General features: G+C 45.7%; 17 protein-coding genes across 39 annotated transcripts; 7 read left to right on the forward strand and 10 right to left on the reverse strand.

Moving 5' to 3' along the window:
• Window positions 1-7,452: 7,452 nt before the first annotated feature.
• Window positions 7,453-12,657, forward strand: LOC118512209 (zinc finger protein 773). Its single transcript, XM_036056322.1, has 4 exons — window positions 7,453-9,125; window positions 11,813-12,089; window positions 12,168-12,268; window positions 12,358-12,657. The coding sequence occupies exons 1-4, from the start codon at window positions 7,845-7,847 to the stop codon at window positions 12,625-12,627; spliced, it is 1,929 nt and encodes a 642-aa protein (XP_035912215.1). The 5' UTR covers window positions 7,453-7,844; the 3' UTR covers window positions 12,628-12,657.
• A 57-nt stretch (window positions 12,658-12,714) lies between these two features.
• LOC118512210 (serine/threonine-protein kinase RIO3) lies at window positions 12,715-15,303 on the reverse strand. Its single transcript, XM_036056323.1, has 2 exons — window positions 13,657-15,303; window positions 12,715-13,575 (listed from the first exon to the last, which is right to left on the reverse strand). Exons 1-2 carry the CDS (start codon window positions 15,118-15,120, stop codon window positions 13,258-13,260), a joined length of 1,782 nt encoding a protein of 593 aa, XP_035912216.1. The 5' UTR covers window positions 15,121-15,303; the 3' UTR covers window positions 12,715-13,257.
• A 371-nt stretch (window positions 15,304-15,674) lies between these two features.
• Window positions 15,675-17,803, reverse strand: LOC118512211 (inhibitor of growth protein 5). 2 transcript variants are annotated; one of them, XM_036056326.1, is made up of 5 exons: window positions 17,588-17,803; window positions 17,123-17,482; window positions 16,871-17,037; window positions 16,174-16,329; window positions 15,675-16,107 (listed from the first exon to the last, which is right to left on the reverse strand). In XM_036056326.1, the coding sequence occupies exons 1-5, from the start codon at window positions 17,622-17,624 to the stop codon at window positions 16,006-16,008; spliced, it is 822 nt and encodes a 273-aa protein (XP_035912219.1). In that variant the 5' UTR covers window positions 17,625-17,803; the 3' UTR covers window positions 15,675-16,005. The 2 variants fall into 2 exon arrangements, with proteins under 2 accessions (XP_035912219.1, XP_035912217.1); XM_036056324.1 differs by having other exon boundaries at window positions 16,832-17,037.
• Window positions 17,804-17,984: 181 nt separating this feature from the next.
• On the reverse strand, window positions 17,985-19,259 carry LOC118512212 (peptidyl-prolyl cis-trans isomerase, rhodopsin-specific isozyme). Its single transcript, XM_036056327.1, has 4 exons — window positions 19,097-19,259; window positions 18,813-19,023; window positions 18,397-18,742; window positions 17,985-18,298 (listed from the first exon to the last, which is right to left on the reverse strand). Exons 1-4 carry the CDS (start codon window positions 19,154-19,156, stop codon window positions 18,154-18,156), a joined length of 762 nt encoding a protein of 253 aa, XP_035912220.1. The 5' UTR covers window positions 19,157-19,259; the 3' UTR covers window positions 17,985-18,153.
• A 1,958-nt stretch (window positions 19,260-21,217) lies between these two features.
• Window positions 21,218-94,681, reverse strand: LOC118509854 (protein split ends). Of its 8 annotated transcripts, XM_036051056.1 has the most exons (14): window positions 94,547-94,681; window positions 92,960-93,271; window positions 90,659-90,983; window positions 56,033-56,089; window positions 45,285-45,318; window positions 41,504-44,694; window positions 28,197-41,390; window positions 25,986-28,127; window positions 25,779-25,912; window positions 25,539-25,622; window positions 25,285-25,364; window positions 25,076-25,212; window positions 24,053-24,984; window positions 23,507-23,974 (listed from the first exon to the last, which is right to left on the reverse strand). In XM_036051056.1, the coding sequence occupies exons 4-14, from the start codon at window positions 56,079-56,081 to the stop codon at window positions 23,687-23,689; spliced, it is 20,265 nt and encodes a 6,754-aa protein (XP_035906949.1). In that variant the 5' UTR covers window positions 56,082-56,089; window positions 90,659-90,983; window positions 92,960-93,271; window positions 94,547-94,681; the 3' UTR covers window positions 23,507-23,686. The 8 variants fall into 8 exon arrangements, with proteins under 8 accessions (XP_035906953.1, XP_035906952.1, XP_035906949.1 ...); XM_036051060.1 differs by lacking the exons at window positions 45,285-45,318; window positions 56,033-56,089 and having other exon boundaries at window positions 21,218-23,974; window positions 25,076-25,209; XM_036051059.1 differs by lacking the exons at window positions 45,285-45,318; window positions 56,033-56,089 and having other exon boundaries at window positions 21,218-23,974.
• A 336-nt stretch (window positions 94,682-95,017) lies between these two features.
• LOC118511226 (nucleoporin nup189-like) lies at window positions 95,018-96,518 on the reverse strand. Its single transcript, XM_036054061.1, has 2 exons — window positions 96,348-96,518; window positions 95,018-96,282 (listed from the first exon to the last, which is right to left on the reverse strand). The coding sequence occupies exons 1-2, from the start codon at window positions 96,422-96,424 to the stop codon at window positions 95,073-95,075; spliced, it is 1,287 nt and encodes a 428-aa protein (XP_035909954.1). The 5' UTR covers window positions 96,425-96,518; the 3' UTR covers window positions 95,018-95,072.
• A 20-nt stretch (window positions 96,519-96,538) lies between these two features.
• LOC118511228 (39S ribosomal protein L10, mitochondrial) lies at window positions 96,539-97,548 on the forward strand. The gene is made up of 2 exons (XM_036054063.1): window positions 96,539-96,658; window positions 96,736-97,548. Exons 1-2 carry the CDS (start codon window positions 96,637-96,639, stop codon window positions 97,482-97,484), a joined length of 771 nt encoding a protein of 256 aa, XP_035909956.1. The 5' UTR covers window positions 96,539-96,636; the 3' UTR covers window positions 97,485-97,548.
• Window positions 97,549-98,209: 661 nt separating this feature from the next.
• LOC118511225 lies at window positions 98,210-108,774 on the reverse strand. Of its 10 annotated transcripts, none has more exons than XM_036054057.1 (5): window positions 108,555-108,767; window positions 100,508-100,691; window positions 99,191-99,929; window positions 98,622-99,124; window positions 98,210-98,551 (listed from the first exon to the last, which is right to left on the reverse strand). In XM_036054057.1, exons 3-5 carry the CDS (start codon window positions 99,860-99,862, stop codon window positions 98,347-98,349), a joined length of 1,380 nt encoding a protein of 459 aa, XP_035909950.1. In that variant the 5' UTR covers window positions 99,863-99,929; window positions 100,508-100,691; window positions 108,555-108,767; the 3' UTR covers window positions 98,210-98,346. The 10 variants fall into 10 exon arrangements, with proteins under 10 accessions (XP_035909950.1, XP_035909949.1, XP_035909944.1 ...); XM_036054056.1 differs by having other exon boundaries at window positions 100,499-100,691; XM_036054051.1 differs by having other exon boundaries at window positions 100,495-100,691.
• Window positions 101,815-106,935, forward strand: LOC118509982. The gene has a single exon (XM_036051362.1). The coding sequence runs from the start codon at window positions 101,815-101,817 to the stop codon at window positions 106,933-106,935; it is 5,121 nt and encodes a 1,706-aa protein (XP_035907255.1).
• A 148-nt stretch (window positions 108,775-108,922) lies between the features above and the next one.
• On the forward strand, window positions 108,923-113,144 carry LOC118511227 (phosphoglycolate phosphatase 2-like). The gene is made up of 4 exons (XM_036054062.1): window positions 108,923-109,059; window positions 111,290-111,546; window positions 111,612-111,910; window positions 111,993-113,144. The coding sequence occupies exons 2-4, from the start codon at window positions 111,462-111,464 to the stop codon at window positions 112,554-112,556; spliced, it is 948 nt and encodes a 315-aa protein (XP_035909955.1). The 5' UTR covers window positions 108,923-109,059; window positions 111,290-111,461; the 3' UTR covers window positions 112,557-113,144.
• A 4,496-nt stretch (window positions 113,145-117,640) lies between these two features.
• LOC118509983 (cell cycle control protein 50A-like) lies at window positions 117,641-118,579 on the reverse strand. The gene has a single exon (XM_036051364.1). The coding sequence runs from the start codon at window positions 118,577-118,579 to the stop codon at window positions 117,641-117,643; it is 939 nt and encodes a 312-aa protein (XP_035907257.1).
• Window positions 118,580-183,309: 64,730 nt separating this feature from the next.
• LOC118512660 lies at window positions 183,310-199,632 on the forward strand. The gene is made up of 2 exons (XM_036057409.1): window positions 183,310-184,576; window positions 196,954-199,632. The coding sequence occupies exons 1-2, from the start codon at window positions 184,495-184,497 to the stop codon at window positions 198,123-198,125; spliced, it is 1,254 nt and encodes a 417-aa protein (XP_035913302.1). The 5' UTR covers window positions 183,310-184,494; the 3' UTR covers window positions 198,126-199,632.
• Window positions 199,633-248,021: 48,389 nt separating this feature from the next.
• On the forward strand, window positions 248,022-251,026 carry LOC118509984. Its single transcript, XM_036051365.1, has 4 exons — window positions 248,022-248,516; window positions 248,742-249,298; window positions 249,386-250,400; window positions 250,832-251,026. The coding sequence occupies exons 1-4, from the start codon at window positions 248,022-248,024 to the stop codon at window positions 251,024-251,026; spliced, it is 2,262 nt and encodes a 753-aa protein (XP_035907258.1).
• A 3,068-nt stretch (window positions 251,027-254,094) lies between these two features.
• Window positions 254,095-255,600, reverse strand: LOC118511815 (polycystic kidney disease protein 1-like 3). Its single transcript, XM_036055355.1, has 2 exons — window positions 254,536-255,600; window positions 254,095-254,425 (listed from the first exon to the last, which is right to left on the reverse strand). The coding sequence occupies exons 1-2, from the start codon at window positions 255,419-255,421 to the stop codon at window positions 254,289-254,291; spliced, it is 1,023 nt and encodes a 340-aa protein (XP_035911248.1). The 5' UTR covers window positions 255,422-255,600; the 3' UTR covers window positions 254,095-254,288.
• A 652-nt stretch (window positions 255,601-256,252) lies between these two features.
• LOC118514503 (protein bangles and beads-like) lies at window positions 256,253-262,514 on the reverse strand. Of its 3 annotated transcripts, none has more exons than XM_036061437.1 (4): window positions 262,411-262,512; window positions 262,115-262,257; window positions 256,661-258,424; window positions 256,253-256,562 (listed from the first exon to the last, which is right to left on the reverse strand). In XM_036061437.1, exons 3-4 carry the CDS (start codon window positions 258,420-258,422, stop codon window positions 256,489-256,491), a joined length of 1,836 nt encoding a protein of 611 aa, XP_035917330.1. In that variant the 5' UTR covers window positions 258,423-258,424; window positions 262,115-262,257; window positions 262,411-262,512; the 3' UTR covers window positions 256,253-256,488. The 3 variants fall into 3 exon arrangements, with proteins under 3 accessions (XP_035917330.1, XP_035917332.1, XP_035917331.1); XM_036061439.1 differs by having other exon boundaries at window positions 262,232-262,257; window positions 262,411-262,510; XM_036061438.1 differs by lacking the exon at window positions 262,115-262,257 and having other exon boundaries at window positions 262,411-262,514.
• A 2,104-nt stretch (window positions 262,515-264,618) lies between these two features.
• On the reverse strand, window positions 264,619-268,637 carry LOC118511803 (SWI/SNF-related matrix-associated actin-dependent regulator of chromatin subfamily A containing DEAD/H box 1 homolog). The gene is made up of 7 exons (XM_036055336.1): window positions 268,170-268,637; window positions 266,385-267,832; window positions 266,177-266,323; window positions 265,963-266,120; window positions 265,749-265,896; window positions 265,170-265,671; window positions 264,619-265,081 (listed from the first exon to the last, which is right to left on the reverse strand). The coding sequence occupies exons 1-7, from the start codon at window positions 268,216-268,218 to the stop codon at window positions 264,948-264,950; spliced, it is 2,586 nt and encodes an 861-aa protein (XP_035911229.1). The 5' UTR covers window positions 268,219-268,637; the 3' UTR covers window positions 264,619-264,947.
• Window positions 268,638-269,070: 433 nt separating this feature from the next.
• LOC118511804 (glycoprotein-N-acetylgalactosamine 3-beta-galactosyltransferase 1-like) lies at window positions 269,071-277,001 on the forward strand. 4 transcript variants are annotated; one of them, XM_036055339.1, is made up of 7 exons: window positions 269,071-269,425; window positions 270,305-270,412; window positions 270,470-271,126; window positions 273,926-274,324; window positions 274,395-274,533; window positions 274,611-274,989; window positions 275,065-277,001. In XM_036055339.1, exons 3-7 carry the CDS (start codon window positions 271,108-271,110, stop codon window positions 275,365-275,367), a joined length of 1,239 nt encoding a protein of 412 aa, XP_035911232.1. In that variant the 5' UTR covers window positions 269,071-269,425; window positions 270,305-270,412; window positions 270,470-271,107; the 3' UTR covers window positions 275,368-277,001. The 4 variants fall into 4 exon arrangements, with proteins under 4 accessions (XP_035911232.1, XP_035911231.1, XP_035911233.1 ...); XM_036055338.1 differs by lacking the exon at window positions 270,305-270,412; XM_036055340.1 differs by lacking the exons at window positions 270,305-270,412; window positions 270,470-271,126.
• Window positions 277,002-287,052: the final 10,051 nt, after the last annotated feature.

Below are 287,052 nucleotides of genomic sequence, written 5' to 3' on the forward strand. Positions count from 1 at the left end.
ATGTGATATTTTGTTGTAGTCTGTTGGGCAACATCGTGGAAAGAAAACATGCACTAAATAGCGAATGGGTGGCTATTGGTGAAATTCGGAGACTTATCTTTACACTGAAGGAAGCTGTTTAGCACGTTTTTTTTTTGGTTTGTTTGAACGGTCATCTTAGATAAATAAATAAATATGAAAATCTCCGTTGCTAGCATAAATTTTGAAATAAAATAAAAATATATAATTTCAATATTTTTGAGTATTAAAAATGATTTACAATACATTGATCAACCATATTGATGTACGATTAAAATGCTATGACGTCAACTAAATCCGATAAGCGTTATGAGTAGAATGTAGTGGCAACTGATTATCGAATCCCGTCTGGAATGTCTCCTCTTGTTTAGAACTACTAAATATATGAACTACTTTAAGCATTGATTAAATGAAGCCAAAATACGAAGAAAAGCACAATAAAGGAACTGCAAGAACAAGGAATTTTGGTGAAGCATCTTGAACGGCATGCAGACGAATTCAAACCGATAAGGATTCTCATGATGTAAATTTTGGCTTGTGGAGAAAAAATGTACAGTTTTAACGTGTCTGTTCTACGTGTCTGTTGTAGTAGAGTGTGGATTTGTCCAGACGAGGGTCATTTTCGTTGGGTCATCCTCTAGTTGTAGACAGAGGAGAAAGTCTAATATACTTCATTTCTAATTAATCTAGACTGATAAATTAAGACAATAGTAGCAACTTCCAATGTAGTCAAGCTGCATGTGGTAGCTTCAGAGAGTATTGCTTTCCCATTTTTGTTCCCTAGCTTCCGATGTATACATATACATCCCGAAGTAGATCTCAGTGAAACATAGAAACGTATGTATGTTTCGTTTTGTCTTTTCAAGACCATAGAAAGTGTCGCGCTTTCTGGCTTCAATGACTGAATTTTATCTACAGTTGTATAGTTAGTCCCGCGTTCAGTGGAATGATTCGGAAAGAAAATGAATACCGGTCGCTCCGTATCAATAACTATCCGCTCTACAAATTTGCCATTGGGCAAACTACTTGGGGAATAACAAAATCAGTTTTATCAGATCAGAAAGGGGTGATCTGGGGGCAGAGAAGGTAATGGCACCGGACTTCACGCGGCCGAAACTGGTATCGAATCCCTTCCGGATCATCCCTTTCCCCCGTCTGTATTGACTATCTGGCTACGGGTAAGTTTTTGTCAAGGAAGTCAAATAAGAGCAGGCCAAGATCTGTCTAGGTTGTACAGCTAAAGAACAAGAGAAGATTGGCGAAAGTCATATCCCTATACTCATAATGCTTCTCTTCTTTCTTCTTCTTCCTTATTGACCTTACGACCTTCATGGCAGGACATGCCTGCCATTTCTGGCTTACTAGAATTATGGATACCGCATAGTTGGATAGTCAGTCCTCTCTGCTGTGGGAGCAGTCCAGATGAAATTTGAACTCGATCCTGTCGTGTGAAAACCTGCGCCTGCACCATACATTGTTAGGGTTTGCTTACTTTTCATGCGTCTCCAAATGTATGACTTTACTTCAACTATTACTTAACCTCCCGTAAATAATGACAAATTAAACCTAATTTGTAGACCAATGTTCCTCGTACACACATTGCATTTGTGTTCGACACTTATTGGTGGTTAATATTTTCACTTTAGAATTTGAATGAATTGAACTAATTTCGGCAATGCCAGATTAAGATGATAAGGCAAAGTGAACTCAATTTGCATACCGGTAATTGATTTCGACAATTATTAGTCGCTTAAACCTAGGTTGATTAAAGCGACGATTTACGAGGCTTTCAAAAGCAATGTTTGTTTTTCTAAGCACACACACACATAGCAAACCCCAAAAATTTAAACACTTATCAACCCCATGCACCTCGCCGAACTGCGGGGTTCAATGCAAATAGAGTTCATAAATTTGCTGCTAAGCACCCCAGCGTCCATTCCCAGCTGAGCCCCGACGCGCACTAACTCGACGCTAACGGCAGGAACCCCGTCGCGTTGAAATTAAATGTTTTATCGAACCGCCGGCACTTCAAAATCTGATTCTCTCCACGAACACACACACACGTAGATCTTCGAACGCCCGGCAGCCTTTGCACCGATCGGTTGGCCACCGACTAGGAACGCTTATCCGGCCACACTGACGGAAAGGTGACAACAATCGGCCAGGGTTGACAGCAGATTTTGATATCCGATACCACCAACCACGAATTTTTCGGACCGAACCGAGTAAAGCTAGCGCACACGTGCTAATCGTGTCGTTGCCTTCCTGTCATAATCGTAACGCTCCTAAAGCTGCCCACAACAGAATGCGTTATGAATGGGGTGCACCGGGGTGAAGCGCACACCGGAATCATCATCATCATCACGATCGTCATCCCGAGAATTCAATAAAATAAACATATCTACAATTTTCAACGAAAGGTTTCGCCCCGGCCCCGGCAGACCCACAGCTGGGTCCCGCTGTGCTTACGGTAGTATCATATTCATAATTTAATGTGTTTGATCGTTACCGGCGATGTTCCGATGCATGTCAAACGCGCTGTCGCACCCGGCAGCCCACCCGGCAGCCGGGCGAGATGATTGGCTCGCGATCAGCGCGACTTCGATCGGCGACAGATCATGCTCTGTGAGCTTTCCGGGCGAGCCGCGAATCATGCGGAACACCGTGCAATCACACGCCCAAAATGCCCGATTAAGAGGGAAGGTAGCTGCTCGCTAATTGATTGAAACGGTGTTCTAGGGAAGCGGCGATCTCATGCTGTTCCTATAAAATACGCATGATTATCGAGTGACATCTCCTGCACATCCTTATCCAGGTGCCTCACCGGGGTGTATGGGCGTAGAATGAATTGAAAGGGAGGGCAAAGACAAGAAGGAAAGTGAAGCAAAAATTCACCAACTCTGCAGGAGCGGCGGGTCCTGCAAACCAATCCAAAGTGTCGATCGCACCACGTCGGATACCGTATGACAGTTGAGATCGCACATTTAAGCAGCCGTTTGACACACCAACGCAGGTGGTTCCGTGTATGGGAAGATGGTTCTTCCACTGATCTACATTTGCATAATCCGACCAATGGCCAAAGCCCACCCTTTTCGGCGCAAACGCTGAAAGCAAAACGGTGTTACAAGCAGGGTGAGACGTCGAATAAGACGTCTCGTTGGCCGGCCTGTATCGCGCCACACACGTCATTTCGGGCGCTGGGCCACGTGGGGCCCATTTGTACTGATGTAAGATTTTTAATAATTTACACAGCTTACGAAACATTTTGCTCACCAGCACCGATCAACAGATAGAAACAATGATCCTGCTGGATGAGCCTACACTGTTGGCGATCTCCTAAACCCTTCTGTAGCCAACATTTTTGGCACCCACTTTGCGCACCCCGATGACCATGGCTGACGACCGTGGCTGTTTCGGGAAAGCGTTTGCCAATGCGAACAAAACAATCAGATCAATTGTTGCGATCCATATAACCGCAACGCTTGCCATTTGGGCGTAAAACCAGGACGCCAACGTGCACGGTCCTGGCCAACAAATCAGTGCCATCTTTTCCGCCGTCCGCCTAATTTAGTCGTCATTTTGACAGCAACAGTTTTAGTGTGCGTTGCCCGAAAGTGAAAGCCATCCCGAGACCCAACAGGCCTACCGATTGTTCGGCTCCCTCCGGATGGATGGATTGTTGTGGAATTCCGTCTCCATGAATAGGTCATGGCAATGGTATATGGGCAGTATGGTCGGAAGAAAGGTGACAAAAATTATTTCATTAACATCGCGTCTCATCCACGACCCCACCGAGCGGGGTCTTCTCTAAGCGCATCTCCAGCCTGCCACATCTCCACCGGTCAAAACTGGTCGATTTCGAGCTCTCAGCACAATGGGGCTGGTTTGTGTTGTTGGTGCCGGGAATGTGGGTTTCGTTTTCGCGCTCTGTCGGTCGTGAAATGTGATCGGCCGGCATTCGCTCCAATCCAATATGCCACCACTGTATCGATCACATACCGGGCAAGAAAGACCGCGTCCTTCCCCTAAGAGGATGCGCCGGACCAGTGACTGAGACTGTGGCGTCCGAAAGCAACTCCAGTAGGTAAGTGGTGAGTCGTAATTTAAAACAAACCCAAGGAAAATTGATCCTCCCCTAGCAGCGTGCCATCGATGGTAACGGGCAAAGGCGTCGCGTAATGATTCCTTCGCCGAAAGTTGCTTAAAAATTCCAACCATTTTGACATTCGATAACATGACAGGAACGCATTGACCGCGTATCGTTTCAGCCGCGCGAAAATGGCTACCTTACGAAGTCAATAAATTGTGTTTAGCTACTAGATATACAAATTAGCTGTTTCACCCCTACGCTGCTACGCTGCCCATTAAACAAGACCCCGGGGTCTAGCACCGTACCGCGTATCGGATGACCGTTTTTCCCGCCTGCCAAAGATGGGACACTGTTCAGTTGATCGGAAAAAGGTGTCAAAGCATGGTCCACTAAATAGAAGCCATGTGGTGTTGATCGGTAGGCAAAAGCGTGTATTACTTCGTGCTAGCCCCACGAGAGCCTTAGGAGCTAACATTGTTGTACAATTTGTTGGTGTTTTTCAATTCCAAACTCTACCGCTCAATTTTCCTGCACAGTGGCGGTTCCTCGCTGGTATGCGGCGGCTTATCACTTATTTATGAAGATCGTTACATTTTATGCCCGTAAGCTCTTCCCATAAGCTATCGCATAACCAGTTGCACAGTTATCATTTCATTAAGTGAGCAAAGTTTCATCGAAAAGCGTCCCTGTGGTGCGGGAAATGAGCGCAAAACGCGTCACCGAAATGGACTTTTAAATAGGAATTTAATATGATCATAATTTAAATGTCATCGTTTTTTTTTTTTGTTCATTCCTCTGCCAATAGGCACAACACTTTGGTGACTAAACTAGCAACGTTCTGTAAGGCCATAACGCTGTTCTACTCGTTTTCCGTGATCGTTTTACCTACCACGGCCTCCCTCTCCGCTGATGAACTTTCACACTTTGGTTCGGTTCCATCGTTTTCCACAAATTAAAAGTAATCCGTTATCAAAACGAGTGACATTAATTTTTACGATGCCACAGCTACGATTGGCGGGCTGTGTGGTCGGCATAAGATTTCTAGGCATCGCATAAAACAAGACTCACTCCCCACAACTTCAAATGCCATCCGAAGAAAGCAACACACTCGTCTACCTCAGAGATACATAGAATCAAAAATAGTTTTAACTTTGCACACCGAAAGATTGCCCACTTTTTATGTTTGTTTTGTGCTTTTGCTTGTCTCGAAAATTATAACGTCAAAATGAGATCATAGATCAATGGAAATATGCAAAGCGCGCGCGAGACCGGGCCGAAAGCACATTGTCCGTTCGTTGTAGACGCTGGCCATAAAGCCCACACAGTACCACACGGCCAGCCGGCCCCGATGGATAACGCTTCAATGTAAGGCACTAAAAATCTTCGCTGAGGTTTACTGGGGTGAAAAAAAAACCACAACAACACCACAACCGATCACCGAGTCCACACGGGCGATACCATCGAACTCGCGATATCTTGCCCGCGCGAATGGGACAGGCACACGCACCCGCCAAACAAGCGCTCGTTCGGGCCGGTAAAGATCACCACCCGTCATTATCATCATCGTCGTCACACCGGTGATGCCGATCATCCAATCATGTTTTGACGATTTCGAGTGTCGTGCTTTCCGTTCGAATAAATTCATATCGATACGACTCTTTCCTGGCCTGTCCGTCACCTTCCCGTCCTGCCATTTCATCCGTCCGATCGAGCGATGGAACGAGCGCGGAGAAAAGCCATCATCATCGCCCAAGAATGTCATCGATTCCTTGACAACGCGCACCAACGACCCACCGGAATGGTCGGTTCCTGCCTACGCAAACCTTGTTCGTGCGCGTCAAGGTAAGAACGCCGCATCCCCGAGTTTGCTCTCACCTGTGCCTGTGGTCTTTCGCGGCGATCACACTATCAGCTGCAGGCGATACAAACGCGATCACAACGCAAGACAAAACACACGTCGTAACACCGGAGCGGATCCGAGCGCTAACAGTGCCGGCAGAAACCGACACGAATCACCGCACCGCAGTGTGTCCAATCGCCTCGCCTCGTGGAGGTCCTCTCTGTCGGATCCATTATTGTGTTCATTAGCTCACACACTCGTGCTCTCTTTCTGCAGCACTCGTACCGCGATGCCGGAGTCTGTGGTGGAAGGTGAGAAAATGACAAACCGAAAGGCACCCAGCGTACTCGTGCAGAACGAGTCAATAGGAGAATCCTAGCACTATCCTCCTAAAGAGCTGTAGACAAGAGTATGTTAGTGGCAAAATAAATTGTTTCTTAGAACAGTTACAGTAAAAATGTATATAATTTGCCCAGTGGTGGATCAACCTAGGAGCGGAAGGAGCGGCCGCTCGGGACATCGTCGGTTAGGGGGGCTTCGTCGGCGAGGGACAATCTGTTGTTTCCCTCTAATAGCACAATTCGAGGGGCCTCAACTGCCATTCCGTTTAGGGCCTCCAAATATCTTGACCAACCACTGAATTTGCCACGAAAAATTGTGAAAACTGCGATTCATTTTATATTTTAAATTTAAAACTCAGCAGTTGATGATATCGTCGCCGAGGGAGTCGTTTTCCAGAAGGCATCACAAGGAGTCCTTATCTAAATCGATGATGTATCTTCTAAAAGACTTACTGATTAAAGAAATCGTGTCTTCGGAAGGATCTCGTCGTGCAACGAGCTCCGTTTCGCTCGTTACCTCATTTCGAAAAGAATTTTCCCTTATCCCATACATGATATGAAATTAAACTATTCATGATTATTAAACATGATAAGAAATTAAGTTCTCAAGAAGATCACGCTTCAAGACTTGACCTAAGAAAGATATGCGATTGTTTCATGTTGACAAAGCTAAATCGGATCATGTGATATAAAAATTCAGTTATAAAATACATTTTTTCGTAAAACTTACACAAAAAAGATAGAACTCTTCGCATGTAAACTCCACAACGCTATTGATCGATTACGATACTTTTCCCACGCACGCGTAAGACGCAAGGTGTGGGATACCGAGTTTCATTCATTGCGTTAGCGCCGATCTTCTTCACGCGTGACACTTTTCCCCACTATCCACTATCAGGCGCGGTCCATCGGATACGCTGCCCGTCCAACACAGAAGCGATGGAGACAGACACACAAACACCGATGAATGGGAGAGCAAACCCGATGTCCGATAGTGCCGAAAGATGCAGACTCCAGCCGCACGCACGTACGACAGACAGAGCACACAGCATCGCACAGTCCGTGGGGAGACATAGTCGTGGGGATTGCGAAGAAAAACCCACCGCAGCCTAACAGATGATTCGGATGGGCTTAATCAAACAGTTTATCTAGGTAAACTGACGTTAATGGTTGGATGCGCGCGTATCGCTCCGTGCTTGTGACCGTGTTTTCGGCTCGCTACCGGGATTGCGCCCTAAACTGTAAGCGACCGAGTGCGATCGTTCTACTCGTTCGACAAAGTGTCAAACAGGATGCCTAAGCTGGTAGCATCGGTATAACAGATTTCCGCAATCGTTCCGGGTTCGTCGCTTGCTGCATGCGCTGTGAGTCTTTTGTTTTACTAGGCGCGTCCTGTTTTGCATGCTATACTTCCCGCGTGTGTTAGTGTTTGTGTGTGTGTGTGTCTGTGGCCTTAGTTCGCATGTATCCTTAGATGGCCTGATAAATGATAACAGTTAGCGTACGAGTGCCTTAAAGTTTAGCCAGTGTTTTTCGTGTCTTTCATCCGCCCAGTATGGGATTTAGTGACAATCGTAGCAAAATGAGTGATCTGAACCTGCTGCCCAAGAAACACACCAACTTCAGCATTGAGCGTATCCTGTTCAAACAAACTGCCAGCTCCACTGCCGACGGTAGTGGCACACCCGCAGCACCAATGTCCCACTCGCCGCGGCCCCATCTCGATCAACTGATCGAGCAGAAAGTGGACCTGACGGTTAAGACGTGTCTTAAAATAGTTCAATCGGCCACCGACCGAACGACCGCAGGCTCTACTTCCGCCTGTACGGTGACCTCGAAGAATGTCATCCCGCCGATCCCTTCGGGCACCGGAACTCCACTAGTGTCCCCCGCGTCTCAGGCACTGCTACTTGCCGGGCCCCATCGACCGTTGAACCGCGTTCTGGACAATCCCTGGTGCTCTCGGGGACCTCTGATGTTCGACCCCAAGCTCATCAGCGCCGGGCCCACAGCTAGCTTCGGTGCGAGCAGTATCAAGCCGGCGTCTTCCCGCGGTGCCGTCGGCGATCCCGGTAGTAGTCCCGGTGGACTGCTGTCCACCACACCACCGTCTCCCCCTGCCTCCTCATCACCGTCCTCACTCATCAAAACGGAAGTCGAGAGAAAAGTGGTGCTAAGCGCGTATGCTAATAATAGTGTAATTGAACGAAACAGATTATCTATCAATTATCCTTATCCGGTCGGACTGTTCAATGCATACGCGTCGGCAGCGGCTGTCGCAGCTGCAGCCGCCACCGTATCATCGGTTCACCACTACCAGCATCATAATCAACAGCGAGTGACCCCGTCAGCACCGATCGGCACCCCAACCGATGCCCTCCTTACCGCCAGTGCCGCAACGGCGTCGATCGTCTCGATGCAGCAGCAGCAGCATAATCAGCATCATCCCCGTTCTGCAGGTTTGTCCGCTGCCGCTTTACTGGCCGGTTCGGGCACAACTCCACTCGCAGCCAGTGCCGCACTGTTTAGCAGTTTCTATCAGCTGCAGAAAAGCGATGAAAACCAGAACAGCATCTACGATCAGGGCAGTGCGGAGGATGACGGTGCGTCGGATGGGGGCACGACGGTTACCTCCGGGGACGGTGGTAAGGACTCGAAAACGGATCTGCTTCACGCACATCATCTGCATCATCATCATCACCATCTACACCATCATCATGAGCCGGGCACGGCCGGAACTGCTGCCGGTGGTACGCTTTGTACGCTCATGTTTCCCGACTGCTCGTACCAGTGTGCGATTTGTGACAAAATTTTCGGCAATCAGGACACGCTGATGGTAAGTGCTGAGTTTTGTGCTGATTTTGTCTCAACTGAGTTCATCCTCTCTATTTATGTTATAAACAAGAGAACTGATTTTAAAACTACTTTTTCAAGTTTCAAAATCAAAATTAGCGTTATTTAGCATAGACTGCGATTGTAGTTTCTTTGTTACTACAACCCCGAGTGATCTTGGGCTGCCGTTTCTGGTTTCCATCAATTGATCAAACTCGTAGCTACATCATATTTAGCGTACAGAGAGACAATCTCAGCTAGGATCCGATACTCGGTCCTACAGCAATCGCCTCGTCTATCGCACTGGTCCAAAACTGGTCGTTAGAAACAATTGTTCCTTTGAAATATATAACGTTGTAGCAATAAATGCAAATTTCACTGCTGAACAATAATGAACAGCAGCAAGTCATTTCAAAACATTTTAAATGTGCAGTATTCCCCATATTACTGCATTTCACAAGTCCCAGTGCTTCAGTCGTAATACAATTTAAGTCGATATCGAGCATCACAGCTAATAATATTCCAGTTACCCAAAAAGATTAGTTTAGAAGTGCAATGTAAATCGTATAACGTTTCTATACGTTTTCTAAAAGTTTTTTAAACCTTATACAAAATGGCCTAGCCGTACTGCTTAAGACAAATTTGCAGATAGTTAACCTTTCAGTTTAGTTGGAAGACGCTTCCTCCTCCGAACCATGAAAGGGTGCCTTATCCCGGGCGTACTCGGTTACAAGACTAGGTTTGGGTAGCGATAAAGAAAATCCAACAAATAATTTAATAGATTCGGACGTTTGGAAGTACCAAGTCTCGAGCAGCGGGATGGAAATTCTCTTTCTGAGCCTTAGCTATCAGTTACAGCGCTGTCCTGGAATACAGAAAGATTGGATAAGGTCTCCAAAACGTACTGAAACGGATTTTTTTATCAAGTATGGCCACAAAACTACTCTATTATGTGGATGTGGTGTCAATCTTTCTCTGAGTCTGGTATTTATTTTATTTTAAATTTCATTTCTCCCGAAGAATTTAGAGTCTGTCCTATGGCTTCGACCAACGCATTATTGCATAATAATTTGCTGGCGTTCCCGAAAAAAATAACCGAAAAATTGATTTACTGGAACAATTTACATTCACACTAGATAGCGGTCATCAATCCTTATTATGAGTGCCAATATAGAAAAAGTAAAGTTCATTACAGCGCACAACATAGAAAAGTAGTAAACAAATTCATAAAGGATAACGTTGAGGATTCAGCAATACATGCCATTCCATTCCATTACATTACATTCATTCATTTGCATTCATTGTTTGATATAGGCTAGTAATGGTTCAATGCGAATTTATTTATTTATTTTTAATTATAACGTCTTGAAGCCGTATTGTCAGCACCACATCTGCTGACGAAGTACAAATGTCCAAAAAAAAACAAAACAAAATCACAAAAAAATTACCAAGGCATTTCCTCCCTGACAGTTCGCCTTATCCCGGGCGTGCTCGGTTGTAGGTGTCTCGAGGTTGCGGTGTAGTTGTTCGCGTCTATTGTGAAGGTTGTATCGATGGGTTGGGCCGGATCGTTTGCTTTCTGTTGATATGTTGGTGGTAGTGTGGTGTGTGAAACGGAACTTCCTTCCGTGTAGCGGATCTGGACTGTTACAATACAAGAAGAAAACAGTAATCTGGACATTACACACATTTGCCTGCGTACAGTGTTCCTCAAACTGCCCAGCAGCCATAGCCCAAGCTCGACCAGGCCAGCACCGAGCTCAGAAGCTATCGACGAGTTCCATCCCGTAACAGCAGGGTCTCAATGCGAATATTTTACTGCAAAATGTTATAAAACAATCTATGAAAGCCATGAGTAATAACATAACAAAAATGGTGGTATATTTCTACTATTTTGCATAATTCTAGAAATTGGCTGCAGAACAATTTTTGCATCATTGTAAATTGTATTTTAAAAAATATTTAAATAAAATAAAATAAAACAATTTAAAGTTACAATAACACAGGATATATGGAAGTTTCTTCACGATTTTTTCAATTATCTTTGGTCTTGTTCCGAGGATTTTTGACGGTTTCTTATATATTTCTTTTTACAATAAAAGAAACATCTTAAGAGTTGGATAAAAATAAATTGAAGATATTTTATAATTGCCTATATAAGACTAGGAAGACTAGAATATAGTTTTCAGTATGTATATCTTTAGACTTTTAAATATATAGGCGCCGATCAGTGATCATGCGACAGCGGCACCGCTCTTCATATGGCAGGACTGGGGTTTAAAGCCCATCCAGGCCGCTCCCTCATCGTAAGGACAGACAATCCAACTATGCAGTATCAGAAATTCTAGCAAGACAGAAATGACCGACATGTTTTTTTTTTTTTTGCTAACGGGGAGGGAACCTTCAAAAGGTACCAAAATCAAGGATCCTGTCGCGGCAGAATAAGACCCTTTGAGCTGGGTTATGTGGGATTCATCGAGACACTTGGCCCGTGAAACGGACCAGGAAGCCAATGCCTATCCACTAAACCACTCCACGACCTGATCCGAAGCCTGTCGATTCGCTGATGTGCGAAGTACTTCATGCAGGGTCGTGTGTATCATTACCAATTATCACCTGCAAATAAAATTGCATATTTGTTCGACAAAAAAAAAACATTTCATTTTTGTTTGTTTTCCCCTCTTCCTCTAGACACACGAAAAGAGTCACAAAACACCCCGCTTCGAGTGTGAAGAGTGTGGCAAAGGATTCTCCCAGCTGCGCAACTACAAATACCACGTGTCGGTGCACCGCGGAACGAAGGAGTTTGCCGCCAAATGTCCCGAGTGTGGAAAAATGTTCAACGACAAGGGCTACCTGAGCAGCCATCTGAAGATCCACCGGAACAAAAAAGAATACTCGTGCCCGCACTGTCCCAAATCGTTCAACCAGCGGGTGGCATTCAATATGCATGTTCGCATACACACAGGTGAGCGCTACAAAGTGTTTTAAATGTTTTACTTTACTAAATAGAGAATGTTTTTCCCCATTTTTTTCAATTCATTAGGTGTTAAGCCGCACAAGTGCAATGAGTGTGGGAAGCGTTTTTCGCGAAAAATGCTTCTCAAGCAACATCTGCGCACCCACTCGGGAGAAAAGCCTTACCAGGTACCGATCGCTATTGCCATCGAACGGTGGAGTATCCCATCGCTAACACCACTTTTGGCTGTTTTTTTCTTTCTCCACTCCATTCCCAGTGTTCCGTTTGTGGCAAAAGCTTCGCCGATAGAAGCAATATGACGCTGCATCATCGGTTGCACTCCGGCATCAAACCGTTCGCGTGCCCCATCTGTCCAAAGGCGTTCACCAAAAAGCATCACCTCAAGACGCATCTCAACTACCACACCGGCTACAAACCGTACAAGTGTCCCCATCCGAATTGTGGCCAAAGCTTCACGCAATCGAGCAACATGCGGACACACGCGAAGAAGTGCCAGTTCAAACCTCCGGATTCGGAGTTTGTCTGACCGGAAAGGGAAAGTGGCAGAGATCCTTGCTGGTGGGTGGCAAATCAGAGGTGATATTTTATGTTAGCGTGATCGCTTCCGGGCGAATTTTGTAGCAAATGATGCATAATTTATTGAGCCCGTCGTAATAAATATTATACTGTTGAGCATAGTTTGTAGAAGACCGACCGATAGAAAGCAGTCTCCACTGAGTAACACTCCTGAGTGTGTGCTGTTTCACCATCGAATGCATTTATTTCATACGCGTTCAAAATTTCGGAAAAACGGAGCCCGCTCGTAATAATAGGTTGAAGTTTCACTTCAGTTTAAGAAAAACGTCCAATGATCCGGAGAACAAAATCACCCAAAAGACTAAACAATTTCCAAGTTTATCTGCGTCGAACGTGAAGCGCTTAGATCAATAGTATTTGCTCCGAATTGTATACAGCCCGAGGCAAGGCAACTCAAACGCGACAACGGTTATTTAGAGTTGTACTAATATGAAAGTTTTTTGGAGGTTTGGCAATAAAAAAGCTGATGTACTTATCTTGATCATGTGCTTCACGCAAGTCGTTGCTGCTTTCGTTAGTGTTTTCTTCTGGAAACATTCAACTAAATTTCTATTTTCGATTCCTCAGTGAAAGCAGCATTTTAAGCAACAGCTATGAGCTCCTCTTTCGTCACTACTTCTTCGTCCGAAGAACACACACCAGCGTTTAGTTTGTTTGCTTTAGCCTTGTTCGATTTGCTGTTCGCTGCTACGGACCAGGCAAACTCGAACGGGTATCGCATCGGTTTATACTTTTCCGGCGTGTCGTCATCGATCGCAGAGACGATATGTGCCGGTTCTCCCTTCATGTGGATGCGCTCCAGTACGGCAGCATTGTGCGATAGCGGATCCAGTCCAGTTATATCGAAGAAAAGATCTTCCTTGCTTTTTACATCGGCCACGCCACGTTTGGTGAAGAACTGAAATAAAATTGCGAACAAAAATGAGTTCAAAGGGGGGTTCCGAGCGACGGAGCGGATATGTAAGGACAAGCTACTTACGCTGCTAATGTTGTTGCAGTCCCTCATTAAGAATTCTAGCGCTCCGGGATGGCCTGGCTCGACGGACTGTGCCACATCGATGATCCAGCAGTGGTTGTCGTGCATCAGGATGTTGTACTCCGACAGATCCGCATGCACCAGATGGGCCTCCTTGTACAGTTTGTGCATTATCTCTACCACCTCCAGGTAGGCATCGTTCAGCTGCACATCGGAAAGAATGGCCTCCTTCAGCTTCGGGGCCGGAATCATATTTTGCCCGATAAACTCCATCACCAGCACATTCTTCTTGAGCGCCACAATCTTCGGACAGAGGATGCCCACGCGGTGAATCCGGCACAGATTGCGCAGCTCCTTCTCGGCCCACATGTTAATGACGTTGCGTGCGTTTTGCTTTGAAAATCGGCCCGCAAACCGATGGTCGTCCTTAATGTACCGATCACGCTGCTTAAACTCGTTCAGCGTCGTACTGAACACCTTGATGGCGACCTCCTTCGGTGGGACGGGCTCATCCTCCGCCAGGTTGGGATTGTACGGATCGGTCTCGGCGTGCAGTATGACGGCCTCCTTGCCGGTCGATATCACACCGTCGATCGATTCGAGCAGCTGATTGTTGATCCACTTGTACAGTATCAAGCGCGTCGGCTCGTCCAAACCCATCTCGGCGGTGGCAATGTTTTCCTTCCGGTCCTGTGCCTTGTGCTTCATCTTTGTCGCTTTCTTCGAGTGGGACTTGAGCTGGTTAAACACCTTGTTCGATAGCTTCATGTCGAACCCGGCTGCATCACCGGTGGAGAATTCGGGCGGGAAGGACATCACTTTGCACGCATTGCTACGGCCGCTGATGTCGAGATTGTGTTTCGTTAGCATTTCACCCTGTTCGTTCAACCGAAAGCCGACACGGGGCAACAACTTTTGCTCCTTCTCGTTCGTCTCAAACCGATCCCAATCCGCCTTTTGGTCCACTGCAATCTCCACCGGTTCCTCGTACAGCAGCTCCTCCGGAATAACTCGATAGTTTTTATAGGACACCTTCACCTTCGAATCCTTGTTTCGGTGGTTTTCCTCGCGCTTGATTTGCGCATCGTACTCAGCGTCGAACTGTGCCTGCAGCATTTGGGCAATGATGGCATCGGAATCGATCTCCTTCTGGTCCGCTTGTTCGATTGCTCGCAGCACATCTTCGGGAACATCTTGCATCAAGTGTTTCCCAGGATCGAGCGGACGGGAACAACCGGCTACCGGTTCTTCGAATGAATCCACCACCGGCACCGGTACGCTCTTCGATGACGACGGGCCTGGTTCCAGCTGCTTGGATGATGCGGAAGTTGCTGGTTGCTGCGGTTCCGCTACAGTATGCGACGATGGAGCTTCCTTCGATTGCAGCTCTCGTGCGAACTCTTCTGACATGATCTCCTGCAGATCCACTGCCGCGACGGGTTGAATCGTTGCCCACGGGGAAGACATTTTCTGTTTGTGTGTGTGTGTCTACTAGTATACGATACTTAGCACTGAAAAAGTACACGAAAACACTTTCCCGAAAGTAGTATGAATCAACTAACTAGACTCCTCCTGCTGAGTGTAAAAATATGACGAAATACCAAGGCCTTTCGCAATGTGGTAGGCTGAAGAAAAGTGAAGCACATTTGACAACATAAACAAAGCGATTATTATGACAAATCTGGCAACACTGGTATTCTTAAGCGTCGTCTACACGCTGCAGGTGATGAATTGCTTATTTGAAATATATTTTTCACCATCTTCATCTTCAACTAATTCAATAAAATTTAAATAATCGCACAATTGCATCAAAATAACATAAGACAGCCAAATAAATCTAATTGGCGGAAGCAACTAAATAACCAACAAATCCGTTTACCAACCAAGTTGCTCGTAATGTTCGTCTTTAACTCACCTTCATTACTTCACTTTCACATTAAATTCATACTCCCGTTTCTTTTGTGTATTTACCTAATTTCTACGGCCTATGTACATTAGAAACACCATTTTAACTCCGCAGCTCTTGGTATGTAAGGACATTTATTGTTTATCATATGTTGCTTTTTATATAAAAATCTCTCTACTTTTCCAGTATCTTTCGTCTCATCAACTTCGTCCGTGTAAAATATTTATCCTACGATCTATGCGGCTCAATCTTGACCTGCGCTAAACCTAGAGACAAACGCTGCGTTAAGTTAATGTTTATGTACAGTATGTAAGTAAACTCTAGTTTAAAAGAAATGGTAAATAAAAAGTGGTCAATAAAAATAGCGAACCGATACAGGGTAGCGGGGCAGCAATACTGGAACCGCATTATTCGCGCTCGTATCGTCTTGCATGCGGGAAATGCCTTTATTTCTTTTTCCGATCCTGTGAGCATTTCGGGCAGAACCACTTGCCCTTCGGTTTTGTCGTCAGGCCGACGCACGCAAAATGGAACCATTCGATAGGGCACTGTGTGGGAGCGAAATAATGGTTAGGTCGGTATGCAAAGATAAACGAAACGTCGCGTATACTTACATCCGGATTATCGCAACCGATCATTTCACCGTACGATACCTGGTGACACAGACAGTAGGTGGGTTCGTTCGGATCGACGGGCATGTCGAGCACATCGCTGGGATGTGGATTTGCATGCCCACCGTCCTGCGTTGTATCATCATTTTCGGCACCCTTCTGCAACGAAAGTACGGCGAATTAGGATCAACACTCTTAAAAACCCGAAACCATACATAACAGAGGATAAATAAAACTATTTATCAAACCATGTGCATGCGAGGATGAGATGAATTTTGACAAACCGTCACGTAGTGTACGGTGGATCCGGGTTCGAATTTTGTCTTTTGTATTTGCCGAAAGCAAAATAAAGAAGCGTAATTTATGCCTTGGGTTTGCACAAACTACTACACCAGCAATGCAACTAAATAAAGAGGCACTAAGAGCAAACTAATGAGATTATTGTACAACACCGACGAAATAAGGAGAAAGAAAACAACAGTTAGCAAACGAATCGTTGGTAAAGCTCCTACTGGACGAAGTGAAGGGGGGATTAATCCATACAACAGTATACTAAACCAGCAAAGCAGAAAAGAAATGGTAAATAATCACACACAACGTAATAAAATAAACTCGTGTGAGACGCTTTGCGTGGGGATGCGGGATGAAAGAATGATTTTACCTTATTTTGCCCTTTGCGACCTTCTTTTTCTTGATTTACCTTCTGCTTCTTCGTGTTTTTGCCCTTTCCATTCGAGTTGGCGGCACCGCTGCTTGCTCCACTGTTCGTCAACCCGCCGTTGCCCGCTGGCTTCGCCTCATCTTCCGACGAATGCGTTCTCTTCTTTTTCACCGTGCTCTTGCTGTCCTTAACTTTTTTGCGTCCCTCTGTGAAAAACCGAAAACCAGGGTTTGATATAAGGGCCGCTCTCGTCACACCCTAGCCCCACCACCACCACCACGTCCGACTTACTTTTGGTAACATTCTCCTCCGACTTTTCACGCGCATTCACTGTTTTGTCCTGAATTTCACCCTCGAACCGGGCCAAATCCGAATCCAAACGACGTATGTGTTTGTCCACCAGCTCGTACGTCTGTATGGCGAGCTGCACTTTGTCGTCGCCGTACTCTTTCGCCTTGCTGAACAGTTCCTGGATCGTCTGCAGCTTTTCCTTCTTCACTTCGTCGGAAATGTTTTCTTTCGAGTTGACCAACGATTTCAAGTACTCGTCCGCCTTTTCGTCGATCGATTTCATCACCATCTGACCCCGGGAGTCAAGATCGCGCATCAGCGTAAAGTTCCGCTTCAGCTCGTTGGGAAGATTTTCTAACCCTGCAAAAGCAAATTGTAGACGTAGTTACCGTCGCTGGTCCGAGCTGTTCCGGGGTTACATCCGATATGCTCGAACGGCCATCAGAACCACGCCAACCAACGTACCGTCTAGATAGTGCTCCAAATACAGTGCGGACGTCATGGTTTTCAGCTTTACCTAGTTACACTCGCGATGATGTATCGTGAAACTGCACCACAAACAAAATAACGTTAAAAATACAATAATTTTTCCACTACAGAACAAATGGTGGTGTGTATGTTTTTTTTCCAAGCGCCGAAGCTGTTTTTTTCCTTTTCTTTTGTCTTCCTCCTTTCTCCCAAGTAGCATTTTGTTTCGGTGACAGAACACACACGGATGCAACTTTCGAGCAGACATGACACTACGATTTCGAGCAGTCGGGTTTATCCGTGATTTCGAGCTGTTTAAATTTTGCTTTTCAAAGTACGTAAAGTTTTTCTCTTTAATCTCCCACCTTATTTCAGTTTTGAAACACTTTTTCGATTTATCGTATGGAAAAGAAGTATTTCACATATTTCAAAAGACAACTCGATGGGAATTCCGAAACTCGTTTCTTATAATACTTCCTACCGCTCTAGCAGCTGGAACTCTCAACCTAGAGGCCGCCCGTTACATATGTAAATTCCATTTATTTTTATTTAAAAACATAACATTAATCATTTTTAGCAATTTCTGCGTTGCGCAACGCTTCACGGCTCGTGTAACCGTCCAATTTGCGGATGATGTATTGGAAGAACGCCAGAATGGAGAAGGACATCCCGAGCGGCAGATACGCGGCTTTGATCCAGGCCCACAAGCTTTTGCAGAAATTCAAGAATAAGGGACACACAAACAAACAAACGAATTATTGCATGTCCTACAACATCGGTGCCGAATCTTCTGCAGCCACACTCACTCGTAAGGATCGTCTGAAACGGTGAACTCTCCCAGGATGGGCAAATCACCACAGTCATCAATGATGACCGGTTTCACCGGATAGTCGTCCGTGTCCGTGCGCACCTGCTCCACCTTATGCACCACACCCTGACCGTCGAGCACCTTGCCAAAGATGGTGTGCTTTCCGTCCAGCCAAGGCGCTGGCATGGTGGTAATATAGAACTGGCATCCATTCGTGTTCGGGCCACGGTTAGCCATCGCAACGAATCCCGAGCAGGTATGGTTGATTTTAAGATTTTCATCGTCGAAGTATTTCCCGTACATGCTGATCGCCCCATGGCCATCGCCCGACACAACATCGCCACCTGAAAGCATTCGAACGGTGCAGGAGAGCTTACTTCTTGTTGCCGAGCCCATCACTCTCCGGTCACGCACCTTGTATCATAAACTTTTGGATGACCCGATGGAACCGGCTGCCCTTGTAGCTGAACCCGTCCACATCCTGCGTGCAGAGCTGGCGGAAGTTGGCCACCGTCTTTGGGGCTTCCTCACCAAACAGGCCAATCGTGATGCGCCCTATTTGCTCACCATCAATCGATACGTCCATGTAAACCTGTGATGTGACCGTAAACGTTGCTGCATCAATCTACGGAGCAGAAGAGGGAAGCGTTCCATCAATCACTTTAAAATTCATCGTCGTCTCACACCGGCATACTTACAGTTCGCGGTAAGGAAACACAAGCCGCCGCCACCACTATTAATCCAACGCAACACCGCATCTTAAGGCCTAGGCGTTAGTCCGTATCCTTCCTTCTACGTACACTCTGTACTAACAGCACACGTCGTGTCACACAAGCGTCGGCCGCATAAATAGTGTCGTTGAAACAGAACGCGACGCACGACGATCGTATCGCCTCGGCACGTCTTGGAGACCTTACAAGTTCCCGTAAGGTATTGATTTTATTTCGGGTTTAGTGTACTTTAAAAAAAAAGAAACCTCCCCATTTCAGCGCGTTGTGGTGTGGACAGCACAACCTGCCCCCTACAACAAAATGTTCGGAAAAAACGCAATACATGCTACAAATTACATCACAAAAATTGCGTGCTGCTATCATCGATGGAAGAGGGGAAGCTACACACATGCACGTGGCCCCATTTTCGCTGCTTTGATACTAAAGTCGATTGGGGAACAATTAAATCCGTCTCCATCCTGTGCTGGATTATTTCAAATTTTCCTTTCGGTGTCCTCCTGTGTGGTGTAGTGAGCTGCACTTGTGTAGAATTGTATACCAGTGATGTCGAAACCATTTTGAAATCGCGGGTTGACTCAAAGAGTGAGTTTTTAGGAGGAAGGCCTCACATATAGGTGAGTCTTGTCTCAGCATTTACAATTTTATTTGCTTTTGACTTGATCAACTTAGGAATGGAAGGAGCTAAGGGCGTCTCATCGACGAAGGAAATCCTGTGGGCCTTACTCAACCGGTTGGTTACTCAACTGCTATTCCGCTCGGGGTCTCCAAACACATTGATCCGGCACTGGACTTGATCGATGATCGCTAGCAAATATGGGACGTGCTTGATAGGAGGGAGTTAAACCCTAAAAATATCTAAGCTAAAATCATCTAATTTACCAGTAGAAGTTTCAGCAATTCCAGCTACTGAAAAGTTCACAGATTGGAAGGACTCGAGAGAGGGACCTTTCTGATCTCTCTTTACGCTGATCGAAAGGATGTGGGTATCTCTAGTTACCAAATGCACACACACACTCACACTACCATCGTCAGGGAAAAGGGGGGGTTAATTTTAATGTATTATTTTTATTATTCGCAAATTTTACCGTAATTTATATAAATTGTTCATAATCGAATCGAGAGTTTCCTTTTCTTCGCAACAACAAAAAAAAAACTCATCCTCTTATACACAAAGAGCGCTATGTACAAAATATACAGGGAAAAAGGTACATTTCTTCATATTCGAACTTTATGAAAATCACAATTAGTTAGTAAAGATAACAGTTATTATCCCCCCACCCGACGGGGGTTCTTCTTTGTTCTACGCTAGCTTCGTATGATTTGCATACCTCACATACAGCATAGCATATTTCATGTTTGTGGCATTTTAATGCCTCTATTTACTCATCATCTTTTGTCTCTTTATACTTCGTTCTTATGTTTATTCACATCCTTATTCTTTCTTGCTTTCTGCATCTTGCTGGCAGTTACTACATTGTTCTATTATTGCTAACGTTCTGTAGGACCACATGCCTGCCATAGGCTAATACAGGGCGATAGGCCAGCTAGCAAACTGCTACTTTGTGACGGAGATCAATACTACCCATTTTCAAACGCTTTCTGGTGGATAAAGGTCCACCAAGGACTCAGCTTGAGTTATTAATTTCACTATCTATTCACCCATTTCTTCTGATCGAAACAGCAGGTTCTGGTAGAAACTGTAAAGAAAGCACTAAAATTAATTGCATCCAAAAGAAGGTTCTAAAATTCAATTACAAGAAAGCTAGTGCTTGCTTTTCTTATCGGCGGATGATCGTACCATCATTACACACCGAAACTTTTAATTTAATTTAATTTTAATTTTTTTTTTCTTTATTTAATTTTACTGTTTGCCTGTTACTCCAATATACTACTGTTCGATGCTGAAGAGTAAATGATCACCATTTTGAAACAATGTGGTGGTGGCTTAACCCGATCCATAATAGAGCATAAAAAATGATTGCCAAACCGACAGTCAGCCCCCATCATTCCGAGATAACTCGATCCACCCAGCATGTGGGAGATCATTGCTTTCTTTCAATTATTCCATCGCGCACACAATCGTCACAATTGAATCGCACCTGATGTTAAGTTTTATTTTTGTGGGTTCGGATTTTATTTATCTCATTTCGTTTCGTTTAGAGTTTATATGTACAGCGAGTTTGTTTCCTCTGTTTGTTTTCTAATCATACGAAAGAGAGTACTTACACGTATCGCAAAACAAACAAACAAAAAAAATGGGAGGGGAGTCGGGGACCGGGTAATAATTATAACGAGAGTAAAAAAAAAACCATAAGGGATACAAGTGATTTTGCGTGAAAAAGAAATAAAACAATCCTCTTCTACACACCACGCACACAACAGCGACAACACGTGTTATGGTGGTGTAGTTAAAGTAGTAGCGTTGAGGGGATGATCGCGTGTCGTCGTAGATCGCGCGCGCACGCACACACACGCCGAACGATTTTAACTTTCCTCTGTAGAGGTGTTTTTATCGTGCAATCGTCACCTCTTCCCCTTCTTCTAAGCTTAAGTCTGTCTAAATATTACATAGTGTGTGTGTGTGTGTCTGTGTGTGTGTGTCTGAATATTTACGCTACGATCAAATCGATACTCCTGGCGCGGTCCGTGCGTGCCGCCGCCCATGTGTTTGCTTTTTACATTACTCTTTCACACTAACACACCATGTTGCAAAAGTGCAGCTGTTGCAGCAAACGGGAACACACACACCACGGGGACCGCACAGTGTTTCGCTTGTAATGCGAATGATGGGGGCATCATTCCTCCTTCCTCCCTATGCCTATGCATATCATATAACCGTTTGCAGTGTAGTATGTGGTGTGCGGTTGTCTGTATCGTGTATGTATGTATGTATGTATGTATGTATGTATGTATGTATGTATGTGAGCTTGTGTGTGTTTCTGTTAACTGCAATCCGATCGTAGTTCTGCGATTAATAACATTACTAATAATGTATCTGTGTGTGTGTGTTTGTGTGTGTGAGTGTGTGTTCAGTTTATACAACTTTCGATCACACGATCGTGTAGGAAAGATGCAGAAGGAAAAAAACACAAAACTTTAACTGTCTCGCTTGATGCTCCAAGTTCTCGGCCCACCTTGCGCCTTATACACAACCCTCACACACACACACCTAGTCTCTTCCCTCCTTCTGCATCTTTCGCACCACAATCAAACGAAATACACAACATGTTTGCTGATTCTTTTATATCCGTACCTTACACAACTACATATTATCAATGCGATTTTTGTTTTGCTTGACCTCCTTTGCCCTACCACTACTACTGTATGTACATTGCGATTTAAAGTTTATTTGTTGCTTCCTTAAAATACTACTTTGCTTTTACTTTTTTCCGGTCCGGCTTCATTCTCAACCAACCAACCAACCAACCAATACAACCCCCTCCTCCCTCTCACAGTTGTTGCAGTAGTTTGTTGGTGTATGAGCGCGTATTTTTTGCTTTTAACATTAATTTATATTACCAACATCATCCTCATCATCATCATCATTGTCGTCGTCATCATCATCGTTCTTCGAATGCTTCTACACGCATATCGAAGATGGGGGTTTTTGTCCTCTTCTGTGTGATCGACGTCGTCAACATCGTTATCGTCGTCTTCGTGCTAATGGGGCGCTTTTATCCCCCCTCTTTCACTAGTGGTATGTTTGTGGTTAAAAATGGTCACACTTTAAGAGCAAGTGCGCGCACCCTCAGTGGTTTATGGTGGGTTGCATATATCATCATTGTTAAGCTAGGCACGGTGAACGGCGCGCGCCACTAATGATTTCTTCTCCCGTCTGTCGTCGTCCTACTTTCAAGCTAGCGCACAACACATCCCCCCATGCCGCCTGCCAGTGTTCCGGTGTTCCTATTGCCTCAAATAGGTAAAATATTTTAAAACCACGATTTACAGTGAAACAGCCAATAAATCTGCACATTCAATTGAATAGCCTCCTAATGAAGGGTGTTGTTTAACTCGATCCGTTAGTGTGCTCCATTTGAAGGTTACTTTTGTGGTAGAACAGCACACAGTGAGAGTGCTCCTTATTGGTGTGGGGTAGCTTCTTCTGCAAGTGTTGGCGCTTTAGGACTTGATTGATGGTGGGCGCAGATTTTGCTAGCAGGAGCTAATACTCAATACATATTATGCGTAAATCACATCAGTTGCGCAAACGGGAGTTCTACTTGCTTTTAGTTTTAATATTATCTCCGCTACGACTCTTTTTTTTTTCTTCGCTTGAACACACAGCTTACAGCTCTCGGTAGAAATGCTTCTTAAAACCAGTTTAAATCTTCTTCTCTTTGTAACCGGGGGCACGTGATGTTTTCTTTTGTTTTCTTTTTTTGTAAATATTCATTTTCATGTATTGTTCTTCTCACAAACCGGTGTTGTGTGTGTGTTATTGTTTGTTTGCCTTTGCTTGCTTGTTTTGCTTTGTTTTGTTTCGTTTGGACATGCACTTTGCCAGTATACAAAAAAATATACTAATGCGATTATTTTGTTTGCTTCTTCGTCTTCTTACACCGTTGCAATCACGATTAGCAGGTACTGAATGTTTGCCACCCGGTGCATCAGGTCCGGCGCAATGCGGGCCAGATTTTCGTTGGCAAACTCGCACGACGGGAATATATGTACAACGTACGCCGCCTGTGCACTGCCCGGGGCCGCTATGTTGACGATACCGGCGGCCTGCTTCTGCTGCAGGTAGGTGATGAAGCCGGTCTGCAGATTGTTCTGCTGCTGCAGCACATCCATACGATCGCGACCGCACGGCAACGCTAACAGCATGCAGTGTTCGTTGACCATCTGGAAAAAACACACACACACAAAACAAAAACGATTATCAGATGTCCCTTACTTTAGGAAGCAAAGCCACAAACGTACCTGCATCTTCCTAGCAACTCCGTCGATCTGCGCCGGTTCCAGGCGCATCCTTTGAGCGATGCGCAACGGAGGCGTCGATCCATCGCTGTTGCTTGGCAGCGAGCTTCCCGCCACGTTCGGATTGCCGTACACGAAGTGCATCTGTACGGCGGCATGATCGTTCTTCAGTGCCAGCAGTCCCTGCCACATCACCGGATATCGCTGCAGCAACGCGTCCAGCGAATCTTTCTGAACAGGGGGCGGCGTCGGAACGACCGAAACCATTGGCGATACGCTGCCACTAGCACCGCTTCCGCTCATAGACGCAACCACAACACTACTGCCGCCACTACCACCACCGCCGATGATCGGTGGAGTGGCCACCTGTATGCTGCGTCCGCCAATCGCAACGGCGTGTGGTGTCGCCATCGCCGGCAGCATGCCACCAGTGTGAGCTGGTAAGGGTGCGGATGCCGCGGACGAACCGTGACCGAGCGCTACGGGATGCAGCTGCTGGTCGGACATTTCGTGTTCCACAACCTCGCTGCGATAGTAGTATCCGCTGCCTGGCTGCACCTGGGCCGTACCCCGTTCTCCCGCCAACCGCTGACCGGTGGCGGTTTGCACAAGAGCAGCCGCTGCGGCGGCGGCGGCCACTTGTTGCTGCTGTTGTTGATCCCGTTCGCGCTGCATGTGCAGCATGGTTGCGGGGGAAGCCGATGGCGGTGGCGTTGGACTCGGTGTGACCGCGTACGAAGCACCAGCGTAGCCGGCGGTCGACAGGTTATGCGGACGGTGCGCTGGTGGTGGCTCCGTGCTCAGCGCTCTCGGTCCTCCGTTGCCTCCGTTCGGGCCACCGATCGTTGGTTCGTAGTAGCGCGCGTTCAACGAATCAGGATAGGGATGCGGTATACGCGCACTTCCCATGTACACCTGGGCTCCTTGTGGCGAATCTAAGGTAAAACCAAAAACAATATGCAAAACATTCGAACGTAAGTAATTTTATTATTAAAGTACATCGTCTTCTTTTTCGTGCCCACTTACCGGTTACACGATCACCAGGACTTTGCAGACTCAGCGGGACGGCCGTTGTTCGAGGTCCGCTCGATGGACGACGCAGCTCTAGCGGTGGACTGGCAGCGACCGTTTCATCCAGTTCCATCTCTCTCATGGGAGACCTACTGAATAGTGTAAGAGAATAATCGATCGTCATTTGCTGTCACACAAATCTGTGCAGGAGATTCGAAACATACCTTGGTATCGAGATGTTGCTACGGTACATGTACTTGACATAGTCCCTCGGCATACCGCCACGGAATCCACCATCTGGGCCCTGTATGTGTCGATTATCATTGAAATGCAACGAAAGACAAGATAGAAAAAAAAGTTAGAAATGTGCTCCCATTCCAAAGAAAATACAAATTTAACTACAATAAATCGAAAGCGAAAACTGAATCAACCCAAAAACAAAAAAAATACGATAATATCATAGTAAACGTTATCGTACATGAACCGGAGTGATAGGAGATGTTTGCTGATGTGCCGGCGGAGGACTCTGCCCGCGATTGATGAACCCAGTCATATCGCCACGCTGTGCCACGAAAGCGACATTATGCAGCAGCGTCCACAAGTGCGAAAAATAGAACATTTATTATTGATCGCGCGATCATACAACGCCGACCGAGCCGGAGAGGCGACGAGACGCGCGATACTAATGACCCACAGCCATCGGTTCTTGAAAACTTACCAAGTTAGCAGCTTCGTAGATCGCTCCTGGCGTCGCGAGAATATGCCGCTGAATGGTTCCCTGTGGCATTTGCGGATGTCCCGACTGGCCCTGCGGGCTTATCGTTGGCAGAGCAACGCGTGTACTGCTCGCACCTAATATGAAAAGGAAATCGGAGAATGTCATGTGACGATCACCATTCCACGCCGGACTGAGACAAATACATACCCGCAACAATTGGCTGTTGGCCTTGCAGATGAGATTGCTTCAATGGAGGACTTGCAACGGCACCGGTCAGTATCTGTGGTGCCTGATGGAGCAGCGGAGACATGCCCTTCGTCGGTGGTTGCTGCGGTTGCTGCTGCTGCTGCTGCTGCTGCTGTTGAGCTGGTGGCGACGGTGTCGATACATGATGGTTTGCCAGCTTCGATAGACCGACGGGTTGTAGTTGTGGATGCTGCTGGAGACCGAGTCCCGGTGCTACTACTGAACCCGGCGCATTCACCGTTTGCTGCTGCTGCTGTTGCTGTGCGGACTGGATCTGCACAATCTTTCCGCCCGCCGTGGGCACCTGATGGAGGATCGATGTTTTGCCTGCGATCGTGTGCAAACCGATGGGTGCTCCATCGACTACTGCCTTGTGCTGCTGCTGCACCTGCGACTGCTGTTGGGCCGATGCTTGCTGCATGAGCTTATGCTGCACGGTGGCGATTGAGCCTTTGTGTACGATCGTCGGTTGGCCTGGGGGCTGTACCGTTTGGTAGTGTACCGGTATTCCCGGAGGTCCACCGCCCGTGGTAGCAATCTGTATCGTTTGGCCGGTGGTTGGATGCTTGCTCAGTATGTGCTGCTGCACTTGCGTTACAATCGGACCAGTGCCACCCGCCGCCGGTCCCTGCTGGCCAGGGACGGCCGATGCAGACTGTTGGATTATTTTGCTACCACTTTGAAGGACGGTTGTGTAGCCTACGGGTATTTGCTGCACCGTTCCGGTGCCTTCCGTACCGGGCTTTCCACGATGAATTATGATTTGCTGCGGTGCAGTGCCGGGTGCACCAGCTGCCTGAACTACATGAAGCTTGTGTTGTTGCTGATGCTGTGTAGCTTGGCCTGGTAGTTGCTTCGCGTTGGCGATCACCATTTGCTGCTGCTGCTGCTGTTGCTGCTGTTGTTGCAAGCGTGGGGACATTTGCACGGCGGTTGCCGAATGCATGTTCGATGGTATGTTGATTAGCAGGTTGCCAGTGCCGGTGTGTTGATGCAACTGTATGTTGCTACTACCCGTCCCACCAGGACCTGGCGGCTGCTGCAGCATTGTGCCTGCTGGTGATTTTCCGGCAATGCTGCTGCTGGTTTGCTTGCCCATTGCGTGCGGCTGCGGTTGACCCGCAACAGCATTGTGTATTATAATCTGTTGCGGCTGACCATGCGCCGTAGACGTTATGGGTTGCGTTGTCAGCTTCAACGGAGCAGCCGACGTCGTTGTGGGATGAATCGTCTTCCCGCCAACCATTTGACCGGACGGCACAAACGTTGTGCTCTGTTGTTGTTGCGTCGTCAACACACCCGATTGGGGCGGCTGCTGTCCTGGTTTGATAACAACTTGTTGGTGTTGTTGTTGCTGTTGCAACGCTTGTTGAGAGTTAAGAACATGCGACTTCAAGGTATGCGGTTTGGCCGCGACAATAGGTTGCAGTTGTTGAGGTGATGATACAACCGTAGTCGGCTTGTTCGTTGTAAGCAACATTCCCGAAGCCGAAGACGTGGGCGATGAAACTGAACAAGGCACCGAAGCGATACGGTTCGGTGCTGTTGGCGAACTACTACTATTGCTCATCGGAACCGGTGACGAAGGAGATACATTGCCAGCCGACTTCAGCTGTTCCGCTGCTGCAGCAGCCGCAATCACCTTCTTCAGGGGCTGCGGTGCATTCGGCATCGGTACGTACTGGCCTTCCTTACTGTGGCGCACCACTGCCATCTCCCCCGTTACCGGATCGATCAGGGTGAGTGAGTTGGGTTGCGAAACGTTTCCAATTTCGGTAGGTGCCTTCGCCTCGTCCGTCGATTTCAGTTTTTCCGACTTTGCTTTATCCGCCAACGATGCTGTCTCGTTCGGACGTGAGACCTGCATGCTGGGCGTTACAGGCGTTGTGGCGGACAGTGAACCAACGACTTGCTTATCGTCCGACACCTTAGCATCCGCCTGGCTTAGCTTCATGCTAACCGTACTTCCCGCCATAGATGACGGTGCCACTTGCTGGGGCTTCTCGTCACTGCTATCCGTAGATGTTTCGGAAATTTTACGGTCCTTACCCTTACGAGTGCTGCGCGGTGATTTACGCATATCGGCTGACCCAGCTGTCGGTGCTGCAATGAAAGCAAAAGACAAATTTGAATACCATGCCCCGACGAAATCAGGCAGCAATATAAACTTACTATTCAAAGTCGTTGCATTCTGGCGAGTGGTGCGACGCGTCGTATGAACGCCTGGCTGCTGTTGATCGCCAATAGCACCTGCACCAACAATATGCTGCTGCTGCTGCTGTAGTACCACCTGTGGCTGTTGCTGCTGCACCAAACCGACCGCTTGGTTGGCCGTTAGAATGGTCGATGCCGGTTGCTGCTGATGTTGCAGGCCAAGCGGAGCCATGCTCTGTGGTTGTTGCGCATTCGGTACTAGTACGACGCCGGACTGGTTTGGTGGCGGCAGTGGCTGCTGTTGCAACCCAACGCCAGCACCAGCAACCTTCGGCGAAGGTCCGTTGCGAATCACATCTTCGATGATGTCGTCGATGGTGCTGCGTCCATCCTTCTCCAAAAGTCGCTTCGACTTCCTTGTATTCGCTGCCGCAGCTACTGCTGCCGCCGATAGAATACCGACCGCATTCACAGCCATCGAGGCCTGCTGCTCCTCCTTCGGTTCCTTGCCGACAACGTCCGTCGCGTTCGACAAACCGTGAGGTTCGTCGGAAGCTTGCGATAATTGCGGTGTTGGTTGTAAGGACTGCAGTTGCTGCTGCTGCTGCGATTGTTGCTGTGCTTGCAGATGCGGTTGTGGAGGTTGCTGCAGTTTTTGCGGTTTTTGTGCCAGCAAAGGCGCGTTTGTGGACATAGTTGCCTGCTGTTGTGCCACGGTGGAAGTGATCGTAGAGGAAGCGGATGGTTCCGTGTTTGCAGCCACACTGGTGTTGACTGTCGTGGCCACTACCGAAGGCGTTGCTGCAGGACTGCTAGAGCTAGTCGTGATCGCAGCAGTTGTAGCTATCACTGTTGCCGGAGCACTGCTAGTGACAACGGTTGGTGTTGCCGTTGTAACGGCAGCCTGATTTTTGATGGTCAAAATCAACCGTGGGCGAGCACCATCCGGTCCGGCGCCAGGCAACATCTTGTCCGAGCTGGAAACATCCTCCCCTGAATCATCGTGGAACTCATAGACATCGGACGACCCACCGCCCATATGCATTCCTGCCTTTGCTCCACCAACGGGCCGAGGTGTTCCTGGAGTCAGTGTTGTCGTCGTTAGCGGAGTGGTTACCGATTGTGATACATTTACCATTCCAGCTGTACCACCTCCACGCGCACCGCCACCCCGCCCACCACGACCACGTTTTCCGCCAGGAGCTTTTCCACCTCTGGTTCGAGTTTGAATGCCTGTTTCAAGCACCGTTTGGTCGGCCCCAACGAGACCGCCGGCTTTTTCACCACCAGCAACAGTGCTGTGACCGCTTTCCGATGTTTTACGTCCTCCGCGAGGTCGTCCACCACGCTTGCCAGTGCTGCTGCCACGGGCAACATTTTCCTTCTCCGATACTTCGCCGGTTGCTGCCTCGTCAGCTTCCTCATCCTCAGCCGCATGGGAACGTTGGTCTTCAGCTGAAACAACGGACTTCGCCGAAACCACGTCCGACGTCTTGTTGTATTCTCCTGCAGCATCTCCCTTGTCCACAGAATCGGCCTTAGAGTCTTCCTGATGAATCGATGGCGTTTTGAGGGTAATATCTTCGCCACCGCCTTTGGCCACCATCTCGATCGTGGAAGCCGCCGTATCGATAGCACCGGTATTGCTCACTGCTGCACCAACCGTAGCAATCGGTTGCGAAGAGGATGAATCATCTTCCGAGCACAGCGCGTCGACTTTCTTGATGACAGAATCGATGTTGATCTCCTTTGCAGACCAACAATCGCTGTCCTCCTTCGAATCGGTTTCCTGATCATCCACGTTAACAGCAGTTGCCACCAGCGCCGATGATGACGACGACGGTGGTTTCGAATCGTCCAAGGCTGGCATCGGGTCGCCGGATTTTTTCTCGTCCAAGCTCTCCTTCCTTTCCGACTCGAATTTGATTTGATCCGCCGAAAGTGTACTGATAGCTGCCGATCCTTTCAACAACTCATCGGAGGCGAACAACGATTTGGCGCTCGCCGGTTCCGACGTGATTGGTGTCATTGGTTGATGGTTAGGATTGGATGTTATTGTTGATATTGCATTATTGGCAGCTCCATACAACGGACTCGTTTTGATATCCGACGGTTTTCCCTTGGCCACCGTATTGCTGCTGGCCGTGCTTTGCTCTCCAAATGATTTTTGGTACGCTCCAGCAGTTGTTGCGGATTGAGCCTGTGCCGTACCTTTAGCTGCAGTGACAGTCATTGACGACTGCTGCCTAGTTTGCTGAGCAAGCGTTACTGATGTTATGTTTAGTGGCGGGTGTGTCACAACCGTGTTTGTCTTAATCGGTGTTCCGCCCAGCGTGGACGATGCCACAACTACCGTTGGCGTAGTTTTAGGCGAAGTGTCTATCGATTTGCCAGTCGTATGTGATATTGATGCCGTTGAGCTGATGCTCGTTGCGTTTACCACGATGTTGGATTTGGTAGGAGTGGAGTCTAATCCCACTGCGGACATGGCCGACGGAGAGCCTGGTGCTGCACTGGCCGTAATGATTCTTTGCATTGTTGTGCCAGGGCTACCACCACTGCCGAACTGTGCTTTGATCGGATGTTGCTCGATCGGTTTCGTCGATCCTCCTGCCATAGCTACGGTTTTCAGCTGTCCTCCTGCCGCTAAGGGCATTCGCGATCCCGGTGAGGAATGGTGCTGCAACAGATGATGATGTGGATACTGATGTCCAGCTCCTGGCACCGTCACCGGTGTTACCGATTTTTGAGATAGGAAACCTCCTTGTCCAATCGGCGAACCGCCCGGTACTTGGGAAGCATTAGGTGAATGTACTACCATGTGTCCACCATGGTGAATAATCATCGCCTGGGGACTGCTTCCCGACTGCATGATAGGACTAAGCTGCGGTGACTGACGGTTGCCACTATTTGCCGCTTGCCGCACTGCAGTCGGCGATGATGTGCGTGCAAATGGAGAGTGTGGAGCGATGTGCAGTTGTTTTGGCGATTGCACACTGCTACCACCGCTGTTCAATGTTGCTGCTGGTGGGCCGACTCCTCGAGGAGTAGCATCCGCGGATGTTGACGCGGGATGATAGATGACCGGTTGCTGCTCCGGAATAGTGATTGTCGGTGGCGTTTGCACAACGTACTGGTGGCGTAAGCTAGCTGCCGATGCAAGTCCAGTGACTGGGGATACTGATGGTTGAGATCCGGCACTGATCGACCGCGGACTTTGGGGAGTGGTTGGACTTGATGTGTGTAGTTTAATTGCCGACTGATTCGTTGACGATGGTACTGACACCGACGTGGTTGTTGTTGTCGTTGTTGTCGTTGAACTGGATTCAACACCAATGGCCTTAGATTTCGCATCCACTGTGTTCGAAACAGAGGACACGATTGATCGCTCCTTAGCACTCGGAGACGTCGATGTCGTCGTTGGTATAATGATTTTCTGATTTTGTAGATTGACCGAAAACACACCGTCAGGCACAACCGACTGTCCCTTGGAAGAAGCGCTTACTTTCGCTGATTCCAGTATGGGTGCTGATGTTCTTGATGTCGGAGGACGTGCACTGACGAGTTTGACCGCCGAAGGAGGAGCAGATGCTTCGTCCGAGCTGGCTTGCGATGGCGAATCACTAGCCATCGCCACATTCTTACCCGGCGTAGCGGGCATTTCCAACTTCCCACTCGAATCGTCCCTTTTCGTTGCATTGCTTCCAGCACTGTTGCTTTCCGCAGTCGCCGCAGCAGCAGCCGTCGTTGCCGTTGGGCTCTCGCCCACTTTACTCGGCTGCGAGCCTTCGATCAAAGGTTTGCCAATCTGACTCAAATCAACATCGGGTGTTTTTGGTGGATTATCGAACCGTAGCAAGCTGGACGCATGATCGTCCTCTAGGTTCGCGTCCTCAGTGTCGGTGTCAATCTGTAGATCATGCTCCGATTGCGGCGTGTCCGCCTGCTTCATGTCCAGCTCTTCCGCATTCAGGCTCATGATTGCCTTCTTCATCTCTTCGTCGTCCTCCTCCGGTATCTGGGGCGGCTCGTCTTCGACGTGCAACTGAGAAGACAACTGCTCTTCCTCAACCGGATCGCTGTACATGTCGGAGAAATCGGGCGTGTTGGAAGTGCCGAAACTCTCTCCCAGCAATGCCGCTACCGCATCTTCCGTTTCCTCCTGCGAGATCACTACGCGTGATTTTTCTTCGATGAGCAGCAACTTTGACTCGTCCGGTTTCTGCTTCTCGTGCGCGTGCTGCTTCAGCTCGACTTCCTTACCTTCCACCAGCGTACTTGCTTTATCCGATTTGCCTAGCTTATCGGTGAATTCGCCCGAAATAGACATTACTGCTTTTTCGTGCAATTGTTCGTCGAGGTCGTATCCGAATGGCGGTACTGGAAGTGGTTGTGTTTTACTATCCGCCTGTTCAAACTTGTGCTTAGTGCCGCCTACAAAAGAGCTCGATTTGTCGTCCGGCATGTCTTGTGATTTCTGGGCCACCGATGCCTTTTCCATCTCGTATGTTGGCGTAGAGCAAGTAGCTTCCCGCTTAGCCTCGGTAAGAACGGGCAAGGGCGAGGATGATGTTATTCGCTCATCGGAGCTTCCTGTGCCGGCGGTGGTCGTGGACTCGCGAGCATTCATTTGCGCTGTCAGCTGCTGTTTGTTGGACGGCGGTGGACTTTCGTCCAGCAGACAGGGCAAACTCGGCGACGGTTTGCTGAAGTTATGTTTCAAATCATCCTGCTGAGCAGAAATGATATCGAGCGACAGTTTGTTGATCGACGGCGTGACAGGTGTCGTTGTGGAAGGTTGTGGTTTGGAGTGACTGTTCGCTTGGTTGCCATTATTGCTACTTCCGAAGGTAGAGCTGTGAGACACGCTGCTACTTCCGTCAGCTAGCGGCGCTAGCGTAGACCCGCTGCTGTGTGCAATACTGTTACCCATTGCATTGCTTGCAGACGTATTAATGCCACTACCTAGCGAGCTGGAGCTATTGTGATGATGTTTGTGTTTGTCCTCTTTTCCGCGTTTCTTTTTCTTCTTCTTATCTTTGCGGTTGTGCTCCATTGACGAAGCTGATGCAACGTCCTTCTTTTCTCCGTACGATGCCGTCTCCATACTGTCATCGCCATCGCCATCCGTGTAACGAAAAACGTCCAACACATCGACCGAGGATCGCTTTCCGCTGAGAGAGGCGCTGGCAATAGTAGATGCCGGCGACACTTCTTCCACCTTCTGATCGGTATCACTCATCAGCTGCGCCTCCAGCGCTCTACCAGCTTCATCCAAATCAACACTGTTTTCGTCATCTTTAAGCATCGCCATCGAGACACGCAATTTTTCACGATCACGCCGTTTCTTCTCTTTGCTGCGCTTGCGCGCCTCCTTGTCAGTGAATGAATCAGCAGCTGATGTGGCGCCCGGTAGCGTCGAGGTAGAAGTTAACTCCTGCTTGCCACTACCGGTTTGTTGACTATCCGCGATGGTGCTGGAAAGCTCGCCCATCAACATTGGTAGCCCTCCGTCCGCTCCGACAGCTCCTCGGTCCTTATGTTCCGCCGTTTGGTGGAGTACATCCTCCTCCTTGGCCTCATCCGGTTCAACAGAACCTTGCTTACCGTGGGATGCTTCCGTTTCCACGGACGAGTGTTGCGACTCCTCGTCCGATATCGGGCCAAACAGTTCCATATCGAGGAATTTGCTGTTGGCGCTACCTGAACCATTCCCACCGACATTGCTAGGCACACCGCTGCCTCCAAGGGTAATAACACCGCCGCTTCCACCTTCCTTGTGGCGATTTTTCGATTTTTTCGAACGGCTCGACGAGGAGGATGTTGATTTCTCGTGATCTTCTTTCGACCGATCGCGGCGCTTCTCCTTCTTTCCACTGCTGTGCTTTTTCTTGTTGTACGAAGACGAGTGATGGTCTTCGCTCGCTGATTTCTTCGAATCTTCACTCGGTTGCGCCGGGATAGAGGTAGCAACGTTCGATGTTTGCTGCTGATGACTGATGCCGCCGCCAGCAGAGAGACCCATCAGTGAAACATTGCTACTACTGTTAAGACTATCAGCTCCAACTGCCGATGGTGTGGAGTTAAACTGAGCCATAGCAGTAGCCACAATCGTTTCGGTGTCACCACCACCACGCACGTCGGCGGTTTTGAGCGTTGCTGCTGCAGGCATTTCTTTCTCCAGCTGCTGCTCGTAACTTCCGCTTCCGTCCAGACCACCTTTGTTGCGCTTTTGCTTTTTCTTGTGTCTCTTCTTTGACTCGGTTTGGGTCGTGTCAGCTTTGGATGTCATTTGATGCATTAAGTCAGCACCATCCGAGCCGGATTGATCGCACAACTGTTGTTGGCGTTCCTGGGATGACTTGTACGAGTTCAAACCTTCGATCGGCTCGCGTTTGATCGATGAAATTAATGCGGTTGTAGGTGCTACTACTGGCAGGGACGAAATGGAGTTGTGTGGCGGATACTCCGATTTCACTACCGTTTTCACCAAATCATCGTCCGATATATCGCTGGCGATAAGAGCGAAAGAGGATGGTTTACGATCTTCGCCTACCATGGCTTGTTTCAAGCCATCGCCAAGATTTACAGCAGCCGGCAGCGATATTGGAACGTTGGTGCTGCCCCCCTTCTTGCTTCCACCATCCATTACGCACTCATCCTCGCTCTTAACTTCCTTTTTGATTTTAACGTCCTGTTCATTGGTTTCCGAACTGCTAGCAAACATTCGTCCAATGTTATCGTTGATGTGGTTGAACTCAGCATCCGAAATCATGCTACTCTCCAACCGACCGACGCCCGTCGATACCTTCATCTTGGATCTGTCACGCGATATCGCTTCATCGTCCGTTTCCGTGTCTGATTGTATACGCGTCGAACGAGAATTCTTGCGAGATGACTTCTTCTCTTCCCCGGAACTGCGCCGAGCATTCTTCTCGTGGTAATCCTGTTTCTGTTGCCGATGATCACGGTCACGGTTCACCTTATCGCGCCCATCACCACCTCCCACACTGTGGAGCATCAAATTTCCACCACCTTCGCTGCTCTCATCATCGCACAGATCGTTTAACCGATCGCGATTAAAGATCGCCGTGCGCTGATGGTTCGGATGGTCAGGACCGTCGTCCGAATCGGAAGCCAGCGACGAACCCTTGAAATTGCGTCGCGATCGGGGTGTCGTCGACGCGTGATCTTCGTCGTCGGTCGTTGTTACCATGCCACTCTTGTTAGGGTCCTTGTGATTGTACTTGCTGTTAATCGTCGTGTCGGAGTGCATCGCGTCGGAATCGGAATCGTCGCCTTCCTCCCAGCTTTTGGATCGGTTTTTACCCTCCCGCTTTGCTCTACATTGCTTAAGCTGGGAAAACTTGGCTTTGATTTTCTTTTCCTCCTCCTGTTTCTGCATATTTTTGCACGACCGAGCCTTCACTTTGTCGTACATGGATATATTCGGTCCGTCGTCGGGAATGTCGAAGATTGAATGCTTCTTCGGTTCATCCGAATCATCCGTATCAGAGCTGTTCGCCTTACGACTACTGTTCGATCGACATTTTTTCTTCTCCCGCCCCTCTTCGGCAGAAGATTCTGCCCGGCTTACGGGCTGTGAAGATTTGCGATCCACTCTGCCAGCACCGCTGCTACCGCAGTTTAGCTTATTGACAGCCAGCTTGTAGTCTATGCCATCCAGTCCAATGCCAGTGCTGCCACCGCCGGAACTATGATGGCGCTGTTTCGCAAACTCCTGTAACTCTTTCCGCTCCTTTTTGTAGCGTATCCTGCTCTGTTCTTCTTCGTCGCTGGTGGATCGATTTTCGCCATAGCTATCGGCAGGGAAGTTTGCATTCAGGGTGTTTTCCTTGTCACGAGAAGGATCGCGATTTTTCTTCGACTTGTGCTTATCGTGATACCGTTCCTTGCGCTTATGGTGATGGGATACACCGCCACTGCTGCCAATATTGCCAACGCCTGAACTAGCGATTGCTCCACCTGCAGCAGCAGCAGCAGCAGCAGCAGCAGCAGCACCAATCTGATGATGGTGATCTTCATTTGCTAGCATGATCTCTTTGCGACGCTCCTCCAGCAAGTAAGCCTGTTGTTTCTCGATCACATGATTTTCTGTGTGCTTAGCCGAAGGTCCTTTCTCCATGGAGCCAATATTGTTCACGGTTGTCGCAGGGACTGGTGCAACCGCAGTAACATTACCACCACTACTAGCTCCGCCGGATTTGGATGAGATCTTTTCTGAACGGTGGTTATGGCTACCTCCGCTAGCCGTGCCACCCCCCTCCACCGTTCGGCTACTACTTTTGTGATGATGGTATTTGCTGCTCTCCCGGCGGCTCTCTTTACCCGATTCTCGCCTTTCACTACTCTTCGATCCATTGCCACCGGACGAAAGCATCGGAACAGCGGAACTCCCTTCCTGCGTAGCGCTCGAACGTATCTTTTTTAGCGACGTTGCTTCCTCCAACGATGATTCTACGCTGTCCTGCGAACTAAGACGTCGTTTCGACGAGCTTCTTACTGGCGAACCGCTGCCAGTGGAGTTAACACGATCACGACGATCCTTATCCGACGACCGTTCTCGATGATGGTGATGATGGTGTGAAGATTCGTCCTGATGGTACTGCGAATGATTTTTGTGTGCCAATGATTCTTTCGATTGCTCGGAATCGTTGTTCGACATCCCGCTGCTTGCTTTCGCATTACGACGATCTTTCTCGTGTTCTTTGACGGTGTCATCCCCTCGCTTATGATGGTCTTTACGATCTTTTTCACCGCCAAAACGATCGCTGTCCTTTTCACGATGTTCCACATGCGCGCTGCCACCGTCTTCTTTCCCTTTTCGCGTCTCATCATCGTTGCTAGGTCGCTCCTCTCGATCTTTGTCCCTGCGCTTCACCGGTCCACCTGGTGTGTGACGATCAACATTGTTAGCTGCTGCTGCTGCTGCTGCTGCTGCAGCCGCTGAGGCCGCTTCCTGCTTCAGACGATCGAACTCATCTCTGTAGCTGCTGTTCGTGGCAGACAATCCACCGCCAGTAGCTGGGTGTTCATTGCCAGCAGACGCGTGATTACGGTCGTGGTCTTTGTAGGAGTGCTTCCCACTGTTACTACCACTGCTGCTGTTGCTGCTGATGCTATCACTGTGATGACGATGGTGGTGGTTATGGTGGCTACCACTACTTCGGTGACTATGCTCACCATGATGATGATGATGATGGTGGTGGCTGTGCGAGCTAGACTTGCTCGATTTGTTCGAATGTTTTGACGATGTCGAGGCAGTTGATGGTGCCGTCACTTCTTCCGGCTGCTCATCCGCTACATTCAAGCCACTGGCGGAACTAGCTGAGGCGGGATTCGGAGACGATACTACACTCGACGAAGATGTCGATGAGGTAGACGACGCGGTGGATAGTTTTCGTCGATCCTTGTGATGTTTGCTGCCGCTGCTGTTGGTAGTTTTGTTGCTAGAGGATTCCTCCCTCTGCGATCCACTATTACTACTGGAATGCATAGGCGGTACTACTTCATGGGATGGTGGTGCACTTCCATCACCATTGCCACTCGTGCCCAGCTTAATCGTACCAACGTTTGTACTTCCCGGTACGCTGTTCGCAACTGCATTAGTATTACTGCTACTGCTGCTGCTGCTACTGCTACTCTTCACAACCACATTATAGTTACTAGTAATGGACGACTCTGCTGCTGCTGCTGTTGATGATGACGACGACGACGACGACGAAGAAGAAGAGGTTGACGATGCTGACGACACAGAAGAGGACTGTTTCTGAGTCTGCGTTTGTGGTAGACTCGCAACGGTCGTTGCTGTTGCTGCTGACGACGATACAAGCGCAGTCGCCGAAGACGGATGGTTACCACTAGATCCAGTACCAGTGCTAGCGTTGCTACCACCGCTGCTGCTACTACTATTTAGATTATCACTATTGTTTATTAAATTATTATTGTTGTTACCGCTAGCGTTTGTACTTGTTTTTTCCGTTAAACTAATACTTTTATTTAAAACATTGGTCTTTGGTTTACTGGTTGACGACGACAACGAAGATAATGGTGACGACGACGACGACGACAATAGTGCAGTGGCGGCGGCAGCATTAGCAACTGTTGTGATAGCCACATTGTGATTATTATTAGTAGTAGCAATAGTCGATGAACCAGCTGCAACCATACCAGCAGCTGGAGTAGCGGCACTTCTACCATTTGTCGTACTGTTACTGCTATCTTTACTATTATTATTAACGGACGGGGATGACGTAACTGCTGTTGTTGAGTCGTTGTCGTTGCTGCTGGCGCAGCTGATGGAATCATTGCCAGCACTGTTCACTGCCACTGTGTTCGCCTCAGCCGTCGTTGTTGACTGCGAATCTTCCAGGGACGCTGTTACGCTCGTGGCGCTGTCACCACTGCTACTAGTGCTGGTTGTTGCTGTGGTCGTTGTGACAGCACTAGACCCAGATGACGGCGATAGCGCTTGCTGAGCCAACGGTGGATGACTGGGAAAAGGATACTGAAGGCCAGACTTTACAGACGGGTTGGGACTGTTGTACGGCTGGGGGCTGTTCATAGGTGATACTGAAGAGCTGCTGCCACCAACCCGTGGTATGGTGATGGGTGCTGTTGCAGATGCTGCAGCTGTAGCAGTTGCTGCTGTGGTTGTTGTTGTTGCTTCTGTAGCGGTTGTTGTCGCAGAAGTTGGAGCTGTTGTGTTTACTGCAGTTGAAACCGGCGCACCAGCAGCTGGATTTTGCTGTTGAGCGGTGGTTACCGTCGTTAATGCTGCTGCTGCTGCTGCTGCTGCTGATTTCATAGAATTCAGATGCACCGGAGATGCACTAGCCGAGGACGCAACACTGTTGACTATGACGGGTGAAACAGATCCCAGGGTCGCTCCTCCTTGCGGGGCGATTGCTGGAGCACCGATCGCAGCCGTGATGCTGTTGCCCAGGACAGTAGCGATCGAAGCAGCCGAAGCCAAAGTGGCACTGTTTTTCGAATAGTTGGAAAAGTCACGAGGCTCATATTTGTCGTCGATATTTTCTAACCGCTTGAGATCTTCGTCAAAGATCGATTTCTTCGAAAGAACGGACTTGACGATGTCCGAAGGGGGAAGTTCATGTACGTCGAGATCAAGAAACTTGTGCCGGTAAGACGACGAGCCCGTGGTCGCCAAGGAGGAGGAAGAGGTAGACGATGATCCAGCGGACAGTGGTGATTGCAGATGGTGAGCCGGTTGGTGATGCTGGTGGTGATGGTTCAGCAAACTGCTGCTTCCCGCAATATGATTGTTAAACGATTGTTGTTGCTGCTGCTGCTGCTGCTGTTGCTGATGGTGGTGATGGTGAAGAGAGGAGGAGGAATGATGATTCGAATATCCTTTGCTGCTCGCGGAATAGGGGTGGCGATCGTTTAGGAAGTGAAGATCATTCGAACTGCTACCACTGATACTGCCACTGCTATTTACGCCGCTTCCAGCAACGCTGGTATTACTGACGGCGACACTGTTGCCAACGGCTAGCCGACCAACAGAAGCCGCTTGTGTGCTACCGGACCACTTTTCGAACTTCTCATCCAATGTCTTGATGCGTTCGTCAAGCGAAAGGCCAAGATCACTCGAATCGCTGGAGGTGGAGCTAACAGAAGAAGCTCGTGGTGGTGGACTGGCTGGAACCATTTCGTTTGCCGCGTCCAACACCGAAAATCCACTGTTTCCGGCCATGCCAAAACTGCTACTCCCGGATGTCGTCCCTGCTGCATGCATGGTGTTAATTTGCAACGGCGTCGTCAGCTTGGATGATGCTATGCCAACAGGCGGTGGGCTGGACAGGGCGCTATTATTGCTCTGCAGACTAGAATTGGACGCAAACGATGATGGGTGATTCTGGTTCGCACTGGATAACGCTCCAGAAGCCGAAGAGCCAGTCGAGGATGAAGCGGCGGCGGCAGTGGCAGCATTGTTCCCACTTGCTGCCGTCTGCCGATCAACGGACGACGAAGATGAAGAGGATGAGGATGACGATGAGGACGACGAGGCAGACATTCCACCGCTGGCTGATGCTCCCGCAGACGAAGGTGTCTGCTGTTGCTGCTGTAAAGCGTGGAGCCGACTCTGCTGAAACACCTGCACCGCAAACCGGGGTAGCGGAAGTACGAGCGGTTCCTGATTGTACGATCGCCCCGTCGGAATACGGCGCGGTTCACTAGGCAACAGGTTCTCCGGCCGTTCGTCGCACAGCGGAGTGCCGGGTCGCGAACCGTCCGCACTCTCCCCTCCACTAGCCTCATGAGAATGTATCGAGTGTAGCTGGTGGCCACGACCCCGCGATGAATGGTGGTGCTCGTTCGACGTTGTCAAACTACTCGCTCCTCCGCTTCCTGCTGACGATCCTGCTCCTCCGCTGCTAGCATTGTTACTGTTGCCTGCACCACCACCACCGTTCGCTGTCGCACCGGATGATGCGGTGTGCAGGCCGCTGCTACCACCATCGACAGCAATCATTTTTCGCCGTTTGCTCAAGTGATGCGAGTATAGCGAGTGATTGCTGCTACCGCCCTCTAGGTGTGATTGTTGCGAAATGGAAGCACTGATACCGCTACTGCTACCGCTGCTACCGTGACGCTGGTGTAACGATGTGCTCTCGGTGGACGGTCTCCTGCTATGGCTACCACCAGCTCCTGCAATAGTCAACGCCGAGGACGATTGCTTCGATGTTTGCAGATTGCACTCGGACAGCCGACGTACTTCCATCGATTTCCGATGCGTCAGTGCGGACGATGACTGAATGCCACTGATGGAGGATCCGCCAATGCCGCCGCCTATACCTCCACCATCGCTGTTGTTGTTGCCGTGGTGGTGATGGTGATGGTGGTGGTGACTGTTATAGTGATGCAAGCTATTACTGCTACTACTGTTGCTGTTTAATGCAGTTAGGCCACCACCGACGCCACCCGCAACAGGTGTTCCAGGTGACGGATCACGAAGATCACGGTGATCGCGATGATGATCGCGATCTCGATCGGAATCACTGCCGTGATGATGGTGATGATGATGGTGATGATGGTGTCCGTCGGAATTGTATTTGATACGCTTCTTCGGGCTCACCAACTCATCGCCACTGGACGGGCATTCTTCTAGCTGTTCTAATATATGTACACGCTCCTTCTGCAGATAACGCATGTTGCTACTGTCGCCACCTGTAAATAAGGTAAAGAAGAAGGTAGAAACAACAGAAAATATTAGAAATCACGTCGTCATGCGTCTAAAAATCAATCTTCCAAATCAATCGGACCATATTGCCTGCCCTTACCTGTGCTTTTCTCGCTGCGTTTCCGTATACTACTACCGGTAGACGAAGGTGATAGATCAACGTCGCCACCTAGGCGGGATTGTATCGAGGATGACAAACAGCTACTTCCTGCTCCTGCACCCATAGTGCTACCACCGGGCAAGGGTGTAGCCGAAGAGGGTGGAGAGTCGGAAGATGATGAATTATGGTGGTGGTGATGATGGTGAGCTCCGGACAATCGATCGATGAGGCTACTACTCCGACTGTAGCCTGCGTTCGAGGATCCACCGTGCGCACTACTAGCGGTGGTACCGGCATTATTGTTGCCACCACTGCCGTTATTATGCTCGTGATGATCGTACCGCTCATCCTCGTGCGTCGAGCTGGTGGCCGATCCTTGACTGTATTCGTCGTAGCTACGAAACCTCCTATCACCACTACCACCACCACCACCACCTTCCGAATAGTAGTCTTCGCTCGAGTATCTCACGTTTCGTGATCGCGACGAACCACCAACACCACCTCCTAACGACCCACTGTTACCGCCCCGCGAACTAACACTACCGGCGCCAGCACCACCGCCGGCCGCTGCAGACGATGCGGCGGCGGCCACCGCTGCCGAAGCGGGCGACGCCAGTGTTAGTGGGTCAACGCGAGGCGAGGCGCCTCCACCGACGACGCTAGCATTCACAGCAGACCCGGTAGTGTCGCTCCCGCCTCTGCCACTAAGCGGATTGCCTGGACGGCTGAACGGCGCACCGGATCGGTTGCGGATCGAAATATTGCTGTTGCTATTGCTCCCACTGCTACTGCTACTGTTGTTGACGCTCGCACTGTTGGTGCCACCACCGGTGCCGCTGTTACTATTACTAACATTTCCACTAACACTACTATTATTACTAGCGCCTCCAGCGATTCCTGTAACGCCACCGAAGCGGGGCGATCCGAACGACGACGATATACTGCCCCCGGATTGTTGCTTATCTAACTTATCGAAAAACGCCTCCTGACACTCCCGAGATGCAAAGTCCACCTGCAGCTTGCGGCCGCGCAACATCACACCGCGCATCTCTTTCACTGCCGCCTGCGCCTGCTGCACTTGCTCGTAGTAAATAAGCGCTAGCTTGCGGTCCCGGTCCACGCTCACCTGCGACACCGTGCCGAAGTGATTGAACTGCGATGCCAGATAGTTCTCGCTTGCACTGTCCGAGACCCCATCCAGCCACACACAGTTAGTTGGCATCGATTTGCCGAACCCGAGCTTGATGCGATTGTTGCCAAGATGCTCACCGTCCATCTTCCGTATCGCTTTCACTACACTCACTATGTCCGAATATTGACAGAACGCGTACGCGCTCACACCCTGCTTCTTGATGTCTATCTCTATGATTTCACCAAAACACTCGAAATGTTTGCGCAACTCACTCCCGGTAATGTCCTTCTCGAGATTGCCGACAAACAGCGTCCGCGTCGACTTCGGATGATACTCGTCCAGCTCCGCCTCGTACGGCCGGAACTCGTTGTCGTCCACGTCGTAGTAGCCCGCGTACGGTGCCACCTCTATCTTGCAGCCGAAGAACAGCTTATCGTGGGACACTTCCAGCGCCTTGTCGACATCTTCCGGTTTCTTGAAGCAGACGAGCGCGTACCGGTCGGTGCTTTGGCCGACCACCTTCACCCAGGTCACTTTCCCGTGCTTCTTGTACTCGTGGAACAAGCCATCTTTGAGTGAGGTGTCGGACGAGCGGGCAGGCAAATTTCGGACGCAAATCGCCAGCGGACGGTTGTCGTCCGAATGACAATTGATCAAGCTCGCGCTCCCACCGACAGTGCTGCTCCCGTTACTGAGCACTGCTGCTGCTCCACTGCCTGTTCCTCCCGCACTTCCACCGCCACCTCCTCCGGCTCCTCCGCCGCCGCCGCCGCCGACTCCTCCACCGCCGCTACTGATTGGAGCTGCCGCAGATGCTGTTGCTGCTGCTGCTCCACCAGCGGTCGACGACGTCGTTGTGACGCTAGTGCTCGATGCACCCCCTCCGCCTCCACCACCGCCAACAGGTGCACCGCTAAAACTGTGTCTGGAACTGGTGCTACTGGAACTGCTGCTGCTGCTGCTACTGCTGCTGCTACTACTGCTTCTGCCTTGATTGCCTGAGCCGTTAGCTGCATTATTAGCGTTACCGCCGTCCGGGCCGTCGCCACAGCCGCTGTGGCTGCCGCTGCTCTCCAGGTGCGTTGCTGCTGGCAATGTTGTTGCTGCAGGCGCTGTTGTTGCGGCTGCTGCTGCTGCGGCGGCTGCTGCTGCTGCTGCGGCTACTGCAGCGGCCGTGGAAATGGCGGATTGTAGCAGAGTCCGTCCAACGCTTAGTGCTGCAGTTGTCGAAGGAGATGGTGGCGAGCAGTTTGCAGCAGTATCGCCGCGGCCATAGGGCGTCGGCAGCGAGGGCAGCAGTCCAACCGATGATGCTCCTCCGGTACCACTACTACTACCGCTGCCGCTGCCGCTGCCACTGCTGCGTCCCGAGAGGTTCGTCGTCGTGCCAGCTTCCCCAGAATGGTTCGGTGCCCCGCCGCCACTACTGTGCGTCGAGGAGGAACAAGAAGACGATCTACTGCTGGGCGAACGTGATCGCGAACGTGACGCGGACCGCTGATGCCGGTGGTTCTGATGGTGCTGCAGCTGCTGCTGGAGAAGATGTGCCCGATCACCACCGCTAGCACTGCTACTTCCACTACTATTCAGTAGATGGTGATGATTAGGCGACTGATAATGACCGTGCAATGTTGGATTGGAGGACAGCACTGGCGACGAATTCCGTGACAGTGGGTGATGATGATATTGCAGTTGATTGAGAGGGTGGTGGTTGTGGCTGCTGAGGTTGTTGGAGTGGTGGTGTGGGTGCGGATCGTTTAGCGATTCCGACTCCGAACCGGTTCGATGAGACTTCGGGAGTGATTGTTGCGACTTCTGCTGCTTTACAGCATATCCATCATAGTTGTTATTGTTGTTGTTGTTATTGATGCTGTTTACACTGTTGTTATGCCCGACTCCTATTCTAATGTCCTGCAACTGCGAGGGGGCTATCGAACCGGATGGATGCTGATGGGAGGAAGTTGGGCTCTTATCGTTGTTGTTGTTGGTCGTTCCCCCGTTGAACCAACCGCTACTTCCACTCCCAGACGATAACCGTGGATGGCTGCTGATCGTCGATCTATGAGATCAGAAATTTGAGTGAAAAGATTAATTAATTAGAAGCGTATGTAAAAGGAAAATATTTATAACTAGATGTTTTGTAGTAAAAATAACAAAGTCCTTCGACAATCAGTAAATCGATTCTTCATAACTGTTTTTGTGACTGGAGTGCACATTCCAGATATAACTCTAAGAACTTCACAATTCAAACAATCGAAAGCAATAAATTATATTCCCACGAAAACATAGCGCATGAAGCTGACAGATTTGATAACCGTTTGTGCATCGAGCATTGTTCATGTTAATACGCGCATGACACTTGGGTAAACATCGTAGATTCTTCACTAAATCAAAGTCCTTATAGCAAAAAGTTGTAGTTATATCATTTCGTACTGCAAGGCACTACTTTTTGCTGTAGTTCATACACAACACAATTGTTTTTCCATCATTTTCATTGCTAATACAACATGATACAGGATCCGTTAGATAAAAGCACGTTCTTTGCGACGATAGGGGGGTTTGCAATTAAAACGACGGCAACGCAGGCGTTGATGGCGAAACGTATTGGAGGATTTGATGGTAGAATTTCAGGAAAGTGATAACTCATACACTCTTCTGACTCGGGGATTCTGCCGTATCTGATCTGTTGGTTAGAAGAAAAACGAGAGAGAAAAAAAGAAAAATAATATAAAATTTATAAACCACAAAACAAGAACTTATCTTGTAATTCAACTTATAGTAAAACAAAACAAAAAAACTAAAATAAATTAATTCACTCAAGTATTGCAAAGACGTTGAGTATTTAAGTATAAAAAATTAAAAAAAAAAAACGATAATAGAAAGTTAGTTGCGAGGAACACAAAAAGAAAAAAAAGGAAAAACTATACTAAAAATCGAAACATAAAAAAAAACATTATCAAATAAAAAGTAAAAGAAAAAACACAGTACAGTACAGTTAGTTTATTATCAGCGAATTGAGTTTTACACGCGGAAAGAACAAAACAGTCACTACATGAAACAATTAGACAAAGACAATTTGCCCAGAACCCATCACATAACAACTAAAATCCAAAAACTCAAAGATTAGACGTAGTTGGATATCGACACACATATATTCACAGGGGGAAATGTTGGGTGCCTTGGGTAAGGAGATAGTGTGTGTTCGTTGTGAGTCCTGCCAATATTCGACTTTGTCGGCCTTTGTACTAGGCTAGAGATCAAACTAATTTTGACTCGCGGGTCAGACTGCACACAAAAAGCTTTTGCGGAACACCCGAACAAAAAATATTACAATTGTCCTAAGCGTTGTCCTTGCCAAAAATTAAATAAAGTAATGATTGGCCGCCCACACTTTCCTTATTAATTGGAATGGGTTAATTGAATCTTGTATCGGTTTAGGCATTGTGTTTTAACAGCACATTGCACTGAATGTTGAATTCGCGTTTTGGGATGATAATTCTTAATGGTAATTTGGAAAGACGTCCTACCCTTTATAACTAAAATGTTTAAAGTTAAATTCAAGATCAAATTCAGATATCTGTCTTCATTCACACGAATGAGGAAATTTCTGCAGAAGCAAAAACTAGACCTATTGATAAATGCAATCAGCCGTGCATAGTTTGCCGGGCAAATTTACAATCCATGCACGTGATCTGCCCCCTTGGGAAGATTTTTCCAACTAGCTATAGGAATTCATGTACAGTGGCGATGCTTTGTCGTTCACTTTTTTGTTGTGAGATGGTAAAACTTGAACCATTCGAAAGAAGATATAAACACGAATTTACACAAACATTATCTATGGAACAACAAGTGCACAAATTATAGTTTCAGACCAGGGGAGAGAAGTATTCTATAAATTTCGTCTACGTGCGCCAAGATCTCGTCTCAATTTCCCCACCGGAACCTTAACCATCATAATATCTAAGCGTGTGTAACAAACACGCTACTTTCAAGGAGGCCTATGAGAATGACATAGATCTCTAATAAAATTTCAAAATACAGTACAGTGAACAGTTGTTCTGCAACATTATTGTCCTCAAACTAAACAATACATCAATTTAACCGTTTCATCATATATAAACACAACAGCCATTCGGGGTTCGTACGTTAGATGAATTCACATATCGATACCAGAAGTACCCAAATAGCAAACATTTCCTTGGAAAAAAAGCAGCAGTGCTCCACCGAACTATTCGTGAGCCCCTAAAATCTCTCTAGAACAGCACTCTGCGCATGTGCGACTGTGTCACTGCCCAAAGCCCTTTCATTACCCTGCGGGAGAGCTTTATTGCTCCATCGAAGTAAAATCCTACAGCTCCTCCACTATTGCCTCCTTCTCGCCATGTACACCGAGTCCTCTGAATGGCGCACTAAAGCATTTTTCGGACGTATACACAAAACCAATGTTTTCATAATCCGCCCAAGTCTGCCTCTCCCAGTACTGTCGCAACCGCCCTAATAATACCGTATCGCTGTAGTGGTGTGTAGAGCGCGCCACACAACGCCAACGTCGTCGGTAGTGTGGGAGAAAAGCTACCTCTCGCCGTTTAAGGGACGGTGCACTGGGCACAGCTGATAAGAGATAATTGTAACCCAGAGCACGCGCTCCGTTTCGTATATTTAGAACTCGCATATCCCTTACTGGCGCTGCTGTCAGTGTGTGTGTGTGTGCCAGTGTAGGTGGTTCCGTGTATACGACTGGAGCTCGGGGTCAGTGGTCCTGCGCAGTTGCAACAACCTCTTTTCGCCATCAACAAAACCTGGATAAGTCTGACGCTTTTTCCCATCGGCTCCTCGCTGCTGCTGCTGCTGGTTATAGCAGTAATGAGCAGCATCCTATCTACTGGAACCACACTTTTCTTCCCATCTGCAGTGCACACTACCGTACCATATATCCCACCCCCCTCGAATGTGGGGTAGATAAGTGAAGGAACTTGTCCACACGGAACTAGCGGAAGAAATGTGATAATATGACGTCAGCCAATCCAGGAGTAAACATCATGTTACCTCACAGAAGAACAAAATGTTCCAGTGAATTCGAATAGACTGTGTTAAAACAATATTCGTGTGCTAAATATTGTTAAAAGTGCGTTAAACTTGATTCGAAGTTCATATATTTTGAAAATGTTACCTCCAGATGAGTAAATTCGTAACTTTAATACCGAAGTTTTCCAACGAACGTGCCAAAGCTTATATTAGCATTCTTTCCGCAATATGCAATAAGTCTTACAAGAATAATCTCTTGAGGTTCTTTTCACGTTCAGTAAGGGTCTGCGAATTCTCTACATCTCATTTGTTATATCGCATAAGAGGAGATAGATCCGGAAGAACCTAAGCTGAAATAAACATATTCTAACAAACAACAATCCAATAATATTACGCTATCTAACAATGTGGTTCGTTTTACGAGATAAAGAAATGTCTGTAACATTGTCTAATTGCCGGAACAACACACAGCTACACTTAGATATACAGGAATATAGCTAGGTACGAAAAGCGAATCAAACGTCCTCTTATTGATCCTTTGGCAAACCCAAATACTACGGGATTACGGAAACCATCATGGGAAGTACCACCACCACCAACCCGGGGGAATGGTCGTTAAGAACCTTAAGGGAGCTTTGCCCGCATCCATTAAATCCTATTTTATGGGGCAGACCCCACCTTCGCAACGACATCAGAACACAACCGACCGAATCCGTCAGCAATACGACCCAAAGCCGGTGAGCCCCGGTGGGCAAGAATTTACTTAATTTAATACAAAAAAAGCTTGATTCGTGGTGTATGTTATACATCCTATAGCAGCAAACGTAATACAGTGTTGAGAATATAAGAGGCGAATGAAGTCTCAAAGACCCAAAGCCTCTATAAATAAACGAAAAAAAAAAGTGTTGAGAATATACAACTTTTTACCTTACAGTTGTTAGTTCAGAATATTATAGAATCCATTTAATTGATCAAACTGGCATATCAAACTAGCCCGTAACATAATTGGCAAAAGATAACCGACTGAATCGGAATCGTAATGATAATAATGATTGTAATGATCCGATTTGAAAATCGGAAACAGTAGACGCCCAATGTAATCTGCAGGGATAGATAAAACATGAGTTGCACTTTTTCGACTTGTATTACCCACACCCTGCAGGGCACCTCTTTCACTACTGCATTTTCCGTTTTGGCCAGCATTTTCATTGGAAATGTTTCAATCACAAACCGAAAAGTTACGACGCACTATTGTCATGGGCTTTAATGGGCACTTGCACATACCCTGAAACGCCAGGTCCTGTGGCACAAGGAGTACGAGAGCAAGTTGTGTTTGAAGCCGGGAACAACGAAACGATGGCCACAAAGAGAATATACAGCACGGGGGGGTTACCAGAGTAAAAGCTCCTGTAGCAGTCGTTCATCGTTTTGTACATAGCAGAACAAGTTGGGGAAGAGCCGTGGAACCAAAGTTACAAAACATTCGCCCACATACACACTCTTGCCTGCAGGCAACGATCTATTACATAGACGAAATCCTGAGAGAGCGAACGATCGGAGTTACGTCGTACAGCACAAACTAATCCTCCAGCACTCGCTCTGCAGAAGAGTTCCACTTTTTTGGTGTATTGCCTGAGGGTAATGCCTCCAAAATTGCGCATGCATACACACACACATAAATACAGAGAGCCAAAATGCTCACCAGCGGTAGCAGGCAGCATCCTTTTTGGAATCTCTACCGAGAGCTGGTGGTAGAGCATTATCCACACAGTGACATTACAGTACGGTCAACATGGGAGAGCATATCTGAGAGTTGTGAGAGAAGCATAAAATAACATTAAGAACGTCGGTGAGAAATATTGTTGTTGTGTGTAGAAAGTTTGAAATTTCCACACCCACACACATACACATGCAGAGGAAACATTTTTCCCGGGACGTAAATATTCGTGCTGGTAGAGCATTGCTAGCAGGAACCCATCAAAGTGCTGATTCTGCTATGTAGGCTTTGGGTTTTTTTGCAGTTAATAAATGGTTATTAAATAAAGAATGACATCTCGTCCTTAGTAATGGCATCAATAAACGCTTATAAAGGAAGAAGAGCTTCAACTCATTCAATAAAAACACCATCATTACGAAAGGCATCATAGGCGTTAGATGCAAAACCAGACATATTTTTACGATGACTGTATCTTCTTTCTTGGTCTAACGACCTGTTAGGTCATGCCTCATATTTCAGACTAACTAGACTTTAAGATGCCACGTATTTGGATAGTCAGTCCTAACTACGGGGGAACGATCCGGCTGGGGTTTGAACCCCGGGCCTACCCGCCTGAAAACCAGCTCCGATGTCGCTTCGGCCACCAGACCGCCATGAAGACTGTATATTCTGTTATTAAAATAAATTTTACTATGACACTTGTCAAACTAATACGCTCATGCATCCAACGTTAAATGTTTTTAAAACAAATATCTTAGTTTTTGTTCGCTCAAATCTTGATCACGTTTTAATATCGGGTTAGTTTATCAGGATTCAATGGAAACCCTCGAACACAAATTTGTAATTTATGGATTCATTGGAGCAAAAAAATAACCTTACCTAACTGTAGAGTCTTAATTGAGCTAATTTCATTTTTAGTGCTGCTAGTGGAACGCTTGAAACAAGATTCGTTATTTTTGTCCCGTCCTTGACTGCTCTACACAAACTAAACCACAATAGATTGTACACAACACCAACAGACGCGTCCAAAGACGTCGTGTGAAAAATCATTATCTATAAAGCAGAAGTTTGTGTCACACACAGAGTATGGGGTAGGTCCATGGACGTCGTCGTCAAACACCGTAAAATCCATTCACCGTGCAGTGCCAAGGTAAGCCACATCAATGGGGCGCATATGCGCTGCTGTGTATGAGAGTATGGCTCTCCATGGTTACAACCGATCGCAGAGCATTCAACAGTCCTCACACGAAAATGTGCTATTGGACAGCTGGGGTGCGCTACACGTCCTCTTGCAAAGAGGTAGACCCTGGCTAATAGCTTAAGGCTTTAGGTGGCGGTGAGTAACGTTTAGATATATACCACCACCCCCATTGCATCTCCTTTTCTTTCCTACAGACCCCCTACTCACCTATGCGATTTGATACCATCCATCCTAAAGTCTGTCAACAAAATGCGACAACACACCGCGCGTGGTCAGCTTAGAGTGGAGGATCGATCGAATGGAGCACCGCATGTTGTAACCTGTGTGCCCAGCCAGACGACTATTGTGGCACTGTGGGCCGCCGTTGCATAGCGGAGACCTGCGCTAGCCTCCTGCTATTCGCACAAAGTTCAATGCACTCGAAAGTTGTCCAAGGCCTTTAACGTCGTCGTGTGCTACCACCTATCGTCGCCCCTAACTATGACTACTGCCTGTGTGAGCTGTATACTAGGCGACCCCCCACACTAAGCAATTTATGTGTGTGTGGACGATGACATGCATTGTGTTGGTTGCAGGCTCGAGCCTGCATCATAATAAGTAGTGTAGGATGACTTAAAGTCAGCCATGTGAGAAAAAGCTGGCGAAGGAGACCTTTAACTAACCTATCGTCGCTACAGTGGTGAGCGGTGACGGTACCGTTTTGTTGTGACGGTGATGCGTGCCAAGCACGCGAATGGGGGTTGGTGAGTGATGGGTGCAGAATGAAGTGGAAAGAGTCGCCGAGAGACGAGGATATACAGAGAGTAACGATCGTTTGAGAATACTCTTAAGTGAATGATCTTTAATGACATGCTGCACCCAACACCAATAAAATCAACGCTGAAGTAACAATACATGCTCCGCACCGAGTGCATCACCACTATGATCGCCAGCCACAGCAGCTGTAGCATTTATTAGCAAAACAAACTTCTGGAGAACCTTTTCAACAGCTGTTGGTAAAATGGTCCCTTTTTAATTGTTTGAAGTGTTAGAAGCTCTGGTACATCGTATACCAATTAAAAATTTAATGTAAAATGGACAGATATAAATTAAGATCGGAGTTTAAAAAGTCGAGAATAAACAAATAATTGAAATACAATGCATCTTTTGAACCTTAAGAAGTTGTATGCTGATATGTTAAAAAGCACAAACAAATAAAAAAGATTCCCACTACTCAAACTAACTTTACCTACCGGTAGAACATCGCTTGACGCATACTGCAACAAGGTCCCTATTAGCAGTCAAGCGATTTTATCAACTGCATATTTTGAATCGGTAAACCATACTTCTTCTCCTCGAACGGTGGTCTCCCTTTAACATGCTAACTTTACTGCCACAGCACCACAAACGTGGAGGTGAAAAGCTAGATGAACTTTAACGAAGCCGAGGACACAGCAGTGCATACGACGACGTTCATGTTGCAGGTTGCAGACAAACGTACTCCATTGCACATACCAACGACTACTACTGCACTTTTCGTATAGCAGCTTTCCACACCCCTGCCGAAACAACTACGACTAATCCACCACAAACAACACATGCTCACGTACACAGAGTGAAGCATATGCACACCATGCATAGATGTAGAGGGAGAGCAGCAGGCGGCACCACACATTGTGCCGGTGCCGCATTACTTTTGGTTGGGGACACGCGAAAACGGCGTCTCGTGTTAAATCACGCGTCCTTCCCGTGGATGCATTTGCACTACGCGCGATCGGGAGAATTGGGCAACAAAACACGCGACTCGCAGACACGCGTTGGCGAAACATATAGAGCCCACCCCGCCTCCGTCAGAATCGTAGTTTGCGAAAGCGGCAAACGTCGTATTTTGTCTTCCTTTGGGAACGCGAACCAGTAACTCTTTTATTTAATTGATTTTTTAAAGAAAAACACAAACACACATACCAACCGGACAAAGAACCTCTGGCACATGGAGAGAGGACTAAAGCGAAACAGATGGAACGCTGATTGACTGATTGACAGTCGCTAGAATGTTCTCTCGATGGGGTAGAACGGTCGCGTTTGTTTTAATTCAAAAAGATCTCATCTCAATGCTATTCATTGGCCAGTGCTTGGTAGCTGAACAACTTAAAAAAAGGTATTGAAAGGACGCTTGAAGTCTCAAACATCATGTCCTCCACCACCAATGACTGAAACATACGAGAACGTATTCGGTACGGAAATTGAGATGATGATTTTGTATAATGATGCATCATCATCAGCTGTAGTCAGAAAATCTGCATTGCAAACGAAGCACACATATGTCCCGTTCGCAATCCAATGACAGCGTTCCCCGGTTTTACGACCGATTTCTACATGTGCATTTGCAGCTCAGCAGCGTGCAGCACAAACGCATTCGTTCCAACGGCCATGTGCAGCTAAATGTGATTTTTAAATGACTTCACCAGAAGAAGAACCAGCAAGGAGCGAAAAAATATATTAACCACACAACCCCACATCGGTTTCCGATCGGTTGCCAGATGATCCACAAGCATCGATACTGCACAGCCCGAGGCTGCCTGGCGTCTGTTTTATGACCCATTAATGCATATATACACACACAGAAGGTTTCAACAAGAAGAAAACGACCACCGCGTAGACCCCGTTGCTTTCCGTAGAACTCTACACGGAGGCGAGCTGCTGGGTTCCTTGCTCGCGTTTTCCGATCCATCTGAACACGGTGGTGCTGGTGTTACTGAATAACGGTGGGACGAAGTATCCCCGCGACCGAAGAAACTGTTCGGAACGACCATAAAAATAACATTTGCAACAACCGTTCAGCCGTTGAAAGGAACGTAATAAAACGAACACATAAACCCGCATTCTACAACCAAGTGAATATCTAGGCGCAAAAACTGAACACCTCAGGGAAGCGGCCCGGTAAAATGCATCTGTGTTTTGCACAATGCGTTACTTCTTCTTCCTGTTCTTCTTTCCGTCTGAGGAGGGATGCATATTGATGCACTTCAAAGGGCTGTGTGTTTATGTGTGAGCATAATTTAAATCCCATAAATCTTTACCAATACGATGCGCGCGGCTCTCCCTCAGGCAGTACTAGAGCGTGAACGTAATCTTTTATTGCAGTGCAAATCGACAGGCCAGACAGTTTACCCCGACGCTAAGCGTGAAAGTATAGCGGCCTTAGAACCCTACAATTTCTTAACAACACAAGGATTTATTGCTGTTATGGAAATTGCTTTCCAATGGAAATTACTTCATCTGACCCCTACACACCACAGGATCATTGAGCAGTTTGCTTCGCTTTTATATCCCGGCACTAACCAGCGAAGAAAGAACGAATTCTTTAAGTTTGTTGTCAGACAACTTCACAGATCGTATATGATCATTCAGGGTTCTCTAGGTTAAGTCACTAGATGTTTCATCTGAAGCAAATTGCAGTAATAAAACATGATGCAACGGTTATTGATGTCGTTAGCAATAACAAAAGAACGACTTATTTGAATCAGATGTTTCGCAATGGCATATCGCAAAGGGGATTTACACATGCTATTATGTTTAATCAAATATCAATGTTTTATTCTTGTCCGGTCCGATGGTTTCACACGGCAAGACCGGTGTTCAAATCCCATCCAGGCCGCCTCCCCGTACGTAGGGCTGACTACTTCACGACGATCTGGCGACGATCTTTACGCGAATAAATCGGTTTTCGAATGTAATCCGGACCGTTCCTCCATAGCCAGGACCAATTTTCCGGCTCATTTCATTAAGTGAAGTACGCCAAAAATGACAGCCATGACCCTTCTTCTTCTTCTTTGGCACTACAATCTTGAAAGGCATCTGTCTGTCAATCCTGGCTTTCCTTGACTTGATTTTAACCGTAGCTAGTATTGTGACTAGGGAGGTTATCTAGATGGGATCTGAACGGGGCCTCTCTGCCATGTGAAGACCGGCGCCACTATCGTACCCCACCTCATCGGAACATTAAGCCTAGGTAGAAAAAAAGACCGAAATAAAAATACATATGAACATAAAATTTTGGTTTTAATATAAACACTTCGAGCACTCTGAACTCTCAATTCAATACATGGCCTATGGTATCGAAAACATGTTTGAATATTCCACCACGCCAATCCTCGTTATAACAAGCGTTTTAATCTTAAAAACACAAACGAGATATTGAAGAAAAAAAGATTTTTCCTAGCTTAAATCTTTAGCCTTTCTTGAGAAACATAAATTCATAATAAAGATCAGACAAATGATACTTAATACAATTGTCTCTATATTAACAAATAATCTAATATTGGTCAAATGTAATTGACTATTACATCATGTGTAAAATAGCGCTCGTCTAACGTTTTTCTCGTAAGAATTTTAAGTCGTGAGCTTGGCTTTCAATTAAACGTAAGACCGGTATAGGCAAGGGTTGATACAAACTTGTTCCTCTATTAGCTTTTAGCTGTCACGCTCTCTAACATCAGTATTGACGGCAACCCACTAAACTAGTCTAGTGACCTTTTCGGTGCGCCTTTAGGAACAATCAACTGTAACCTACCTAAATGTACCCGCTACCGAACATCGTACCAAGATCAACACCTAAGATGGTTCAAGCCTTCGTAGGAGTAAATCTCACGAAGTTGCCTCGCCTCGACGACATTTGATCTTCTCATTGTTGCACACCGTTCTTGCTATGGTGGCACTGTAGCGCATGTTTGGACTGCAAGCTATAGTCATAAAGCTGCTACGACAAACTCCTGCAGCCACACGTGAAGATTCATGCAGCCACATGTCCGTCAACTATCCAGCACAACCTTTCCTTGTTGTTATCGGCGGACGTTCAGCATACAGCTTGTTAAATGTCAAAAGTGATCATAGCCAACAACACTCTGCTTTTTTCTGCTAAATTTGCTATTCTAACGAATGTATCTAACCAGTGTATTATAGCCACAGCCATTAGAAGTACTTTGGGCAAAGTTTTTCTGAAGCTACTGTGCGGGTATGGCGCGCGTCAATATGAGGCAATTTTTGCGACCATTGGCCAAAGATCGTGACCGTAACTTGCAGGCACATTCAACCGAAAGGTCAACCAACCCCATACGTGACCAAGAACGTGCTTGAATGACAATGCAGGTCAGTCATTTAACGAGTGAAACGTTGTGAAACCAAACAAATTTTCGATTTCAAACAAGAGATTCAAAAAGTATTTCAATCCATCGGACATTAGAATGTACTTAAACATTTGCGATTCATTTATGCATTAAGTAATTAATATGTGTTTTTGAAGATCAGGTTAGTACAGATAGGAATAATATTTACACATTACAAATGCAGTGTCAGAAAATTATGAAATTATTTTACTGAACCAAACAACAACGCCATAGTACAGTGGACTAAAGAAGTTACATGTTCAATGTGTCACATTATCCATTAGCTTTGCTCAATTTAGTGAAACATTACCTCTTATAAACTTTGAACGACACGCAATTACAAAATAGTTGAGAAACATAAATATACCTGCAACGAAAAGAAGAAACACAGCATATTAGTACAAATGGCGAACGCAAAGCTCAAGTTTATCTAGTTCTAATGTTTATTTTTTTAATTTTCTTTTTACTCAACATTAAATGAAATATAAACCATTAAGCGTATTATGGAGTAATAAAGCCCCATTATAATAATGATCATGTCACATGCATTGTTATACATGTTTAATCCTTATTTCGACACTAAAGTGTTTTTGAAGCGCTGATTTTTCCTGCCAAACCAAAGGTGTAATTTAAGGATATTTAGTTTTTTAAGGTCCAGGAATATTTTTCAAAAAATTGATAAACGCGTACTGCATCTTGAAGAAATTCTATAATTACATTTAATCGAAATTCTCCCGTTTACCATGAACACGGTCAACGAGTAGAGTAGATGGCTTCAAAATTTCTTAGAACTGTACAACCTGTTGTGTACTACATTACAAAAAATAAATATCAGCAACGAGTAACACCCAACTTCGCAGCCATTATTACATCACATTGCGACCCAAATTTACGGTCCCACAAACCGCTCTTATCGCGCGCGTGGTGGTGGTGTTGCTCAAACACGCTAAATATTGCTCGGATGCAAGTCACATAAGAAATACAACTTCATTCCAGCAATACTTACTCTGCAGGAACTGAATTACACGTTGCGACGTGGGTAGCCATCAGCCCCATCGCGAAGAGAAGGGAGCACGTGTTTGTGATGTCGCGATCGCGAGCATAGAAATGATAAACACCGTATGAGTGTGTATTCGCACGTCTCGCTGAGGTTCGCTGATTGTGGACGATTGCTTTGTGTTAACTACATACCCGGCAAAAGCAACGGGGACACCGCCATTGTCACTACCATCACCACCACCAACCTTCTCTTCGAAACCCCATAATCGGAGTCGTTATCAGGAAAGTGACTACGAATCGAACAGTTGCGGAAACAAGACACCAAAGCATGTTTTAGGGGTCATCTCGAGCTCGGTGCTTGACAACAACGTGATTCTTGAATAGTGGCACGTCACACGTTCTCCTCTAGTCTCTTTGATATGCTTTGCTATTCATTCAAAGTCAGTAAAAATGCCATTTTATCATGCGTCAGATGTACGATAATCTACAGTTCTACAAAAAAATGTCTAAAATTGATTTCTATAACTTAACCAAAAATTATGTAACCCAAACACGCCTTTTTTTCCACTTTAGCAATAATGATCATTAATGGAAGATAAACAATCCTCACTTTACTTTGTCAGAGCGCAGAGTTGATACCTAAGAAGCAACAACAGCTAATAAACTTATCATCAGGGCGAGCCCATATCTGGCGGATAGCAGATCTATATTTAGTTTGAATTGCTCATTTATTGGACAGAATGAGCTCATAACTCGTTCGGAATATTTTTATCTTGACAGGTGAATCGATTAGCTGACGAAGTGAAAACTGTGGAGAGTTCCGTAAATAGTGTTACGATTTTTAAGGAATGTCTAAAACATCATCATATGTTTTGGATATGGCGATCAACCCAGAAGTTTAATTCGTTTTAAAGCTTCTGCAGTATTACGAAACATTTGTCACGCAGAAACACGAAATTACAAGAGAAACAAAATACAGACAGCTCTGTGATTGGTCCCATATAGATATAGCACCTAAAATAGAAAATAAAATTGTTTATCAAACATTACAACTGCTTTACGAGATCATAACTGTCCGATGATATCGGTTAAAGGTGGTCATATATCAATATTTCATTTATTTTTTTCGGAAGGACACAATCACATCATGTAGAGCAGTTAATGTGCTCTGTGCATATGTGGATTCCTCGATTGAACTTAACAACCTGCTTCTTTTTTTAACACTTTGACTTTCCCAGGTCTCATTTCTGGCTTCCCCCAATTTGATTATACCCGTAGCTGGAGAGTCAGTCCTTGACATAAATTACCAGTAGCTGTAAATCTGGTTGTGATTGTCTATCTTTTTTTTCGAAATTCTACATTTCATCGATCATCTTCTACAAGTCAATTCAAACACTGGAATACCTTGTGGAAAAAGGTATCAAGGGTTTCAGGAGAGATGTAGCAAATGCACAAAAACCTTGCGCTAGTTGGAAGATGAATCTTAGTACAAAATAATCGCGATACCACCAACGGATCTGCTAATTTATAGTGTTGCACAAAATATTGATCCCACATTTCATTTCTTCCTCAACTTCATCCATGTTAGTTCAAGTGTTGCTTAGGTATTGAGATTCGCGCCAGAGTGCTGGTCAACATACTATACAACAAGCTGGGGAAAAATCTCTACGACGAATCTGGTACTTCATGGAACATCCATACACGACATTCACATAAGTGTTTAAGCTAAGGACTAATAATATAAATATATAAACATAATAAGTACAACGTTTACGATACATTTAATCAAGGAACGACAAGTTTAATTCATGTTGGCCATCGTGAAGAAACTATAAAAGAAGCCACACCAATGCAGGTTGGCTAACGATAATCTCTTTTCGTATTGCCTGCTAGCTAACAAAGGACATCCGCATACTGCAGCCAAACAAAAAACACAATCACGAACGCATTCATATGGCTGCGCAAGACTGCACTCGTTGATTTCGTGAGCGATGACACGTTGTTTCGATTATTCTTTACCATTTATCGCAAAGTGTTGTGGATGAAAAATTCCACAACTCATGCCACAATTAGCAATACTACTTATTTGTTGCTGAAACGACTGCATGAGTTCATCAGAAAATCATTTATTTAACCTCTTCCGACAGTAATCTTTTGAACAGCAGTTTGACCAGCATTGAAAAGTTTACAGACAAATAATCGCTTTAAAGGTCTGCACATGACGGCTTCTTCTCAGGCTAATGGTTGGCCAGTTTTCTTCAAGCGTACACACGCAATCTGTTACTGTCTAGTTTTCTGAGTCTCGTAAAGAATATGCAGGCTTTTAAGACAAAGCGTTTTGGGTGACTTTCTTAAAGGAGCTAACTCAAAAAACACACACACGGCTGTGACATCCGGAAACTTCTTCGAGCGGAAACACGACTCCCGCGCTGTAGGAATCCCTACAACGCACAAATAGAAAAGGGAAAAACAACCATTCATAGAATACAGGGAAAGAAATTATGTTAACCGAAAATTTGTTGCCAAAACAAGTAGGGAACCAAACATTTTGGGGAATATCTTTGACCATGACAAAATAAATTAGAAGCAACAATGTTTCCAACAGCAGGATTTAACCGTTGCAGTAACGATATAATTTTATCAATTAAACTTATACAAGCTGCATTTAAAATGGTTTTGATTAATCACTTTACTGAATTAGAATCGCAAACGTCTTCAGAAACATTTATTCCTTACACTTCACTCGTATTAACTTTGATAAAACGCAGGACACCTGAGTGAATATCCTGTTCGCGTCCGTGATAAAGAGTGCGTAAACCAATTCTCGCTCCAAATGTATTTTCGTTCGTTTGACACAGATGAAATTTCAAACCCAGCCCGTTATTGCCAACTCCAAAACAGCAATATACGATTCAAGATGGTAGTTGACTGAAATGTGTGCACTCGTTTTCCGGATTGGCTCGCCGAAAGCATGACTTACTATCCAGCTACGATTAAAATAAAGTCTAGGAACTAGAAGCCTTTTGAGGTTGTAGTGCCAAAGAAGAAATTTTTGATATAAAATAACGGAAATACATAATTTCGTAATAATCTTATTCAATTAACTAACTAATTTTAATCTAAAGACATTTTAGATTAGATATAACAAATATATGAATTTAACTTGAAATTTCAGGCAGTGGGTTCATGTGAGAGAAAGTGGGTCGATGTCTTCTTGCCAGATAGACGACCAAGGAAAAACGATTAAATATTCGGGCAAACAAGCAACCAATTGTCTACATCGAAGTGCCAAAAGAAGATGCAGTACAGAGAAACGCAAACGCCAACTACGGTTAATATAAATAACATTTGCACACGTTTTGTTTGTTTAAGGGCAAACGTGCAATATCCAAATCATCCTTTAAACTTTCGCAATCCAGGTATATATCTGTTCGGATAAGTAATGTCCTGTGACGATTGAAATAATTTCCTACTTGATCCAATGTTTCTTCCTGAGACTAAACTTTTTATGTTGAAGTCCTAATTCATTCGTAAATAAAACAATCGAATAGATTTTTTTTATCGTCCGCCATAAATCGACATACTGCTAGCTGAGAATAGCAAGAGATCTGGACGATTTCATTTTATAATACCGTCTTGAATTCTTTAAAAAATGTCATCGGTTATGCTACTCAGTTTCGCAATTCTCTTATATTTTACAACCTCTATTTTTTTATAAACCAGAAATAATTGTCTTTCCAATATTTTCAGCCATATAAACTAATTATCCTCCAAATAAGCAAAAAATTTTAGCATGAAGAAAGTCTTGGGAATTACTCCCAAAATCAGTCAGAAAATCAAGCAGTAACAGTGCGTCAACCTTGCCAAATAGACTTCCCTCCACTTTTAGCTCAACCACTAGAAGACCGCGATGAATCTCACCTAGAGTGAGGGTACACGAAGGTAAACATATGATGTTAAACAAACCATTCGACATCAACGTGACATTTGACAAACACATTCTCCTCTGGTGTTACTTTTAATAATTAAGGTGTCGCTTTTAACTGATTTCTTCTATAAATTCAAACTTCTTTTAAATAAGAAACGCGATAATTCAACGGAACACACAGCAATGTAGCTTTTCTTCAACTTGATTGTCACGAATAATGATTGTCCACAGTAACTATTCAAACATGACCATTGGGTGATACATGGCGTCACCCTCTTTTTCATCGCGGAATGGAGGTAGCAAACATTGTTAAGGTAAATACAACTTTCAGTACATTATCCACACCTAACGGAAAACAGTGGGCATTACCTGAAGGTGTAAAGTGAAACCTACGGAGCACAGCAAACACAATAGATTGACTTACAAAGGCACAAAATATGCTGCCATGTCTCATTTCAATTCTACAACTGCTACGTGCATCCAATCCATGCTTGTGTGGGCATTAGCTAGGTAATAGTGTTATCGCATAAAATGTGCAAAATAAGGGTATGTTAAATGTTTTGATTTATTGCGAAACGACTCCCACGCAAATGGATGACACTTGCGACCTGGCATGATTTTACTTCCAGCTTTTGCACTATGGATCATATAACAACTTTCTGGTCACATTTATAATATATGGCAAATTAAATTGCACTTGAAATATGGACTTAGGGAGACAGGACCGTGGATCAAATCCCATCCAGACCACCTCTCCGGATGGTCGAATATTCGATTAATATCAAATTCGGATGGAATAGAAAATCTGACAGAAATGGAAATACATATAAAACCCTTATATGTATAATGGGCTTTATATCGCAAAGTGATTCGGTAAACCCAGTAAAGGCTAGCTTCAATTCATAACATCAACAGGTCTCCAATCCTATTCCAGGATACTAGGTTCAGGAGCATCCGGTCTCCGACACATGAAACTCCACCTGATCCTTCCAATATGGTCCTCTATGCCTCTATGCAATATCAAAATAAGCTAATTTTCACGATTTTTTATTCGATAACCCGATGTCCTTTCGATACAAAGAAGGGTTTATCGTCAAACTACTATAATTTGAATATAACACGTTTTAGCGTAATAAATTGATTTGGAGCAACTATAGCATAAAAAAATCAGTCGAGGAATTGCAACTGTGACGGAAAACATATTATAATGTTCAATTTACAGTTGCTTCAAGTTTTATAACATCTTACAAATTCTGGAGAGACACTAAAACATTCGATCGGGGATAAATTCTGGTTTTCAAAGTGATCTGGTGGTTACCCAAATTGACAGGCCAAGATCTCTTAAGATTTTAAATGCTTGAAAGACTTGATGGCCTGAGTACTTGATTGAGGCGTGATAGTTTACCATCAGGGTCAAGAAATCCGTCTGAAACGATGGAGAACATCCAGGACAAGATGGATTCATTCGTTGCAAAAGAAATTATCCGGCATAATCATAACCATATCCAAATAATTTTAAAATAAAACTTGATAAGGCACACAAACAGTTCGATCCTGTCGGATGATTAGTAGCGCGTGCTAGTTTAATGCATTTATTCGTCATAAAACATGTGTACTATTCATTGTTGGAGCCTATGGCACACAACATGTCAAAAAGCACAACCAACGCTGCCAAAAGCCGAAATGATCAACGACAACCGTACAGCGGGAAGAAGCAAAAGAGCAACACGAAATCACGTACAGGACGGACGTAGAAAGACGGCATCAAACATCGCCACCAGCACCGGCACCACCAAACACTGCTCCTGCGACTTGACTTGCTGGGGCGTTGCTTTGGCCCCAGAGCCACGGGTGCGTCGATGTGTTTGTGTGCGGCTGGCTGGTTGGATGGCGATCAACAAATGGATTGGTGGACCTGCTTTCAAAGAGATAGTTATGAACGCGCGCACACCAAAATGGGGCCACTAGAAAATAAAACAACATAAAACACAAACCCACACACACAGACAGAGACCCCTTGCGCATTTCACTCTACCACACAAACAAGTCGATCTTTCGAATTATAGCACTTGGCGGCACGCGATAGGAAAACGAGGAAAACCAGGGGGAAGAAGAAAGGAATCAAAGCAGACGAACAAACAACAGAAAAAAAAAACGCTGAGCCGGAAAAAAATAATGCGAAAAATATAGACCGAAAGAAAGTAGGCGATAGATAGCAACACAAAGGATGGACAAAGAAAGCACAACGAACAGGAAACGTTAGAGTGATAGAGAGAGAAAGAGAGAAACACGCTCACACACGCACGCACGCACACTCTCAGGTGCATTCGGACCATTGAGCGAAACCGAATGGAAGCGGTGGAGTGGAAGGGGCCCACATAGAAAGAGGCCAGTCTGACGGAAGAGACAAAGAAAAAAAATAAATAAAACAAGTTCGTACAAGGTTCAGTGACCGCCGGCGACGCGCCGCACATATGACAAAGGAGAAGGCAAACAGTGTTTAATTATGCTAATATGAACAACATCAGCGAGAGAAAGGTGACGGTTGTATAGGTGCCAAAGAAAGACGCGAGATCAAACCAACAAATGTTGGGGAACAACAACCCAATAACCTCCCACCAGGTGACTTCAGCGCTATCCTCTAGATTTTTTTCAAACTTTTATAAAACAATATATTATTTTTCGCTGATATATTACTATTTTTTACACTTTTCACAAGTTCTAATCAAAATTTGAATTGTTGGTTTGTTTGATTATAGAGACTCTAAGTCATTGGTCTTAATTCGACTCTCTCTCGAAAATTTAAGTGCTTTGACAAAATGAAAACTGACTGTCTTTAAGGGTCTTACCCTTGCCGTTAAACAAACACCGAAACAAAACTCTCGAAAACTAATATTTGGACACAAAATACCAAAATTAGTTTGATCTTTGGTTGTCCATCAACTACGAGGAAATACCATGATCAAAGTTCTGTTATTTCATATCAGTTTAGTATACCAGGCACAAGAAGTATTCTTTATTTTAAGAATCTCTTTATTTCAATCTCCAGTAAAAATGAGAATTGAACATTATCCTACAGACGGTCCCAGATTGACCTGGTGGTAGTGGCGATAGTGCTACACATACCGAAACGGTTAGAGCAGGATATCGAATCCCATCTGGATCAATAACAGCAGCTCACTTATTATTCCTTATATCGATTAAAAAGTCTACTATCCAGTTGAATTAGGCGGAAATACTTTAGTAAATTGTGCATTGATCATACTTGAAATGAAACATAATATAATATCTCCTAGATATTTTAAAGGTCTTCTTAGTAGACTACTAAATAAGAAGTAACACTGTTTGGAACAAAAAAAAGTTTTTCAAAAAAACTTTGCCATCGTATAAGGGATCTTTATACGATATCAAAACAACTCCGGTGGCAGCAAACTGAGCAAAGAAAAAAAAAACTTCACGCAATCACTTGACTTCGATCGATCATCGAACGATCGAGCAAACGATGCAAAACATAAGAAACTAGTTTCTCCGCTCATCACATCACATTGCGTAATTCCTGAAATGCACAGACACTACGCCATATCCCCAACTACTACACGCACACTTCAGCAACACATATTGGTTTGCATTGGTTTGCATCAACTTTTATTTACAATGCTCTGCGCAGCTACGACTCGTGAACGAAACCACCGCCAGTTACCTATTTTCGGAACTGAACTGTGAATTGCATCGATCTTGCCCATTGGTACATAGCACGATGTTGCTCACTGTTACTCATCGATTGTCGAAGTGCGATCGATTGTTCTCATTCATAAAAATTATAAACCTATTAGCTAGTGTTATTCACAAATAGATAAAGAACATTATGTTCACAAACATTTTACCAGTACAGCAGTTTGCCAAACGTGGTTCGAATTGACATGGCTGTTCGACGGAGCAGCGCAACACATCAACATCGAAAAGAAAAGATGGATTGAAGAAGAATTAGATGCTCTAATTTATTAGCTTTTTAGTGCAATTCGGAGTACGAAACTTGATTTGGTACCCAGCACACTTGAACAACAACTTGGAACAACTCCCGGCGCCTGAGGTCGAAGAGAAAGGTGGCCGAACAACAGCAACGGAAAAGTAATGGAATAGAAAGAGCAGCAGTAGGTGTCTACCGCTAGAAAAAAAAGGTCAGTGATCTCTACGAAACAGCTGGTGCAGAGGAAGTATGGTGGTGTGAGTCACGAGCGTAGCACGATCTCACAAAATGGAAGGAAAGATGGAAGGAAAAACAATAGACTTGATTGAGATAGCGGCAGATCGTTTCATTTAAATTGGAACACCGATTTGCTGTTGGATTCGGTGAGCATAAGTCTCTTATACACTATCGTACACCTGCTACAGTGTCGATCAATCAATCATGTTGCAGGCTTTACATCTGAGCCGTTTGATGTCTGCAATATGGAACACATTGTGCTACTAGTAGAACTGGCAATACATCATTCATGCGTAAAACCCCCCTGTAAGGCAGGTATGCCATATAGCAAATATATATCCAAGAATTTTGAAATTTGGTCTAGGATAGCATGTTTTGATCTACTATTTTTTCCTTTTTTTTTTTTTTTTTATTCATAAAGAACGGCCTGGCCGTATTTTTTCCTTTGTTTAAATTACATTTGGTATGCGAATCTAGCAATACGACGAGAACGTTCTTGCTGCATACAATCATGAGACTATGAACGTTTAGAAGACTAAATATAAATGAAGCTAAGACAGATAAGAAGAAATTGGAATTTTCCTCAGGAGCCTAAATCAGTTCAAATAGAAAACAGAACTGATTTTTTAGATTTTTTTGAATTGCCAATCAAAGCTCTGCCTCAAATTGAAAAATTGTTATTTTTGGAGCCAATGAAACACTCATTCAGTCCGACTTCGTACATGTTATGTTAGACTGATATACCGTTCGCAGACAATAGTATGCAAGAGTTCAACAATCCGATAGGATACAGAAACAATTTCTGTGACAATAATACTTTTACAGCAGTTGCAAAAGATTTACTGATGAAAAATCTCTGTTTATACTTGCTTATTATTACCATCTGATGTCAATATGAATTAACTTCAATCCTTGACGAACAACAACGTCATTTTGGTCATCATTGTGTCTAAGTCATCTCTGGCAATGATTCAAGAATACCCATTTAAAAGATCGATATTGAAGTCATCTTGGGTAACAGTTTGCTGACTACAAAGAACGAATATCATGTTTATCTAGCAATATGATGCGCTTTACCAAATCCTGATTCCTGATAAGGAATGACTACGTGGTACAACGAAGTCTATAAAGTATCCTTCCAAGAAATATCCGCAACAATAGAAATAATAACCTCAAACTCACATTCAAGACGCACTCATATTGCAAAAAGTCATCAGTACATACCTATAAGGAAAGAAAGAGAAAAAATACATTAGCGATAATTAAAATAATTAAACGAAGTAAGACATTATAATTTGCAACAATACAACACACAGGGGAATATTTTGGGTGCGATTTCAAAAATTTTCCTAAGCATGCTAAGCAAATTGCATTTTGCTGCAGGTGGTGCTTTCCATTCATATGCTCTAATTTGTTTGGCAGATGTGTCTTTCAGACTTCTTATGCTACAAATTTAGAAACGCTATTTCCTAACATAACGGAACTGGTTTAAGATCCCCTACAAACCGTTCAACTTTGTATAAGACTAGTTAGCCGGTTACTGGTGTTTTGTGACCATCGCAGAAAATATACCCCTTTAAATTTTCTTCGGAGTTATTTTCCTGCAAAGCCAACGGACACACATTTTATTGAAGCCATAATTAACAACTGCAGCTGCCCAAAGTGCGAAAATTTACATCAAAATACACCAGAAGCCATCTGCAAGCAATAAATAGTTTCACGACTTGCTTTTATAACTCTTGCCTTGTTCTTCAATTTCTTGACAACAAGCAAAAAAAATGGAAGAATATCGAACGACCCCTGACGGCACATTGACCATGTTGTCAAAAATCCTCAGTCAACGAAGTCCTCAATTTCTGTCACTAGTGCATCTGCTAATCGTATATCTTTTACTTAAATTAACGAAGGAGACAGAGGAAATGAGTTAAAATTTAATTTAGGGTAAGTTTCTTGATGCATCGTTACTACATATCCCAAAACAAACAATGCAACAGGGTTAGTCAACTTCACTAATCCTAATGCAAGGCAGTAAAAGTTGCATAAGCAAAAGGATGCCAAACAACCCTCAACATAGGAGAACTTACAGGTCTACACTGTCCTCATCACTGTCAAATTTATCGTTAAGAAACACATACACACCACACTCACTTGTGGGTGTGTTTGTATCGTCATCACACGCGTGTCCTTCGCTCCTCGTAGTTATACCATATTAAAAATAAATCTATGCATAACTTAGAATGTTTCATCTCTTTGAAGCCGTCTGCGCCAAAAGCCTTGAGACTGGGGCAAACATACTAGCATAGTTACTCGAGTCGCGATGCATGTTACCGTGACTAAAAATATACCAGCAAATCCATACATCCATTTATCGGTGCTCGGAACAGGGTTAAAAGAGCAAGAAAACACATACTTTAGGAAATATAATAAGCTAAAAAACAAGGTGATCTCACTTTGTATAATAAGCGTTATTCGGATTATTTTGATTTTGAGTAACTTTTTAGAATTGGGATTGTTTAACTCTCCAGTTAAAGATCTTGAGTTATTCAATTTTCGGTATCCAAAGATTATCTCAAAGGTTTGAATTCAATCAAATTGACTGAACCCCAGGCAAACATACTTAGTTTATATTGATGAACTCCTACGACAAAAAACCGTGTTTTAATTGATGACAATTCTGAACACATTTTGGTGTTATTTCCCTCTCGAGCTCAGCAGCACTGTTCAGCATTTATGAATGTGTGTGAAACAGATGAACCTTAAACCGTTGACATGTGAGACACATGAGGCAGAAATAGAACAAATAGCTTATGACAGACAGAACACGTGACATAGCGCAGCACGCTTCATCGTCAAGACCGAGACATATTTAAACGCTTAGAGCTGCTGTAGCTGTAATGTGAATTTCTGTGTGAGTTGGAGTGTTGGATATGCGCAGACTTGTATGTACACGCAGAACAAATGTACAATAACGACACCGAAAAGAAAAAGCTACATTTCGATCTGTATTTGCACTGCAAATCGCGCCAACACAACAAACAAATTCGTAATTTGCACTCTTTTTTGAGCCAAAGTTTTTAAGTTTACTGCTCAGCAGCATATTGGATACACACGAATTGTAATGATGGTGTTTCCAATTCACTTGACCACCTTTGGCATAATTCCAAAAAAATGTAAAAAAAAGAATTCTCCGAACTAAAACCTGATACATTGTACTACTTTGTTGAATATTGAAATAAATTATACGTTAGCCTTTTTCGCTCTAACTATGACATATTAGCAAAAGAAATATTTCTTTTTATGTGATAGTAGATCATGTAGGCATCTGGCTCAGGCAGCCTCAATGTGAATAAAACCTGATCATGAAAATAATACCTGCGGTTGGGAACAACTTCAAATTGCTGAAAAATCAAAATTATTTCGCTTTAATGGCTTTGGCCCACCCGTACTCATTGTTGCCAGGCCACATTGCTAGCCCCACCAACGCCAAAACGCTGGACTAAGACGCACACGGGTAGTCCGTCTGCGGAGTCCACTTGACCGAAGGAAAGAGATTAGCATCTCGGCGAAGAAAGATATTTCAAGATGATCACACTTACATACGTAACTGCGTAAAAACGAAACAACCAACTACCAACGCTGCGTAACAAATATGTTACCGCCAACAACATTGTTGTTTGCAACTCTTTACAAGCTCACGCTTAGAAGTATGTGTGAATGCAGAGTATTTTCCCATCAACCTGACGGTTTAAGTTGAAAAGTTGAAAACGTCAACAGTATGGACCAGGCTGTGGACTAATCTCAGCTATTAGATCAACGTAACAATTATAATACGATCACTAGCAAAACGTCTTACAAAACTTCTGCTAAAATAAGCGAATATTCTTCATTGCTCTTAAAAATGTATTTGTAACGTTGTCGGCATTAGTTTTCTAAATAAACGATCATGAACGATACACATGATCGCAGATACACACACACACACACACACAAAATCAAAGCGATATGAGAGTACCTTCCCAGACAATAAGGCAGATTAGTTTGATGTTATCGCTACACTCGCCCCTGTCAGTAAAACCAATGACGCAGACGCAGCACACTCACTTCCCCGATAGTCATTGTTAGGAATTTTGCACCGCAAAAACATGCGCGATTGTTGATTTGGCCACTAATTTGCAATTGTGACGCAATCGCCATGAGATTTGGATGGTGTGAGTGAAGGGCACTACAGCACTGTTAGAAATGTTCGACCGTTTAAAAAAAAAAAAGACAAACACGTATTTCTCCAACGTTTTAGTCAAAGAACTAAACTTTAAATCGTAAATATTAGAAAAAACTTCATATAAAAATCATATCAAAACGCAGTTTGATCAAACCAAATTTCACGCTTCCCGTGGCCCTTTAGTAGTTTGTTGGAAACCCGGGGGTATGACTGCCAGAAAAATAATCGTAAGCATTATTTCAGCTCTTTCTTAGCCATGATGATCAGCCTGTACTTCGTCTGGCAACACAACGATTGCATATGTCCTAGCAAAAGAGTATCGCTAATATATTTGTCGCAGCAGAAACTCATTTGACCAGACGCCTTTTTTCAAAAACAAGAACAGTTTCTAACTCTAAGCACCAATGCCAGGGAGGAGTAAACATGACCTAGCCACTATTTTCTATTTATTTGCTCTAAGATTAAAAAATCGCGGGAAGGGCAATGAATCTAATAAAAAAATCTAGTTAACTATACGGCGTCTAGCCGTCATACTTTAATTGTAACTAAAATTTAAAAAATCTAGTTCTTCAACTGTTTTGGTTTTAGTTGCTCCAAATAAACTGATTTGACGCTATAAGATTTCGTCAGGACGAAGAAGATATAAGACATATTCATACATAGAAAACATAGTTCTTATACAAAGTTTTCGCCCCTCTGGTATGGAAAGACAACCCCAACCTCCGTCAGGGGAAACAATACAGCAATTGGGAAGATTTTCTTTTCGGTCAGATTCATAATTCCCAACAAAACCCTGAATCCGTGTGCATGTCCCACCGATATTCTTAGTTAGACAGTGCTGCCGTACAATAAAGATGAAAAGGTATGAACGAACACACATACAGAACGACGTTAAAAACATCCCGCATCCCGCAGTAATGCGAAAAAAAAAAGAAAATAAACGAGATTTCTTCGCATAAATATAATTGGCTCATTAGATCCGACAATAACCAACCTCGCGCTCTGCTCGTCTCGATCTCGTTCCGCGAGTTCCCTCCGGTCGATTCCTCTACCATAGCGATCCATCGCAATGTGCCTTTGCTTCTCTCTGTCACTCTTTCAAAACGTCATCATACAACAAAACAACACGGCGGCAGCGTCGTCATCAGCATCATCATCATCATCATCATAATCCTCATTGTACACCGGGGTGGTTCTCTCGGTCGTTTTCCCAGCTCGCGTTTCAATGTCGGCGATGGTTCATTCTTCTATTTATTTATTATTTTATCCACGGTACCGTTGCCGATCTCTTTCTTCATTTATGTGGCCCCCTCAGCCTCCCGGGCCCAGCCCACCAGATCTTGTGCCCTGTCTTCTGGAGTCCTCTCTGAGCCTTCATTCTTGCGCTCCCGTCCATCATGCAAGCCCTATTATCATCATCGCACTAGCTTGCAGAACGACGTAGTAACCAGACAAAAAGGAAACGCTGAACAGCACGATGAAGAAGATCGTCGTCGTCAACAGAACAGAACAGGGTGGTGTGAGTATGTATGGGGGAAACCACAGAAAAAAACAACCCTTCCCTGCTTAACTTTAGCGGAGAAAAACAGAGAACCAAGAACAAGAAACTACGCGTGTACGTAACAACGATCGTGGCATACGATGTGGATGAATGTGTGTGCGTACGTGTGCGTGCTCTTATAGAATAGCATCTTTCCTTCCGTGCAGAGTCACGGTTTTGTAGTGTTGTGTTTATATTGCCGATCAACTATAGGATGAGCGACTGTGATGCAAAAGGCAGAATACCTTCTCATCCAGCACACTAGAGCGACGCAGAAAAGCATCTCAGCACACACCACGGGCAAAACAAACAGTAGGCGATCGCGCGCGCTATTTCAACGGTACACTACCCCAGAGGCCGCCGCTCAGCGACGCGACGAGCGGATGAGACGGCACCAAACCTTTTTCCCATCGCAGTCACGCCTATGCCAAGACAGAAGAAGAGCAACAGCAGCAAAAAAAATCCCACTGCTACCCACAAAAACATTCAGCCAGACCTCCTCAACCAACTCTCGCACGACACGACTCGCAACACAACAGCGCCAAGTTTGGCAACAGCGCACACCCAGAGCGATGGATTGCCGTGTGGTGGTAGTGTACAACACAACACACTGCAGCATTCGTTGCTGCTGCTTGTGAAACGCGTGTTGTGTCTCTCTTTCCTGTTTGCGAAATACACAATGTACCACGGGGAAAACATACACACACCGGGCTACACAGGCCACATACAGGTTCCCCACCGGTTCGTACGCACTCGGCAAATGAGGTGAAGAAGCACGGGAAGAAACCGGGTGGAACGAAGCACGAGAGTGGCGCAGCACAACCCCACCTAATGGAACTCACAAGGCAGGCAGGCATGGCATGGTTTGCTGTTGTTGCCCGACGATAGCAAAACTTGGCAACAGTGCGCACTCTCGACCAACACACACCGCCGCTGTGGCACAGCTGGCTCACCGTCGTGGTCGTCGTCGTCGTCTTCGTCATCGATGTGGAGCGCTCAGCTCACACAGAGCCCAACCACGAGGGATTTTTGTTGCCTGTTCCGTTTCGAATCCCACCGCATCAATGCTGTAGGTAGGTAGGTAGGTAGACGCAATAGTCATCGCCATAGTTGGGTTGAAACAAACAGCCGGAACTTTACTCCTCTTCGGTGGCGCGTTTTAGAGCGAACGGTTTTCTACCGCAACATTCTTGAAACTAACTAAGTTTCACACAACACTACACCGGACGACTTGGGAGAGCCGAAAAAACATACGGAAATATGTTCCCGCAGTTCTTGTGCTTTGATGAAATTCTTTAATTCTAAGCGTGACTTCACTAGAGTTAGATGAATACTTAGCAATTTCAGTATCAATCTGCATTGAACGTATGTCTCTAAATATATAAGACTGGTGCTTATATGAGCTTATGATGTCGGTTATCAACAAATTGCCTTTTTTTGCAAAACATTAACGGAGATTTTTGGAAAACGATCAATCAAGAAACCGAGTCTCAGAATTTCATTTTGATATTCAAATGAATACTAGGCCATGACACATTGGACAATAAAATAAGGCCCTTCATCACATCCAAACAAAATTTTTTTTAGGTTTTTAAGCATCCTTTGTTATAGTTTTTCAACTTTAGCATGGTTTGATAGTTTTGATAGAGAAGATCTGATAAAATAAGTCAGAATCACCATCTCAGTAAACAAATAACAACAAAGATTGCAATAAAAATGTCTTCTTCAAGAGCAGCATGCATCACGCAACTTTCTGTGGATATCTCTACTTCTCTGTGCATGTGACCATCAAATCGCATCAAGTAGATGACAAACTTTAATCAAAACACGTGTTTCACGCAACGTCTACGGCGCACAATAATGCTCAATGTTTTCTTGTTATCAACCACTGTTCCCAACAGCAACGTATGCAACTAAGGAATGCTGTTATCAAGAATGTTAAACACCTTCAAGTGTAACATTGTTCAAACTGGTGCCATATGCTTCAGTCCCCTATAGTCAACTACGTGATATCAATATGCCTAGTAAACCATTAAACGATCGCTAACGCTAAATAACGACATAGCAGGTTATTTAGCCAAAAAGATGTTTTCACATTTTTCATTTTCTACGAAACTCTAACTTTTGGTTTGGAGATGCAATTTAGGAGCAACCAACCAAAGGCGGTTTTTAGGGTTACAGGAGAATCAGTTGAATATATGCTCTGCTGCTTTCAACTGATTATTGAGCATCCAAACACACCTGCCTGGCCTATTTACCTCCTTGATAAGATATCAGTAGCGTCGTAATATATAGACAGACAGTTCCTTTAGCCGTTGTAAGAGATTTACTTCGACGATTACCATTAGCTTCTCGTTTGCTGATGTCATCCTATCTGCGTTTTCTGACACGCTCAACGTGTATCAACTATTCAAATATCACAAGGTTGGCGTAAACTACGCAACTGTTTTACGAACTAGTATGAATGAAAATGATTTAGGCAAAATATTAAGGAAAACGTTCAACACAGGGTCCATAAATTCGATCATATCTTTGGATTAAATGTGTTTAAAATAGGGACTGAGTCGTGGCATTTTCAAACAACAAATAATAAATGCGTTTGGGACACACACAAGTACAGCAAACCGTCAAAAGAGAGGTAGTCCTGAGTATGCCACCTGCTATTTAATTAAATTGAACACGTTACACGTGCCCCTACTACCCAGCAGCCACGTTAACCACGCATCAGCTAGCATTATCACAGCACCGTGTGGTGTAGTGGATGGATATCACAATCATTCTCACCCCTGTTGCAATCAAGCGCTACTACAATGCTTATGACGATCGATAATAATGATGATGATGACGCTGCTGCTTAAAGGTGTTTGTGTTTGTCAGCAGATTCTGCTTCCTATTCGTTGGATGGAATGAATATTTGTGCGGTGTGGAAACTTTATTTGCTTTCAGTTCCGCATTTTCCTCGTGCAGTTCTATAAATTCTATCCGACCACCCGCAGCAACACCCTCGAATGCCGCAAACATAAAAACAATAGGCAGCAAATATGTGAAACGATTGCTCAGTGTGTCAGTAGGTTCCCAGTTGCGTTGAGGTTTGTTTGAGGAAAACTTGAGTGTTCCTGAAATCGCACAAAAATGCGAATTTTTTAAGTTTCAATATTTTGTTTAACTGATGTTAAAAGGATACTGAATTCCGCTCATAAGATCCACTCAGTAGCACAACAATTGCTTAGCATCAAAGGTTTCATTGCTTTGGTTTGGAGTAAGTGGGCAACCAACCAACAAACACAATTCCACTATCAATTGAAGCCCATCATCTCATGCTGATTTGCGGGCAGCCACAGTGTTACTTTGACGGAAGACGCCTACCACCCATAATATTCCGTGTCTCTTATCTAATGCCCTTCGCATTATTCTTGAATTCGCCACTTAGGAGCAAAATACGAAAAAGCCGGGCGGAGAGAACGTGCAGGAGCTACTACTGGAGGCGGCTTGAGGCCGGCTTGCTTTATCCCGAATTCATGCCGGTGTGTAGCTCTGTGGCGCGCGGACCGCACAAACATGATTTCGCAATTTGCAACTTTGTTGTCACTATGCCGCCACCGCCGTTCCACCCGAGAGAGGGAACACAAGCATAAATTGTTGTTCAGTTGCTGTTGCGATGCTGCGCTGCACAGTGTCCTGTGCTTCCTTTCGTAATTTCCGTTCCACGCCCGACCATCGACGATCATCATCATGATGATTTTTGCATTCGTGTAATGGAGGAGAGTGTATGCTCTTCCGCTGGACAACTTAAGTTTCAAGCGGATACTTTCTCACTCTAAAAACGAGCACTTAGTGGAGGTTGATGGTGGCACGAGAATGGAACCAAGGGAAATTATAGAACTATTTTGTTGTGTGTGCTGAAGAGAAACCTGCTGCATGGTTGGCGTTAAGGTCCCAAATATTAGTATTCAGCTATTTATATTAGACATTCCATTCAGAAGTATGATGTAAGTACAGAACTGTTGTTGATCCTCGTAAGCAGAAGTGATTTTCCATCCTTTCAAATAAGTAAATTAACGTCCTGAAAGCTATAAATGACATACCAAAATCTCTGGAGGCCATACTATCATAATTAAAATAAACACAATGCCATGTGGTGATCACCGAATAACTGATGAGCATTTGGAAACAAATATCCTCCGTTTTTCATACAATTGTTCTATATATGAAGAATATAAAATTTAAAACACAATTGAATAGAAGAATATAGAGATACAAATCTTTAAACTTGAGACGTTAACAATACTATATTAAATTCGTAGCTAATGCTGCAATATGACGAGATTTAGCAAATCCACATGATACAGCCTCAGGCCATTCTGAACTACTTCTGAAATGAATACACAGGGGGCCTACGTCAAACCCTGTAAAATCTTACTTATATTGAAAAAAGTTCCATCACCGCGCGTCTACAAAAGATCGACGCAGTGTCAAAAGTAATCTGATATGTAATTAGAAAGTCATAACAATAACCCACACAATACAGGTTTCATGCATACAGCACTAGAGCTGTTCGACTGTACGTTAACATTATCATCATCATCAACCACAGAAAACATGAAACAAGCAGAACATCATCATCATCATCATCTCTCATTTCACAACCTATGTTGGATAAAACAATAAAGCCTCGATAAGGAATGGCCCTGGGGCAATTGTTGTCAAGAGTATTATAAGCCTTTTTTCCAAGAACTTAACATATCCCTTGCATTCTGAGAAAACCGACCCCCTAAATGGACATTGCTTTTGTTTGATTACAGTTCATTGGAAATTGTATATTTATATTTATAATATAGCGAAGATGCAAGCTCGAACAACTCGGATCTCGAATCGAGTAGAAATGTACATTATAGAAGTAGAATAATCACTAGTCATTAAACTTACTATAATTATGAGAATGAAATAGTTGAAATACTTTCTCCCATTTAGGTCTTGAATGTGCTAAGTTAGAAAATTGATATTTTTGGCAGCCATCTGTCAAACATTCGCAAGAAGTCGTTTCGATGTAATTCATAACAGACAAATCGGTCTTTACTAAGTAGTCGCCTGGCAATAAGACCGTCCATATTGCCCTTATGTCCCTTATCAATAAAAAAAAGAAGTCGCTAAACACATAACAAACTACTAGTAATTACACCTGGTTCTTGGGCGCTTAAAACTCTGAATGTCTAGGCCAGGCCCAAGACTTCCTTGACTTGATTAACCCATAGCCAACCCTGTGCACGTGGTGTTGATGGTCTGGCCCTGGACTCTGGATACTGCAAATCTTTCGGTTAGTAGCATAATATGTAATAGAAAATGAGCAGCAATGCAGCTCCCACACGCGAAAACTGATACAGACGTCGGGTTAAAATCAACATCAAGTCCATTAACAAAGTTGATGAATTCTTCGATAAGAGGCTTCATTGTGGCTTTGGCCGAAGTCTTTAGTATTTTTTTTGAGTACTGAAGGAAATCATTTGAAAAGAAATTCTCTCCAAAACGAGGCTATTTAAGCATCCAATCGATAATATGACAAGTTGTATGCTTCTCATGATTCTTCTTCTTTTTCTTCCTTGGCACTACAACCTCGAGAGGTCACGGCCTGCCATTTCTGGCTTTCGGTGACTTAATTTTACCCGTAGTAAAGTAGTCAGCCTTACATAAGAGGAGGCGGTCTGGATGGGATTTGAACCCCGGCCCTGCCCCGTGTGAAGACCGGTGCCGCTGTCGCCCCGGCTATCGGACCGCCCTCTGTGATTCCAGCTGATTCTAAGAGCTGATATGATCACCATAACGAAATGATCACATGTCAAACTAATAAAAGAGTAATAAACTTTATTTTTATAATACAAATCAATAAAATCTCATGCATCTTCAACTCGAACAGTACAACCTGTTGATTTGCGATAATCGCATGGTTTGCACAGCGGCCACACACAAGCAACATTTCCTCTGCAGTGGCGTGTGTCCTATCAACGACATCAAAACGAACCACAGTAAACATCGGAAACGTCGTCGAAGAACGTCGTAAGGATCAATAAAACTATCATAAAAACTCACGATCATCGTCTGAATCGCCCTCCTAGCGGCGTTTGGGATGGGTTTGACTGGGTGGTTTGACTCACACATAATGCAAAATAAAATGGTAGCAACTTGCTTCCTTACCTGAAACGGAGAGAACGAGAAAGGAAACGAACGACCAACATAAATAAAGACGAATAGAGATTAGTTTTAAAAGATAAAGGTTAGCGCACAGAGACGGCTGCATGTGTAAGTAGTATTGGCGAATACGTTGAAAATGTGCAAAAGCCAAGCGGAACACACCACACCGTACCCTGCTGCAGGACAACAAACACGTGTAGCAGGGCGCACCGAGCTACGAAAGCGACGCAGAGCAAACAACAAAGCTACAAAGCCATTGCAGTATTCCCATTGAGCCCCAGCAGCATTGGTGGCAACTAGCACTACTGGGTGGGGGTGGGAGGTACTTCCCGCGGAAAGGATCATCGTTTAGTGAGGAGTTCAGGGCAGGGCCAGCGTGCGCCTGCCAGTCACGACTGAAACATATTTCACTCCGTACAGATAGATGTACTACGAAGATATATACCACCGCCCGTACGGCCCCCCTGGATGGCATCCCTATTTCTTCGTTTCATCTCTACACTGCCGGTCCCGTTTTGCTATAGTGATCTCAGAAAAGTCATCTCGCTTGCTAGCTGCTGCTGTGTTATGGGAGCTTCTGCACATATACAACGGGCCACGAGTTTTGTCACGTTTCCTGCTCGTGTATCTTCCTGCGCTTGTGTCTCTTTGCACAGACCTAGTCGCGTCTTACCGCTCGGTCTCACCCAACCGTTCCTTCTAACACGTAGGTAATGATATTTAAATGTCATCTCGTAGCAATAGCATAGGAAGTAAGCATAAAACAGACCGAACAGGCGAAAGACAAGACGTTTATTTCTAACGTGCCATTGGCATCGACCAAGTTTCTCCCAGACTGCCCGCCCGCTGCTGCTGCCTCTCTGAGTGTCATTCTAGCGACCTGATGGTTTAGAAAGCGCATGCAGAAAAATCAAATAGTAATTTCTTTTCGCGATTTACTTTTCAACGGCTGTCAATGGGCAATGGATGGTATTTATCAACATGATGTCACATGAATGTCGTTTCTTGTATGTGTCACGAATAATGGCATAGAATAAGCAGAAAGAGCACAATCCACGAAAACTTAGCAGTGAAACTTGGTGCATTCATTTATAGACTAGTTAATACTAGTACCATCATTGGCTTTTGATAATCTGAGATATTTGATGATCTTGAGATATTTTGTCCATCATTTTAAGCTTCAAAAATCTAATGCTACCAGAGTATTTTTTTTTGCTCAACAAAAATCTCTCCTATGAGTCAGTGGTTTATTTACCACCAGGGTTTCATTTTAGATTCGTGGAAAAGTTTGTAATCGGGTATGAATTAGAAGCTTATAAGCTTATAGCTTATGAAATCAAAAAGAACCTAAAAATGATTCAAATCTTTTATTTCTCTAAGCTTGTCTATGCCAATCTGCCAATAAGCTTGTCTAAGTACAGCTTGTCTATGCCAATCTTTTCCCGTCTCGTTTTTCAGTTAATCCATTACTACCCAAGTGTACAAAACCTTTATCCAAATGGTATGGAACGACACCTAGCTTTATCCTCAAATATGGGATTCGTTTACTAGGAATTTACGTTATCTAGGGGCAGATATGGTACCTCAAAAGGAAATCAAGGAGCGGTCCGGATGAGATTTTAACTCGGATCCTGCCGTGTGAACACCGGCGCCGCTGTCGCATCTACTACCGGGCCCCGCCCCGGTTGAAAATTATTATCACAGAATTTTGTAATTATTTTCTATTTTTACAATCCACAGGTAACGTTTTATACCAAATTAGTGGAATTTAGAACGAGTGATTATTAAGCTCATTCTGCTCTTCAAAAACATTATCTTTTGTGGTGTGAAATGTATCATGGTGAGCAATAATGGGTTAAAGAAACCGTTGTTGTTCTACAACATCGATTGTTCCTGTAAAGATGTTTAAAAAGTTGTTTTGACGAGAATATTAAAAAAGGTAACAATACATCATCTGTCCGTAGTAATCAATACATAAAATGAAATAAAAAAGGGAGGATTGTGCATCGTTGCTCATATCATGCATATATGTCCTCAGGCCAATCTTTACGAGGCAAACTGACTAAAAGAATGCAGCAGCAGCAAGCCAGTGTACCATGCAGCGTGAGGTACGATCAGGAAAAGGGTTCCAATCAAATCAATCGACCTCGTACTAGTACTCACACGCACACACACACAACCACATTCACATTAACACATCCACACCCTATCCGCAGCCATTACTGCTCATCGTACGCGTTTGACCATTTCAAGGACTTTCCACGGTCCAACCGGGCCAATGCAAACAACGCAAGCGCAAGTAAAAACGCACTACACAAACATCAGACAGAAGGCCTCAGCTCAAGGGTTGGGCCTGGGATAAGGGTGGACTTTCGAGTCCCGCCGTGGGCTGGCAGCGAGCAGGAAGTGCAACACATTCTCATCTACCCCTCATCTACCGCTCACTTATCTCCCCCCCTGTAGCTGCTGCGCCATCGTCATGGCACGTCTATTTCTCCAGTCTCGAGCATGCCCCCATGTTCAAAAGCAAAGTGTCACTCAGTCGGGCATGAAATTTAAATGCGTCACACTGCGACGCTATCAAGGGACGAACAAAAAAACACACACATTGCTTTCACCTGCTTGTTGTAGGCAGCACAACACTTTACGGCACACACACACCCCAATGGCCGTGGAGGCCGTTTTTATTTCGTATTTTGTTATAAGGAATCTAACGGCCGTGTGCTTTTAAAAAGTACTTGCAAACAATATATTGCTGCTCTCAGTCCCGGGTGTCAACAAATTCGAATAAAATAGGGACTGTGTCTGTCGTAGGCTATAGTATAAAAGAAGGCTAATATAAGCGTGGTTCTGCCTTTATTAACTATGTCTACGGAGCTGCATGGAGAGCAAGAACAAATCCTGTTGGTGTGGGCGAACTGGAGTTAGCAAGTGGCGCCTTTTTCGTGATTCAGAGGTGTTAAAAAAGCACGCTCCATCTAAGCCGACCAAGAAACCAGTTACAAGCTAAACTAGTTACCGGTTTGACCTAATAAAGAAATAAACTAGGTAAACTAAGCACCAACCAGCGCGGCGGCTGGTGTAATCATGGAATAACAACTACATCATCATCGACTAAAAATAGGTGCTTTTAATTTTTTCTTCTAAAGAGCGTCAAAATAAATAATCCCTTACTTCTCTATTTTTTTATCGCTTAACTCTTCTAATTGCCTTTAAAGGTGAGTTCAGCGAATTGGATTTGTTTTGTAATTCCCAACCTTAATTCCACATGAATCCCACATTTTAATAAAGTTTTCTTAATTTAAGAAGATGTTGAAATAGCCATGATGTGATGTAAGAGGGTTTTATAAGCTCCAATTCGCTCTTTTCGTTCTGAAATTATAAATCTGTTATACCAAAGATAGAGACAATAAAAAAAAGTGCATCGGTTACTTATTTACTATCCCAAACTTCAAGAAGAATCAGCGACTTCAGGAGTACTCCATCTCAATTTGGGCCTACCACGCTGGCTCTGTCTACCGCTGGTAGATGGAATGGTAAAAAATGCCTTCGCTTTATGCTTGATAGTCTAGATGAAGGACAGATCATCCGGAACCATTCTGATGATATGAAAAGGGGAGCCAAGTTCCACGCATTCTCCAATGTCCTGGGGTTCATATAAGGAATTGATTTTTGACAGAGGCTATCCATCAGAAACTTATGACGGCGTTCTTTATTGCCGTTTATAAGACCCAGCTTGGTTTATCGCCTTGGTCATGTTTTTAGTGGAGAACATTCCAATGTGTGAACCTTTGCCTCTATGTTGTTGATAGTGCTAACTGTTAACCAAAAATAATGTTTTAGATGACTTCGTAGGAGCAGTCACCTAACTGAAAATATCACTGCAGCGTATCAACCATTGTTACCAGGGTCGCTGGGCCTTGGTTTTGGCCGTATGATTCTCCGCTAGATCGGGAACACTGGTAAGCTTCTGCTACATACGAGAGCTTCAAATAAATGTGCTTATGTTGTTAGTGTGTGTCAGAATCTAGATTAACTTAGTTCCCGATGTTTCAAGCGTCATTGCTTTGCACCTAGTTTTTATTAAGCCCCGTTTCTCGGAACTTCTAACCATGTTGTTCTCATTGGCAGTTGACTCTTGTATGGCTTAAGATTCTCCCATAAAAAAATATCCAACACGTGATTTTGGACATTTTCATTCTAATAACAAAGCGAGGCTCGGCCAGGATTCTATCAATTCTAATAGTTTTATCATGGCTGTGCTGTACTTGAAATAGTCCGAGTATCATCGTTAATGCACTGTCATTTTCTCGAAGATTTGGCACGCATAGTGAAGCTCTTATGGTAGGCAGATTTTGCTCATCGTAATTCTCCACGATCCGCCAAATCGATCTTGTAAAATTAGTGAGAAAATCTTCAAGGTAATATTCAGCACAATAATACCCATTTGCTTGGTTAGATTATGTATGGATCCTAAAAGCTTGCGAACGACTCGCTATCCCAACCAGTGCTACCAGTTTTTATTAGTTCAGCTAGCACTTGGTCATGCTCAACGTGGATTAAACCAATTCAAAGATAGTCAGCCATTAAAGCAGACAAATCAAGACCCGCAAATGTAGTAGGACCAAATAAATAGATGATTACATCGAAAAGGAAACGCAGTCGACAGCAAATAGAAACTACGCCACATATTACACTCGGCAGTCGTTACAGTGTGTAATTGTCGCCCAGCCAACCAGCATACAGTCCATTTCCGTCAGTTCTTCGTGGTATATATAGCCGCCACCACATATCCATTATTGTCAACTCCGCGCACAGACCAAAAAAGAAGAGCACGATAGCACAAGCGTAAGTCCCAAAGCCAATAATAGTAATACCATTTAGGTGTAAATGGGAACCCCAAACGAGTAGTAACTATGGTACGAACAGCTCGTTACATAGACTTATGAGGATATGACACGGGGAGTACTACCTCAAGAACGGAAGCAGAATTAGCATATGTAAGAATAATTTCTAGAATTATTTCCCCCATCCTGGACATTAAAAAATTGTGGATTTCCTTAGAAATAGCAAGGGGTTTGGGGTGTTTCTTAGATACTTTCAAAACAATCGAAAATTACATTCTTCTTCTATTTTGGCTCTACAACCTCGAGACTTCGAAATTAACTGACTTCGTTAAATTAGTTTATCCGTTTAGCTAGATAGTCAGTCCCTTGTTTATGATTGCATTACTACAGAATTACATTTCCAAAATGATTTCAAGGTTGAAATCTCTTCAGGCCCAACCGTTACAACCATTTAGCTTGCGTACGTCAGCAACGAACCTATAAAACTACAGTATCTCCAGTTACAAGCCATGTTGCAGTTTTCGTGTTCAACCCCCTATTACCACCCCACAGCCCGCATTCTATTCTGGAATTATGGGCAAATGGAAGACCTAGCCAACCAAACCAACCACCACCCATCGACGAATTGGATCGGATGGTACGATATGGAAAATTACGACACAACACACATACGCGCCTTTTCCACACACACACACATTCTCTACCAAATATTAGTCAGCCCTGGCCATTCGAATCAAGATACGGTTCTGTTCATAGTAGTAGTAGTAGAAATGGTAGTAATATAGTTCCGTGTGCCCAGTGTGCTATGGATCGTATCGATTGGTCTCGGTCAAAGCGGGCGAAAAAAGTAATGCTCCCATCCTTACGAAATGGATGGGTGGGTAACATTGTTAGAGCGAGAGAGAGCGAGCATCAGGAACACCACTCTTCTGACAAGAGCGCTGCCTCTTCGCTAGGCCTGTGGTGTGTGGTGCGGCGTTATGCGTGTCTCATCATCAGCGATGACGGTTGAAGGGCGTTCATAAGACAAAACCGCGAGGAGACGCGCGCGCGTAGGGAAACAAACACACCGGGACCAGAGGTCCGACGATTCCGTCGTCCATCAGCCGAATCTAAAAGTAGAAGAAAAATAAAAGGCCGAAAGAAAACAGCGCTCTTAAAAAGATGAAGCTTATTTTCGCTCACTCCTTTCGCTGGTTTCTTTTGTCGCGCACATGGCGACTCATACAGGCATTCACACACGGTGTGGTACAAAGAAACACACGCGTAAAATATTGGCTGCGCTGTGCTCTTCAGGTCGGTGCGTCGTCGTCGTCATCGTCCATCAAATGTATGCTGTTGCCTCACATATATTGGAGTAAAGTAGAATACGTGCGCTTCTGATTGAAGGTAAAAAAAAAGCCCCCAAAACACCCTATCATGCACGCACACACATGGCGAGTGCTGCTGCTGCTGCTGATGTTGGCAAAAGAAGGCATCGAACGAAGTGCGCTATGATGTTGCTATTCATTTGCACTCGCAGGGCGTTTTTCTCATTCCGTCTCGCTTTGGCTCGCCCCTGTCTGGAGCAAAAGCGTAGCGGGTGAACACACCGATAAAATCCCAGGGATGACGACGGCGAGATTGTGTGTCTCTCGGGCCAGCGAGTCACTGTACGCACGAGAGCACACTCAGCTAGCTAGCCGCGCACACTGCACTGTTGGCCGAGTGGAGTGCTGGCTATGGAGAACCCCGCAGCCGAGCCGGGCCAAAACCAAATCAAACCAACACACACCATCCCAGTCGTTGGATCGTGTGGTTTGCCATCCGTGAGCCACACACCGAAATGTACATCTCGGTCAAATCCCTTTCTCAGTCTCTCTCACGTGCGTACAATGCCCGGCTGTGCGCAAGCGCTCGCACGCATGCCATCTCCCGTCTCGGTCGCGCTGCCGTGTTTGACAAGCGTCCAATTAAAATCAATATACTAACCCTACGGAAAACATTGGTCCACCGTAGAGCGTTTTTTCCCATTCCGTCCACCCCGTTTTGTCGGCCGATGTGTGCGCACTATCTATCTGTCCTTTTCTCTTTCACGCGCGCACACACACATACGTTACCTCTCTCTTATTCTCGAGCAGTGAGGCAATGAAACGCGGGCCAAAAAACAAGCACACTTTGCACAAGGAGGCTCAAAACTCCATTCTCTCTTTCTCTCTCTCTCTATCGCTTCTCCTTTTACCCACCCATCCTTTGCAATCCTTATGAATCGATCCAACCACTCCATACAGGCAGCAGCGGGAAGAAAAAGCACCACCACACCACATACCACTGTACTAATTCCACGGCCTTCTTTCCTTCTCTATTCACCCATGCACACATGCATACGCGCCATCTCAAATACACATTGTTTTGACGCTTTAGCTCAACTGCATGTACGATAACCCCGGAGCAGAAAAGCAGGCTGCCGAACAAGAAAGGCAATACAGATGATGCTCTCACGCTTGCTCTGCTGGTCTTCCATCAGCCGGCAAGCAATTCCGTCGTTGGACCACGCAAGCAAGCAAGGCTAGAGTGTAAAAAGCGCCTTCTCTATATATTCCCCCACGTTATGACGCAGATAACTGTTGGCCTGCCGAGCGCTCTCACACACACTCACGCACACATATAGCGCAGTAGAGTCGAATTTGAGGTCCTTCGAGAAACGGAATGATTCTCGCTCCGTTGGGTTGGCTCGGCTTTGGCTTTGGCCAGTATGAGCGCGCGCGTTACAGCGCGTTTCTTTTTTTTGTTGGCTCGGTTAATAATGTAAGGTAAATAGCCTTTTCTAGCATAAGCAGAAACTCCTGCTTGCTGTCTGATGGTGGTGTGGTGTTTCGCCAATCATAAAGATAGAAAGAGACGGAGGAAACCAGCACCGTACAAGGGTGGGAAGAGACAAGCACGAGTGAGTAGTGACGGGCAAAACGCATGACGAAGCGCATCCGGGAAGGTGTACATCACACGCACACATTCGCCAACTCACCGTCGTCATTGGAACGATGAGAAAAGATGTATCGCTTTGTGTGTGTGTGTTGTGTGCTGCTGGTGACGACGATCGAGGATTACGTTTTCTCTTCTGTCCTATTTACTCTTGCGAACAAAATGGCTGTCCATCGCATTTACTCTGCCAGCGAAATCCGTCCTTGTTGTGCTCTTCGTATAAAACCGTGAACAAAAACAACATCATAATACAATGGTCCGCTGGGGCGCGAACGGGTTATTCGCAGTGTTCCAACGTCTTTTTCTTATATTCAACTCTTCGGGGCCCGCAAGCCCAATCAACCATATCCAACAAGACCGGATTTCTACAGAAGCAGCAGCATCCGCCGCCGCCAACAACAACAACAACGACAGCAAAAACAACTCAATCGAGGACAACAACAAAAAAAGTGCACTACATTACATTTTCGATTCTTCAACGCACACCAAACCACAAGCGAATAAGTTTTTCGCTGTCATTGGCTGAAAGCAAAAGAAAGAAAATCCGATTTTTGTTTGCAATCCAATCTACTAGCGGTGACCGCTTTCACAGACGCGCGGGTCGCTGAAGAAGGAGATGTTTCCTTCCCTTTTATAAATGCGACTTGAATAAACAACACAAGAGTATGCGTGTCATCAATCCTTTTGCTGCCGTACAGCAGTGGTACCGTCGTTTGTCCGTGGCCAATCCACCACTACTGCTGAAATTTGATATTTTCTTACGGCTAGAGACTAGTAAGCTGCCTGCAAGCTCAATGTCCAATCAAGCTGAGTAGTGGAGGCGGACACATCTAACAAACTGGTAAGGCTATTTTCGAACCTGCTATAGCAATTACAAGTCGTTCCTGCAGAAACCGTTCTAGAAGACGTCGTTTTATCGCGTAGAACCTCACCAAAATATTAAACTAAGCTGACCAAGCTTAGTTATACTATACTAAGAGGTTTTTTGACGGCGTCCAGAAATTCGCCCGGGCAGAAAACCAGACTAATACCAACAACATGCCAAAATCAGCGTTCGATATCTTCCGCACAAGAGAACGTCATACTTATTTCCTACGTTCTTGTTCTTGTCATATTCTCAAACATTTTTAGACGCATATTACTGTCTTTACAAGGGAATTTCTTCTCTGCATTGGATTGCCCTCTGCGGAAGACATCAGCAAAAAACAAGTCTGTCCCCCATGAAAGATGAAAGGCAGTGCCATTCCTGATCTTTTCCCGGGACAACAAGCAGCATCATTTGTCTGGAATAAGAAAGTCTCGAGAGGCTTCTGCCATTCAAGTGTGTTTGAATAGCAAACACTTAAACCAGGCACACACAGCAACATCCTCCGGGTGGAAGATTCCTGATATGACGCAGTGCTTCCTCCACGGTAGTTTCATCTCGAACCGGACTACAGAAAATACGTATTCCGCGCAGAGAGAAGTTGTAGAATCACGTCATACGCTGCCTCTGCAATGGGAACAACACCCAAGCCCGGACAGTAACCACTACCCACTAAAAACCAACGAAATCTAGCGCAATCTGCCGAAAACCGAAATCTTGGACAAGCATGCTTCTGGCGGTGCTACTGCTCGTTGAGGTTTTCTTTTTGGACAAGTGTAAGATCGAACCATTTCTACTGCTCCAAAGTTCTGGGGGCTCATTTGAAACTAGCTCGCTCATATATAGCAGCGACTTATAATAGTTACTTCCAGCGCCAGTAAAAAAGCACAAGGGATTAGACAGTTGCTATGAAAAGATGCTTTTTACTGCCTGCTTCCAATTATTGCTCCATCGACCAAGAAGGGAACACGGGAAGCCACCAACGAGCAATACCCACATTAACAGGTGCAGCGTGAGAGTGAGCGAGTGAGCGCACGAAAAATTCTACCATTTGCTGGAAAGAGACACAAAAAGGAACCAACAAGCAAGGACTTTGTTCATACCTTCTTCTTGCTCCCCTAGCACCAGCTTGAGCAATATGGCGTGAGCGAACATCTGAGCTCGGGTATGTGTGTGTGTGTGTGTGTGTGTATTTAGAGCTATGGAACCAAACCGCCACCATGCGAAATGCGAAAACTGCCGGACCGGATGGATAATGATGATGATGGAAGACGAAAAAGGAAATCATACAAGAAGAGAACACATCATCCTGATGACGAAGAAATGTCCAAACTCTGGTATATTCCGCGCTAAACTTATTTTGCGGCTATAAGCAAGAGCGAGACGTGCCTTCTGGTTCCTAGAAAGGGCGTTCTCTCTCCCTCTCTCTTTCTTTCAACATTTCTTTTCCGAGCCAACTCTGGGCAAGCAGGCTTTGGTCCGACACCACCGTCATGGGAAGAGCATTAAATTGTGTGTTGGTGGAAGTGTATTTACTGCACCAATACTATCATAACGCATCACAGGTATCAGTTTCGGGGAGAACAATCCGAATATTCACAAATCATTCGAAAAATAGGAATAACCTAAATTATTACATGAAATAGTTGCTGACAAATATTTTCCCATACAATTGGGGGAAAAATTACACAGAATGGATTGCTTAGATGGATCATTCTTCACAAGCGATTCGTTCTTTCCCCGCAAACATTTCCCAAACCCCATATATTTCTGTGGTGCTAAATTTCTATTCGCGTGTGTTAGAGCGAGTCGCATCAAGAGTTACATGCTGTGCAATAGAAAGGAACAGCGAGTATCGACACGCATACAAATAGAGCATTTTCTGCAATGGCGCTTTACCAACGACGCGCATACACACACCCAACACATCCAGAGAGCAGGCATTCCTGGGCCACTCTTTCCTGCATATTTTTTTCTCTCTGTTTTCCGACCATACCAGGCTAGTAGTAAATTATTCCATTTCACAAGCCCTCTTCTCGCTTGCATGTTGTTCTTAACTGCGCGACTGCCTTTTGAGGCGCTTCCCATCGTTTTACTTGCTGCTGCTGGCGGTGATGTTTGCCTGCTGCCTTTGCTTCTTCTACCGCTATCTTATCTACTGGTAAATGCGAACATCGGTGCTCACACGCACACCACGAAACATGGTAGGGGCCGCCCGTGGAAAAACACTCGAAGCGCACGATGGACGACGAATGAACAAACGAACGGGCAAAGAACAAGACTACCAGGCAGGAATGAAGAGCAAAAACAGGCTTTGCCCTGTCGTCCGGACGCCACTCTACTGTGAACACATCTGTAATAATACACTTGTGCATGAATGTGTGTGCGTGTGTGTACGACGGCTTCACCGTGGTCTCATCTGTCTTGCTTTCATTCTGGCAAACATCCAATGTGCTACCCATCTTGCTTAAGCGCACGGGCGCAAGGGATTTTCTTGCTTGCCGCTCCGTGCGGTATTCGTATCACCTCACACAAACACACACGCACAGCACAGCACTAAACCAACAACACACACTGTGTGGCAAAACCGCTCCGCTGTCAAGCGAAGCGATGACTTGGCGCTGCCTTTGCGCTTGAGTGAACGAAAGAGCGACAGAAAACGAACGCGGCGGGCAGAGCGGGAGCGCGATAGAGCAGTCACCCCGAACGAACGAACGAACGAACGAATGAGAGTCTAGAGATAGTGAGATACAAATAAAATGTACTAACCCTACGGAAAACATCGGTTCATGCTATTACGTATGTGCTTTTTTCTCCACTCTTCATTCAATTATTTATCGATTTTCAACTCCAAAATTAGTAAAATTGTATAATTTCAATATTCTTTTGCACAAACCAACGTAAGAACACAACATCAGACTGCGTTAAAGCTTCAGGTAGCGTGTGCATAGGAAATCAATAGCGAAACTGCGGTGCCTAGAATAATACACCTCAAAACATCCTTTTGCTCCGTTGGCTTCAATGGTATTGGTCCAGTTACAGTAAGTTTACTCTAAAGAAACTGGGATGTAACTCTTACAAATCGGTAGTAATATTTTGAAAAAAAAAAATGTCTCCACTGTGAATATTAAGTTGAAATTAAAAAAAGGTTATACTTTGTATGGCTTGTCATCTGTAGGACAAGCCGCTAGTAGATAATGAAGAGAGATAATCTTTTTCCATAACGTTATACTATTGATAAACAAAATGGATGCACCACCAACTCTGCCTCCCGGATGCCAAATATGCCCAATACCGTTACACTTTTGTGGATTCATTTCCACACGTTGTGAAATTCAAAAGCCTAAAAATGGGAAAAATATGAAATGCAACTCTGGTACACTTCTTCCACTGTCTCGCTAATGGATTTTAAATATCGACAGGAGTACAGATATAAATACGACAATCATTTTATCACCGTCACCGGCAAATGTGGAACCATAGTTAATATAAACTTCGATTCAAAGTAGAACGAAATGAGATGACAAACGATGTGACGGTTGTTCGCAAGCATATTTTATTGATCCCCTCATAACAAGACTGACTGCTGGCTTTTTTTACAACCTCTACACTGTGAGCGGTAGATTGGATACGTGGATGCTACTGCTTACTATATTGCTATGCAATTTTCGAAGAATGCAACCGTCAATCCAAGAAGCTCCACAGCGAGCGCAGCAGCAATACCGGGCATGCATGCATGGCGATTTTATGTTTATTGATGCATCATGAGGGCGTATTTTTATTGGATGTTTGGGATGGTGGAATTGCATATCTCATTATCCACAACACTACACACTCTTGCCTGCCAATCATCCCACCAATTCGGTTGCATTTATTGGAGGGGCAATATTGCCGTTTTACAAACTAAGTATGCGCGCAAGAGCAATTACGCCGTATCGGAGGAGTGTACCGAAGAGATGAGTTGAGACAAAACATAAAAGACTGTCGATTACAGTCTGTGCGAACAGAACAGTATGGTAGCAAAAGCGGTGATAAAACAACGCAATTTTTTGGCAGACAATGTAGTCAACCGATACTAAATTCTGTTGGTACGCATATTTGCTAATACGCACATTTTCAGCTGTTTCTGAGTCTTGGCAATGAGTTGGCCAAAGAATATGCTTGAAAAATGCCCACTGATGGATGGGTCCGACCAAACAATTCGTTGTGAACGCTGTGTACCACAGATTTCTGGAATTTCCTTTTTAGTTTCTGCTGCATTTTAAGCGTCATACAACATGTCTCCGGAGGTGAGAACATGTTACAAAAGCCCTAGTAGCAATAGCTGACAGCCTGGATAATCTCCTCCGTAGCAGAGGCGGATCATGTTGTAAGCGAACTCAGCAGATGCCTGGGGGTCCCGAGATTTCAAGGTACTGCATTTGCTTCGACAGAAGCAGAACTTCCTTAAGCGGCATGGAGGGAGTCTCCATCATTTATATGGCCCCAAATTCCATAAGGAAGTGCTATTGGAAATCTACTATATTAGACCTAGCTGCTTCAAACAAACTGATAATGCTGTACTATCAGTACATAAAAGAATCGATATTGACGACGATGGATCGCAAGGAGAAAGAGTCATCAAATGAAAAATAGTTAACAACTGTCTTTGTCACGCGTTCTTGACCATGAAACTAACAAGCACGAATACAGTGAAAATGATTAACAGTTGATTCTTAACATTGTTTCATTTTTGCCAAGGCCCGACTGCGACAACCAGCAGGACCATTAATCTCATTAGGCACTCTTATTCAAGATGGATAAGTTTCCCCCAGGAGTTTTCATTTCAAGAGTCCTAGCAATGCTATGTGTAAAGGAGTTACCCTAAGGATTAACCATAGAAAAACTGAATTCCTTAGCAATACCTTCAAACAGAGGAGCTAGGTACAGCCACATAAACACAGCAGCTGCAAAACACACACACATTCGGGCAATCGATGCAAACTAGGACGACAAGGGTACGGCGGCGGTTAGCTATCTCATACAATCATCACCATAGCAACAACAATTCCACATATAGGTAGAGGATAAAGTGGGCCTACCTATGCATAGTTTTCAGGGACCAATGGAATCAAGACGTAGAGGACAATAGAATTGATATCATACACACATATAGACCTAAGCAACAGAAAACTAAATGACACTTACCTTTTAAAATGTTCCCTTAGCTTGTCCTCTCGTACCGTTTCGGGTAAGTTGCCAACCCACAGATGTCGAGTCTCGCGTACCATTTTCTAGCCTCTGATGCTTCATGGAGGCGGATCTCGTTTGGCGGTATGCTCAACGCGGAAGGACGAATCGATGAATGCGTTAGTATAGTGCCCCGCGAGCTGAGATCGCAACCAAATAAGCTAGTAAGCAAGGGCAGATATTTTGCTTCTTCCGCGTATGATGGTGGGATTTGAGAGGATTTTGGACTCCCTAATGTGATCTTACACCCTTGAGGATATCTTAGTCTTGAGTGGTAGGTTACCTTAGTGGGAAGGAAACAGAGATGAAAGAATGGAATGATGATCCGTTCTTGAAGGTGGGAGGGAAATATGCAAAGAAGTAAAAACGGTGTTGGCGATTTTGTAGTTTGGGAGTTTTGAGGGTATAAGGGATTCTCGCCTTCTTGGTTAGAGTAGTTTTGTTAGCTCACACACGCACTTCTACTGGCTATGTACGGTATTGTAGTATGAAGCTTAATCCTTCTCTCGCTGTAACGCCCAATGTTGTGCCTGAAGTTTTTTTTTCTTATGTTGGTAGAATTATGGACTGACACTGCTGGCGCTGAAACAATTCTTGTGCTGTTGATGCGAAAGCAGCATTCATCCTAGGGCAACCATGCCTCGTCGCCGGCGTCTTTTGGCCGACGATCGTGGTGGGACGCGATGATACACTCTGTCGATGATCCTTTTGCTTTTCAAGGCTCTCGACCGGCGCACACAGTACGAAGGGCACATTCTGCCTTCATCGTCGTCCCATTCGGTGCATTCCACCTTCGTCACGGATATCGATGTTGTCGCACGGTTGACTAAAACTGCAGCCGCAGCCCACCATCAAAGTGAGCCACGACGATGACGACGAAGATTGCTGAGCAATCAAAGCGACATTCGTCGGAAACACCATGCTCTAACGGCTTCACATTGAGACGCACCAAAACACTTTCAACGATCACACACACATGAAAGCTGATCACGCACAAGAGGAAGGATTAACTTTCAATTAACGAAGGACGTGGATTCTAGGGAATGCTCACCATCTCCCCCACCTCCTCCTGGCTCACGCTCACTCCTTTGGCTGCTTTTTTGCCTAACTTGGCTACAACTTGGCTTTCTTTTTCTTATTAGCTTTCACTACTTTGCTTTTAGTGTGGATCAGCAAAAAAATGCATTTTGCATTTGAAACATTTCAAAATACCACGCCACTACTTCTTCTTTTTCCCTTTTTACCATCACACACACCAGCGCGCACACACACGGGTACACTTTGCACCACCTACAAACCTTTTAGAGGAAAAAAACAACAACAACAATGTGAAAACATGAAAAATGCAGCTCAATCGATTTCGCGCACTTAGTATGCCACACCGAAAAGCGCCGCGCCGCGTTCACACTGGAAACGCACCGCACATATGCACATACACACACCACAGCAACGCACGCACACACTCGCTCACACAGCAGCAGTGCAGAGCCCCGGAGACGACGGTTGTGTTACCATGCCGATACACTTTCCCCCAGATGACGATGACGATGATGCGGTTGCGCTGGTATTGGTGAAGGACGAAATTGGAAAGGATATTTCTTGCGCGACACTTTTTTCCCGGATGTATGCAAAGCAGGCTACGCGACCGAAAACCGACCGACCCAACTTTTGACACTTTCGACAGCGCAGAAATACGAACGCGGAACGATTACTGTAATTGTGTGGTGATGGTGTTGATGTCAACGATGCATCCCCATCATCATCTTTACTAACGCTTCTGCCACCCGTGCGAGGAACATCGCCTTTTCCATTTTCCAGATAAAGCGCGACGATCACCCCGGACATACGCGCGACACGACGGAACTAGCAGCGCGGCGTTTTGCTTCCTTTTTTCTTTACTCCGTCTTCCATGTTGCCCTTGTATGCTGCTGCCGCTGATATAGGGGTTGCGGGCTGGATGGCTGTGGTGTGAAGGAACCGAGCTAATAAGCTCCTCGCCCCTCTCTCCCACCACCACTACTACTGCTGCTGCTACTGCTTAAGAATAAATATAACACACCCTTTTTCACGCCACTTCCGGGAAAAAAGGCTTCCTATCCTTTTTCTTTGCTTTTTTAAACTTTCGCAAACGCGTATGAGCCAACACAGGCAAGAATAAAAACCGGGAACTTAATAACACTTTTCTTACTTAACAAAATACCCTACAAAAACGCTTTACACACCACTTTACTGCACAAACACACAATCACTTTGCTTTACCTTTAGATTCTCGCGTCGAATTTGCGTCGATGATTCTCAGCCCTGGCTGGGGCTGCGGCTTGGCTTGCTTTGCAATTTCTTTCTTTTCACTTTGGGTTACAATTTACACTTTTCTACTTCTCGCACTTTAACTCTCTTTCTCTCTCTCTCTCTCTCTCTCGCTGGTTCGAGGTATTTTCCGGCCAGATAAAGCAACGAAGAGAAGCGCTTTTCCTTCCCAGCTGCTTATTCGTGGCCAGAAGTAACATTCACACATTCACATACTACTAGGATGATATTCTCCTATGCACAGAATGAACACATTTACATCTGCTAAAATCACACGAAAGGTACAGAACATTAGCAAAATACAAATCATATATAAACATACGATAAACTGGATATTAGAAAGATCTAGACTGTAGAAATAGTAATGTTCGACGTCATGTGATATAGCAATGTTGTAATTCAATATTTTTTATATTGATGACCCCTTGAGGTGTCTCTTTCAGTAGGCACATTTGAGAGCTATCGCGGAAGTAGCGTTCTGAAAAAGAGAGAAAACACGCATTTAACCTATTAGATAAATTATGGCATCAGGTCCTCAAGGAATAAAAAAATAGATAAATTATATTTAAAAAGACGAGGCTTTTAATATTCAAAAAATATGGTAGTATATGGATGGGAAAAACTGTTATGTGTAATTAAATAGCAAATTTTGTTATTTAATTTTCAAATTTAAGGTAATTTTGTTTTAACTTTCTTCTAATTCTTCCCTTTTCAGGGCCTCAATTTCATTTGTGTTACATCCCTCAGGATCGCTTAACCGAGCCAGAAAGAAAACTGTTTAAATGAAATTGTTGTAAAATTACAAACAAACTTTCCAATAAAAAAACTTACCAGCGCATGAGGCGGGGACAATATTAATAAGGCACATCTTTTTTTTATGTTACTTCAATTCTTCGTTACATGCCTTCTCTTGTTCTTTTTTCTAAAAACCTGCACAAACACACACACGTTCGGTTGTTTTTCCATTTCGCGCACACACAGATACGCTTTTCGTTCGTCAAACTACTTTGTATGGTAGCTTCATTTCTTCTTCTACCTCATACGCGCCTTTGCTCTCCTTTTCTAGCGTTACGCGGAATTTAACATCATAAACGCAGTAGGCAACGTATTGTAAAATCTCACAGAAACTCGATTGCTTGGTTTTTGCTTCAGAGGAAGTTGCTGGAGGACGAACGGTGGCGCGATTAAGCCAAATTCGTAGTTTCCGTGATACATCTCTGTGAAAAACGTCTGGCACTACGTTTTCGCACAGTTACCGTGCGGAACCTCCTCATACACGATTGTTCGCAGCGATAGGCAAGCACACCACCAGCAAATCAGTAGCACACACGTACGCTATCTCTCTTTCTTTTCGATCTGTGCCGCGCTGTGCTACGCCGTGCACACGGCTTCCCGAACGCACACACGCATCTTCACATACACACACGCTTTGCACGCACCAAACGCACGTACGTGAAATGCTTATCTTTTCCAATACACATTCTCGGCTAAAGTGACACGCGTATGCACATGGCAATAGTAATATGAAGCACTTTTCACCTTCAATCAATGCACTGGAACACACTAGATGGTAAATTTTCTCTTTTTTAACTGTATTTCAAACTTCACGCGAGCGAACGACACAGCGCCTCCCTGCTGCCATGTGAACGCAAGAATAACAGTGAAACCTCGTTTATCCGTCGTGCCTCCGTTCAGCCACGAATAATCGGGAATCGGGTGCGTGGAATGATTCCGCCGTCTGGTCCTGCAATACCAAGTTTTGACGTTTAGTCTTATGACATTAGGGCACCAGCTGTCAAATTCAGCGTAAGGAGTATTTTATTGCAGTTTATGGCGGTTTGGTTTTTATGAAATTATTTTACTAATTTGAATCAATTTTGAGGACTTTGATTTTTTTGTTTCTGTGTAAAGGCGTTAATCTGGAAGAATTCATTCGGATAGAATGTAACAGTCAAAAAATTAGTTAAAAATGCTCTAATCTGCCAATCTTCGTTAAATAACCGAACATAATTTCATAAATCATCCGAAACAGCAGAATGCTTTAGTTTTATTTGCAACAATTTTATTAACATAGCTCTTTGGGCGGCGGTACAGTTGGTATACGACCCAGTTGAAATTGTTCAGACTTAAAGGCAGCTAAATGTTCAGGCGTTACTGCTTCCATGTTACTGTACATTGTAGCCGATATGCTAGGACCGAGAGGTGCTGCACCGAATGCACTAGAACTCATCGATGCACTAAACGGCGAAGCCGTAGGTGTGGACAGGAACACATTTTGTGACGCTGGAGCATTAGCTGCAGGCGCTGCTTGCATCGGGGAGCCAAACGTTCCGAAGCTTGTACTTGCTGGGGCACTGGTGCCGAAGGAAGCGGAGTTAAATAAACCAGCGCCCTGCTGGGGTTGCGATGCAATTGTTCCAAAACCACCAGCTGCGGGCGCACCGGATGCTGCATTGTTGCCAAATATACTCCCACCGCCAAAAACGGAACCGGCTGGTGCCGCTGGTTGGGCAAAGGCGTTGCTAGTGGCATTTGAAAATATGTTTCCACCGGCAACCGGGTTCGTTGGCGCTGTACCACCACCGAACATGGGTGCCGCGGGTTGTGTCGGTTGCTGAACGCTACCGAACAGTCCTCCACCCATCACTGCAGGACCTCCGAAGACGCTGTTTGTCGGTTGCGCCATTCCGAAGATGTTGCCAGAAGCTACTTGCTGTGCAGGTTTAGCGAATATGTTGTTCGTCGTGGACGCAGCCGATCCAAAGATGTTTCCGGCCGGTTGTGCCGTTTGGCCGGTAATTGAACCACCACCAAATATGCTACCGACAGTGCCAGCAGTACCACCTGTGGCACTTGCTCCAAACCCAGAACCGAACGTATTGCCACTGTTGCCAGCTCCGAAAATATTGGATGCTGTGGTGTTGGCCCCGACGGACCCTATCGATGCAAACGGGTTCGATGAAGTGTTGGCCGGTTTCGCGGTGCTGCTTTCCTGCTGATTATAGATTTCCACCAAAGTGGTCAAGATGTCTCTGTTCATCGCCGTGAGACATTGCATCTTCGTCTTGGCATCGTTTATCATCTGCGCAAGCTGCATCTGGTGGGCTGGTATGTTGTTCTGCATTTTCGCTTCCAGGTACATCATACGAATTTCCTCGAAGCTTTGATCCTCGATAAAGTTGGGAATGCAGTTCCGCTCCTTGAACGGACCGAAGCAAGAAAGTGGCCATTGATTTCCTTTCAGTGTCGCGTCGGCTTCATTCTTCACCATGGACCTTCAAGAGGGAGAGCACACATCGTTACAGATTGGACGGCACTGTGCTTTGGGTTACCTGCTTACCCGATGTCTATATGCTCGTTATTGCATCTCGAACCAAATCGGCAATTATTATTCAGAAAGTACATGCACAGAACCATTTTGTTTGCTTTATTCTGCAGAGTTGTTGATCACAAATAAACCCACCGCAGCTGTTTTGTTGATTGTTTTTTTTTGTTGAGAAATTGACTGTTCGTTTTCGCCCGATTTTCGCCCCGCCGCCCGAAGCACCCGTAGTTTGACAGCTGGAAGAATGACATTTCTGCCGACATTGGAATTGTTTTGATTTATCTGGAAGAAAAATAGCCGCAACATGTCGAACTTTGTTGTAAATGGTAAATTAAATTAAACAATTCAGTGTCTTTATTATCAATTTCAATGATTTTATATACAACGCACTATCTTCTTGTAGGACTTTTGCAGTCGCGCAACCCGCTGCTCACATTTCGCCGGTTCCGCGGAAAGATCAACATCCAGCGCCCGCGACCACCGCATTACGAAAGAGCTCGCGTGCTCGAAATCATTAAACCGTACTACAAAAAGCCCGAATTTAACGCTCCATGCATCGAAGCGGAACAGACGCTGAAAAGCAAAAGGGTGGACAACCCGTACGAAACAATCATTGCCCGGGAGGCCCGGAACTGGTTCGAGCACAGCCAGCTCGTAGCACTGCTGCACGTGAACTCGATAAGACAGGAAGACATGTTTAAGGTGCAGGTGGCACTCCATCGACACAATGTATCGGTGAAGGTGTACGGTAAATCAATTATGCGTAAAGCGGTCGCAGATACGAGATTCGAAGCGATAATGCCACTGTTCGAAGCAAAAACGGCGATCCTATTTAGCCCGGAAGCGGCAAAGATAAAGCAGGTGTTGAGCGTGTTGAAGAAAACGCCCCAGCTCGTCCTAATGGGTGGCATAGTGGAAGGGAAACTTTTAAGTAAGAACGAGTTCACGGCTTACGCTACCATGCCCGATATTACCACGGTACGGGCACAGTTTGCTGCGGTATTGGATAGTGCCGGGGGAAAGATCGTCAGTGATCTACAGTGTCACCAAAGCCAGCTAGTAAACATGTTGGATGCGTACGCTAAGATCGATTCGCGAACGGAAGAGACCGGCTCTGTTAGTGATGCTGCTGGTGAAAAAGTGGACAGTTGAGTGGTGACGCATTTTGGTGAGGAAAACTAAATGGTAGCGCATTAAAGGCAGTCATGTAACATAATGTGTTAGCTTTGTCTTTGAGTTTTTTAAATCACATTTTATGAAAAGAGATGAGCATGTAATTCTACTTTTGGATGAGCCTTATGAAACCACCAGAAACGCGAAAGGCGGTTCGAGGGGCTTCTAATACCTGTCTGGACCTCCAGGATCGAATCCTTTTCGGACGGTGTTCCCTTAGCCCCCGGTATAGTCAAGTCTAGGCAGCCAGACAATATTAGAAAAAGTTCCATAGGTTTATTAATTTTTGCTCTGGACTGTGGCTTACGAAGCAGCTAGCTTCAACGTTCTCATTGTTTTTCCCATCGGTTTGGATTAAAGATCAATGAGACCAAGATCACGTCCCTGCTGGCTGGAGGTGCCTATCGTGATAGTTGATGCAGAGTAGCTGTTGTCGGCGACGATTTCGAGGTGATAGATGTGTTCCGCTTCCTTGGTACAATCGTAGCTTCGGATAGCAACGTTATAAGCGAGGTCCGCAATCGCTTTGTGCAAGGGAATCGGCCCTAGTGTGGGTTCCAAAAAAAGTCCTGCAATCCAATGAGTAGTCGATACTGTTGGAGAACGTCTGTGAGAAATTCCGATGGTTTGAATCAGCTTCCGAATATCTCTCGATGTTGGATAGTCGTTTTCTTTCCCTAAATAACCGTTACAGTCCAGCCAAGTCGCATGTTCTGCTGGCGATCGCCAGCACTATACAGCATCTTTTATTGTTCGAACACGTACCACATCTCATTCGCTACAGCTGCTGCATTAAGTTAAGGAATGCGCTGATATAAAGTAATCTTTTGCACGTTTTTGGCTAGGTGGAAAATTTCGTTCGAAAATTGTTGGCTAGCCTCGTTAAGGCTTCCGCTGCGTCCAGTTCATCCTTCTGGTGTTCGAGTAAACCAGCAACGGGTTGTACTGGCTCGCCATCAAATGGCCTTCCCTCGTCACCGGCATCGGCAGTGGCACAATAATAATTGCTTCCAGAATCACACCGCTTCTTCGTAGACGATTGTTTTCTAGTGTGAGAGCAAGCGGACACAATTAGGCACACGGTTTGTACGGACCTTCAGTAGTCGTTCGACCTACCCAGAACATTCCCAATCGATGTAGTTGTGTTTGGACGGCGTAAACTTGGCAGCACTTTCCAGCCACTTCGATAGTGACGGTGGCCCCCGTATGACGGTCGTGTCATAGCCCATCGTCGTTTGCGCTTGCAGTTCGTGGTTACGCACGTGGCCAAAGTGTTTCTGCTGGAAGGGTAGGGTAGCCATCAGCACCGGCATCATGGTGGGCGCGGCAGATCCATCCATCGCTGCCTCATCCGACGGTTCCAGTTCGCCCAGATCGCGTAGATATTTCTCCATGATGCTGCTTTTGTACTTACTCGATCTTGATCTACCGCCGCTGGCGATGGGCGGGGTGGCGGCAGGCGAAAGGGTAGTCGTTGGCGTGAGGTACAGTGTCCCACCATTCGCAACGTCTTTCGCTGCGAAAGGACGTCCGTAGTGGGCAGTGGGTGTGGCAGTTAGGATGAGTGGTTCCAGTGTTGCCCCACTCGCTGGATCGTAGCTCCCATCGAATTGTGTGACCTGGCGGGTAAGGATAAGGAGTAAACTGAGCATGGGAACTATGATGCACCATATCCGGATGCGCACCTTATAACATCTCGTTTCTTCCGGTATACCAAAGACGGTCTCGTAGTTTCGTGGAGTATAGCAGTGATCAATCCGGAAAGCCGTCGGTGGATAGCTATCTCGCAGGTCTTCACCGCTAGGACAATCCTCTGTCAATCGCACATAATCGGAGTACAACCTGCACTCTACATTATTATTGGGGCACGATTCACTGTTATTGTTATCGTTCCCTCTACCATCCGCATCTCTGTACGGTTGGTACGGTTCGCCAGCACTCCTCTGGCCATACTTTCCACCGAAAGCAGTATGGCCGTTCGGAGGATGCTGCTGGCCGTACCTGTAATGGCGATGGTTTGGCCGATGTTGTAGATGATGATGGTAGGCCGGTTCGCCCGAGGAAGACGTCCGCGAACCTTGCGAGTCTTCTCCCCCGTTCTCACCCCAAATGCTATCGTTCGAGCAGATGCTAAACTGCTCCACGTTTCCACGGGCGTTGGTGTTGTAGTTCTTGATCAGATTACCCCACGTCTTGCGGATCGGATCGTTGCCGGAGTTCTTCAGCTTTCGGCGCCAGTTCGCGAACCAGTTGCATATTTGCGTGTACGTCAAACCCGTCTCGGTGGCCAGCAGCTTCTTTTCCTCCCGGTTTGGGTATGGGTTTTCGCGGCGCCTTACCAGCCAATCCTTGAGCATACGCTTAATTTCCGGTGTGAACAGCCGCTTCACCGGTCGGTGGCTATCTCCCGGGGGCCATGCTCGTCTGAAAGAAATATTGCAACGATACGCATTAGCGTTTTGGGCGTCTTAGTGCTCAATAGAAAAGCACTCGAAAGATTTGTTCGCGCTTGTATGATGGTAAAGCTTCAGCACGTTGTTAATATGCTGCACTGAATGAGGAAAATGGACATGCAGTGTGTGTTGCGCATATTACGTACACGCGTTTGTGGGGCTTTTTTTGATTTTGCTTCAGTCACGTGGTGACGAAAAAATCAACTAGGAACGATGCAATGTACACAATTCACTGACTGTGCCGTGACATTCCTGAAGGCTGCGTGATCGTTAGTGAGTGAGACTAAAATAACAGGGGGGTTTGCTGGGATGATGTGAGATCGCACCCCCCAGGATACAGATCTTCTGTTTAACAAGCTTCTTCACCCAGATAAATGATGATGTCGCGATGGCGTTATACTATGCTTGGTGGGGACCGGATGGAAGGACAACTTTCTCTCACTCTCACTCTAGCTTATCACTCGTACCACACACACACACACACACAAACAGGCGTGCGCGAAAGCGCGGTCACACGCTAGAAATTCGTCACGAACCTACTGCGCTTACGATTTCGCACCGGGCGCGACGGTTTGTCCATTCGTTTTCAATACAATCTGTGTCTGTGAGATTCTGTTGTTGTTTCTTCTACTTTGGACGCGCCCCGCTGATGATCGTCAATACGATCGTGTTTCGATCTTGTACGGCGTTCTTCCGCTGGCTCACACGGTAGTGTATTGGTATTTTGTAAATCCTTTTTTGGGTAGACGATAGATAGAAAAGAAAAAAACACAGTGGAAAGAAAAAAGGCGTAAGAAGCTTTGTAATAACAGGACCCAGTTCCAGAGGATGGTTTTGCGATCAATCGTAACGCAGCGTGTACTGTTCTCAGCCCAGCTGCCACGGGGAAGAGCGCTGCCCTTGCTTGTTTTTTTGTTTTTCGAAACAAATTCACTGCCAAATGGTATTTTTAGATAAATAGAAAAATAGTTGTCTCGTGCAATGGGAGGAGATGTAGCTATGTTTTTCTCATGCCCTATTGATTTGGACAATACGCGAACTTTACTCGGGCTGAGCCCGTTACATACTCATTTGAGTCCTAAGAAATTGAAGCAATGGGTCCGGTCCGGTGACTGGACCGTCTCTCTGTACTTAGAGCTTATTAATACCGCTATGGGGAAGACTTAGAGACCTTTCGAGGTTTTGGTAGTTGTTAGGAAAGATAGGATGACAGTAGAGTGACGGATGACAGTAGGATAACGGATGACAGTAGGATACCGGATGACCGAAATGTCAGCTGTAACGGTCAGGGAAAAAAAGGAAGAAGAAGGGGTGCGTCAACCAGTAGCCTGGGAAAGGACAAGGAAGTGACACCGTTTTACAGTTTTTCTTCCTTCAGTGGAAAATATAATACTGTGGAAAATATAAACTAAAACTACACTTCACTGCGTCTGCTACTCAACCGGAATCGTGGTAACACTAAAAGCCTTTAAAACGGTTCAAAGATGGAAATGGATGGAAAGGATTGCTGCCAGGCATGCAGCGATTCCGTGGCGGACAAATTGTATGTGGCCTGTGACGCTTGCAACACATGGTGGCACTTCTCGTGTGTCGGGATAACAGAATCACAGGAGACGATGAATAATAGGAAGTGGTTTTGCGTCGCTTGTACGGGTGGCACTGGAGCGGTAAAGCGGACGCCGACCAGGCACATGGAGCCACAAAAGGACGCCGAAAACCGTAACCTCAAAACGGTTGAGGTTAGGAAGCAACTCACGGAAGGCCCTCGTCCACGGCACACGAGCGACAGCGTGGCGGCAACACATAACCTCACTCTTGCTGACGATAGGGATAGTTTGGCTAACCGGCTCGCCATAATGAAACGCCGGCAAGAGGCGGAGAGGAAACGGGTGGAGCTAGAACTACAGCTGAAATTCGTGAAGGAGGAAGAGGACTTGCTAGCCGAGGAGTTGGGGATAAAAGACAATCCGGAAACATCAACTTTGTTACCCTCCCATGCGGCGGATTATATGGTGCAGCACTCACAGCGGAAGGAGCGTGAACAAATCCAGCGTGAATGCGCGCATCGTGGTACACCTACCGAATTGCCCGTGTTTGCCGGTGACCCGGCGGACTGGCCGCTATTCATAACGTTTTACGAACACACCACGGAAAAGTGCGGTCTTTCCAATTGGGAAAACATGCTACGACTGCAGAAGGCGCTGAAGGGTCCCGCGCTAGAAGCAGTGCGAAGCAGGTTGCTGTTGCCGGAGGTGGTGCCGCAAGTGATAGCGACGCTACGATCACGGTATGGGCGATCAACACATCTCATCTCGGCGTTGATCGATAAGGTGCATAGAACCCCTGCACCGTGTTTGGAGAAGCCGGAAACTGTGGTTGCTTTCGGCGAGGCAGTGCAAAGCATGGTGGACCACATGAAGGCTGCTGGACGACAGGCGCATCTGACCAACCCCCTGCTACTGAAGGAGATCGTGGAGAAGCTGCCGATAAGTGAGCAGTACAATTGGACGCGGTTTGTAAGCCACATCGAGGAGCCGGATCTTCTGATGTTCCGGGAGTATATGGCCGAGTTGCAGAGCACCGCGGAAGTGTTAAGCAGCCGGGAGTCACCATCGTTGAAACAAGCGGAGCGCAAGAAACCCAGCACGAGAGGCTACGTGCACACGCACGTGGAGACGCAGGGAGCGACGCCATCCGGAACGAATCACTTTAAGGTAGGAAAATCTTGTCTAATTTGCAACAACAGAGGACACGAGGTGGATAAGTGTTTCGTGTTTGGTGCGATGGCGGTGAAGGAGCGCTGGATGAAGGCGCGTGCACTTTCCTTATGCTTCGGCTGTCTGGGGAAGCACAATTGGCGGACGTGCCACAACAGACCAGTATGCGGCAGGGAGGGGTGTACGTACCGGCATCATGCGTTGTTGCACGGCGCAGATGAGGAGCGTGGGGTCAGTAACGGGACCAGTGCTTCGGTATCGGTTCGAGATGGCGGAAACAACGGAGGTGCTGTAGCGGAAAGTAATCACCACCAGCACGCGTTATCTTCTTCGAATATGCTCTTTCGCATTGTACCCATCACTGTGTATGGCCCGACGTCCACGGTGACAACGTTCGCCTTTTTAGATGAAGGTTCGTCCATGACGTTAGTGGACGAGGATTTAGCGGAAGAATTGGGTGTCGAAGGGGAGGTGGAACCTCTCTGCATCCGTTGGACCGGAGACACTACCAGGGTTGAGGCTGGTTCCAGGCGCGTAAATTTCAAGGTGGGACCCGTCGGTTCCGCAAAGAGTTTCGCGATCAACTCGGTACGGACGGTTCCTAAGCTGAATCTACCTCGTCAATCCTTCGTACCGGACGAAGGAAGGTGGAAACATCTAAAACGCCTACCGGTAAGGGAATATCATGATGCGGAACCCAAGGTGCTAATCGGGTTGGACAACCTGCGATTGATGGTCCCTCTCCGGACAATAGAAGGAGCGGCTGGTGACCCCATCGCGGTAAAGACGCGATTAGGTTGGTGCATTTATGGGAAGCCGATGAAGGTGGAATGTGAACGGCTGTTGCACATTTGCGAATGCAACAACCAGGCAGAGATTCTCGAAACGATGCGCAAGTTCTATGACTTAGAACAGGTGGGAGTTGTTCGCGTTGTCGAATTAGATCCGGATGTACGACGTGCGCAACACCTTTTGGAAACAACTACCGTTCGTATCGGCAAGCGTTTTGAATCGGGTCTCTTGTGGAAGGCGGACGATATACAGCTTCCTTCTAGTATCGGTATGGCAAGTCGCAGGTTCGATTGCCTGGAGAAAAGGATGGAACGAGATGGGCAGCTCAAGCTGCAAGTACGCCGCCAGATTCACGATCTTTTGGAAAAGCAATACATACACAAGGCTACGGCGCAAGAACTGGCGGAGGCTGACCCGAAACGGATTTGGTACTTGCCAATAGGATTGGTGACGAACCCAAACAAACCGGGAAAGGTTCGTTTGATTTGGGATGCGGCGGCTAAGGCACAGGGTATTTCGCTGAACGACGTGCTGCTCAAGGGACCGGATGAGGTTATGTCTCTACCTGGCGTACTTTTCCGCTTTCGTCTGTATGCAGTGGCGACGTGTGCAGACGTGAAGGAAATGTTTTTGCAAATTAGGTTGCGAAAAGCAGACAAGCATGCACAGCGCTTCTTATGGCGGGATGATCCTGCACACGAGTTGGAAACCTACATCGTGGACGTCGTGACGTTTGGGTCTACGTGTTCACCGGCTACAGCACAGTACGTCAAAAATCGAAACGCAAAGGAGCACATCGAACAATTTCCACGAGCGGTAGAGAGCATCCTTGAGAGTACCTACGTGGACGATTTCTTGGACAGTTTCGGGACGGTAGAAGAGGCGTGTCAGGTAGCCAAGGAGGTAAGGGAGATATTCCGCAACGGTGGGTTTGAACTCAGGAACTGGAGCTCAAATGATTTGATGGTTACAAAATCTCTCGGCGAGTCAGATGGCGGTACCATCAAATGCTTATCATCTACGGGAGATGATACGGAACGCGTGTTGGGGATGCGTTGGAATCCTGCATCCGATGAATTAGGATTCTGCACTCGGGCGTGCACGGCGGTATCAGGCGTTCTAACTGCAGAGCGGATTCCCACGAAGAGAGAGGTATTACGGTGCGTTATGTCGTTGTACGATCCCCTTGGACTGCTGGCGATGTTCGTAATACACGGGAAGATTTTAATACAAGATCTATGGCGAACCGGCACGCAGTGGGATGAGGAGATTAGTAGCAACCAATACAGAGACTGGCGCAGATGGGTGGATCTTTTCCAAACGATTGCCGATATACGCATACCTCGATGTTACTTCACGGAAGCCTGTATGAAGACGTACGAGAACAGCGAATGGCATTTGTTCGTCGACGCCAGTCAACACGCATACGCATGCGTATTGTACCTCCGCATTGTCGACGACACGGGTGAGGCGCAATGTACTCTTGTGGGAGGAAAGGCTAAGGTTGCGCCATTGAAGCCACTCACCATACCGAAGCTAGAGCTTCAGGCGTGCGTTTTGGGTGCGCGATTTCTGTTATACACGCAGGAACATCATCCAATCAAGGCTAAACGACGAGTGCTTTGGTCGGACAGTACCGTCGCCTTGTCATGGATAAGAGCAGATCCCCGAAACTACAAACCTTTCGTGGCCCATAGAGTGGTCGAGCTTTTGGAGAGCACCTCGGCGAATGAATGGCGATGGGTGCCGACTGACCACAATCCGGCGGATGAAGCGACGAAGTGGAAAGGAAGATCGAACTTCAGTTACGACAGCACGTGGTTTCAAGGACCATGGTTCTTGCAGGAAAAGGAAGACAGCTGGCCGAAACAGAGGGCGGTTGATACCGGCACAGCGGACGAGGAACGACGAGTAAATTTGCATGTCGAAGCCACCGACACAGGATTGTTACCAATTCCTTACGAGAGGTTTAGTAAACTAGAGAGGCTGCAGAGGACGATTGGGTGGATCGTAAGATATGTGGGCAATCTAGGCAGGAAGGTGAAAGATGAACCAGCGCTAGGAGGGAACCTCAGGCACGAAGAACTCTGCAAGGCAAACGTTGTTTTGTGGAAGCAGACACAGCGTGAGTTCTTTCCGGAAGAAATTCTTATCCTGAACAGCGAGAATGGCGGCGATGGATCTAAAGGAAAAACGGTATCTAAGCGAAGTCGTATTTACCAACTGCTACCATTTTTGGATGAAGAAAACGTGTTACGCATGCGTGGAAGAATAGGGGCGGCGGCGGAAGTTCCGTACTGCGCAAGGTATCCTGTGATTCTTCCAAACAACTGTAAACTGGCGGAGCTGATAGTGGATCGGTACCATCGAGTCTATCGTCATGCTAACAACGAAACGGTGGTGAACGAGTTGCGTCAACAATTCCAGATTCCTAAGTTGCGAGTATTGGTGATGAAGGTAGCGAAGAGTTGTGCATTTTGCACAATACGGCGGTCGCTACCACAAATTCCACCAATGGCACCTTTACCTAAGGAGAGGTTGGCAGCTTTCGTCAGGGCATTTACCTTCGTTGGACTGGATTACTTTGGACCGGTGTTGGTAAAGAGAGGAAGGTCAAACGAAAAACGGTGGGTAGCACTATTCACGTGTTTGACCATACGAGCCGTGCATCTGGAGGTGGTGCACAGTCTGTCAACGGAATCGTGTGTAATGGCGGTCAGGCGATTCGTGGCGCGGCGTGGTGCTCCTGTGGAAATCTTTAGCGACAACGGGACCAACTTCGTGGGTGCTAGCAGACAACTGCAGATGGAGATCCAGCAGCGCAATGACATCCTAGCGGCAACTTTCACCAACGAGCACACCCGTTGGACCTTTAACCCGCCTGGTGCTCCACATATGGGTGGAGTATGGGAACGTATGGTACGCTCAGTGAAGGCAGCGATTAGCACAGTGATGGAGGTGAAGAACACTCCTGATGATGAGACGTTCGCAACAGTTCTCTACGATGCTGAGGCTATGATCAATTCCAGACCGTTGACCTACGTTCCGTTAGATCCGGAGAACCAGGAGGCGATCACACCAAACCACTTCCTGTTAGGGAGTTCTTCGGGGATCAAACAACAACCAGCGTTACCGACGAACTATAGGGACAGTTTAAGAGGAAATTGGAAACTAGCACAGCATATCCTGGACGGTGTGTGGAAAAGGTGGATTAAGGAGTACCTGCCAGTTATCACGCGACAGTGTAAATGGTTTGAAAATGTCCGTGAGATTAGGTCAGGAGATTTGGTACTGGTGTTAGAAGGTACAATTAGGAACAATTGGAATAGAGGAATTGTTGAAGACGTTATAAGAGGAGTCGATGGCCATGTGCGGCAAGCATGGGTTCGGACAGCTACAGGGACACTAAGAAGACCAGTGGCGAAGCTAGCCTTACTTGACCTGAAGACTCAAGGTGACCATACGTAGTTGGTCACGGGCGGGGGGAATGTTAGGAAAGATAGGATGACAGTAGAGTGACGGATGACAGTAGGATAACGGATGACAGTAGGATACCGGATGACCGAAATGTCAGCTGTAACGGTCAGGGAAAAAAAGGAAGAAGAAGGGGTGCGTCAACCAGTAGCCTGGGAAAGGACAAGGAAGTGACACCGTTTTAAAGTTTTTCTTCCTTCAGTGGAAAATATAATACTGTGGAAAATATAAACTAAAACTACACTTCACTGCGTCTGCTACTCAACCGGAATCGTGGTAACAGTAGTTGCTATAAGAAGTAGACGATCCAGATGACCAAGCTGTACACAGCAAAACAATAGTGCTAAAATTAATCCCAAAAACTCGGAATGACGCGCACTCTATCGGACTTAGCGACGACACAAAACATGAAAACATTGGCCCGAAACACGACCACGGCGCTACTCTTAGCGGTGGTTAAATTTTCCGTGGATAAAGATAGATCTCACCACCACCACCATCACCAGTGGTGTTTTTTTTGCGAAAAAAAATAAGATCAACCCCCAGCTCAGATAGTCACAGGAGAGCAAACAAGACGCGACCTTTCTCTGCGGATTTGACCCATTAACCGTAACACATTGAACACTCTCCAAAGGAAAATCCATGCAGGGGGTGTGTAGTGGATTTCCCGCTGCTTATCGAAATTACAATTAGTGCACCGTGATTTGCGTGGCCACCTTCATTGTAAATTGTTTTCCCCGCGTTATGACACCAAAAAGCCAACCGTTGTTGATCCCAGGGTGGATCACGTTTGGGATCGGTTGGGAATGGGACGATGACGGGTTGCGGGATTTGTTATTTTTAGCACCATCTTGTGGCGCACACCATGCAACACAACTTTTCACCCTCAGCGATCACCCCAACGGCACGAAGAAGCACAGTGAAACGAAAAAAAAAACATGATCTTGTAAAAGGCCACCCTTCCTTGTGTGGAAGGATGCGCGCTTGTTTTGTTGTGTGTTTGGTTGGTTTGTTTGGTTCTCGCGAATAAAATCGCTCACACGCTCACCACTACACCCAGGCACGATTCTGCGACAACAGGTTACCCCCATTCAAGAAGCTGGGCGCACTCCTTAATGGGGGATCGCCCCATCAATATAGACTAGTAATTTAAATTTCTTCACCTCACTAGCAAAACATCCTCGGTAGGATCGAGTTGAAGCATTGGTGTTGCAGGTATTGGAAACGATTGAAGCTGGGCTAAAGCGGGTACACCAACACCTGTCCAAACTGAGCTACTGCGAGCGCGCACCGAGTGGCAAGGGCGATGAAGATCGAGATAAAAATAGTCCTTTTCCTCGCGTAATTGACCATTACCGAACCGAAACTTTGCTGGACTGGGTGGGGGGAGGGGTGGATAAGATTACGTGGAGTTTTCACGGCCGAACACTACGCATGGCGATCGAGATAAGTAATCACGCGACGACAGGCACAAAATCATGGGGCAAATTACACTTCCACTCGACACGTACAAACGCTACCTCAACTCTGAACCCTGGAACAGTATGCTATGGAAAACACCCCCCGCTCAAATTGGCGCAAACACAGCGCCAACAGCTGCTAAAGATCCTTACACTGGCTCAGGTGATCTGCACTAGCACACGACATCCACCTCGAGATCGGCAAAACATCTGACTGCACAGCACCAACTGTGCGCCGTTACCGATAGATATCTCGTAACGAGAGCTCATCTCACCGCAGATGAGATTTATCTCAACATTATCTCGGAGCTAGAGGAGTCTCCGAACGTGTGTTGGAGAGGAATCCCACTGGGTATCAGTATGGGTGACACAACTGCACGACCACCAGCAGCTTCTAATATCTGTCGGGCTGATCAGCACCGATGTGTGAATCGTATATTTTCGTATCATTTTTCGCGCACCACAACGCGACCGTCCAACAGCGGTGCGCGAGATGCTGTGAATGTACCATGTTTTCTGCACTTGTTTGACGATCGTTGGTAAGGCCAACGGATCTGTTCTTTCTTTGCCCATCCGTCGAACAACGCGATGGGTTTAGCAAACCAGCTGTGCGACGAACCACACCACGATCAACAGTTGTTTCGGCGTTGGAAGTGTGGTAAGCACCGAAGTCCTTAACGTGGTAGCGTGCACTTTGAACCCACCGGTGCGCTGTGTTCTGTTTTTTTGGGTGGGGTGTGTAGGAAAAGTCATCGTGAACGTCAGTGAACGTCAATTATTTATAAATGAAAATACAGCACGGGTGAAAGTGAGAGTTGGTAGTTCAGCGGCAGTAGACAACAACAAACCAATTTACGGCCTAACCGCGTTCTGTTTGGATTGGAATGCTGGTTTCTTGAACGTGCGACGCATCGGTAGCGTGGAAATTGTGATAATAACGTCACCAGTAAGTGCACATGCGCAAAAACGTGACGCCGGCGTGCTATGCGTGTTGGAGAAGATGTGAAAATACTGTAGAATGGCCGTTTTAGGGGTCGTTTTGTCATCTGTACTTGATTGGAGAACAAAAACTGGTAGCAGAAGTTTACCAACAGATGATTATTGATTAAAAAAGGCACATTTTTGAGATTGGTAGAGTGATCAGACCACATCCCTCGCAGGCCAAAAATCGAACAATTGCAAGCCAGCTGAAAACAAGACAAATTTTCCGACTCCAGGGGAGATGGGTTTGCATGTGTTCCTTTCAATCTGTTGCTAGAGAGGGATATCCGAGACATATAGCCCTTGGGTTATAGACTTAAGGTCCGTCCCCTTGAACCTTGCGATCTTGGAGTGCATTTTGGTGATCATTTCACCGTTGTGCGAGATTCTGACTCCTCCGGGTCACCGTTGTTCAAACATTGAAAATACCGCCGGAGAACCCAAGCCGTTAAGCATTTCTAAGCCTATGGCTATCAGAGAAGCCATACTTACTAATCGCTTCGCGGTCTTGGCCTGCTGCAACAATCCGCCATACCACTCACGATATAGCGCCGTCATCTGCCAACCCGTAATGCCGGCCTCCATCTCAATTTGGGCCTACCACGGCCTCCTCTGTGTGGACGATCTTCTCATGACCGTCATGATTCTCATGACAGCCCACCGGAGCTAGGCGAGTCTAACTCGCTGCACGATGGTGAGATCATGATACAGCTCGTAGAACTCGTCATTGTAGCGGCAACTCCATTGTCCTTCCACACATACGGGGCCAAAAATCCTTCTGAGCATCTTCCTCTCGAACGCGGCTACGCGGGTCTCGTCAGTTTTGGACAGAGTCCATGTCTGAGAGGCGTATGTGAGTACTGGGACTATACATGTTCTGTACAGTGTACAGCTGGTGGTGCCACCATCATTTTGGTTTTCACCTCGTTAATATCAAACCTGAGGTTTAGTGCCCCTCGCACAAATCTTGGATAAGCTTCTGCTACATAGGAGAGCCTCAAACCAATGATGTCTATGTCATCAGCGTATGCCAGGATCTGGTTTGACCTATAGCAGATGGGCCCCCAAGTTTCCATTTCCGAGTCGCGGATGGCTCTGTCTAGCGCCAGATTGAAACGAGACAGGCGAGCCCATCTCCTTGGCGCAGGCTCTTGGTGGTAGCAAAGGGACCTGAGAGTTTTCCATCCACCTTCACCTGGCATGTGATGTTGGCCATTGTCATTCGTACAAGCCTGGTAAGCTTGGCCGGGATTCCAGAAGAGCTCATTGCGTCGTATAGTTTTACCCTGGCATCAGAGAAAGCATAGTAAACCTTAATCAAGATGGAGGAAACCATACATGTGTCCGTCAGACAGGTGTGGACAATGGATTGTTAGACAAAGGCGCTAGATCGTTAACGACGTCGTGGTTTTCTGCAGCAGGTCGAGCAGGGAAAGCATTTCAAGTTCGCTACGAATAATTTGTTATTCTTTTATATTTTAATGCCGAGTATGTTAAAGAAGGCGTTGTGGTTCAGAAATTTGTTTACGGTTGTGTATGAATTTCACGTAAAACGATTGTATACTACGTACAATGTAAACCTAGCAATAGGGCCAGGTCCTTCTTTTAGAATAAAAAAATGAAAATCTCCTTTAAATTTCGGAGAGTATAATCAATATTTTGTAATTTATATGATATTATCATAAAAAAGGGAAGGATCAATAATACGTCGTCTTTAAAACACGAATCAAAAAGCGAGTGAATTTTGCATTTTGATACAATATAATTAAATTGATTGAATAAAATTATTGATTATTGATTAAAAAAATTATTTACAGTATTGAAAACTGTTTTATTTTTTTAAAATTCAAAATCCTTTTTATTGAGATACAAAATAGTTAATTCACAATTTAACCCACCTAACCTAGCAAGCAAAACCTTTGCTAAGCACTGTACGTTTGGTTATCAACAAACATCATGGAACAAACACCACTGCAACCGTCGAAAAGTATCGCCCGCACCATGCCGGCATTCGGTGGTTAGCTCTCGCAAGTGTCGCACAGTTCCAGTACGCGGTGTGGAAAAAGTAGTCGTACGGCAATGACTAAGAATCTGTCGAATCTGCCGATCGAGGAGAAGGAACGTTTCCTTGACTCGTTCGACATTGTCCAGACGGACTGTGATGGTAAGTGAGCTGTGCTGTGCAAAACATACCGACAGTACTAGTAGCGTTCCATTGGATGCTTTAAGGTGTGCTATGGCTTTTGGGAAATCCGTTCGATGGTGTGGAACGCGCCGTACGGGCACTGCGAACCAACGGCAAGCGGGTTATCTTTGTCTCGAACAACAGTGTCCGGCCGATGGAGGACTACCGGGCAAAGCTGGACAAGCTGACGGACCACACCGTGGACGATGACGACATCATTCATCCAGCGAAGATTGTGATCCAGTACTTGCGAGAGATAAAATTCGATGCCCTCTGCTATGTGATTGGCAGCACAAACTTTAAGAACTACCTGAAGGAAGCCGGCTTTCAAGTGCTTGATGGCGTGAGTCCCCTAACTTCATTTGTCCATGTTGCGAAAATCGGGGTTTTCAATTACATCATCCTTTTCTTTTCCGTATGTGCAGCCGAATGAACCAGTCCAGGAATCGGCCAGAGCGGTGATGGCAAGCATTAGCGATGGGCAAGCCGTGAAAGCGGTGATAGTGGACTTTGACTACAACATGAACAACGTGAAGCTGCTTCGTGCACAGCTGTACCTGCAACACGACGCCCTGTTCATTGCCGGCGCCATGGACACGGTTCTGCCGCTTGGCCCCCGGATGCGACTGATCGGTCCGGGATGTTACGTGGAGGTGCTGCAAAACATTGCCGACCGCAAACCGATCGTGCTCGGCAAGCCGGGCCTGCAAATGAGCAAAATGCTGAAGCGGATGTACTCGATCGAAGATCCGCGCCGGGTGCTGTTCGTTGGTGATCAGCCCGAAATGGACGTAAAGTTTGGACACATTTCCAACTATCAAACGCTGCTGGTCGGTACGGGCGGTGTTAAGGAGGAACAGTTGAAGAAGTTTTCCGACAAGCCGGATATAACGCCCGACTACTACATCGAGTCGTTTGCCGCGCTGGAACAGATCGTGCGGGAGGTGGTGGTGTACAAGGCACGCAATGGAGACAAATCTGGCCCCTAACGAAATGCCAAAGATGATGTGATTTTCTTTTTTTTTATCTATATTTATATTTTATTTGTTGTAACATACAGTTTGGGGTTAACTACGGGGTATCTAGTGGCATAGGACAAAGGCTAGATGAAGGTGGGCTTGTTTGAATAAATACATCTTAATAACAAAACGGGCCTGTGCTTTATGATGCTAACTAGCCCTTAGCTTTCTAGCGCACCACGGTTTTGTTTGGTTTGGTGGTGAGTAATTTTGCGATTTTGCGATACGCACGAGGAAGTTGCAGCACACCCACTGGCGATGGTTTGCTATCGTTGGCAATGCGCGCGTACAGTGGCGGCCTATCTTATCGCCACTTGGATTTTACCTGGTTAGCGTCTTCTACAGAAACAACGTGTGCACAACGTCGTCATCGTAACGCGTTTGGGATTTGCGTCAGATGGAGCGTTTCTTGGTTCCAATGCAGAACAACCTCAGAGGTCAATTAAATTAGAACAAGCATCAGAACGGTTTATCTAACTTATCCTTGCCTGTTCAGTAGAGTCTTTTGAACCTATGGATTTATCTTGGGAGAATTAATAAAAACTGTTTAAGAGTTAACTATTGTGCCAAATACAAATATTTATCTTGAATCGCCATATTGCAGTGATATCTTCAAATATCACCAAAAGCACCCACAGCTTGATAGTGGAGCTACGCGAACCTACTCAGCGGGCTGACGCCCTACGCTTGGTGTGCTTGTGGCGCACAATGGCACAATTGAATGTATCTCAAACAATTCGAACGTGTGTGACTTGGTGAGCAGAGAAAGAGCGAAAATGTTACGCCATCAACAACGAGTCACCAAAGAACGGGAGCCGATGTTCGGCGGAGGTACCACGGCTCGGTGATGCACGGACCGTCGCGGTGCCGTGTTGCCGTACTTTTCGCGGTAAATCCAACCCCAGCGCACGTGGTGCTCTCGGCAAAGTCGCGCTACACCCGTACAACGCAGGCAGGATTCGAGTAGAAAAAGTACGCGGGTGTCAGCAATCGCAGCAGGGACCAGCATCCGCGCAGCAACGGTTCGCGCCAATTTTGCCATCCATTTCCGACCGTCCGTGGGCACTGCTGGCCGCGTTGCCAGTGGGGAATCATTTAGGCCGATTAATTTATTTTTTAATATCGGGGTTTTTGCGTCCTTTCGGGCGATTTTTATTTAAAAAAAATGTTTTTTTGTTATGATATGGGAACCTCACAGTACTTTATGATTTTGATACGATACGGTTAAATTTTTCGGAAAAAAGGTATCTCGACCACGGCTGGCAACCGCGCACGATTGCGATCTACCCGTAGCGGCCGGGCGAGAGAGCTTCGCAGCTATCGAGCCGAGATTGTACCGTTCTAGGTTCCTTTTATTGCCAGGAACGCAGCCATCTCGGCAGGTAGCGCCGTAGTCTATTTACCCTGGACGACGAAGAAAGCGTTTTTGCACCGGCCGGTGCACGTTCGCGGTCAATTCTGGATTGATCAATTTCAATTTCGCGCTCGAACAGGAGAGCATCGCAGCAGGCGGTGCGCGAGCATCATACCGCGCATGCGCCTGGTTACATGCTATCTTCCGCGCTGAACGCTACAAAAAACTGCCAGCTACACACACACGGACACATACGCACACAGAAGGGGGGAAAAAGTTGGCAGGGGGTTTTCAGCGCAACAGCCAGCTTGTTGCGGAAGTTCCGCAAACGTGCTCGCGTGGTACTTTCAAAACTTTTCCTTTATCACCAAGGGCGCAGACGCGGCGAAGGTCACTGTACGTTGGGCGGTGCAGAGGAACCGGGACCTATGGCGGATATGGCTTTGTTTGGTTCGCTGTTCGGACGAAACAAACCACCACACGACAGACAACAACGCGCGCCATTGTGGTCGGATGGTGTGCCTTTTCTGATCAGATTCTTTTTATCGCTACCAGCTTCGCATGCTGCGGGAGGTCTTTCTAGAGTTGCACGCGGCGAGTGTTCAGACTGTTACAATGGGAACGGTGTGTGATCGGGGGGTCAAAATTTTGCATTACCCGATTAAATTTTGTACTTCGTGTAATCTGTTCAAAACAGTGTTCAGTTTGATGTTAATTATGTGGATTTAGCAGTAATAATTGAGGCTTCAAGGTAATACAAGGAAAACTTAAATCAAAAGGTGCGCTTGTCGACGCGTTGCTACTTTCAATGGCGATATATTTTGACCGACCGTTCCCTGCATCGTCGCTCACTGTTCACTACGAGGCGAATCGAATAGACAGAGAGGGAAGACGCGAACGATACGATACGTTGCCATAACAACGGCGGCTCGACAGCGCTCAAGCGAAATGGGCGGGAAAACGGGCGCCTGGTAGCTCCTGGTACGCGTGGACCAACCAATCATCAGCAACGCTGCTTTGTGGCGGTTTGAGCGCGCTCGGCCGTGCGTCGTCGGCGTATCAATAATGGCAACACTTTTTTTGCATTTCAATCAGGTGCACAGGAAACGAAGCTAGTCGTGGCATTGGCCGAACCTAGCCCGCCACGGACGAGTTCGAGTTCTCTCTCTATTTCGATGACGATGATCCACGTAGTCGGAAAATGGTTTCGATTATCGATCAGGCGCACAGGCTACGAAGAGGCATCGGTTGGCCTCGTTGCGAGTGTTGCGTTGCCATCGAGCACTCGTTTCCGCAGCGATGGTACGGTGCGCGTACACCAGAGCGAGTCACCGCGGTGTGCGACCGACCGCGGCGTTATGTTTTCGACTGCTGGTCCTCGAATTGGTGCACTGACCGAGATCGAGAGAGCGGCAGGGCACGTCGTTTGCCGGTTGTCGTCGTCGTGGTCGTCGTGGTCGGACGCTGTTCGACAGGATTGCTTCAGAGGCCGTCAAAATCGGGACAATGGGACGAATTGTATGCGGAGCTCAGCATCGCAGATGGTGGATCTTCGATGGGAAAAGACGTTTAGGGCACTGCGTTTGCGCGCGCTTGGTGATGCGTACGGTCTTTTCTTCGCGTAACGCCAGCAAAAGGCACGGCACGGTATTATGGGTCACCCACTGGAACTGGGCGATGGTGTGAGAAAGGTGTGGTTTGTTTGATAATTATTTTTATTACACAGTGCGTATGATGGTTTCTTTGTCTAAAGCGTAGCGTTTTGAAATATCTTGATAAATAAATGTTCGTTTGTAACGCGAAAGAAAATATTTTAATTACGTATTAAATGTGTTTATTATTTATCTTTGGCGCTGGTACATATATTGGCCATTATATTAACTTTTATTTATCTGAGTAAGATAACATTTTTCTATTTATTTGACACAGTAGAATTGCATGGTATATTTTTAAATTTGTTTTGTTTTCATAAATTCAGTGTAGGATTTATTTCTGTTCGGATTGGGAAATGTTAATAAACAAATAAATTAAAAAATATTTATTTCGAAGATCGTCGCAACGGTGTGTTCAAACTGTGCCAAATCGTTCACAGAAACCAACCGCATCCGTTCCGAATTCGCTCAGCACAGACAGGATTCGGACACAAAATTAACCAGGAGCGCACGCGAATGAGGAACCGCTGGGGATTGGGAACTGAGCACACAAATAAATCCGTGGTCGGTTAACAGATTGCAGGCAATGTGCAGATGGATAGTAAGATGGATGGCATTCGTTTCCTGAATCAATGCTTGAAGGAGCATTGGTTAATCGGTAAATTGTTTGTAAAATTTTAAATTAAATTTCACTTATAAGGTTTGAGAAAATGTAGACAATTTTTACCATTTATTGTAAATGCTCGTCATTAGAAGAAATATTTATCATAAATTGTAATTTACGATTGTTTAACTCATTAAATGCAATGTTTCATACAACTTTCCAATTTTAATTGAATTGTTTTGTAGTCATTTCTACAGATTAACACATTAATGTATTTTATTTATGAAGGATAAAAGAAGACCATGTTGCTAACATATTTTAATCTGTATAAAAAACGCTAACCGAGCATGTCCGGGATAAGGCAAAATAATAGACAGGAAATGCATTGTTAGTTTTTTGTTAATTTTTGTTATTTTGAGAATTTTTATTCGTCAGCGCATGCCGAACTTCCCTTCAAGATTATAATATAAGTAAAAAATGTCTCATTTAAATAACAATATACATATTTAGTTTTTATATTGCTAATAGATACAAGTTAAGAGTAAAAAGCTGCACTAATAAAAACGGCAAAATAAAACAAAATTCAACTATTGAAAAAGATAAGAATGTAAAAGGTTGTCGTGTAGAGCATGCTGCAGCACTAAACTGCTCGAAGGAAGCAGTTTCGAGGTTATCGAACGAACGTAAAACAGTGCTGCCAAGTTTGCATGCAACACGTGGTTGGGCAGGGATTTAAATTTATTCGTTAAATGTTTAATTTTTTTTAATTTTAAATGTTTTGCTATGTATTTGAATTAATTAATAATATAAATTATCAATAGCTCAGAATGATTTTAAACAGTAAATACTTTCATTCCAATGTTTATATTGATTGGATAGTGCTGTTTGGTGTCCGAGGCGACAGCGGCGCCGGTATTCACACGGCAGTTCAAATCCCAAAAAAAAAAATCCGGGGTTCAAATCCCATCTAAAGCGCCTCCCCGTATGCAGGACTGACTACTTTGCTACGTATAAAACTAAGTCAATGGCAGGCTGAGACCTCTCGAGGCTGTAGTGCCAAAGAAGAAGATATTGGTTATTCATCAACATACTGCTTCAGTTAGATTTTAAAATACTTCTTAAGACTCCAAAATAAAATATTAAAAATAGACGTGAAAGCTCAAACAGAAATGCTTTCAAACATTAACTCATGTATTTAAGATGACCGCGATAGAATATACTGCCATGTCGGTTTACACTTATTAAACTATGTACTAATTTCCCGCAAGCTCACCATCGTCTTTCGTAGGATTTGTTTTTTTCTTAAATATTTTTTCATTAATTTAATGCAAATTATTATCTAAGGTCGTTCGTTTCCTTCCTGAGGGTTGAGATGTTTTATTCCCACTAGTGCCGAATGGTTTTAATCTTGATTTTACACCTTACACTTTTAACCTACAATCACTCACAAAAAATAGTGCACAGCAAAAAGTGCACAGCTCAGGATCAGCTGGAGAACTCCAACGGCAAGAAACAGGTAGCCGGTGAACGGATTACGGGCACCCATCCATGATGGAGAGCTAAGAATGATTGATTTCCGTCCATCGAACGCGGCCACCGGGTAGGTGTACTGAATGTGCAGCGCATACCGTCCGCTCGGTAACCCATCTTCGAAAGGTTCAATCGAATGGTCCACCCGGCGATGTCGCTTGCGGAAGCCGGGCATTGCGGCCGACCGCATCCAGTTAATGAGATCCTCATTCTGGAACCCATTGTTGGTGGGATTAAGTGCGTCCAGCTCCCACAGCTCCCGTGACCAAGACGGAGGTCGTGAGTAGTTTTGAAGCGCCGTGCGAAGGTCACCAGGTGGATTGCGAAACTTTAGTTCCTGCTCGTGTGGCCATACAGAGCCACCACCGATGAGCGGTACCGGGCGGTACGGTGCATGCTGCTGATACAGGTGAAACGTGTCGTTGAAGATAGCGTTGGCAATTAATCCACACGGCGCAATGGGTAGCGTTCGATTGTCACGGTTAGTGTAGTCTAGCGGATGGCATCTGCGTGAGGGAGCTTTTTCAATGTCTCCTCGCAGCTGACCATCGTCACGGGAAATCACAAACAGCCGGTGGTTCTGATGGAAGTTCTCCAGTGCGTAGTAGAAATAAACGTTTTTGGGAAAGTGTTCTGCTAGGGTGAAATTAACGACACACTTGCATGTGGAACCACGGTGTTCGCTGATGATGTCTGCACAACTCCTGTTCGAAGCGTCACCGTACGCCTGGCAGTACGTGTAATCGAGCGAGAATTCAGGTGTGCTGGACGCTACATGCTGCAGACCAAATCCGATCGAAAGGAATACCATTCCACCGGCGAACAGTACGGGCCAGAGGACTTTCGGCGTCATGTTCGGCGTCCATACTGCTAGATTCTGCTGGTAGAAAGCACTTTCCGTTGGTCTTCGCGATTTAATCGGCCTTATTAGACGACCATCCGCGTGGCTATGCGTAGCCATGGTCGAACACTGCTCTTAACGCAACAGAAACTCTTAAAGACGAACTAAGCAAAATGGCACATCACGTAGGTACAGCCGCGTCTGCCAGTGTCATTCCAAGCAAGGGTTGCTTGATTGTAAATTTATACTTCCATTTACACTGTGCGCGATGATGATTCACTGGACCAGAGAGACTGGAGAGACGCACACACGATTTACGCAAACATCCGCAGCCGTATGAGCTGACCAAAGTTTGGCGTTTGACTAACTTCAATGCATTTGCGCTAGACATTATCGCTGCTAGCTGGTTAGTTAGATGGTTCCAGTTGTTTGTATACGTGTGGCAGCGATTATCAGTGTCCAAAACTGGGTGCGTTATCATTTGCCGTTGTCGGTGTTGGTGTTTTTTGATCCGATCATCATGAGGGTGACGATTAGTCTTGCTGTTGAAAATTTGTTTCAGTATTGAGCTCTCGTGCCGCCTCTAAATGGTCGCGTTTGTTTGGTAAACAATTAAATAATCTAAATGTAGTCAATCAACACTGGCCTTATGCAACGTAATATATGACGATCAGCTGTGTTATTCGATATAGATTTAAAATAAAAAAAAAACTTAAAAAATTTAAGATTTGATATTGCGCTATCCATTCACTTTGGTGCCTTTTAGATAGATGCTTAGATTGAATATAATAAAAATAGGTCAGAATGGCAATTGCTCCGGTCTCCGAGAGCAATAGTTTTTGATTGCTGATAATTCCAAATTCTAATGCCAACGCACTGATATGAAACGGATGCAGTTATCTTTACGATATTTTTACTTTGATAATGTTTTTTTTAATAAACGTAGATTACTGGTGGCATCGAGGACGATTTTTTCTGAGAGCCTACAGAGTCGTTTTCGCATCTCACACTATTGCGCTATATTTAATGTCCCTTAGCGGGTCCAGTGGCCGAGGCGATAACGGCGCCGGTCTTCACACGGCAGGAACGGGGTTCATATCCAATCCAGACCGCTTCGCCATGCGTAGTGTTGTGACTATTTTGCTACGGGTAAAATTAAGTCACAGAAAGCAAAAAAAAGGCAAATCGAGAGCTCTCGAGGTTGTAGTGCCAACGAAAAAGAAGAAGAAGAAGGAGGCGACGTAGGGGCACATACCCAGTCCCCCGTAGGTAGGACTGACTAGCCAACCATGTGGTATAAATAAATCTAGTAAGGCAGAAATGGCAGACGTGACCTAAGAGGTCTTCAGGCAAAAAAAGAAAAAGACAAGGTGATTTTTATATGGCCTATTCCACCTGTACCAATCACACGGTAGGATCGGGGTTCATATCCCATTGATACCTCGCTGTGCGCTTTTGGGAATCGAGTTGCCGAACCAGCGAAATTGCAACGCCCAGCGATTATTTGTTGCGGGACTTTCGGACTACCGGTCCGATTCCCTACCACTACTCTCTGGGCTCAACATATACGTCCCAACCAGGCCAAGTATCCAACTACTACGGGGTTTCATTAATTCTAGTAAGTCAATACATGGCCGGCATCATCTCTCAGGTCGTTTATTTTTCATCAATTTATGAATCACGGTACGACCTCCCGATAAATTTGCCAGCTTTTACCCCAATTGTGGCCGTTCTTCTTTGGTATGGAACGAATATCCTACATCAGGCAAGTAAACCATTACGTGCCCAACAGGACCTATCATAACATATCGTCAAACCAAGAAGAAGTAGCGTTTGTGATTGAATCGTGTTAAATGAAATTACAAAAGTGATTAAAACAGGACAATCATTAAGATTTTTGCAATGATGTAGAATGGTGGCTTCAAAGTTCACACCAGCCGGGGCCACCATTCTTATGGTGATGCATGCACCCAATTCTTATCGAGTCACGGTTTTCACGGTGCTTACCATGCCGGAAACCGATCGTTACATTGTAGCTACAAAGTGGTGCAAGTGCACGCGGCTGGCCAGTCGAGCACCGGCTGCTCGATAAGGATTCGGAATGGTTCGGAACGGCACGGGAAGCATCCGGAACGGCATGTTCAACCAGACGGAACGCATCTGTTAGACGCTTTACATCCGGGCCCAATCGTCCCGCTCCCCGAAAGGCGAGCGCCGGGATGGAGATGGCAGTTCTGGTGAAATTGAATTTTCCGTCCGAACAATAAAACGAACCACAGGAAGCACCGGCACCTCGGTATAAGGTAGTGCACTGCACTGGCAGACGTTGTGGGGCTGGGTTCTACCGGGTGCGATACAGCTGCCCCCGGGGGCAATTATTCTCGTTCTTATTTACACATTGTGTCGATGCGCGTGGCATAGCACAGAGATTCTGCTGGGCGGCCCCAGTGTGATGTCGCCGCCGAGCCGAGCAACCGGTGCCGGTTCTTGGTGAAGTTCTTGGATGGACTGCTGGGCGGCGGTATGGGAACAAAAAATCAGCAACACAAGGGGAGGAAACAACAGCTCCAGTTGACGTTGACGAATGTCTAATGGCGCGCGAGGCAAAGTAAAGCACTTGGGGAAGCCCTATTAGCACTAGAACACAGGCAAAGGCAAGTGTTCGGATGCAACCTTACCATGGCTGCATTTATATTGTGTGTAATATCACACGGAAAGCACTGACTCTAAGAATTAATTGAGCTCAAATTTACCGTTCAACTCAACAATGTAAGCTGATTCATACAATGTGACACTTGGAGCTATGATTTTCCTTAAGTAAAACACGTTTTGAACTTTGTTAATTTTTTACTAGAAATTCTGCTGTTGGCAGGAAACCCTTTTCAGTTTTTGTAAAAAAAAAATAGTATCTTTTTTTACAACAAAATTGCTTTGAGAATTTTGGTAAGCTAGCTTCGTGTAACGAGTTGTTTTTCTGCAACAAGCCCCACTTAGCGATGTAGTAGTAGTAGTAATAGTAGTAGCAGTACTAGGTACACACGGCAGTAAAGTAAAGCTGCAAATTGCTTCGTCCTGCGCCCGCTTCGGGCATGACTCCCAAGACGACGGATGGTTTGGTCGTTCTAAAGCGTAGCAGCTACCGTCACTTCGCAAAGGGCAATAAAAAAGAAGCAGAAACAAAATAAAACCATAATGGAGCAGAAACGGTTGGCGAGCGTAACCACGGTTGTGGCCACGGCTACTGTACAACTAAGCCAGGCCGTTGATGAAGTGCACATCTGTTTCATTTGCATAAAGTAATAAGCCAGGAGAAATGGCCATATTAAAAGAACGTTAGCTTTTTTTTCTTCCTCTGTCCGTGGAACTCATTTCGTGTGGGGGTGTGGGTTGAGAGTAAGTGGTGGTGGCGGAAGAGCGGCAAATACTAGCTGAAATCATTTCGCGTCACCAACTCGTCCCACCACGATTCGCGGGGGATAGGATAGAAAGGAGAGGGTCTCTTTCTCTGTCAAGCTCTCGTAAATCTTGTCTTGAGTTGTGTGTGTGTTGATAAGTTCCTGGTGACGACAACATGAGGGAACAGTAGTAAATTACTCCATCGTGCATCCTATATTTCTTTTTCGTATTACTAGCAATAGAACATCTGATTCATTACATCACAGGAAGTTTTACTCAATTTCACAAAAAAATTAACACTTTTCCGAACAGTATCTACTGTTCTGTAGGGAAAAAGTCATTGTTTGCACGAAACGCTTCGGAAGCGTTGATCTTTAAGTACCGAATTCAGACATCTCTGTACTATCATTGTCACACATTTAAGCATTTAACATAAAACCACAGGTTATGGGTAAATGTTTCAACACTTACTTACTTATCAGGCATAATAACCTCTAAGTGGTCTTGGCTTGCTACAGAAGTCCACGATCGTCTGCAAATCTAATATCCTTTCTGACTGACACATCAACGCCATCACTCTATATGAGCTTCCTTCGACCACGCTTCTTCTATCCATGTGCAGGGCCTAAAAATACCTCTCGGGTTGGGTTGTCCGGTGCCATTCTCGTGACGAGATCAACCTACCATAACTTGGCGAGTCTAGTTTGCTTAAATCGTTTAATACATAAGTCCTTCCAAACCTACCGGGCCAATGAATCTTTCTTCCTTTCGTACGGTAAAGGAAAAAAGGATTTCGTCAGATTTTTACAGAGTCCATATCCAGGAGGAGATCTGAGGTCTCAGACTATAAATGTGCTTACAGTCCCACCTTTGTATGGCACGACTCGCGATAGGTATTTTAAGTGAAGTTCCCTTGGTCTGTAGTATGACTGGTTGGCAGGTAGAACCCTTGCACACGTCTCAACATCTATGTCGGTGCAAAACTTTTTGACCTCAGATAACTTATTTGGTTTTTGTTTATTGACTCAATCCAATAGCTACACCAAATATCGATACAGTTTGTGAAAATTGCATTAGATCTGCAGTATTCTTAACTAGTTATTATAAATTGTATATTCTAGAAAAGCTGAAAAGTTTTGGATTTCTTGAAAAGCATACACTTGCACAGTCAACTACTGGTGAAATCCGGAGTGGATGTATTTTTTTTTTAATTTTTAATAATACATTTTTTTTTGTTTTTGTTAAAAAAGAACTTACTGTTAAAAAAGAAACATGAATATATTTCAACTGTTCAACGCACGTCTTGTAATTTTTCAAACGAGCCCCAGTGACAAGGTTTTTGTTACGATTGAACTGAAGATGTATTGGTCCCGAGAGAGTATGCGCTAAATTGGGCCTTTCTTTCCGTAAAATTTGATGAACCGTATTTTTCTGGGAGGATTCCTGCCCTCTCAATATGTTCGTAGAATTTAAATGAAAAACGTTTGAAAGTCAGTGTGCCTCATTTCTGTTCATGGACATATGCCATCCAATGCATCATATTGCAGCTGCTGATCGTTGATCGAGGAAAATAGTGAATATTTTAAATGTTATTTGTTAAATTAGTTTTGGCGTTTTAGATGTGTTATTATACTGAAAGTGATACTCACACTTTTCCATGCGGCACTTATAGAATTTCCTCGAGGTGCCTCTGATTTCGATCTCCGCCAACCAGAACGCCCGTGGTTATGTTGCGTGGTTGCGTGTGAAGCTGTTGTCAGATGGTTTTGTTTGACTCTTTGCACCCCATGTGTCTGTGTGTGTGTGGTGACTGGGCAGGGTTGCGATTTTGTTTTTGGTCATTCTGGCTGAGATGCGACCGAAAACAAGAAAACAGGGTCATGCCAAACTGTCAAGCAAACTGATCCGCTGTTTATCGAAATAACTCTACCAGCGTGATTGCGCGTGTGTTGGCGACGTTGGACGCAGGGTGTTTTCCGCGGTCCGACATTCGTGCGAAAGTATGGTCACCTTACTCTGTGAATGGCCACTTGTTTCACCACTCGGAAGCTGATCCACATTGGAGTACCAGGAGCGTAGGTGTAGGTCGAGGAGAAAATAATTGGGTCAGCGTCAGTGTCGTACCGGGATATGGCATAAATACGTACGTATTTGTTGACCACCTTCGATGGGAAAAGTCGTTGGCAGAATTTGTGGAAACGTTTGATCCGATTAATTTAAAGTACGCAAACACACACAACACGGTTGGTGCAATCAATATGGTTGAGCGTTTCGACACCATCCAAGGAAAATCTTCGGGTCAAAGTGATACGTTCATGGTGGCGCAATTGGCGTGTTTTTCTGTCAACAACCGTTGTGCTCATTTAAAATGTTCTTTACGTTTGACTATTATTTTGAAATAAAATAAGTAAAGTAGCAGTAAGATAAAATTTGGTACATCTTCCTGTTTTCTAATTTTTATCTATGACCCAACATGACATTGGGTACCTGAAATCTTATCAGTGCCATCAGACAGTTGAATTGTTGTAAGTCAGCTGGCAGTGATGGGCTGGTAGCAACACTGTTCAAGATGGGGCTGGATATGCATGCCACGCATGGATTTGGAACAAGGAAAATCTACCGGACTATAACAAAAAGGGCGACAGGGTGAAATGTGCTAACCTGCGAGCCATCACAGTCCTGAATGCTGCCTACGAGATTCTGTCCCGAATACGCTTCTGCCGATTTGCACCCCTTGTTACAGATTTCGTCGGAAGCTACCAGGTTGGATTTTTTTATCCTCCCAACCAGTTGCTGGCGACTATCTGGAGGTGGTAGACGAATTCTCCTTATGGCGCATCGGTTACGGGAAATGTGCTAACTATGGTCTCGACAAACACCTCCACAAACAGGCTCCAACAACCCACAAAATAACAACTGATACGGTTGGTAATCCTCTACGGGCATGAGTCTTTGAATGTGCCTGCAGAAAACGTCGAGGGCGGGTGGAGAAGGGGAATGAACCATGAGCTAGCTGAGATAATTGGCGGTGCTAATTTCCTGGCGGTAGCCAAAGCCTGAACGATTGACGCCCTACTGACGCTCGTCAGCGACCTGCTCGGAACGAGGCGTAGAGGAGCACAGCGATTGATTTCAGCTCGTTGGCTGGATCAGAGCGATTCTAACTTTCGGAAATAGGATGCTGCCGTGCCACCGACGGCCGTCCTGGACCGAGTTTCCTGGAAACGGATTGACGACCTGGCCATGCCGTAAAGACGTGCTCTACTCTGAGCAGACCAAGAATGACGCAGAAGAAGATGACAAATTACCATATCCAGTTTGTGACAAACCATTTTTTGTTATCGCAGGAAAAAATAAGAGTTAATCTATAATATCGTCAACATTCTAAATTATTACTTACCAATGATAAAAGCGTCAACCAGCAATGAACATTCCTGCGGACAAGGTGCTGCTGCTGCTGCTTTATCGCACCTAATTGCAGTCTCCTCGCTCGGTATCGTATCTAAGCCCCGATTCTAAGGCACACCAAACGGTTCGATCGATTCCGCTGCATGCAGATAGCACGCTTTGCATTATTGGTCTTGGGTCAGTGTGTTCTGTTTTTTTTTCTTTGCGTGCGTGCGAGTGTAACCAATTTTACGGCAAGTGTCTTATTAGATGCGTTTTAGTTTTAGCAAGATGGTATCAACGTCGCACAAGCTGGTTCAGCAACAATTGCCGACTAAACGACCGGTGCAGCAAGTTCACCGACAGCAGCTGCGACACTAGCTGGACGTGCTAATGAAAATGAAAACTAAGACAAATTCCAAACAGCACACTCTTCCTCCTTCTTGCACTCTTCCCCCTGGATGGGACCCACTCACAACCTGCGGTACAATCGAACGCGCATTTTTTTCGTAAAAATAATTGCACACTGTGCGCCCGATGATGATCAGCAGAGGCGTGATCGGTGCGCACTTCAAGTGTCCAGCGTTTGATCAAATGCGCACCGTTTCGTCCCGGGGGCGCTTCACGCTGTCGCTGGGCTACCTGCATCGGTCACAGTCAAGCGTGATGCGAAAGTGGATCAAAAATTAGCAGCATGGTAGGGTGTGGGCAATTTGAGGCGTTTCATGAACACCCGGCCGTTTGGCGAGGAGTCGTCCCGGGATTCACCTCGGCGAATACGTCAAATGCATTTGGGGAGGGTATTGCAAACGATCGCTGGATAAAAGTGAATTTTTCCACATTACAAAATGTGGTGATGAGCAGGGCGGCCGTGCTCGTGCCCGTCTCGCAAGTGTCTGGCCAAAGAATGTGCACTTGAGCTCGCGTTCGTGCCCATCCGATGATGCAGCGATCTGGCCTCCTTTCGAGTGTTCTTTCCCTTTCGATAACCTAGTAATTACTCAGGATGGTCGATTTGTTAAGGCTGGCAGTGGTATCTGCTGAACGAGTGATGATGCACCAGAACCGTTCCAGTACACGTCACGCCTCGTTGCACTGCACCGTTTTCCCCAGGCAAAGTAATTGGTACATATCAGAATGGAAACGGACGACAAAGAATGCTTGATCCTTGTTGATCCTCCACGGCCACGGCTAGCAGCAGACCATACGGGGGTTACATTTGCAAAAGGCGAGAGCTGCAAACATTAGCGCACGAGTTGCATTATCTTTGCGTGTTACGGTGCATTCGTCTAATGATGCACAGCGTGCGCAAGGACGTTTCGGGTTTTGATCGTAAGGCAATTGAAACGTACCACCTTGAAATAATTGCATTTGCGTCAGGAGCGCACCTTACGCTTCGTGCCGTTCTACCCGCAGGAGCACGTGTGTGGGTTTTGGGTAGAAACATTGGACGTAGGTTTAGATAGGGGCAATTCAACCAGCCACATGCTCACGGGTACTCCCCGAGATAGTTTGTATGTGGCGTTAGATACAACCGGTCATCGGTAGGGTGATAGAGGTCCCTGCTGGACCGTGGCGTGGGGTGAGTAATTTGTTAACAGATAATGATAATGGTTACCTTCGATCGATCGAACCATCGGGGATGGCCAGCGGCATGCGCTTTCCCGCATGGCCAAGACCGGTCAAACACAACACACCACGCACTTAACTTACGATACACATTTTGCTACAAAAACGGGTGCAATTTCCACCGAAAACCACTCGCATTGCGGCGCGGTTGCTAAGGTTAAGTGTTTTTAATGAGATGCCCCGTCATTAACGAAACAGGTGAAGCGCTTTTCCATGGGGCGTCCTTGCGTTTGGGTGTGAGTGTGTGTGTTTTGGGGCATTTTATGTCGTTACAGGGCGGGAAAAGCGGTTTTGAGGAAGAGCTGCCAATTTGAAGTAAAATTGATATGCATCGTAAAACGCATCTGGGAAACTGTAACGCCGGCGACAGGACTGTTGGGTCGTTGTACATGCCCGCTGCCACTGCCGTCTAATGACGATCGTGGACAATTAAAAGAAACGACTTACGGCTTACAACGCCAGCCGGTGCTTGTTTTATTAGTGTCACATGTTCATGAAGCTGTGGCTGGGAGGTTGCAGCCATGGGCAAAAGACCAAACCGGGGGAATTATGTACCTTTAGTGATTATGAAGGCCATTGCAATAGTAATTTAAGGTGCAAGTGGTACATGGTACATTTAGAAGAAATTTAAACACGGTACAGAGAGCTATTCGAAGATGCTGTAGTACTTCATGGCAGTACTATTCGTGATGATCAACTACCTTTCGATTTTAATAAGTCTTCTGGGACTCTAAGATTTGAAGACTTTTTAACTACTTTAAAATAATTCTTTAAATAACATGCAATGCAACGAGAGAGAATTATTATCAATCGCGGATGTTTAACTGAGATTACAGAACCAACCGACTAACAACAACTTTAGCAGTGACGCGTGTTGTGACCCACATTTCCACACCGGCGACCTTCTACGCAATCGTCTCGGTGTAATGTTACCTTGTGCCGGAATGTGTCCATCGATTGGCCACTTTCACTGCCCATTCCCGTGGCTGACCTGTTCTGTCATCGGGGTCATCACGTCGATGCGACGGGAGTACGGGAAATGAAATGCACTGACAGGAACTGGTGAACTGGCCGGCAAATGTTAACGGTTCGTTTGGTGGGCTGAAATGGTCCACCTAACCCGTGGTGGCTCACACACATTTTGCTTGATTTAAATACGTCCCCGGTGCGAGGGAACGTGTGTAATTCGCCGCTTGGTCGCAGTGAAGTTTCGCAACTGACGCCGCGAATGGCAGGAAGCGGAAAAATGAAGCAAAACACCACCACGCACCACCAAGACGTCCGCCGGCCACGTTTCGATGGGTCAAGTCTCGGCCAGGATCGTTCGTCGCGATCGAGACAGCAAGAATACGTGCGATGACAGTTCCCCGTTGTCACATCTTTGCCTTGTGTCTGGGCTTGGCTTGGTGAACGTTCCGCGGAGACGGTTTGCGGGCCGGGTGACAATGACACGCAATATTGTGGGGCTGACGATAGTAGTAACGGGGGAGCAACAGTAAGAAGGGGGGAAAAAACTCCCACTCATACGTATCTTCCTGAACACTGATGAGTGAGACCTAAGAGAGAGGAACGCGGGTGTAGGTGGGGTGATAACCCCCCTCCCCCCCTCCCGGCATGGGCTAAACCGCAACGGGCCATGATTCAGTAAATTAAATTTTCATTTGAAACGAAAATAAAATTTTTCACAGATGTTTAACGGCACGGTAAGTCAGCTGCGGCACATGTTTAACGACGGCCGATGCGTAAGTTCCGCGGAATGGCGCGACTTTCGCTGCAGATGCTGACAGGTTGGCAAGCCAGTATGCGCTTCGTGACGAATGGTGTATCAGGGTACGTAGTGCCATGTTACTAATTGTAGAGAAAATTTAAGAAGCGAGTCAATTTATATCTGCTTACATATAAACACATGTTAGGTAGGGTATAACAGATATGGAAAATCGGTAAAAATTATCAATTCCATTATAAATGATTAAAGAAGTATGAATTGTTTTTGTTTATTTCTTTAAAATTATGAAAGTTTCGTGTAATTGAAAATATATAAATTGAGAGAACAAAATGCGAATTTTAGCAACCTAAAATGTGTGAAAACTTAATGAAAATACTAGTTCAACACTTAAAAAAGGAGTCAAATCATCAGTGAAAAGGATATAAGACAAGCAATACATTCAGGACATGTTAAAAAGGAAGTATAATAAAATCTTAAATTTTGCTCTAGCTCTAATAAGTAAATACCTACAATAAAAAAATTAAAGCAAAGCAAAAACTTCAAAGTAGATAATAAATTTGGCAAAACAGAAGTATTTATTTACTTCTGACGGACGGACGAATAAAGTAACATCTTATTCAAAAAACGGCCCCATAATATGGAGTAAATACTAATGAATTATAATGTTGTGATGTCTTTTTGCAGTAAAATATTGTAAATACCATTGTGAAACATGCAGTGCTGTGGTTGTGTGTGTGTGTGATTTGAATGATATTTTTATATTAAACCGATGACTTTCAGATGAAACTTGACATGTGCTTTACGTGAGGCAAGTTCAACCGCTTCCTACCCAAAAATCCGCCCGGCATTACAGCACTGGAAACGAGTACGAATAAATTTAGCAGATAATTTGTCAGCACCCGGGCCTGGGCCGTTGGAACCTGGCGCACTTGGAGGGCCACGGCATCGAAAACCGGCACGGTACGGTCGTCTAGCGCCTCATCAGATTCACAAACATTGCATGGTGGCGTGCGTGGTGAAAATCGTTTTGTTATTTGCACAATGTATCCGCCACTTCACTTCACGGCTCGACGGTTTCGTAAGTAGGCTAATAAGAGCAGTGAAAAGCCATTAAAGCGTCGCGGGTGCATCGTCTGGGCGACTGTCGCGTATCCTTACAGAACACCTTCTGCGCCACTCCCGAGGACGATGCTCGCGAGCAGAAGGTTGGGTGGGTGTCCGCGCTGCACGTCCGCGGTTCGTTTGCATTATTGCAGTGCTTATGTGCAGCGTGTGTCTGGGTTTCCCGGTTCGCGGTGGCCAAAACACACACACACAGCCACATCCCACGGACGGTGGTCGTGGATGCGTGGAAAGCGTGCATGCGGGATGCTTCAAATTCCCAAAAACGTCAACGAACCGGGTCGGGTGGGTTCGGGCGACAGCCACAACGGCAAAGAAAAGAAATGTCAATGATGCGTCGCAAATGTTGTAAAATAAACATACTAATTTAAATTTGGCCCGTTCCCGCCCCGATTCGGCAGCCACGTCATCGGAATCAACGCCGTCGCGGCCGTTGTCACTTTCATTAAACATGGGGTTTTGGGTGGGACAAATTTTTAACTGCTGCAGCAACAACAACAACTGCTGCTGCTCCTGTGTCTGGGGCACCACGATACGCTTTATCTTTGGCCTGCTGGTCGTCCGCACAGGTTACTGACTTTTGGGAAGATTTTTCCCTCGCAGCACTCAACTTCTTGGGCAACCTCTTGGTTGTGTGGTTCTGCCCTCTCGCCTCCCGGGTATTTAAATTGTCTTCGGGCATCGGATGGATCATTATTTTTCCGTTTTGATAAATTAAGTGAATTTTAATCACCGCCGACAGGATGAGTTATGGCGATCGTAAAGCTGTGTACACGAGCTGTAGTACAAATTGGCCACGGAAGCACCAGAACCTACGCTTCGCTAGAGCAGAGCGTAGCGCAATCCAAAAGGGGGCCACTTTTGGATTATCGTTGGACAGTCTGAGTCTGGGTCTTTATTGTGTCATTTTTTTTTCTATTGGGAACACCGGGACATCCTCCCATGTCTGTAGGCGAATTTGATTTACTTTTGAAATGCGGTGAACGAAAGTCAAGGTTAAGCGAGCTTATCCCAGCATTTTGCGGCCCAGAAGGTTACCCATAAATTATGCTGTGTATGTGTGTGTGTGTGTGTGTGTGTGTATTTCAGCTAATCATTTAATTGCAGTGATCGTGCGTGTGTGTGAGTGTCTTTTTGAGTAAATATAGAATATTCCAACACGTGGTATGTCCACTGGTTGGTTAAGCAATAATAAAGCTATTTAAATACCATAAAGCGTTCTCAACAGCTTCGCGAGATCGCGATTAAATTATGTGGAAAGTACGGTGGGACTGCCTGTATGCTTCTTTACTTGCAGCTAAAGTTGAAAACAAAAAAGAATATTTCTTTAAAGAATGTCAGGGCATAAAAACCTCCTCTCTGCATTGCAGTCAATAGATCCATGTCCATGACAAAAAGCAACACCATTACGCGGATGTAATTTATTCCCTTTTCACCTTCTTCCAGAATTCCAGAAGGCCTTCTCGTAATCCGGAAGCCAGGATACAATAGCAGCAGCAGCAGCAGAAAAAGGTGCCTCCGGTACGGCGAAGCGAGCCGTAAATCATGCAATGGTTGGTTACATTAATTTTTACAACTCCAGACTCCAGAACCGGAACCGGAAACAATGTCTTAATCTGACTGCTACTGTCGTTACTACGCCAGCGACGTTCTGTCTGTGATGGAAGAGACAATATATATGTAAGATGCCCATTTTTTTTTTCTTTTGGCTCTTACCTTTGTCTAGTGTGGAAAGAGTGCGTATAAAGAACGTCGAGTGTAGCTAAAGGAGGCGCAAAAAAGGGAACGAAATGCAATTGAAATGGGCGGGCTATGTATAGCAGCCGAGCGCTATCCATTACTTTTTATATCTTTCCCCTGGTGCATTTTACGATGCATTCTTCTGTGCGTGTGGTTTGGCTGCGCGGCGTGCATTGCTCACTCTATCGCTTTCTCTATCATTCCGGGTGTCAACATTTCAATCGACAGCTCGAGAACCCACCAAATGGGTCCCATCGGAACAGGTCCACCGCGTGGAACAGGCGTGTTCCGGTGGAGGGAATCTTTCGTTTTTTGTTTTCTCTCTTTGGCCGTGCACGGTAGGGAGGAACCGAACCGTTGCACCGATCGTGCACTTGTGCTTGTAGTTGGAGCGGCGTGTGTGTGTGGGGTGGCACCAGGCACCCTGTTCCTGGGTAGATCGGTATGGGTATATAAATATATTTCGGTCGTTACATTTATTACACAACCTATTACCGATGTTCTCGAATTCTAAACGATTTTTCCTTCACTTCCACCGCTTTCCAACCCTGTGTGTGTGTGTGTTCTTCGCCCTCGACAGATCATCATGGATCATCGATCCGGTGCCACACGAGCGGAAGTGTGCACCGTTTGTGGTTCGTCCGTTTTGTCACTCCGTTCGGTTCGTATGACTGTTGAGGAACACGTGCCAGGATCTTGCTGATCGTGTGTCTAGGCCATCGTGCTACAGCGCTGACGACGCAGACCTCGCTTCATTCAGATCTTCTTCAAGAACTTCGGCTGCTGCCGGTGCACCACCGGGTCCTTAGCAATCTGGTCTGACCGCCAACTAGAACCCTTGTCGTACGGCTGGTTGAAGCACCGTGTCGAGCGGTGTTTGGAAATATCCATCATCAAGGTACGCGCGCTGCCGAGACATGCCGGGTATGCGCCAGTGCACAGACATTTCCTGGCGTTGGTTTTATATTTAACCACCAAATAAGGCACTAGAAGTCTGGGCGGTCTTGGCTGGCCCACGACGACGACGACGACCCGGCGGCACCATGTGACGGATGTTAGGGCCAGGGAGAGCGAGAGTTCGCAGCAGTTGCGGCACAGCCACATCTTGTGGTTTTCGTCAACTGGCTTGTGGGCCAGTTGTCGGGGACCGATACACACACACATACACGCACACATGCATGCAAACACGCTTGGGCATGTTATTCATTAAAATCTATTAAAAGTCACCACCGAATTCAACCACACGCCACACGCATTAAAACCAGAAACGGTTGCTTGTTTGACGCCAATTTTAGAAGTTCAAGATCTACTACTATCTTCACGCTGGAACTGGATTTTGGCTGAATGAATTATGTTTCGCACCGCGATCCACCTATGAGGATGAAGGTAGCTGTCGGTATCGGGTACGGTGAAAAACCCTGATACTTGAACGGTGTTTGTACTTAAATTATCGAATACTTTATCCTTCCCGAGTGATCCTAACTTTATTACAGTATTTTGCTTCAACTAGTATAATAATAGCATTCACTCGAGTAGCACACAGTTTCCATTCTTTGGCGGAGTTTTACCAACTCACTCTCGTGACAGGAAGTCGTGTCTGAGTGTTTTCCTTCCTCAGTCTGCTCACCAACGTCAGTTCGACGCTTCCTCAAGCCTCCCGCCACTCCCGAGTGGAACTGCTTTCTAATGCGTCACATTATCTTGCGTGACGATCATAATCACAAGTCTGGCACCGATGGTGGTTTGCACAGTTCCTTCCTTCAACCTTCGGTTCCGAGATTCTGATGGTTTCTATTTGTTTTACCGACGTGATGAGCCCCCCCCACCCCCCTCCCGGAACAGCTTCCAGCATCCACACACCAGTTCCACGATTACGTTTGATTGAGAAACCTTTGCAGACCTCCCCACACCCCCCTCCAAAAATGGAGAACATTATTTACCAACCCGTGACGACTAAAACATGACACATATGTTGATCCTATCATTGCGGAGCGTCATCCGGAGAAGGAGTATAAAGAGAACCCTTTTTTTTCGAAAAAAGGGCCACCGGAGAGACGACCTGAGCGGAAAGAAATCTGTTTCGAAACACTGCGTTTGCCATTAAAAATAGTATGGGTTCGTGTAAGTGCCGGCCTGCCTGGATGAGCACCCGGGATGAGCGGCCGGGCGGTGAAATGTTTAACAGATGTTTCCCGTACTCTTCGATCAAGTCGTCTTTGCGATCGATCGGCCGGCCCCGATCGCTAGTGTGTGAAGCACGTGGAAAAGTTGGAAAAGGGTGCGTCAGATTGCTCAGCCCGGCAGGCAAGCGGAAAAGTTTTAGTGGAAAGTGTTTTTCTTCCTCAAATCGGCTGCCGCCACACACCACATGGCGGCTGGCGCAGCTTGCTGCGATGTCTCGTAGGATCGATTACCCCATTCATCAGAATTTTCAACGGATGGTTTCGCTTTCGCCCCGCAAGGCGGAAAAACTCTTCCCTGTGAATTCTACTGCTCGAGCGACCGGGGAGGAGATCGCTTTTCTCGGTTCATTTTTCATCTCACGGCACTCGGACGGGCGGCGGCTGCCAGTTTTCCATCCAGTGTTCGCTCCTGCATTATCTCCTCCGTTTAAAGGGGCGTTAATTGGTATGTAATAAAGCGTCTAGAATGTGTAAGAAGCTGGTAGGTGCAAGATGTCTTCCTTTTTTACACGGAACCCTAGCACCGGACCGATTGCACAGCCGTGCCGTGCGGTCGCGATGATGTTAGACAACGGTGATGAATGAATTCCAATTACTGCTTGTAAACTTGTGTAAACGCTGTGGACGGTGTACTGTTTTTCGGTGTGATTTTGGTCGTGCCGTACCGATGCCGAGGGACGACTTTTATTTAAGTTGCCTCGCCCCCTAGTCTTTAGCTGACTTATTACAAAAAAATCAGTTTCATATTTATCTCCACTTCCACGGACTGAACGGCGGCTGAAGTTACCGAGCAGATGTGTTTTCTCTCGCGCGAAGCGACAAGACAACCAAAGCTGAGGACCCTCACACTTCTCACGCAAGAGCCACGCAACGTTGCATCTGTTTGGGTGCACGTTTTTATCAGCCCTTAAAATACGTTCATAACAAGAGCAAGAAGCACGTGTTTAGTGATCGGCCGATAATTAGTAATGCAAATCAGGATCCTCCCTCAGGAGGTTTTGCAAGTGGTCGCATTGATTTAAGGAGGTATGGGCAGAGAAGCTAAAGCACATTAATAACTTTTCAGCATATAAATCATGCTACGGCCGCATTCCATTACACGCTCTCAAAATTGATTTTTCACTACGACAAAGAATTAATTTTGAAGGTGCACCCTTATTGATTTTAATTGGCGCTAATGAGCCTCATGCTGGGCTGCCAGACACCATGTGTTTTCTGTTCAGTTTTGCATTCCATCTCATACTAAGCACGGTGAGCATGCGAGAAAACTGTGGAAAACCCCCAAAGCGAAGCCCAATCACCTCTTTCCGTGTCCGCATATTCTAATCACTCCATTGCGAGGCCATTTTCATCCGAGCGACCGGCAACGGCTTGCACCTTGCGGCAATAAAACCGTACGATGCAAGTGTTTTGACCGAAACAAACGCTAAACGATAGGCAGAAGATGCCTCCTTGTTTTGGCCGGTAATCGATGCCCGGGTTGCGAGTTTCATATTCATCAACTAATTTGATGCCCGAAATAGAGACTGGCGATCGTAAAACTTTTGATAATAAATTCCGGCAAGTTGTCCGGCAAGATGTGCGCTCGTACCCATTTGTGGCCCTAAACTGAGGCTGTTCATCTCAATTTTATGACGTTGGGTATGAGGCGTTCGAGGAAGGGCCACAAAAGTAAAGCATTAGTAGTTGGCCTCAGAACGATGATACACTTATGGGTGCCTGGGTTGTCATTTTTTGTTGCTCACCATTCGCTTCGTGCTTATCCGCACAGTGCGCGGAAGAAGCAGAAGAAGAAGAGGGACTCATCCCAGCTGGAACTTGCCTGTCGTGTGGGCCTTCTAGCAGGTTGCGGACGACCAAACGTCCACCGGCGCTGGACAGGTTGATCACGAAATTAAATATCTTGTGCAGTGTGCTAAAAGTTAGCAACGATCGATCAGCCAACGTTGGGTGTTGAGGTACGCCCAGCACACAATGAAGAGCGAAGCAACAGAAAATGGCAAACGAAAAACTTGCCTCCCCAAAAAAAAACGAGAAGCATCATGGTACAGATGACCAACCGGGCCGGTACATAAAAAAGATCGAACGATGTACGTTTTTATGGTTATTATTGCGTGGCGTAAAAATGTTTACGCGTCCAGGCATATAATCGACGTCCGGTGGCTGCTGGCGACGATGACTGAACGATTGGTTCGCTTTATCGTTTCGGGGGTCTTTTTTTCGGGGATTGTCATCGTGCATCGGAGCCATGCTGGAGTCCGGGCGCAGCTACGGGAGGAAAGGGTCGAGAGGTGCACGTGAGACGCGCCTATCCGGAACTAACCTTTAGGACGTGGTCATCTACACGCGCGGTAATCGTAAGGAATGCACAGGGGACGTCAGTCCGGAATTTATCGACGAGTTGATGAGGAAGATGTATCGTTGCTGTTGGCGATGGGTGGAACGTGTGCGCGAAACGAGCGCTAGCAAGCGTACCGAGACATACCACGGGAAAGGTTAGGCATCTGGTTCGGCTGCATTAGGCCCTGATCATCATCGCAATTGCAAACCATCTTTCAAATCGTCCTCCCGTGGTCAGGCTACAATTAGAGCGCAGAGAACCAGCTCTGGGAACGGTGAGCAACGGAAGCGTAAAGAATTCGAAACGGAAGTGTAACGCTATAACGTACTTGGCGACGCCGTATGATTGCTTGTATGATGCACCCTGATCAGCTGGCTGGCTGATGAGCAGATGAAAGACATCAAATTTTGCGCCAACTTGATCCAGCTGCGACCACAGCGTGTGGGTAAAGCGTATCCAAAGTTGCGCTTTCGCCGTCCGTCTGGGTTTTGGCAGAGCGGCCAAAGTTTTTTTTTTGGTTTGCAATTCTGTTCTGTTTTATCAGGGGTGTCTGAGCTCTCATTCGATCCATGAAGTTTGGTTATTGTTCCGGAGGAGTCATAGCTTACGCGGCACAGTCGTAATTAATGTTGGCTTTTCGAAACACGTACGGGTGGTACATCCCAAAAAACAGTCCCAAATTATAGACCTCGCCTTTCACCGTGTCAATTTTTAGTTTTATCTGTGTGCGACTCCAAGCTGTGAGGCATACGGACTTCAAGCTCAACTTGTTAGCACGATTTTTAATTGCTTTGCCAAAGTTGTTTTGTTTGTTTGAATTTAAGGACAACCGGTGATCGTGCCAGATAGGAAGCTGTTTGTTTGCGCCACCGTGTTTTTCTTCGTATTTTTAAACCATACCCAAACATTAACCAATCCCCGTAGACAAGAATCATTTCGAGGAAACGTCACTAAAAACGGTACTCCCATGTACGGTGCAAATATTGAAACATATTTTTACCCCCTTCCACCAGCCCCCCCCCCCCCCCTTTCCAAAAATCTTCATGAAATTCCTAGAAAGGGCTTTGAAGTGGCGAATGTGTTGTGCCAACTGTACAAACGATCGTGCAACATTTCGCCCAAATCTGTCTACCCTCTACGGAGGCGGCAGGCAGGCAGTGAAAACACCTTCTGCTTGCTGTCCAAGGATGTGCGCCGTTGAAATATGGACGCGCGGGTGTGTAGTTTTTTTTCGGCTTCTTCGGTTTCCTCTAGTGGATGGGCAGTGTTGCCTTACCTTCCTGTGTTTATTTTTACAGCTGGATCTTGGCAAAGTCTCAGACAATATACAATCTTTCGATGTGATTCGGCGGTAGCGATAGAATTTTCCTTTTTGGAGTAGCTGAGCTTCTGGCAAACCGAACCATCCCCGAAACCCCGAGTGTAACAGGCCCCGAGAGCATTAAAAACAAAATTAGTAGCACCAGCAAAGCGCACGCTGCTTTCGCGGGAAGTAAGTATGCAGCTGTAGCGGCCGATCATAACCAGTAGAACCCATTCATGTGCGTTCACAAAATCTCAGTCCAGGCCCACCTCCGTGCTCATGTATGGCAAATTTCCACACCCCATAGAACATATTTTCCCAATTGCAGTGAGGGCGACAGGGGCGGGGGGGAAAGGGTTGTTCTTTCCCCGGTGCTTCCGACTGCCGCGGCATAAAGGAGGGAAGGAAAACACACGGGTCGGGGCATATGGAAACGATTTTCACATGTGTACACGAAACGATGAGTGGTGCTCTCTGGGAAAGAGATCAGAAGCCAATCGCGTGAAACACCAATTAATCAAACTAGATCAAACAAACACCCGGTCGCGTTGCCTGGCCTACGCGGCGGGTCGGGTTACGCTGGAGCGCTGAATAAACAGAATGCCCCGTGCCCGGTGCAGCGAAAAACAGCGATCGGGCGGAAGTAGGTGTTGTGCGAGTTGCGATCAGTAACAACCCTTTTGCCTCGTTCACAAATCATATTTTAAGCGCTTTCCCTTCTGCGACCGCATGGCAGGAGGTCAAACATTACGAACGAGTAACGCTGTGGGAAAGAAGGTCAGATATCGATTCGGTTCGAAAACTTCAAAGATTATTTTCTTACTTTTTAAGTACAACGAAAATGAAATATGGTTAATCAATAAATTGTACAAAATTGGTTTTGGTTGAGGGAATATTATAAGCTTTTCCACGTATAAATTTAGTTGGAAAGAAAATATTGCGAGGTGGAAATGCTTTTTGAAAGAATAAATTTTACTTTATTTATTTATTTATTGATTGTTACAGACAGAAGCGCCGTATCTTACTTTACTTTTTAATTATTTTTATCAGGCGTTGCAATCGTTAGACCAGCTGCTCCAGATGATCAAGTTCACGATCGAGTGTTATCGTCACCGTCTCTATCTTAATTTAGGCATACGTCTTCTCTGGCCATGAGAACGTCCTCAAAACGCCTTTACGGACTTGGGTTGTCTTGTTTGTCTTACTCATGGCGTGAGTACATTGAATCCTGCTTCTTCTAAGCCTAAGGACATATTAGGTCATGCCTGCAAGTTTTGGCTTATTAAACTGAATAATGGGGGCGATCCTATCCGGTGGCCGAGGCGACAACAGCGCCGGTCTTCACACGGCAGGACCGGGGTTCAAATCCCATTCAGACCCGCCTCCCCGTACGTAGGCATGACTACTTTACTATGGGTAAAATTAAGTCACAAAAAGCCATAAACGGCAGGCCGAGGTCTCTCGAGACTGTAGTGCTAAGGAAGAAGAAGAAACTCAATGATACCTATAAAGTTGAATAGTCAACCTTCACTACGGGGGGAACGGTCCGTTTGTGAGTTGAATGCTGGTCCTGTCACCTATACCAACGTTTACAGAGGAACCTGGTAAGTCTAATTCGCTTTATAGGCAAAACAGTACTACTGATCCGGATACAATAATACGGTTATTGTATATCTCATAAAGTTATTCATTGCATCGGTTATCTTTTCGCATTATTCTTTCGCACATCAAGAACCAGCCATAAATTCTTTTTAACATTTTCATCTGGACGGAGTTGAGAATTCTTCAGGTTTGAACAGGATAGCATGTCACAGACGCTTTTGTGACACTGCAAAGTAGTCTTCTGCAAAACTTCGGAGAAGTTTTGACTTGTGACATGGAAGGACAACCTATAAATCAACCCTGTTATGAATGTATTAAGCACCTTAAGGGCCATTAGGGTCATAAGGCCGATGAAGATGCCTAGAGCCTTGTACTGATAACGTCTATGTTATCAATGCTTTCCAGAGATCAAGAATTATTAATAAAATATAGTCCCAAAGATTCAAAGTACCCAAGCACCGAGACCCGAATGTCCCGCAACCATTAACTTCTTTTACCTAAAAAATTGCAAGAAATGGAATTATTGTCTATTCGTCAAATGTTGGAATACTTCCGTTTTTCACTATGAAATTTTATACAATAAAAATGGACACGGTTATGTGAGTCTTTCAACTTCTACGTTCGACTAGTGATTGTTGTAGATACTAATCTCGACAACCGTCGGGCAACAAGCGATCGTTGACGTCAACAACGGAGTCCAATAGTGGGCGAAATAGAAATCCGCTCAAACCAGTAGACAAGAAATTGCGGCACGCACCACAATTAATGGCTACAACATCCTTTTATTCTGTATAGGTAACCTACGAAGCGAGGCACATAGTCATCATCATCATTTTCATCACCATCATCACTGTCATGATGCCCTTGACACAGGTGCTTCGGCGGTAACATCTCAGCCGTATGTCCTGTTCTGAGAAAATGGATTTGTTAAACAGTGCGACCGACAACCGGTGACACAGAGCAGACAGTGCAGCAGTACATATGGATTAAACAGCTGTGTTTGTTACAATTCACCAAACGGGATTCCGCACTCAGAAACGGTTAATTGGCGATGCGAGACGAGACACGTTCGAAACAGGGATCTGCGTTGCAATGCATGGTCTATCCTTGGCGTGGATTGCAACACCGGCCACCGACAACAATGACAACGCAAAAGATGGTAAACAATCTCGCAAACAAGCATCACCGCAGCTCTCCGATTTTAATGGGTGTGATTGTTTTGTCCTTCTCCCTAGCAGAAGCAGATGCACATCGCTTGGGGATGGTAAACATATTAAAATGTTTTTGCATATTTCAAAAACCTATATTTAAATCGTATAATAATTTGAAAACTCGCCTCTGAAAATATGCCACAGCCTATGATAAAATGTGTAAGTCAATAAAAAAAGGCTCGCTGACGGAACGTAAAGTGAAGGAACAGACTTATGCCTGGCAAAGAGAAAAATGAAGCAAAACACATTACAAAGAACGTGTTACTCGAACACGACACGTTAGAAATGGCTGTGGAGGGTTAGAAGCAGTCAGTTTAGCCCCGGTTGGCTGGCTGGCTGGTTAGCGCTATATTTATATGAACAGGTGTTAGCTAGCCATTCAGTTTCTTTGGGAACAATCGATTGTTTGATTGCATGTTTGGCCGTGTCGCTGCACGGTGCTCGTATGAGAAAAACGATCTATTTTCTTCGCCCAGCGCCTCATCCACTACAAAACGATCCATACAATAACGGTACGGCGCGGGCTGTCCGCAGCCGGAGGACATACGCAAATGCTAAATTTAGCGTAACGCTGTGTCGGGGATGTTGGGCGCTGCTTCTGGAACAGCTGGACAAACAGGACGGTGTTGGGTTGTTTTTGCGAAAATACGAAAGCGTTTCAAATCGCTACAGTGTCTCGACTAACAGCGGTGTTGGATGCGACGGGATGACTGCTTAGGAGGAATATTTAGCAGAACAAATAAAGCACTCGGCGTACAGAGGCATACAAAATGGGAAGCGATTAGCGGCAGAACAGGGCTGTTTAAGTTGCTATTTGTTGGGTGAGACGCATTTCAGATAATTGCCTTTCAACGCAATTATTAATACTCTAATCAAACGTAAATTTGGATATTGAACGCATAGAAAACATGGGAAGTAAAGTAAATTGATTATTGTAGGAAATTCGTTATTCGTACGATGAGGTTATCTGGATGGGATGTTATTCTCGCTCTGGCCGCCTGAAGACCGGCGCCGTTATCGTTTTAACCACTGTTCCACTTCGGAGTATATGGTATGATCATTTCCTCTCTATTTTTTGATACTATGAATAGTATCCCAGATCTCAGAAATCTTGCTATTGATTCCGATTGTCCAAGAAACTGTTCACTAGACTAACTTCAAGAACTGGATTAACTAAGCAGCTTTAAGATAGCCTTCCACTCGGGGCCTCCAAATATCTTGACTCACCACTGGGTATAATCCAGTCAAGGCTGCTAGAAAACTACATCGAAACTTCTCGAAGCATTATCAATCAAGAACATAGACAGAAGAATAGTGGCCTTTTAAGATAATAAAAAGCAAGCCAAAGAAAAGGTTTTTCATCCATTCTGCTTACTTGAAGATTTTTAAACTTTGGATGTCTTAAACTTTTTCGTCCATCTCATCAAACTTCCATTTTCGTACTGATCTTTTACTGAAGCTCGAAAGTCTCTAATCCAAAGGTGAGGAAATATTTGTTTTGGGGAATTTATTTTCTCTAATATTGGGTAAAACTTTAATTGGTCATGAACGGAAAAGACCCAAAAACAGCTTTTATCTGTATTGATACTGTGATCCATGTAGCAGATTCATGTTTGTAATATTTTTGAGCAGAACTTTTTAAGCAAATCATTAACAGCAAACGTTGTTTTAGTTACGTAAAGAATTTGGAAAACCGTTTGAAGTTAATATTTCCATCATTACATTAACTCCTTTTGCTCTGTATTGCACTTGTGTTTTTAACCCGCGGCAACATTTACAGGGATACAAAATCACGCTCACCGCTCGTGGAACAAAGATTGTTTTCCCGGGCACCGTGAAACGCCATGTTTTTCATTAGTGCCGCCATACCGCTGGGTCCATCCTGAGCCAACCAAGATGCAAACCAAAACAAAAAAAAAAAAAACAAAAATGTGGTAGAAAAACGCATCTCCTTCCAGCAAATCCCGCACATCGAAGCCGGGGAAGACAGCAGAATGCGCTTGAGGGTGTCACGATGATTTATCGCTCGGTTCGGTTTTATCTTCACCTTCGCCTTACAAAAACAGCACGCACGGCACGGCGTTTGGCATCGAGATTACCTTTCCGGCAAAGCTCTGGCAAAAGGGGACTCGGTTTCAAATTTGCACTACTGCGCCGTTGCGCTTCATTGCGTATCGGCAATGGTTGGTTCCCACCGTCGTCGTCATCGCTCGCACAGTCCAGTTGTGCAATTTTAATAATCGTTTTCGGGGCTCGATGAGCTGAACCATCCCAGTTCCCAGCTGGAGAAATTTAGCGTGTCTCATCAGCACTTGTGGCGGTTTGCAGCTTGGGGAAGGCAGCGAGGGTCACTGGGAGACTCACGGGAAGACAAGTATAAAGACTCCCCCGCTGGCGATTTCCGAAGATGGGGAACATGAACCGAAGAGATTCTTGGTGCTCCATTGCATCAACACCGGGTCCGTCGTTGGTTTCGCATAATGTATGCAGATCCTGTCCGATTTTGTTGAGTAGCTTGAGATGGAGAGGCCGGGCTGTATGCGGACGGGAAGTAGGAAAGATTAAAACACAACCACCGATGCCTCACCGATTGATGATTAAGATAATTGCCCGATGGCGGCATGGCGAAGCATGATAACTCATTATTGGTGCTTTTTATTTGTCTTGATTGGTCTGCATGGTGCGTTTCCTTCGGCTGGGGATCCTTTTCTTTTACGACCATCGAGATCGAGAAAACCAAAACGCCAGCTCCAACGAAACCAATAATACCAAATGCTCCAAATGAAGCCGATAGCGTTGGGGAGATGTGTTGGCAGGAGTTGGTACCTATTTGGTAGATGTGGCCATAAAGACGGGCGTCGCGAAGACGAGAGAAATCGATGTGAACTGGCTGGCTGGCCTAATCCGACCACACCTGACCTGGTGGCTCTCGTCGCGGTGGGAACGGTGCCCAATTTTTTCGCTCAAATCCTAAACGAAGCGCATAAATCAATGTACAGACGGCTCTGGGATGACGACGTTGGCTGGCGCTCGACTGAATGTTGTTCGATTTATGATGCTGTTGGGGAACGGTGGATGCTTATGGGGCTCGTCTTTCCGGAACGGTATGAGATCGATTTCCGCCTTTGTGATCGGCTCCGTATGGCGAAGTGTGTGGCGGCTTTGGTGGCCGCGGATGGTCACGTCGGTATCGTACAATCAAAGGCGCCTCGGACTGCGAGGCCCGCACAACCGGAAAGTCGTTAACTGTGCGAGCCTTCAGGTTGCGGGTAGTTCGCTTCTAATTTGGCGGCTAATGAAGTAGTAAAGCGCGGATGAGTATGTATGTGTGTGTTTGGTAGTGTACAGTCGATGGCCCGACACACAATCGGTAGTCAATGGACAGATTGGTTTATCAGTGAAAGGAATGTTTTGAAACGTTGGTGTTGGTTTTTTTTACGATAGAGAGTCAGAGATTAAATAGTTCGAACGGTAGCCGATAGACGCCATAAAGCGGTGGTTGATTCATGGATATTGCATCCTAATGAATGGAGAACCATTGGATGGGTAACAAAGGACTGTGAACAAAACAAGAACAAGAGAGCTTTGCGTGTGGTTGCACTGCACTTGTTAAAATAAGAAAAATTGATACTCTGTGTTCTTAAACAGTATTTTTTATTTATTTAATGCACGAGTTTATACTTGCCAAGAAGATCAAGAAAGCACCATTGTAAAGAGCGATAAAGTCCCAGATTAACGAGAAACATCGATCACTATTTTAATAAACATGTTTTCCCAACAATCATCAGCAACCATCATCGAACGTTTAAAGCTACAAATTTAACTGATTAGTCAAGATTAAATAAATAATTGGAAATCACCCGATCAGGCTCGGTTCTCGGCGACGGTAGGTTCTTCAAAGCCCTGCAACATTCAATTATATACGCCAAAAGTCATTCATTTGCCGCATTAACGTCGTCGGTTTAGGCACCCATTCATTCGCATTGGTTCGTTTCGTGTTGATTCAGCGTCGCTTATTAGCTGAATTGTTCCCGCCGACTCGATCGCGCAGGATCGATCCGCATAAATCGAATAAACGATTCCCGGTGCCGGTGGGCTCCCGGTAGCTGTCCTCGCCCAAATTGCTTTCCATTCATTAAACCGATGTTTTCACATTATCGTTTTTCGGACAGGCCGCTAATAATGGGTACCCAAGTACGCGCTCCGTTCCGTTCTGATCCCTTTTTGCGAGGTTGCTCGGAAGAACGGATTTTAATTCCCGCCGGTGAATTCTACGAAGTGGGAGGAATTGTAGAATGTTTTCTGTTTTGTTTTTATTGGGACGAAATTTGGACTTAGCGTAGCGCTGCAGACGTTCTGCTAAGGCCGCTGAAAGGATATCATAATTTAATACGATTTAAATTACAGTGCGCAGTTTCAGTCGGGATGGGCGGACATTCGGTAGGCACGTTTCGCTTTGGGGTACCGGCTGGCCAAAGGATTCGCCATATCTCGAATCGCACGTCGAGTTTCGCTAATTTAACACACAACCGCCTCCCACAAACCCTGTGCGCCATTAGTGTTGGATGATTAGCGATCGCACCGTCCGAAGAGCGAAGATGCACGATACATGGAGACGATTTAAAAGTTAATCAAAGCGAAAGACTTAAATAAGACTATTTTCAAAGTTAATTACGGCTCTAGCTTCACGGCAGGGGGTATTCGCAAGCGCCGAGTTGCCGATAGGTGCGTTGGCCGGTGCAATAGACATGAGATCGACATTCTCACTCACTAATTAATTCCATCTTAATCGTCTGTTTTCGATTCCGCTTCGAATCGGAGGAGTTGCAATATTTAGGGTACAAAATGTGCTGCACCAGACAGGCCTTATTATAGCCTCCATCCAGTGGGTGCATCATTGTGAAATGAAATGCAGTAGCAGGCAGTCGTTTTGGTCGGACAGGAGAGTGCCGCTCCCAGATCGACACGGTCACGAGTTCCCGTGGGCGATCTAGTTCGACATCGTTGCGTAGTCGTCGCCAGGGCTGCTGCTGTCTGCCGATCCAGTCGAGTACAGTGATTCGCGGTGGCCGTTGTTTGTGATCTTCTTTCGCTGAAGAATGAAGTGGCCAAATTGGCCTTTGATTGTGGGAAGATGGAATGGTGCACCTCCGTGACGTTCCAGCTTGGGGAACCATTTGCCTAAAGGATTCTATTTCGCTAGCTTGCTTGCAAAGCAATCAGCCAAAGTTCGCTAGGAAATTGCATGTTTGCGTGTGGACGGCTGCAGTGGATTATGTATATTGCACGGTGCACGGTGCACGGTGGGAATTTTTCGGACAACCATTCCGCATCTGAAGCGTTTGCTGGAAGGCATCTCGAACATCTGAATTAGGGTCTGGGCCCCGTCACTCGATTAGGCTGCTGTTGTGGGGAAAGAACCTGACGCATAGTTTCAAAGTGGTTCGGTGCATCTTACGTCGCATGATTAGCAATCGTCTTTGAAAAATTCCTTCCAACAGAAAGAACACAAGAGTTCGGCCATCTCGGAAGTCGGATTTGGGGATATGGCTCCAGCCGGAGTATGCCTCGTGTGATGATGATACGAAGGTTGGCTGCACGTGACGGTTTTGCGGTTAGGTTCTTCAATCCATCGAGTTCTGGTGACGATGGCGTAACAGAAACGTCCCGAACGATGAGGACCCAAGGTGCACCTAATAATCGTCAGCAGCGCGGCTACTGCTTTCCAACAGGAAGCACAATAATTTAACACCGGCAATCCGCTTGCAGGCAAGCAGATGTTTTTTGTCCTTTAGCGTCCTCTAGCGCTGGGGAACATTTTTGCATACATTTTAGCTACATTTAAAGTACGATTAGATAGTCACAGTTGCACCTTCTTTGAAGCGACACTCGCTGGTCAGAAACGAAAACAACAAAACATGACAAGATCAGGCAGAAGGCTTAAAATGATAGAAATTAGCCGACGTGTAAAGCAGAAAAAATATGCACTAATGATGAACAGTCACGAACGATTGTTGTTTGAAGCTGAACAGTTTGCTCCGTTGGTTGGTTTAGCGAAGGAAGTTAGATTCATCATGCCACCGTGGCAGAAGGACATTTGCATTGAATTATATGGTTTTGATTTGGATCCGTGTTTTTTCCTGACAAGAGATTTGAATATATGGTGATATAATTGCATTGCATCTGTCAGTGGATGGATCGGGACATTATGATAATATCATTGAGAGATTGATTGGAAGAATTTCGTAAGATTTCTGTGAAATATTTGCTGCATTCATTGATGCTTTCTGCGTGTCTGGAAATATGATTTGAATTTTGGTTTCAGGATTCGTTCGCATCGGAACGATAGAACGGTTCCGTGAAGACGGATTCATACCGATTCTGGTTTAATATCAATCAATGGCGAGGGCCTTCAAATTATCTTGATCAATATTATATAGCATCGTATTGCTGACATCCATTTAGAGAGCAGCATTTTTCTGCAAGATGATGATTAGCAAGAACTAGTGAGGTAAGGCTGAGGAAGAAAATAAACGATCGCTGAGCTTGCTGCACACTCCACGCCAGTTCTACGCATTGTCTTTAACACATCAGAAGAAGCCTGCAAATAAGTATAGGAGAAAAACTTCTACAATAAAATGCTGTCTCGTCTTGCGTCCCGTTAGATAATCGAAGCGTTTAGGATGTGTTTTCCTTTTCTTTTGTATTAATGTATAGTATTAGGGATGTTGGTTTGTCTTCTAACGGTATTGCTTAGCCTTAGAGCCGATGCTTCCCACACAGAGCCATAAGTGATCGATGCAGCCCGATCATCCCACGTTTACCTCGAGGCAACGGTTTGGGCTTTTTGGACGCCAAATTACACGTTGGCTGGTCCGAAACTGCATTCCAGCGAAAGGATTGCAAAATACTGGTAGCTAAACATGTTTTCTAATTTTATCTCCACCATGCTGTTGCAATGTTCCTGAGGGTCCACCGGTTAGAGTGAGCCATCCTGCTGCTTGCTCTCAAAATCCAAACCAAATTCTGCAACCTGTGGTGCGGAGCACATTGGAAGCAGGATGTTTTTTTGTTCTTTTAAATCCTTCGGGCAATCCGATAGCGGATGGCAGCAAACCGGAATGTAGCTAGAAGGTTCGTTAATGGACGAACAGGCGCACCCGACCTGAGCGCAGGGAAATGAGCTCTAAAACGTTTGTTGTTTGATCATTCAGGTTAAAACTTAACCATCGTCCCTGGCGTGTGTATCATTTATGGTTTTGCGAACCACAATGTCCCAATGCTAACGCTGCTCGGAGACTATCCCATTGCATTTGACTTCCTTTCCTGCCGCTTGTTTACGACAAAGTTCAGCAGGTTTAGCAAGAAGGCAGTGCCGGGAAAGAGCAAACCAGGAAAATCATTTGGCGCCGAAGCAATTTAGCCAATCAGGGTCCCGTCTGCCGGCCCTGGGGGAGTTTTCCGAAGGTCATCCTGCCGTTTGCGGGCTGCGGGTTTGCAAACGCTCAACGTTTCCTCCATTTGTTTTACTTTGCCTAGTCACTCCCGATCGGCTTTCCACAGGTTTTCGCGTACCTGACACCTTGAAGCCTTGCGGCGTTGCCTCTGCTTCGGTATCCTACTGGGTCACCTTATTTTTTGTTTTTTGCTTGCTTGGCTGCGTCTTCCGTTATGTGGATGTGTGGTTCGTGCATCGGATGCACCTTTTCGCTTTTCCTTCTCCTCGTTGCGCCTGTTGCAATCTAATAAGTAGGTTAAAAAGTTAAGTGGCGATTTCTTCTAGGCTTAGGGTGCCTTTCATTGTCCTTTTTTTTGGCCGTTGGTTACCTTAGCGCTCGTTCTTCCAGGTTGAGCATGATAACATTTGGCTGAAGTGATGTTGAAGCGGGCTGATGATTCGAGCAAGATAGAGCGCATGTTGATGACTAGGGTCAACCTGTTTGGCTTGGGACAGCCGGTGCAGTGCAGTGGAGTGCTTGTGCCTGTGGATGATTCGGGTGCGGACGTGCGATTCCCGCTCGACCGGTGTCCGTCCGATCTAACGGACCGAATCGGTATCATCTGGATTTAGTAGTTCACAACCACAAGTACAAAACCGCTGCCGGACTCGCACAACAGCTGGCGGATGAGGATAGGGAAGTGTCCTTTTTTGTAGGATGGACGAAATTCCGGCACGGATGACAGAAACTCGCCCAATGCAGAACGGGCTCATGTTTCATGCAGGAAGGTTAATCATCCAATGTTCTTTTCAATTAGACACTTTTTTTGTGAGGTCGTGAGAAGATAAATAGCAACACTATGACTAATGTTCGTTTGAGAGGTGAAGGTAGGCTCAAACCACTTGAAAGGTGGTGAAAGTTGAAATGAAATACTTTAAATGGCTGATGCCCATTAGGGATTTTTTTGCTTAAAATTTTGATTTTAAGAAAGCAATTTTGAAAGCAAAACATCAGTTCTAAAAACAAGATTGAAATACTTTTGGAATCTGTATTGTTTATTGGGTATGGTTAGATTGCTGTTTAATTGCTCTTTGGTACATTGGGATTTTTTTTATGTTTTATTTAATAAGGACGACCTTGTCGCTGAAGAATAAAATTTTTTGAATAATAAAAAAAAAAACAGTTGCATTCTTTGTATGACGGATATGTAAAGGATTCGGTACGGCACAACCGAAACACAGGTTCACCAATTGAAGCACTTGGCAGACAAGTTAGCATGACGAGACCTGGAGGCCCCACTTAGAGGTTTAAGCTAACGGCATAATCAATTCCTTCTCCAAGCCGTGAAAGGGTACCGTATCCCGGGTGAGCTCGGCTGATCCGTTAATTGTGATTCCGTCATCAATATCGTGATCCTGTTGATTGCGAGGGTCTGTATCGTGTGTGAACATCTCACCCTGTCACTGTTTGGGACATGTCTTAACGAGTTTTTAGAGACATTTCATCCAGACAGTTAAAACCGAGAAAAATTTTGCGAACTGAATTCAGATCTATAACACATAGCACTGGTGATCTCAAAACTCAAATGACAGTTGTATACAATGTAAAAAGTATTTTTTTTCTAGTGAAACGGCCTGACCATAGTGTATTGATAGGTAGTTTAGTGTAATATGAATATGACGATTAACTGGGGTAAAGTAAGTTTAAGTCAGTTGATCAAATAATATAAAATATGCAAAGTCAAAGTCAATATACCCTCTTGACAGTTTCGAGGAAAATTGTCTCGCAACTAAAGTTCTTCTTCTTGGCCTAACAACCTCTTAAGATCATGCCTGCAACATCTGGTTTACTAGTCTTATTCATACCAGGTAGTTGGATAGTCAGCTCTAACTAAGGTGAAAGGGCCAGGATAAAATTGGAACACAGGTCCTGCCGGGTTTCACCGGGCTGCCCACTAAATCCAGTGAAAGATTTATTATTAATTTTTGGCCCGGCCGTTCTTTTTATAAAAAGAATAAAAGAAATAACATTCTTTTCATTTTTATGCATAAATATTTGAGACTCGGACCATTTACTCGGCAGATTCTGATACCTAATCCCAATTGGTAGGATTCCCCAGCTCAGGTGATAATCTAGTAAGCCGTTATATGGCCTAAGTCAAACAAAATTGGATTCTGAAGTTGTCCTTGTCGCATGATCGTCATGAGTTGTTATTTAAAGTTTGATCTAGATCAGACCTAATAAGATTGATAAATATTTCAAAATAGTAATGTTTTCTTAAGCAATAATCCCAATTTGTTTTCTTACCTAATATCGTCGTCTTACAACACTTTCTGATTTTATTTATTAATGTAAAACGTGCTAACTTATTTTGATTGACTGTTCAAATTATATACCCAAGAGAGATGGCAAGGAATGGCCATGCAGCGAAGAAAAAACATTCTTGAAGAACGCTTGACAGTTATTACGATTCCAGCCCCTCATGCAGAATAACAGTACAGGTATGTAAATGAACCATGATTCAGGGTGTATTCCTTAAGACATTGGCCAGCAATTGACTTTATGTCGTTTCATCCTTGTACGTTTTTTTCATGCTAGGTGGTGTAAATCCGGAGAAGCCACTGAAATAACTGCAACACGATCCGGACCCGAGCCATTCTCGATGCCTCAGATCATTTCAAATCGTGCCCTCACCAAACGGGTAAAGCGCCAACCCTAGATCATGACAATGGCCTTAGGGCTGCCATAAAAAGGAACCAAAATCGGGTGCTGAGAATTTTCAAACCCCATAAATCAATCGTTTCGTTCGTATTCGTTCAAGGGCTGCCTTCTGGGTTCGGGCCTGGGCTTTCGGACACGGAGATACGACCGACAGCAAATTCCTCCACCCGCGGTGTCACTGGCGCCAAAATCAATTCCGATAACCAAATGAACCGTCTGGGTTTTAGTCTCAATTTTGTGTGTGTGTGTGTGCACTTTTTCACTTTTAACCTGCCCCACCGGTCGACACCGGGAGAGATGTCCCTAGTCCCAAGAGAGAACGTGGACTGCAATTCGCAGACAGCATCGTTTCCCGTACTTCCTTAACCTTCGCTGCTCCTTGCTTCTTTCGACGTCGTTTCTTTGGGACATCGTCGCACACGCTTCGAGGCCATTTGTACTGTGATGCGTTTCTCGCATCCTATGGGCTACCGATGTGTGATAGGAAATCTCACGATCTTTCGCCCGGTTGGTGGAAGGTGAAAGAATGCCACGGCACCGGGACTGTCAATGCTGGGCACTACCATAAACGTAAGTAAAACAAATTTCTTTACAACGTACCCCTTTGCAAACGACCGTTCCGTGCTGCATTGCACATCTCGATCGATCAGATGTAATGAGCCAGCGAGAAGGACCAGCAGAGCGAGCAAAAAAGAGAGCGAGGGAGAGAGAGAGCGAGACAGTCCGGAGGAATCAAGTTCAATTTTGACTGCAGGCCCAAACCCGAAACCTCACAGAAAGGAAGCTTGAAAATAAATTGCTCTGTTCTTTTTCGCCTTTGTCCTTCTTTGGGATGCGCCAGGTTTTTGAAATCGTTCATGGACCTTAACGCCACCATCGCCAGTCACCAACACTTTGCCTGCCAATGTCCTGCATGACACCCGCTGGGGGACGGGTGCTCCTCGAAAGGTCCTTGGAGTGGTCGCTTGGTCTGCAACTACATCATTGGGATGCCGACTGGAAGATTGGCATCACGGCGTGGAAGAAACACCAAACTGTGGTCATAAATGGCAACAGCCTAAAATCCCCGCACTAAAGGATCCGTATACAGCAGCGGTGGATGCGGGACAGTGAAGATGCGTACAAAGTCTTCGGCAAATGCAACGTTTGGTACGGCGAATCTTCTTTCGGTTCTGCGTTTTGGGGGTGGTTTACTTTCACGTTACATGTTTGTTGTTGCTATCAATTTCGTACATACGAGTGGGCTCCAAAATGCACACTATTCCAGCACAAGATGGTTTCGAGAAAGCAGCCGGCACAACGACAAGGTCACAGACAGTTCACGCACTGGATGAATCCCACGTTGGTTGTTTCCTGCGAATTGTACGTATAAACATTGAAACAATTCTCGCGACTGGCGCACTGGTCGCGTTGGCTGGAAGGTTTAAGATCCATTTCCAGCAGTGGCCGCTGGTTACGGTGGGGGTAACAAACCCTTGCACATATGTTTTCTTCTTCCCGGGAATAAAATCACCAAATACAGCACCATCTGTTGCAATAGAGTAAGAGCGGATTTTCTCACAACTCTTGTCCTAAACATACCGACCGACCGTCTGGCCGACCTTCAGCCTGAGTCTGAAGGATGAGAAATGTGTTCAACAAATGGTACAGCGTTCACCAATTGTCATCAAGATGTGTCGAATGGGGTTTTTAGTGCTGCGCATACGATTTAGAAGTGGCGCAGGGTAAATGTGGCAATATTCTGTATGTATGTACGCAACAATGTTAAGCATTGAAAGGAATCGTGTGAAAACTATAAGTTAAACGATCGTAAAATCGTATCGTTAAAATAAATTAAAAATTGTTAAATTGTGCATGAACGATAAGTAGTACGTCTTGGGTAGGATAACCCATAATACATTGTTAAGAAGCTCCCATTTGGTTCAAGACTTAGGATTGAGAACAATAAACTGGAAAGATTTTTATGTCTGGAGAGACTTAGTTGATTTTCGATAATTACTCTATCCTGCCATGGAAATTTGTCCTTTTACATTGTAGTCAACATGAAAGTAAATAGGAAACGAATGTTGATTCAAACACGAATTACGTCTAAGTTTTCTTGAGAAAACTTTAGGGCATGAATATGAGATTAATTGTCTTCTTCTTCTTCTTCTTCTTCTTCTTCTTCTTCTTAATGTCATTTCCTGCCATTTCTGGCTTACTAGGCTTATTGATACGACATAGTTAAATTGCCAGTCCTTATTATGGGGGAACGACTCAGAAAAGATTTTATCCCCGGTCCTGCCGTGTGAAGATCGGTGCCACTGTCCATCCCTATACTTTGTACAGTGCGTAACAGAACAATAAAGCCATTATTTTTGTTGTGGATTACTTAAATTTATATATCTTGACACGCACGATGCAATTAAAGCAAATTTATATCGCAAAATTTATGTCCTGCACTTGTTACAGGTACTGTGGCATACAGTTTCAGACAATAGAATAAGGTCATTTTTATAAACGATTTTTAAATATTGATTTCGATACGTCTTTAAAGTGTTATATTACACTTCAATGGCAAAATCATTATCAACATATAAACTTTCTAATGCCTTGTAAACTTTGTAAATTTGTAATCGTCAGCACGTGCGGTGTTGACAATACGGTGGCAAGCCGTCTTAATTTAATAAATAAATAAAATAAACGAAAATAATATAAATATTCTTTATTGATTTTGTTCTCGTTCATAAATTAATCCAAACTTTTGTAGATCTCAAAAAAAAGTTTTTTTAATCATTAAAGCTGGACTGTGCTGAAGCTGTAATATAGGAAGAAGTGTCACTCAAAACTGTAAAATGTTTTTTTGTTTTTTAATTTTAAGCTTGATGAAAAGTCTAATTTTATTATAGCAATAGCCGGTTTTCACACATAGGATCAGTGTTCAAATCCAATCCAGACCGGCTCCCCGTGCGGAGGATCGGGTAAAATCAAGTCACGGAAAGCCAAAAATAGCAGGCTTTGAGGTTGTATTGCTTAGGAAAAAAATACAGTCAGGCCGTTAGTCACGAATGAAAAAATTTAAACCTTAGGTCCAATGGATTTATATAAAAAAGACCAACAAAAATAATAATAATAATAAATAAATAATAAATAATTACAAGCCAACAGTCACTAAAAAAAATGTCTATAAATATTGTACCATTGTTTGGGAGCGTATCTACCTTTCATTTTTATATGTTAGTTTTGTTTGATGTATTTTTAAATGCATGTTTTGCATAAAAAACTATGGATATCCGTAAGTTAATATGTATGATGCTTGAAGCAATTTTCAATCCAGTGAAAAAATATGTATTGGAATACGTAAAAATATACAAAACACATGGAAACCTGTATTTCTAATTCTACTCTACTTTAAGAAACATCACTTATGCCTATGTCTATCGATCTTCAACTTTAAAAGTTATTCTAAAAAACTAGTGCCCTTGTTGTTTTCTTACGCGCTGGAGAACAGTGTATTTGGTTTGATGATACTTTAGTCACTAATTGACCTATCGAATCAACACAAGTATATACTGTAATATACTGTAAAAAAGTTATTTCTAATAAGGAATACCGTTCAAATAACAAAAAAATCCTTCAATTTAGTGCTTAGCCCACAATGTCCTATAAATTCTCGCCCATGAAGTGAACCAAAGGGACATCATTCAAAGAGCCATCTGTCTTTGAGCTAATGAGCTGGCATCTGGCATGGATAGGCGAAAGGATGTGCCGCAGTAAGAACATCAGCAAAGCGAAAAAAAAAAAACCATCGTGCGTACTCACACTTTCAAGAGGCTCAAATTTTACCGTGGCTCAAAAGACGGATACCACTTTCTTCAAACCCCCCCCCCCCCCCCACTCTCCGTCTCGTGCTCGACTGTAAACCATCTAAGATCGACGAGGCGGACTACTTAATTCGTAATTTAACTTAATGCCAACCTCCATCTGGTTAGAAGCACGTCAACTGTAGCATCCTTGCTGGGGTGTTCTGTGAACGGGGCACGATACTGCTCGGCGCAAACCACATCTGGCTTGGCAGTGCAGGAAACACGGTTGTCTGACAAGCTGCCCCTTAAGACGATTTGTCGCCTTCGTCACCCCCAGAAGCCGTCAAGTGTGCGAAGAGATGTATAAAAAAAATGAGTAATGTAGTCATTACGCAGCGGTTCGAAAACAAGGCACCCAAGCAAGGATGTGGACGCGCCCAAAGGACGACCGATGGAACCAGTTGCCGAAAGTGCCGTTACTTAGCATTACCGTAAACGAGCACGAGCATTTTACATTGTTGGCGATCTTCCGGGACCTAGCACGTCGTGGCACAGGGTGTCTTGGAGATGTTGAAGTCCTGCTTTTTTGTTTTGTGTGGCGAAACCATTAAGGACACTTGTGTTTAAATACTGCACATAGTTGAATGAATTGGCCGTATCAATGACACTTTGAAAAATGTGTCGAGAACGGGACGTCCAGCGTTGGCTGGATCCTGTTTACCAGGTAACGGTTACTTTATCCACAACTGGCACTGGTACATTCTGTTCACAGGAAGCGGTTTGTAACGAATGTTGGGAAGCACAATTTATGCAGTTTTAATTTACCAACCACAATGTTACGATTGTGTGAATGCAGTTACGGTTTTCGTTTGCAACGCGCTTGCCACTTGAAGTTATACGCTGAGCACGTGTTTTGGTCCTTGTTTTTTGTTTGTGTGCAACGCTACACGTTGGGTAGCTACAGTGGGTTCGATTTCCATGAAAAATTTACCGATACCCCTCCAGAAAAGAGCGTATCATACAAACCGCTTCTTTTCGCTTGGACTAGCAGGTAGCAACAGGTTAAGCGTTCGATTGGAATTTATCGGCCGCGGGCCTTCGGCTTCGCACAACCGTTGACGAGCAAACTGGCTTCGCTAGTCAATCTTTTTAAGGTCGATCCATCATCAACCACAGCCGCGAGGAGATTGCATTAAAAGGGGTTTGTTGGCAAAAATTTGGCAAATATACACATCCAACCCGGGGCAACGATGTGGCAGCAGCTGTTCGCACACGGCTGATGGCTAATGGCTCAGGGCCACCGTGCCGTCAAACGGGAATCTCTGGCTGGCGCACTGCACCGAATGTGGGGGAAGGGGGGGGACTCACACCACATTTTTATTAGCCACTAATGCGAGCTGCTAACGGTCACAAACGCAATATCATAATTAAAGACGCTAAACCGCCGGCACAGCCGGCAGCATCAAACCTACAATTAACTAGAGTTCTGATGGTGGCGATGGTCTGATCGCGCACATGGACATGGCCTAATGAACCGTCACATAAATGGTGCATCCGCTCGCTACAGTTCGACCAAAGTGGACGAATTCGTGCACGAATTGGTTGGTGTTGGGCTGAGATGCATCAGATGCATCCTAGGCAGCTAGTTAGCAGGTGCTTGGCTACCTGTTGCGGCCAGTTGACCTTTTCGGCAAATGTTGGCGAGGTCTAGGGGAACAGTTGGGAGATTTCGGCGGGGGGCTCGTTTAGTCGGATTCCAATTATGCACAGCTCGTTGGGGTAAGTGATTCATTCCATTTGCTACGGGTAGCGAAACGGTAAAAAAAAGATGCGCCAATAGATGCGCCCCGTGAGGCCTGGAACTATTCCAACTACAGTGTGGAAGCATTAACGAATGGGAACAAATTGATCGATAGAAATTCTGTACGTTTGTCTGTGTTGTCAGACACAGTTTTGTGTTTTATTTTTAACCCCAGAAGTTTTGACGGTTTTGTTGGGCGAAATAGTGTGCAGTACTTTGAACGAAATCATTACAAGTGATATGGTAATATTCGTCAGACGGCACCCGCCTTTCATTAGTCCAAAGTGTTGATTTTATGAAACAGATGTTCTTTGCACAACAATCTCCCGCTCACAGTCAACATCTTACCAAGAATTGTTTGCTTCTCATCGTCGAGGCTAAACTGGTTCAACAAATGGTCGTGACCGAACCATCCTACTATCGTGCAATAGAAATGTGCCGTAGCGCAACACTTTACCACACAGTCATAAAGATGTACCACCTGCTAACCTGCTAATGCTTTTCGGATACTTTTGCCAGCCATGCGTCTTGTGTCCTTACCGCGCATAGCTTGCACCCGTTCGTTCGTTCATGGAGGTTATAGCCGAATAAAATGGGAAGAGAATAAACAACAGCAGAACAGCACTAATCGAAACCACTCGGAATTCGGCTTATCGGGTCACATAACACCACCGAAGCGGGTTGTTTCCTAGTTTCGGCGCAACATACCGGCGCATGTTGTCTGGTAACGATCAGCTTCCCTAATGATGCCATAAACCATTTGTCGATCCGGTGCGTTTTAGCGCGTGCGTTTGGCTGGGTGCTTTAAAACGCAGCCTAGATGCGTTTAGAGTGTACGACGCAACACGTGATGCTTTGAAGAATGGTTTGCAGGACCTGCACATTCCCGAACGGTGAGCAAGCGAACGGTGCAAAAGGTGCACAAATGAACGGCCGTTTCGCCGATGGTGCAGGAAACGTACCATCGCGTCCACACCTGATCGAGGGCGAAAGGTGGATCGAGTTTGGTGTGCTTTGAAGTTCGGTTCGTGTTGTGTAGCTGGTGGTAGCCGGTAGAGCAGATGACTGGGTTAGGATATGCAGTTGCCCGAAGGTCTCGTCGTTATTAGAAAATTGATTCATCTTGCCTAAGTGGGCCGGTGTTGAAAGATACGATTAAATATACAAGCGACTGCGGGAAACAGGCTGGTTGGTGTGTATGGATGTATGGTTACAAGGTTTTCGAACCATTTAAAGGAGCTATTGAATCACTCGGTGGAATGCTTTGACTGAATAGTGGAAAATTGCAATTGAGATAATTTGCAACTCAGCTTTGGAACTTTACTATCAGCTGTAGAATTACTGGCGAGAGTTTGGCTCAATTCTATTTCCAACTTGAAAATTGGAAAATGTCATTGAATTGTTAGTTTACGGCACCATAGCTCACCATGCACATTCGAACAGATTTTACGCAAAAATAACTTGAGTTTCAATTCTCATGGGTGAGTGGGCAAATTTCTCTTAACTGCTGACGTTGCACTGTTCTATCGTAGGGGTACGTACGTATCCTTGCTAAACAATTCATACCCAGTTCAATGTTGTTTTTTTTTTATTCTTGAAGGACGGCCTGGCCGTGTTGCTAGTTCATGGTTGGTATGTAGGATACCAACGTGAACGTGGTTTTATTTAACAAAATATTCGAAATAGGTTCATGTCTTCGCTATAATCGATTACTACTGATCGGAGAAGTTTGATCGTAAACCACACACGTTCACATCCAGTTGAAACATTGCACCGAATGATTCCAAAGTTCCATGATGTTTATTTGGTTGTAATATTAGAATAGATGCCCACTTATCAGATGCGAATCTCATTGAATAAAGTTTTGAATAAAATTTCGATTCACCAAACGATCAACAGAAAGAAATGCAAGCGATTATTGTTACATTTTGTCTTTGTTTCTTTTTGAATGAATTTTTATCAATAGAATGCATTATTGGCCTCATCTTTTTTTTGTTGAGATACATTTGTAAAACATTTTCCATTCTTTCTCTCATTCCCTTTTCCTTCCCGTTTAATTCTTTCTGCTTCTCCACTACATTTGCTAGCAGTTTGTTACAATTTGTAGATTGAGATACACCAGCCCAGCTGACGAAAGGAGAGCAACTCACCTGAAATGAACAGCCGGCCGACTGGCACGATGATGTAATGACTGATATCCTGTCAAACGTTATGCTTCGGCACCAGGCCACGATACACACACACACACACGCTTCCTGCATCATCAAACAAACTTCAAAAGGCGCAAGGCGAAAGTTTTCCTTTTTTTCTCCTGGCTAGCGGATGGTGTTGTGCGTCGTAAATATATATTTATACATTTATGCTCACGTTGCTGTCGCTAGGTGATAAATGCGGTTCATCGGCAAGTGGGGTCGCGACTGCTACGGTGCCTCGCAGGGTCAAACGGTTCGGGTAACGGAGGTGGATCGTATAAAAAAGTCACATATATAAATTAATAACGTTATGGACCCGAAAACAGATGTCGCTGATGGTGGGAGCGCGCGTGAACCGAAGCGGGAACTGTGCATCTCGATGTTAGGAGGAAACGGCTCTTCCGATTTCATTTCCGTACACGTGGATGAAGGTCGTGGAGGAGATCGTGGAATTGATCTTTTAGTTGGACGATGTGTCACGCTATGGTGACAGTATCACGAAGCTCTAGCTTTGTTAGTATAGTTTCTTTTGATGTGGATTTAGATGGACAGGTGCCGCAAACGCCGCTCAAGGGTCTCGATACAAAAGCAACTCAAGGAAAAACATCGCTAACTGCCGCAAGTATAACGTTTTTAGTTAATGATTGACGAACTGCCAAAATGCAAACATTTATCAGAAGTCATCCAGCCAAATAATACGTAAGTAGATAGGCGCTTTTTTTTAGGCAATAAATCTCCTTCCAACACACTTATAGCAGCAGAATAAACATATTTCCTTTTCAACAACTCAATCACTCAAAACTAATGAACAATTTTTAGCTAATTTTCAGCAACGAGCTGGCGTCTTGGATGGGGCCGTAGGGCTTCAGAACAGCTCGCAATGCATGACATTTCTTCCATCGCTACAGCTGGCGATCATGGACGGCGAATGAATGTGGAGCAAATGTTAAGATAAAACCGCCAATCCGCGGAGTACCCAAGAGTCTGATGCGCATTTGTTGCGATAATTAATTTTAACAGGCAGACGAAGCTTTGGGTCGTAACACACATTCGGCTGGAATTCTGCGGTCTGCCAAAGTCATTATCTCGTTGTGGTGCCGGTGTGCATTCGGGCGGGGGGGTTTTCCGCTGCACTTGTGGTCCAACTCCCCTCCGCACCGGATCGCTTATCCGCGCGACGTGTCCAATCCGATGTTTCCTAACGCTGAAAATAAATTTGCTACTTTCTGGGGTCTGCCCAAACCGGCAGGAGCGACCGTTGGACAGAAGTCTCTAACAATTCTGTCTGTGCTTGCAGATCTTTCACAATTTAGTGCATGGGTCTGTACGGCATGGTGCTGCTTGCGATTAACACCTGCGGCAGATTCTTCCAAAATTACCCAATCGAAGCAGCGCATCTGAAGAGGGAACGACAGAGGATGTCCGCTCGCTTGCTGCGCGATTCACCGTGAAGAAGGTGAAGACAAATGACGCTGAAGCTGGAACTTGACGCAGATGAGGATGAAGCGCCGGATACGGGAGTTGCGCTAAACTGTGGATACGTTGTGGAGATGCAGCATAGGAAGTGCATTAAAGATAATGCATTAGTTCGGTCGTCCGCTGCATTTGAAACTGGTTTGCGAGCGTGGAAGTGAAGGGATTGTGTAGTTTGGATTGAATTGCCGTCAAAAATTAGCCACTTTCGGGTGGCTGCTCATTCCAGGAGCCAGGTTTCGAGGCTGATGTGCCGCGTTCCTGGGCGCAATAAGGGGAACGAATAAGAAGGATGATTTGAAAATATTAAAACATCATTTGCATCTTGTAGCGACATGTAGCCTAAAGCGAGATAGCGGATGGCTTGCGGTTGTAGAGAAGAATTGAAGTTTTTTTTTATCAATTCAGGCGGTATTGTTTAGAAAATTTTATTAAAAATAAAGTTAACACAAAATATGTCTTAAAATTAGTCATATTGCAAATTTTATTCCTATGTGTAAAAATCTTGACACCTTAAATTTTGTTCTCATAACTCTCATTCCAACACCTCTAGGAAGATAGTACTCGCCTCGACTGACTAACAAAAAAGAACCCGCTTTTGCCCGTTCTAACGTAAGCGTTTTAGATTCCTTCGTAAATCATGCGACAAATGCAGATGCAGAAATTGATAATGACCGTTCTGGTGGCTGCTGCTGTCGCTGGGCTCCAGCCATTATCCAGTTGTCCGAGAGCCCATCCTCTTCGGTCGCTCGGCTTCATCTCTCGGCTGCCGCATTTGCAACGGTCATCAAAGATGGGCCAAAAATGATGGCGATGCATGTTGACGTTATAAAACCATTTTCTAATTACTTCCTCCGCCACCGAACAACCACAGCAGGGAAGAAGCAATATCGTTGGCATGCTATGAATTGGCGACGAAGGTCGGTATCCTTCTACTTCCTACTACTGTTCCTGCTGTCATTCGAGTTCTCGCCCCATGCTCCCTGCACCGAAGGAAGCTTCAGCTTAACGATGTGAAGCAAAAAGGTGGCTCCATGATGGTAGGCAAAAGATGGGATTAAAATCGGATCGAAAGCGAAAAGAGCAAGGCATTCAACACGTCACCTTCGCGGCTGCTCTGGTGGTTCTTTGCCCCAAAAAGGGAGCACAAAAATCCCCGAAACAAGCGGATGCAAATCGGTGGCAAAAAACCGAGCGGCTGAACTTGCCATTCCAAGGCGGCCGCCAAGAACGCAAACGCAAAAGGCAGATGTGGTTCCTAATAAATCATCGAATACGTTTCAATTTCCATCCGCGGGCGCTTGTCGTTCAAGGCTGCCGGGGGAAGCGCTTGCCATTTAGAACCGACCGGCAACCAAGTGTTAGAAAATGCTCCAGCAAGCGTGCAGATGAGCGTCTTTACGGAAGGACTCATCAGCCCGAAACGTACGCTTCTCCGGCGTCGTGAGGCAGCGCGTGAAGCCGAAATTGCGATTCCGTTAAAATGACTCATTAAGGGTTTTTGATGGTGAAAATAAAACGGAAACGGCCAACCAAACAGTCCAAATTAAGAGCTGATGGTTTCACTTTTGACGATGATGCCACGCTGTGTTTGACGTTGTCAAAGCGTTTGTTTGGCTTACCCCATTAAGGGATTCGCGCACAAACGGACAAACACTGGTGCACACGGGAGTGTTGATGAAGTTTTATTGCGTACAGCAATTTAGTAGTTTCGATTTTCTGTTCGACTGCTTAAAATGCTTGCCTCGTACGCCTATCCGCCGTTGTCTGGCCCGATCTCCAAAGGCCAAATGTGCATCTTCGCGGAATTAGGATCGTAAAGTGGAGGTTTGGAGCAGCAAACCCAGCGAACCCTGCAAACCCAACCTCGACGGAAGTGTTTAGTGCGCTTGGGGAGGCTATTTAAAAGTGAATTAAATTTTAATAACAGGCCCCATGTCTGGATGGCTTATTTAGAAACGCTTTGGGGTTCAAAATGCATTTATGCGCAGATGTATGAGATCTGCAGTATCGCTGCAATGGGATGTGAAATCGCACATCGATGTCGCTGAGGTAGACTAAGGAAATAATGGAATGATTTTATGTTAAATACAATGAGTAAGGAAATTACCTCAGCGTGTAAGTGTTTTATTGAGCAGATGTGGTTTTATCTACGTGAATGAATCATGCAGAATTTGCATGTAAACGTGATGTTGCATATCTTTTAATTATTGCATGTGGTATAAATACTTCCTGCACAAAAACCTTTTACCGTAATTATTCGACACTTAGTGCGGTTTTACTACACTTTATAATGGCTAATAGGCTATATTCAACTGTATATCTAATCTGATAATGAAAACGGCAATGAGGAAGTTATTGGAGATTTTATTGGGTAGTAATTGTATCCTATTGTCCATGAATTGATGAATTGAAATGTAATAAAAATGATTTTTGAGTACCATCTACGGGTTATTTACGCGCACGAGTCTTGGGTTATGAGGCTTAGTAAGGGTTCTAATGGTATCTAGGCTTTCATCTTTTCTGTCGAAGCTATAGCCATCCAACTTGCCGCCTATGAAGGACTTCGGACCGACATTACGAACGACAACTTCACCGACGATGCCAGTGATCTGTCCACCCTCGAACACGCCATTTCCAATGACCCTCAAATCCAGCTCCTTGACGACATCCGCTCATCATCTGCAATATGTTCCTCCTGTTGGAGTCCGGGGTTTTTCAGGTATTGACGGAAACAGCGAACCAACGAAGGTCGGCTCCGTGCAGCCGAACCACACAGCACACTTTCAGGCCGAGACGAGGATAGCGTTCCCTAATGCAAAAGTCACCCAACACTAGTACACCACTTGGCACAACCTAGACCTCTCCATAAAACTCCGCTCCATCAAGCACAACACCGCACAGTGGTACGAACCCGATGCCAGCCACATCCAACGAGTCCACACTCGTGTAACACACTCCTCGACAGATCCAGACCACCACTTTGCAGCTTCTGTAGCGTCGACATTACAGTCCGAAAAAACCTCACCGATTGTCATGGATACACTACACACCGAGCTGCCTGTCAACTTGATACCGATCCAGCCAAACAACCAGACAAACAACAGCAGAACCATCTCATTCGATTTCTCCACATCAGCAACCTGTACCGAGAGATATAAATTCATAGCACAATAGTGTTTACATTACACGAACCATAGTAGTTAAGCAACAGTTAAGCTATACACACAATAGTACTACCACACATGTAACAATAGACAGCACGGAGGCAATTGAGGTCTCAGAGACCCAAAGCCTCTATAAATGAACAATTAAAAAAAATCGAGCGGTCTGTTCTAAGGACTATCTTCGGCGATGTGTGCGAGGAAGGGTCTATAAGGCGTGTAGATATAGTAAATGCACCACGCGCTAGCTGAGCTGTTTGGCGGCGCTGATATCCTGGCGGTGGTCAAGGCCGGAAGGCTGGAGGATGTGATGAGGATGTCCAAACTAGAAAGGTGCTTGTCAGCGACATGTTCGGCACAGGGCGTAAAGGACCAGTGACCTTGTTGATTAAGAGCAGCCTTGGACAGCCTTGGACCTAGTTTCCTGGAAAAGGATTGGCGACATTGGCCAATCTTATAGACGTGCTCAATGGCGAGCAGGCCAAGCAGGGGAAGAAATTTCAGTTATAATACATATGGGGTGATCTGGTGGACCTGTTAAACGACAGGACTGGGGATCAAATCTCATTCAGACCGCCTTCCCGATACAAAATATCCTTCTATGGATAAAATCAAGTGAAGGAAAGCCTGAGTTGATAGACCGAGACCTTTTGAGGTTTTAGAGCATCAGCTTATACTGCTCTGTAAGTGGTGATGTGGCCTAATGAGAATAATAAGAATATTTAATTTAGAAAAAAGATTAATATAAATATTCATGCAGCTTTATGCAAGGAAACAGTTTTCCATAAATTCAATCATGTATCTTATTTCTCATGTCTGTTTAACCATTTGGAAGCTATAAAAATAGATCAATGTTTCACGTACGAAACGTCCCATGCCACATGTGCTGTGAGAGCATGGTTCATTGACATTGGAACTGACTCCACCCCTTTTTGCTCCCACAATCGATTCTTCCCTTTCGTTTCACGGTGGCAACGATTTGAAAAAATGTCACCACACATCGCGTTGTCTGAGGGTAAACTTCGGGCCCAATGGATGACAGCATGATTCATTGAAGCGGTGCCATTATTAGATAACCAGATGCGGTGACACATTCAGACGATATGGTCCCGCAGTAACGCGCAGCATCGAAACCATAACACTGCCCTGCTTTTGCCCGGCAGCGTAAACAAACATTCCCCACGCTATCAATTCACGGGCGAGCACGACGATGACGGCGGAACAGTGCTGGAATTAACCGGAACTAACAAACATCTCATCGCGCAAGGAAGCGCGCGAGGACAAGATTCTTAAGATGTAAGGTAAACTTCGGCCCCGGTTCCGTGGATGGAGAAGAGGCGAGATCCGTTCCACACTTCAACAGCGTGTTTCAGCTAGACGGTAACCGAAAGAAACCAGCAGCGAGTTGGCGTTGGGCCCCTGCTACCGAATGTTAGGAAACCTTTTTGGTTGTGTTTTGAACAGAAGTTTAGCGGCGGCTGAACGATTTGCGTAGCGGAGTAATTTTTCCACGCCCAGCTGGAGCTGTACGGAGTAGTGTTGTCTGGTGTGGTCCGCGTGCATTTCTGGTAAATATAGATATTCTGGCGGATCTGGCATCTTAGGTTATGTTAGACGTTTCCTGTGTCATTTACCCTTCCGGTGTGATGATGGCAGGCAGCAATCCACCAGACATGGACCAGCTGAAGGGAGTGGCTGCAGTACCAGCGTCAACTAGCAAGACTAGAATATCTGACAGCATTGTCGGGTCGCAAGTTAAATGGCAAGTCGGAGGTTATGGAATGAGGTTAAAAGGACTTCGTAAAACATGGACAAATTGTTGCTCATGTGGACACAATTTAGAACATTAAATATTCGTCCAGCATGGAATCGAATAAAAAATTTACTTTAGCGCATTTTTTAGAAACATAAAGGATATCAGCCAGCGCATAACATCTGAACATCATCGTGGGAGTTCTCTACGTTTCGGCAGTACACTGTTTGATAAACAAATAAAAACATGGCGGCCTGCGGAATCCTGCAATCCTAACAAGCGTTAACGACGCTCACAGCGGCAGGGTATGAATGAAGATTGTAAAGTATGTCTGTTCCGGATCTGCTAGGCGGAGGTTTCCTCTCCTTCGCTGCTTCCTAGCAGTAGGGACAATGTAAGAAGCGGGGAGAAGCGGCTTCGGAAACGGGTTCCATATGTTTCCAATGTTGCGGTAAAACAACGCAACCGGAAAACCCGAAAGCCCAAAGTGTACAGCAGCGCACCATGTGCACGTGTTTGGTTGCAAATATAATATCTTCTCGTTGAGCACCCAGACCCGTTGATGAGACGATGAAGTGTTTACGTTTGAAAAATTGAAGAATGGGGTCCATCACCGCCTGTTCGTTGCATAGTGTTGCAACCCTGGCTTTCTTTACGCTGCCATGATATGATTATGCGTTTCTGTTTGTGTATCGATTCTTGTGCTCGATCGTACTGGTGTTTTTTGGGCTAGTCCAGCTCAAGTTTATGAGGTTTGCGAACTTATGCGGGACTGTTAGCAGGGAGTAAATGAAGAGGTAAGATGGCGTTGCACACACATGTGTTACAGTTGTAAATATTGTTTGTCTTCTTGGCTTCACAACAGTAGTGATCGGTGTTGCTGCTGAAAATGACATGATCGCTGAGGAATGTACTGCATGCAGCTTCAACACATGTGGGCATGCACAAGATCCCAAAATTTGGCCACAGTCCGTGTAGTCGAGCCGGGGTAGTTGGTGCTGCCCAGCGATCGAGCAATATGAAGTGCTCACCAACCTGTGAATCGGAGCAGGAAAAGAGCGTGAGAAGTCATTCCGAAAGGCACTAAACCATCAACGCCGATCGAGTGGGACAAGCGGTTGATGCGTCAAATCGATGAAAGATCGCAAACGGCCCATGCCGTGGTTTTGTTGGTGCGTTAAGCAGTATTTTTCGGTGATAATTCTCAAGAAACCGACCACACATCTGAGTCCGCCGGAGCAGATCGCTCGGTGGAGGGGTAGCCACAGTTACGGGTACGCCACTTGAAGAATGCTTCAGCAAAACGAACGCTCAACACCAGCGGCATTTATCTATCAGCATATTTCGCCTCGGAGTACAGGCTGGCTTGTTCAGCCGACACACGCACGCACGCACGCTTGGAGAGCAATTATGGCGAAAGGCTTGCAATCCGCTGGTGGTGGGCTCGCCGAGGGTTCTTGGGTCTTCATTTTCGGGCAGGCGCAGGCGGTTGACAAGATTGGTGTTGATTTCTGGGGGCGACACAGCGTGCCCATGGTTGAAGTGGTGTGCGCCTCGGTGCGATTTAATTGTTATAAATTATTGGACCCGCCAGATTTTGAACGAGCAGTAACCATGTTTGGGCCATTGGAGACGTTTCAATGGGACAGTCTCGGCAATTATCAAGGAGGGAAGAGTAGTACCTCTGCAGTGGATCGTACCAAAGCTATGCACACCCAAGTGTGGCCACACTTGCTTTTGAAGATGGAAACGTTGTTCTTGAAGCTCATCTGAGAATTTCAGACGGATAGGACGATCGTTTGTGATGAAGTGTGGTGAGAACGGATTACGTCGCTGGACGACGAGGTCGCCAACTAGGTTCTGCTTTCGGTCCGCCGTAGAACCTAGTTTGTTGAAGTGGCCTCGAGCAAGAGGGCTTCGGTGGGTACTTGAAACATGTGCACGGTCTATGTTTCCCCATTTTCTCGCGAAGGCGTTGAAAGTGTTTGAGTGGAACGTGGTTGTGTAGATCGAACTGAGCAGACGTGCCCTCATGGTGGCGTGGTCATGATTCCCTGGAAAGAGCATAGTGAACTAATGTTGAGCTAGATTCCAGAAGCGTCAACATTTGAATGCGTGAAAATAGAAATAATGAAGATACATTTCTTCTAATTTGGAGTAATATCTATCAGTTGATAGAAGCAAACATCTTAATAGTTACACTCAGTGATATAGTTGAAACGTTGTAGCATTCTGTGACATTACAAAGCGAAACATTTTCCCGTGAGCCTGCGTAAAGGACGGTGCATGCCAGTTTCAGCACGAAAGTCGTTTGTAGACCACCATCACACCGTGCAATCTCGAGGACCTCCATAAACCATAATCCAGCTTACCATTCGACACACCTGGGCCGCCAGCTATTGTTAGCAAGGAAAGAGTTTTGTCAGCTGAAGGCGTTTCCTGTTCATTAAAAACACCCGCCCCCACTGCAGTGCCGCTTTCGATCTTCGTTGCCAAATTACCTTCCAACGAACGCTGCGCGACGATAAATATCTCATTTGCTTTGCCGGGTCCTTTCCCTACCCGTACCGAAGCGAGCCCAACCACGGCAGAGTGGGCTTGTTTCTTAGGAAAGGGAAGCAAAAAATATGTCAGTGCGAATGTTTATGATTTACAACTTTTCATTGGACCATAACCAGCACTTGTTACGCTTTTCCACCGCTTGATGTCTGTTGGCCATTGTTTTAGGAACGCCTTGCCGTTCGGTCGCTTCCTCCCCTTGTTTGTCACGGGGCCAAGCGAGTTGGGATATTCCTTTGTTCCCTAATCCTAAGCAGGCAAGGACAATCGTTAAAGGACGAGATTTCGGAGGCGCGCAAGCTACACGGGGGTTTGCTTCGAACACAATCCCCAGAATGGACAGTGAAACAGCTTGATTGTTCAACACGCACCCCCGGCCAAATTCTTGGCACTCTAACTTTTATCATCCCTCTTGAGTTCTTTTGTTGGTTCAAGTGGATATTATGATAGATTTAGGATTATGGCATACATGAGCAAACGGGTCAGCGAACGTACAAGGTTGGCCTGCCGGAGGATTATGAGGTGAGTTTGCGGCGTGTACCTGCTCGAATGCAACCAACTGCTCGTTTGCTGATGTCGTTTGAGGACAATCGTATGGATACATTTGAAGGAAGGAAAAAATCACATGAAAGTGATGAATTAGTGTAAGACATTAGTGAATAGTTGACGTTCTATACCATATGGATGCGCTGAGAATGATTTGAAATAATTTGTTTAATGAGACTTAAACAGTTTTGAAACGAGTTTTAGCAATTTGTCTTATGAGAAATTAGTCTAATGAGGCAATAATAGATAAGTAATTTGTTTGTTATTTGTTTAGTAATATATCATTTAGATTTCCAACGCGAGAACGAGTATAGCATCTTGATAAGTTTTTTTTCCGATTCTGAAGGAAGTTAATGAACTTTTTAATTTTCAACATGTAAAATACATAAAGGGGGCGGTCCAGTGACCGAGGAGACAGCGGCGCCAGTTTTCACACGGCAGGGCCGGGGTTCAAATCCCATCCAGACAGCCTCACCGTACGTCTACTGCTGACTACTTTACTACGGGCAAAATTAAGTTACAGAAAGCCAGAAAGGGCAGGCCGAGACCTCTCGAGGTTGTAGTGCCAAGGAAGAAGAAGAAGAAAATACATAAAGTCTCAGATCGCTTTAAACGATTTTATTTACTTTGATTACCCTGTTTCATGCTACTCACAAGAATCATAATCCTGGGTGAATCGGTACCAATCTGTCCTTCCCACAAGTCTTCGCTTCAACCGGAAAACATGTGTGAACTACACATGAGCTCTCGTTACCACTTGTCACTTTTCTTTCGTTGGTGCTTGAGATGAAGTTTTTAAAGCATTTACGAATGCACTCCAGTACGGAAATGCCAGCAGCGGTTATGGAAACTGTTGAATATTGCGCCACCGACCTCACTTGAAACGCTGTGTTGGGTGGGTCGCTCGGCTCACTCTCAACCGAGCACCCAAAAACCATGTGCAAGTGGTTGAGATTTTTGCTGTATTTGTTTCCCAAAAGCTTACACTTATCGCCCGAGGAGCAGTGGCGATGAGAAGCGGGCGAAAGTCGAGGAGCTGAACCAAATTCGGCTCACATATCCGGTGTCCGTGCGGGTTGGGTTGCTTTGGTGTAGCCGGTGGTGCACAAGTGTGCAATAAACCCACTGTTCCTTGGTGTATTAGAGCAAGTGTTTGGTTGGAACGAAAAGGCCAAAAAATCAATATTTGCTAGCTGAAACAGCAGCATCCAGCAGGGCTTTAGGGCGGTTTAGGTGCACCAACTATGCCTGACACTATGCCTACCAGCCAGAGCCCACAGCCCTTTGCGTGTGATAAATGACCGACCAACCAATCGCCCGACCGAGACAGACATTTTTCTGCTTCATGTAGAGTATTAAATATCAGACTAATGATGCCGAAGGCTGAGCTGGCTGGGCTGAGAAATAAGGCGGACGCGCTTCACGTCCTGGAAGAAAGACGAAAATTAGCTGCCAACAGTGCAATCTCCCTAACATCTGTACAATTCTTTCCTGGGGACTGCGTTCGTTGGAATGATGGTGGAATGGCTCGAAGAAGGTGACGTAAACGAGTTGTAAAAAAAAAACTCTCACAGACTATACACACGAGGCGGTGTCCCGATTCGCAAACCTCCGTTAAGATTTTCGACATGTTTTTTTCCCGCAGCATTATGCTGTAGAGTATTTGCTCCCAGCAGCATACGTGAAGGATTTCTTTTCGCTGAATTCTTTAACTTTAAGCGTGATGCCTTCCACGGAAACATATGCGTTGAGACTGGCTTGAGACTGCGTTATGAATGAAATACAGACCCATTCTCTGGGACTTCACTTCACGGTGAAGTACGTAACGTTAGCGATTCTTCTTCTCCGACCGATTCTAAGGATTGACTGAAGACGGTGTAGCAGTTTTTCTTAGCTGCTTCCAAGCTACAGGGCCGGCTTTGAATGAGGCTAAATGCTACATTAGAACGGCACCGCCAGCTGAAAAGGGAAAGTCAGCTCGCAAACGCACACATAACGTTCTACTTCCGATACCAGCTGGCAGTGTTAAGGAAGGGAAGACAGAAGAAAAAAAACAACTTAACACCGTACCGCAGTAAAAAGTCAGGTGTTTCAAGAACAGTCCTCATCGTAACCAATTTTAACCGACAGGATGCCGCCCAAAACATTCGTCCAAATGGCTCTGAAGCGTCTGGCAGTCGGCGAAAGTAAGGAGAAAACAAAACAATTCAACGGTTCCCTTTTTTTCGAGAAGGAAGTGTTTCGTAGATGTTAAACAAAAAAACAAGCGGCCCACCACACCACCGGTAGCGGATGATAACGGGGATGGTGTTGCATAGGAATGCCATTCGGCAGGGTGGTTTCGTGCTCAGCGATCCGAGGCACGGCGTTCGTTTTCCATTGCATCTGGAGCACCTTGATGGTGAGGCACGCCTCGGTGGTGAAATTTGCTACCGCGGTGCAAATGGTAGAACAGGTGTGTCGCTGCCATAGCAGCGTGGAGGATCCTCGGAACTGTGGGTTCTACACCGTACTCGAGCGATCAACATTCTTCAACGAGAATCGTAGGGAGAGCGTAACGTTTGTGTCCCAGAGTTAATGATGAAATGTTGACCGATGAGGTGCAATGTGCAGGGACGATATGAATCGGAAGAAGCAAAAAAAGAAGAAGGTCGAAACAGTTCTGGGGAACCATCCAGTACCTACCGGTGGATTTCGGGGATTCCGTCAGGTGCTCGGTGGATGTCAACGGTCCAGCTGATGTGTGCATCAGGTGCAAGATCGGTTTCAGGGTAGTGTTTGCTAGAAGACACCTTTTATCATCGCACCTTTGAAATTCGGGGTAGACGATAAAGAGGTAGAACAAACAACAGCCTTCATAAACAGAATAACATCCTGTCGGTGTAGGGTATGCTGGTGAGGAGCATGAAGTTTGGGTAGCTTGCAGTCACCTCAAGTTGGTTGGAAAGCAACCAAAAGTTTGAATAGTTTTTAAAATAATCCTTTAGGACCCACCATTCCCTACTTCGGACGATTCAATTCAGAACTCTGGTGGGTTTTCCCCGGCAGAAATACATTGATAAGTAGGCGATGCTAGCTCCAGTCATAGCAAACAACATGGTTTACGATATATTTGTTTCTGTGCATGTGTCACAAACACTGCAGTTCGAAGTAGAAAGTGGGCATGAGACTTTCTTTCAATGAACCGTCAAATGGTTGCTTCACCCGAGCTACGATTGTTTGCGCATAGCAGATGAAATTGAACCCATCCAGCAGAAGAGCTGACACTTGTCCGTGGCAAAATATCGGAACGAAATGTGCACCATGTGTTGTACATTGCACGATTTCGGTGACATTCAAGAGCGCCGAAGTAGGACCGTACGAAGGCATCTTTCATGTGGACCGCACATTACTTTGCGCTGTGCAGGGATGAAGAAATTCTGATAGCCGAGATTAGGTCACGTCTCGGGTTACAGGCGCTGGCAGGGTAACTAGTGTCAGTTACCCTTGGCCTATCTCATTGATCCTTGAAAAGAATTCCTGGAACAGATGAGGAAAATTAACTCGTAAAGTCATGGTGAGTTTGGAAAGGAATCTAGCTATTTTTCATGGGGCTTTGTTCGTGTACCGGCGCAAGGTGCCGGAAGTGTCAATCGACAGGAACATATTTTTGTAAGGCGCAAAAAATTTTAATCGATCTTAATGAACATAATAGGTGCTGCAGTAAAGAAGTATGGGAATGGACTCGATTTAGGGACTTTGCTTTGGCTGGAATATTTCCACACGATGTAAGTTAGTTATGGCTGATCTAACAAGAGTCGAAGTGAGACGTCTGTCAAAGTTAATGTTCCAAATTTTGTCGCACACACCCGTTTGTGATCGTGCTGGGATGCTTATCGACTTCACTGATGAGTGAGTACTGCCTAAACAGTAAACAAGTCCACAATGTGTTTTGTAGAAACAAATGTTAAAAAAACATACACACACACGCTCGAACTGTGTATTTTATAAGCATATGCTCATAGAAGGATGCGATAACGCACATGCACGCACAAACACCTTGAAGCAGCAGGAACAGAACAGGACCAAACAAAAAATAAAACAGCCGTGCGGCAACTGCCGAAAAGCCTGATCGTGGCAGATGAAGAAATCGCTACGAACGAAGATCGAGTTCGGCGTTAGCGACAGCTAAAACGGCAGTTTGCTGCTGAAAACATCTGCCCTTGGGGTTCCGTCGAGGCAGCAAGCGCTAAGACAACTGGTGCCTAGCAGCGGTGGCAACGGATGCATCGCGTCTTACTCTTTTTTCTTCTAATGAAACCATTAGTGAAACTAATTTAAGACGCAAAAACCGCCATAAAACTGCATGTGATGGCCTTGCAGCGGTAGGACGTGTTAGGTTTCGGGCGTTGAATGTTTATCCTGCCGATGGTTGATAGTGACAGGACATGGTGCGAATTCGATGTCGAGCGTCAATCGAACGGCGGACGAAATATTGATGGATCTGTTATTGAACGATCGAGCTAAAATGATGGAGTTTTATATTGTAAAACATGCCGAGCGGGATATCACGCTACACGAAAAGTTACTTTAGAAAGCATCTGAATTGGAGCATTTTTGTTAAAAAGTAAAACCCATTTAAGCGTAATTAGACATTTGAAATGCTTTAGATCAAAAACATTGATTGATTGGACAATTTCAAAGCAGTTGCTTTTGTGAGATCGATCCTCTACATCGGTTGTTAAGTAAAGATCAGTTAGAACGCGGTTGGTTTCTTGCTTATGCTTTAGCTTGTTATCATCTGATGATCTTGTAAATTAGTTTGAACATCATATAAATTGAGCCAAAAAGCCTAACATGTACACCGTCTCATAAACTTTAAAAAAATGAGACTTGAGCTTTTTAATAAATGTATCTTAAAAAAGTTACCGAAAAAGGGTCTTGCCTACCTAACATTCATATTCATAAATGTTGTACCAAACACAAATAATTTCATATAATTGAGTTGTAAAAATACTAGAACGCTTAAAATAAAAATATATCACAAAACACGTGAATAACAACAAAATCATTCCCCTTTACCAATTCGGTTTTCAATGAGGACCTCCAAAAAAGTCTCATTATCTGCATAAATTCATACTGCATCATAACAATCTCAATCCTTATAGGGATTCGAATCTTCGAATCCGAATCTCAATCCGAGCTTTGCAGTGCTCTTCTTGCAAAAAAACTTCTCACTATAAACAATAAACCAAATAATATTACTACTCAAACCAAGACATCCTTACCCAATCACTATTTAATTCCATCAAATCGAATCGCAATCGAATCCCAATCGAATCCAAATTTAAACCAAATTAAATCTCTATCAAATTGCAATTGAATTCCAATCGAATCCAATCAAATCCTACTTTAATCCCATTCAAATCCTAATCAAATCTCAATCGAATCCTAGTTAAATCCCAATCGAATCCCAATCTAATCCCAGTCTAATTCTAAACGAATCCCAATCAAATCCCAGTGAAATCGCAACTGAATCGCAACAGGGCAATCTCATTCGAATCATAATCAAATCCTTATTGATACCCAATCAAATTCAAATACGTGATTTCTGAATTATTACGTGAATCTTTCTATAAGTTGGATCTTCGAATGTCTCCGAGTCCGGCATCTCCTAACACTAAAACAAACTATACTGCGGTAAAATGTGCTTTTGATCCGATCACTGCTATACCATCAAAAGTACAAGTTAAGCATACGCATTCAAACCTTATTATACGACACTGTCGTAAGACCTGTTGTTCTATATCCAACACTCCTTCTTGGCAGATTGCACAGCGGCACGTAAGAAGAAAGACCAAGTTCTATAAAACAAATACTAAATTAAGTTTAATTTTTTTTGTTAATTTTTTTTAAGTTAAAGCGACTAACTATTACTTCAAATAGTTACTAAAAAAGATTTGGTTTTTTTCGGAAAATTTCCCCCACGCACTATCTCACAATCAAAAGTTCATAATTCAAATATTTCCGGGAAAATGCAAATTAATGCAAAATATCTAAGTAAGTAAGTACTCCGTACGCCACATATTTGTTCCACAACAGGTTCGTCCGGTGTAAGCCAACAATTGATTTGCATATCATCACACACCGAATGGTGGTATATCACGTTCCGGGCAAACCCGAAAATATCACATTGACCAATCAAACCCCGAATCCATTCGCTGTTTGTGTGTGTGTGTTGGTTGGAATTCTCCACATTCCGTGCTAGTGCAGCGTAATTACCAATTAGATAGCGTAAACTGTTCCCTTTCCAGTGTGTGATAATTGCCAATCGACACCCTATAATCACCGTCCTTGTAAACGCTGCTAAATGGTTTCGTTTCGATTTATTCAATTACACTTTGCCCCACGAAAACGGTACAGCATCTGGCCGCACGCGGTAGATTGTGGCCGGGCACGAATTCCGCTTTCGAAGTCGAACGAATTCTTGTTTGCCCAACGGGAAAGATCGATTCCATCCAACCGATCATCAACCAAATTCAAGACACCGTAATTACCATACCCGGGCCCGGCTCTCCAGCGCGAATGTGTGTGTGTATGTCCGCTTTGTCCGTTTTCCCATGTCCAAAATTGTGCTGAGCTCCGTCGGGCCCAACAGACAAGTGGTCTGCGAAAAAAAAAATCAACCAATGCCGCATATTAACACGCTCGTCAGTTGCCGTACGCGTTCGGTCTGGTACACCCGCACCGCAATCAAACCACAAATATCATCTTTAATAACAACCTTTCCGAAAGCGTCTGATCGACACCACCGGCTGGGGTGATCGTTTTGTTGGTGCGATGTTTATGGGTACGCGTACGCTGCATCCCATCGCTTTGTGTCCCGGGGAAGTGTTTGGGAAGAATTCTCGCCCTGCCCATGCGTATACCGTTCCGAAGCGTGTTTGCATCAACCATACAGCAAACTCCATCAGTATCGCCCCCCCCAAAAAACGATGAGGCGCGTTTGGCTCGTCTGTCGACTCCGAATTTCAAAATCCTGAAAGTGATTGGTCATTAAAGCTTGATCGGGAATTGACGGCGGGGAGTAACCGGGCACAAGATGCCCCATGCACACATGCCCGAGGAAGATGTAAACGTTTTGAAGGATTAGATGATCCCGATCGATGGCGAAGGCGGCTGGAAGGAAGCAACGCAATTTCAACTCCTTCGCAATCCATTTTCGTTCCACCTTTTTGGTTCATTCCTTAAAAAAAAGACAGGGTTTGAGAACGAGAATGTTTCGCAATTCTACGACGATGATCATGTTTCATTCGCATGACGAGCGACCGGAGAATCTGAGAGATGATTTTGGCGCACGAGAAAGATCCAAATTCCATTCCAATCCATCTCGATTCTGCAAACGCCCGACGATTGCTTTAGTTGGGGAGCAGTAAAAATTTTAATGCTGAATACAGCTCCCTGGTACCTCAGGAAATTATATTAAGAGTTTCGTAGCTTTTAGGCCGATGAACTTGGGCACTGGGCACAGTTGAAGTGTAAATGTGGTGCAATAAAACACAAACCCATTTTTACTATCTTCACAGCTATTCTCGCTCCCGTCAGCAAGTGCCAACAGCGACGTTTACCAAAAGCTTCGCCTCAGCGTGGCAGATGTCCAGCCCGGTTGCTGCGGTACGACGATTATGACGGACCGTCCGACCGGCCGAGATTGTGTCAAACGGTGAGCCGAGAAAAAGGATGGATGGTCAATACATAAAACGCCCTCTCGGGCAAGTCGCAACGCAGCATCGTGGTGTGCGTGGAGTGGATGCGGATTGAAGAGGTTAAGTACACCGAAGGTGTTTTCAATCGACCTCCTACGGGCCCGTCGGCGCCATAAACCCAAAGTTCGGAGGGAATAGAGCACGGTTTTGTGCACTTTGCGTCGTCATGGTCGGTTGTCGGTGTAGCTTAAAGCAAAAAAAAATTAACCCGGTACCTCTCCCAGGCACAGACTGTCCGATGCCCCGATAAAAGGTACACCGAACATTGAACGGCACCCGGCATCAGCCGCCAAACCTATATGGACACTTCACACTTGCGTCGGTCGACACCTGAGCAAAGGTTGTATTCCCGACAGGACCGGTACCGGCGATAGTGTTCAGAATCTTCACTGCGATGCTGCCGGTAAGATCACGGAGGTTCAGAACTAGACCTCGTACGTCCGTTTCTTGATGATTGCACCCGTGACATCACACATTTATTTTTCTCGACTCGACTGTTGAACACCTGCACCTTCAGCCAGCAAGAGCAGGAACGACGTTCTAGGTAACCGGGAACTCATTGACTCGATGACTGACAGGATGTGCGTAGATCGGGTTAAAATTAGATTCAACAAAACACAACCCAGCCGAACAACGTGCTGTTCAAGTCACGTGTGCTTGAGAAGTGTTATTTTAAGTGATATTTTATTGGTCTAAGATTTCCCCTAAAGTGTCCCCTAATCTTGCCAGATTGTTGAATTGAGCAACCCATTGTCGATTGGCGGAAGCCATACTTCATGCGAGAAAGATTCGCCAGTGCTTTACGCCTAATGAAATGTGATCAAATACGTGCTGCTGCTGCTTCGTCCGTCATTCTCAATATGTCTGTACGACATTTCGCTAATTAGCATGTTCCTCGGCCCAACGCACCAGTCTCATTGAACAGGAGCAATTTGTAACACTCTTCTTAATTATACTTGACCGCCGCCGTATCGAGTTTCACCTGTCCCAGTGTCATGTGTGTGCGTGTGTGTGTGCCATGGTTTTGTTGGCGTTGTCGGTTTGTCATATGTTGGGATGCTGTGTTGTGTGTCCACATCCTAATTTTATCGCCCATCATCGCCCAAAAAGTCCTTCAGTGGGGAACGAAGATTTCGGGAAGGCCCCACGAAACCACGAAAATAGCACACACAGAAATGCGAGACACTGACGTCGCCTGTGCGGTTAGAGATGGGAGGTTTTTTGGGGAATGGATGCCGGAAATAAGCACACAACGGGCAAGTCGCTCTCCACACCTCGACAACCGGCCTTTTGGGCCACTTTTGAGCACACATTCTTGCGAAGCATAAGTTCGGCCAAGACGTACACTGTCTTGCTTGCTGCCGCACTCGTGTGACTTCGACACGTACAAGTGACAAAACTGACACGTTCTTGCGTGCCAGATGGAAAAAGTGGACGCATTTCGAAGCGATGGGCGGGCAGGGCCGCCCAGCAAGGTATGGTTGCAACAGACGTCGAAGTTTGGAGTTGTCGTCTAATTCGAGACGCGTTCCGGCAGATTCTCCGCCGATGCGCGCGCTGCGGTGGCAACAGTTCGAGTTCGAGGGGGAAACGTGTGAATCGAAGATATTTCATACCAATTATCTTCACCAGCCATCGGCCGAAGAAGCATTGTGTGTTTGCTCTGGATCTCGTGGTTCATTCGAGCTCCGGTTTGTCATTCCATATTCAGTTTTTGTTTTGCGCTACTTGGGCCCCGCAAAGCTCATTGCGGTATCGCATGCTGTCGATCGCGGCCCTGTCAACTGGTGGGCTTTTGTGGCCGAAAATCGTGCTGGTACAGCTGCGACCAACGCACCAGCCCGCTGATTGAAGTAGAACTCATTTTGACTTTTATGTAGGTTTGCACTTTTTTTCGAGTGGCTTGCTCTTTCTTGGCGTTTTTGGCTGACCAGCTACATCTTTTCCTCGGTTAGGTGGAATCTTCCTCATTCCGAGGTAAGCCAAAGCGAGCGAGCGACCAGGCGTGAACGCACCATTTTCGTCGCCGAAACGTCACATTCCGGAACGTATTTGAACGGTGTTAAAATGCGACCGGAACGTGTGAAACAAAAACGCCAACCTGCGCGCACCAGCGCACTACATAAGCATCGTTTCGGTCAGGAAGAGAGTCCTGAAAAATCACAGATCGCGCAATCGAACAGCTTTCAGTGCTCAGCGGTCAGGCTCGGTGAGACGTGCAGCAGACGAAGAAAAAAGGACATTTCGATCGAGATCATAGCCGGTGGACGCTGTTGCTGCATTCGATGCATTTGTCGATCGTGCTTTATAAAATTGTTCACATTGTTTGCGTTTGGCCTGGCTGAAGGTGTTGCAAAAAGATTGTTCAGAATGTGCGGTATGCAGCAGGGATGAGAGTATGAGTAGGAAGATGGCTGCGTCGGGAATATTGTTCTTGAATGCTTATCGACAGTTTTGATGCACGGCGAGCACAGTTTTGAAGGTCAATTGTGACAATTGTCAAGCATTTGGGAAAAACAATCTTTTTGACACACTTTGTTGTAGTCTTAATAAAGAAAGCCCATTATGACTAGCTGATGTGAAAGCATTCAAATGTGACAGACTATGAGTGTGAGTATTGGATGCATTGGGAATTAATTAATGCAATTCTGACACTGTGGGTTGAATTTAAATTTTGTCCCAACGAAGAATAGGCTGAGTAATGAGTCATATCGTACGTGGCACACCTAGATGAAGTCATCGTCAGATCCAACAGATTGAGAGCGCCCAGATGCATCCTTACCCTGCATCGATCCATGAGACCATGAGAGATCAGTCCTCCGTCGAATCTATTTGTTCCATTCCGTCCGAAATCGGCGTAAATCCGAGCATCCGACTGCAGCTGTTAAACGTTGTTTGAACTAGTACATCTAGTGGCGTGCTCTTCCCGATAAGTAGTAAATGATTGTTGCTGTTGGAGGTGTTAACTGAGAATAGCACAGCTCAGCCGTTTGTGTTTAGAACCATGTGGAGACACGCCTGCCCGACGCGATCCGGTGCAGATCGCACGGAAAACGGAAACAATTTTCACGGAAGCAATAAACGCGCTGTTTATGAAGCGGTTCGCCCGATTGCTGACAGCCAGTCAACACTCATCAAATGAATGCCGCGGATGGTAGGAAAGATAAATACTGCCCGGGGACGGGATTCCTGGTGCCTGACTTTCCGTATGGCAGGTTGAAAGCAATCGAACACTTTTACGATGCACGCAGCTCTCGGCACTCGGTACGAACGTCTTGCGGGCAGGTTCGAGCAGACCGAACGTTGGAAGATGGGTGCGACAGCGACTGCCACGACAAAGCAGATCAATTCGACCCCGAAATGGCCGGTTAATGCACGCATGTATGAACATGTGTTTTTCATAAAGGATATTAAGCCATAAAAAGAGCCGGTTCCGTTCGGCGTAGGTTTGCCCAGTGCAAGTTCCTGCCTAGCTTTTTTTCTTCCCCTTTCGCTCACGCTTCCTAGCACATCGAAAGGAATCGTTTCATGTAAGGAGTCATATTTTTGGCCATTTTGTTTTCCCTAAACGAGATTGAGCACCGTGCTGCGCAATGTGTTGGCAATGTGTTGTGAGTTCTGCAACGGGTTTGCCGTTTTCGGTGCATACGGAAGTTTCTATTTATTTGCCCTGCGGTAGCTGTGAATCGAAGAGTGAAGAGTTTGCTTTGCTTTTCCATTCCAGGAGCCTAGTAGCGGTGGCAGGGCCGTTTGCTAAGGGTTTATGCGCTCTTCTTGGAAACGGATCGAGGAAACCAAGAACACACACATGTGGTCGGAGCTTCTTTGCCGATCAAATATTGGACGACTTTGTATGCGCTACAGATGCATTTTTGGGGTAGAATTACACGGCGTTGTTTAAACACAGTGTTACACAAGTGTTTGGTTAGATATGCTGGTAGCATTTGTGAGTCAATAAGAATGTCTCATAAAAATTACGTTTTGAAATACACACACATTCTTCGATTAAACACCTGCACTGGACTCGATCTGCCGTTAGGCTGTAGGTGCGCAGGTAAGCAATGGAATTTGCATACGTCATCAAGTAGTATTCTCCTACGTGACGCAAGATCTTCAATCGCCTTACCCGATTGAAATCTCTAGAGTTTTGTCAACTTGTTTCAATCGTGTGACTCACTATCACGCAGAAACGGGATTTACTCCACTGAATGGGGACTTTCCCTGTGAGTCGCTACAATCTCGGCAAGATTTGTGTCAGAGAGTAGCCCTGCCCTGATGATAGGCTTAATCTTCCAACTTTCTTCTGGACTGGAATCAAATTATGATAAATTTTGTTGTTTTCAACTGGAACGGTCAGATTGTATATCATGCTTAAATTGAGCTTTTAACTGGGGATTAATTGCTTACTCACATTGAACCTTGGGGCGTTCCGGTGGCCGAGGCAAAAGCGGCGCCGGTCTTCACACGACAGGATCGGGGTTCAAACCCCATCCCATTAAGAACATCACGGAATATGAAAACTGATCATGTTTTCTTATTACTCTCAGAAATCTAGTACCCTTATTGTTCTGGAACGCACTGTACAAGAACTAATGCTATAGACGATGGAAGCAAGACAACTTTGACATTATTTGTAGCTATCTCTTTTTTATTCTTCTATTTTTGGAAAACTTGAAAAATTTACAAGCATTAGTATGATGTGAATTATTTCAAACTAAAAAAGGAAACGAAGCTTAACTATGGTATCCTTCTGGTTAACTCAACTTGCATATTCTTAGCCCGAAATCATATGGTCGATGTACCAAAGTGGAAATGCAACAATGTTTGTATAATTTTCTTTGCCTCCCAGCGCCCGCATCCCACCGATGCCGTGCCGTGCCCTCACATGTGCCAGCTGTTCACACTCTCGCTCTCTTTCCAAGTGTCCATCATTAGGATCCTGCCACTTCCCATCAACAGTTTCACCGAATCGGCCGTCTGCTAAGCCACCCCGTCGGCTTTTGCTTGCATGTCGGACGAGGAAATTGGCCGTTCGGGAAGCGGGAACGGTAAAAGGCTGACGCATTCGCATCCGTTTCCTTCTATGATTTGTTGAACAACAGCGCACATCACCCAAACACCCCAAACAAGTCGATCGTCCGAGCCATGGTTAATGCTCGAACGGCAATCGGCGAAGGTTCGTCTGTATTTTTACTTCCGAAACGTGGCAATACTTTAGATGAGCCATTTTTGCCTGTGTTGCTTCACTTCGGGCGTTCTGCGACGTTCGGTCAACACATGTGGCCATGCGGTGAGAGTTTATGAGTTTCTGCATGAGTACCGTTTGTGTTTGGTTTGCATACGAACAAGGCAAGGGATTGAAGGTGGTACAGAATCTGGGTGTTGCAAGGAACGGACCAGCAATGTAAACCGGTTAGTATGAACGGTTTTGGCGCATCTAGGTACAGGAGAACACATGTAGAACACATTACGCAAAAAGCGTTGGTGAGGTCTTGTGAGTGTCCTTTCGGAGCCTTGTTTGAGGTGGTTTAGTCAAGCAAACATATTGCAAAGACAAGGCAAAGATGTGTTGATCACTCTAACAACATTGTTCTGTCAAGCAGGACGATATTTATGGCCTTAGTTATTTTCCATGAAGCTGGACCACAAACCCTATTACATTGCACAGCTTTCCAACCAATACTATCTTTACGCTTTTCCCGGCCACGTTTCTGCACTGATTACGAGTGTGAAATCAGGAAAAATTTTAAGGTCCGCAGAATATATCGTTTATTTATAGAGGCTCGAAGTCTCGGAGACCTCATTCGCCTCTTGCGAAAGGTCTGCAGAAGCTTTCCGTACTCAAACATAAGACACAGCGAAGCATTATGCCTATCAATATGTTCAAACAGTGTAGTTCACGTTTCGGAACACTCGCCAGACGTTTGTTTGCCGTCTGGCCGAGATAGCGTGACAAATAATTGCAGAACGCAAATTTTGGTTCCGTTTTTGGGCAATTGTCGCACGAAGGTGTTAACCAATCTCAGAGACGCGCGATGGAAAAATACCGGAGCTTGGATTAAGGAATTTTCCACAGCATTAGCAATGTTGGGGGAAGTGTTTATCTGTTTGCTTAGTTGGGAACAAACGTTCGTTTGGCGCGATCAGCGGCTGACCACGCAAAGTAGACGTTAGTGAATGAGGCTTATATCGTCTGTAGTTTCCGATAACAAGGGTCACGCTTGGGATCTTAGCCCAATCGATCACAACACGAACGCAAACATCGGTTCTGTCAACAACGGTCCTGTCTAAAAATAGTCTCCGTTCATGTCCTATTTTTAACGTTGGAATATTTTCGGCCCCCAGGTGCTAATCGCACGAGCGAACTATGTGTGCCATTCAAAAGGAGCCGTTCACGTTTTTTTCCCTTGTGCGTGCTTATGTGATTAATTGTTGATTTATTGTGAACCGCGTTTCAGTCTTCAACACTGTCAATTCACGTATTGAATTTAACAATCACAAGACCGTGCTGCACACACAGCGTTCCGTACGTTAACACACACATGCACTCATCTCCTCACGCACCGTGAGTCAACGCATCGCAACGCCAACGTCCGCACGTGTAGACATTAGGTGGAAGCGGCGAAAAGGAAGCGGACAGCATAAAAATTATGTTCTCTCACACCCCTTGCTGTGCATGCTGATGGCGCTCTGCTGCACCTGAGCTGCTGTGCCGGTCCGCCGGCGAGACAAGGGGGAGAGTTTTTCCCGAACCGGCGAATGTGCGGCCACAAACAAAGTAGCAAGTGCAGGCAAGCGTCGAGTACGAATGAGCGAGCTAAGGACGTGCGAATGCACCCGGCAAGTGCAAGTGAACTCTCCGAATCGAGCCGGGGAGAGCGAGAGAGAGCGAGAACTGTTGTTGCGTTAAGAGAGCCGCAGCGGTGCTGTGAGTAATCGGTTTCTCTCTTGCAGGGTTGGTAGGATCATCATCAAACTAGGGAGGATTTTTTGTGCGTAAAATTTTATCTATCCAGCTACGGGTAAAATCAAGTCACCGAAAGCCAGAAATGGCAGGTTGACACTTTTTGAGGTTGTAGTGCCAAAGAAGAAAATTGTGTTTCCGTTTTAGGTTTCTGAACATATATCACAACCTTAAATAATTCTTTCTCTGCATTTTCAACATAAACTAATATTATCTATATGCTGAAATCTGCTTCTTCTTCTTTTTCTTCTTAGCCTAAAGACCTCACTATGGGAGAGTTTGGATGAGATTAGAAACGCGAACCTGCAGTTTCCCGGCAAGACCAGCACTACTGTCACCACTACCACCAGGCCTCCCAGACGGAAAAATGTAGCACATATTATATTTTTATAGCAAGTACTAAAAACAAACAATAAAAAATAAACAATTAAATAATGTCAAAAGATTTTTCGTTGTATAGAGCATATAGAATATAAAAACAAAGCAATGTTGAAATGGCATAATACTTATCATCATATGTTTACGCTCTAGAGCCTCGAGAAATGGTCTTGGCTTGCCATTAATGGCTTGCTTTATATCATCAAACGCGTAGCTGGATATCCATTCCTTCGCATGAAGAGACGATTTTGCCAGGATTCGAGCTGTCGAGAGAAAATCCGCAATCAACGCTTATATCATTCTCGTGTCTTATTAATTATATAAATCTCTTTAAGTACTGAATAAATGACACATAACTTCAACAACGTACCATATTAATTTTATATTGTGCTTATTGCGTCCTGTAATATTAATTAATATTATAGTACTGAATAATAGATTGTACCTGGTAATATTGATAAATTAAGCAAAAAAATATAAAAAAATGTGAATACGCGCCAATCCACTATGGTTGGCCATGCGAACCCTGCACTTGAAAATATCCCGCAGCATCTCAACGCTAGCTCGTACCCATTCACAATGTTGTTGATGTTGCAGTTCAATTTATGCTTTCGTGTCGGCCGGTCGCAAGCGCAGGAACGTGCTTGGTCGCTAACGATTTAGAGAAAGATAGTACGCGATAGTTCGTCCGTGGGTCATGTGAGAATCGTTCTGATCGTGAGTTGTACTTAGGAGTATTTAGCTGTTTAGTGGAAAAAGAACACCGGAACAGCACTTCCCATCGAAAAACGGAAACGTACGAAACAAGTTACGGATGTGCACGAACCGCAGATATTGTGTACGCTAGTCGTCGTTATTTCTGTGAATGTATCTTCGTGAAGTTATTCGTTATTTGAACGCAGAAACGAAAAGAGTTGAGTGTTAAGTGTGCATTTCCTGCTGACGATCAACATTACCCATCGCCGATCGTCTTTCGAACGGATATAAAGGATAGTTAGTGTGAGCGGAACATCACGAAACGGTGAAAGGATATCTGCCATTAGCAACACAAACCTCTCGTGCCTTTTTATGGGCAAAAGCGTAAAACAACCCGTATAAAGTGTTTGCTACTCTGAATCATCCCTCATGCTGTAAGAACGTGCCGGTGCGTTTCTTACTTGACTTACTTTGTGAGTGCGGGAGTGCATTGTGGAAGATTTTGTCGACCGCTCATACTTCCGGTAGGAATTGGGCAAAAGCAAAAAATCGGTGCAAAAGTAGTTGTTGGTGATCCATGGTGACTTGCCTTACGTTTTATGGGCATCAAACCTGTTCCCTCTCCGGGTATGTGTGTGTGTATGTTTGTGAATATGTGAGCCGGAGTTTTTGAGCGGGAAGGAAGAAGAATAAGCGATACAGCTCAGCCAAGGGAAGAAGGAGAAGAGATAAAAATAAAGCAGGCGATAAGCAAACAACGACAGATAGCTAGCTAAGGAAAAATCTAACGACGTCAACGGAACCAACATCGACGCTATCGCGCTGCTCAAGTGCTGTGACATAAGGGAATTGACGGGGATCGTTTGAAGGCGAAAAAAAAGCATCGCACCAGCTACGAGGGCGGGATAGATAGTGAAGGAACCAAGCCACGGGAAAGGGGAAGTTTTCGCAGCAAGAGCAACGGCGGTGCAACATAGTTGCACGGAAGAAGTGACCATCAGTAGGTGGCACAGAACAGTCAAGGGCAGCTGCCATAGCCAGGCGAGCGCGGTGAAACTTCTTACGCTTCAAATGTGGTCCGACGCGATGAGCACCTTGGCGAAGATGTATCCAAAGTTAAGTGCAGTCGAACTGTCAGCGATCCTTATGAAAGGTAAGTTGGAAGATCATCGATCTTGAAGCTGGAAATCAACTAACGGGAAGAGTATTCTATTCTTTGCTTGGATGGTGGTGGCTTCAATGTCCACCTCTCGTTTTGGGGCAGAGCGACAACGCAATGGGTGCCTTTATTTATCTGTGGCCGGATTGAGCGGAAGCAATTAAACGCCTGCTCACGACAGCTGCCACAAGTTTCACTCATCTTGCGCTCCTTTTCCCCGGCGTCAAATTCTACACTGAGAGCGAGAGAGAGATTCATTTGAGGGAGTCATCAGAGGGAGGACATAAGTAACCAATGTCCTACACCCCATTCACAGTTCCCGCCCCCTGATGGTTAGTAATTGCCACCCTAAAGGCAGCGTTGGAGACGGCGCAGCACTGGCTACTGGCGGGAGAACCGAGCTGTACGTTGTAATTATGTCATTTATTAGTGGCGCCTTTTGCGCTCGGAGATTTTAATTGGAGAACCACATTCGCCCGCAACTCCAGTGAAATTGAACGGTGGCGGGTGTGAGTGCTCGTTGCGTTGGGAAGGAAGGAAGGATTAGGGCAGACGCAGTACTTTGGAATGTTGGAAAAGTGCGGCTCGCGTGTGTCCACACCTCACGCAGGCTCATTCATAAATCACTCAATCCGCGCAAATCGCTTGCAGCTGGACCGAAGTTTGCCTCGTCCGACAATTGATGGCGACGAAGGAAGCTACCGGTCTCCCCGGAGTACACACTGGGAAGCGCGAACGCGCAACCTATACGTGTCTGTGGTGATGGAGAAGAAATCTGTTCATCAAGATGACAAGCGAGTGTATGACATTTGATGATCATGCGCCAGCACGATCGTGGACGTGGCGGTTGCATTTAATTAGAGTCGGTAGAAGCTGCCCGATGCCCGGTGCCCTAAGCTGAAGGTGTTAGTGTCGGCTGTCTAAGCCGACAGGACAACACCGGATGCGTACATCAAAGAGTAATTAGTTTTGCAGTAACATTGGGAAGGGTTGCTGTTTATCAACCCTTTTGGCAATTGTGCTTTGGGTGAGAGTGCGTGTGTGGGTCTCGTGTAATTAGTAATGTGGCAATACTGTTCTCCGTACAGACGCCCCTAGTTGCGTGAGGGTACATCCATCCCCAAAAGTGTGTTTATATATATCTATAGACCGGATGTTGGCGGCTGCACTGCGCGCGTAATTAATTTGGTTTGCGTCCGCCGATTCCGAGAACGAATCCCATCAAGAACACATCCTGATTTGATGCTTTGTGTGTATATGCTTTTTATCCTTCCGAGTTAGCCGCCCGCCGCATGGGGATGACCCTCGGAACCGTTCTGATCGAAACGATTTAGCTGGAGATGATGGAAAGCTGGGCGATGGGTAGGGCAGTATTCTTGGAAGGTGCAACACCAGTCGCAGTTGACTAGAAACGCCATTCTTATGAATGGGTGGCACACATCAGACAGTGCTGAACGTGTGTGTGTGTGTGTTAGTGTGCAAATCCGAGACGACGGTATATAATTAGAGACCCGGGGGTTACGTCCCGAAATATGGGCCGGTCGGCAAAGGGCGGCTTATGATCTAGACCGCGGACACACAGATGTGAAATGGAGAGTGCCAAAATGGAACTGCTAATAAGAAGCAGAGAGCGTGGATCGGGTGTCTTGAGTTTTTATACTGAAAACGTTGCAGTTAGGAGCTATAAATGAAATTATGGGTTGGTTGCTGTTTTGAAGCATCCTTCCACAGAACTCGGGAGAATGGGAATGGCTCATCCAAGATGAATGGTATGTCTCGGTGGGATGATCGTTCTGGACAAGCATCGAAATAAGGAAATACACTTTTTCTCACGCCCAGTTAAACGAAGTTTTTAAGCATATAACGAACCGTAAAGGTACGGGCATTAGGGCTGCGCTAATTTGTGTGCACATATAAGTCATTTCGGTGGTTTGTTTACCCAAGATCTATGTAAGTTAACGACACGAAGTTTCCGATGGTTCCTAAAAATATCCTCAAGGTGTTCGATTTCGTGGAACTGTCGCCTGCAATGTTAAATCACACAATAACCAGTCTACGTGTAGCGAGCTTATATTGCGACCCGACGGCTGTTTAATTCCATCGATGCCGTCGATGTCGATGTAACCATTTCAGACGCACATACACAAAAAAAAACACCTCCCGTTGTCACACTACCCATGCGTCCGTAAGTGACCTTCTATGCACACGTGCTTCATCCGCTCGATCCCGTCCAGATGTTCAAACAACGCTGGTTCGCTTATCATTTGTTTGCACATTTCCCAGCACTGAGCCACTTCGTCGGAACACTCTCCTTCTCGCCGTTCGCAATGCCCCTAGGGGAGCGCGCGCGCTGGACGGACTGGACTACGATTCGCACACGATAATCCCTCCTTTGCATGGAGAGTATGCGATGGACGGGAACCGGCGGTTGTCATCGTCGCCATCTGGACGTGAGATGGATGAGTTGCTGTTCGCCCATCCGGGTGGGATTCTAATTCCCGAGACAAAGCGTACGCGTTGTGTGTTACGCTGCGAGATGGCATCCGGTGCGATCTTTTCTGGAAGTTGGAGCACAACGGCGAATCAACAAGAAAAAATCCAAAGCAGAAAACGATACATATCAATAGCGCGACTGACGTCACGCTGGAAGTGGTTTTCTAAGTAGTCGAATGGATGGAATGTAATGCTTGATCGGAATAAGCTCAGGGGTGATGAAGCTTTGACCTAGTGTTCCGATAACAAGTAAGACATTGTGGCTGTTTTGGATGATTCTGATGAGAAGCCTTATTTGGGTTTGGCTTAGTTGTCTAAATAATTAACTACTCACTTAATCCATGGTGGATGACAGCTCTTCACTGTTGAAAGTAGAAGCTAACCAAGAATGTGGAGCAAGTCCCAAAGAATGTCGTTCTGCATCATAAGATCAGTCTTCCGACGGAGGATGAAAGATCGCGTCTCAATACGCCAGGGCGCCAACGCTGACCCAAGCTGTTGCTCCTCCAGAGCCGGTGTATAAATCAAAAACGATTATCTAAACCTGGGTTAGGTAATAGCGTTCGGCATGTTTGCCTCTGTCAGAGGGCAAACCTTAACGAATCAAAAGATTTTGGCCACATACTTTCCTTTCCAATCCGGAGGCCGTGCGGGTGTAGTAACCGTGTCCGGGCTTGTACGATCCACCGTCGACTACAATTTGTCATTATGTCACCAGCAAAGTTTCCTCGAATTGTATAGATCTGGTCACGAGGGATTTATTTGCCCATCCGGACGATGAAGATGTCGCCACTACCGAAAGGAACTTGTCACCGATGGCTTTGTTTATAAACTCTTCAACACGGCACACCCCGGGTGCCCGAGATGTGCCGCGAACAGTTTCGGCGTGGAATTAAATCACATGTTTGATAGTGATCCTTAGTGCGGTCGTGTTAGGGGGGGGGAAAACCGCTTGATGGATCGTCCTCAGGAACGCCATCTGTCAAGTGGGACAACTCTCCGAATGTTCGTAGGTGTAGGGCGGATTTTCCTACTCGATCCACTAGTTTTGACAACGTTGGAATGTCCACCGACAATCGGACACCGAGGGTCGTGTTGTTTGAGTTTTCCGGTGAAAATATTTCTCCCCTCGCGCTACCATCGCTGCTCCATGCACCCTGCGCTGGACCCAGCGCTGTGACAGGAGCGTCTTAGAGAATGAGAGATTTTATTGCCGCGTTTGTTCGTGCACCGAAATGTTTTCGAACGCCAAAGTCACATGAGTGGGAGAAAATGGCCCCCATACCGAAGCAGTCTATCCATCTTTCGTAGAAATGTTTTGATAGTCTTACCAGCCTGAATGGTATTCCTCCCGAATGAAAGCATTCACCTCTGCAGCCGGCAGCCGGCGCTCAAGATGGATGATAAATAAGTTCATCTAATTTGCTTGCGCCTTACTACAGGAAACCCAACCAACCGACTCGGCGCGAGATTTGAGGTGTGGGGTCGGTCTTGGTTTTCCATTTATACCATTCGATCGTGTCCCGTGCACATGTGCATTTTATGGCTAGAATGTCGTCAGGCGCCGACATAATAATCGCCGACAGAGACCAGAACGGTTCCGTCACAGGAACAGATGCGTAAAGTGTTTGTTAACGAAACCTCGTAAGCCGTGGTGCGGTGCGCAGGTGGCACAATTCTATACGCGGACATAATTTATGGTGTGTCGCGGCGTGAGTGTTTGCAAGACGTTCCGGTTCGTCTTCTTTTACCAGCGCGAGGGTTAATTAGAATATGGCCTGAAGGGGACTGAGATTCGCTCACGAAATCTTCTTCTCTCGTTGGCCGTTGGAGTAAAGGTGGAGCGAATGTCGTCTGTAAGATTGTTCGTTGTGGAAAACGGGCCACTGATTACCTTCGAAGCTATTAAAACCTTTACGACTCCATTATGGATCATGGGTTTGGTTTTGCAAAAACGCTAGCAAAAGGGTTTGCAGCGAAAACCGAAACGCTGCATGTTTTTTACGATCGACCCTAAATCTTCTCTGAAGCAGGATGATTATTTGATTCGCCAGTAAATGTTATATCTCCCACAGCTACCACGCGTGTACCCATTTTCCATTTACTGTGGTTAATTGTTTGTTCCACATCGTTTGTCCGTGTTAAATTAGACGGAAGTGGTGAAGGTGTTCTATTTGCGAGATACTCGTTGCAGGGATTTGAGTAAAAATCGATAAAGTGTTTGAAGATAGGTGAGGTTGTCTGGGTGAGAAGTTTTCCAGATGTGATGCTCATGAGATCATTAGAGCACCACATTGTTGCACATGAAAATGGCCTGAATTGAGTCGGTGGAGCAATGTTTGACCGCAGCGAATTAATAACAACTGAAGCAGAGACCGAAATTTACGCCATACTTTAAACCCCAAGCCGGAAGGATGTTGTAAAGGGTCGATTTTTTGTCTGCTCAATGCGATCCATGGCTGAACCAAACTGCATCCTTTTTCGGTGCCGGTTTTAAGGCGCCAATCTTCTCCCCGGGTCGGCAAAACAGTAAGATAAAAGCTAGCGATAGCAGTTTTCGGTAGAATCGTCGAGCGGCGTGGAGCTGCCTAAGGGATGCTTCTTTATTTTCGGTCAGGTTCGACCGTTTCCCCTGGGGAGATCACTACAGGACAACGAAGATGCGTCGCCAAAAGCCACAGAATGCAAAAGGTGAGCAAAATAAGAAGAAAAAAACCGCCAAAACCAGGAGTGTAGACACTTTGCCATTTTCGGGACCACAAGCTGGTCGCGGTCAGCAGTGGTTCAGGTTTTACTGTGCCCTTTTTGTGTCTTCCCCATTTTCGGAAACGGCAGGGTGAAATCGTCGTGTGTGTGTGTGTGTGTGTGTGTGTGCTTTTGGGAGCTTTCGAGTTCCTCTGCAAACTACTCCGGAACGTAATCAATCGCACATATAGATCTGCATTCGAATGAGTGTAGCACGGTTCCGCAAATTAAATTTAACCCCTACAATAGTGTGGATACCAGCAGGGAAGGTTCACTGGTGCCAACAAGCAAGCCAAAGCCCAACAGCAGATCTGGATAGATCGGAACAGAACAGAACAGAAGGAAACCCGAAAAAACCCAAGGCGTCTTCAAGACACGGTCCTTCGGCGTCGCATCCTTTCGGTGTCCTGAGGAGCGAACGAACCGGCATCTTCCGAGAAGTAACGGGTCAGCACGAGCAGCGCATCGAAATCGCAATCACGGTTCTGGAAATAGGATTTTAGGGAGGGATATCATCGGTATCGTCGTTTCCTCATCGCTCACGTTTCGTGTGTAAATCGCTCGCCCAGCGTCGGTTGTTGGGAGCGCTGGCTCCACGAAACGACAGCACAGATGGCGCCAGAGCATCGCGACGTAATGTTTCCATCTAGATTCCCTCGTCTCGCACTGCCATCCCTTCCCATAGTGCCCGGTGGAAGGGAACCAGGGAGTAAGCGCACAGTTCAATGTAACGAATGTTGAACCGAAACCTTCCCACCAGTACCGTTTACCCAGCAAATCGTTTGCGTACACATTGGCTGCTGTGCAGCACTCGCTCGGCTCGCCTGTCTCCCCGGTCGCCTGTCAACGGGCAATCTTTTTCCGGCTTGCACTTGCACAGGGTCCGCGAGCCTTCTCCTTCCCGCGGTACCCTGGCCCAACTGCAGTAACATATGGCGTCTCGTGCACGTTCGATGGGATCGATCGGAATGGGAAACGGGGCGTTAAGTTACAATTTATTTTCTCAGTTGCCACACTCCCTTTCCGTGCTGCTCGTTCCCTTTGGCGGTCGGTGCAATGATCCTGCAATCCAATACGCTACCCTCCTTCTGCCTTATTACATCTTTCGCTGCAAACTTCAACGGCTTGCTCTCCGGCACGCAGGAAGCCGATTAAGTAAATATAAATACGCAAACAAATTGGCAGTTTATTTAGCCTACTGGAACTGGAAACTGACCGGCCAGCATAATGGCCAAGAGTGTTATGCGTGCTGATGATACACGGTAGGTAGTGTTTGCCCACTGCTTCGGGCCTCGATTAGCCAAATTTAGTGACCGTGCGCGAATTTGATCTGATCGATGAAAATGCAGCAATATATTGATCGTTTACATCGCTTGCTATAGCGTACGAGCGCGATGATGGGCTCGATGTGCTTTGTTTGACATAATGATCATCCCCTGTTTCGTGCCTGTAGAAGAGGCGCCCCGCTAGCATCACACTCCGAAGCAATAAACAATAACACGCGCAGCTCGGTGGAGAGGCAGAATTCTTTAAGCGAGAGTGGATTAACTTGAATATGCTAAGCGTCCACGGAGAGGCGCCAAACAATCGGAGCCTTGTTTACTGACGACTAAATACTCGGCTCGGCCGTATTTCAACGTCGGGATTTTCTGCCGTCCCATTTGGATGGATCGAGTGCAAGAGAGATGTTGTTAGAATTGAAGCTCGAACATGATGTGTAACGCCACCGGACCACCATTAAAATCGAGCTGGTTCGCTGAAATGGTAAGCGCCTCCCCGGCAAGGGTTTTGGTACACATGGCATCATTGGAGTGCAATTTGCATTGTAAAACAAACACCCCGTACCCCTGTTGCTCGGTAAAGATCGTGCTGGCAGGTTTTGCTACTCTCGTTTGCTTTTGTGTTTCCTTCTCCTGGACGAAACATACCAATCACACACACACTCACACATGAAACCGATTTGAACCGACTCCGAACCATTTCCAATTCCGTTATTGCACATTGCACCGGGCGTACGCAAAAATATACGCTTTACAGCACAACGCACGGTCCGGTCGAGCGAAGGGTGCGCGGAATAAATTACTGTCAATTTATTAACATGATGCAATTTTCACCCGTAATTGCTTGAGACTTGCCGGGCCGGGAACGAGGTCGTGGCGACGTGACCTACTGCGTTTCGGTGCAGATCGCGGTGTTCAAACGGGAAGGATGAACCGCGCCGTAACGTGCGGCGTTATGTGCGTTACGCGATAGTGTGTCGATCGTGTTGATCGATATGCAGTGCTTCCGGGGTTTCCTGCACGACCCATCGGTGTCGCCGCCCTCGAACACCTATTGCATAACGAGGCACGTGCATCGGAGCTGAGCCGGGGAGAGGGAGAGGCTAATTGTGCAAAACAATCAAAGGGATGAAATTGAATATTTACTGATCAAGACAACATCGCAACAGGGGGAGAAAAACATTGTTCGAACGCGAATCGAGAGCGATTTACGAAAGCGCTCATCACTGTTTCTCATCAAATCAAATCGACAACGGTCGGTAAACGTCACACCCCATGATGCTTGTACCATGTTCCGAACGAGAACATGCCAGATGTTCTCGGGGCGTCAAGAGAGTTGGGTACGAATCGTTAGGCAACAACACCGGGATGAGATGGAATGTTCACGCCGTTAGCCCTTTCGTGTAGGTTTGCCATGCTTTTCAAAACCAGACCGAGACAACGCTGACTGAGAGCCCCTTTATGTTCCCGTGACGGAGGGAACTTAGTGGCAGCTAATTAGGAACCGGAAGGAATTAATGGAATCAACTAGCAGAGGACATTCGGATCACAGCGAGATTCAACGGTCGCTGGTCAATACTTCTTCTAGTCTGTTCACTCCTATAGGGACGATGATTGCTGCCCTCGTCGCATCGCCATTTTCTAATTAATAGGAGGTGAAGGGTGGAGAAATGTGTGACAACGAGTGATCTAGTGCTTGGTAATGGATTTGACAGTACCACGAGAAGGAAGCGCCACATAAAAATGGCGTAAAAATGCGACACAAATGGCTTTCCCCGCGTTCTATCAACTCTATCCACGTCTGATGTCCTCGTATAGTATACGCCTTTTTTAATGTTAAATGTATATATTTTTTATATGGTGCTCAGTCTTCGAGTCCTCGGGTGGACCAAAGGACGATGCCGGGTAAAGCAACACATTCTTTCTTTTCATTTCTACCCAGTGTGTTTTTTTGGTTGGCACCAACATCGCTGAGCTGATTTTTTGGTGTGGCAAAATTTTTGAGTTCTCCTTCCGTACTGGCATGGGAAGAAGTTTGAGCGTTGGCTGCATGCGTTTCGGTTTTTAATACAATAACGAACGAGCAGAAAGGTTGCGATGCAAACGTACGAAAGTGTTGATCATTATCTAGACGACGACGACGACCGGAGGATGACGACGACCGAGAATGAATGCAAAATAAGTGCAGTCGCCGGTTTCCAGGCGCTGATTTGGTGCGATGGTGACGAGTGGGCATCCGCGGTTGGGTCCACTGCAACGCGACGGGAAAGCCATTGTAGCAGACGACAACATTCGGCGATTATTTATGAACTCCGAAATCCGACCCGACCCACCGTGCCGCCGGGGCGACGGACGGGAGAAATGGGGCCGGTTTGGGGCAGGGACCGAAGGAACCGCTCGCTTGATTCGGGGGATGAGTTTTTATTTTTCGGTGGGTGTCACGGAATGTTTGGCGAAAAGTGGGCGACTGCAGCATTTGCAGTCATTTTCAAGTTCAGACGCGCCATACACTGGCAAAGTTTTGCAAAAGTTTCGCATTTTGCAGATGCTTTTTTGTGATAATAGGTACTTCGCTCTTCGCCCGCTAGTTCGTTCGGTCGCGAAACCCTGGAACGCCCCCGGTCCTTTTAAGGGAGGGCACGACAACGAAACCATCGAACAGCGTGCATCCAGCGTGTGTCGCCATGGTAACGCCACTGCCAAGCGCCAGATGGTTCGATTGTCTTTTGGCAAACTAATGGCAAGAATAATCCACCACCACACGCCGGCCGGAACGCGAACCGTGCGAGACAATCCCGGCACAATCTGGCGCCGGTCGGTTAGCGCGATATAGAACAATAACTTTTGCCGCAAAATGATACACGGGCGACCGGCGACCGGAGATTTTGGGGGGTTTTTGGGGTGAGCGGAATTTTATATTCCTTGCAGACTGCTCTCCCCGCTGAGGACGTTGCCTTCTAAGGAGTATTCGATGACCACGGTGCAAGGAGGCTGTTGGATGTGTAAGGGAGTGCCGGATTTGTGTATATGAGGATGGACTCTTGCCGTAGACAGAACGGTGGAATCCGGTTGACAGCATGCACGTACAGAAATTATAAACTAAGCGCCACAACCCAGTCCACGAGTTCTTGGCTGACCAGGCAAAGACTGTCGTTGTCGGCTGATGTGTGTGATTTGCTGTAGAGTTGATTATTCTAGTTTACGCAAGAAAGTAACAACGCCACTGCATCATATACATCACATTTGGAATGCTGATAGTAATCCGCGGAGTAGGGCTTTCCGAGATTGTTCATACATCAGATGGCTTCCGACTGGATCGCGTCGGGTCACTACGGAGATTGGCCAGGTGATCCCACCCTGCTTGTTTATATAATGATTAACATTCACAAGTTAATTTACAGCAAACTGCTGTAAAGCCCCACACCGCCGTTCAGCACACACGCGAACCAAAAGCAATGCAATGGAGCAGTGTCAAAGGGCAGACGGAAGGCGAATGCAATTTATTCGCGTACGCTACAAAAGGGATTTACTCCTTTAAGTGGACACCTCCCCGGCGATGATGTGTCATCGTTGCAGTGCCGGGTGGGGGTTTGTATTGTGCCGCGAAGCCTCAAGTGGTCTCTGCGCCGTGAAGCCCGGCCAGCTGTTAATAGCGGTGGCCACACAACAACTCCGTAAACACACAGCGACACGCGGTATGTGTGACAGCCGGTGCTGTTTGTTGTTTAAGCCCGAGGGTAATTTATATGCACTCGTGTAAACGTCGTCCTCCCAAACGCGCAGATTGCAATTTGGACTGTATGCGATACGCGTTCCGATGGCGTTCCCCGTGATGGTGGTGGTGCATGGCGCATTGGTGGCGCTGCGACTGCGCCTCGGCTGTCTCGACCGTGTCTTATTAATAACTTCATCGTGCGACGAGGTGTTGGCGTTGGCTGGCATGACTATCAGATGTGGTTACTGATGAAAATTAATTACTTACACATAATTCAATCGAAGCGGCAGTCCCCCCGGGTTTGCCCTTGCCTCGTCTCGTCTCGCCTCGAATTGTACGTGAACAGGAAGGAAGTGGCCTTTGTGGGAAATCGAAGACTCGGCTCAGTACGGGTACGAGTAATGGAGGCAATGCTTAAAGAATGATGTGTTCAGCGAAAATACAGCTGGTCCGGTATCTTGATGGGTTCTCAAGATTACGAACGAGTTCCCGTACCACCGTTTGATCGTTTGATGATGATGCGTCTGCGGTTTTTATTCAACGAATTTGTCATCAACCGGCCATATGGATCGTTGTTGGTATGCGTGCGTTATGATTGGTTTCGCTTATCTCCGGCCAACGATCTTCACGAGACTGCATTCCTGGCGATCGTTTGGCGTTTGTTGGCTTCGGCCACAAAGAGAGGCGTCTTTTTCTCGCCGATCTACTGTTGTTGGTGGTGGCTTCATTTGCATAAATTTGCGTGACGCCATCTTGCTTCCTCCCATTGTCCCGTTCCTTGCCCGTCGTTCTCGCGCAGGTGAACCGAAACGGATGCTTTGCGCTGTGTTTTGCGTGTGTCGCCGCCGCGAACGATATCGTCGAAATTTCATGCTGTGTCTTTTATGGCGCTTTGGTGCGAATGACAATTTCTAGCTCCATTGACAGCTGTGCGCCTAAAACAATATGCCCTGGCTTGGCTGCGGTGCGGGACGCGAGGTGTTGGAACCGGACGGTTGAAGCGGCCGGCTATAAAGAAAACATAAACAAACATAAATTATACTTAGAAGCTAACGTTGCAGCACCCGGAGCGGACTTCCACCGCTTGACCGCACAGCACAGCCGGACGGCGCTCGCTGTCGCACCGACTTAAAAGACTAATTAGAGATGGGTAGCGCCGGTGATGGTGAAACGCCGTATTGCTTGCGCATTGGCGCTTAACACTCTGGCCTTAACTGTTTGGCGCATCGGATCCGCCTCAGATTAGGACCGAATCGGTCTGGACAAGCTTAAATCTTGGCTAGTTGTTTTTTTTCTTTTGCTGTTCACCATATGACCATGGCGATTTTTCAGAGCTAATCTGTTTAATAGGTGATGGGCTATTTTTTTGGGCTAAACTTTCTAAGATGCTCGTGCGAAAAAAATGTGTCATCAGTTTAATTAATTTTTGGCGCCGTTTGTGGATAGGGGCGCGTGTGTTTGGAAAATGGAAATGGGGGTAAAAGTAAAATCATCCACAATCAAACGGCTGGATACGATCGATAAATCTTACCGCGTGTGTGTGTCTTTAAAAAACGATTCCCACAACGATAACTCTCCGGAAATAATGCTTGCGGATCTGTTTTTGTCACCACCAACAGGCTGTCATAAATTTAGAGTTAAATACCAGAATCCATCGAACACATTTCGTACAACAGTAGCGCTTGGAACCAAGGAATTTGGAAGTGATTACTTTGTCTTGACTCATATTCTGCCCGTTGAATGGTGAAGGTTCGCTAACCTGTACACGTGCTTAATGGCGCAATTATACCCTCCGGACATGAACGAGTTGCTGTGCGGTACCGCGATCGTGAATGGATAAACGGTATTGCTCACAACAACTTCCGGTTGGCTCTTAAAACACTCGGTGTGGTGGTTATTTTTATCGCACCATGGCAGCTCACCTGTGCTATCCCGTTCGCAACGTCCGTTCACATTTGGGAAGTTTGTTTGGATATGAAATGTGGTGCTGTTAGCGAAGAGCTGGTAGCCGAATAAGCACACCTGTGTGAGATGTTCTTAAATAGACACTACTAACCTTGCATTCACAAAGAGATGTTGGTTCAACAAAGTAGCTAAATCTTTCCCTTCTTCTTGTCTATTTTTCTCGCTTTCTCCAGGAGCCGCCATGTCCGCATCGCTCGAACGAGACTCTGGATTCAACTCGGGCAGTTCGGAGCACGAGGATGATCTGAAGTCGTTGGATCAGAGCTCGCGCGATGGATTGATCAGTCCCGAAAACAGTTCCGAAGACTCGGTCCCCGAAGCAAAGCTTGCATCATCAACCGCAATAACGACGCAGGCTTCCTCGTTGGTTAAGAACAAGCGTAAGAGCACGGAACCGCTGCGTGTGGTGGCGGAGACGGAGCTGTTGGCACCGTTGAAGAAGCGCAAACGGTACGACGAAGAACGGCAGCACGCCGAAGATCTACTCCAGCAGCAACACCATCACGAGCAGGATCACGAAGAGCTCGATGCCGCCACCTCACCGGTTTCATCATGCCGCACCGCCACCAGCCCATTTCGTCCCTGGGCGCCTTCATCGATGACACTGGAAGGATCCACTGTGGTTCCCCTTCCAGCACCCTTTGTGCCTCCGTTTCCCAACCCGGCCGATCTGCTTGTGCGTCATCCCGCCGTCACGACATTGCACCGGGCCGTCAGTATCAAACCACTCGAACAGCTGCAACCGTTGGCCCTGGTGGCTAAAAAGAGTGCCTCTTCGTCATCCTCCTCAAAAAATCAATCCCCACGACCAAACCCCCGAGCGTCATCCCGTTCACCACAGCGTACTCCCGACTGGAAGGAGCTGCAGGAGCAACATGGACACCTTCACAGCCATGCACCATCAGGCACTCTATTTGTGCAGCCGCGTGCACCTCCTTCGCTCGATGACACCAACGATTCGATCACGGATCATGAGTCATCGATTCCTTCCGGTGGTGGACATGGCAAGTCTTCCGGTGGTGGTGCCGGTTCGCAAACGCGCAACTACAAAAACATGACGCGCGAAAGGCGAATCGAGGCGAATGCACGCGAGCGAACCCGGGTGCACACGATCTCGGCCGCGTACGAGAAGCTCCGGCGAGCTATACCGGCCTACTCGAACGCACAGAAACTCTCGAAGCTGTCGATCCTGCGTATCGCGTGCTCGTACATCCTAACGCTCAGCCGGATGGCGGGAGAAGATTACAGCGAGGACGGTTCCGAGCCATCGATCGCCGACTGTGTCGAGATGGTGACGAAAACGATCCAAACCGAGGGTAAGATACGCAAGAAGAAGGATGAATGAGAGGAGCCGGTTGCACAGGGCGATCGGTGCTTCGGGGGGATTGAGATGGTTCCAGTGCAAAGCAGTTGGATGTCTCGTCCGGGTTCTGAGCGACATTTAGGTTTGTTATGTGTTTTTGTGTCTGCATTTGTCGGTGCCGTCGGTGCTTTTGAACGGATAGTTCAAACTCTCAGGTCGACGATTCATCGGCGTCAATTCGCGTAAGCGTAGATGGTGTGTCATTGTCTTTCGTTTCACTTTTGTTTTAAACTAAATATTAAACTCGGTACTGATTGTGCATTGACTGATTTGCAAGGAAAAGGAATTCTTAATGCACAGCAAAATAGTTGCGAGATGAACGTGTAAGCGTGTAAACACTGGAGTACAAATGTAGGTTTGAAGTATTGAAACTTCAAGCAAGATCTTTCACAACTACAAAAAAGGTGCCACAATTTTGCTGAAACTCACCAAATGACAATAAATGATTGCAGGGAAAGAAGAGTCAAGAATAGCCAGCAAACAAACAAACAAACGAAAAATACATCAAAACCAAACCAAGCGCATCCTCATGCTTTCGGATGGCAGCCAAACGTAAAAGTGCCATACAATGTAATAACGCGCAAGTGGCAAACACGGTCAACAAGGAGCAGGTCTACAGTGGTGATATCTTGTAGGAGAATAGAGGACACCATTGCCAAACAAAGGTAGGACAGAGCTAGGGTGGCAAACCATGCAACGCACTCACATACAGTTACAGCTGGTTCCGCGTTCCTAGGCGTGTTGTCGTTGGCGAGTCAAAGTCCACTGGACGACAGTATAAGCACGAGGAGTGTCATATTCGTGCTAGTAGCTTAGCGCCAGTCCCGAAAATAAAGTAGTCCATAACGCCTCCCGTTTAGCGTCTCAGTCGTTATTATCACGTTCGAGGTGCAGCAGCATCAACGGTAACTCCCTGAGCCAGGGGGCCCGCGGGAGAAAGTTTTGTTGCGAAAAATCTCGTCCGTACAGTTTTGTTTTCTTAAATAGTTGACGGTTTCCGGCCACTTCACCACCACCAACACAGCCATATTAAGTCGTAAGTGGGTCCGAAGAATGATCCGTGAGTCATGCTGGGTGGCGCTGCATTAAGTCATGCTCGAGTCAAAAGGGCTCGGCCACTATAGGTTAGATTGCTCGCACCGGTTAAATGCAGGCAACAATGGCGACCTAGTTTTTTGTACATACATATTTGCTGATTGTTTTCGAAAAACACAACGCATCGGATTTAGCGGTAACAAAGTGGACATTAAGCATAGCGATGTAAGCGCGTCTTGTTTTGTAATACTTACAAAATCGACTAGGTACCTTAGGAGTGTTAAGGTTAAACTATATACAAATATTGTGATTGAGCGGTACGAGCGATGAGAACAGAACGATGATCTACGAAACAACTACAAGTTTGTGAGATACTGGAAAAAAGGAAAACAAAAAAGGTGACAAAAGAAAAAAAAAGCAAATAAAATATTTTTGTATGAAATAATGAAACGAAGCATGATGTGTGTGCGTGTTTTTCTTTTGCACTGCAGAAATACGATTGATTGATGACAAATGACAAGCGTATAATCCTAATTACCCTGCTCGATTGTTTGAGCAAGGGCCTTTCAAATCAAGCAATCGGTATCTTGGTGGGGTAAATTGACTTTTCGCAAAGAGCTTTCACTCTTTGGGGCATTACGGGTGTCAAAAAAAACTTCTACCATCAATCCGGGGTTGCGGAAAAGATGTCTTAAGTTATATGTTATATACCAATTTATTTGGACAAGTATGGCTATTGTAAAACTTGTTATCTCAAACAAATCTTAACCGTCAGCGCTGGTAGTCTTTTTGAGTGGTACTTTCCTCTCCTTTCTTGGCACTACAACCTTGAAGGTCACGGCCTGGCATTTCTGTCTTTCCATGGCTTGATTTTACCTGTAGTAAGGTAGTCAGCCCTGCGTCGGAGGGGACGCGATCTGGATGGGATTTTAATCCCGGTCCGGTCGCATGAAGACCGTCGCCGCAATCGTTTCGGTCACCGGACCGCCCCAATAGACCAGACCAGCCAGTTTTAAACGATTCTTAGGAAAGTTCTTATGTAAAAGAGTAGAAAGAGTTTTACTAAACAAGGAAACTGTTTTTTTAGGTAACGACATGAATTGTATAACGTGGTGATTGATTACTTGTTATTCGTAGGAATAACACAAACCTTCTTCTTCTTTCACACTACATCATCGAAAGGTCTCGGCCTGCTATTTTTGGCTTCCTTCAGTTGATTTTAACCTCCAGCCGGATAGTCATTTATCGGCTAACTGCTAGCAACAGCCGGGGTTCGATTCCTATTCAGACCGCCTTCCCGTATGAAAGCGCTGACTACTTTACTACGGGTAAAATCAAGTCACAGGAAGCCAGATATGGCAGGCCGAGACCTCTCGAGGTTGTAGAGCCAAGCCAAGTTTCATATTTAACTACGAGTTGAATTAAATCGTTTGAAGCTGAATTGCTTTTGCTTACCCTTGCATAATCGGATCAAAGTCTGAATTCCAGCTGCCTGAGTCCAGCTAGAAATTATCAAGTCATTTACGAACGTTCTCAAAATTGTTTAAAATTGTCATCCGTTGATAATGACACAGATGCGCGAGATGAAGATACGTCTCGGAAAGGAGATGTGGAGTGTTATCGCTCCTTTTTTCCAAGAAACAGGTCAACCAGCTGACAGTTGATAGCTTGAAGAATGACAAATTCGTTATTGATGGCATGATTGTTACAGTGTCAGAAAGGATCTCTCGAGAGCAATGGCACGTTCGAGATGTCTGCGGCTGGTAGATTGAAGTTCCACACTTTTTTCCCAGCCAGTCAACTTACGCTGAGATCTTTCGGCTAATGGTTTCTATGTTTCATCGATCATCAATCGAACGCTACTGATCCAAGGGCGTTAGGGTAGGGTAGATGAAGTGGATGCATTATCGTCGAAGGCTCGTCGTCGTACCGAATGAGAAAGACATCGCGTAAACATTGCAAACAACAAATGTTCACATTCGCAACAGTGCGATAAGCGGAGTAGTGGTGGTTCGGCGTTGTCTATGCTATGCTGCTCGCCGTATCAGTGCCAACCCTTATCGCTGGTGATTTGGAGTGGCTTTGAAAACACCTGTTCGTGCGAGGATTTTTTGTTGCTGTTGCAGTTCATCGGGCTCGTGGCTTCGGTGTTGCATCTCCAAGTGGATTGCACTTGCCGAGCCGAGACGTTTAATATTGTAGTTGGGAAGAGCAGTACACACAAGCGGCGTTAGGTTCTTGTTCTAATTAAATTCCACTGCTCAATGGGAGAGAGAAGTATACCCCGTGGTTGGAATCGATTGACTTGAAGGGTCTTTCCCATCGCAAACCATCTGGCAGCGGCGACACGATGAGCCCTTAATCATCATTGCTTTATCAGACACGCTGAGGGGGGTTTTAGAGACGAGAGAGTGGGCTGTGGTATCAAGAGGTGCAAGCGACTGAAGAAAAAACAAAACATCCACAAACAGCAGCGAGCGAACCAGTTGCCCCAGAGTGAACGGTCGGATATCGCACAGGTGTGATAAGTCGCGTAAACTCTGCCAAGTGTCGATTTTTGGACAGCACGAAGAGAAGCCACACTAAACCTGGGGGGTTGATAAGCAAAGCAAATTAGCCCTGCTGGCCGGCCAGGAGTGAAACACTTGTGTGTTATCGCGTTCGTGCTCGCTGCTCCGAATGTGTTACTGCTCGAGTGCGTATGTCCCTGCGTTCGGCGTGCAGGTGTACTGCCGCGAGTGCAGACATACCGATTCTTCCCGGGGTGCGTATAACCTCCGGAGCATAGTGTTTTTAGTGGAATATTGCTTTTGAAGATAGAAGGCACGATCATTTGCAGCTAGCTAAACTTTGTACGAGCAAACTCCCAGGATGCAGAGCTGGTGGGCAGCATTGTTGCAGTTGTAGGAAACTGTTCACCTGTCGCTCATGAATGTCCGTCCGAGTGCACTGATAGTTTACAGCTTAATGTAATGAGGTGTCCGGTTTACAGCACCACGTTCACGCTCAGGCTCGGGCAGCGTGAAACAGCAATCAAAAATATCTTACGCTAATTGACGAACACATCGTCTCTTGGCAATAGCATTGCCGCCAGACGGTATTGCACAAGAGCTGGTGCAAAGATAAAATCCTTGCATTTTCGCTGACTGACAGCCGTGTCCCAGTATGTACGCCCTGCGAGGTGCCCGAAACCGAAACTAAAGTGAGCCGAAAAACGAGTGCAAATGAAGATGAAACTTGCCCGAAAAGTGCATCTATGTGATTGCACTTAGTGTCGTATGATGATGACGATGGCTAAGGCTTTGTTGACTAGTTTGTTGGCGGGCCGTTTGACATGCAACAGATGATGCTATTTTTCACCACTTGCAATTATGTTCGGGCAGTGGAAATGGGCGCAAAAAATGTCCGCACTGGCACATGGAAGCCGTTGACTCACCTGTTTACAAGACGTTAGTGACTCGCCCGGCACTGTTGCCTTCGAGCTTTGTGTTATGGCCATCGTATCTGTGTTCAGTGTCTTGCTCGAGCACTTTGAATACAAAGTAGTAGCAAGGAGAGTGGAATAAGGATACTCAAGAGGAAGAGGAATTGTTTAGAATGTGATTTATACTATATTTGTAAGACGGTAAAAAAGGTATTTAAAGGAAAAAAGATATTGGATGTACCAAAAAAGGTTAAGATTGGATTAGAAAGGCGGCCGGTCTTAACACGACAGGGCCGGGGTTCATATCCCATCCAGACCGCCTTCCCGTACGTAGGGCTGACTATCCAGATATCCTGAAAATTAAGTCACAGAAAGCCAGAAATGTCTGGCCGTGACCACTCCAGGTTGTAGTGCCAAGGAAGAAGAAGAATAATTATATTTTTATTCCATAGGAACGTCCAGGCTGTATTGTTAGTAACTGCTAATTTCTTGTTAAAAAATGTAAAGAACAGAATTTACTTAGCAGACAGCCATGGTATTGGTGAGATGCAGAAGTCCACGGTAGCATTCACTTTATATCGCAGTCATTTGCCACAATATCCTAGCCATTTTGGTGGACTCTTCTGTCCCAGTGAACTGCCTAAAGGTACTTTGCGGGTTGGGTCGTCCAGTGCTATTTTCATTACAGCGAGTTTAATTCGCTGCACGATGTTTGTACATCGTTCTTCCACACATACTTTACTTACTTACTTATCCGGCGCTGCAACCGCTCCACAGTCTTAGCCTGCTGCAACAATCCTCGATATCACTCACAGCCCAGCGCCTTCGTCTGCCAAACGATTATCACGGCCTTTCTGGCGGACGCATCAACGCCATTACACCATCACAGTTTGGACCAACCACGCCTCCTCTGTCCGTGTGGACGGCCTAAAAGGACTTTACGGGCTGTGTCGTCCGGTGTCATTCTCATGACGTGACCAGCCCACCGGAGCCTGGCTAGTCTAATTCGCTGCAAGATGGTGAGATCATCGTACAGCTCGTAGAGCTCGTCATTGTTGCGGCTCCTCCATTGTCCTTCCACACATACGGCCAAAAATCCTTCTGAGTATCTTACAGTCCAATGAGGCTAAGATAAATTCGTTGGTTCTGGATAGAGGCTTAGATATCTCTGAGGAAGCTTCAAGAAGGATTATAAATGTTCAATTAAGTCCCAGCTTCGTCAGTCACTACATTTATGTTGAATAGAGAAGATTTCTCACACCGTAGTATGACCGGTAGGCGGTTCGACATCCTTGCGCGTATCTCAACATCATAAACGACAAACGTAGTTCAAGATTGAAAAAATGAGAACAAATTCTTCGTCTTCTTCTTCTTCCTTGGCACTACAAACTTGAGAGGTCTTGGCCTGCCATTTCTGGTTTACTATGACTTGATATTACCCGTAGTAAAGTAGTCAGCCCTACGTACTGGGAGGCAGTCTGGATGGGATTTTAACCTCGGTCCTGCCGTGTGAAGACCGGCGCCGCTGTCGCCTCTGCCACCGGACCCAACCCAAGGAGAGCAACAGGTTATAAAATGCAATAAAAAAACAAACTGAGACCTATGTAAATGGGGTGGGTCGAGCAAAATATAGTTTATTATGAGTTATTCAAACAAATAAATGTTCAAGGTCGTCCAGCTTTCTGGATCATATAGCATACCAAAATACCACTTATTCTGAATAAAGAGGCATTTGATATGCAGAATATACGGCATAATTTTATAGTTCAGTATAATTTTTATTTTGTTTTAAAAGAGTAAACATGTTCGTCAGTAAACTAGATTATTGAAACTTTAAAAACCTAAATACAGCAGTACTTTAGAACGTTATTCACTGAAGTAAATAGTTTCATCATTGCTTACTCAATACCCAATGCGTGGTTAAAATTTCGGAATTAGTTTTGGGAAAATCCCAAGACAATTCACATTACCACCGGGGAATAAATGGATTCTTCAACTCCACGTTTGGCTGACCGACTGATTCCGCTCATTGAAATGCGACTGGGAAGCATGCTCTCTTTCCGTACCGCGATCGCGGGACAGCGGAAAGCGACGGGCAAGCCTGTCTGGCACGGTAATGAAATCATCTTTCCGGTCCGGTTGATGATTCACTTTACGCGCGCCACACCGAGAGTCGGTGCTGCATTTCATGGTGGCGAAAGGTTTACATATTCAAGCCGGGTGCACACTTGCCGTTTTCATGGCGAATGCTCAGAGCAGTCGGAATAGGGGTTCTTGTGCAAAAAGGGGGTTGTGCAGAGATGGTGTAGTGTGGTGAAGAAGCGTTTGATTGTAAAATAAATAAAAATCAATATATCGAAAAAAGGGCAGACGAATCGAACAAAACAGTTCCAGCTCTTCTTTTGTCGATGGAAGGGCCTTTTGCCAAGTGATTCGTTCCAGCAAAGAGAAGAGCTTTAACAGGGCGAAGAAAATATATTAGCAACAGCTCTGTGAGAAAAAACACACAAAAACCCAAAGGCACACACAATTCCGACAATCAATTCGAAAAATTATCGCCGTTTATGATCGCAACTTATGCTCTCACTCGCCCGTGCGTCGAAGTTCGATCTTTACGATCGAAAACAATCGGGCCGGGTGGGAGCCGTTTCTCACCTCATCCTCGGGCGTTCGGCGGGCCGCGAACGTGGCCGCTAAATAAAGACGAATCGGTAGCGAGTGCGCGATCGACAAGGATTTCACCGCGTCATGCGTAAGAGCGGTTGTTACCGATCGAATGTGAGATGAGATTGATTGGTTTTTATCTGCCGTCCTAAATCAGCAACCGGTTTCCCACCCCGGCGACCGGCGAACCAACCAACGCCCGGCTGGACCAACGCTCGTTTTCATTTTCGATTGGCCCGCCGGGCAGAAGAACGGCAAAAACGCCTCACCGGAAAATCGTGTTTGTATCGAAATGCATCAGTAATGTCAGCAGCACAGCTCACATTCGACCGATCGCCGGCCGATCGGTTGGAGTTGATCTTTTTCGATCATATGCGCTCGAGGACACACACATACACAGGCGTACCGAAGCAAAAAAAACGACCATTTTTTTCTGGCCGATTCTGACTGATTGCCCGGACCCGTACCCGATGGATCGATCGTACGGAAGGATGAGCTGGAAAGGAGGAGGCCGAAGGAATGCAGGTTGTGCTGCGCTAAACCACTGTCGCCAGCAGCCAAGGACCGGCAGAGGTATAAAAGGATCACTAAAATATGTATCGCGGAACCATCCGTTCGATTGGCGATCGGAGATCGTTGATAAAGCGAGTCGCTGGCGGAAGTCGTACGGTAACGAATGGCCGCACGGAGGACCGAAAATCATCGAGATCGTTATCGGGTCGGGCATTGAAGATTTCTCTGTGTGGTTTTTTGTTTTTGTTTTTGGAAGGAGATTTCGGTTTTTCTTGTCCCTGATTTTGTTGTGACTTGGACGAGGAGCTCCTTGCGACGTTACGGTAGCTGCCAAATGGGGCTGTCGGTTTATTTTGAAATATTTGTGGTTTCAGAGCGAGAGAGAGAGAGGTTGAGTAATTTAGGGCATCTTTCAAGCGATGTGTCACATTTGTTTGTGCTTTTTACTACTTTTCGTACAAAGTTAAGGCTTTAAAGTAGGAGCTAGTTTCCGGTTAGCTACAGTTTTGTTATCATTCTGGAATCAAAGCGAGTCCGTTACAATATTGCGAACGAGTTTCGAGAACTTTAAGCGCTTAGACAAATCAATGCGATGTGCCTACGATTTCAATTTAATAACCACCATACCATACCAAGAACACGACCTGTATTAATTACTTTCAGTGTCGCCACTGTCCCACATCAGTGGACCCTCGCTGGTCGTCGGTAATGTCGGCGCACCTGAGCCGGGAGTCGGAGCATTAAAAAGAAACGATCGATAATCGAATACATTCAAAGTAACGGCTTACAATCATTTCTCCATCATGAAGCAGCGCACTAATCGGACCCAAAGCCGGTGATAAATGCAGCATCAAACGATCGCCGGACCACCATGCTAGCAGCCGGGCCGGGCAACTGTCATAAGTTTAAGGATTTCGATCCTGGAAGGTTCGAACTGCACAAAGGTGGCATCGGCATGAGCTTGGTCGATAATTAATGTTTTTTTGGAAGCTAACCGTCGAACTGTTGGATAATGGTTGCCATGTCGGTGATCAGAAGGGGGGAAGAAATGCTTCCTTAACCTATATGCAGGGATAAAGATGAATGATTTAACTACCCGTAGAATCGATTGACGCTCTCATCCGTTGTAGCCAAACAAGCAGATCGCGTGAGATATGTGTGTGTGTGTGCTCGCGCATTCTTTCCGGGTTTCCGATCCTTAAAAGGGTTTCCTTAAACACGCCGTGATCTAATTTACTCTTCGGAGGTCAGACTATAATTTAGCGTATTAATTTGTTGTTCTCGCTCGCCCCGGTACAGCATCGAAAAGCAAACCCCCACCTCCCCTTCCAATACGGCAATGGGACAGCGTTAGCGCATCAAACGAGTTCGGATGCGGAGTCGATTTCCGGCTGGCTCGGTCCGCGCATGAGCTCGGAGTGGGCTCAAATGCGATGCGCGGGACACAACAACGCGACGCAACCTCCATAAATTCGTATTAATGTTGTCGATTTTAATTAGCACCATTCATCGCCCCTGCTACGAGCCGCCAGCGTTCGCCAGCCGGGAGCCATATTTTTGGGACTAATTTTCGTATTATGCGCAAGATTAGCATCATCTTGCCGCTCGGTTTCAGGGTCAGGTTTCGGGTTGTGGGGTGGGGCAGCAGAAGGTACACTGCTTTGCCCAGGTGGATACGATCAACTGTGAGGACAACACTTGCACTGGTTTGTGGAGCTGATGTAGGGGTAAGCGAAACAGAGTAGCTTAAAAGTTGACAATGTAGATCGAATGGCTGTCACAGAGACAAACACCAACGTCGAGGAATATCGAAACTTGTAGAGTGCGTGAAATATTTGACAGCGGTGTGGTAGCTCATGTATGCAAAACGGACACAAAAGGGGTTTTAAACGTAATATTTCGTAAGTATCGATAAGTTGATGTTAATCCACTCTTTCTATTTGAGTTTTGATAAGTATATTGGACCATTTAACATAGTGATTCCGCATTGTTTTAGAGCTAATCATTAGTCCTCGTTAGTATAGTCGTTACGAACATCTGATGACAAGAGACAACTCCTTGAATCCTTCCAAAGACTTGCACTCCATCAAGGATTGAGAACGGCGACGCAAACTTCATTTGAGAAATGTCACCGTCTACACCTGCGATAGCAAGATGACTCTTCCCTGCGCGAAACAGACACTTGTCAATACGGCATCTTGAAACCAACGAAGCTGTTCGCTTCCCATTCGATTTCGCCCAAGGCAAAATTCCTCCCTCATACGATTAAATAATTTACTACCATTCGTTAGCCATAATCACGTAAACCACAGCGCTTTAATGTGCTCGACGATGCGCAACCGTCGACCGGCCGGTTCGTCAGCCGGCTGGCGTCAACTGAACATGATGATCGAGGGGGTTGCGGGAAGAGCAACCCCACACGGCCCCGAGCCAGAGATTTATGGTTCACGCATTAGAGATGCCGCGTGTGTGTGTATTTTTTTCCTGCCTTCTTGTTGTTTCGTTTCCACTGGGCGACAAATTAATGCTAAACAAATGCATCTATTTTCGTTCGTTCGACGGCTTCGATCGGTGTAACGCTGGCGGACAGGGCGTAGCTGTGTACGGGAGGAGGCAGTTAGTGCTGGCACTCGTTTGCTAAAGTGCAGCTGCAAAGATGCACCGATGTGCTTGATCGTCCCCCGGTGCATCGAGCGAGCGCGCGCGCGCTCCCGAGCGTGTGGGTGTAGTGCAGCCATGTGTCTGTTGATTCCTTCTTTTTTTTTCTTTGCTCCATCCGACATTCGCAACTGAGTCGACGTGCTCGGGCAAACGATGAGAGAGCTGCCGCGTCGGGTCGGAAGGTATGGTAGGGAAGCACTTGTACCGGCGGAGGAAATGCAGTGTGAAAACAGATGCGCCACATTGGTAGCGATCGGCCCGGTTCAGGGATGCTTATGCCGGTGCCGGTTTGGCGCAAACAAACCGTGCAAAGTAGCACCCGGGACCGGTCAACGTGAGCCCGTTTTCCGAGCGTCAAGTGGACAGCCAACAATTACCGGCAATAAAAATCGTATTTGCTCTTGCCCTCCGCTGGCCACTCGGCGTGCGGTGAGTGCGGAAGTGCCGCAGGTGAGAACTTGGCAAACAACTGCTACCGATCGGTGGTCGGTCCTTGTCGTCCACCATCAATAGGCGACGTTGACTATTGACGTCGTCATCTGGAGCGAAATTTCACAGGTCCGAGCGGCGATGCACCTTGCACCTTTGCGCCGTGGATATCGGAAACAATCTTCAAAACGTGACACTATCAGAAGCTAGTTCCTACACCTAACGTTACCTACCTCGCAAACGTTCCTAGGTGCTAAACGAACCATAAGGCGAAGTGGGGAAATTGGTTCTTCTGGTAGAGAGTGGCAGGTAAGGGCGATAGCGATATTTGTTTCTTTCGATACCTTCTTTGGTATCGGCCACACCATCTTCCGCCCGTGTGTGTTTCAGCCCTCCGCCTCAAACCGCCTCCCATTTCTAGTCGTGGGCGTTGGACATATACATTGTTTGCGCTTAACTCAAGACACTAGCTTTAAAATACTTCCTCCCTGTTTGAGGGCGTGCAACAGCTGTAAACATTAGCATTAGTGGTAGGCAGGTGATTGCTCGGTGCCAAGAAATAGGGTTTAGAAGCGTGGCGTCCTCGTTGCGAGGTTTGTTTGGCTGTTGTTTGTCCAACCGGCTTCCAGGTGGAGTTGTGCCAAGCAATTAATATACAGTCGATCGACACATGGAGCTTCTAGTCCAATTGAAATGCTTCCAGCGGGTGAAATGTGAACCGAAGAGACAATCGTTGGTTGTTTGATAGGTAGGTTGTGCTGTTTGCACAGTTTTGTGGACATTGAGGCATTGTTCTGCAAAAATAGAAAAGTAATGGGCTATAGAGTTTTTAAGAATTGAAATAGGTTCCATACAATTTGGGTTGGATGGGGTTGAAGTGCTAGAAGACGTAGAACTGACTATGCAACTTCGTAGTATCAATAAACCTATTAAGCCAGAAATTTCATGCAAGACCTAAGACATAAAGGTCTCATTTGACTCTCAAATCTTGGTCTGATATTTGTGGGTTTTCGTGACTTGATCTTACTCGTAATCAAGATGGTTGGTCAGTCCTGCGTACGGGGAGATGGTCTGGAAGGGATTTGATCCTCGGTGACCAGAAGATACCATGAAGGATTAATGGAGGATTGCAGGCTTGCTTCAAGCCTGAGAACGCCAAAGACGCAACGAGATTAAATGTCTATTATCCCGGATTCTTGATGGCCTAGAATCTAGTTTCACTTGAAACGTTTTATGTTATAAAATTTCACTTGAAACATTTTTCATATTAATAAGTATGCAAAAAAGCTAAACCCTTGGCTACTTTAAAGAATTCCTTACAAAGTGACGTCTAATATATTAATCTTGTTTTCCTTATCTGAGAACCATGACCGGGCCCGAGAAAGTCTATTTTAAGTGCAAATGTGACCAACCTCTGTGCACCAGCCAGTGCAACTTTGGAGTATTCAAATTTTAACTGCCTCGCTAAGTGAATGTTGATAATAGCAGAAACCAGTTACCGACTGCAGTACCGTGCATCTGCGAGGTTGTTTTATGAGATGCTAAACGATATTGGGTGGAGCAATAGCTCTGCGGTTCACCCACAGAACTGTCCAGCCGTTAAGTTTATGTGTGTGGGCTCGTTTTTTTTTTTTTGCCCTCGAGGAAGTGCCCATCGAAAGGAACGGAAAAGTAGTACCATTCGTAGTGAGGCAGGAATGTTGACAGTCCGAGGGCCGGCCCGCTTGCCAACGCCCCGTGTCACACTGCGGTGGACAATGGGGCAGCTCGGTGATATATTCGTAACGCGTGACATGCATCAAGTACGACACCCTTCCTGCGGTGGCGTCGTACCTCGTGACTAGTACTGCCCGGTGTTGGGGAGAAATTTGATTAGAATCTAGTAACAGCCACAGCCGCTCCTGAGTGCTTGCAGTCCGTACAGATGTTCGACGCGTGGTGTAAGGTGCGAATTGATAAGGATCAGGAAATAGTAATACATTAATGGGGGAGATAAAAAGTTGGAGATTTCAGAGTTCAGGGCAAAATGTTTGATGGCCACCAATTACCGATGCTATATTTATAAGGCCTTTTCTCTGTAGAATACCATACATAATCCACGATGCCTCTAGCCAAGTGCAATCCTTGATCGTTTACATCGATTGACATTTCCATCGTAACGTCCTAGACAACTGTTGCCCGTCCGCGCAACTTATCAACTCTTGCGGCAAAAATCGATGCAGATGGTCAGTACGTGCCGTTGTCTAGCCGTTATTTTCCTTCGTGCCGACTTCAGCCGACAGCGGTCACCCAACCAGCGGCCGGTACTGGGCGATGTCGCGCCCCGTGTCCTCGCCCATCGGACGGCGTGGTGTGCCTGCTAAATTAATAAATGATATTTTATGCTAATCGAAATCGTACTAATCGCCATAAAGCTTCTGCAGCCACCCGGTCGGTGGGTTAACACGATCCGAAGCGACACAGGAAGCTTGCCGTACCGTGCGGACATTGGGTTGGGTTAGCTGGACTGGTCGAAGCCGTAGCAGCAGTACGCGGGGTGTCGCAGTACGACGGTAAAGGAAACTTTGTAATTGACACCGTTCGAGGCTGCAATGTTGTTGCCGGCACGAGGAACAGGCCGCCGCGCCGGTACTGTTGGCGCTACTTCGCGCCCAAGGTTACCGCAACCGCGCCACCTAGACGTGTGGCCCTCCCGTTGTTTGATGGACTACAAATTTATTGTCTAGTCCACTAACACCGATTTCACGGCGCTGCACTTCCTGAAGCCATGACCCGTGCATGCCGGGCTGGCCGGTTCTTGCCGAACGGCTAGAGTTCGGGCTTGCTCGCAGTGCAGAAAGCGATGACAAATTATTCAACCGCTAGTTCCATTGAAGCGTTAGTGAGATTGATTAGCTTCGTACACGAAGCAAAGTGACACTGAAACAAGCGAATCAAACTGCTTGCGGAGAAAAGGATGCGCAACAACAGAAAACAGAAATAAAACGATGACGGTAGACAAAACGATTTGAAACATCCTTGCGAGATGAAAATAAATTGTTGCTCATGAGGCGATAAAGATGTGTGCATAAATTATCATCTTACGGCGTACGCGGATAGGACACGCAGGTGCTAGCAAAACTGTTCGATGCTTCGGTCGGAATCGACGGTTTATAAGGTGCTCACTACATTAAAACCATCCCTAATGGTCATGAATATGGAAAGGTTATGTTTTTGTTGATGAAAATTATTAATTGTGAAGGATACATCCGTTATCGGGTTTGTTAGTCGGAATATTTAATATGGTGAAACGATGCATAAACAGAATCCAATAAAATGTTGTCAAAACAAACGGAGAAGCAAGCATAATATTGGGTAGTAACTAACAAATTTCAAAAGGAACAGAATGAATCATCATCTTTTGTGATCTTAAAACAGTTGTTGTCTTAAACTGTCTATGCCGGAGTTGGTTTTGTTGCAAATGTTAAACATGTTGAAGAAAACAGTTTTTCAGAAATTTAAGGATTTCCAAACTACAAAGCGTTAGGTAAAAATAAAAGTAAAAAATTATAAGCAATCTAACTAATCTAACTGCCAGATTTTTGTTGGAAAATAGAAACATGGGATTCTCAAAATAAAAATTAGGCGAGGCTAGCCAACATGGGCTATGGAATAAATTTAGGGATTTCTTTGTATTATTCTTATATTTTTATTCGTGTAGTTGTATTGTTTTTCAGTAATGCTTAACTTTTTTTAAGCCAGATTTTCGATTTTCTATATCCATGTAAATAAAGAAAATGTAATATTTGACAGATTTTCTCTACGCATATCAATTCCTTTCACTGAGTATGAGCATGTTTAAGCTTATTAAATTGCCTTACATAAAAAAAATGAACATATATGATACTAAAATACAAAAATTCCAAATATTATAATAAACGAATTTTTGGCACGAAGCTAATTAATGACACGATTTGAAAGTATATTTATGTTATAAATAATTTCCCATGCCACTTTAAACGATTTATAAATCAGTTACCATAGCGGACAAAAAGGCAACAAAAGAAAAAAAAAAAAGGGATGAGTAGCTTACCATACTCTTTATTCTAATCATTGGAAATAGCCACATTCTGCCTCCATAGCGGCCTAGATCCGGAACGGAACATGGCATGTCTTCCTGGACAAAACCACAAAAACCGATAATGTTTTCGTGTCTGTAGTTCTGGTGGATCCTCTATTGGGACCTATTTTAACTTCGGCTCTAACAAAATAATTCAAGAAGCTCAGGTCTAGTCCTAGTCAGGTCTAGGAGGCTTTATTCAGACAATTTCGTCATGAATACGTCGGCCGAACGCAATCTAATCGTCAGTTTGGCGTCCTTCTTTCTAAAAAAATCTCAAAACCTCCTCTCTGCAGTTTCCATCTTACTTCGATTTTATTTCACTTTGATCAAGAAAAAGTGCGTATCTTCGATTATCCAGCGCGAATCATCATTATACATGCTTACTTTTCTGCAATTCGGAAAGATTCCACTTGTTTGCTTCACGAGACACTTTTTTATGCTTAACTACGAAATTAGCTTTCGAATAAGATATTGCTTTATTTGATATGTAAAGCCAACTACGAGTTATAAACAACACAGTTGTTAAATTTGGCTTGCACAATCTTATTTATTCTGTACAACTTACTAGAAACCTTATATTGAATATCTCTTCTAGTTTTTCTTTTATTCTAAAAAATCAGGAGTATAGTTCTTTTAAGGACTTTTTTTTTAGTCAAGAGATACATGAGCTCAAATTGTACTAATAATAGTGTCCAGCTCCCGATCCTAATTATTCAACTTCGAAAATGTTAAAATAAACCCTCCCAATTAGCATTCATTCCAGCTAGAAGACCCTCTGCGCTGTGTGGTCTCCTAATATGCAATTGCTGGCCCTCATTACACGACGCTTGGGCGAGAGGATCAATAAACTGGCGAAAGAGCAAACAATAATAAATGCAACGCATTGCGATCATACCATAACCGGTGGAACGCAACGTGGTGGAATGTGTAAAACCAAACAATCCGCTACCGATGAACCTTAAAAGCTATTCTTCACCCAGACGCCCGTACCGAAAATGAACCAGAAAAAGACAAGCCCATACCGTACCGGCCAACCGCACTAGAGAGACGGTCTGCATCTCTCAATCACTTAATTGTGGTCGAATAATCGAATTGACAGTTTGTCAAACTAACTCGGTTTTAAGGGAGCGGGGGTGCCGAAGGAGATGTGCATTGTAAAATTTAGCACGCATGCTTGCACTGCCTATCGTGGCCAGAATTGTCATGCGTCTTAAGCAAGGACACGCAACACGCGCGCGCAGGGACGGACACCGATTGAAACGCGTCGATTTTGCCACCGGCACCGGCGGGAAGAAATGGTAACGTGCAGTGAAGGACAATGCATATGCAAGTGTTCAACGACTCAACGGCGAGCAGGCCGGGTACGAAGCGCCACCAGTGACGCCATTTAATGAAGAGCGCTCGGTGCATTAATTGCTTAGTTTTATCGCGTTCCATCGATTTATGATCATTAATGCAGAACGACGATTTTTGCCGGTTGGTTTGCGTTTACGTTTTTGTCCTACATCCATCGTTCTGGTATGGTCTGCGCAACGTTATTGTTCTCCCGTGCAGCGGCCCAGTGCAGCGTCCGGTTCCGATACAGATATGGTGCTGGATCGTCAGCAAGCTGGTCTGACGGCGTATTACTATATTTGTGATCTGTGGTTTCGTGGAGATTGTTTTTTCTTTTCCTTTCCAGTACATCCGACGAAGCATCAGGTCACAATGAGTTTCGGTCGATAATAATTGAAGGATTTGCCTGAAAAAAAAAAACGGAGACCAAGAATTAAAGCGATAACGATCGTATCCTGACGAAAATTGCCCATCAAATCAAGCACTGCACCGAAGACCTGTACAAACGTCGAGCAGACGAGACGAGAACGTTTTTGTTCCATTTGCGTTGGCGAAAGATAAACGAAAAACGAACCAAATCCAAGCAGAGTTCAAGCAGAGCACCGAGCGACCGGTACACGAACGGTTTGGAAATGCTAATATGCAATCAATCCAACTGATGTCACGTAACACGCCCAACCGACCGTCAACTGTCGCGGCGGTGGCCAACCGGTTACGAACTGGTGCAGCGAACAAATGCAACTCAACGCACGGGTGCAGTGCGCACCGTTTATTGCGTTTCGATTTTTTGACAGAATCACGGCAGATCTTGAAATGTGACTGTCAAAAGATAATTTTGGCAAAGTGAATCGAGCAGGGCGAGAGCCAGTGCGAGAGTAGGGCATGCAAGGGTGCGCGAGTTCACAGGCTTGATTGATAAGTGTTGCAGTTCGGGTTGGTAAATGGAGTTGGTTAAGGTTTTGGAGGGTTGTCGAAAAATAGGTTCACTAGCTAAGGACCTTAACACCCAGATGGGATCGTAGCGTTCTAACTCATAAAAACAGACAAAATATTACCATTTCTAGAAAATAAATCAAACTTTTCGCAAACATCGAACCACTCCGTGCGACTGTTCCGTGCGACATACGGGCGGCAAGCATAGACTTCCAATCTTTCCACCGACTCCGGTACGATCGCGGGAACAACGATCATTATCGAGGTGAAACAATGGACCATTATTATTGTAATTTAGTCCATACGCGACCATACGCAGGACAGGACGGGCCACAGTGCAAAGGAGAAGCTCGTGAACGAACCCAGCGCCGCGCAAGGATCGATCCGCGCGGTGCTCAGTGAGTTATCCCAGCTGCGGAAGGTGACCCGGGCAGAAGGATGACCATTTGGTTATGGCTCGCAAGCGCAATGGTCCCTCAAGCTCCTCTTTCACGTCCTGATCGCCGAAATGCAACAAAAGCGGTCGTCGCAATTCTTAACAACATCATTATGGACCTGTTAAGCGCTTAAATGAGCCGCCAAAGGAAAGAAGCGTACGAGCCGCGAATCCGGCGCAGGGCGCAATGGATTCGGGTGTGTTCCCGTTCCCGGGCGAATCGTGACGATCGTTCATAATTAAACATTCAGTCACCAATAAACCGATCGGTAAACCCTTGGGATGCGGAGGGTTTATGTATATGTGAGTTCTTCTGAAATAAATTCGGTAGCGGTCATGCTGAGTGTTTATTCATTTTCAACTAAGGGTTTATTCAAGCTTGAACCAGAGTTGGTCAACGAAGGTTGTGAAAAATCGGAAATTAAACACTGTCACTTGAATACGACTCATTGGAGAAACCAATTGTTTTGTGCTATTCCCTGTATCATCGGCATCTTTTAGTAATGTGACTCAACATCAGCAATATCACAACCGTCATGGTGGCCCTGCAACACCAAGCGATCATGCCCCCTCACCGCTGGCTGATTCTCTGTCGGCACGATTTAAAATTCGGCACATACGCTACGCTTTAATGATGGGTTATGAATGTAAAGTGTACTGCGCCACGGTGGACACGTTTGGTGCGACTGACCGCCGCGCCAGTGGCGCGATGGCGCACTGTCCCGAAAAGGCGAAATTCGTTCTACCATCGCGCCGTTATTGGACACCGGTGCACTTTTTCGCATCACCATCCGTCCTGTTCTCGGTTCCTGTGAAGCTGGACTGGTTGAAGGTTGCGTTCGGCTGGAGCTGACTCAGTATGAAGGTCAGTGTGGGATAGCCCTAGGCTGTCCTGATTGAAATACTGTTTCACTCTTCGCGGCTTCGGTGACGACACGCAATAACTACGCTCATAATGACATTTATTATTTTCTAATTAATGCTCACCTGTACGGCGGCGCTGGTCGTGCAAACCTGTCAGGAACTAGTCATCGCATCGAGTGAAGCATTAAGTTTTTCGCTGAAATGATTATGCTCATTTTCATTGCGCTGGCGATGTGTGTCAAGGATCTCCTGTTTGCAGCTGATGTGGAGCGTTTGTAGGATTGATTGGTAATGACATTAAACTTCGGAGCAGCATTACAGTTTGATGGAATGGACAAGTAAGACTATGGAAAGAAATATGATTTAAATCACTGTGAGAATATTTGAATCTTAAAGCTCTTTTGTTTACTCAATTGTTGGGTAAAACCTGGATAGCATTTAAAATGTTAGGTATTGATAACTTCAATTTCAACATTTTAAATTTCTGCACCCTCTGCACCCTACTTCTGATGAAAGACGACGGATCAGACCAAGGGACCTGTATGCAAAGCTTAATATGCCCGAGATATGATTGTGCAACTGAAGGTTAGTGTCCAGACAAACTCTCAAGTCTCGGATCAAGTCAACACGCCTAATCTGGCATCCATCGATCACAAAAGTGTTGAGATGTGAGGTCAGGAGGGAGCGAAAAAAGGAGATATAATAACATTTCACGATGCAAAGATTTAACAAATTATCTCAGCACCAGGAAGAGAGAGGGTTGATACAGTATTGGAGAGAAGTGCAGTCGCTACGACCACTGATAGGAGAGAAGATTTTGAGCAGGAGAAAGGTTGAAATCGGTTTCAACCGTCGTTGAAAAAAAAAGGTAAAAGATACTTTCTTTTCGCTGCAATTCTGTTAAAATTGGATGTTAATAACAAGTAAAATTCTTGACATTTGTTATCCTGTCCTATCCTGTATCCAAAAATTATCACAGCATATCAGAAAATAGGCAAGACACCATTGAGCAGGGCGCCATCATGAGGCATCTCAGAGAAGAATGAAGTCGAATATCTTGTGACAGGGAGCTTGGAGTGCTCCTTGAAGTTGAGTATATGAAACAATTTTGAGCACATCATCGCCACTGGCATGATGACCAGCTTATTAGCTTCAGGAACGGTTTCTAACTGCTCACACTTCCGTCAAAACGTTCTACTGCTCTGCTGCTTCTACATTTCTGGAGGACTTCCATGGAACCTCGGTCTAGCTATGCAGTAGGAGCGAGCACATAGCATGTAGAGATCCTTCAAAGCGGGGCTTTTGGACAGCGGGACTTATCGCCAGAGCTGCTCTCTGCGATTAATCTTTTAGTCTCGGGGAGAAGGCTCCGATCCTCGAATCCATTTTTACCTTCCATTTTTAACATTGTTGTGTATATTTTAATATTTAATACATCGTTTCAAAAACACCGCAAGGATAAGGAATAGCGATGGAGTGATGTCGGTGATAGCCCGGGAAATTGAATTGGCCGATGACGAGTCCAGATCTTGAGTGATAACGAGCATCCTAGCACTAAATATTTAAGTAGTTAAGGTCATTTTGGTTTTCGCCTCGTTAATCTCCTACCTGAGGTTCTGTGCCGCACGCTCGATCCTTTGATAAGCTTCTGCTATATAGGAGAGCCTCAAACCAATGATGTCTATGTCATCAGCGTATGCCAGGATCTGGATTGACTTATAGAAGATGGTCCCCGAAGTTTCCACCTCTGAGTCACGGATGGCTCTCTCTAGCGCCAGATTGAAGAGGAGACAGGCAAGCCCATCTCCCTGGCGCAAGCCCTTGGTGGTAGCAAAGGGCCCTGAGAGTTTTCCATCCACCTTCACCTGGCATGTGATGTTGGCCATTGTCATTCGTACAAGCCTGGTAAGCTTGGCCGGGATTCCAAAAGAGCTCATTGCGTCGTACAGTTTTACCCTGGCTATGCTGTCATAGGCGGCTTCAAAATCAATTAAGAGATGGTAGGAGTGGAGCTGTTGCTCCGCCATCTTCTCCAAGATTTGCAGCATCGTGAAGATCTGGTCAGTGGTTGATTTTCCGTTTCGGAATCCTCTCTGATAGTTTCCGACTATCTCTTCAACGAATGGGACAAGTCGATCTTGTAAGATTGGGGAGAAAATCTTGTAGGCGGTATTCAACGGCGGTATTCGATGGAAGAAGCTGGGACTGTACAGAACATTTATTGTCCCAGTATTCACATTCGCCTCTGAGACATGGACTCTGTCCAAAACTGATGACACCCGCTTAGTCGCGTTCGAGAGGAAGATGCTAAGAAGGATTTTTGGCCCCGTATGTGTGGAAGGACAATGGCGGAGCCGCTACAACGACGAGCTCTACGAGCTGTACGATGATCTCACTATCATACAGCGCATTAGACTCTGCAGGCTCCGGTGGGCTGGTCGTGTCATGAGAATGACAACGGACGACTCAGCCCGTAAAGGCGTGGTAGGCCTAAATTGAGATGGAGTGATGGCGTTGATGCGTCCGCCAGAACGTCCGGGATAATGGATTGGCAGACGACGGCGCTAAACCGTGAGCGGTATCGAGGATTGTTGCAGCAGGCCAAGACCGCAAAGCGGTTGTAGTGCCTGATAAGTAAGTAAGTAAGCTCCGAATGTAATATTCGGCTGATGTTTTAAGTGTCCCAATCCCCAAAAAACAATAAAATGCACTTACACTCCAAACACAGTTTAATTCGTAGCAATCAAAAGATTTGAAACTGCAATAACCTAGAAAAACACTACACGTGAGAGCGATTGTTTTGTAACGGTATTCTGTCTGCAACAGCACCTACCGCCATCATAACAATAACCTCACCGCTGATTACCTCCTCGGAGTAACGGCGACATTCGTCGGAGAAATTTCTAATTGACAGTTATTACTAATCAACCACTCAACATCTTGCGGGCGACAGTGTCCCATTCAATCACTCACATGCTCACACAATCCCGATCGTGGATCGCGAAACGGTTGAACAGCATCGTTAATTGTTACGGCTGCACCTCTGTCTGTCTGTACTCGCACACCTTGCGCAGCCGATCGGCAGCATCCGATCGGCAGGTTCCAGCTAATCCAAAGTGTCGGAGTGTCATTTCGCACAGGCTCCAGCGCTAGAGTCGCCTGGCTGCCAAATGTCGGACTCGGCTCGCAATCTCGTCGCCCAGCCGTCACCTAAGCGCGACACACCACTTGCGGGCCCGATGCAAACGAGCTGATTCGCCCGGGCCGGGCGCGACGCCAACGCGGTATTACCGTCCACAGTAGTTGACCATAATTAATGACTGCGATCAAATCAATTACGATCGTGTCTCGCGACACTTTGGGTGCGGTACGGTGTGAGTTTTCTTTTCGTTAGCCTTGGCTCGCCGTACGTTTGGGGTTCGTCGGGTCGCCAGACGCCAGGATATCCTACTGGATGCGGTGCAGTTAAGTTGTGATGCAGATCAAGTCAACCGTAAACCAGCCCTTCCTTCCCAATGACACCAGCACCGATTGGTGGCCATCTGTAATTAGTTGTGACAGTTTCGACGCCACTCGCCATCTTGTGCGCTGCTGATCGGCTGTGTGGGTCTGTTTTAGCGTCGAGGTAAGTTTGATCATTTCCACGGCAAACGACGATGAGCAGCCTTCAACCGATCAGCCACGCACCGAGCATCCGATGCAGGAAGGAAGTTCGCTGTAAAGGCTAGACGAGACCATCAACCGGCCGGCCGGTCCAAACCGTGAGGAATGCACATATTTTTAGATCCAATCGGTTCGGCTCGGCGTGGAACGGGAGCGAACGGACCGGACCGGAGGGAAAAGCCACACTATAAATAAAGTGATTGGTCGATAATGAGCTGCAATTGTAGGTAAAGCATGTCGTACGCTGCTGTACCGGTAGTCGTCCCCAATCGACTTGGGTTTATGTTTTCGCCTTGGGTGGTATCACCCAAGTAGAAGGAAAATAAAAAATCATTAAACGAGTGCACGTGCAGATAGCTGCTTAAAGTGAGTCGCATTTAAACAGTCTGTAAGTGGCACGCAAATGTCCCCGATGTATGATGCTTCCAGCAGTGGATGCTGAAACATTTTGATAACAATCTGATCCGTCCGTTGGCCTTATTCTTCCACTCTTGGCGATTTACGAAAGAAGCATCACAACTAGCGTGCCGGCTGGCGAAAACAACATCAGTCAAATCAGACCAACAATGATGCATATGCTTGCGGCTTATCACCGTAGAGCCGTAGATTGGGAAATGCAGATTTTTTGTACGCATCATAACATAATTTCTTGATCAGCTTGATCATAGCAATGCAAAGGGAACGTTCGGGAATCGTGTGTATGTGGTTTGGTACATCATTCTATGCGTCTGGTTTTTTTTTATGATCCATCATCCCTTGATAACGATCATCTCGTGATGGAAAGCTATTCTAGAAGATCACATGAATTACTCAACATTAGCACACTGCACGCCCAGGAACGATCGAGACGCTGCGAAACCCCGCAGCCGGCTGAAGACGCTTGATAAACTCAAGCAGGTCAGAGTTCGAACGTGTCCTCCCGGTGGAAATGATAAGGTTACTACAAACCGCTCCCAACAGCCTGCCCGTCACTCTTGATGATTGGAAGCACAGCGTGAAAAAAACATAACCCTCACTCTGGGGGAGATATTAAAAGGCCACACGATCGAAGCACGCATAATGACAACGTACAGCCGGGCCGGGAGGGCTGGGGTTCGCATCATGCAGAATATAGCAATCGTACGTGATAGCAAAAAGAGGTTATTTTTACCAATTCTCACAATCTTGATGAATGAAGACGAATGTTTGTGCTTAAGCAAACGTATTCCAGCGTACGCTTGTGCGCATTACCCGTCACGGGTGGACTCGTTTTGGTGGATGGTAGGAAAAAGTATTCGCTAGATTAACCGTGCTGCGGTGTCTTTGCATTCCTGCGGCATGGATTGCCATTTTCGCGCAAAAAAAAACCAGCACACGTAATCGATATTCTAGAGGAATCGATTCCCCCCTTTTTCACTGCCCTTTCCTCAATCAAACATAGAAACATGCGTTTTTCATGCTCTGTTTGTTATGGCACGAGCAATAAATTGTCAACCGATTGGCTGCGATGGGTGGTTAGATTCGTTGCCAGGGTAAGGCGATAAGAGCCATGGAAGAACCGGGCGAACAATCGTTCTAGACACTCCGGATCCGCGACCTCGGTAAACACCAGTATGATCAGCATCGTCCCCTTCCTCCCCAGGTGTTTCAGGTGCCGACTTCAAAATTAAGCCCAGCCAGATGTTTACGAGCGTATCGAATGCTAGCGACACCGGCTCCGCCTTCACACACTTCATGAACGGGGAAAAATATGCGCTCAGAGCAACAGCTTATATCATGCCCGGTCCCGGAATGGGCAAGATTGTGTTGCCGTGTGAGGAATGCAGTCGACTTAACACCCGCACCAGTTCATCGAACGGAGATGGGCGCTGGGCCGAGTTTCGTGGTAGCCCATTAGGATCACGTTTCGGGCACAGGATGGCAGCGGCACCTGCGAAAGCTCCGGAGTTGGTCCATTCCAGCCGAGAAAGCGAGGTCCACAGGTCCAGCGTAGAGTTCATAATGTCGTTTGATGGATGGATACGAGCGTGCCGGGTCGGGCAAGTTGCGCGAGATGCTGAACGAAACCCGCGAGCAACATCATGCTCTCGCTGCCCTGCGTTGCCGGCAGATACGGAGATTGGGGCGTCACGATACGATGCTTAATCAGGTGCGAATAGATGCAAATTTATGGAAATGTACACCCCGGATCCTAAAGCCATCTGAACTGAAAATTCGATCGCCGTCCGATAGGCGCTAGCTGATCGCCTAAGATTACGGATTCTCCCGCTGTGTATCAGCACATGACGATCTGCTCCTCGCAGCGTGTCTCCAGCCTAACGGACCGCTGGACGCAACTCCACGGTCCAGAACGGTGCAGGTGAGGCGGGGCCGGAATCCTTCCGTGATTTATGGTACACGGTGCGATTAGGAATGGGATTCCACGAACGATAATTATTGCCCGCCGATGGCTACCAGTGTGTGGCCCAATCAGTTGACATTTACGACGCGATAAAGATGTTCGGTCGCGATCTGATGCAAATGAGGTCACGTGCATTTTGAGCGAACGGTGCGAATACGCGCCGTAGGCCTGTGTCGGTACCGGCTGGCTGGGTTGAGCTATTCGCACAGAATGTCACGCGTACCTTGGCCACCGTCCAACTGCACCGATCGCGATCTCGATTTGAAGCGCATCGATCATGACTGGTTGGGTGTTGTCGGACGGGGAAGATAGCTCCCGGAGGGCTGTTTCAAGTTCAATCCCGTCCCTCGGTAATTCGCATGAACTCGGCACGTGCGTGGGTGTTTTGTATGTGTGCGCCGGTGTGTGTGTGTGAATGATGTTTTGCATCGAATTTCGTCCCTCCTTGATATCCATCGATTATCGTTTACAGATTCGTATTTCAACGCCAGATGAAAGTGTTGTGACATCTTCAAGTGGACGACGGCGATGAGGATCGTCTTCGTTGGCAGCTCTTGGCCGGTGCTCGGTTAAATTTATTCATAATGCAATCTGCTACGCCCTGCGATCGATATTCGTTCGCGCACCGAAACCGTCCCGCATCTGTAATTCCAATTGACGGCAGGAGCTGCCATTAGGACGATCGGTCCATGTAGGACACCCGATCGCTCGCTGGCTTAGTTCGCGGCGGAAAACTTTATCCGCCCGGTACGACACACATAACTTAAGTTCATCGATATGGTGCGCATCGCAATCCAACGCGTCGTCCGTCTGGCTGGACGACGTTGGCCACGGTTTTTCCGTCTCAGTTCGTGCGGGAGAACTATGGGCCGATGATGGCAGCCGGGAGCCGGGCAACAGCTTCCGATTGGCGGCGCTTTGGCGGTGGGTGGACAGCGGGTGTCAGACGTGAAATAATGATACGACGGTCCGGTACGATGTGGAGAGCGCGCATCGTTACATGGGAGAAAAATGTCTGTGCCCGTGTCAACGCGCCGGATCGCATCGATCCAACCACCGCCGGCCACGTCCAATATCATAAAATATTAATTAATGATATTTTACAAACTGCAAACTGGTCGATCGACGACAGGTTTCGAATAGTAACGCTGCGCCTGATCTGCTGCCTCTGCCGCCGCCGTCCCGGTGAGGGCTGGGAGTTTGGGTTGAATTTTGGTAAAATATGTCGAATAAAGTTATGACAAGAGCGGCCAACGAGCTCGTGGATCTCGTGTCGAGGGCCGGGTGCAGGCTGGGACGGACCGAATGCCATATCGAGTGTCATTCGAATCGGGAGTTTATTGTCGGATATTTTCGTTTTCCAATTTGTTTTCCAATTTTTTATTTTAATTTAAAGCTGTGGCCGTTTCTGTTCCCGTTCCCTGTCAGTTTTTTTTTTGTGTGTACACGGAGAGACATTAATTGGAACACAGCTTCTTTCAGCGAGATTTCACAATTTCTCCAAACTGACAAGCGTCCAAGCATCAACCTGTCCCGGTGCTTCGTACACTAATCCAGCGACGGTGGATAGAGTCTAGACTGGTGGAAAACATTTCTAGGTCACTCCTGTGGTAGTACAGCTGCACAAACAAACGCATCCACTGCAGCCAGACAGACGGTACGGCTACACTCTGGTACCGAGGATCAATTCCTCGAAATGTCTCACCTGTCTCATGTGTTCGGCTTTCATAATACAGCCAATTCGGCTAGCCAAACACTACACGGATGCTGTAGTTGAACGGTTGAAAACAATCAACACCGAAAAAGAAGAAACAAATACCATTCGCACCGGAGCATCGCCAGCCGCTGATATACTGAAGGTATCAGGGCAAGTCCTCCTCTTGGAAGCTGGTGCCGCAGTTGGCTTGAGAGTGTAATCCCCCATCACCAAATGTGCGTACAAGTTGCGTTAAATTTAGGCCCCAAGATGACCGTCAGTGTCATGGAGGTCATCGCACGGGCCTGCTGTTTTTTTTGTAGAACTGGTTCGAGCGAGTTAGCTGAAGATTCTCGAACTCTGCCCAGTCCAGCATAATCGCGACACCACATGGTGAAATAATCTTATCAGCCAGCTTTTTTCTTTTGCAGGCTGAAGCGAGAACATTGGCGAATGAAAGCACACCCAGCTTGAGACAGTAAAAATAGCGCTTCCGACAAGAAAGGAAGAAAGTATGCACGCCAACGTAAGTGATTTGCTGCTGCCTGCCTGTGTTATGATTTTGTGCAAATGAACCTAAGAGACGATGCTCGAAATGCGTGCAGGCGGCGCAAGGCAAAAAGAGGCAAAAAAGAGCTGCGTTTCTTACAAGCCAACTTCATGTTTTACAAGATGACAATGTTGAACAATCACTTGTTACGCCACATTTCATATGCGCCATCCATCGCCATCGCTCAGGGACAGCAAATGGTGGGAATCGGAACCAATTCTGCACGGTAGTGTAAGGGTGCGTAATTTATTATCAACAAATGGCAACAATAACTGGCAATGCGACAAAACATATCACCGGTGCGAGCAGGCTGGCTGGGCGGGCAGTGGACGGAAACGATTGCCGCAGAAGGACATCAGACATCATAACCTGTCCGGCGAAACATCCATCAGGAGGGCTATCGATTCCCGGTGCAGTCCAAAACTGCATTCCCGCCAACCGGGCAGGCGCATGTATCAAAAACTCGTCAAATGATAAATGGTTTTATTATGCTAAAAATTCCCCGTGCCTCGCGGAACCACTCGTGGAACCTGGTCGCAATTTTTTTTTTTCGGGGGCCTACGCCTTAGGACGCCCTGAGCCTGCCTGCCTGTACGGTGATCCTCGGTTTTGCGGAGATTTCATATTTGTTCCTATCACATACTTATCGCATCATTCCAGACGGTGTGGTGCAGAAGGTTCGGTTCGGTTTTTGGGGCAGGCCCAAAAGGGGTACCGATGCTGCATAAAAGCGCGTGCACAAAGTTCTCAAGGTGCAGCACACCGGGCTCGGACAGATTCGTGGTTCCCCCTTTGGGTGAAGTCTCGACGAAGTCGCTTCTCATCCGTCAGTGTCGCAGTTGCAGTCGCATCGAGCGAAACTTCACAAAAAGAGTGAAGCGCCGCCTCGAGCAGCCTCGAAGACGAACGCGAAATTATGTTTCATAAATTATATTATTGTCATATTTCCACTGGTGAGCACTGTGCGTCTTCACTAATCAACCGCAAGCCATCGTTCGCCGTGCTGGGAGTGCGTAATGCTGAGGTTCCTGTTTTTGCTCCCCCTGTTTGAGCCCGGTGTCCTGGATGGAGTGCTTCGGGATACGGGGCGAATGGGGGAGCAAATTTCTGTGTGGATGTGGTAAGTTGCATTGTCCTCGGTGGATTCACTCTTCACTTTGCCGGAGGAAACACTGCCAGACAAGGTGCGTCTTCGGCTCGGCGACTGGCGGGTTTGAGTGCGCAGGATAAATTCCTGCTCGGCGGAAGCTGATCAATTTTGGCAACGGAATGACGAGTGTTGGCCGAAATTTAAGATTCCACTGCAAGCGCACTGTCTCGGGTGGAAGCTTTGTGGTTGTTTTTGTTGGGCGCATTATAGGCATCATTCGTTGCGTGGAAGGTAAATCAATCCGGCTGGAAGTTGACTTGCTGACTAACTATTTTGTATCGCTTTAAGTATGATTGGAGAATGCTTTTTAGCTATTTTTGATGATTTTTTTTAAAATAAATTACATGATGCATTATGTTTGTAATTATAAATTTTAATAATATTTATAATTTTTACGATAATTGTAATTCGACAGTCGGTGTAGAACAAAAGGCTTCCGGAAATGAGTAGCTTGCGAGAATAACTACGTCGATCTTTTATGCCTGCTTGGCCCAGCAGTCGACACCGCACAGGATAATAAAGAAGGGCAGCACTAGGGTCGTTTAGGAAGCGGCTTGGGGCGATACGAGTTAGCTTCTGCCCTCAAGCACAACGGATCACAAGCCTCGAGCGCCATTCGGGTGATGTGGACCAAAATCTTTTTGGCGTGCTCGACAACCGAATTGAGATGAGGCTCCAAGAACTATTTGTCAACAATCCACTCACCAAGGTCTCTAACTAAAGCATCTCTCGAAAGAGGTCCAGATTTTTGTGTGGCCGCTTATCGAAGGAACGTCCAAACGAGATAATGCGAGATTTAGCTACTCTCTGGAACGAGTCCTCTGGAAATTCACTAGCCTTCAAAAACATCAGCGTAGCTTTGAAGTGAGTGGAAGTCATGAGACGAGGACACAGGAAAACATAACTTGACAGCAGATATCAGACAGGAGGCAAGCTAGTGATGCAATCCCCAATGAAAGTAAAAACAATAAAGAACTCAAGATTCTTCTCGGACAAATCCCAGAGTTGCCATTGCTCGCATCGTAGAGATCCTCCTCAACCATCGCACTGTAAGAGAGGTCCTTTAGAAAGGAACAGAACCAGAAGCAAATTGGGGCCCGCCGTAACTCATGGGCTCGAGCTTGGAAAAATCATGGCACAAGCAGTCAAGCGCCTCCTGGAAGTCTGTGTATATGACATCAACCTGTTTACCCGAACCTGACATGTACAGGAGCACATCGGACATTAGATTCGATAGGGTGGATCTTCTAAGCATGAAACGATGTTTGGAAGAAGGGATAATAGGGGAGACAAGAGGAAAGATTGAGCTGTGGATAATATACTGAAGGTCTTTAGACGCAGCCCATATAGGATGAAGACACCTCGATAGTTGAGAAGAGTAGAATAGGAATGGATGGGAATCATCCAGCCTGATCTCCAAAGCGAAAGAAAAACTTCTAAGGTTACCAATCTGGACGGGTTAAAAATCGGGGCAAAGGACTCTTTGCCTCAATCAGCACAGAAGAGGAAATGCCATAAGGACCAAGAGAGCAAGAACGTTTTAACTGCAGTGCAGTGCAGTGCAGTACAAGTGCAGTCATTTTATGATGGTCATCGATTCGAACTGATCCCCAAAACAAAAAGAACCCCAAAGTGCAACGCGAACAACTAGGGATATTTGAACCTTTTTAGGCTACTGTTAATTTTAAACTATCGCTTAGGCCTTGAATATGGCTTGGATTGGAACATAGGCCTTGGATAGGAACAAACGGAAACCCATCTGTTTTGATAGACAGGTAAGCATTGAAAGCTTATCGAGTGTGTACTCATACTGTTGGGGATCAATAGACGACAAAATGTGGCTTTAAGTACAAGCTACTCTCCTCCTTCGCAAGCGCAAAAACAATCTACAATCCTTCTGCTAGACAGCGAACAACCTGCTCTGTTTGCATAACCTATTTCAAGAGCGCGTGCCTCGCCCGAAGTGCCGAAACTCACGCACCGCTATTGCGACTCAAGCCGGTGGTAGATGAAGACACGCCAGATTTATCTTGAATCATCACATTAGCACAAGCGCTACGTCACGGGTACGTAATTGGGTAAACGTTAGCAGACGGTGCAGACTGCGGTTTGGCACACGGTCGGCAGCATCCGACAGCTAAGCAAGCAGAGAGCAATTGTTAAACTGGATGGTCAGCGTGTCTGTGTAAACATGACGCCAGGAAGGATATCAGCAGCTTTACGATCGCTGTTGCTGTTGGACAATTGGACAGCGGCAGCACACACTCTCTGGTATGCTTGATGCCGAATAGCGGATGGTGGGTCTTACAGACCGGCACAGTACGACGGACTAACATCGGTGACGATTTGTGTACAATTGAAGCCTGTCACATGGATGCGAAAACGTAGCCAGCATCATGCTAATGACGTTTTGCTACCGGTGGCTGAAGAGTGTGTTTCAGAGCTTTATGAAGGCTGGGTAAACCTGCTCCATTGTAAACGAGATGCTGGCGTGAGGTTATAATATTAACGCCTCGATGTACTGCGATTTTTTTTTGGTCGGTGCTGTTCCGGACGCAGCCCGGACCGATCAGCAGCGATCATTTGCTACGGTGACACTTTCACAGCTGGAACGTGCGAAATTCGATCGATCAACTAGATTTTTCTTCGGGATGAGTTTTCAGGTGGAACGGGCATGGCAGCACGTCATGGTGCTAATAACGTGACGTCACACTGTTGACACACTGAAAATAGAGAGGGCATAGGCGCAGCGCAGGTGTAGTGCAAACTGTGTGTGTAATGCAAGAAGTTGAAGGAGTAGAGGCGAGACATGAAGTAAACGTCACGAGGCGTTAATTAAAAGTAGCTTAAACTGCCTGCCCACGGAGATAGATTCTTCATGTGTGTATAGTATCGCATCTTGATCGTGATCGATAGCTTGGTTGAGGTTACAGTTTCTGATTGTTTCCTTTTATCAGTTTTTTTAAATTACAGAAACCATTAAAATATATTTTTAATTTAAAGTTCTTCGTCTATGTTACTACAACATCTAGATATCTGGCTTTCTTTTCTTGAATTTCTTCTTCCCAAATTAGATGTAGAGTTATTGATGTTATGAAGGTGCAACTAGTAGAAAGTCTTAAGAATAATAAGTTAATTTTTAATGTACATTCGGGAGTTCAAGACAAACAGTTTTATATGATTGTCATGAATCCTGTGTGCAGTGTTAATGGAATCGAAACATTTGTGAGGCTTGAACTGTTATATCAATCATGACTCATGTACCGTATCGCAAGAACTGCATGGCAGTGCCTCTTAGAATCATCCTTCAATCTTTGAAACTTAGGAAAAGACAGTTCTCTCGAGCCAATTTTGTTCTATTTTCGACTGTGTGTGATGCGGAAGATTTCACGCTCTTTATGCATGATGGAATGTTTATAAACATCCCAATCACACCGATATCTTTGTCGTTATTTTGGATGTTTTTGTCTTGTTGAGATTTAATACGCTTTAATCTACTACCCAGTGCAGTGTTAAATTACGTACTAGCAAAATATAATTTATAGCCTCAGTACTCAGTAGAAGGACAATCGAAGATACGCCAATTGAAGCAATCTCACCATCGTACACAGATTTAAACTTATCAGACTCCGGTAGGCTGAAGATGTTATGAGAATGGAATCGAACGACCAATAACGTAAAGTCCTTTAAGATAGCCTCCATGGATAGAGGAGTAGTAGACTCAAACTGAGTAGAAAGTAATGGCGTTGTTGCGTCCACCAGAAAGGCATGAATTTGCAGAAGACGGCGCCGATATAAAGGATAATTGGGATATTTTATTTTATTTGCAAAAAAGATTCTTAGATACAGGAACAAGAGTTTTATAACTATAGATCTATTAGATGCTATAGGAATATTAATGAATAAATTTTCTTGATTATCCTGGTAATCCTGAACTTCTGGAGTTTAAGTACCGAATTGAGTAAAAATTTAGGAATAAAATGGATAACGCGCAATTTAAACGTTTTATGATTAGTGATTAATTATTTATTTATTTTAAAATTGTTTGCCACTGGGATTTAACGACATTTTATTAATTACTAAGGAAGGTGGTGGGGCGGTCCGGTGGCCGAGGCGATAACGGCGCCAGTCTTCACACGGTAGGACCGGGATTCAAATCCTATCCAGACTGCCTCCCCGTACTTAGGGCTGACCACTTTGCTATGGGTGAAAATCAAGTCAAAGAAAGCCATAAATGGCAGGCCGAGACGTCCCTAGGTTGTAGTGCCCAAGGAAGAAGGAAGAAGAAGAAGGAAGGTGGTGTGTACTTTGGAATAGGATTTAACAAAGGGGGGTTAAGAGCGGACTGAGTGGTTATGCGGAGGGCCCGGGCTCTTAAGGGACTGGAATTCACATAAAACCTGCCCTATAGTCAGCAAGTTTGTTGGAGCGGGATCCCTCAACATTCATTCGCCTTGAGTCCTCCAAGAATATCTTTACAGTGCTATTTTTATTGAAAAAATACTTGAGAAAATTGAGGCAAAAATTACTTAGCTTTGGTTTTCTTGAAAGGCATTGCACAAAATTATTGCACTCGTTAAATATTATAAAAACTTTTGAAACGTCGTTTTCATGATAAATTTACGGTTTTTTAGTCTAAATCGTGCATGAAACAAACCAATTCCAACTATTTAACTCCATCTAAACGATCATCCTCGAAAAATCAAACACGCTTCACAGGGATTCTTGGGATACATAAATGCAGAGTGCCCCTGCACCAAGCTGAGTGCACGGTGCACCGGGTCAGGTCAACTGTACTGCATGTCTTAGCTCCCGAAGTGTGAAACTTTGCAAGCCGAACCGAACCGTGCACGAAGTTTTATCTTCCGACGATATCGCTGCTACACCAAACTCAACACGTCCCCTTGAAGAAAGGCATCAAAATGACTCCAAAACCTACCGCCAGCTTTTCGGGCCCGCTTCCATACGTCCAGGTGTGGTGACACAATTGTTTCACAGTACGGCGCAGTTTTATGGCGGCTCGATGACATGGTCAAAACTGGCGTCAACGAGCATTCGTACACTGGCGGCCAAAGGGTACGCGTGTGTGTGTGCGCGCGAACCATCCAGGTGCCGGCCACCAAATTTGCCAACGAGCGTATAGCACACGAGAATATGGCGGGACCATATCAGCTGCGTTCTGCTCGCGGTGCGCCCAAGCGCTCGTACGCAAAAACGCAACGCGAACACGAACGTGGCATGTCGGATAGATTCGCGGCGCACCGCGGTGGCAGCAGGCAGCTGGATCAGCTAGGGATGGCGCAAGAGATGGCGGGTCTATTTTCGGGGCGAATGCGTTTCGTGTCTGCGCCGTTTCCTAGTGAAAGCGATCCCAAAAGGACGACATACGCACACACAAGTTTGCACATTCCACCGCATGTCACTGTCCGTTTTTTTTCCTTCATTTGGGGGGCTGTGAATGGTGGCCCGTTTTACTTCTGCTCGAGAGCCCGGCACTGCTCACCTGCAACCCCCCGACCTCACCCTAACCTCCCCCACTCCCACTCTGCGCGAGCGGCTGGCGACTAATGCCAAACATTACTTAACAACTGTCGCGACAGTTGGCGATAGTTGGCGATAGGCGACGCGTGAGAATGTATTTTCGGAACTGCGCGTCGGATTCGGATGTTCGACGATGGCTTGCAGACAGGCTCGCGACCATCCACCGCAATCTGTGATAAAATTGTTCGAATAGTCGGTATTGTCCTCTAATGGTGAAGCTATCGCGCCCGGCACCCACCGTTGGCTTACCTCAGGTCACAGGTTGTGCGAAGTCGTTGCCTCGACTGCATTCGAGCCGCTAGCTGAGAATAGTGCAAAAACAACAAACATCCATCCGGCCACCGCCGGTCCAAAGTTCGGCTGGCTGGTGTTGCGAGCTGCAGTGCAAAACACTCGCGTGAAGACATTAGAATATCACGCACCATTCACGAGCGCGCGAACAGTCAGTCAGTCAGTCGGTTGGGCCGCCAGCTGCCCCATCCGACACGGGGCGTAAGGTGCAAGTGCATTCACGCACACCGCTGAGAGCGAAGCGAAGATCCGCTGCCTTTGCTTTCACTGGCGCCGTTCTATTTGCAATCAATGAATAAACAAACGCTGCAGCTACGGGCAGCGCTATGGGACGGGTATCCCATTTCGCGAGCGATGTTGCGCCCCGGGCAGGATATTGCAGATCGAGTGCTGTCGACACAGGGACGAGCAAAGTTTGTTGTAATCCAGTTGGGTTGAGTGCTTTCCTTTTTGCAATGTAATGTTTCTTCGTCGCCGAACTCAAGCCAACAAACGTCGGCCCCTAAATATAGCCTCAATTCGGTGCTAGGTACGATCAAGAAGTGGCCTGCTTTCTCCTGTTGCCGAGGAAGGTTTGATTTCCCGATGGTTGTGTATCAGTCGATGGTCGTGTCGAGGGAACGCTTCTATTTCTCTGATAATTGTCGCTACATCTAACGGTTGTACACACCTTATCAGAGGTTGATGTGATGTAAAAGAAATTATCAGAATGGCGCTTTGTACCTTACACCCTTCCTTGTGCGATAATGATGAAACAAAGTATTGTGTTTTAGTGTAGGATAATGATAACACGCGCAAAGGCATCATTTGTTCCCTGATCATGTCTTTAAAAAAAGTTAATTCATGTCCTAAAAGAGTCCGATCTTCATGCGAGCCTGTTGGGTCTAAAATCCAACCTATTTGATACGAAACATGAAAGCGATACTTTTATACTTGAGAAATTATCATTGATGACTGTCGAAACAAGCTGACTTACCAGACTGCGCTCAGGCTCTTCAGCAATCCTCGATACTACCATGGTTTAGGGCCGTCGTCTATAAATCCATTAACCCGGTCGTTCTGGCACACGCATTAACTCCTGCACTTCATCTAAGTTTGGGCCTGCCAAGTATCCTGTGTCTATGTGGACGGCCTACTTTACGGGTTGGTCGTCCGGTGTCATCCTCTTGACATGACCAGCCCACCAGCCCACCAGAACAAGGCGAGTATAATTCGCTTATCGTGCAGTTCGTAGAGCTCTACATCATAACGGCTCATCGATTGTCCATCCAAGATCCTCGCGATCGCAGATAAGAGAGATTCGTCGGTTTTGGACAGAGTCCATATCTAGAGGCGTATGTTCGACACAGTCCAAGATTTGTCCTATTGAGACAACATTTTACAGCACATGTAAACTTTTATTCTTCTTCTTCTTCGGTGGCACTACAACCTCGAGAGGTCTCGGCCTGCCATTTCTGGCTTTCTGTGACTTGATTTTACCCGTAGCAAGGTAGTCAGTCAGCCCTACGTACGGGGAGACGGTCTGGATTGGTTTTGAACCCCAGTCCTGCCGTGTGAAGACCGGCGCCGTTGTCTCCTCTGCCACCGGATCGCCCCAACTTCTTTATTAACCAACGAAATAAAGTGACTGAAGTGAAAATCGTTCTTATGCTTAGACAAGCTTACTGCGATCCTTACTCCCTGACATGGTACAAAAGGATTCCCTCGATAGCAGGAGACACAGTGGTATCGGACCTTGATTGCACCGGTCAACATGTCCGTGGGTTGGTCGACAGTAATTTTGAGTACCTACAGCATCGTTTCCCCAGGCTGCAGTATGACCGTTTGGTAGTGCGTAACTCAACATCAATGTTGTTGTCGGTGCTGACGTTTAACCCCAGATAGGTGAAGTTTTGAAGGACTTCAAAGAAGCGGTCACCTATCTGTACATCACCCCTGCGTCAGTGATGCGTCAACAAATCAGTGTTTGTTTGCAGGACTAGGATTTATAAGTCCTCTTGTGGTCCCCAAAGTGTCCACCTCTGAATCATGAATGGCTTTTGAAGCCAGGCTGAATTGAAGATAGACAAACTCATTTTTCTAGCAAAGGCTTTTCGTGGTGGCAAAGGACCCTGAGAGTTTTTTTATCCAACTTCATCTGACATATGATGTTGGCCATTTACGTATGGTGAAGACCTGGTCAGTGGTTGATTCTAAGCACAAATAACCGATTAACCGATCGCATACTGCAGTAATTATTTGATGAATTAGATTTTTTATCAGTTCGTCTTTTATTTCGTAAGTGCCTGGTTCTTTCTTGTTCTTGAGATGTCGGATAGCCTTTAGTGTCTCATTGATGCTTGGTGGCTTTATTCAAAACTAGCATTATTGTTCAAATCGTGGGACTAGAAGTTAAGTAATAACTTGTACTGTCGATCACTACAGATGAATAGTTATAGTTATTGATCAGTAATCCAATTGAAAGACAGCTTGAAGTTTACCTGTTATCCATCATATTTATAGAACCACAGGCCAGTAATTTATTCTCCGCTATATTTTGAACGATTTATTTTTATTGTTTTAGCACCATTTAAATCTGTCATTTCGATGGCATCAAGCAGCTTAATTTATTCCTCTTTATAAAAGCGTTAGACCACTAAATATCCCGGCAAACGGTGATCACGAAAACAGTTCCCTGTTCGTATCCATCTCTCGGATGTCGTGATCGTTTACGACGAAAGCGGTGGGTCTAGAAAATGGTTTGTTGGCATCCTCGAAAAAAAAAACACTAACAATCTTCTCGTCGATTTGTGCGAATGGGATGAGTCGCGATCCCCACCATAATGAGTTGCGATCATCACAGCTGACCATTGCCTGCAGGCGCCACATGTCCTTCAGGCGAGTGGAACGCAAAGCCAAAGCAGGCAGCGTCGTACGTTTAGCACAAAGTTATCATAATCGTTAACCAATGCCGTGGTGGTGGCAAAAACGCCAAAATCCCATCAACCCAACGAAACCTGTCGGTTCTGGAACTCGAGTGCCGGTAGGTGACTATTTTCGGACCTGTTTCCCTACCATCCCCAACCACCAGCGGCGTTATGGGGCGATTTGTCCTGGTTTTGGACATTGGACAAACTGAACAAGACTGACTTCAAGCTGGGGACTGTGAATGATGCAAACCTCCACCCAAATCAGTGCCGATGTGTGCCTTCGCCACTAAGAAGAACTGACGCGTCGAGTCCGGACAGCAGACGCCGGCAACCTTGCCGGAGCGAAATGTGTATCGCTTCTATATAAATAACCATAAATATAAAAATTCATAACGAGATCTGCGCATCGTAAAAAGCGAATCGAAAGCTCACATAAAAACGACCGCCAAAATGCCACTTAGTTTGAACCCCCGGATCGTGCATGTGTGCAGCACACCTCTTCCGCACACGTTCGATTCGGCCTGTGCCATTTCTGCATTTCTGCACACTTTTCTTTACCTTACCTTTACCTTTACCTTTACCACCTCGGGGACCACTGCCCCGGGACAGTTCGTTTGCAGCGGACAAAACAAAAGAACCTTTGTTTTGTGCGATGAAATAGATTGATGGCACATCAGGAGCGGACTGCTCGAAGATTCCCCGGTCGTGGAGTGGAGAAAAACAGGGAGTCAGTCGTGTGAGTTAGGACGGGGTGAGCTGAAAGGGGGGAGGGAAAGTGCCGGACTAGGAGCATAAAACATAACAAACAACCCGCCATGTTCCGCGCATATCATCGTGTTACGATCGGTGGCAAAGGAACAACATTCGTTACAAATGTTTTGGAGCCACCAGCACCAACGGCACCCCGTTCCTTTGGTGGACAGGAAATTGGACACAGTCAAGAAGGACACTCACTTTTTTGTTGTCTCCTGCGGATGATGCGGACGGTGCTGCGATGCCAGCCGGAGAGGAAGTGATTTCGCTGTTATTGATTTCGATTTGATTGAAAGTTGTTACGGGTACCGGCAAGAAACTCAACCCCCAAAACCGGACGTCTGGGAAACTTGAGAAGGTCTTCTCCCTGACCGATGCCTGTGCATCTGATGCATCGACGCAGCACCTTCGTCAGCAGCATTTCGTCAGCTTCTTGCGTTCCACGAGACAGAGGGAGAGACTGCAGCTAAGCGCTTGGTAAACGGCTCTAGTCGTCAGCAAGTGACAGCAAGCACGGCGAGTGTCCTGTTGCTTACGGGGTCAGGATCCAGCGTCGTCCCTGCAAAAGACATTTCGTCTCTCACTGTAGCAATCTGCACGGTGGACCATTATTCATCAAACGGTCAGAAACTTGTGATGACGATGGCAAAGACGACGACGACGACGACGACACAGACAGCTCGATCATTTCCTGCAAATCGTGTGCTTGGAGCGAACGCGCTGCACATGTGTGCCACTGGTTGGACATTGTTGGACATATGTTGTTGGCGAGAGTGCCCACATAAGGTGAGGCCAACAGGGAGTTTGTGGTTGGATGGTAAAAAGTATAAATAACATAATAAAAATCGGGACCAATTTTTATCTTTGTACAGGATGCGAAGAACTGTTGCTAGCAGGTAGAAAATACAATGTTAAATCTGACGATCGGTTAACTGAGTCCTCACAAAACAGATCTTCGATAATGGCCCTGAAATTGGATTAAGTTTTATTTTTACCAGGTCAGTAGAAATAAAAATCATTGAAGGTATTATATTGTATGTTAACAATCAAGAAAATAAGATAAGGCCAAGAGCACCTCCCATTCCTCGAGTAAGAATGTGAGCAAGGAAAAAAATATCCATTTACATTAAAGTTGTCTTAGTTGTCATAAACTTTTAAAACTAATCATGAAACTTTTTTCAGCCATCTTTTTTTAATAACTGCAAGAGCTATGCAACACAAAAGCGTGGCTTACACACACATTTACCCTCTAGGGGGTTTAAATGAGTAAGGATGAAATCGTACACTGATTATGGTCACACGAAAAGCGAATGAAGCCGACTCAATAACGCAAGCGAAAACACATAAAATAAATGTATAAAATTAATGGTTTCATTCTTCGGATTGCCCGAGCTCGAAACGGCTACGAAACGGTTCAACCAGCTACAGCCAGAAAGCCTCCGGTAGCTACGTAGTACGTCCACCGGTAAATGGGCCTTGGAATGTTCGAATTTATTATCGCACCTTTTCGCAATATTTGCAGGATTGGAAGAGATTGGTTTGTTCCGAGTCGTTCTCCATTCCCCTCTTCCCGATCTCGCTCAATGTAGTCATCGACGCCACTTCAAACATAGTGTTAAATTTTACAGGCTTCGTTTAAGACGAAGAGTGCCGCTGTTGGACAAATGTTTAGTTTTGCTTCAATTTTATTGCTTCATTCAGCATCTTCGGGAGTGCCAGTGTACGTTCTAAGCAATAACTTAGAACTATTGTGTACTGCAATGGTTATGTCCATGCTTGTGATAGGGATCTTGCAAAAGCGTGTCTTATGTACTGCAGAATTAGAGCTGAAGAGCTAGAAGTAACAAAGCTTCAATGATGTCTTGAATCCATTCAATCAACTCTTGGTTTTCTAATTTACTGAAAACCTGACTAAAGAAACTGGTTGTGATTGGTTGAAGTATCCTCCAATTTATTCACACTATAATCCCTATCAGAACTATACGAACAGCTTTTTATTTTTTAAATGAAAAAATAACTAGAACAGATAGCTAAGACTTATGAGTCCTGATTATCTGTTACAAATTGTAAAGACAAGTTGTCAAATACGGAAGATTTGTATTATGACAGCCGTTTGTGTTGTCTGTTGGAAAAAAGGAACTCAACGAAAGCCAATCTTACAAATAAAATGCCAAGAATTTTTATTCTTTAACACAAACGGAGACTCGTATCTGTCAAACTGTTTTCCGTCACCTATTTGCAACGGAAAGGCGCCAAACCTACTCGTTCCTATGTTTTTTCAGTTCGTTTTCGAACCAGTTCCAACCAAAATGTGAGTATTTTTCTTTATAAAGCATCTGAATGAAGTAATCAAGAGTTTTTGTGCAAATATAAATGTATATATACATATATAACTGTGCTGGTTGCTAGTGTGAAACGGCTGCTCCGCGCTAATATTCGCGTTGCAGCAGGAGATACTGCTGTTGTTGTTGTTGCTTTTGTTAAGCTTAGCTGTGGATGTTGTGGCCGCATGGCCATGCACATCCAGTCCAGCAAATTCGACCGCAACCAACAACAGCGGAATCCAAAGGATCGAACATAATACGAAGCAGACGACGTTGTTTAGCAAGATCTTCCGTTCTTTCATCATCACTACTGCTATCATCGCTCACATGATTTAAAAAAATCATTTTGATAATTTAAATTTCAGCTTCAACACAAAATTTCCTCTTAATAACAACAATTGTATTTACTTTTTGTTTTGTTTTTGTTGGTTTCGTCACTTTGACTGATTGATTTTGAAGGTTTAACGAAAAAATTAACTCAACGAATCTTGTCTTTCACAAGAATGGTTTCATAATACAAATCTGTTTTCCGTTTGTCTTGGCTCACTTGACTTGTGACATTTCCGTTTGTATAAGAAAATAGACGCTATGGTCTAGTAAAAATAGCAAAACATAACTTCTTTTTTAATAGGAAATGGGATTAATTTTGCTATATTTTTCCATTAATTTTGCGGAGAGCGGTCTTGTGATTAAGACGATGACGGCGCCGGTCTTCATACGCCGGGACCGGGGTTCAAATCCCATCCAGACCGCCACCCCGTACGTAGGGCTGACTATCTACAAATTACTAGAACAAAAACTATAGCTATCTCTTATATCTCCTTTTTAATTCTAAAAACAGGTGTTCGAATAGATGTATTAACCAGTTGAAATGGTGTTCTTGATTCTTCACAAAATTAACAAAACAAACATGAAAAAGATTATTAAGCATCTCCCAACATTTCTCTACTCAAACTCCAGTTTAAAATCCAAACAGGTTAATGACGTCGGAAACAGTGTCAAGTCAAACGTATTCTGCGTACGTATACAACTTATTAAACTCGAATTAAGATGGAACCTTTTAGAAAGATTGTGTCATGTTTCAGCATAGCGAACATGGTTTATCTCTAATTTATTAAAAGAGTTCCGAGTTTCCGAGAGAAAAAAATCTTCTGAAAGTTTACATAAACAGCAGAAACAAAACAAAATTAACAAAGACAAGAAAACAGAAATGTACCAAGTACATTGAATATTAAAACAATTTGCCAACTTGTAACATTTCCGATTGATCATAAGGAACGGCTTAAACGCTTTGTGGCAGCATTGCAAATTAAATTAAATAACTATAATCCGTCAGCCTAAGTAAGTCATCAAGCTAAGCTCACATTATCTTCACACCAGAAGCTAGGGCTGTCGGGTAAACAGACTCCCTGACACTACGTAAATGTTTATCCAAAAACTGCAGTAAAAATCATTTAGAGTGCAATTTATTGGTCAATCCTGACTCGAAACGGTAGGCGAGTCGAAATGAAATAGCGCAATCTCAGAAAAATAACAATCCTTCGCTTCACTCAACAGTCTTGCGCCGGTTGACGAACCTCGTTGGACGAGCCCTTCCAAACAGCGCCCTTTTCTTCTCCTTTCCTACTCCTGCTCGAGTATCTCACGCAACCAACAGCCGCAACACCTTTAACCGTCAGTTGTTGCCTTTTGAATGCAGTAAATCCGTAACGTTCCTGGCCCGAGTGACATGAGAACTTTTAGCAGGTGTAGCCCTTTTTTGTTGTTGTGTGACTCTCCCGGTCAAGCCTCGGACAAGAAAGGAAGGATCACGCTAGGAAATCTAAACCACAGCACACCTATACCCCTCTCGCACACCGAACCACCAACCCCACTCAACGGTTTCATTTCGATTTCGAAGGCTCAGTCACTGCGCCCTAGCAGAGGTGCCCGTTTGCTGCAAGGAAGGCAATGGAAAACGACAAAATCCTGCTCCTTAGGCACGGTCTAGCGATGGGCCGAGATGGATGTTGTTGTTTTTTTATTCCCCTTATTCCCTGTTCACAGATGAAACCCGAACAGAAAATAGCGATCGACAGCATAAAAAAAAAAACAGAACACAAGAATAAGAAAAATTGAGTCACCTCAAGGCGCATCGAAATCAACAAAGTGTGAGAAGGATCCAGCGCAACGGATCATCAACAAATGATCAGTAACGGAGGGATCGCTTTTTTTGTGTTCGGTTTTTATTTGTAGCATACGTGGGCTGGAGACAAAATTATGCTGCTGGGTGTTTCTTTGGTTTTGGCTTCGTGGCACTGGGACAAAAACACTCATAAAAGTCGAATGGAATTGGATGGAATGAGGATGCCTAATTAGTATGAAAAGCTACATAAAATGAATGTATTAAAGCATCCTTCCAAGTGTTAAACTTGTAGCAAAATTAACCTAACTGCATGTTTAAGCAATCATTTAAAGGCGCTGAAACGATATTTGCATTGAGCTTACAACATTTTTGCGTTCTCGTTCTCCCTAACCCGATCAACGTGGCAGCCATACATGAGCATCATAACCTTTACCTGTAATGTATCGTAACTCTGTCTCTGCTCTTGGTGCATTTTTTCAATGTATTGAAAAAGTCCGTTTAACAGAAAAAAAACCTTCAAATGCTAACGTATTTTTTCATCCATCTTCACTTTGAGCCACGGGTTTGGCTTTTGATCGACATTTCTCTCCACGGATGCGGATCGCTCCTTTCGCCCGGAGCTAAGACTTTCCTGTCCTCCCTTTTTGGGTATTAATTTTGAAACAGATTTTTTTTCGCCTCTCCATCCTACGCAACACGGCGTCGGCTGTGGTTTAAGCTGAGCCGGTGAGTCCCCACAGATGGGTTGGAAGATGGTCCGTTGTCGCAGGACCAGTTACGGTCCGCGTCCTAGAGGAATCAGAGTTGAGCGAGACGAGCGCAAACGATGCGAGTGCGGTGAAGTGGAGACGAATGTTGTTTTAATTGGGCGTAGGAAGAAAAACAGGACTCGCACCGGCGCACGAGAAAAATGCACCGAAATGCGGTAGAAGTATGTGAATAAAGGGCACAACAACAAAGCACAGGAGAAGGACGGTTAAAGGATCATTTGGTACGGCGATCTGATATGTTCGAAATTGGGAGGGTAAGGTTCACTGGATGTTTGATTCCAGCACCGAAGGCCACCGAAACCTGGGAAAGAGCGAGAGCAGGACGGACCACAAAAAAAGTCCAGTGGCAGAAGAAGCTAGAAGAAGGTGATAGAAACGAAAGAAAAACAGCCACACCTTGTGGGAAGATCATACCAACTCTTACCACGCCGTTGATCCAGCGAAGCCGGGATCGTACGCTCGGTGTATTTGTTGTGCAATCGATCGCACTGGCTCTGCCCTCGCCGAGGACATGTGCGTGTTCCCCCGTCGATTCGACCGGCTAGACGGGATGCCTTTGTATGGCGTATAATTTTATGATTTGTGTAATCTTCCACGTACGTCCATTTCTCGATTTGTCGGGATTGCTTTTCATCGATCCTGCGCTGGTGGTACCACCATCTTCTCTATTGGTTCACTGTTTTAAGCCACCTGTGCTACCAGGTATTGCGGGATATGGTTCTGGGACCCTACCGCCCCTACCGGAGAACGAGTTTCGATGGGAAGAAAAATGCATCTTCACAGCTGTGAAGTAAGCAATTAACCTTTCCGGCATGTTTGCTTCGCTGTGTGTCCCGATGGAAGCAACAAATGAACTGCACCTCAGCTCAGGTGTGATTAGGGGTGGGTATGGTTCGAATATTTAAACCTCCAGACTTGATATATAGGTGGCTTGATGGCGATATGCTTTGGAAGTACGGTTCTTATAACAATTGCTGTCTATTTTTATAAAATCGAGAACGGTTGAGTAAATTTCTTTATTTTATTCATAAAAGATGACCCTATTGCAACATTTTGGTTTTAGGATTTGAATAAAACAATGGTGGTACAATTTTTAAATGAAACTTTTAAAGTAATAATAGAAAGATATCTTCAATAATAAGGAGTAAAATTTGGCTTTCAAGAATATTTTAACTTTAAGATAAAGTTGTCTTTAATTATTTACCTCCTATATGGCGTTCAACGACATCAAGAGGACATGGATGATCATTTCTGGCTTCCTTTGCTTAATTTTACGGAGCGGGTGATGATCGGCAGACGTTTTCAAATTGCAGGTTCATATATTGAATCCCATCCGAAACATTCCTCCGCTTATCAAGCACGGTATTACAAGAATACGACTGCAAGGATCGATGCATCCGGATAAGTAGTATCGATAAGACAAGTAAGTAAGGAATTACAGGAAAGACCCTCAGCAGGTTGTTTGCTACAGCTTCGGACAATATCTTCTTCTGCTTCTTCTTTCTTGGCTTATCGACCTGTTAGGTCATTGCTGCCATTTTTGGCTTACCAGACTTATGTTACCGCATAGTTGGATAATAGTCAGTCCGCACAATGGGTGGATATAAGGAAAGAAATTGATATAAAAAATGGTTTTTCATTTATAATTTAGCTGAATAATCTTATTCTATCGTATAATATGTGTTTTTCCTATTTCCATCCATCGATCCAAAGATACTCAGAATCGATTTTTCCATTTATTCAATGATAGGATTATTTTCCCAATATCATAAAACTAAGACGATTTGATCTGTCTCTGACTGATATAGACAGTCTTGCGTACTGGGAGATGGCCCGAGTGAGATTCTATACTAGGTCTAATGCCGGACCACTCACATTGTATTGAAGAGTAGACATTCTTGTTACAGTTATCATTAAAAATGTCTTCACATTGCTAGGATGCTACGAAAGTAATCATTTGAGCAGTACGATTAGCATGAAACATATTTTTATTATAGTTTATTAATATACCAAACAAATTAATTAAAGTATGTATAATAGCACGGACAATGATGAATTGATTATGTGAAATTTGCTACAAACTATCTAGTCTAGTAAAACAAACATCATGTGCAATGACAAACATCAGAAAAATAATAAATTATTTTTATTTTAAAGGCACTGCGACCTCCCTGCAAGTTCTGGGACGATCGGAATGGGACGCAATACCCGTTCTTGCCTTGCAGAACAATAATTTATTTCTCCACGACCTTATTTCTGCTTCATTTTAATATTTGTTGAACAATAACTTATTATAATCCATAAATGGAAAGAATACTTCCCAAATATTCACTACTTGACACACTATTGGCTTTATTTATTTATTATTGGCATGAAACCTCTAACTGCAATACTCTTCCTCTTCTTGGCTTAACGAGCTGCCAAGGTGATGGTGAGTATTTATAAAACTTACTAGACTTTTTTTCAACCACTTTTTTCTCACTGGATCAATCTATCCCCTGAACATGTTGTTCAATATTCCCTAAGTATTTCTACTCGCCACGTGCTTCGAAACAGATTGAGTTAATGTGGCTGCTCCTTGTTTTGAACGGTGAGTGACAGAATAATTTCAAATATTTGCTCCAAACAAAATATTTTTAGCGCGAGCATCCCTTAACCCCCGCCGAAATAACACTCACCCCACAACACTACAATTTCGCTACGAAATGGCAGTGAACTGGTGTGAAGACAGGAATTCGCACACTTCCCATCGTAAGAAAGAAAAAAAGTCGTTTTGAGAGTAATGTGCTCCAACTTTGCATATTACACTCAACCCACAGGAACCCGTCACACTGTACTGAACAATTACTGGCCAAAGCTTGGCATGCCATAAACAACCCCGGTAATGGGTGACCCCGCGCTCGCAGGAAGCATGTGATGGGGTGGGTTCATCAGTGTACGTCGCATTTTACAAACATCTCACATTCTCCTCCGTTGTATCGGCCATCGTCCGAGCTTCCCCCAAACAACACACACCGTCAGCAGATGCATCCATTCACCCAGTCCATCACTGGCGGACTGCATCGGCGGCCAAGGGTCGACCCACGCGCTCGCGTTCCGATCACGGCGCTGCGGAATTGAGACGCGTAGTTTCCCAGCGCGTCACGCGTGGAGCTAATGACGATGCAACGGTTTCGCCTTCATTGACCTGTTTTCTACGAGTTGCGCGTGGTCGCGTTCTCCGCTCGTACAGCTGGAACCGCACGCCCGGGAAACGATTGACGCCCCGCTCGAGTTCCGACCAGCTGCGCCGTGATCGCTTCCTGAGCGCTACGTCACCCGCCGCTACGACACGTCGCTCGCAAGTGTCAGACCTCGGGGTGGAACGATCGACCGACGAGATCTACTGATCAGTCTATTTCCAGCGGGTGTCATTTGCATGTAAACAATCCCCGCGCCGCGCCTGCTTTCGGCTACCGTGGACCGCCTGGAATCTCTCGGATGCAATCTGCTTCCATCCGATTCGATGGTGCATTCCAGCCGAGCGATGCAATCAGCGTTATGGATTACATCAGTTGGGCAGATGATAAGTTTGTTACAACGACCGTTTGGAACTAGATCGAAATGGGCGAATCGCACCGTTGTGCCTATATGCCCAAAGATCCTTTCGATTTGACCCGTCCCTTGACGGACTCATAACTCAATCTCAAAGCTAAACATGGGGAAACTCCAGACAGCTAAGCAAGAGTTGAGGGAGATTGGCACTGCGAATGCGATCGATGAATTTACAGATTAATGCTAATCGTAAGCTGATAGTGTCGGGGAGGGGCCGACACATTGCCGATCGCTCTCGATCGATGCCAGATGTTCGAAGACTGAGCTATGAGAGGTTGAGGTTGCAATCGGTCAGTGCAACAGGTGCCTGCGATTGCATCATGCAAATAGTAGCAAGGCCGAAGAAACAGCAAGTCTAAAATATGGAGCACCACAAGGATACCGAACTGGTGCATGTGCGCATTGATGAGGATCAGTGCATGTTGATGATAAAGCTAAGGCTAGGTGTTGATGTTGCTACAATGTTGCTGCTGCTATAGTGCTAGTAGGAACTGTTGGAGGGACCTCCAAAGTACACACTGCGAAGGATAACTTGGGCCATAATTCATATGCAGATAAAAGTGTTATACACCGTACAAAAACATCAACCAGCACACAACCTGCTCAGGAAAAACAAGCAAATACCCTTCAAAAGTTCGGTCGCATGGTAGCGCAGGGTGAAAAATCTCAGTGCCCATACCTGGATGCCGGTGCCTCACAAAGCGCACATCAACGAGAGTGAATGTGAAATTATGGGAAAAAATAGCGTCATCGGACGACGTCGAAGAACGCCGGCATGTACCAGCTCTGGGCTCACTTGCATTGCGGATTGCGTTTGGCTCGTTAAACGCACTCGATGGCGCAGTTCTAGGAAGTCTCGTACCGAGCAGCAGCTACAGAACCGACCCGCGTACGGACGTGCCGCGATCATCTGTTCCAACACTCCCAGGCGCGTAGATGGCGCCATCTTCGTTTGTGCCTGTGTGTAGGCACTGTGCTCGATACGACGCGGCAAGGCTCATCGATTACCCGCCCGGTGCGATACGACACGGTGCAAGTATTTGCGACAAGTTCCGTGCAATTGAAGCGCAATTTTGCACTTTGCCGCGATTCGTGCCAGACGCATCAAATCAACGTCCGACCGGTATGAACGCACCGAGATCGGCCGAGCGTGCGATTCCAGCCGCAACTGCATTTGCGCGATGACGTTGACGCTCTCCTGGGAGTTGCTGTGGCTTGAGTGGACCATTTCTCGGAATAAATACTCCAAGTACCGGGCGAAATAAAATGCTCGACGGATGGTTGATCGGGCTGATCGCTTTCGGAAGCTGCAAGGTGCAAGGTGCGTCGGGTGCCGAACTTACTGCAAGGTGACCATTTGCATTAGGAATGCACCGTACGCTTGGAGGAGGTTCGAGGCAAGTAAAAGTGTGTCTGCCGCACCTAATTTGTGCGTCGGAATATGGAACACAATGCCGGTGGAAACATTTCGTACATTGTAAGCGTACCAACGTGGATGTGAAAAGAATGTTGTCCGGTAGAAAGGATGCGCTTGCAAGAACCACGTTTGCAGGGAGTCTTAGTCAAGTTTATAGCTTCATATTTTTACTTTTTATCGGATTTTTGTCATTAGTAGTTAATTTTTTTTGCTTAGTACTTAATAATGATAATATAATAATAATAACTTAACAAGAACCTCATAAATTATTGGCTTATCAACATCCATACAGAAATACAGTAAATTTGCAGTTTCTATGCGAAAGTAACAGGCAAGTTATGAGTTCAAATTCAACCAGCCATCAGAGAAAAAGAGTTGCTAATAGAGAGAGAGAGAGAGAGAGAGAGAGCGAGAGAAAGTAAAATAGAGAGAAAGAGAGAGCTGTGGTTGAGTGATGAATGATCAACAATATTCACAGAAAAATATTTTTAAAGCTCTTTGTAAAACACAATAACACAATTTGAACCCTTCAGTGTTTGATTTGTACTGTTAAATTATATTATTGTTACCCTTTAAAGTGAGAATGGGTCCAACCACTCTATGAAATGTAAAAATATATATCAAACGTCTATACCCTCGTTGGTTCTTTCTATTGGATTGGATTTGATAAGCTACTTGAAGAAATACCGGCTTGAACATTAAATTTTAAATAGTGAAGTAGATTATAAGAAAATTTTGTAAAATCATGAACATTCGATCAGTTATTTGATTATTCACTTTATGAGGTGGAATTACATGTGCAAGGATGCATTCCAACCGGTCCTAAGGGGCAGTATAACACTTGTAACATTTTTGCGCCTAACGTTATGCAATATTCGTCACACGATGCACAGCGAGCGAATTCCCTACGTATAGCTGGTCATATTTATTTCATTTCGACATATGTTATAGATTTTTCGTTTATTCGACAAAGTTGACTATTTTTTTGTTTGTATACAATTACTTATTAAGATGATGTCGAATAGAACTGTGTATGAAACCTCATCTGGATCGTTTCCCCGTAAAAAATTGTAGAAAATGCATGAAATATTAATTATTACACGAAATATGGTAAAGGAACAACACTATAAGCAGATAGTATAAATTGACGCACACGAACGAACTTAGAAGTGAATTAAGGGGAAAGTGACTTGACCAATGGATGAACTATGTAATCGAATAGGATGAACTTGTAACCGGACCAGTGAATAAACAGTATGAAATTGTAAGTCGAGCGCGCAACACTACAACTCTTTAACGTCCTTCTGATATCACAAAAATCACTCCCAACCAGTGATAATATTCTACATTTTTGGTCCTTCGAACCGGATCTGGTGAAGTCGGTTTAGTGATTTCGGAAAAAATTCACTACGTTAATTACCGTACACAGTGACGTGAATCATCTCTGTGTTTGTGAGGAAACGAACAGTTCGCTGTCTTGCTCCGCATATTGGCGCGAATTGCTGTGAAAGGTCATTACGTGCACGTGAACCCTTGTATGTTCGTTTGTTTTCTCGTGAGTTGTGTTGCGATTTATTCAAATCGACTTACTGGAGTGAAAGTTGTTGTTACGCATCAACTTAAGGCAACAGGCAAGCTTAGCGTCCCGCGTAGCTTAGCTTCATCGGAAATCTACGCCATTGCGAAGCGTGGTTCCATTTTAACGGCCATCACTCCTATCGTATTCTAACGAAACTTGCATGCAACGCAGCAGGTTGTGAACAATTTCGAATCAAATTCAAAGTGAACGTTACATCGTCTGTATTAAGTGTTAGTGAAGTGCAGAACATTGAACTTTGTTCATTTTACGTGTGTGTTAGTGAAGCAACGTAGAAAATGGAGAAGAAAATCAAAGCCGCGCAATTAAAAAAGCGCCAAGCGCAAATGCTTGTGAAGAACATTGAACAATTTAAAAACGATTATAGTGAAAGTGATGTGGGTGAAATACCAGTGTGCTTGGATCAGCTAGAACGGCATGTTCAAGATTATTTGAACGCGGTAGCAAAACTGGAGGAATTGGAAGAATCTCCCGAAGCGTTAGAAGCTTTGCTGCAAGAGCGATGTGAAATGGACAGTGTGTACCGAAAGGTGAAAGGATTTTTGTTGCAAAAGCAACCGTGTGAAGCCAATCCTCTCAACGCGTCGATTTTGCAAGCCAATTCTAGCCTGAACTCAACGGGTAATTTCGGATCAATTAATGTGCGGTTACCGAAAATCGATCTCCCCACGTTCGACGGTGATACGACGAAGTGGCTCACGTTTCGTGATCGCTTCGTGGCAATGATCGATTCGTCAGCAGATATACCTTCGATACTGAAACTTCAGTATCTGTTGTCATCATTGAAGAGTGAGGCGGCGCTGCTGTTCGAGCATACCACATTGACCGCGGACAACTATGCGACCACCTGGGCCGCGCTGCTGAAACGGTATGATAACCCGCGCATGTTAGTCCGTGATTATTATCGAACATTGCATCACCTTCCCGCGATGCATGAAGGATCTGTGGATGAATTGGCGCAGCTTGTGGACGAGTTCACGCGGCACGTGAACGGTTTAAGAAAGCTGAAGGAACCGGTTGACAACTGGGACACTCCCCTCACCACATTGCTGTTCTTCAAATTGGATTCATCAACCATCCTAGCTTGGGAAAAGCATTCATCGGCCAGCCCCAAGGATAAGTATTCAGATCTAATCGATTTCCTGCAGGATAGAATCCGAATCCTTCGTTCGTCCCAAACGTTAGCGAAGATATCTGAATCGAAACAAACGCCGGTGGCCTGTGGAGAAAGAAGAATGGGAGGAAAGGTTAGATACGTGAGCAATTCAGTGTCAACGCGGAAGCCAGCTAGCAGCACATCCTACGCATCCTGTCCATTAGAGTGTGCAGAGCCACACCATCTACGAAGCTGCCCGAAGTTCTGCAAAGGAGACGTAAAGTTCCGGCGTGAAGTGATTGCGAAGCATAAACTATGCTTCAACTGTTTGAACCCGAATCATCAGGTACGGTCGTGCAATTCCCTCTTCCGTTGCAACAAGTGCAACGCACGTCATCACAGCATGTTGCACGACGATTCACCGCCACAGGTAACCATGAACGTAGGTTCGAGCAATGAAATTGTGGTTCTCGAAACGGTGGTTCTCTGGTTAGTCGATGACCATGGCATTCGGCATGAAGCACGAGCGTTGTTGGATTCAGGATCCATGTGCAATATCGTGTCCGAATCCCTAGCGCGGAAGCTGCTGACACGTCGTACAAAGATCAACGTTGCATTGACAGGTATCGGTGAGGGTGTTCAGCAAGCCAAGGGTTCGATCATCGCAACGGTGCAGTCAAAGTCAGCGCCATTTTCGTCGCCACTTGAGTTCCTGATAGTGAACTCCCCTTGTGCTGAGATACCGACTGCCCCAATCGATGTTGCTGGTTGGAAATTCCCTGACGTTCCATTGGCTGATCCTGCCTTTAACCTTCCTTCAAGAGTTGATGTGATCATTGGGAGTGACGCATATTGGGAATGGCATACCGGAAAGAAGCAGTTACTGGTCAAAGGCGGTCCTTGGTTGGTTGAGACTCCGTTTGGGTGGACAGTTGCTGGGAATACTTCCCACATTTCAGTCGCTAGTCCTGTTTCGTGCCACTCAATTAGGAGCCATGAGTCTCTCGATACATTGCTGCAACGGTTTTGGGAGAACGAGACCAATCTAGAGGGACCCGCTCTCTCGCTTGAGGAAGATGCTTGTGAGAAGCATTATGCTGCCACTACAACGCGTGATCACCATGGTCGTTACATCGTTTGTCTGCCTCGTAATCCCAGAGCAGATATAGTATTGGGTTCATCAAAGGAGATTGCGGATCGACGACTGATGGCTGTGGAGCGGCGATTGAAGATCAACCCTGAAATGGAGATGGAATATAAGCGTTTCATGCAAGAGTACGAGGAACTTGGTCACATGCGAAAACTTACCGAACCAGTGGATGATAGTGTTCCGCATTGTTATATTCCTCACCATGCGGTGGTGAAGGAATCGAGTACATCCACAAAAGTACGGGTCGTGTTTGACGCGTCCTGTAAAACGAGCTCGGGATACTCCTTAAACGATACGTTACTAGTTGGCCCAATTGTCCAGAAAGATCTACTAACGATTATATTGCGATTCAGGTCCTACGCAATCGCATTAGTGGCCGATGTGGAAAAAATGTACCGGCAAATTCTCCACAACATCATCGATCGGAATCTGCTACGTATCAGGTACCGAAAGAGCCCCCTGGATCCGATATCGACCTACGAGCTGAATACCGTTACTTACGGCACGGCGTCAGCTCCATTCCTCGCCACTAGAACGCTCCAGCAGGTTGCGCATGACCACAAAGATCAATTCCCGAAGGCAGTTGATCCCGTGTTACGTGATTTTTACGTCGACGATCTACTAACAGGAGCGACTGACCTTAACGAAGCAGTAGAAGTGCGAAAGCAAATCACCGCAATGCTCGATTCAGCTGGTTTCGCATTGAAAAAGTGGGCATCTAACGTTCCAGAATCGCTTCTAGATGTCCCACGTGAAGATCTTGCGATTCACTCAATGCACGAGTGGAAGGATGGTCAAGCTGTTTCGACGCTGGGGCTGGTTTGGGAACCCGCCAACGATTCGTTTTCCTTCAAGGTTGGCCTTCCACAACCAGCTGAAGTATTAACGAGAAGCTTGATCTTGTCGTACACGGCAAGCATATTCGACCCACTTGGTTTGTTGGGTCCGACAATCATCATCGCGAAAGTCTTTCTACAACGTTTGTGGAGTTTGAAGGAGAATGGAAAGGCTTGGGATTGGGAACGTGCACTGCCCGGTGAGCTTCAACAAGAGTGGAGAAGCTTTCATTCAACGTTATATTCGCTACGCGAATTAAGAGTGCCACGTTTTATCTCCCAACCTACAACGGTCAGCTTGCAATTGCACGTCTTCGCTGATGCGTCACAAAGTGCATATGGTGCTTGCTGTTATGTACGCGCAGAATCGACGGACAACATTGTGACGGTGCAATTGTTAGCAGCGAAGTCGAAAGTGGTTTCATTGGCGAATACGCACTCGATCGCCAGGTTGGAATTGTGCGCCGCACGATTAGCAACCCAACTGTTCCAGAAGGTGAGTCGAACGTTACCGGCATCTACGATGGCCTTTTGTTGGACCGATTCAATGACGGTAATGTATTGGCTGGATTCTCCACCACGTCGATGGAAACCATTTGTCGCCAACCGAGTGGCGCAGATACAGGAAGAAACGCGGATAGCTGAGTGGCGTCACGTTCCTGGTTGTGATAATCCAGCAGACGACATATCACGGGGTCTGAAGCCGGAGGAGCTGCTTAATTGTGAACGTTGGTGGCATGGGCCTCGTTGGTTGGCTTACAGTCATGATGCATGGCCAAATCATCCACCAGCAGTGAAGGAGAATGACGGTGTCATCGAAGAACGGGCGACGGCGTCACGGATTGTCACAGTTTCTACGAGGTGTGAGTTCCGTGACAAACTGTTCGAGCGATACTCATCATACTACAGGCTGAGACGAGTTGTAGCTTATTGTTTACGCTTCATGGAGTGCATCAAGGGAGCCAACAAATCATCGAGAGTAAGCTGCAAGGATGCGCCACACATCGAGGAGAAGAGTGTTCCACCGCTTACAGCCACGGAACTACGTCGGGCCGAACTGAAGTTATGCCAGTTAGCCCAAAGGGATTCGTTCGCGGAGGAGCTAAAGGTTTTAGCTCAAGAGAAGCATGTTTCCGACAAATCGAAGCTGAAGTGGTTGTCACCGTACATCGACCATACTGGTGTGTTACGCGTCGGTGGCCGGCTCGGAAATGCTGATCTTCCAGAAGAAGGACGACATCCAGCGATTCTCTCGGCGAAGCACCCACTATCGGTGTTATTGGCAGTGGCGTATCATCTTCAACTGTTGCATGCTGGACCGCAACTGTTATTAGCAACACTTCGTCAAAGATTCTGGTTGATTGGTGGGAGGAATCTCGTTAAGGCTGTTTACCACCGGTGTCACGTTTGTTTCAAAAACAAGCCGACTCTCGTGAAACAAAGTGTTGCTGACCTACCAACGTCGAGAGTATCACCGACCAGACCTTTCTCGATCAGTGGAGTGGACTACTGCGGGCCGTTTATGCTGAAATCACCCGTCCGCAATCGGAGTCCGACGAAGGCGTACATCGCAATCTTTGTTTGCTTCGCGACTAGAGCCGTACACATCGAGCTAGTGAGTGATTTAACTACTACGGCATTTCTGGCAGCACTACGTCGTTTTGTGGCACGCCGAGGCAAGGTGTGCGAGTTACACTCCGACAACGCGACAACGTTTAAGGGAGCTGCCCACGAGCTGCATCGCGTGTACGAAATGCTGAAGAAGAACGATGACGATCGCCGGTCTATCATCAATTGGTGTTCGTCCAACGAAATGGAATGGAAGTTCATTCCCCCAAGGGCCCCTCACTTCGGCGGATTATGGGAAGCGGCAGTCAAGTCGGCTAAAAAACACATTTTACGCACGATAAGTATAACAAGTATCGCCCAAGAAAGTATGCTTATACTTATTGCTCAGGTGGAGCAATGTTTAAATTCCCGTCCTTTGACCCCTTTATCCGATGATCCTTGCGATTTAGAACCATTAACCCCAAGTCATTTTCTAATCGGCAGCAACATGCAAGCAATCCCGGATGTTGACATACGACACCTTCCGACCAACCGACTCAAGGAGTACCAACTCGTGCAGAGGCACGTGCAAACGATCTGGTCCCGATGGTATCCGGAATACATCCAACAACTCCAAGCCCGAGCCAACACATTAACAACGCACCGGTTAAGCTGGAGATCAATCAGCTGGTTATAATCCAGGAAGATAATCTTCACCCGACTGTTTGGCCAATGGGGCGCATTACGGCGCTGCACCCGGGCAAGGATGGTGTCGTGCGTGTAGTTACGCTACGTACGGCAGGGGGGAAACAAATTGTTAGAGCAGCCAATCGTTTAGCTTTGTTACCACGACCAATCGATACAAACGAGGGATTTGTGTAACCACATGGTGCACTAATAATGTAAACAAACACTGATACCGACCCAAGCGAAACGTCAATTACGTATATATTAGCGAATAGGATACTGGTTAGCATGTTACATGAAGAAAAACAACGAATTTGCAGAAATTGAAAAGAATTCTCTTTTGGTGGCCGGAATGTAGAAAATGCATGAAATATTAATTATTACACGAAATATGGTAAAGGAACAACACTATAAGCAGATAGTATAAATTGACGCACACGAACGAACTTAGAAGTGAATTAAGGGGAAAGTGACTTGACCAATGGATGAACTATGTAATCGAATAGGATGAACTTGTAACCGGACCAGTGAATAAACAGTATGAAATTGTAAGTCGAGCGCGCAACACTACAACTCTTTAACGTCCTTCTGATATCACAAAAATCACTCCCAACCAGTGATAATATTCTACAAAAATAATGCGGGCAAGAGAACAAACCAAAGACATGGAAATGAAATAACCTTTCAAGGTTGTAGTGACAAAAGAACGAAATACCTCCATAATTTAATTGTGTCAAAAAGATTAAAATATGAGTGTATTAATATTAGTACTTTGTATTATTGTATCCCATCCGGACCGCCTCCTCGTACGTAGGATTCCCTATCCAGCTACAGGTTAAACCAAGCCACGCAAAGCCAGAAATGGCAGGCCAAGACATCACGAGTTTGTAGAACCTCGTAAAAGAGTATTAACATTTTCTGCAAGTTTAACGTTTGCCAAAGAAAACACACAAAATATATAACTAATTCATAAACTCGCAGCGGCCTGATCTAATCGCTGTAATTAATTAGACAATGCGGTGCAATTAATAAACGCGTCGGTCGCATGAAACAATTCAATTACAGAAAATGTAAAGACGCAATAATGAGCTCTTGCTTTTCAATTTTTGGCAACCAGAAGAAGTTGCCATTCTTCTGAATCATTGAAGCGATTCATTCGCGTACTTTGCACCAGATTTAAAAACAACTCCATTTATGATAACACTAGAACTCATTAAGTCTGGTGAGGTGGGGGTTATTCATTCAGCGAACGGTAGCGCGAAATAGTGAGTTTCGAAGCGAAAAAAACAAGAGCAAACACACACACACACACCGACCACCTCCCATGACTAATGCATTCTTGGCCAGAATGCTTCTCAGCGTAACTCAACGCCGCCCCAAACCTGTTCCTGACCGTGAGATGCTAATGTGAAGCATGAGTCCAAACGCCTGCCGGGCACAACACCCGCTCCAGTTGTTTCCCCACATTCAACGCATGATCGATTGTTTTGCTATTTATTACATTATCGGTGGCCCTTAGTGACGTGTTCCTAAGTTTTGATCATCACAGTCTAACCCAGCTGCATAGTTCGTATCGGTTCTGTATGCTATTTGGCTGAATACCGGGATTTCCGATGTCGCTGGTGGCGCCCCGTCCCCGAAAGGCCAGCGCAGAAAGCGCAGAGAGCACGCGTCAATGCCAAGAGCTGCGGTGAAATCCGTGACCTTGAAAACTATCCGAACCGTGGCTTTGATAGTGCCGTTGACGATCGTCACGATGCTGCCAGCTGGAGCGTTGCGGAAAACCCTGATGTTGCCATTGATCGTAGCCTGCAATGAATGAACACAAGAGCGATGAGCGATTCTCTTTAACCGTACCCCATAACTGACCACATCTAAGCGCAACTGGAAAAAGTTGTCGCCACCTACGGAAAACTTACCTGGGAAACGCTGTTGACCAATCCAGGGCAACTTTTCAAAGAGCGACCGGAACTGATCCTCAGTAAGCGACGGACCGTTGGTGGTCTGTGCGTGGTTTGGATTCACTTTCAACTGTACCTGATCGTCGTCTTCATTGCTTTCGACCGACTTGGAATCGTATCGCTCCGGTAACGTTGTGGGCAGCACTGTGGAGTACTTGGGAGGGCTAGGTTCTGGTGCTGGCAGTGGACGACCCGGCTTATCGCTCGCACTCGACCGCACCTCATTTGTTAGATCGTTGATAAAATCGTTAACGTCCTGGGCGAGCTGGTTCGAGTCTTCGCTGGACTCGGTTGTGGACTGTTCTCCACTTTCGGGCACTACGATAGGGTTCGTCGTAAGTTGCTCTTCGGAAGAATTATTTTCCTCTGAATCGATCGTGGACGGTGTGGAAGCTTTTGGTCCGGAGGTCGTCACTTCCTTCGGTAAGGGAGACGTAGTTGTGCTAGGAGTGACCGACGTCGAATCTTCGGTTTTTGTTGTGTTTTGCTCGTCTTCCTTCGGAGCGTCTGTTACCGGATCCAGAGGATCGTCCTGAGGATCCTCTGTGAATTGTTCCTCTTCGGGATAATCTTCCGTGACTGGTGGAACCTGCTGAGGTTCGTCCGTTTGTTGTTCATTTTCAATTGGATCTACTGTTGCTTGCACTTCGCCCTGTTGCTCATCGCTATACGCTTCCGTTCGATCTTGTTCGGTGACGGTGGAAGGTAAATCTCCGGCGATAGGTTTCACAACGGCTTGCAGCTCTTCATCGCCCAGCAGAAAATCAATACTCCGTTGCGGTGCAGAATGTATGTTTGGCACAAGCGCACTACACAACACCAACAACACCACCGAATGCTTCATGATCGCGGAATGTTGGAACGCGCACTTGGCAGTTGCAGTTGTTTGCTTAGTTGCAGCCCAGAAGTCAACGCCTTCACTAAAACACCTTCTAGAGCGCTCTCTATTTCCTCAGCGCGTTACGAATCGTTCCACCACCGATCACTCGAACCGTTCGACTAGATTTGATCGCCGGGACAGGAAATGCGGCACGTTTTTATAGGCAATCGTTAATTTATTCTCGATCGCACGAAATGCGCGACGAATGCTGACGATTACTCATTTACTAGCGCTCTAAGACTGAGGTGAAGATTTACTGAGCAGCACTAGACAGTGTGTTTACATGTGCTTCATAACAAATGGTCAAGTTAATTGAAAAAGCCAGCAACAATAAATATATCATTTGTGGAATGGAAAAATTAACTCTATCGCAATAATTTCTGACGGTGATGTTAATTAAAGTTACGGTATAAAGGAATATTTTCTAGTATCATGAATGGAAAATCCTATTACTAGAATTGATCGCTTTCGTTTTGAGAAATTCTATAATGATCCCAAGAAAAACACAAAACCATTGCTCACGCTTAACGATCAGTCTTTAATCATTCAGCTCATGTTGATCGCCCACGGAGGTGAGATGAGATAGTTCCGCTTACAACCATTCCGGAATGGAAATACTGCACGGAGACATATTTCTCTCAGCGCTGAATATCAATTGTGTGATATTGTGTCTATTGTAAGATATTACGGTGCAATCCACGTACCACGAACAATTCTAGCATCCCACAGGAACTACCATGTCATGACATCGATAGCAACATTGCATCCAGCGCACCAAACCCAACGACAGAACCGTTTTGTACATGACGATTTCGAACAATACTTTATTCGGCCTGATGATGTCACCTTACTGAGCTATTACCTATGAGCCTACGGTGTTTAGTCTTACAGCCTAAAGACGTTAATTGGAATGGACACCACCCGGCGGCACAGAGTCGGCATAATTGACTCCCCACCCACGGTCCGCGTGATGCTTCCTTGAGCTGCATTATCTGCAATTATTAGCCGCATTAGCTGCTAACGGGTCGCCGTTACTCGCTGTCGCTGCTTTGCTTTCGTTGCGCTTCCTGCAGCTTTAGACGCTTGCTGTATCCTTTAAGATTTGCTGTTGAAAAGGGACAAGAGCAAGAAAAAAAGCATCGATCATTCACCGTGGTGGGCATAAAACGTGCATGTTTATAGCGCTTGGTCGCATTTACTTACGCGGAACCTGCTTCTTGGCCTTCTGTTTCGCCGGCGTGGGAACGGGCTCTGGGTCGACGGTGGTGGTGACGGGTAGGGTCACGGTGGTAGTGTCCAGTTCCGTGACGCTGCTTACCGTTGTACTGACACTGTCACTCTGATCCTTAGCGTCTTCTTGGGCGGTAGCAGAGCTTTTACTTTCACCCGGCTGAGAACTCCCGTCAACGGCTTTTGCCTGCTGATCCTCGGTCTTTACCGTTGTCGCTGGCTCGACTTCCGGTGCCGGTTTGTCTTCTACCGTTGCCTTTGTTTCTGCTTCAACATCCTTTTCTGTGGGTTTGTCGGTGCTCTCCGCCACTGCAATAACGGTGGTGACATCTTCCGACTTTACGCTGGGTACCACCACCACAACAGTTTCAGTGGTGGCCGCTCGTGCCGAGGATTCCTCCTTGCTAGCTTCGACGGTTGCTGCAGCTGCTGGTTTAGTTTCGACCGTCGGCTCCACACTCTTAACCTCACTTGGCTTATCGTTGTTCATCTCAGCCTTAGTTTCGGAAGCTTTCTCCACAGCTAGTTCAGCACTTTTTACTTCCTTTTCAGGGGTGGTAGTTGTTGTTACTTCGCTACTCTTGTCCTCCGTAGCTTCCGTTACCGGAGCATCAGTCTGTACCGCTTCCATCTGGACAGCGCTCTTGCCTGCAAGCTCTACCTCTTCCTGAATAACTGTGACGTGAATTTTGGTAACGGCTGGTTCGGCTTCAACCGACTGCGATACCTTCAGTCCCTCGACAATCGGAGCGGCACGGACTTTAGTAGGCTTCGCTTCCTCCGTGCCTTCGGTTTGTGGTTCTGGAACATTGACAGTGGACAGGGCTGGCTTCGCATCCTCACTGGTAGATACACTCATCTCCTGAACCTGTTCTACGACAGGCTTGTTTTCTTCCGCCACTGGTTCGACGACCACTTTGACGACAACCTGATCAGTGACCGTTTCTTCCGGCTTGACATCGGTCTTCGGTTGCTCGACCGGGAGTGCGTCGCTGGTTGAAGAGCGAGCCTGAGCCGATTCGGACGATACAACAGGCTTAGACTCCTCAGTAAGCTTTTCGGTCTTTTCCTCAGCCACTGTCTCAACTACAGGCTTCACTGACTTCGTCTCTTCCTGCTTGCTGACTTCTACGCTCTCCTCTTTTTTCGCCTCTACCTGAACACTCTCAACCGCTTTCGTTTTCGGCTCATCTTTAGCTTCCTCGTTTGCCACCTTCTCAGCAGCTTTTTTCTCCATCAGCTTCGGCTCTTCGGCTAATGTCTCTGGAACAGCCACTTTTGGTTCTGCAGCAACAACGGACTGAGTTACTTCAAGCCGTGCTTCATCGTTGTTTGCCACAGTGGTTGGAACGTTTTCGGTCGATGGAACAGTTACCGGTAGAGCTTCATCAGCCTTTACAGTTGTGGACTCTTTCAATGGAGCCGATTTTGCTCCGGCAGGGCTAACCTCCTTGGGAACTTCATCGCTGGTTGAGGTCTCCGGGACAGTTTTCAATTGTTCCTGCTTACTTTCAGTTGCTTCAACCTTCTTTTCCTCAGCGACGACTTCGGTCGCGGAACCTTCTGCTTTAGGTAGGTTCACCTCTTCCGGTTTCGTTTCGACGGGCAGGTCGCTCGAGTGTTGTGCCAAAGCACTGTTCACGGGGTACACGGCGAACACTTCTTCCTTCGGCACGGGAAGAGCGTAGCACGTGGCAATGGCCACGGCCGTTGCGATCAGCAGGCAAAGCTTCATGGCTGTAAAGGGGGGAACGAAGGGAGGAACGATTAAAACGATCAGTAGGACGGAGGAAGAAAACTTGTGTCTAATGGATGTTGCACTTCAACCCTGGGAACCATTTGCATCATTTAGAGATTTGTCAATCATTGTTCTGGGAGGTCCACTCATGCTCACGTGCCTTATCGATCGCAATACATCACATCAGCTCGTGACGTTATTGACACAGCGCCCTAACAAGATCAGGAAAAGTGAATTTCGATTTCAAGACTTAAGTGGGCATAAATAAATCACCCCACCGGAGTCGTACGAAAATAACTCACAACGTAAATTGGACGTCGGCTCTGAGACAGCTGCTAAGCATGCGTATGCTAATTGGAAGCTTCTCTACAGCCGGCGACATTGGACACATTCTTCTGGAAACCTGTTCACGGTGATGAACCATGCTCACCATGTTCACCATGTTTTGGCCATATTCACTGCCATGGTGCCCGTCCGTTACGTGTTCGTGAAGTTCGTCAATATTTGCGATGCTCACAGCATCTCTCCACCCCGAGAGTATCTCCTACGCAAATACGGCCGAAAAGCCACCGTAGCAAGTAGCCTTGGCCCATAATTGGTGACTTATTTTCATATCGGTGATGTCGGCAGTACAGCTTCATCCGGGGAAGAACCTCTTTCCGAAACAGGTTATCAGCTGACTGGCATACTGTCCGGTTTGCGTGGTTGGCCGAGCTCTCTCAGTCTCGATGAGGAAGTCTGGCTGGGGCGCTTTCAAAGATATATTTCACCAACATATTTAGGATGACAGCATGTCGTCGATTATGTATGGCCTGTCGGTGGCATAAGCGATGTTTGAGAATTACCCCCATAATGGCGCATTCCGCGGACTCCACCCATTCGCGGTTTGCGGTGCTCTGAGTGAATGTGGATCTTCCTTTCTACTGGGCCGTTCCTAGTGCGCTTGCAGCTCCTACCTCTTTGCGACGTAACGGCGTTGTGCCGGTTGAGCCGCTGAAGGGGTGTGCATAAGTTTTGGGTTGTGGTTTTTTGTTTTGTTTTTACTACAAACCTCCCCCCCAACGGTTGACCGCCTGGTGCGAACCGGCGTCACACAATTTGTGAATGATGCTGCCATTTACGGAGCAACACGCTAATTACGTCGCGTTGCGCGTTTGATCAATTTGTTATTCGTAGCCGTTCGGAGAGTTAAATGCCCAGAACGTGACGTGCGCCGGGCTGGGAATGGCTTGCGGCCGGGAACCGTCGTGGAACTCGACGGTGGTGGAGTGTGTGTGTGTGTGCTACGTTGTTTGGGTTTTTTGTGCAGACTGCACACCGATCGGTACGGTCCACCACTCACCCGCTCCCAAGCGTTCGTCCGCGTGCATTACGTGTGTGCAAGAGGAACGCCCAAGATGGGCAATGTCTTGCCGAAGCTGCTGCAATTGCAAAGCACCGAAATCAAAACGAGGTCGAGCGAGATGGCGTTTACCGCGGGCGTTTGAATGGTGGAGCACTAATGGCAAAATTGTTTTGCTTGGCGTTGGAAGCCCGGCCAGCAACTCCCTCCACCAGATCCATGCCCATTGGACGATCAAAGGGATGGTGCGGTGACCTTACAGAGAGTTAGGTTCAGTACTGTGAAAACGCGCGCTCGGTGCACCCCATGCAACAACACCAGATCTCACCACTAGTCGATGGACAATGGACTTAGGATGCAAGAGAAGGTTACGATAAGGAATTTTCTTCCAACCAGCTACAAAAATCTTTCAATCGCGGGCGCTTCGGCAAACTTCGAAAAATGCAACGCACTACGGTTCTCCGATGCTCGAGAAATGAGGCTCCAAACTACGGGTGGTTTGGCGACCTTGTGAAGTTCAGCATCGGAATTCATTAAAGCACGCCACTATACAAACGGCAACTTGGCTGATCGTGATCGTGGTGGCAGGAAATTAAATGCCACGCAGAAGCTTCTTGAATTTCGATCATCTCCAGCACGCATCATCCGAAAAGCCTTACTGGCTTATCTTATCGGACGCTTAAGAAATGATTCCTATGATCCGGTTCGCTTACGCGGTGGAATCACTCCAAACAGTCGATCGTTGCCGGACGTTAGACAGATTCCACCGATCGAACTTGTCTCCCTAGAAGAAGCTTCCCCGTGTGCCTATAATTAATGAACCCCGCCACCACGTTGTCTTACTGGACGGTTTTTTAACAGCCGCTCGGAATGGCCTTCCCATGGCGTGTGGCGTGGAGGACTAATTAAGTATGCATATTTGTTTTTTTTTCTTCTGTTTAGTCTCGCACCACACTTTTCTACCCATTCTTTCGGTGGAGCCGAACCGTAACTTCTACACCTACCCGCGGAGTGTGTTATGAGTGTGTACGATGATCACGCGTCAATGTGCCTTCGGTTACGGGGGGTTAGATCAGAAGAAAAAAAACGGACAAGCACGCGAAAACATATTTGAATAATAATAATCACAGGAAAAACAACTCGCGCTGTGATTCTTAGCTCACCAACAAAAGCCACCGTCGAAGCCTGCCGAAGCGAAGTGGAACCAAGCGGCCATGTTCAGTGTACAGTGGGAAGACAGGAATTTACGATCCTCCTGCGTTGTGGGAAGGGAGCACGGCCGGAGTTGGTGAAATAAATTTGGAAAAATCACACAAAACTCAACGAACCAAATCGCGCACCAGCTAAACATTAATTTAAGAAACCCGGCACAAAATACTACTTCCTGGGTTGTGTCTGCATGAAGGTGATTTTAGATGGAAGATATCGTTTTGATACGGACAGTATTTTTTTTATCTTCAAAGCAAATGAGTTCTCTTACAAAAAAAGATTACCAAAAATTGAAGCAATTATAGCAACCATCCGCATTCATTCAGGTATGTTCCAAGGTATGTTGGAGCGGTTGCGAAGAAAGGCATCACTTTCAACATCAAGCTACTTGCGATCAATCAAAACAGCAAACATGATCATCCCATCAGTACCACACTTTCACTGGCGCTTCCTTGCAGCGGAGCACTCGACTCGCGGTGAGGTGACCGTTTCCTTCTTCCAAAACAGGTCATCAGGCTCCATTCCATTGGCGCGGTCCAACGTGCGATCGATTTCCCTTTCGATGACCCACACTCGGCGAACCATTAACGCGAGCACGCACGTTGATAATGTGAGAAGCATTTCATAATTTCTCCGAATCCGAACGGAGGCCGCCAGGCGATCGCAAGATTACGCAAGATGCATCTCGTCCATCACATAGCGTCCAGCGCCAAGCGACGAACCCGCGTTCGCTCGTGCAGGTGTGGTGTCCACAAAGCAACCTCAAACATTGCGGCTAGCTAGCTCCCTTCTTGCAAGGTTCGCTCCAAAAACCTTCTCCGGCAGCGAAACAATCCCAATAGCATTGAAAGGAAGGAGGGATTCCGATGAACGAAAATAAGCCGAAATGATACCACTAATCACTAGCATATATCTTCCGATTGAGGTCAGCATACCTCCAATCTATGATCGCTAAAAGCTTTCGATCGGATTGCGGGTTAAGCAAAACAATCCCCCAGCAAGGTGATTAGTTCAAGTTTGCATCCGCTCGGAATGCGTTTAGCTCGGGAGCCCTTCGTGGATTTCAGGGGCATTCCTGAGCGCGCGCGCGCCGCCGCACTATCACACAATTCGAATCACTAACCGACTAGATGCCTACCTGTGCGTTGCAAGATGCTAAGGGCGCAAGCAAGGTTGGGTTATTGTTTTCTCGCACGCTGTCGAGGAGCAGGTTTTGGGGCGCAGATCACGAACACACTGTATACCAATTACTAACCTAAGACCACTAAGGCGATCACCACTCTGGGGGAGGATAGGAGACAGGAAAGAAAGAAGAAGAAAAACAACTACTGAAACTGGTTTCTACTGGGGCGATCTACTACGTCTAAGCTAAGCGTGCACCACTGGATTTGCTGAATGAGTTGCCCGAACCGGGCAACACGCACTAACACTAACCGTCTGCGCGTCAGAAGTACACACGATCCGTTCCGATGCAGTCGCCGGATGGGCTCCAGCTGTTTATGCTACGGTCACTTTCGATGGACTAAACCTGGCACACATCTCGTGCGCCAGCTTTATACCTGCCCCGATCACTCTCCCTTCTGCTTCTCTTTCGAATCCCCCGCGGAGGAGAGGGGAGTGGTGGAGACGAGGATGGGGAGGGAGACGGCGGCGACAGCGGACGGTGTAACCGCATGCGGATGGCAATCTCTGGACGGGACAAGATTTTGGCAAAGACGAGAGTGCAAGACCCGAAGAAGAACAGCCAAAATGGGCGCAGAAGACGCACGCCAATAATAACGATCGCCAGAGCAGCGGATGCGACCCTTACGCTGCGGTGGTGATCAAGGAACGCTCGCCCATGTTGTTTTTTTTTTGTATTTAAAAATTCATATGGGGCTGTGATTGGGATTGGTTGGAGTGTTCGTTTTTTTTTTAGTTATTCTCTAGAGATTCTAGAGCATCCTCCGGTTGTTCTGGCCGATCGATAATAAACGGCGAGATCGCGAAAACGTTTGCTTCATATCTAATCCGTGGTTTTCTTTTTGCGCGCGTTCGGTATTATGCATTCTAAGGGGTAGTTGAAGACCGTTGAAGTCCTCACCATCTCCCCTGCCCCCACAAGGTTGTATGATGCGAAACCCACTCCTCCTCCTTCTCGAGTATAGCGCGGGCCTGAGAGGGTACCCAATTAAAATGATTCCTACAGCCATTTCGGGAACCATTTGGACAGATCGTCAAGACACGAATTGGCACTTCTTCGGCCGGGGAGGGGGGCGAAAGGCGAACTCGTGAGGAATCTTTTGTACATCTCCACAGCACTGCTCCGGGTCAATGACACCGCGCTTTTGGAGGCATAGACACAGAGAAACTTGAAGCCTCTCAAACGAAATCGAACCATTCTGGCAATATACTTCACATCTTCCAAACGGCATCCGACAAGCGTCGCGGCGGCGGAGCGGTTTGGGGGAGGTCACTAGCACGAAAAAGCCACCGGTTGATCTTGAACTTGTTTCTCGAAGTTGGGCTCGTGAAGAAAAATTGGACAGCGCCGAAAACGGAAGTTGACTGGTCACCCCTGTCGGTCGGTCGGTCGGTCGGTTTGCATCACTTGGTGGCAGCAGAGAACAAAGCCACGGCGCGCACAACATTACAGAACGCGCCCGTTCGCGTCCATCTTCGTTTCCTATGGGCGAAGGCTTTTTCCACGCGCTCACAGCGAAGGCAAAGCCACTTCCTGCGTGGTTTTGCGAGGTTAGATCGCGTGAGATCGCAAGCTGGAGTTGTGCGGGTAGTAAAAGGATAGCAAGCGTTGTTTGTGGTGGATGGTCGATTGTCCAGAGATCTGGGAACGAATCTGTATCTTGCTTTTTTTTGTGTGTGTATGCCTTATTTTATGACGCTGGCTGTGCAGAGCCAGGCCGGACTAATATATACAGCACGATGCTCTAACACGACTACCGCGTGAGGGCAAGAAAAGCAAAAAACGTAAACATTTCCCATTAATAACTCCGGTGGAGTTTGGTGTTTTTGCTGTGTGTTGCCATTAATTCTCGGGCTTGTGCGCTCGCTTTTCTTCTAAAGTAGCTGTAACATGAGCAGATTTTTAAGCCTTCAAATATCTATCACCACGAGAGATTCCTTCAACGAATTAAAGTTCGAGAAAACCCCACAAAAGCCTCTAACTCTTAATAGGGCCCGTGTGTACGCAACCTCCAATAACCATAGCTGATTAATCTTCATTAAATTGCACCTCGTTTTATTACGCAGATAAGAATTGCATCATTAAGTTGAGGTTTAGTGTTATTTCCGCATACCCTTTTGGAAACAACGCCAAACATAAATCGTTTGCGTGTGTGTGCTAAATATGCAGAGGACATATCTGCGCGACCCACCAACGGTTCAGCCGAAAAGCTCTTTGATCCGCCTATAGCTTTCCTTCGATCGGACCAATTAAGCCGCTGCAAGGTTATAAACTTTGACTGACATTTGCGTTGCCGTTATATTCAAATAGCATTACGAAGCGGTATCATATATTGCCTTGAAATCGAAAAGCTATGTTTACTCACCCCGCTTATTCATCGATTCGCGCGCTGCTTCAATTCGGAATCCGTTTCACAATCAACTTCACACTCGGCAAACAAATGGCAGCACGTAGAAAGTCGCTTTGCTGTTCATTTTCTTAACAAATTGGTGCAGAAATATATTTTTTCGCCATTAATTAGCTACACTGTACGTACCACAACGTCACACCTGTCCAGACATCGTATAAATAGAACTTAGGAGTAAAACTGTTCCTCGGTAATTAAGTCGATATAAACTGTACACGAAACAAAAAAGGCTGTGCAGATACGCCTTTTTTGGCGATCATTCGCAAAGAGATACAATCATCGGCTGGCGATCTCAACACTCAGCTAAGGAAGGTTACACGTAACGGCAGCAGTAAGGTGATGATGTCCTAGCAGGGACATTGCTTCCAGCCGGCCAGGTAATTAAAACTCCTCCTCCATCGGTTTCTTCTTGGGAGACTCGTTTTGCAGTATGGTTTCTGCCTTCTGCTCGTCCAAGCCAAGCGCCATCGTTAACAATCCAACCATGCATTTGTGATCATCCACCGCATTATTGCCTTTGTATGGGGGCGAAGAAGAGATAGCCAGAAAAGGAAACATTTACTCAATGAGGAAATATTTGAAATAAACGTCCACCCCTCTTACCATTCTGCTCGGTGACATCCTTCTCCAGCTGCAGTTTCTGCTGTGCAATCATTAGCATGCCTTCCTCGATCGTACCTTCCGATATGAGCTTGTAAATCGTAACGGGCTTCTTTTGACCCATGCGATGGGCACGATCCTCCGCCTGCTTGTCATTGTACGGATTGAAGTCAATGTCATGTATGATTACAGTGTCGGCCGCGGTCAAGTTGATGCCCAAACCGCCCGCCTTTGTCGACAGCAGGAATACGAAGAGATCCGGATCTTGCGTGTACTGATCGATCAGCTCCTGGCGCTCGGTGACGGCGGTCGAGCCGTCTAGCCGCAGGAAGCCGTGTTTGCGAATTTTCAAGTATCGCTCCATAATATCCAGCATCATGGTAAACTGGCTGAAGATCAGCACGCGATGCCCTTCCTCCTTCAGCTTGGGTAACAGCTCGTCCAGCTGCCGAAATTTCCCGGAAGACGTAATCAACTTCTCAGGCAAGCGTAAGTCGTACAATGTCTATGCAAGGTTATATTAAAAAATAGATTGTAAGCTTAACATAAGTAATTTATCTGAATGAAAGTTCAATAGTTTACCGTGTACTTGTCACGCATATTGTACAGCTTGAAGTCCGATAGGTAAGCAATGTCGTAGAAAATGTCATCCGCATTGTTACCTTTGTAGTCCGGATCGGTGGCCAGCTTTCTTGCCATTTGGCGTACATCATCGTCAGAGTAGTGATATCTGAACGAAATAAATGAGGATGGAATTAAGCTCAAATTTATGGCAATGCCTGCATTGTTATGTCACCTCATCAGCAATGGATGGTTGGCAAGCTTTCTTAGGTCCATCATGATGGACATTCCGCTTATTTCCGTATTATCTTTTACCACTCCGGTCGCCTTTTGGTACTCATTCACAATCTCATTGTATTTCTCTCTTTGAGAGTCAATCATGGGGGTTTTCAGCTGCAATTGCCACGGGATTAATATTGGCTTCAAATTCAGCTTAACCATCCACTTACCACTACATCCGTTTTGGGAGGCAGCAACCGGAGCACATCCTGTTTGAGGCGGCGCAGAACGAACGGTTTCATGATCAACTTTGCGCGATCAATTTGATTCTTCTCAAACGAGGACAGTTCCTCTTCAATTTCACCTTTGCCTGTTTTCTACAACGGGAGAAAATAGCTATTTACCAATTGCGTTCCATGCTACGTACCGCGAACGTACCACTTTGCCCTGGAAGAGGGCTTTAATATCGTCCACCTTAGTGCCGAGCAGCTTGGGCATCACGAAACACAGCAACGACATCAGCTCGAGCAGATTGTTCTGCAACGGTGTGCCCGTCAACAGGATGCGATGCTTCGCATTAATACGGATCAGGTTCTGGTAGCGCTGCGAGTGAACGTTCTTCAGCATATGTGCCTCGTCGAACACGACGTAGTCAAACTGTGTTACGCGCCACATTTTCCTTTCCTCGCCCGACGCACCCATCATGTGGTACGTGGTCAGCACGACGTCTACCTCGTTGATTCCGTTCTTTGCCCAATCCACGCGAATCATACGACGGTCGGCCTGGCTGCCGTAATACTTCAGTATGATCAGTGACGGGCACCACTTGATCAGCTCCTGCTCCCAGTTATCCATGGTCGAGGAAGGTACCACCACCAGGCTCGGCCGTTCCTGCTGTCCATTTTCTTTCAGCCAGGCTAGGAATGCAATGATCTGGATCGTCTTTCCGAGACCCATTTCGTCCGCCAGAATGGCGTTCATATTGTGGCGATGCATGATCGTTAGCCAGTTCAATCCTACAAGCTGATACTCTGCCAGCTTCAGTCCTTCCGGGATGTTTTCCGGTTGTTCGACCAGCGTTCCGCCAGCCGCAATTGCCTCCTCGAGCTTTTTGACAATTTTCTTGCATTTTCCCATGACTGCGGCTATGTTGTTGCGCCGTGTTAAATATTCTTGCGTGTAGTTTAAAATGTCCGTCTGCAGCGATCGGTGAGATTTCAGCTTGTCGACAAGATTCTTCCAGTCTTTGAAGGGACGCAATTCTACCAACAGTTCGATTTTTTTCATCGATAACGTTTTGATGCAAACCATCTCGTGCAGCGCTGCAGAATTTAGGAACTCCAGCACGCTCTTCCGCTCCGCGGAAAGTTTTCCATGGCCATAGCCTCCATGCCCATCGCTATCTTCGTCGCTATCGAACACGAGCTGAGTAGGACGATCCGAATCGTAATCACTTTCTTCTTCACTTTTGTTAGACTCTTGAACACGACGCTTTTTTGCTGCCTGCTCGCGATGACCAGTGCCAGTGGCCACCGGCACGGGGGGTGCTGGCTTCACGGGCGACGGGCTTGCGATAATTTTACGCTTAACCGCAGATTTTTTAAGCTCTTCAATTGCTTTGGCAACATCCCAATCGTTGGACAGCAGGGCGGTTTGCAGCAACATTGCATCAACTTCCATACAGGCCCGTCTAACCGACTGAAGTCTAAGTTCTTTTTCTTTAACAGTTAACGCGGCGGGAGCCTCGGAAGCCTCATTCTCTTTTACGACACCTACTACGGGGATCGGCACCGGCTTTATGGGAGTAGTTGATGCATCGCTCTCGCTGTCACTGTCTCCCATCATCTGGATCCGCTTCCTTCCAGGGATAAGCGATAGCTTGGAGTCTAAAATTTAACATGATGAAAGAGTTTGTTAGTGGCTAATCGTTGTGTTTTTCGTAACGGTCTATTATGTTGGGAGATGTAACGATTTCAGGCGATAGCTATAACGGCGCCAATCTTCACATGGCAGTACCCGGGGGATTGGGTATCGAAAGCAATGACGGGTCCGGCTACTCAGGGTGGTATCAATAAGACTAGTTAGCCTGTAGGTGGCTAGCACAGGTCGTAAAGTCAATGAAGACACCGCTTCATAAACAGGAACAACCCGATAGTAATCCGACATACAAATCTACAATAAAAATAAACATTCCATTCATCCCTGTCCACGCAGTTACTTTACCCTCAGCATTCCCATTCTGTGCAGGCTTTCTAAATCCTCGCAGCGACATGATCTCGGTTGCCGTCGAGGTGATGCTCGTACACGGCGTGGTTTGATCGTAGAAGGTGGTGTGTAGGCCTTTCCCGTAGCACTTTGTTGTGGTCCCGCCAAATGTCTCTATACCGCGCGACTATAACTTTCGGAACACAAATACCACAAACACGACCACAAGAAACTAAGAAGACGAAACGAAAAAACTCTCACGCACCGAAAGCCACCGCAACTTTACATCGATAGTGACGAATTGTTTCGGGCCACCGCAAAACTAAAAACGCAGCCGATAAACGAAACAACATTTGTACTTTGCAAAAACACCCAAAAATACGGGGAAATACATGAAATTTATAATCTATTCAACAAACACAACAGAGCCTCGATCTTGTTACACAGCTTGATTCAACTTTTTTTTTTATTCCGCGAAGCCGACGCTTTTTGACAGCTGATCGCATATGGTGGTGTGCGTGAGATTTGAATCACAAGCACGCACGTTGTGATATAATTTGAAAAAGCTAGAAATAATACAAGAAAACAATAGTAAAACGCAAAATACAATAAGCATTAGCGCAATCGGCTGCGGAACTATCAAAATAATCAAAATAAATGACGGGAAACCAGGAACAGCAGGCAAACTTTTGCTAAAAGAAACAAGACTTTTAGCTACTTCTTGAAAAATAATATACAAACGTAATATTGTGCAATATTGTAACATTTTCGCGAAATAAAAACGTAAATCGTAAAACAAAAAAATAATATTGCGCCAAGTGAACAGTCGATGATTTTCAACTCCCGGACTAAAGCCACCTAAACGCACGCCGCTATCCATCACGAATGACAGCTGGAAAAAAGGGTTTGTTTCTGTCTGTTTTTTTTGTTTCTCTTCAATCGGCAAAACGAAGTTGTGTTGTGTGTTTTTCGAACCGCTGCTGGCAGAGAACCCGCCGTCTCTTCATCCGGCAATCGAAAATATATGTCCGGGCATCTGGCAGAAAGTGACGAATCTCTTCGAATCTCATACGCAACATGAATCTTGTAGCTGTGAGCCGCGTGGTGCGATAAGTGGACCAAGCTTGCAGCATCTGGTAAATGCACGGGCGAGATTGCTGGTCATATCGCGATTTGGCTTATCACTACACCCAGCTTCCTGTTTCGCTGCTTGTTGCAAGGATTGTAACGCAAAATAAGCGCATGCAATATTGATTCTCCGGGCAAGTTAGACGGTAAGTCCGAGTGCTTTCTATCCTGGCGTTGTACGAATTCTCGGGTTATGGTTTCCTGTGTTTGGCTCTTTCAATCCCCTGGATACTCAATTAGTTTTTATTGATCCAAATTGACGATGCAAGAAAGATGAAACCATAGCGGAAGGCAGCATGGCACTTCCTCTTGTATCTGGCTTTTGTGTATAGATATGATTTAGGCATGCATCCCAATGCAAGGAAAGTAGTTTAGCTTTAATAAGCCCAGTGCAGCCTTTACATATGAACATATAAAATATATTGCTAATCAATGCAAGCTTTAAGCCCATAACTCTCTGCTTCTTCCAATGCCTTAGGAGAGTTCCTAAGCATTTGTCGCCGACTACTGTATTAATCTAAACATGACATCACAATGTTGATATTTGAGACGCATATTTATGTTTAATGTTTACGTTGACTCTGTTTTTTTATGATTCACTGTGACCGTTCTTTTTATAAATCGGTTAGTGTGATATTGATTGATTTACAGCTCTAAGCTATGCCATCGTCATAGCGAAATTCGGCATGCGAAAGAATTGTGCAACAGTTTAGTTATGAGTGAGCTCACTCATTAGTGGTTTTATGGTTGTATAGTGGGCATAAAGTACTACTACTTACTAATACTTCAGTAATACAGAAACAATTTCCTCTCCGGACGCGAACGCAGTGTTTAGTCTTTGTATTATTTGGGAACAATACTTAACCTGCATAAATTAGCATAGTTGGCAGCATTTGCATCCATGCATCGGACAACGGCACGAAACATTAAAACGGGAGAGTGAGTGAGCGAGGAATTATTTAATTTACATACGAAAAGACCTTCACGATCTGATCTACTTCTGTTGTTCATATGGTACGTTTTAGAAGATGAGATTTTTGTAACCGTTGCTGGCGGGCTACAAACGCTTCCAGCATAATGCTCCCATCATGTGGGTACAAACATCGTTTTCTTTATGGCGATGGTGATACAAGGTTCGTTGTCATTGGTAAATATTTAACCTTTTTATTATTGTTTTTTTTTTGTTGCAGGAATGATGCACGAAAAGCTACAATTACGATTGATGTTTCCGCTAGTGATAATGCAGATGGTGTTATAAACAAGTGAACTCGTGAAACAAAGTCCAGAAGGGTTGGCGTCAGGCAAATGATAATGACCCTACCCCCCTTTTTAGATTTTCATTAACCACTAACTCATAGTAACATTACGCGATCATTTCGATTCACCCTGGTGCTACGGATAAACGTTCCGACTGTGTGCTAACGTTTCTAGGTTCTGCTAAAAATCAGTGTGTTCAATAGCGCATTTTAAAACAAGAAAAAAAATCATCAATCCTAGGTCATTGGTGCGATCAACGTTTGCCTCAGCGAATGTGCCCGCTGATATTATAATGAAATTAGACTCCATAACGTTGTAATCTCGAAATCTCTCGGTGCAAGAACCAAACCGTTCTGTGGTCACGTTTTAAACTTTTATTCAAACGTGGCTTAGTGTCCGTTGCCAACGTGCAGATTTGTTGTTGGAAGTCGCAGTATAGTTTGAATCGCGGTAGAAATTTATGATCAAATGTATCTAAAGTGCTGTAGTGATTTACGAACGATTTGTAATTTGTGTTAGAAGTGAATTGATCGTGTAAAAAATAAACAACAAAAAAACCACACGCAGCGCTATGAAAATCACAGATTTAGGTATGTATCTTCATTTTACTTTTTAACTTTGTTTTTTAACTTATGTTTTTGTATTTATTTGCATCAATGAGACCTCGTTCTCCTCTTGATATGAGCATCGTTGTGTGATTATAACAATTAGCTCAAGTCTGATTTGAAAGAGTATGATTATCCCTAGCTGAACTAAGTAATTTAGCACGAGTGACTAAATATCTTGTTCTTATTGCTATTTTAATTATACTGTATAAATTTTGAAATTGTGCTCGATTAGTTTTTCTTCTCTTGCATAACTCACGAATGTTCACTTTCAAGCCAGTTTGAATTTATGGGAGCCACTTCATATGTCTTCTATTCGCTAATGCTTACAAAGAAGAAAATAGCCGAATTCTATCATTTCCTTGTTTTAATTAAAAAATTGTAGATTTTATTGGTGAAAAAGAATTAGTTAGAGTGTAAAATGGTTCCTTAAATCGTGCTTTTATTATTTTATTAAATTCAATGAGCCGTGAGTTGCTCCCCTTGAAGCAGAAGACTTAGCTCGGATGTAAAGATGAACATGTAGTAGGACGCACAGAACGAATACAATTGTGAAACGCGGTACGCGACATTTCAGGTTCGAAACGATCACAAACGGCATTAAACCCACGGCACGTTACAGTAAACAGATCAGAGGGGCCAAAACGGGTGCACCGCTCCTCCACGTCGAGTAGATTTCGAGCACGGAGCAATCTCGGCGGCGACGATTTTTTTACGTAAAAGATAAAAAAGTGGAATTTTTAATCGAAATTGCAGTCTGCACCTCAACTATGAAACTATTTCATTAATACTTTCTTCGCAGCTACATACCAGCTGCAGAACGCGTATGTTGCCGGCACCCTCCAATCCGATAAATTTCTGGTGAATGCATCAACACCAACGCTCCGCCTCAGTTTTTACTTAAAACTCCCCGTTTCCTCCTCGTTAAATTCTTCTTCTTGGCTTCACGAACCGTTAGGTCATGTCTGCCATTTTTGGCATGCTAGGCTCATTAATACCAAATAGTTTGATAGTCAGTCCTCTATCCTCTATCCAATTAGATGACCTCAAAATACTTTACGAATTCGGTTGTCCTGTACCTTTCTCGTGACGTGACCAGTCCACCGGAGTATGGCATTCCAAATTGTTGCTAAAAAATGAAAAACTGCCCTAAACATTCTTCTGATTTCTTCCATTTTAGAGGGAAACGATAAAAGTTCAATGTACCCGTGTGAGTGACACACTTGTGTCACGCTCATGGTAAAGAAACGATCTTTAATATTTGCGCAACTGAAATGGGTCTTCAGCACCTAGTGAATGATACTGAAATGATACTGAGTACTGAACTATAAATCGAGCAGCCACTACTATACGTTTGTTTTTTTTTCTATTTAAGCCAAGGACGTTTCTATTGACAAATATGTATGAATTTGGAGGAGTTCAAAACAGTTCTGTTCTATCGACTGCCATACATTTTCAGCTTCATCTGTCGCTACAGATGTTTTGAGTTGGAAGAGCGATTGGCAAATTAATTCAGCCGCAACTATCTTGATATTGTCTTTTGATCCAACATTTGTTCCAAGTTTTGGTCGACTCCATCTTTTAGTAAGCTTTTGATACGTAGGAGATCAAATAATGATTATGTCAACCACATATGCCCTGGGTCTGGAGAGACTTGTTAAAGATGATCCTCGAAGATACCGCATCGAATCACAATCGCAATCGTAGAAGAAGATACCGCAAGCCCATCTCCTATACACAGGAAAACGGAAAGTTTTTAATAATATGCTTATAGCTCGTTACCAGCACCTTCATTAAAAAATCTAATAACTCGCGAACCACTGGAAGCATCCGGTGTTGGATAAAGGAACATTTAAAGCTTTATGTAGGTTCATTCGTGGCGTAGTGTGACCGTCACCTCGTATTTGGTGTTTGTTGTTATACACCGAAGGTCCATCCCATTCGCACTGTATCCATCCGGCTGTGACAAGGTCGAACTATCCTTGGCTTTTAACTTATCCATAGCCCTTTCAGTCATTCTTTTGTGGGCAAGAACGTAACGGATGGTTTTTCCCCAAGCCGGTCTGACTCTGGATCATTTGGATCTGCCCTGATTCCATATGGCGAAGCAATGGCAGCAATAGCACTCACCAATTGACACGTTCGTTAAAGCCGTCCAATGTCAATTATTTAACTCGAAATTCTTTTTCGCTAATTCAGATAACAAATCACATAATCGCGTTTCATGCCAGAAGGAAAAAATCTCACGTTCCTCTTCACGATGGGCGTGATCCACTCTGCACTCGCAGCAAAAGCGGGGCACTACATTCTTCTTCTTAAGGTCTGTGTGCTTCGAAAGGCCGCAGTGAAGTTTAATTTACTTTCCTAATGTAACCTGCAAAAAAGCAAGTGTTTCCTTTAGTTTCGCAGCACATAACACTCTCAGTTCTTGCGACGTCGCCAGAACCATCAAATAGGTTGACGAATGTTTGTAAACGGGTCTCCAAAGGGGAGTACGCTAGCAGTACGCATGCGGAGCGCCACCACGTGTGTTTGCATAATAAACATGTGCGAGACAAGCAAAGTCTGCTGGAAAAATTTCGCCATTACACAGCTGCAGCGACCACTAGTTTGTGGTTAACTTTAGTTTCACTTTTCATTCGTTCGGACGTACAGTTACGCCGAAATAGCCGGTCCCAAGTATGCAGAAGAGCATCCCAACGCTGGGTTAGAGATGATTTGATAGGAGCATTGGATTAAGAACCACTACGGGTCTCTAATTCGCAATATTATCTTCCATTCCAGGGCTCCGAAATGGCAGTCATCCGCGCACATTCATTACGCTGCTGTTTGGCACCGTGTTGGGCTTCATGTTTGCTACGTTTATCTCATCCACTACGGTACGGCAACCGTGGATGCCAGAAAGCTACCGGCAGCGAGAGCCACCGTCGGTTGTGAGCGATCCACACACGGGCAACGAGCTGCGGGAAGCGGCCGGACCGGAACAGGACGTTGGGCAGCATGCAGCCCACGAAGAGGTGCATGCGCATGAGAATGCATCCATCGCGCACCAGTTGCAGCGGGAGGTTCGTGTCCTGTGCTGGGTGATGACCAACCCGAACAATCACAAGTCGAAGGCGTTGCACGTCAAACGCACGTGGGCTGGCCGTTGTAATAAGGTGCTGTTCATGAGTTCCGTTGAAGGTAAGCTTACATTTGGAGCGCTAAGCGAACATAATGTAGCGTTTGCTAATTTTCGGTCAACATTTTGCAGATCCTCTTATAGACTCGGTCGCGCTGCCGGTCGGTGAAGGCAGGAATAATCTTTGGGCGAAAACAAAAGAAGCATTTAAGTACATCTACCAACACCACCTGGACGATGCCGATTGGTTCATGAAGGCAGACGATGATACGTACGAGCTAGCCATTAGTGCAAGGTGTCGAAACCGAAACCATTATTAACCGATTAAGTTTCCGTTTCCGCTTCCAGGTACGTGATTGTCGAAAATTTGCGGTACATGCTTTATTCGTACTCGCCGAGCCATCCGATTTATTTCGGGTGTCGATTCAAACCCTACGTTAAGCAGGGCTACATGTCCGGTGGGGCGGGTTACGTGCTGAGCAAGGAAGCGGTGAAGCGTTTCGTGGAGGACGCCATCCCCAATCCGGCCTGTCGGCAGGACGAAGACGGTGCAGAGGATGTGGAGATGGGCAAGTGCATGGAGGCGGTTAAGGTGCTGGCCGGTGATTCCAGAGACTCGATCGGGCGGGGAAGATTTTTCCCGTTCGTGCCCGAGCATCACCTGATCCCGAACCACGTGGATAAGGACTTTTGGTATCTGAAGTACACGTACTACAAGCCGGATGAGGTAGGGATGAACGAGCCCAGGTACCAGGCTTTTTAATATTTATACAGTTAATCACTTAATTCTGCTTTCGTACAGGGTCTGGAATGTTGCTCGGATAATGCCATCTCTTTTCACTACGTGTCGCCCAACCAAATGTATGTGCTGGATTATTTGATCTACCACCTGCGGCCGTACGGCATCGTTGGCTACTCTCAACCACTACCAAAGAAGTTAAGCTTGGGTGACATTGTGCGGGTAGATGATCTAGGCAAAACAACCACCAAACCATCGAACCAACAGCAGCAACGGCGGATTAAGCACATCCACGGTCAGGCGGTGAATGAAAAGCAGAAGGACGTTACGTATAGTGATATTAAAGAAAAAGAACCAAATACCTAATAAGATCTAGTTGTGTAGGTTTGCTAGGTACCAAAATTGTATCATTAAAAAAAGGAGCTGAAGCAAGTAGAGCGCATTGGCCACCCCGGAATGTAGTACCGAATGTGTAGTGCCCTGCCGACTGCGCGATGGATGATCGAGATGTGCGTGCATGGAGGCTAATGGAATGCTTGCGTGAATGTGTGAATGTGCTATCCGGGGAAGCCGATTGCGCTTGAAATCAATGTCATGTAGTTGTAAGCTAGTTCTTATGTTTAACAAACAAACAACAAAACTACACAAGTGCAAAGTGTTTGCTCCGAGGGATTTCATTTGCGTGTGAATGCATTAATAGGGTTTGGGTTGTGTTTCCTGTAGGTGAATCGAATCTCTCATCGCTATATTGCATCGGACTGCTATGATCAGATAAATCGTAGAGCAGTGCCAACTGCTAGCAAGTGCAAAGAAATGATAGATTAAGCGTTCAGCTCGAACATATTTGCGAACTAAGTCATCCAACTCATGTGTATTCCTATCGAATGGGTTCTTCTCCTTGTTCTCTTACCACTACAACCGCCAAAGGTCCTTGCCCTACCTTGGTTAGTCAACCCGAATGCGTGTCGAATGGGTATCCTTATCGACCATTCAAATTCTCTGAATGAATGTTTTAGTACGGTTAAGTGTTCATTGCTTTCTTTCTTTAGTTAGACAGGTGGACAATTAGGTTCCATCGGGCTTGCATGGATGCACCCTTTATGCACCCTGCATAAACGAAATGGCTTTTTGGTTCCTTTATTATCTTTAGCATATTGTGCAACATCCAATGGTCAGAGCCAGATTGATATCAAACACTAGGAATCGCGCTAATGAAGGTTTCTCGAAACGTATATAAGCATAACCAAATATTAAGTTTAAATAATCTTTTAGCCTAAACGCTCTAATTTTCTTTGCGAATTACGAAACAACACAAACCCAGATTCTAGTGAAGTGTTGAAATGAAGAGGAGTCGCATTAGTCAAGTAGAACCTTTATCATATTGAAATTGCTTTGATATTTATATGGATTTTACCACTCTTACAATGCATTTGTCTTGGACGATCGTTGGGTAATCCCCACTTTAAAATCAATCACTTCATTCAAAAAAGTTTTTTTTATCGATCATGTACTACGGTACACGTTTTGCTTTATAGAATGACCTCATTTAATGACATAGACTGCTTTGAAATCTAATACCCTCGTCTAGATAAGAAATCTTTCCTCCACTGCTGTATCTTATGCAAACAAGTGTTTTGCATCTGTTTCACAGTTTTTCGTTATGTCATCATCCGATCTCATGCACAAACGAAAGCCAAGAAAACAAATAGCAATGTTGCCATCACATTCAGGAATATTAGTTAGTTTAGAGTATCGTCTTTTCTTGTACCGTGTTCGTTTACCCGAAGCGTGTGTGTGTGTTAAACAGGACCGACTAGCAACATGAATAGCAGACGCGATGTTTCACATTACTGTAAGCAAAGCATGTGTGACGTGGATTAAGAACTCTGAGGACTTATAAAATACTCCCTAAAGCAGAACAAAGTCTAGCTGTAAGCTGTATCGCATGGTAAAGCGTATTGAAAAACCTAACTTGAATAAAGTAAATTATGAAATAGGAACGTGTGGTTTTAAGCTTTGTGCCTGCAGGCACATTGGGACACTCATTTATAAATCGTAAGTCAATACCAGCTACTGGATGCCCTTCGAAAGAGTCCTCGGGCGGCTGCTAAATTGTTGGCCTCCGGTACGGTAGGTAGTTAATGATGCACTCATTGCAATGACAACGGCAGTTAGCCAGTCAAACGAAGCGAATGCACCGTTAATGTGACAGGACGACGTCAACGGATGATTCGCTCGCAGGTTGCGTCTGGTTGACCAATTGCCTGGAGGGCGTCGCCGAAAGGAAGCATTATAAAAATTGTTTCTATTTTTTTTTTCTTTCAACAGAACATTGCTGTGGAGGATGAACGGTGTGTATACCGCTTAGAGTTACGTTTTCGTTTTGTTAAGAGGAGTTTATATAGAGGAGTTATGGAGAATTAAAGTTGTTATTGTCGTATTGGGTTTATTGTCCCGATTGTTTATGATACCTCTTTATTTGCAGAACCAAATAACGAGGCAGTTACAACATCTTGTTCGTCGAGCGGTTGAATGCATCACAGGTTGTGGATCGAAACTGAATCGTGATCGGTACAGACCAGTCTAGCCAGCTATATGTTGAAACAAATATTTCTAATTTGCTATGTTCTATCTAGGACCTAGTAGACGCTCAATGATTCTGTGAATTATGTGAATATAGAAACCATTTATTAATGTAAGCTTTAAAATTATTTTGCTCAGCATAATTATTTATTTTATTTATTAGTTTAAATGAAAACATTTGTTTTCTATAGCGGCTCAAAATAAAGGTATTTTTATTGTAATCTACAATCAAATATAACGAAAAAACAAATGATCAAAACTCCAAACCAGAATTGAAAAGTTCGGTAATTTTAGATAACTTATTTATGTTATATGACAATACGGCATCGGTCTGTCCTCATTAATCAATAAAAAAATAAAAAAATTATGTTATATACTTTGTGATTTAGAGAGTTATTAAAATCGAACGGAGAATTGGGAAATGATTAAACCATCTGAAACATGAGTGAAGAGAATCATTGTTGCAATATACAGTATGTCGCGTTTCCAAAGCCAGGGGATTTCTAGGATGAAGGGATCGTGAAGATCGATCGTATGAACAGACAGAGGAAAGCAGATCTGGTACATCTGTAAACCCAATTAGTAAGCCACCTCTAAAGTAATCCTGTGGCACATTCAAGACCAAAGATAAATGAACACTAAACTGCACAGACATAATCCAAGGTGGTGCGCACAAAGCTGCAGTACAATGGCCGAAGACATCTTGCGTCCCTAAAATCACCAGTTTCTAGAATGATGAATCCAAGAGTTCTATTGGCAATATCTTTGTTATTATATCATTATGAGCTCTATTTTCTTCTGTAAAGGCTGATTATTTTACATTTTTAGTATTACAGCATGACGCAATATTGTCAGTATTGACTAATCAGTTTGATTAAATATATTAAATAGATTGACTGTTCATTGTCAATCTGCAAGGAGCATGCATATCGCGAGCTTCGACATCCGGGGCTCCGACAGGTTCGACTCTACTCGATCAAACAAATAAGCTCGTGTGCTTTAAACCATCGTATTCTTTCAACTGTCCGTTAAACCATTCAGTAAGCTCTAAGTTCGATCTATTAGTCCACATAACCTGCTCGCTTACTCCTCTAAAGATAGTCCTTAGCACCCTCAGCACCCTACACCGGTAAAGTTCAGGACGTATGCGAAAGATCCTGATACGATCTCTCTCTCTCTCTCTCTCTCTCTCTCTCTCTCTCTTTTTCTCTAGAGATTTAACGAAGTTGCCTGAAAACGTGTTCGACGAAGAAGTAGAAGAACGTTAAATAATTAACTTATCTAATATTCTTTATTGATTGTAAAGCCGCATATGACAGCATAGCCAGGGTAAAACTGTACGACGCAATGAGCTCTTTTGGAATCCCGGCCAAGCTTACCAGGCTTGTACGAATGACAATGGCCGACATCACATGCCAGGTGAAGGTGAATGAAAAACTCTTAGGGCCCTTTGCTACCACCAAGAGCCTGCGCCAGGGAGATGGGCTTGCCTGTCTCCTTTTCAACCTGGCGCTAGAGAAAGACATCCGCAACTCGGAGGTGGAAACTTCAGGGACCATCTTCTATAAGTCAATCCAGATCCTGGCATACGCTGATGATATAGGCATAATTGGTATGAGTCTCTCCTACGTAGCAGAAGCTTACCAAAGGATTGAGCGAGCGGCACAGAGCTCCGGGTTGGAGATTAACGAGGCGAAAACCAATATAATAGTGGCACCACCAGCGGCCCTGCTAACAAATACTGATTTACGCAGAGGTGATGTACAGATAGGTGACCGCACCTTCGAAGTCGTCCAAAACTTCATCTATCTGGGGTCAAAAGTCAGCACCGAAAACAACATTGCTGTTGAGTTACGCGCTAGGATACTGGTTGCCAACGGGTCATAATACAGCCTGAGGAAACTTCTCCACTCTAAATACCTGTCGCGATGGGCGAAAAGAACAATTATAATTTCAGTACTCACATACGCCTAAAACGATATAGCCGCTACAAGGAAGAGCTCTATTAGCTGTATAACGATCTCACCATCGTGCAGCGCATTAGACTCGCCAGGCTCCGGTGAGCTCGTCATGAGGATGACACCGGACGACTCAGTCCTTAAAGCCCTTTTAAGCCGTCCACACGGACAGAGGAGGCGTGGTAGGCCTAAATTGAGATGGAGTGATGGCGTTGATGCGTCCGTCAGAACAACCTTGATAACGGATTGGCAGATGACGGCGCTGAACCTGTTAAGTAAGTAAGTAATATTGGCTTAATATCTTAAGCCTTGGCCATCTGTCGAATCCCATACAAAATTTGAAAACCCGTACAACGAAAAAGCCGTACGATGGAGCTGTGCCACAGGCCTTATGTTTAGAAACTAGGAACTCACCTGTACATGCAAAACTCTCCGCTGCCGGTAGATCAACAACACCGGCACTCACGCCGACAAGCAACTCTCTCATCAGCAACAAACATGCATCACGCGAACCGGCTTAAGTCTCCCAAATTCTCCCATTTCTTGGAGGTTGTTGAGGCATGTCAGTCTACCTATGTGTTTGTGTGCAAGTGTACGTGTAAACTAAGCCAAACGTAACCTAAGTACTCGCGATCGCAAAGCTCACGCACGCACTATTTACACACCGAGAGAGATGACTCTCTCTCTCTCACTCGATCTCTCAAGCAGCTGAGTACGATCTGAGTGGGTCCGGGTGGTGCGCAAACAGCAACCCCTAAAACCAGCGAGATCAACGAAGCTGGACCGAAGTCTTCGTTAACATCTCGGTCCGTACGGTTGTGCTTTCGCTTTTGTTGGACTTTCTGACCGCGAAACTCGACAAAGCGGTGTGCGCCACGCCACAACAGCCACCCATCCGCGTCGAAAGCCGTATTAGTAGTGTTGTTGCTGCTGGTGGGTCTTGTTTGGTGGGATTTTGGGGAGTTTTTTTTTTCTTCACTCGCCGCCGTCGTCGTGGTCGTCACCGTATTCTCGTTTTCGTTTCGTTTGACTATATGCATCGATTGAACGCACGACAACGCGAGTTTAAGTGGTGCTGTGTGCTGTGAGAAGACGCTGTTGTGGGGTTGTTTTTTTTTTCTTACTTTGGTGGTACCAGCCGTATTACTGTGACTGTCTTGTCTCGTGGCGACCTCTATCTTCATCCGTTTGCATCTTTACCCGCCAGCCTGCCTGCCTGCCAGCCAGGGCGGTTTGGCGTGCATCTCATCCAAACCGAAATGTGTCTGTGTCTGTGGTTGGTGTGTGTAGAAGAGTGCCATTTATTTGCCTTGTGCTCGTTTCTTGTGCTTTTTGTTATTTTCCCGTTACCCATCGCTCGGTGGGTCACCCGCCCCGCCGCGGGGCATCGTTTCAAGTGCTCGCATCGATTTTCGCGACTGAAATTAAAAGACAAACGGTGCGGTTTTACAGTTCCGTGTTCGTGAAGGCAGTAAGCAGAGAAGCTGTGCCAGTGTACCGCTTCGGGGCAAATAAAAAACATATAAACGACGTTTTATACTACCAAAAAGTGTTTCCTGCTCGAAACACATAGATATGATAAGTGAAGATGTTTTAGTTAATTCGTACGCTTCGGTAAGCAAGCTTAAGGCGACCACCGTTTGAACAATGAGCCACTGGACGATTTCGAAAGTATTACATATTTTACCCGTGGTTGGAAAACCTCCCAACAATTAAACAGCGAGTTTTTTGGGATTGTCGTAAGTCATTTAGCTCCAGTACACAAATTGCGAAAAGATCAGCGATCAGTTGTATGATTCAAGAAAGAGGTTCGTCGCTTGTGAAAGGCAAGAAAGAGAGATCGCATACCGTGCGCGTGTGGCACAGCCTACTATGTTACTGGAGTGGCTGAAAAGTGAAAACATTCCCGCCCGATACGAACACCAATGCAACAGGCACCGCCGAGCTGCTGAACGTCGTTCCCCTTTAATTGCGCGCGTTAGGTGAGGTTAGGGTTTGTGTGCCATCGCCCGGCGCTCAAGTCGTTTGTTTCCTCCGGACGACGCTGGTACGCTGGTGGCATACTTTAGCTTGATTAAGGCAGACGATCGCTTGCTGATCGTACACGAGCACACCGATAATGGCAGTTAATCAAAACTCATCACCCGCGTCACCATGCAGCGCCACCGTCGACACCACTAGGCGCATTGAGGTTGCGAGCGTGCCGTGGAGGTCGTCCGTTGCGGTTAAAGAATTTCCTCCTCTTCTTCTTCTTCACCGTGCGACACACGGCACAAAGAAGCCGCGTTACATAATGGCAATGCGACCGAAGATAAAGCGCAACGCAATGTGAGTATATGTGCAATAATTAACGAACAAAAACAACCCCTGTCTTTCTGGCTTGGGCCAAGCAGTGGTAATTCTGTTGGATTCCATTACCATCAAGCTTCCTCACATTGTGAGCAAACCCGGTCTTCAGCGATCTTCACCCCCTGCCAAGGGTTCCACCATCACCCCTGGCGCACGCCTTATAATTTCCACCCGTAGTTCGTACTTTTCATCAACTCCGCATCTTTGGGTCACTCATCGAACACGCGACTGACCGACTGCCGGTGTGGTCGATCGAACGAAAGGGAGGGGGTTTAATCCCTCCTCCCCTTCGTCAGTCGCTTCATCGTGGCAACCCTACCCGGTTGGAAGCATGATGATGAAACAAAGATGAATTGCAAAAGGCTTCTGTTGTACTCGCGTTGGTGCCTGCACGTCTTGTACGGGCAGCTACCAGAGGTCCCCCAACCGGACGGAAAAAGTGGTACTCCGGCGGGTCTCGGTGTGTGTAGACACGCCGCTCTCGCGGGACTCCTACCTTTACTGCAGTTCTTTTGCAGCGAGAGTGTTCGGCAACGGAATGCTGCTGGTGGTTCGGGTAAAGCAACTCATAAAAAATGTTGCAGAAAAATGAAATCGAAAGTGGTGTTGAACTCAGCCGGAGCTCACTTCACGGCTCCGAGCTGCAGGTTTGCATCTTTACGCGAAACTCCCCATGGGAACTACTCACGCGCTTTGCCTTGCTCGAATCAAAATAAGTGTACCGTGAGAGCTGGGGAGCACGGAGAGAGAGAGAGTGAGTGATGAATTCAACAGCAGGAAGTAATGCACTGAGAGCGATGCGTATTTCCAAGCATTCAGGCTGTTTTTAACGGATGTATGGCACTAATGAACAAAAGACTTCAACGATGGTGTAGGCAGGAACCTGTGGAAAAAAGGGAATTTAAGTTGGAAACCCTTTAAGGAAGGTTAAGGAATAAGGAAGAATGAGGAATTTCCAGTCGCTAAATTACTTAACTTATATATTTTAAGAGTGAAACGTATACATCAATCGTACCTTAACAAATTCGTAAAATTGCACAAAATTACATCAAATTATTGTTTTACTTACCAATTTGTTAGGCTATTATTAACATTTTTTATTGGCCCAACGACCTCTTAAGTCTTCTTCTTCTTCTTTGGCCTAACGACCTCTAATCTTAGGTCATGTTTGTCATTTCTGGCCATCTAATTAATTGATTTCGTATAGCTGGATAGTCAGTCCTCACTATGAGGGAACAGCCCAGATAGGAATTGAGCCCAGGTCTTGCCGTGTGACGAAAGGCACCGCTGTCGCATCTACCATCGGATCACCCAATTAAATTCAATAATATTGGACTTTAAGTCCATTATTATTTATTAATTATTAATTATAAATTATTTTTTAAAAATGTCGGAAAATTATTTAACATCACAAGCCTTGGATTTTTTTTAAAGAACTACAGTCATGGACTTTAGAATTGGACCAGAGTTTTTTTTTGTAAACGTTATTTGAAATTTTAGGGTCGATCGATCGATCTAAACGATCCCTTAATCGATGAATCAAGAAATCTATTCTCGTTTCCTTTTTTAGAATTATGATTACAGTATGGCCAAAACGCATTAATCAATCATTGCTTTTCCATACTGCTGGTTTGCTGCTCAAGTATCGTAAGCTGTATTATGGAAATCGTATCTAAAGGTGGTCTTATTCTATTGTCCATCACTGTACAAACATGCTCACAAAAGTCATATTGGGCTGATTGTTTGTTTAATCGAAAGCCGTTCCTCTTTACAGTTCAAAATCGTGATTCTCAGCACGAACAGCGAACTGTAACGCTGGCTGACAGTGGTGGGTATCACGCATGCCGTTTCGATTGTCGTTTCCTGATGAAAGTCAGCTGTGAACCGTGTGCGGCACAGCCATACGATCGCACACCACTATCAACCACCGAAACGCTCACAGACACAACTTAAGCCTACCTGCCAAACGGGTTGCTCGTGGGAGTGCCACAGCAGTACTTGGGCATGCTCTTAGCCGTAAGACGCAGCGAAGAAACACTCACGAGCTTGGTCGAGTGGTTCACGATCGTCGTATTGGTAGTTTCGCCCATACACGCGTAGTATGCGAAAGCGTACGCCGTACAACAACAGAATGTGTGCGAAACGGAACGTGAATGTGGTTTTTTGAAAGTGAATTGCCGCTAACGCGTCGACGTGTCGCATGCGAGTCGGCGAGCGCGATCAAGTGGCCGGTTCGGCAACCATGAAATAGCATGCGCAGAAGGTCGCTTCGCCGTTGCCGCGGACAAGCACCAGGCTAGTTTGGTCCGGCTGTCGATCATTAGGACGCACTGCGCCAAGAGATTAGCGAAACATCTTCTCTGCCGTTAAACCGATTCCTTCGTCCATGAAATATTTTACCCGCCGTTCCAGCAGATCGATAGTTTTATCGTGGTTTGCTTTTTTGTTCAATTTAATTAGAACCATATGCTTTTCCATGGCTTGAAGTACTTGGGAGACCATCGTTCGGCGCAAGCACACTCCTCCATGCGAGTGTGGTCCGTCACTTACGCTCACGCACCAATGGTCTAATGCATGTTAATTGCTTTTCATTGAACCTCGATTAGGTGCAGGTAATTTCAGTGGTATTTTATCACCGACCAGACCGACGCACCTGCACGAGTCCAACAATTTTGTCCCCCGTAGCCATAATACGCTAGGACACTTGGACACTCGTTCACGCAGCGACCTCAGGTGTCCTCGGAAACGGTAATCTCGAACGTAGGGAGCACAATTCAGCAAGACAAAGTGCACTTATTGCGAAGCAGAAATGCGTGACAAGTTGGAAGGAAGAACACCGTGAGGCTGGCGACAATACACACTAACCTAGGCCAGACAGGAATGTAAACCAGCCCTCCCCGGTGTGAGCTAGTTGCCGTCGCAGTAAAGTTGAGGAAAAATGTAATTGCTTGCCAAATGAGTCAGTTGAAGGTTTTCATTAGGCAATGGATGGATGGAAACATCTGGCAGGGTCAGGAACCTGGAACGCCACCATATTTCTCTATATCTCCTATCTCAACGATACGCTTCAACTGCAGACGCAGAGTGTAGCCAATTTACATCATGTTGTGCAATGCTTTCGGTAGCAACTTATTGTTTAGTTAGCGGTAAACCTTTTTCAAAAGGATACGCACTCGAACGTTTTAAATGTTCGAAAAGTGTTTAGCCTTCAGGGACACCTTCACACATTGGTATTGGTTTACTAAACTGATCGTTAGCGTCTGCAGGATAGACAGCAGCCTGTCTCATTGGGACAAACCAACGCGAAACGGATCCGATTTGTATAACTGAGTACAATGTAGCTGTCATGTTGGGGCCCGCCGCCGTTGAATGATGTATGTCTTACGAAGGAATTCGTAATACCACATGCAACGATTTGCAGAGTACAATCTACATAATCTAACCTTACTGCCAATAGTCGAAACGGGCCGCAAGGACGAAGCTGCTTGTTCGATCGCATGAATAGATCCGCTTAGGCACGCCTGATCCCCCGGTTAACCCCGGCTGGTGATTCATAGCGTCACACTCATTGATCATTCAGAGGCGTATGGAAATCTTACAAAGTTGTTTATATTTTTAGAAACGATAAGGAAATTCTACGCCGGAATTACAGCTGAATCTTTGCTGGAAGATGAATATGGATGTGGTTAAAAATAATACTGCGTTTAACAAGTTACACATTTTAAACGAATGCTTAAAGCATTCGCCACCTCTTCCAAACTCAAGGCCCCCGGTACCCATTTTCTGCATTGTTTGTTTATTTTTCACCTTCTCGGTAGATTACAGTTTCGCTCGCGGCTGTTTACGATGGGCTTATGCTTTGTTTTATTGGACCGTTGGCTTGGTTCGAAGCTGAAGCCTTCGGTACGGATAACAATCACATCCCAGACCTTGGCAGACGAGCCATTTTTCAGCGGTTTTCCATTCGGTTGCGCTGATTTGGTGGTTTCTTTGTGCCAGAAAAAAGTGATCCATTTTTCATTGCATGTCGGGTAGCTTACCATTGCTTTCCGACTTTTAATTTCTTTACAGTTTACATTGCTAAACATTGTTGGTTCTTCAGGTGACTTAAACTCCAAGAATCATAGCAAACAAATGACTCCCTCATACGCAGTAGTTGCATGCATCGCTAAAAGTGTTACTCATCAAATGTGCAAACCGAATCCGTGCCATGCATGCCATTCGAGATCCGACGCCAACTCAAAGCCATCGGTAGCTGGACTCGAAAGACTGGATTGCAAAAAGCGATGAACCTTCGAATAGATGAATGAGGAGACACACTTATCGAGTCCGTTCGGCTATCCACCTTCTGGATGGATCCTTTGCCAGTATTAATTGGTTTATCCAAGACCGGCTCGTGCTAAATACGTACAAGCTCACCAAGCGTCTATAGAGTTGTTCACCTACACACAATTTGCCGTGACAGACCATTGCAATAAATTGCAATCCGCGTGCCTTCTGCATCGTCCCACTCACGCGCTCATCGGCTCGTGCGATGCATGCTTTCCTTCGCCGGAGCGTTGTTTGAGCAATTTATTCTTCCTTCCCGAGTTATGTTAACTGAGCGATCGTCGAAGAACTCTTAGAGAAATGATAGGAGATAAAATTAGAACATTAAATGCTTTTGAAGAAAAAGAAAAAAAATTTAAAGTATTGAAATATAAATTATTACGAGCCAACCTCTTTGCTAAAAACCATTTTTAAACATTTTATCATCAAATCGAGGTAGTCGATTGGGTTTGGAAAGTCCTCAAAGCTTTTATCACTGATTCAAAACCAAATCAATCTCTCGCACATCAGACAGGCGAGTATTTTTAAACAAACCAGTTGCACGGGTGCATGTCATCAATGCATAATTTAACTCGTCACTTGCCGCAAACAACAGGTTTTACAACAGCAAATCACGGGAAGATGTTGGTTCTTTGGTAATAAATAATTTGGCTGATTATAATGACAAAAGAAATTGAAGAGCACAGCAGAGAGTTCAAAATAGATTCGTATGCCTGTGAAGACTACTTTATGAAGCCGTTGTATCAATTGAATATCGCAACCAATTTTGCATATTGCAACCAATTGAACTCACAAACAAAATGTACCTCGCATCCTTTCAGTTATTGCGCAA

Source organism: Anopheles stephensi, chromosome 3, assembly GCF_013141755.1.
Source record: "Anopheles stephensi strain Indian chromosome 3, UCI_ANSTEP_V1.0, whole genome shotgun sequence".
Lineage (NCBI taxonomy): Eukaryota > Metazoa > Arthropoda > Insecta > Diptera > Culicidae > Anopheles > Anopheles stephensi.

Excerpts from the sequence above, each read along its gene's own strand:
- LOC118514503 (XM_036061438.1), bottom strand. The coding sequence starts at position 258,422 with ATGAAGCTTTGCCTGCTGATCGCAACGGCCGTGGCCATTGCCACGTGC. Across the intron at positions 256,563-256,660 it reads GGCCAAGAAGCAGGTTCCGC|CAAATCTTAAAGGATACAGC; the intron begins GTAAGTAAATGC and ends CCTTTTCAACAG.
- LOC118511803 (XM_036055336.1), bottom strand. The coding sequence starts at position 268,218 with ATGTCGCTGCGAGGATTTAGAAAGCCTGCACAGAATGGGAATGCTGAG. Across the intron at positions 267,833-268,169 it reads ACAGAATGGGAATGCTGAGG|ACTCCAAGCTATCGCTTATC; the intron begins GTAAAGTAACTG and ends GTTAAATTTTAG. Across the intron at positions 266,121-266,176 it reads CTCCCAAAACGGATGTAGTG|CTGAAAACCCCCATGATTGA; the intron begins GTAAGTGGATGG and ends TGGCAATTGCAG.
- LOC118509854 (XM_036051059.1), bottom strand. The coding sequence starts at position 90,741 with ATGGTACGCGAGACTCGACATCTGTGGGTTGGCAACTTACCCGAAACG. Across the intron at positions 41,391-41,503 it reads ACGCAGCGAGAAAAGCACAG|GTGGCGACAGTAGCAACATG; the intron begins GTAAGGGCAGGC and ends CCTTATTTACAG. Across the intron at positions 25,623-25,778 it reads TCTACGAAGCTGCTAACTTG|CGTGGCGATATGACTGGGTT; the intron begins GTAAGTTTTCAA and ends TTCGTGGCACAG.
- LOC118511227 (XM_036054062.1), top strand. The coding sequence starts at position 111,462 with ATGACTAAGAATCTGTCGAATCTGCCGATCGAGGAGAAGGAACGTTTC. Across the intron at positions 111,547-111,611 it reads TGTCCAGACGGACTGTGATG|GTGTGCTATGGCTTTTGGGA; the intron begins GTAAGTGAGCTG and ends GGATGCTTTAAG. Across the intron at positions 111,911-111,992 it reads GCTTTCAAGTGCTTGATGGC|CCGAATGAACCAGTCCAGGA; the intron begins GTGAGTCCCCTA and ends CCGTATGTGCAG.
- LOC118512210 (XM_036056323.1), bottom strand. The coding sequence starts at position 15,120 with ATGTCTTCCCCGTGGGCAACGATTCAACCCGTCGCGGCAGTGGATCTG. Across the intron at positions 13,576-13,656 it reads ACTGCAACAACATTAGCAGC|TTCTTCACCAAACGTGGCGT; the intron begins GTAAGTAGCTTG and ends ATTTTATTTCAG.
- LOC118511226 (XM_036054061.1), bottom strand. The coding sequence starts at position 96,424 with ATGGTTCTGTGCATGTACTTTCTGAATAATAATTGCCGATTTGGTTCG. Across the intron at positions 96,283-96,347 it reads AACGAGCATATAGACATCGG|GTCCATGGTGAAGAATGAAG; the intron begins GTAAGCAGGTAA and ends TCCCTCTTGAAG.
- LOC118512209 (XM_036056322.1), top strand. The coding sequence starts at position 7,845 with ATGGGATTTAGTGACAATCGTAGCAAAATGAGTGATCTGAACCTGCTG. Across the intron at positions 12,090-12,167 it reads GCATGTTCGCATACACACAG|GTGTTAAGCCGCACAAGTGC; the intron begins GTGAGCGCTACA and ends TCAATTCATTAG. Across the intron at positions 12,269-12,357 it reads CGGGAGAAAAGCCTTACCAG|TGTTCCGTTTGTGGCAAAAG; the intron begins GTACCGATCGCT and ends CTCCATTCCCAG.
- LOC118511228 (XM_036054063.1), top strand. The coding sequence starts at position 96,637 with ATGTCGAACTTTGTTGTAAATG. Across the intron at positions 96,659-96,735 it reads GTCGAACTTTGTTGTAAATG|GACTTTTGCAGTCGCGCAAC; the intron begins GTAAATTAAATT and ends ATCTTCTTGTAG.
- LOC118511225 (XM_036054050.1), bottom strand. The coding sequence starts at position 100,538 with ATGGACAAACCGTCGCGCCCGGTGCGAAATCGTAAGCGCAGTAG. Across the intron at positions 99,930-100,494 it reads CGAAATCGTAAGCGCAGTAG|ACGAGCATGGCCCCCGGGAG; the intron begins GTTCGTGACGAA and ends TATTTCTTTCAG. Across the intron at positions 98,552-98,621 it reads ATCGATTGGGAATGTTCTGG|AAAACAATCGTCTACGAAGA; the intron begins GTAGGTCGAACG and ends CTCTCACACTAG.
- LOC118512660 (XM_036057409.1), top strand. The coding sequence starts at position 184,495 with ATGTGGTCCGACGCGATGAGCACCTTGGCGAAGATGTATCCAAAGTTA. Across the intron at positions 184,577-196,953 it reads GTCAGCGATCCTTATGAAAG|GAGCCGCCATGTCCGCATCG; the intron begins GTAAGTTGGAAG and ends CGCTTTCTCCAG.
- LOC118512212 (XM_036056327.1), bottom strand. The coding sequence starts at position 19,156 with ATGCGGTGTTGCGTTGGATTAATAGTGGTGGCGGCGGCTTGTGTTTCC. Across the intron at positions 18,743-18,812 it reads CCAAAAGTTTATGATACAAG|GTGGCGATGTTGTGTCGGGC; the intron begins GTGCGTGACCGG and ends GAATGCTTTCAG. Across the intron at positions 18,299-18,396 it reads GTTTCAGACGATCCTTACGA|CTTGTGGGCCTGGATCAAAG; the intron begins GTGAGTGTGGCT and ends TTTCTGCAAAAG.
- LOC118511804 (XM_036055337.1), top strand. The coding sequence starts at position 273,823 with ATGCAGAAGAGCATCCCAACGCTGG. Across the intron at positions 273,848-273,925 it reads GAAGAGCATCCCAACGCTGG|GGCTCCGAAATGGCAGTCAT; the intron begins GTTAGAGATGAT and ends CTTCCATTCCAG. Across the intron at positions 274,990-275,064 it reads CGTACTACAAGCCGGATGAG|GGTCTGGAATGTTGCTCGGA; the intron begins GTAGGGATGAAC and ends GCTTTCGTACAG.
- LOC118509982 (XM_036051362.1), top strand. The coding sequence starts at position 101,815 with ATGAAACGCCGGCAAGAGGCGGAGAGGAAACGGGTGGAGCTAGAACTA.
- LOC118511815 (XM_036055355.1), bottom strand. The coding sequence starts at position 255,421 with ATGAAGCATTCGGTGGTGTTGTTGGTGTTGTGTAGTGCGCTTGTGCCA. Across the intron at positions 254,426-254,535 it reads TGGTCAACAGCGTTTCCCAG|GCTACGATCAATGGCAACAT; the intron begins GTAAGTTTTCCG and ends CATTCATTGCAG.
- LOC118509983 (XM_036051364.1), bottom strand. The coding sequence starts at position 118,579 with ATGACGCCGAAAGTCCTCTGGCCCGTACTGTTCGCCGGTGGAATGGTA.
- LOC118512211 (XM_036056324.1), bottom strand. The coding sequence starts at position 17,624 with ATGACGTCCGCACTGTATTTGGAGCACTATCTAGACG. Across the intron at positions 17,483-17,587 it reads TTTGGAGCACTATCTAGACG|GGTTAGAAAATCTTCCCAAC; the intron begins GTACGTTGGTTG and ends TTGCTTTTGCAG. Across the intron at positions 16,330-16,831 it reads GTCGCAAAGGGCAAAATAAG|AAGGGTGCCGAAAATGATGA; the intron begins GTAAAATCATTC and ends CTTTCGTTGCAG.
- LOC118509984 (XM_036051365.1), top strand. The coding sequence starts at position 248,022 with ATGATCGATTCGTCAGCAGATATACCTTCGATACTGAAACTTCAGTAT. Across the intron at positions 249,299-249,385 it reads CTGGTCAAAGGCGGTCCTTG|GAGCCATGAGTCTCTCGATA; the intron begins GTTGGTTGAGAC and ends CCACTCAATTAG. Across the intron at positions 250,401-250,831 it reads ACGATTCGTTTTCCTTCAAG|GTTGGAATTGTGCGCCGCAC; the intron begins GTTGGCCTTCCA and ends CTCGATCGCCAG.